The sequence below is a fragment of the Lepisma saccharinum genome, chromosome 15 (genome assembly GCF_977018435.1).
Source record: "Lepisma saccharinum chromosome 15, izLepSacc3.1, whole genome shotgun sequence".
Lineage (NCBI taxonomy): Eukaryota > Metazoa > Arthropoda > Insecta > Zygentoma > Lepismatidae > Lepisma > Lepisma saccharinum.
In genome coordinates, this window is record NC_139243.1 from 5,441,348 (window position 1) to 5,702,299 (window position 260,952).

Consider the following 260,952-nt stretch of genomic DNA (forward strand, 5'->3'; position numbering starts at 1 on the left):
ATCAGTTATATCACAATAGGTTATTCTGCCCTAAAATAGATAAGTGTGCTAGTTTGTTCCGGTCAAGTTGCAATTCAATTTCCATGACGTTTAGGCTTTTACAGTTCCACCTATAAATTACTTATTTCAACTCCTCCCTCGCCAGCATATGTACATTGTATTATTGCATTTGTTCCGAAACTTCATTCAAGATACTAATATTCCCAGCCTTATTAATGATCTTGCCTTTGCCCTTGAACACGTATGTTTAAGTAATTTCTCGCTACTGTGGTTACTTTAAAAAGTCTTGAAAACGAAGTGCAAGTTCTATCGTATTTGTGCTTTGTTTTTTGTTACATTTAGCGCACTTTTGAACCTCAATCGTTGTACTCATTAACCACAAGATTAACATCCATCACATCAACCAACGGAAGCATTTCGTACGCAATCCAAAGAGATATTTGTTAGCTTCATTTCACGTAATGCAGACACTGCTTACAAATTTCAGCAAACGATATGTTGTAAGATACATTAAGCAAGCAATAAAGTGACTTACCCTATATAACACCTGTGACGAACAGCACTCGACTATCACTTCAACATGCGCTCTAAGCAACGTCCAGCTGTCTATTGCCCGCTGTCTGCAGTGGTCGATCTCTTTCCTGATTGGCTATGATATCTACCCAGAAATCACAGGGAGTTTGCGATTTCCTTGATAGTGTTACCAAAGATTGCCCCGAACAGTAAAGGACCACAAAACCACCTTTTATTCCTTTATTCTTCACATGACGTCATTCTTGGAGTTTCGAAACTTACATATCAGTTTCAGATATGATAAAAGGATTCGATATGGAACGCGATGCAACACTTTTCGTTTTTTAGTAAATTTACACGGATGCGATTTTAGTCAGGAATTAATATTCTATTTCGGACGTCACTTTTCTACCTCTTGGGATAACGCGACGATTTGAACCTGTGACCTTTGACTTCGTAGCGCGTTACGCTTAGCACGACCATGGAAGCCGGTGGAAATGATCTTTATATACATTTATTATTATTATTTATTTTACGATAATTTATTAATGTTGTGTTTATATATTTTCAATGTAGGGTCTGTATTGTCTTGTACAAATTTATTGAATTTATCGTTAGAGTTGTTAAAGGTACAGGAATTGTTAATAAATTCAATTCCCGTCCGGGAAAGAAAATCAGCAAGTGTTCTATACCGTTTTTATGTTTGAAGTATTTCAATTCGCTCCAGGAACCTTTTTTCGGGATCACTTTAAATGCGGTCCAAGTTTCGTATTGAAACAAGTTCCTGGCACTTTAACAACCTTGCTTATATACAACAGCGGTTGAGCAGTGGCGGCGATTGGGTTCCAAAACTGGGGAGTAGCAAGGACAGTTTACTTTGCCTTTGTAGATAAGGTTTAGCGTAGTGGGAAGGGGAGCAAAAGTGGCAAAAAGTGAGGGCAACTGTCCCCCTCGCTCCCAGCCCTAATCCCCGCCACTGCGGGTGAGCATTGACACCCTTCAAAATCCCAGCGCAACAAATTCAACAAATAATCTTATACAATTTTGGAATTTTAGGATTTCATTCGATTTCGCTTGGTTTATTTTGTTCTTCGAAGAGAAATAAGCAGAGGGATCAGAACAGAGGCTAGAGAGAAGTAGGAAGAAAGAAGGCTAGAGAGAAGTAGGAAGAAAGAGACATCTCAGAACAAAATCAGGTAAGGGAAATATTGAAAATACTGGGGTAAGTGAGAGAGAAGGAAATATAGCGTAGCAGAAAGAGAAAGCGAAAAATTATAAACAGAGTAGAAGGTAAGGGTTACGTGAATTGACATAGCCAAGTCTCCGTCTCGGCAAGGAGCCCGCAGAGGGGGCCAGGAAGCGCGTTTCCCCCTTGATATCTTAAAAAAACAACATACTTTTAATTTTGAAATTGCAGCGTGAAAACATAGACGGGGGTGCAGCACATTAGGTACATATGCAAATTATCTTAGTGTTGGGAACGCTAGCTAACTATTCTCTAGCATTCTTAAACCCGAAGGTTTATAGCTGCAGCAACACAAACCTTCCATCCGTCCCTGTTCTGGGCAAGATCAATCCAATCTTTTCCATCCTTACCGATTTCCTATAGGTCCATCTTCGTCTCCGCCTTTCTACAGGTCTCTTACAATCAGGTTTCCCAACAAGAATCCTGTAAACTCTTCTTTCCTCTCCCATTCGTGCCACATGACCTGCCCACCTAAATCTTCTTGATTTAATTATTCTAATAATATCTGGAGAGGAATACAGATTGTGCACTTCTACATTATGCAACCTTCTCCACTCACCTGTCTCCTCATCCGTTTTCAGTCCAAATATTTTTCTAAGAATTTTGTTTTCAAACACACTTAATTTATATGCTTTATATAAGAATTTTCCACTGCACGTTTACCCCACTTTAAGTGCTGCGCCCCCTCCGTGACAGAATACTGTTCTCCAATCTGTTCCATGGCACCTCTCATCTTACTTTTCTGGAATTGATGCAGTTCTCAATTTTTTACTACAGGCCACCGTGGCAGAGTGGTTAGCACATCGCACTACGATGTCAGGGGTCCTGGATTCGAATCCCAGCCTAGGGATGGATGTTTGCGAGTATCCATTCATCAATTTCATCATGTCATCGCCATCTTCGCTAATTAGCCAAAAGTGGCACAAATAGCAAAGTGAAATAAAGCAAATCAATCATTTTTTTACTATCTCTTGTTCATTAGACTTTCTTCAATATGCAACCCTTCGAACAACATGCCTTTTCTAATGTTCAGTCTCATCATCAGGAATGATTCAAACAATCTATACAAAATTATCAACAATGGCTGAAATCATTACAAGTCTCTCCAAGACAAGGGCGTATCCAGGGGGACCGGACTTCCCCCCCCCCCTCCGCAAATTCCCTTCCTCTTTTTGAAAATACTATGGTAGGTTCAGCATACTTTCCGATGAGACACTTGACGTTCCAGGTATAGAAAATTCTTTGCGCATGCACGGTTCGTGGATTCCCAAAATAACACCCATTACTTTTTCTTTTTTTTAGTTTTACACTGGGTAGCGATGAGCTGAAAATCTGACTTGAGTGAGAAACTGTTTTGATACAGTAAGCGAAGTTTGTGTTTTTTTTAGGAATAATACATGCAGAGGTGAAAAACTAAGAACAAATATATTGCATTATGTACCAGACAGTAAAAACAAACTATTGTTAGTGTGTGAAACTCTATTTCTAGAATAACATGATTCACTTCATGTTTTTGTTAACCGTCTTCTATTTTGTCAGTTAAGTGAACCTGTCCGAGTGAACCATCCCAGGAAGTGGTCTTCTAGACGAAGTTGAAATGGGGACTTTCTTAATTGCACATACTCATTTACACTGTGAAAAGGTTTTCAGTTTCACTGTACAGTTGTCGAAGTATTTAGAGCCCTTGTCACAATTTAGCCTCTGCTTTTTCTTACCCAAGAGACGTCACAGAACTGATTCAGAGACTTTGGGAGATTTCCAGCCAAATATTTCAAACTGCTTCTGAAAAGTGTCAACAGACATTCAATTCTGAAATTACGATTTTAAAAAAAAAAACGAGATAACTTGACACATTCTTTAGTCAAAAGAACATGATTTAACTAAAAGAGCAAATAATAAGTTCACATGAAAGACTCGAAAGCATTCGCGTGATGCCTCTCACGGTATGGGGTAATATCTCTCTGTTAGTTTGTGAAATAAAAATCAAAGTTAAGTTTGCACTAAGAAAAAGAAAGTCGATTTTACTTCTTTGCAAACTAAATACTTACATGCCTAACATATAATCCATTTCACTCAAAGAAATTAAACTTATTATAATTCAACTTGATCACTCTATTCAAAAACAGAGCCCGAACTTTCAAAGTCAAGACAAAACACACTCGTAATTGCCATTGCAACAGCTCTTAACAAGATAAGTATATACAGGTCAGTCACTATCCTGACATTATGAGTGATAGGTAAATTACAGAAATTAAGATTAAAGAATAATAAACAATTGTACAAGGGAAAAGGTAATTAATAACAATAAATATTAGTGCAATGGGAAAGGACGTCTCAAACTTCCCTTGTACTATTATAGAGGGGGGGCGTGCCATTGGCCTCAGGGCATGGACACCCTTGCATGACCCCCCCTCCCCCCCATTTCTATTTCTGGATACGCCTGCAAGAATTTCACTTTTGTATGCCTGTGCACATAATACAAACAATCTACACTAAGCCGAGACTTGAAATTCAAAAACAATCTCTTTTCACAGACTTCCATTTCAATATAAAGTCCTTACATCAAGTATGGACATTTTCCCTTCAGAAGTATGCCTTTCAATTATCAAAGAAAATGCTCCTAAAGGATGTAAATCATGTACTTTGTTGTACGATTTTTGTTTTTTATGTCCACTTTATGGAAAGATAGGCTAATCGGGACTGAGCAGTTTGAACTGGAATCTGAACCATTGTGTGCATCAACCTATCAAACCTGGGACCCCTCGATTGCATACCCCTATGCCATGAGAGGGACGCCCTATTTCTGTTGTAGTCATCTTCATTATTGATTTCAGTGCAGTCAGTGAAGTTAGTAATAAGTTGTGTTTTATACAGCATAGATTGATACACTTGTAGGTTGAATTGCATCTTCTGCAAATATGCTGTACAAAGAAACAAATTGCTGGAGTACTGAGTGAGGTGAGTGTAGAATGGCTACAATGTGATGTATCTGTAATATCCTCAGTAAATTTACTTAAAGTTAAGAAATTGAGTTTAAGTACTTTTTGGTCATTTTACGTCACTTTTCTGCCACTTTTGGCTAATAACGACATTGAGGATGAGTGATGCCCAGGCAGGGATTCGAACCCCGGAACTTTCGTGCTGAGATTGAGAGTTGACCAATCAATGCGTTTGGCCATGCTTAGAAAGGGTTATAGCGGTCGTTTACCCCAGTTGCTTCAGATATCTTAAAAACTAAAGAAAGATTAAGTATATAGCAATGAAAAGGGGAAAATTTCTTACATATTGGCGAGATTCTGACACACACAAGTTGCAGAATGAACTTTGTATCACAATCATTAACTCCGTGGTGCAACAACCCCCTATGGACTATTGCCTGCCAGAGTGGCGTTTTTTGTAGGGTGGCACGTGGTCAGCACATAGTCCCTTCGATTTTCTGGTGGGAGAGGAATAACAAAGTAGATTGAACAGTGGCATGCCCAAATGGGGTTGATGGGGGTCATACCCCCCCCTTTTTGGCCCAGTGTTGCTAAAAAAAAATAACGTCGAAGGCAGAAAAGGATGGCAAAATGAGGGGCTTCCTCCCCCTTTTTGAAAATTCTGGGCCCACCACTCAGATTGAAATAAAATTACAAAATTTAAGAAACAAATCAAGTCTTTATTTCAGTAGCATGTAAAACACCACAGCATACACCTTTCATTCTTTTCAACAACAATGTTAATACTAGAATGCAACATATTAACTTAAAATTCAACGAAGAAAATAATTGTTAATTTCCAAATGGGTTTACTTACAAACTAACTTCATAGCACATAAATTTCATTCTAGACTTTTTATAAATATACAAGAGTTAGAGGGTACTAGAAACCAAACCTGATAAATTATTTCAAAAGATACAATATGTAAAAATATAAGATTTTCGAACAACCAGTTTTTGCAACTACTTTTATGCATTTAAATGCAAGCTCTGGCCCAGAAAAAATGCATTTAATTCTTAACGAAATTACATTTAGTTTGGTTTATTTCGACTTCAATTCAAATCAAATCTACGTTACTGATGTTATATGAACAGCTTCAAAAACAATTCAAATTTTGTCATTTAATGGAATCAAGATATGTAACTGCAAATATGACAATGCTGATGGGTATTTACAGAGATATAATATGAGAAACACTTCTTATAGTTATAAAATTAATACTAACAAAAAAGTAATGATCTATCTTCCACTAATTGGAATTAACAGAATTTTTAACTGTCTTTTAATGAGAAAGCATCATATTATGCAAATTCAATATGAGATTAGGAATAGGTGTATACATAGCCTAATGAAATCTGGTCAAAGTTTACTTTGTGCTCAGATGGGTTAATCGGAACTGGACCTAGAATTTAAACTGGGATCCGAACCACCGTGTAATGTGAGACCTTTTGATTGCAAGGCGGTAAATTACCATTACACCATCTGAGAGACATTCAAAATTAAATAAATTACAAATCTTATAATAAGTTGAGTTCAAATAACATTTTACTTCCAAATGTGGATCAAATCATTAATATTCCACTTTTTTTTTTAAAGAAAGAATATGACTTGTTAGAAAAATTATGGCAAAGATACAAAAACAATAAATAGATCAGATAATTCCATTGTCATCGAAAAACACTTCACATAATGTAATATTTTAGGCAACAACATTTGTAATCATTGTAACACTTTATATACATACAATCTGATAAAAGTATATTGTAGTTAGTCTGCGAGACGAATCCATGACCACATAGTCAAACAGATTGCGTACCATCCCAAATATCAACCAAAAATATAAACATTTCTAGAAATGTAAAAATTATTTACAGCAGTTATGAAATATTATCAAAGTGATGTTAAAGCAACTGCAATAGTGTTTAACATATTGCAAATTCATATGCAAAGATATTGAATTTATACTGCAAAATACTCAGTTCAGGTTAAAAGTAAATGCAACTAGTAGTAACAAAATACAACCTCTATTAAAATTCAAATACATTAAGTTTGAAAAAGTTATTAATGTACATAAAATCAACGTTAGCAATATCTATCATCTCAATGTTAACATCCACGTAAACCATTAGCTCACGATGATTCTGGTAAAAATATTACATCATTTTCGATAATAAGTTATTACTAATGCAGATCAAGCTGTGATAATTGAAGCTTTGCTTTAAGTCAAGTAAATTAGCCAATTAAAAAGTGCAATAACTTAGTAAGCATTCTTTCATTTGTTCATTTCTCTTACAATACACATACTTATCTATGAATAGCAATATGGACGGAGAAAACTATGCTCAAAGCAAGGCAAGAAAAGCAATGGAGCAGTTCAGACGAAAATTCGAACATACATAACTCGTACAAGTTCCTAAATTGAAACAAAAACATCAAAATTCCTGAAACGAAACGTCATTTCATAAACTGTCAACGAGTTATTTCCAACCTTTGTCAACTTCAGAAATAGACATTCTACAGTAAGGCCTCGGATAGACGAAACTCTATCACATGTCCATCATAAATTTTCCAACAATGATAAAATTTTCATTATTAGTAACATCACAACACAGCTGCCTGAATCATATTGATAAGACATGTATTAGGAAACACAAAGAATCACAACATGTTAAAATTTGTACTACATAATGCACACGTATACATTCAAAAAAGACAAGCGATAGAATTGCGCTTTTACAATAGAGTAACATCAAAATTACATTTGAAAAATATATGAGTGTGTAAGAGATATATATTAAAATATTGCACATAGATGTATCATTTTTCCAAATATATTGAATTCCATACATGTTACATATATGTAAACATGGTTAGGTATATACATCACATATGGGATCGATGGGGTTCTGACACTGTAAAGGAACAAATATTTTGTGCATATTGTAATTATTATTATTCATTTAACAAGCAAGCATTTTGTTTCTGCAATAAATAGCATCAACATCTATGCGCTAATTGTGCACAGTCAGATCACATTATTAGATTCTTTCAAAAAAAATATATACCTTATTCTTGATTAACAATTGTATTGTTGGGCAAGAATATTAAATAGAATAAAGAAATTACTTATTCCATTACATATATATATACACACTTCAACATCCATGCGAACACTCATTTTGCAAATTATTTGCAATGGTATTAAGTACAATTTATATCATAAAATTTTCGACTTACACAATACCTTATGATAAATGGAATGTACTACTTGGAAGCCATAAAAAACAGTATTCCATACTATACAATAATATACTGAGTCAATTAAATGTTTATCATTCTCTTCGAATTTCCAGTTAAATATTTTAAAACTATGCAATGGACCTACAATTTCCGACATAATTTAACTGTATCAAATGTTAATGTAAATGTTTAATGTCAGCACAAATGAGACTGGCTAATACACAGTACACAAAAGTTTCAGAGAAGAGTGTTATTTACAAATGTCTTTACGTTAACGTAAAAATCCACGTCCAGTCACGCTATAAACGAACACGCACACTCAAAAAGCTAATACAAAATACAAACACAATTCATATGTAATACTTAAGCAGTATAAATAGCTGTAACAAACAAAAAATGCAATGACAACAAAATTATGAAAGAGATTCAAATTCCCTAATAGTTTTTATCTGAAGGATGATCAGATGAAGAACACTGCGCAAACATATATTTTTCTTAGATACCTCTCCATTCATATTTGACGACACGTAGATACATAAATTACACGGGAGAAGGTTTTTCTTTAGAAATTGACATTGATGACCTTGTATGTTTGCAAGCACGAGAACATGATGTAAACAAACCACAAAAATACCAGGAAAGCACCTGATAATATCTTCGGTATTTTCGGTCCACCTAATTCCGCATTTCCGAACACTTTGAGGTATCTCCTCATCATGAGAAGTCCGATGGCCATGATAGCAACAATGGAGTAGACGAGTACGCTAAAACCAAGGCTGCCGGAATCAACGACGAATTCTGTTTTCTGAAAATGAGAAATGTGATGCAATTACTAGAATCACTCACAACCAGGCACGTATCTACATTTTTTTTGGGGGGAGGGGGTACGTACCAATAATAATAAAAAAACAATAATAATTCAATAATAATGTTTATAATCATAGATTAAAAGGTAAGAGGTAAATTCATAATAACAATAATAATAAATTATTATTATTTTACAAACAGATAAGGAATATTATGTAATTTTGGATTTGGGTTAGTTATTCAACAGGAGGGGGATTCCAGACCTCCCTGGACCCACCCCCTAAATACGTCCTTGCTCACAACATGCTTTGTTTTCTAAAATCCAGGGATATGCTACAATGTGTTTGTTGAAGGGTAAAGGAATAGAACAAGGAAACGCAAAACTGGAAACAGGATCAGAATATTAAAAGGATTTGTGAAAAAAATTAGCTAAGAGATACAAAAGGATAGAAAACAACACATCAATGTGGAAGAAAAATTAATCAATACCTAACCAACTATAAAAAATATAGATACTTTGTAAAATTCAGGAATATATATTTTGGGGTGTAACCGTAAATGCAAATTATGTAGGACAAACTAAGATTTCTGTACAAGAAATAAATTTCAAACATTTATTTTAGATTTATTAAGATAGAGAAATTTCAGGACGCAACATTCTGCTTCTTCGCTTAAGAAGTGAAACTAATTGAAAGTGCTAACAATAAGTTAGACAGAAAAGTAAATTAAGGCATTAGAATTATAAAAACAAACAAAAAGAGAATGTAAATAACGATGAATTTGAAAATCTTTCTTACGGTCAAGAATAATAAATATTTATAACTGACTACTGAGATTATCGATAAGTCCTGCTTTGTGCTTAGTGAAAAACATAATTGATTTCAGAATTATACCTAAAAAGAATTACCACAAAATGTGCCTGCAGAATTTAAGCAAAATATATTTCTCATGTCTGCAAAGAGAAGTTTGCCTCATTTTGATTTCAGTTGCAGCCCTCAAAATATAAAAAAGTGTAGCTCTAATCTAAAAGTAGTTTTAATCCATTACCTGAAATGCACATTGACTTCACCATATCCTTCCTAAATTTAGAGACTGTATGCTTTCATGATATAAGGAAGCTCATGACCAGTGGTGAACACTCCATATACACAAGTGTAACATGCACTATCACACATATCACACCATCCATACACACATACCTATATACCAGTGACATATACTGGGTTTAAGAAACTATCTCAACAAAGAGTATTCGAATGGAAAAAAAATTGCCGGGGTGAGGTGAGAGAGGCCTTTTCTTGTTCATTTTTCTATTGGATTTTGAAGTGATGTGATTAAAAATAGTGAAGCACCTTGCAGCCAGAGCTGGCAACCACCTGGAAAGAAGGCCTTTCGGTTGGGTTTCATCAGCGTTAAGAGGAAATCGTTTTGTGACAGAGGCAGTAAACAATGAAATAGTCTTACCTGGGGCCTTTAGCACTAACAATTGCTCCACGTGCATGTTCCGTGAAGAAATTTAATTTGAAAATTGGTTTATCAGAGCAAAATTGTAAGAATAGAAATGAAAATAAATCATAAAACATATAACATAAACATAACAAGTGTTCATGGATGTTTGGAAGATTTTTGCAGGTAAGGGGCAAACAAGTTACAAGGTGTGGCTAGAAAGAAACCGGACTGTTGCTACAAAATCTTTTATTGGTTATTTTGTACAATACGAACATTATCCCCTTCAAAGTACTCCCCTGTACTATTGATAATAATAATAATAATAATAATAAATAATAATAAATAATAATAATAATAATAATAATAATAATAATATATCTTTATTGAGCGGGCGAGGTTCAGCGTACGCTGTTCTCCCACCTAACCCTTATCAGAATACAGTCTACAGTTACAAAAGGTATATATGTCCAATAAGAAAAAAAGAAACAAAACCAAAAATAATAATAGTAAATAAGAAAGATGAAAGAAAAACGTATGGACAATTTGAAATCAGATAAGAACTGTAAAGATACAATTAATGAGTATATGTATACACATAAAACTAAATTCTAAATACAATTTTAAGTATATATATATAGGCACACACACATGTACACATAAATGCATATTTGTTAATGTTTGATGGTGCAAGAATAGAAATATTATGACATGAAGTAATATCAAATTCTTACATTGACATTAATACATTGTGGGATGTATTTTTATTCGTGTGTGCTTCTAGATTCAAACTGTTTACATAGTAGATAGTCCTTTGCTGTGGATTTAAGAGCATGCAGTGTTGATTTTTTAGTTAATTTATTCCAGGTTGAAACTGCATTTACCGAGAATGATGATTTTAAGGATGCGGTACTGTAAGGACATGTAAAAAGTTTGTTATGCCCTCGCGTGAAGTGTGAGTGTATTGAGTGCCTATTTTAAGTTTTCTAAATAGATAATCTGGTTTACTTACTTTCAAAATTTTGTTTATGAAGGTGATATAGTGCAGATGCCTTCTTCTGTCCATTGTTAATATTTTCTTTGTGTTCAAATGAGGCAGGATATGTTCATATTTTCTTATGTTCAATGCAGATCGTATACAAGAATTTTGCATCACCTGCATTTTCCTTTTATCTCTGACTGAGACCCCAGGACCATAAACTACATCACAGTAATCAAAGAGTGACCACAATAAGAGCTCAACGAGCTTCAGTTTAACTTTTTCTGTTAGATAATTTTGAGACCTATATAAATTTCTGAGAATGTAGAATGATTTTCTACACAGTCCATTGATGTGTTCTGTCCAAGTAAGAGAACTATCAATCACCAAACCCAGGTTTTTAGATATTGTTTTATGCGGTATGCACGTCCCACGTATCTTTAAGACTATGTCGTTATACTTGTCATTTGTAATTGTTTGTCTGTTCCCCAGTAACATGTATGTGGATTTTTTGGGATTTAAAATCAGTGCATTGGAATCACACCAGGTGGAAATTCTTTTTAATTCATCGTAGAGGACCATAACATCACGTCTAACTGTAATTGGCGTGGTAGGTAGGTATATCTGTGTGTCATCAGCATAGAAATGATATGTACATGTTTGTATTACTCTCGATAAGTCTGCTGTGTATAAAGTAAACAATAGTGGCCCCAATATTTATCCCTGAGGCACCCCAGTTTTTATTGGCACAGATTTTGAAAATGATAGTGGAGTGCCAGGCATTTGTACTTTCTGGTGTCTGTCTGTAAGATACGAGTTGAACCACTTGATTGCTAATGGGCTGAAGTTATAATATCTGAGTTTAGCTAAAAGTAGATCATGCCGTACACTATCGAAGGCTTTGCTGAGGTCTAAGAGGACTAGTATGACTGCACTCCGTTCATCCATGAAATGAAGGAAGTCATCTACTACTTTTGTGAGTGCAGTGGCAGTACTATGTTTACTGCAAAAACCTGACTGTAATTCTAGTAATATATTGTTCGCATCAACAAATTTGGTGAGTTGCTGACACACTACTTTTTCAATAATTTTGGAGACAACAGGCAGCAAGCTTATTGGTCTAAGATCATCAAGACTTTGAATATTCTTACACTGCTCCATACGAATCTTTCATTGCTGGAAGCAGTGCTGGAAATCATTTTCTGAAACCATGTTCATGACCTCCGTCGCTTTTCTTTTCACAGATCCTACGGTCGTAAATCTGGTTCCTTTCAGTGTTGATTTGACCTTTGGGAATAAAAAAACAAAAGTCACACGGAGTGAAATCCGGTGAATAGGGTGGATGTTCTAACACTGGGATCCCATACTTTGCCAATAAAGCCTTGATTGACAATGTCGCGTGGGCAGGAGCATTGTGCTGATGAAGAATCCATGACTTGCTTTTCCACAAATCAGGTTGTCATCTTCTTACTCGCTCATGGAGGCTCATCAGCACCGTAATGAAATAATGTTGGTTGACAGTTTGACCTTCCAGTACCCAATTCGAATCAATTCACCAACATTTGCATGTTTGATTCCGTTTTTGACATGCAAGGCCATCCAGGATGCAAGTCATCCGCAATCACTTCTCATCCCTCTTTAAACCTTTGAAACCCCTCAAACACTTGCGTGCGTGATACTCATCTCCGTACACTTCCCTCAACAAACCATAAGTTTATGTGGCGGATTTTCAGAGTTTCATAAGAAATTTCACATTGATACACTGTTCCACTTTCACACTTAACATTTTTCCGACGGAGCACAGATGTATGGTTCACTTCGTCCACAAGCTATAGCGGAACTGACTGCCCCACACCCTGGGCAATCACACAGTCGATAGGCAGGATATCACATTATACACTCATGCACCGCTTGAGCTTCACGCGCTTGCCGTTTGTCGACAGCAACATCAATCCGGTTTTTTTCTAGCCACACCTCGTATATTTTTCCCATAACAGTGTTGCCCCTTCAAAAAACACTTATTCAGTTTCAACTTATCATCTTCCTGCAACGCCTGAGCATAAAATAGACTTAACAAAATATTATATATTATTACTATTCTCTTTCTTAAGAATGTAATGTAATGTTGCAACTAATTGTAAAAATACGTACAGGTGAATATAACTACTGCACCAGCTTCTAGCTTACTGATTCATGTACGCCGTACTTACATTTGCTGCATGGTAGATAGCTGCCATAAGCCAGGGCAGTCCGAGCCCTAGGAACACGTTGACTGAATTGCTGCCTGTGACGTTGCCTATAGCGTTGTCTGCATATTTCTCCTGCATGGCTGCAGTCTTGCTCGCAAAAGTATCAGGAAGGGATGTGCCCATTGCTACAAGTGTAATGGCTGTAAAGAAAAAAATACTGCTTTAATGTTGCTTACTAATTGGGTGATTTTTTTTTGTATGTATGCATTGCTTGCATTGTACAATTATCTTGTAGTCTACGGTTATTACAAGCATAAAAACACAATTTTTCGTTGTGACGTTCCAGGAGAACACACGCTCTCTCTTTCAGACATTTATATTTAGTTTGATTCAAGATACAGTTATAACAATGGTTAAAAATTTTAAACAAAAAAGAATCAGTTATACAATGGACGTCAATGTTACATTGTTGTAATACAGTAACTTAACTGTGAAACAAGCAGTCTCTGTTTTATTATTATTATTTCAGATAAAAAAAATCATCACATTTTTTTAAAATTATGAATCCAAAATATCATCAGGCAATTCAAAATCATCATTGCTTTCACAGAGATTCTTGAGGTTTTCCGTTACATTAAATTTCCTGACATTTCCCCATTTTCTAGACACGTAGCAACCCTGTACCAGTTTCGGGGTGACGTGTGGTCAGCACAACACACCCACAGTCATTGTTTTAAGTTTCTACAACCAGGTTATGCTACTCATTCGTAGATCCCCAATTTCCTCATGATGCACGATGGTGGGTGACCACCGGTCCCACACATTGGCCAAAATCTCAGGAGAAAAGTTGTTAAGCTTCCCCCAGGAGACTGGAACCAGTGCATGCGAGCCAAAAGCTGGTGCCTAAAACTACACAGCCACAGGCCAAACTGATTAACTGACAATAGCTTTTTTAAAATTAAAAGGAGGATAATGCCATGTCCTGTACACAACATTTTTATTTGTATGTAACCTTAATATGCTCAGCAGAGAAATTACCTCCCCGATGGGATAGGGATGACAATGTTGCCTTGTAATCAAGGGGTCTTGAGTTCAATCCACACTGGGGGCATGTAGCCGCTTGAATCCTACTTTAAACTGTAAGTTCTTTCCCGATCAGTCTATCTGAGAATACAATGGACTTAAAACAAATATTGGCGTAAGTCCTGAAGCTTTCCTGGCGACGAATGATGAATAAATTATCTTGGGCTATAGACCAGGTCAATTCTGGAACAGTGTCCAAGTTTTTTTCTACCCTGAAGACGAGAGTGATGTTATCTCTTGAAAACTTTGAAACTGTTCCAGAATGGACCTGGATGATAGCCCAAGAGAACTTATTCATCAAATATTGACATACAGTAGACTCGCGATTATCTGAGCTAATTGGGACCGAGATTACCTCGGATACGGAAAAACTCTGATAATACGGAGATAATATGCTAATCGGTCGTAAATGACGAAACAACACTTAAAACTGTATAGTAATTATTTATTACTAGTACAATATAAATGAGAAGATTACTTTTTCCGCTTAGAACAGGCATACACAGATTTAAACACCACCGTAACAATCGGATACACCGACAATGTAACGAACACGTGCAGCGCGGATGGTGACTTGACTCCATAAACAAACAGGGGGGTGCATTATGAAGCGCGATGTTTTCCAACCACTCCCTCTGTTAACCCGGAGCCTCGGTTAATCGCGAGTCTACTGTATTGACACGACAGAGAAAAAGAAACAAGTTGTTTTCACAAACTTCCTGTTTGCATCTTCAAACACAAATATTCACATCAAAGTTAAGCAAATCCATTTTTTAGGAGCTGGTCACCGTAAAGAAACACGGAAATAGATTTCATTACCTTTTGATGTCAATTATTAGGCTTCTGAAGCTGAGAGTATGAAATTTGTGAAACAGAAACAATTGTTGTGCTGCACATAACAAGATTACAAATTAAGTATTAAAATCAGGAAGTTGAAATTATAGATTTGCGTGTCTTTTGATAGATAGTCTAATAATTTCATGATAGATCATATTTAGTCGCAGACCTTCTTGGTTGTAATGATTCCATTAAAAGTCAATGGCATTGTTACAGCCAAGATCGATTGTTTATTTTACTTCGCTCTTCTGCCAGTTTTGGCTAATTGCAAAAATAAGGATGAGTGATGATATGATGAAAGGACACTCACAAAGAACACCCATGCCCCGGCCCGGATTTGAACCTGGGACCCCCGGCATCGTAGCATGCTGTGCTAACCACTCCACTCCAACACAGACTGGCATTACAGCCAAAACGTTTCCGTGAACATACAACAAAGTAACAACACAAAAGTTCCACAGAAGTAATACATATTAGCATAAGAAGTTAATTTCAACCGTGTTTGTGCTAGGAATTTAAATTCTACATAGATATTGGATCGGAAATACACAAAACACAGATTAGACCGAATATTTGGAACTGGTCATAAAAACGTGGTCAATACTATGCACAGGAATCTTGTTGTCATATATTTAGGAAATATCTCCCATTACTCTCCTTGAAATAACAATGCAATAATGCTGTTTCATTACCTGTAATGCTGTCTTCCAAACCAACCAAGCAGCCAAAGATGGATGCCAAGTCACCGATGACTGCTGTCAACAAACCAATCATGCCAAGCGAGACGACAAAACACAACCAACCTCCTAACATTCCTGCAGGGGGGACGAGGGAAAAGAAAATCTGAAAGAAAATAAAGCATATTTATTTCAGAATTACGTGAGGAATAAGTTAATGACTCTCTGTGTCAATACAAAAACAAAATGGACCAGATAACGTCATCTTACGTAAAATGTAAATACAGGATGTCCAAAAATGATTATCAGGGTTTCATAGTCGTTTGATTTCCCTTATATGTGGGGTGCAAGGACAAAGCTTATGTGGGAGTAAACAACATCTCAACATGTTTACATAGTGTACCTTTTAAATGTTTAACCTTTAAACAGCCGATCCGGTTTTCGAAAGTAACCCCTCTCTCGCTGCAGCCTTTGCGCCCGATTTTTAAATTTTTACACTTATTTCAGAAAAACGTTATATATATATATCTGAGACTAATTGAGCAATCTACTTCGGATAACTTTCGTTTGAAAGCAAAAACATCGGAGCACGCTACCATGTACAATTCAGAAAGCCCAAGTGAGAAAAACGGGGTTGGGAGGGGCCAAGTCCCCAAATTTCAATGAAAAAAAAAAACTGGCGTTCGCCCCCTCTTCTCCCGTTTTTTTGGAAAACGGGCGCAAACTTTTGCATTGTTTTCAAAGAGTATGCTACCTTCATTTGGTGCAAAGGTACATAAACCTTAATCTTAAAACTCAGCTAGCTTATCTACAGGGTAGGGTTCTTTGTAGACAACGAAACCAGACAGGATGCCTTCCAATTTAGACGTTTAAACGAATATATTATTTAAACACAGGATACATGGAGTAAGAATTTTACACGATAAGCTACATTCTTCTATAATTTTCTCGTTACAGTCAATTTTCATCTCAATATTCTTTTTATTATTTATTTTCTTTATTTGGATATTCTTCTATATGTACTTCCTTCGTAGTGGGCAGATCTGGATCGGGACTTCCTTCTCAATGGGCGGTCTGGACTTCCCTCTTAATGGACGTTCTGGGTCGGGACTTCCTTCTTGATGGACGGCCTGGATCGGAACTTCCTTCTCAATATGGACGGTCTGGATCTAGACTTCCTTCTTATCTTCTTTGTAAACTTCCCTCTGGATTTCAATTTATTTAGGTTTTGACTATTTAACGAATGCCTTTATCCTTTTCCAACTTTTTCCTCCAAGCTTTGGGAATAATACTAATATCCTCCCTTGGGGCTTCGATCGGAACGCGCCACCACTAACTAGGTACAACAGAGTGTATACTTGGTGCAGCCGATTGACATGCGCATCCAAGTAGGTGCTACAGTTAAACTGCGCAACCAAAAAGTGCTGTGGGGCGTCGATCAGAACGCGCTCGCCACTGATGTAAACAAAATTTCCGCTACGGGAATGGTAAATCAACCAAACAGATGCAATATCTGTTCATAGACAGAAACTTGTATCAGTGCTTTGACTTCCTTAATTTTCATATTAACTTACATGTGATCATTGATTTGATTTATAAGATATATATATATTAATTTACTTCTTTCATATTTATTTTTTGTCTTCTTATAATATATTCTATTGTTTTTCATCTTTCCAATTTGCTTTGCTCTTATTTATAAAGTTATTCACATATATTATGCCAATTCTTAACCTTGCATGCCTGGTGCTGCCATCTCTATTCGTCTTTGGCAAACTATCCACATTACTTGGTCCTATTGGGTACGTAACACAATATTCCCCCCGTTGGACATAAAAAAAATTTTCATCGTAAAAATATGAAGATAGAAAATTTTTCTTCTTCCTAAATTTCTTCTTTTCTCCATCTATTCTTCAATCTTCATCAATTTTCATGTTGGATTCACAAAACTCACTATGTATACACCGCTCTCCTTTTCAAAGAATATATTTAGCATTCGCAGCATCTTCGTTTGGCTTCTGTTTCATTGCTTTCTTTTCAGGAACTAGCATGTTTATTTGTCCTAAAATGCTCTATTTTTATAATTTCTGTAACACTCAACTCTTTTCTTGTCGGAAGATTTCAGTCTTTTTCTGTACATGACAAACATATATTATGGATGGTCTAGGCTCTTCATAAATGAATTACTGCATTTCAAATAGCACATTTTTCGCTTCTTCTGTCTCTTTTTTTTCGGGACATTCTTGCGTGCATCATCTTTGTCTCATGTATCATCGACATATGCATTATAATTATCTTTCATTTTCTCTATTCATTTCTATAACTCACATGTCTCATAACTTCTTCGTCTTATACACGGGATTCTCATTTTTAATGCACATTTTTCTGCTTCATAATTGCTTTTTCATAGGAACACCTAGCATATTCATTTACATTATTTGTCTTCTTACCTTCCATTCGTTAATGTAGATCATGTCCAGCCTACTTTTTCTGAAACGTTGTTCAACCATTGGAGTTACATATCCAGCTTTTTGGTAAGGTTGAGTCGTCAATGAAACTTATTCCTTAGAGATTCATATCCCCATCAACAGTTCCTATTATATTAATTCCATTTCCTACTGCGATGACTAACTTTATTCTTATCCTTGTCCGATGTCTTCAAGTGAGCTTGTGAGTCTCTTATCTGAATAATCTTTTGGGCTCTATTTAACTTCTCAACCTATACTTTCCTCTTCGAACAAAATTTCTGTTTTATCTATATAGATTATTTGATCAATTATAATTTCTCCTATTTACAAATATTTACATATAGTTTACTTCGATTTACAGTTTAACTATATTATTACATTTTCATCTGTTTGCCATTATATCTTGTGCATTTTGGCGATCTTCTTCCACCAATCTATCCGGAAACCTTCTCTCATCGTTAAAGTCTACATTTCTTGGGCCATTGTCTTCCCGTAGTCTGTCTTGGAATCTTCTTCCGTCATTGTAGTGATTTCTGGCTAATTCTATGGCTTCGTCTCTTTCTACATCCGGAAGTGCATTTCTTCTTTCCATTTCTTCATTGGGCACACTTATTCGGTATTCTCTTTCGTTCTGTTCATATATGTTCCTCCATCGCTGATTTCCTCCTCTTCCGTATCTTCGGAAATTATTTCGGCCTCTCAAGTTTCTCCAATTTCCTCGATATCTATCATCGTTTCTCTCTCTTTCTTCCACAGAGTCTATGTTTCTTTCATATCTTCCATTGTTTCTTTCATATCTTCCATTGTTTCTTCCTACGTCTCTTCTTTCTGCACTTGGTCTCTGGTTTCTAACTTCTATTCTTCTTACATCAAATTCCTGTCTCCGGAACTTTGGTTTTGAGCGCCCTTCTTCTTCTGAATGTTGCCTCTTTCCATAGAATCTTCCTTCCTTATCGTTCCAGGAATTCTGAGTTTTTGTTAGCACATCTTCGGTTCTTAGATATTCAATCAAATCATCAACTGCTTTTATCTTAACCGCTGCTATAGCTCTCTGTATTCTTAATGGCAATGTTTGGACAACTTGTTTAACCAGCTCCTCTTCACTGCATCCTTCCTTTAGGTTTTTGAAGCTTCTAAGAGTCTCCCATGTATGTTCTTCCAGGCTGTCGACTTTTGACCAATCTACATATCTTCTTTTTAATGCTTCTAGCTGCCTTTCCTTTATGTCTTCACTGCAGTAGTAGTTCAGGAATTTTCGGCTGAACTCCTTAAAATTTCTAAATTTGTGCTCATTTAGTTGGTACCATCCTGCTGCCGACTGTTCAAAACATGCCTCTATGACGTTCAAAATCATTCCTTTGGGGATCCTCATAAGTCTGACATTTGTTGTTAGTTCCCTTAAAAACTTTCTGGGACATTTATCAGATATATTCCCATTGAATTTTGGAAGATGCTGCAATTCTTGTGGCCTAGGTATCCTGGTCCTATAGTTCTCGTCTCTCGGGAATTCATTTTCCAATATGTCTAAGAGCCTTTCATTATTACTTCCATCTTCGCTATTCTTCCATTTCCTTTTCTTGTGACCTCCCGCTATTCTATATCTATTATGTTTCTCTTCTTCCTCCGTCGTCGATTCATCGCTTGAACTCTCTTCTCTCAGCTCTTTCTTAACCTTCGTTTCTTCACTTTCTCGAAACCTAGGATTTATGTTTCCTTCTTTGATTAATAGCTTTCCTAACTTTCTTTCCACTTCTTCTACTTTCTTTTCTGTCTTCTCTATCTTTGACACTGCCCCATTTAATTTTCTGTCTAATTCCTTTCCTTTCTTATCTGATGCATTAATTTTATTTTGATTTTCCGCAATGTCCTTCTCCATACTGCTAGTTTTTTCTTGAACTCCTTGCAGTTCCCGCGTACTTACTTCTCTCAGTTTTAGAACTTCCTTTTCCATTCTATTGCATGTTTCCCAGCTTCTATCTTCCATTAGAACCTTTGCTTCCTCTATCTTGCTTTCATTTGCATCTACTCTAGAAGATACTGCTTCTATTTGCGATTTATTTTCAACAATTATTCTTTCCATACTGTCGGTTCTGTGTATATTCTCCTCTCTAAGTTTTGAAACTTCTTCCTCGATCTTCCTATTTATATCCACGCTTTTGTTTTCAATTAGCAGTGTTGTTTCTTCTATCTTCTTTTCCAATGATCTTCTATTTTCTTCACATGTCTCGGTTATTTTCTCGTACATTTTCTTGCTTTCATTTCTTACTTCTTCTAACTTTTCTTTCACTTCCTTGTTATTTTTTTCTAACTTTTCTTTTACTTCTCTGTTATTTTCTTCCAACTTTTCTTTTACTTCTCTGTTATTTTCTTCCGCCTTCCTTTTACTTTCTTCAATCTTCTTCAGTTCTCTGTTATTTTCATTTATCTGCATTGACAGCTTTTGGAACATTTCCATCAAGTTTATTTCTTCTGTCTTCTTCTGCTTTTCTTTTAGCTTTTCCTTCTTGCATTCCTTACATGTATAATCTTCTTCCCATTTACTTATTGATATGTATTTCTCCTTTCTTATTCCTTCGCACGTCCAATGTTTCATTTCCTTACATGTGACACAGAAAATAATTTCTTCCTTGTTTCCTTCCTCTCCGCAACAAATGAAAGTTTCCCTTTTTTCTCCATCTTCCTTCATTGTAGCTTCCCCATTCTCATTTCCATCTTTATCCTTTTCCTCCATTTTCAATTATTCTTTCTCTCTTCGCTGTCTGGTTCCTAATTCTCTAGCCCCAAAAGTTGGTCGCCATTTATTTAATGCTACCTTCATTTGGTGCAAAGGTACATAAACCTTAATCTTAAAACTCAGCTAGCTTATCTACAGGGTAGGGTTCTTTGTAGACAACGAAACCAGACAGGATGCCTTCCAATTTAGACGTTTAAACGAATATATTATTTAAACACAGGATAAGGATAAATAAGAATTTTACACGATAAGCTACATTCTTTTATAATTTTCTCGTTACAGTCAATTTTCATCTCAATATTCTTTTTATTATTTATTTTCTTTATTTGGATATTCTTCTATATGTACTTCCTTCGTAGTGGGCAGATCTGGATCGGGACTTCCTTCTCAATGGGCGGTCTGGACTTCCCTCTTAATGGACGTTCTGGGTCGGGACTTCCTTCTTGATGGACGGCCTGGATCGGAACTTCCTTCTTGATGGACGTTCTGGATCGGGACTTCCTTCTCGTCTTCTTTGTAAACTTCCCTCTGGATTTCAATTTATTTAGGTTTTGACTATTTAACGAATGCCTTTATCCTTTTCCAACTTTTTCCTCCAAGCTTTGGGAATAATACTAATATCCTCCCTTGGGGCTTCGATCGGAACGCGCCACCACTAACTAGGTACAACAGAGTGTATACTTGGTGCAGCCGATTGACATGCGCATCCAAGTAGGTGCTACAGTTAAACTGCGCAACCAAAAAGTGCTGTGGGGCGTCGATCAGAACGCGCTCGCCACTGATGTAAACAAAATTTCCGCTACGGGAATGGTAAATCAACCAAACAGATGCAATATCTGTTCATAGACAGAAACTTGTATCAGTGCTTTGACTTCCTTAATTTTCATATTAACTTACATGTGATCATTGATTTGATTTATAAGATATATATATATTAATTTACTTCTTTCATATTTATTTTTTGTCTTCTTATAATATATTCTATTGTTTTTCATCTTTCCAATTTGCTTTGCTCTTATTTATAAAGTTATTCACATATATTATGCCAATTCTTAACCTTGCATGCCTGGTGCTGCCATCTCTATTCGTCTTTGGCAAACTATCCACATTACTTGGTCCTATTGGGTACGTAACAAGTAGACCTTTTGCAACAAAGTGAAACTTGTCCCTAGTTCTCATACAGGCTGAAATATGACGCACAATCCTGCATTTTGGCTAAAAATAGCTAATTTGCATATTAGAGAAAAAGGAAGGGGGAGGGGGTTTTCTTCCACATGACATTTCAAAGTCTTATCTCAACATCTGTCAGCGTTTACAACCTTACATACAAGTATGAAGGTCCTAAAAGCACGTGAATGTTGTAATCGACACCATGGGACATATATGACCCATTGGCTGTTTTCGCCTATACTTTCTATGGGTCATATATAACCCATTGGCTGTTTAAAGGTTAATGTGAGCACCTTTCATGATACGACACACATCCATCCGGTGGTCCAATGCTTCTCAATACTTTCGTTTGACACACTTAAGACGTCCATAACTCTTTCCTTTGGAGACACATCCAGTTCTTTGAAACTTATAAAACCATCGACGAATGTTGTTATGAGACGGAAGATCACTTCCAAATCACCATCAAAAATCTCGAACTGAAACAGCGGATCCACACCTTGCAAATTCAACGACACAACAGGACTTCTGCACGGGAGTCGCCATCTTGTAATACACCTACACTGCTGTGACTGATGGGAAGGAAACAAATGATAAACAACCAGAGTAGCAAACTTCCACAGCCGTTCTTATCATACATGTACGATATAAACATTCACCTTTGTCAATTGCAATATACCAACTACTTGAAACACCGATAATCATTATGGGACACGGCATATAATAAAATATAACTTTATAACATGTTCTTCCAGTTCAAAAGTTAGTTTTTAACTTTTCATCGTTTAATCGCCACATGTGCATGTCACATAGTAAAACAAATGATAGCGATCAGAATCTTTGGACATAGAATTTGAATTTGAATTTGAATAGGTTGAATTTTGTTTTTATGTCCGTACTTTGCAACGCTGTAGTAAATATTCTCAAGTGTAATATTTTGACTGTAATGCACAAATCAGTAACAACTAATCAGAACTTTTCTTCAAGCTTAAAAAATGTTTGCTAAACTGTTACAAAGAAATGATGTGCATCGATTTGGACTATACAAATTTAATGTATATTTATGAGTATTCCATACATCCTAATCTTGCATCACACATATTACCTAGTAATAAATTATTTTTAAGTACCAGTAATACCTGCACATTTTTTAATGGTTGATCTCCACTTTTTTGCAAAAAAAAAAAAAAATTAACATAATATGCAATATGAGGTGATATACAGTAAGTGACAGCAAAGTAATGGTATTTCCTGATATCAGATATGAATAACATTTTACAGGTAGAAAAATCTATATGATAACTTGATGCAAACATATACAGAGTGTCCCAAAATAGTGTTTATGTTCTTTGAATGTTATTAACAGAGAAACTATTAAAGATAACTTTACTGGACTTTTTGTATTTGAAGGTTCAATATCTACACTGAGTGTGTGTGTAGGCATTCTGTTGTTTTTAGTTCCATCACAGCCCACCAGGTGGTAGGCACTAGTTTACCAAACTGGCAGCGGTGAGCAATATTTCTTTTATGCAATATCAGAAGTGTCAAATTACCACCCAGATCTCACAATTTAACACAGTTAGTTTTCTACCTCTGGGATACTGAAGAACGATGTATACCCCACAAAACCATGGTCACAGGATGACATGAAACATACGATTGACCCTACCTGTGCTTCCCTTCCTGTGGAAACCATATCCGCTGTCTGTTGATTTGTTGATCTGTTCTACAGCATTGCAGACAAAGTATTGCTGACAATGAACATCTATAACTTTAAGGTATGTGGCACGCAAAAAAGTTCATGCTTGCCGTTATTAGTGTTCCCATTATTAACGTTCAAAGAGTGTAAACATTATTTTGGGACATACTGTAGAAGATTTGGAAAATTAAAACATTTCTCTACCTTCCAGCCGAACGTAAGGAAATGCATGAAGTAGTCTACGCCTGTGGCCGTTTCCAAATCTCCACCGTTCACATTCATGGCATCCCGTATCTGCTTCCCCCATGTGTCCTGATGCACTTTCAAAGCGTCCATGTTGGCGTTTGTCAGCATCATCAAGTGGCCCATCACGCTGTTGAAATCTGTAAGAAAGCATCAGTTAAGCTACAAATTGTTTCTTTGTTAATGAAGATCTCACATAATGGTTAGAGCTCTCACCTTTGGTGTGACCGGTCCCAGGTTCGATTCCCGATGGGAGCTCTAAAAATTCCTACGCTGAATGAATCATTTGATTTATTTTACTTCCCGTTTCTGTCACTTTTGGCTATTTGCAAAGATGATTGTGATTAGCGATAAGACGAAGAGTATGAACGGACACAAATACACAGACAGGAAACAACACAAGCACCACAGATGATTATACTGGCACCAGAGCCTCGTTAGTCTGCAAGAACACAGTCCAGGGTGTACTATGTGGAAGTGAGATTGACATTTTGGGGTCTTTGGAAAGGGTCACCTCTTGACCTGGCACATAAGGACAACTGAAGAGTTACTTAAGTAATAGCATATATATTTATGTACATACAGAAACAGCATGCTAGGTATAGAATGAACATACTTGAAGGCTACAGTAACACAATAGCTTTCGCCAGGATAAATGACTGGATAGGGAGAAAGCCTATATACGAGGGTCATTCGGAAAGTAACGGCAGTTTGGCTGTACATTAAAAAACTCGCATAGATACAAAATATTTTTACTTTACATCTGAAAGGTACAGCTGTCCTCTATTTTTCAACATAGTCGCCATGTAAATTCAAGCACTTGTCATAGCATTTCACTAACTTACAAATCCCTTCTGCATAAAACTTTGCCGCCTGGGAATTCAACCAACCTGCCACAGCATTTTGAAGATTCTCATCGTCAGCGAAGTGCTGTGCCCCAAGCCAAGCACAGAACTTCCGCTAGCCTAATTTTCCGGTGACAACTTCATACAAAACAGTCTGAGAAATGTTCAGAAAGTTTTCAGATAGTTCCGAGATTGTGAATCAACGGTTCTCACTAACTTTGTTGTCAATTTTCTTGACGAGATCATCACTCACTACACAAGGCCTACCACTCCTAGGTTTATCATGAATGTTTGTTCTTCCTTCTTTGAAAAATCTGATTCACTGACGCACAACACCTTCACCCATAATGTTTGGGTCCTTAACAGCACAATTCACAATGAATGTCTGCCGCTGACAGATTTATCTTATCACTCCGCGTACCTTGCATTTGGCGGGATTTCCGATGGCAGCACACATTTTGTGACGTTATAACCAGCACACGTGTGGCACCAAGATGCTCTCGCTAGAACAGCTGGGAGATTACTGAATCACAGATTGCGTGATGTAACAATGGTTGCGCTCTGCCCACTACTACTAGTGCCATGCCACAACGGCTGTTACTTTCTGAATGACACTCTTATAACAAGGTTCTTTGGATCTCAGGATCAAATTTCTTTAGAATGGATTTCTATCTTCCAATAGTCTATCATTAAACATACCAACTGATTTCTAAGCTTCCATTGCTTACTGGATTTCTTTGATTTATTGTTGTTCCAAACCAGATAGTCTTGCAATTTATTTATACATTGTCTACATTTAAACATTATTTCCTTTTGACAAAGACACCCGTATATTTGTGTCAAAACTTTAAAATTAAAAAAAATTGCCAGCCTCTGTGGCAGAGTGGTTAGCACATCACGCTACGATGCCAGGGGTCCTTGGTTCGAATCCTGGCTGTCCATTCATCAGTTTCATTACATCATTGCTCATCTTCATCTTCACAAAAGACGAAGTAAAATAAAGCAATTATTTTCCTGTAATTTACTGTTATTACAAGCATAAGAAAACAGTTTTTTCGTTGTGACGTTTCAGGAGAACACACGCTCCCTTCATCAGACATTTATTTTCATTTTGACTAAAGATACAGTTATAACAATGGTTAGCTAACAAAAAGAATTCATTATATAATGGATGTTGTCAATGTTACATTGTTGTAATATAGCAACTTAACTGTGAAAAGAAGCAGTCTGTTTTATTTTTATTTCAGATAAATTTTGATCACATTATTTTTTTTATTTAAAATTATGAATCCCAAATATCATCAGGTAATTCAAAGTCATCATTGTTTTCACAAAGTCTCTTGATGTTTTCTGTTACATTAAATTTTAAAGATGGTGGCTTACTCCATTAGTGAAAAAGAAAACTCCATACTGTTACCATTTTCATTATTTAATTTATTCCAGCATTCTTCTGCAATGAACGAAGCTTCCCAGACATTCAACTCTATGTTTCCCGTCAATATTTTTAAAACCCTTCTCGTTTTAATCAAATGCTTCTCTTCGATGATGTGAGCTGACGACACATTTGGGTGTTTGACAAACCAATCAATCAAAATAAAAGAATACAACTACAAAAGGTATTTGTTTTAATTTAGAATATAACACATATAACTCATAGTTTGTTTTAGGAAGCAGAGAACTTGAACTGTTATCACTTTAATTTGTTGAGGAACTTTTCAAGTTCTGATTCAACCAAACTGTATAGTAAAGTAGAACAAATTGTAATAAGGGATTTGTTTCCTGTCTTCCGTACAGTTGATGCACTTTTAATATAAGATTACAGTGGAACCCCATTTTTATTTTCCTGGATTTTACATTATCCCGCTTTATACATACAATTTGATGGTCCCAACATAGTAAAATGCTATGAAATTTTCCTTGATTTTATATTTTCCTGCATTTTAAGTTCTTTTCAGCTTGATCCCCTGAAAAACGTAAAATTGAGGTTCCAGCCAAACTGAAAATTACTGACCATAAACAACTGTAGTCTCTATTCAAAAATTGATCCCCATATAGTAAGACAATGTTATAAACACAGAAACTTGCACAGCACTTACCATCATCATTGGTGATCGTGATAGCCACTCGGTTAATGTTGCCAATTCTAGCTCCACCCGTAGCATCATAAAGTTCCACCTCAAAGCACTCATCTTTCTCGGGATCCATGTCATCTATTATTGGGATTTCCAGCATTCTTAATGTCTGGAAAATAATATTCATGGATAAACAGGGAATATTTGTAAGGTAACACGGAATTCCCTTTTCTGATTGCAAAAAGTATTCCTAAAGGATGTTATCCGGAGGACGGAAATGAAAAAGCGAAAATCAGATGAAATATACAGGGTGTACCAGAAGTGATAATGCAAAACTGAAACGATGAAAAGTACACGATAGAAGAAGCAAAAAAAGTCCCAGTAAGCATGGGTTCGTAAACGAAACGTTTGCGAGATAATTGCAAATGTATGATTATGATCCGCCACTGACTTTACTATTTGTACACATCGTACAGTTGTCTCCTTGCACACTCCCAGGTTTCTTTGTTAAAACTGAACACTGTCGAACTGTACTGTACAATAAAGTAGTCCTTGTTAATAAAAGCAACAGTAATGTCTAGCGAGGTGAACCTTTTAATTCTGTTATTTGTTACTAAGTAGAAGTATGGCACCTCACATGTGAAAAGCATATGATGTTTGGCGGATCGTAAGCATACATTCACAATTATCTTGCAAAAGATTAGTCTCTCGACCCCATGTTTACTGGAACCGTTTTGCTTCTCCAATCGTGTACTTTACCAGGGTGGCTACAAACAAGCAGAAATGAAATTCCCTGACTTTTCCAGGTTTTCCAGGACAAAATTTACATTTTTCCCTGACAATTACAAACTAAACTAAATCGATGTTTTTGCAAATGGAAATAATAAACTCATACAGATCCAGGTTTGGATTTGTTAAGTACCAATATTATCTTCTATGAAATTGACTCAATTTCTCTATTCTCTATGATTTGAATTCAAACTGCAAAATAGTGAATTTGGAAAATTATTACAACACAACCTAAGGAAGGATTACGGAATTTTGTCATACGCAGTAAGTTTAAAATAAAATACTTGATTATTTTTAAAGTTACGACTAAATGAAATTAGAGTGAAGAGTGATTGATTAAGAAATACAATTTGTAATTTATCAGTCTCCTTATACATTCTCGGTTGTTGCTGTTATTTTTGTATCAGCAATTAGTAAAAATATATTATTTGTTTTAAGAAAGAAAATACTGAAATCTACTTACGAATTGGTATATTACACTATATCCCATAATACATAGTTAGAACAGTAACAGTGATAATGAAATGTCTTTCTTCTTATCAAAGATTTTTATATTACTTAATTGTGAATGTTATAAAAAGATGACAGTCACAATAACCTCCCCTCCTGGGGTGAAGAAAATATAGACATCATACTTTGGTGGCTTAAAAAGATACAAGATCTTAAATATACACATTGAACAGTTACATAACTTTAAGATATTCAACATTCAAAACAACATTTAATACTATAACAAATCTTTCAAAGAATGACAATCAATTCGAAACTTGCGAACCTATTTGTTAACATTCAACAACAGCTCGTGTTTCTTCTCCAATGAACAGTGGAAGGGTTTGATATTTTGTAAATTGTGTCTACACTTTATCTGTTGTCCATCTAAAGACACCAAGTTCACGAAATTGTTCTTCACTTCCTCCACCAAAAATGGCCCCACATATAAGTCATAAAATTTATGGATAGTTTTGTTCAAGGCAGAACTCCTTGCATGATTCCTAACCATAACCAAATCACCTTGAACAATTGTAGGGGTTTCTGCGTTTGAATGAGTCTTCTTTCTTTTGGAACGTTTAGTTGTTTCAATTAACTGAATATATTTAGCTGTCCAAGACAATTCGTTCATCTCTTCTGGCCAGTCAATAACAGAAGTTATTTTATCTCGAACTTCCTCGTGTAGAAAAATTTCAGCCGGAGTGAAACCAACAACCTCGTTATATGAGTAATTTAATAATTTTATAACATTTGTTAAAACTTTGGACCAAGATCTGTGGTTGGTTTTACAAAAGAGTCTAAGCAAACGAATGATCTCTTTATTATATCTCTCAATTGGATTCGCATGAGGCGAATATGGTGAAGTGAGAATATGCTTTACACCAATTGACTTCAAAAAATTTTCCCATTCACCGGATTTAAATTGTGATCCATTATCCGTTAATATAACTGTACACATAGGATAATGATGGAAATAACCTAAGTTAATTCTGTTGATAATTTCTCGAGTTGTTGCCTTCCTGAGAGGATAAGCCATAACATATTTGCTGGTTAATTCTACAATAGTCAGAATATGTTGATATCCTTGAGATAATGGCAATGGACCAATCAAGTCTAAAGATAAGAACTGATGTAATTTGTAAGAAATCACGTGAAGCTCCTCTTTGGTAATATGTTGTGTTTTCTGTTTCGTCCTTACACATTCTACACAATCACTTAAATATGACTTGACACTTCCTCTCATCTTAGGCCAGAAATAGAATTTAGAACACTTCTTATAAAGCTTAGAAAACCCAAAATGGCCAGCCAAATCATGTTGTTCATACAAAACTTTCTTGACAGCTGCTTCAGGTACAAAAACTCTCCAATGGTTCGAGTTGATAGATCTATAAAACAGTATATTTTTATGTAGTTTAAATATTCCCTTAATTTCGAAATGGTCATCACCCTTGCCTAACATAGAAATTGTACGTTGACATAATTCATCGTTTTGTTGCACTTTCATCCAATACAAAAAGTATTCTTCTTCAAGTAAACCAATATCTGTGCAGTTTACATGTAAAGTGGAAGGAAACAAATTGTTTTGTGACTTAATTGGATATCTACTTAACGCGTCCGCGGCCGTATTTGCAGAACCACTAACATGCTGAATTGTATAATCATAATTTTGCAATTTCAAAGCCCATCTGTTAAGCCTTGGATTTAACGATCTTGCTGAATTTAACCAAGAAAGTGATTGATGGTCACAGTGTATTACAAATGGTCTGCCCAATAGATATATTGAAAATTTTTCCACGGAAAAAAGGATGGCAAGACATTCTATTTCATGCACAGAATATGTTAATTCTGAACCTCGCAAAACTCTGCTCGCATACTGGATAATCAAAGTTTCACCATCGTCAGAATATTGCCATAAGACTCCACCGATTCCTATTTTACTGCCATCAGTATTTACATGGAAAGTGTTGTTCAAGTTAGGTTGAGCAAACATCTCCGGAGACAAAGCCAATTCCTTCAGACGTTTAAATGCCTGGAGATGTGCTTCATTCCATTCCCATTTCTTATTCGTTCTAAGTAAATCGTATAAAGGAGCCGCAATCATTGCAAACTTATCCACAAATTTTCTCCTCTAATTTACCATTCCTAAAAATTTTCTTAAGGCTTTTCTATTTGTTGGAGTAGGATATTCAGTTATTGCTAGATTTCTTTCTGGATCTACAGCGATGGTTTCACCTGATACTATGTGACCAAGAAACTTCACTTCAGTTTTACAAAATGTGCACTTCGATAATTTGATGGACATATTTACTTCTCTCAAAGTTTTCAACACGTAGTCCAAATGTTTTAAATGACTTTCCAGTGATGATGAAAATATAAGAATATCATCCACATACACTATAAGAAATGAACTGGTATCATTGCCAAACACTTTATGCATTCTGTCGACAAAAACACTAACAACACTCTTAATACCAAAAGGCAAAAAATGAAATTCCATTAAAATACCACGATATGAGAAAGATGTGAACTTATAAGATCTAGGTGTCAGTGGTATTTGAAAATATCCACAAGTTAGGTCAATCGTCGAAAAGAATTTTGCGCCTCTCAACCTAGGCAAAAGTTCAGATATAGGTTCAACCTGTGTCATGGGTGAAATTACATGTTCATTCAGCTTCCTAAAATCAACAACAGGACGCCACAATCCACCTGCCTTTGGAACTATGTGGAGAGGGTTCCGGTATGGAGAAGTAAGTACTTTCATGAATTACTCCCCACGTTTTCCATTTCTTTAATTCTTTCTCCATATCATCTCGCCTAGCGAATGGAATAGGATACGTAGATGCCACTATAGGTTCATTCGTATCTAGCTCTATGTCATAAGATTCCACCTTGGCTGCCTTTGGTTTGTCCGAAAACACATCTTGATACTTCAGTAATAAATTATATAAATTATCAGCAACTCCAGCTTCACAATATTCGTTGCCATAAACTTTCTTATGGATATCTTCTTCGGAAGCTAGATAAGCAGAATCATTAACATGAGAAGATTCAAATGTCAAAGTTTTACAAGATTCAATTACGGAATTTTGCGAGCAAGTATTATTTGTGGAACTCGGAACAAAAGGAGCTGATACTTCCTTACCACTTGAATGAATTAGTTCAACAGTAGACATACGATAATTAATTATAGCCTTGTACTGCCACAAAAATGGTGCTCCCAAGATCAAATCGGCATGTAATTGTTTAACTACATATAAACCCACGTGGAAAAATTCATCTCCCAACTGCATAATGACATATTTAAAACCTACAACTTTTATACGTTGCTCACCGGCGAAACAAGCCAACTGAATTCCTTCTATTGGTTCCAGCTTTATACTTGGCAATAAAGAACTTAGAGTGATCCAAACCTTGTAATCCAACAAATTACATTGACTACCAGTGTCAATTAAACAATTAAGAAACAAATCACAAATTCTTCCCTGTATTTCTGGTGCTTCAAGTAAAGGTGTAGGAGTTCCTTTATTTGTAACAGTCCTCTCAGGCTCTGAATCAAACCACTCCAGCAAAAATGCAACAGGTAAAACATCTTCTTTATCAACGCCTAAATATTTAACTCTATTAAAGTCACCGAGACAAGACTTAACATGCAAAAGGTAAGGATCATAATTACAAGTAAGCTCCATGTGGTCATCCTTTGGCAGGGCGAATTGGAGCGCATTTCCCCACCTTAGTTGTTTAATGTTCTCTGAGGGCTCCCACTAGTAGCATTAGTTACTGAGGAACATTCTTGATTTAAACTAATGTCATTGCAATTCATTCCATTTCGGAAATTTCCATTGTTCCTTGCTGAAATCTCTGAGTTAGTGTTAATGGAGTTACCTCGCAATTCTGTATTGGTCGGACTTTGAAATCTTCTATTCCTGTTGTATCTAGGTGCATCTGTATTATTGCCATTACTAGCGTTCCCTTGAGTGTTTGTTCTTCGATTGTTATTATGAAAGTACAAACTTCGATCGTTACCTTGTCGCCTATAGCTCTCTTGGTTAGCTCCAGATTGCCTATAGTTGTTTCTGGGATTCCTAGTAGCTGGTTGGCCCGTAAGTCTCTCTGAAGCTACTGTTTGGGTAGATGAATCGCTGCATGACTTATTTTCCATAGACACTTGCCTTACAAAATGCCTAGATTTTTCGAACCTATTCGAGTTGTACTCCCCACTTATATAATCACCAGGTAGTGACAAAGATTTGGTTTTATCACTAGAATATAAGTCTATTGTCCTGAGTTTTTGTGTTAATTGTTTAAGGTTGGAAATTTCGTGACAACCCACATTCTTAGAAACTGTTTCTGGCAATTGCTTCAGAATTACTCTTATTATCTCAGCTTGTTTAGGCTTTTCTACAAGATTGCAATATGATGAATATACCTTCAATGCGTACGCTTCTAATGATAAACCAGAAGATGTGTTGTATTTACGAGAACGCAAAACTGCCAGTTGGCTTTCTAACAAATCATTCGAAGCAAATTGTTCAAGAAACTTGCACACAAAATCATCATATGATGAGAAATTCCGTCTTTCACTATTGAACCAATACGCTGCAGTATTGTAGAAACATTTGTGAATAACTTGCAGGCGATATTGAGAAGATACACCAATCAAATTTAACATTGTTGTCAGCTGGTCTATAAACTCCCTAGCTGATTGTTTCGAGACGTCACCTCCAAAATGTGGTAACTGGCTTAGCTCATTTACACGAATAACTTTACCCGGGCATTCTCCAAATGGGTTTCTTGCAGAAATATTTGTATTACATTCTGCACGCGCAGGTTTACAAAACTGGTTTGATTCAAAATTTGGAGACTCAGAATTCTTAGAAGCAATGTTAATTGGATTATTCAAAATGTCATTTCTGGGAATGTAATTTTGATTACAAAACATCGGACTCATTGAAGTTGTAGTATTTGTATTACCAGCTACAGTATATAATGGCTTCTCACATGAAGGTATATGCTGAAAATACATTTGTGAAATTGGATTATTTGAATAAGCTTTCGTTGTACAACACTGAGTTTCATTATGAAAACTGGCATTCAGAGGACTTCCATAACCATAATGGTTAGTAGAACAAGGTTCATTGTAATGCACTCTATATGCATTCTCCGAAAGTGCGAGGTCCCTATTGGCCAACGGATGTGTAGTGAAATGAGCAGGTGATTCGTTACGTGATGGAGGATCCCACAAATAAGATGTATTGGAAAGCCTATAGGTAAAATCAGTTCCAAAAGAAGTAGCGTTCTGACCTGATTTACGTTTAGTAATTGCAGGTACATCAATATCAGATGAATCATAACCCGAAGAACCAACACCACGTTTGTCACTAGCCCGAAATTTAACATTTCGTGATCTTCGATTTGAATTTGCATTATTTGTTTGACAAGCCACATGCTCAGTTTGTTTACTATTTCCATCCTCTTCGCTCAGTTCTCGTCCTCCATTGAAAGTTTCGTTAGCAACACTGTTGCTGATGGCATTGCCTTGCTCCAAAGAAATAACCCTATCTCTAAGGTCATTTACCAAGGTTTCAGAGCTACATGTAGCAGTCTGAACTACCTTCATTCTATCTAATTCCGCATTTAATGTTTCAAACCTAACCTCATGTTGAGTAAATTTCTCCATAATTTCATCATTGCAGACTTCCAACCTTGCCAACTTTCCGTCATGACTCTTCATTTGTTCTTGAATAACTGAAACTTCGACATGCATTGTACTAATACCTTCATCCAATTTACACCTCAACTCACTGCTAACATTTTGACAAGTTTGGGCAACATCTTGTAACGAATGTTCAATATGATCAAGCCGGCCGTTAAACATAACATTATGCTGCTGTAATTCTTTTCGAATGGCTTGAAACTTCTCTTCCAGATTTTTATTATTTTGTTGCAATTCCCTTTGTAATAATTCATTATTTTGTTGCATATCCTTTTGCAACTCCTTTTGCAACTCCTTTTGTAACATTTCATTATTTTGTTGCATATCCTTTTGCAACTCCTTTTGTAACATTTCATTATTTTGTTGCATATCCCTTTGCAACATTTCATTATTTTGTTGCAATTCCCTTTGTAATATTTCATTATTTTGTTGCAATTCACAGCGAATGTTCTTTTGCAACTTTTCTTGAAGATTTTCATTATTTTGCTGCAAACTTTGGGTAACCGTAACTTGAAATGCAGCAATAATATTGTCCAAGTTGGGATTCACTGTACTTGTATAAGATTTTAACAAAAATGGATCAAAATCTGGTTTACAAGATTTACAAAAATAGCTTTCATTAGAAGAACTAAATATTACCCAGTGCATTACAGTCAAACCTCTGCACTCCAAATGTTCCCATTTATTGCAGCTATTGCACTTCACAAGACGAGAATCTGCTTCAATGTTACTGCAACAAATAATATTCTGCATTGGGTCAGCATTTTCTTCAATAGTTTCATTTTCCCTGAAACTATCGACGACATCGGATCTTAAGAAAACTCCCGTTCTTAAGTTGTAAGAATGTTGCTTCCGATCCATTATTTAAAGTAATCAGAAGATAACTTCCATACTACATATTCACGAATCCTGGCTGAAGGTCGCCATAATTGTTGCTGTTATTTTTGTATTAGCAATTAGTAAAAATATATTATTTGTTTTAAGAAAGAAAATACTGAAATCTACTTACGAATTGGTATATTACACTATATCCCATAATACATAGTTAGAACAGTAACAGTGATAATGAAATGTCTTTCTTCTTATCAAAGATTTTTATATTACTTAATTGTGAATGTTATAAAAAGATGACAGTCACACGGTATTATATGTTGATATTTCCACTGAGGTTTGGAACCCTCTGCTTGCAAGAACCATGAGTGCGAACTCATTTTTCCATGCATAAAGCTCTCTTCTCTTTAAAGGAAACAACTTAACTCTTGCATATAAGTGAAACAATTGAATCGAACAAAATAAAGTGTCATATTTCCTTACATTATCAATGGGATTTCTGCTTCAGTGCAGTATATCCAAGTGAAGTACTGTAAAACTGACAACATGCAGTTATACCATTAATGTTGTCGAAAAGGGTACGTAGGTATTAGAAATTTAACGCAAGGAATTTATAGAATTGCATTGTATAGGTACCTGATTTAGCTAACCATACATTAAAACAGGAACACTAATAATAAAAGCTTCTGAAAGTTCATATATGAGGGGCATCCTGAAAAAGCTCCAATGGTGCCTATACGCAGCACTGGTGGTCAGAGATAGACACACACCCATGTAGGCAGGAAGAAGTGGCATGTAGCAGTAATCTGGTACAGTTGCAATGCAGCCGTTTTAGGACACTTCTAGGTTAAAGATTGCAGCTGTCATACAGTCTCCCACCGAGCCTAGCCTACAATGCACTCTCAGAATTTGGCACAGAGCCACCAGCAATTGTGTGAGGTGTGCAGACAGGAGGTCGTGCATGGTCAGATGATGGTGCAGACAATTCACGGAAAACCAATTGAATGTGCACAACCCCATACAGCTGAGTACACACGGGCCCTTTGCATCACTTCAGGTGAGAGATCTTGGACCACTCCCTGTACAGCCCTGGCCTTGAATGTACCGACTTTCATCTCCTTGTTTAACTGAAGAGGTTTCTGGCAGGGCAAGGATTTGACAGCTACAGTGCAGTAGAGATAGTTCCAGTCTTTTCTGTCAGACACATACATACACCATGGGCATAGAAAATTTAGTGCCATACTACGACAAATGCCAGAACAACGTTGGTGATTATGCCGAAAATTAGGTTAAGACTCACTGTTACTAATGCAATAAATTACAACGGATATTCATGTTTTATTTATGCCTAATCGGTATAAATTGATATTTTGTTATTTTTTTTCAAATTGGTGTATTTTCTAATTTTTTATTTTTTACTATACCGAGTTATTTTTCTCAAAATTCACATTTTCATTTTAGCGCATTTTCTGTCAAATATCTGAAATAATTCCTTCATGTTATTTTTAAACTACTGTTTCAAATTGTAAGTCACATGGCTTACGCCTCTTCGTGAGAGTTTGATATCTTGAAAGTTCTTTTGGGAAAGTTATTTTCCATACCCCTTTTTTTAATTTTAAAGTAAGGATTTTAGATAATGGAGTTTCCCCCATATATACTGAAGGGTGCATAATAACCATAAGTGGCAACGCACCCAAAAAATTAAAATCAATCAATCTCACGTGACAGATACCGATATATTATGGCACCAAAAATTGGTATTATCTTTTTTTGACTTGTCAGTATTACGTTTCCCAAAATTCGCGTTTTTGTTTTAGAACATTTATCTGCCAAATATACCGAAACTTAATACTCCATTGTGCTTTTAAACGATTATTTTAAATTGTAGATCACATGGTCTACGTATTTTCGTGACAGTTTGATATGTTGGAACAGATTTTTAAGGAAGTAAAAGTAAAAGTAAAGTGCTCCCCTGCACTTTGCCATGAAGGTGTATAGGGGTGTGGAGTTAGGGCCCCAAACTTTCTTGATCACGGCTGAAGGCGGGGGTGATGTGATCAGCACCACGCTCCTGGCTACCTTTATCTCTCAAAGTTTCCTCCATGTACCCGCTTGATGTGACGCTGGGTGGGCGCCGGAGAAGTTTGAATAGGTGGAAAAGATCCCGGTTCTCCTCTGCAGGGGATCGACCCCGGGTCTCTCGCATGGTAGTCAGACGCCCTAATGATTGAGCTCCATTATTTCTCGCTCGACAAATACTGATGGTGCGAACTTAGATTGGTAATTCAAAACACATCTCGCGTGACAAATACTGAAGATGTGGCTCCCGTGTGACGGTAGATACGCACTCGATCTCTCGTTAGAACCCTGCCACTTTGCTCTGTGATGCAAATGGTTTTGATAGAAGTTGAAAAAATCGTGGGAAATACATGATTTAATGTGGCTGTCGGAATTATTCCATGTACTTATAACTCTATAGTTTACTCTTGAGTAAAATGTTGGAAAACTTGCATGTTCTATGTACACAAACAGGCCTAGAAAAGACAAGAATGTTGGATTTCATGGAATTTTTCGTTGTTTTAGGTCATTTCTTTTAAAAAAATTGCTAAAATCGCCAACAATTCATATTTTATGCCAAATTCGCATTATTTCGATATTTAGAAAGGGCGAAAAATGTGTCCAGACATCACTGCACATTCCTAAACATAACTTCGCAGCAATTAACATTTTTCACGGTTTTGGCGTTTGCAAAAAATCAATCGGAAATTACTTTCTGGCCACCCCTCGTATAAATCAGTAGATGGAAAGTGAAAATTTAGCAGGGCTGGCAGAAAAAAGTCAATTCTTGAAGAAAGTGATTTCCTTTTATGATTGAATGATTCGAGTAAATATGATATTAAAATATTTACGTATTTATTATATTTTATTTCATAATATTGGACATTAACGTTACTCAGTGAGAGATTAATGAGCATCTCTCACGAGTTTAAACAGACAGGACAGAGAGTGGCGTTAATTTCATTGCAATACTAGTGTTGCAGTAAATTTGAGGTTGGGAGCATGCACTTGCCAATTTTTATAACGTTCACCAATGCAGATTTATGTTTCACTTTTCCGTGATAGTATTCAATATATATCCAGTTTTGTTGGATTCTTCTTGATATCTAAGAATAGTGCAATGTGATTGTAAACGTATGTTAACTTGTGCGAAACCAGTAATACGTCAGGAGGATGAAAGCACTGCTACATTAAATGAGGTGAAGTGAGCCAGAAGAGTAACAAGATTCCAGCAGCATATTTGCAGTCTAAAGCTCTTCTTGTTTATGCATAAGATTTTTGTTGGATGTTGCAGTCTGAAGACATCGAACAAAAATCATAAGAGTCCCATGCATGCAATTTCTGTCACATGTTGTAGTGAGATACTTTGTCAGGTGCCGATATTCGACAAAAAAAGGATGTTTCAATGGAACCTATTTGTTTCCATGTTCCTTCAGTTTGCCCAACAAAATGCCTTACTACGACGTCCGACAACTATCGGACGGCGCCACCCGCTCCCATCCCCTTCATCTGTTGACAGTTCCGTCTCCTTACTACTCCCATACGGACAAGAAAAAAATGATAATTCAATGCATTTACCACGTAATATTTAGAGGCTTAACCTTTACTCCCCCGATGATATTATATGGTATCATCAGAGTAAGGTCGTTCTGGCCCGATGAAACCATATGGTATCATGGTGCAGATTACGAAATGAATGTGCATTTTGGACCCTCATACTCTTCTGTTTGGGTTGAAACTCTGACACAGGTCTGGAGCAAGCCTAGGTAAATTCATATTGATGACCAACCTCCCCACCCTCTCCGCAACATATCCATGACACATTTCCGAATAGTTTCACATTTTGGCTCATTATTCAACATGTATGGCACCCAGGAACATGAAACAAGTTTCAATCTCTTTGGAATCGTCCATTCTTTGAAGAGAATACTAAGGTTTGCACCTTCTTCCGAAAATAGCGAGAGAAGAGGGGGGCAAACTCCAGATTTTTGTTTTTTTTTCATTGAAATTCGATGGTCATGCCCCCAAACCCCCCTTCCTCGGTTCGGCGATTTTAATTGTACACGGTTGCATGCTATGATGTTTTAGCTGAAAAACAAAACTTATCCGAAGTAGATTGCTCCAATAGTGCCCGAGTTATAACAATTTTCCTCCAAAAATGCTAATTACCTATTTTTCGTAAATAAAAATGAAATCACATTTTGGCTTATTATTCAACTTGTATGACACCCAAGAACATGAAACATGTTTCATTCTCTTCAGAAATGTCCATTCTTTAAAAATAATACTAAAGTTCGCGCCTTCTTCTCAAATAATGGGAGAAGAGGGGGCAAACTCCAGATTTTTATGTTTTTTTCATTGAAATTCGGGGGTCGTGCCCCCCAAACTCCCTTCCTCGGTTCGGCGTTCTGAATTGTACACGGCTGCATGCTATGATGTTTTAGCTGCAAAACAAAACTTATCCGAAATAGATTGCTCCCATAGTGCCCGAGTTATAACAATTTTCGTCAAAAGAGTGTTCGAAGTCAATGAAGACGATATTCCCTGACATTTCCCTGACTTTTTTTGACACCTCAAATTCCCTGACTTTTCCCGGTTTTCCATGTCTGTCGCCACCCTGTTTACACAGTTTCAGTTTGCGTAAATTTATTGTGGTTGGAAACTTTGGAGTGTATTTGAAATTTGTTTGTAGATTTTATGTAAATTGTATCTTATGTAAATAAAATATACAATGGACATAAACAGCCATATGCAATGCTGTAAGTCCAATAAATATATTGATGATGATGATCAAAACAAGACAAAGAAAGTTAGTAAATTTATTGCGGTTGGAAACTTTGACAAGCATCCTAATAACGATTTTTGTTCCGCCAAATATAGTGTACTTCGTAAAATAACTTCGTGACATGGCAAGGCAAGATAAGTGTGAACATTTTGCACGAATATGCATTGTAACTTTAAATGAGCTTAGAGATTTGTGTACATAATGATATTTTATAACATTGGTTATTTTCTAAAAATAATCATGTGAACAGCAGGGAAGTAGTGCCACTTTCAACATGGGAGTTCTATGCATGCGAGAAGGTCTCCGTGTTCAGTGATACATCGATTTGGTGAGACTGTTTGTTTACAGAAGGTCTCAGGGTTGGTGATTTACACTATACATTTTTTTAACATTTTCATAAAATTTTCCTGGCTTCTTTGGTCAATGAGAACAATAGGATGATAACTCCTGCTTACCTCAGTATGTTTGAAAATGATCTCTCCACTGCCTCCGACGAAATCCTTCCCATTGATCGCAGATCTATCGATGGTCTTCCATTTCACAGACACCTGTCCATCGGCTCCGTTCTTACGGACGACTGGGATCTGAGCCAAGCCTATGCTTTCCTTCACCAGCATGCCTCTCTTCTGGAAAGATATCACTCCCGGCTCTAGGAAGAAAGAATAAAACATTATGTTAGCTACATATGAAAACTTGCCAAAGTGAAAATTTAGAATTTATTTATTTCTTTATTCTTTATTCATGGGCGAAGTTCAGCCTGTGGCTGCTCTATGAATTCATCTACAGTTGAATTTAGCTCACCAATTAAAATTTGGTCCAATTCCATCCTTAAGGAGAGGAGGTACAGTTACGCACCAATTGTGCATTTATTTCAATATTGCCAGAATGGCCACTGCTACTAAAAAAAATCCTGGGTGTATCAAGAGTATGAATTTCTCTCCATGTTGCAAGTGGAAGCGTTTTTCTACGTTGATTATTAAGCTGGACACGATATTTGAAAAATATGATTAATAAGAATTTTCGGAATCCCATGTATTTCTTATGGGGAATCAACTTTAACATTAAGTTACGGCTAATCAAATGGAAGTTTCGAATTTTCCGCTTGTCAAACACATCTTCAGACTGTCATCTTTCCGTTGATATCATTTTCTATTTCATCTGAGGTTTGATATTCCCAAGAGAACAAATCAAATAATACTCCCCATAAGCCCAATGCATTTCTCCTTGCCAATTACAGCAATCCTGGCAGTGTTGCCAAACCTGATGCACATAAAAGAGCTAAATTTCACCTTAAATAGAGTTAAAAGTGACTTTCAAGGAGCTAGATTTATGAAGTGCTTCCTAGGGTAATGTTAGTTGTCAAAGAGGTGGGGGCGCTGCTATTACCATTAACTCTAAATTGGTGACAATTTATTCTTAGTTTTCACCATCTAGATCCGGCGGCATCACCCATCTCATGGTCATATGAAATCGAAAATATAGAATTCCCTGATAACAATATTATGTCAATTTCACGTCAACACGGAGCTATAAAAAAAGTAGCTGTGGATATAAGAGGGGGTGGTGCAACGCAACCAATAGAACAATATCACGTCACGTGCAAAATGTATAATCATGGTAAAAGTTGGTCTACGTGGGCCGGAACCAGTGATGGCATCCTAGTGGAGCACGGGAAGAAGGTGCCGAGTTCACAGCCAAACGAGTGCACAAAAGAGCCAGACCTGGCTCCAAGAGAGCTAAGTTGGCAACACTGCCATGGGGGAAGAGCTTGGAAAGATCCCCGTGGAGACTGTCCCACATGACCTTAAGTGTTCACTCAATGTGGAAGGACCCAACCTATCCTGCCGCCATCTTGAAATATTACACCATGATGAATTTTTTGCACCAATCTCTTCTAAGCTCAGTATCTTGAGAGTCAGTGGATCGATTTTAATAATTTTTTATTTGAAGTGAAGCTAAATGAGCAAAGATTTCTATAAGTATATTAAATTAAATATAAAGAACTGATATATTTATTCTTGGTTTCCTAAATTTAAAATTATAGTCATTAGAAAATGTGGTCAATCCATCTCTAAAGAGCGTTACATAAGAATTTGGCAGGTCAGGACCGATACTTTCACATTAGGATAACATATGAATGGTGTACACTCAGTGTACAGTAAGGTGCTTTAACAATCAGGCCAAATTTTGACACGTACAGAGCCAACAGTATTTATGAATCACTTCAAATCTAAATTTAGTAATAATTTTAGAAATGTTATATTTGTATACACTGGAAAACTAATCTACATTGTTACTGCTTCTGAACTAAATCCTTGAAATGTTCACACTGTAGTATGGGTTATTGTGTATGCGAGATTTTGGGGTGAGAAAGTGACTCCTTCCCTCCAAAGGTATGTATAAATAAAAATAAAGACCAAAACTATCAAAATTGTTGTATTTTTTGAAAATTGAATCAATAAAAGAGGGGTGGAGAGAGCTCAAAGGGTGAAAATTAAAAACAAAACATGATCAAATGAAGGGTCAGGGGGGAAAACAGGTAAGTCAATTTTCTGTCTTAAGCCAAGTAGTGGTGTTATTTCCTGCCATGTGGGTGCTGCGTTAGAGGAGAGGAAAGTCTTTACAACATGATTTCTTTCGTTTCATACATTTCACACTTCCATTCATCAAACCTCTTTACTTACATGTCAGTAACATTTTGCAAAAATGTCAATCCTCTGGTTTGACCTGACCCTTCAAATAGTATCAGAATACTGTATTACAGCTTGGGGAGGAGCAGCTCAAATACATACAAAAAGAGTGTTCACTACAGAAAAGGGCAGAATTGCCTTTCGCAAAAACAAAATTATGACTTTATACTCGCTCTATGTTTATAAATCTATTATCTATGTACCTAATGACAAGACACAATTAAGAAATGAAGAAATTCATGGACATAATACAAGACAGACAAAACTTCCATATACAGACTAACAGATTAACTCTGACAGACAGACCACCCTCCCTAACATCCATCAACAGTCATAAGCTATTTAAAAAGAATCTCAAACAGTATCTACTGGCAAGGCAGCGAAATACTTAATCACGAGCAACTTTTCATTCATCAAAATACTCACTGTAACATTTGGTAACTGTGTGCATATAAATCTTATAATTTCATTATTTTATTTCACTTCATTATTATTATTATATTTTTCATTGTTCCAGATTACTGAATATATATGTATATGTACTAAAACAAAAGCAACAAACATTAGATACCTATGTTCAACAATTTATAGGTAAATCTGTATTTCATTTTCATTATCTATACATATATGCGTATATACCTATATATTTAATTGTTCTTATTTGTATTGATATGTAATCCTTTTCATGTTTTTATTTTTATTTTTTTCTCAATGTATACTCTTTATTCCATTGTATTAATCTCCCAGACAAGGGTCTGCCCTAGAGACCGAAACACGCCCACTCCAATAAAGGTGATTTTATTATTTTTATTATTATTATTATTATAAAATTCCACAACAACCTTCCCCATTGGCTAAGAAATACCACTCCCTTTAAGAAAAAATTGCAGCTAATCAAAAAATTCCTCACAGACAGAGCTCTGTATGATATTAATGAACCATAAATGATTGGGTACAAATATAATGTAGACAAAGAAATGTAATAATACCATAGAAGGAACAATGTAACTAATTTAAAAAAAAATAAAAGTCTTGCATGTACTTTATACAATATATATATATATATATATATATTATACAGGTATATATGTATATCATTGTTTTTGATATTGTGAATGTAATGTACAATTTATTTTTTTATTTTTTATCACATATGTGCAGCGTGTAAAAATCTTTTGTTCTTATACCATAATTGCTCTTATATTTTCATGTACTGTATCTGGACGAAATCTATACCCATGAAAAAATGGGTCAACGGATGAATCAAGATTATTATTATTATTATTTAAAGGGAAAATGAAATTTCACAATAAACAAAAACAAACTATTTTCCACATTCAACATCCCCACAGCCAGTCATGACATATCTTTACACTGAACACAAAACTGACATTTATGAAGTAAGGACACAGTTTTCATTATTGCACTATGTGTCTGAATTTTTATTTTAAAAAATAAGAGGTTAATGTACTATAAACGAATGTGACGCACCATAACATGGCTGAATAGCATTAACAGAAAGTCGAGAATAAAAAAAATGCCCTCAAACTGCAATATTCAATTTTTTCAGCATTTACAGAAAACTAACATTCAAGAAATGCTTTCATATTATGAGATACTTTGTCAGTACAATAGTAGTAATTGTCAGGTTAGGGAAAAAAATAGTCCTAACTAAAGTGAAAAAACCCAGCAATCTCATTGTTAAGTTGTCACATATACCACAAAATTAAAATAGAAAAACAAATCACACAAATATTACTGTGTTTACTGACCAAATACTTTTAAAAAAATACATATTACACAAAAAAACTGACTCTTGCTGACGTTACTAACCATTTCTCACCCCCGAGACAGTGTATACCCTCATAATTCACCACTGATGAAAATTCTTTGTTTACTGTTAGGTGAGATTCAACAACGTTTCTAAACTTACCATCATCATTAAGAATAGTGATCTCCATGATACGAATTCGTCCCAGTTGAGTTTTCTCATCTTCATCTATTATGGTGATCTTGAGGAAGAATTCTTCATCAGGTTCCCACTGGTTGTCGTTCACTATTTCCACAGTAATCTGTAGAGAAAAATAATTGATGGTATATTTAGGTAATCGTTCCAAATGTTTAATGATTTTTCACAAGCTCTATAGGAGTATTAGAAAGTGATTTGGATACAGGAAACAATTGTTAAAGTAAGTTCAAAGCTTGGAGAAAGTAATTAGAGCAGGTAAAAGTTTCACAAGATATTATTTATCAGAGAAATTATAATTTCATCTCCGATACCATCTGCTCCAGAAATAAATACAGTTGAGACTGCTTTATACGTTACTCAGTTCTGCATAATTCTGCGTTATACGTACGTGGGTCGTTCAATATATAAGTTTCCATATGCTGTAAAAAAATTTATCTTTAAGATACATTAGAAAACTATACATACATGTGTAGGAGGATCCTTCATCACTTCTCCACATAATTCCCATAGAGATTCAGGCATTTGTCCCACCGTTGCACCAATATGTCCATACCCTTTGCAAGAAAATCAGGGCTCTGGCTATTGAGCACTATTCTCACATTCCGCTTCACTTCTTCATCTCTTTCGAAACGGTAACCTTGCAATTCAGACTTTAACATCAGAAAAAGATGGAAATCACTCAGCGCTAAATCGGGGCTGTATGGAGGGTGGGGCAGCCGTTCCCACCCCAATTCTTCGATTTTGTGTTGTGTTTGCACTGCTGAGTGGGGGCGAGCGTTATCGTCAAGAAGAATGACACCAGCTGACAGGAGACCTGGTCGCTTATGTCGAATTGCGTGTTTCAGTTTATCTAATGTTTGACAATAACGGTCAGCATTAATTATTCTTCCTCGTTCCAAAAAGTCCATAAGCAGAATGCCCTTAGCATCCATGCTTCTGAACTCCTTATGACGCGAGCCCGCGTTTTCTGAACAAGCATTTACTTTTCGCCCTTGAGCACATGCACCTTCACGTCAGATAATGAATTGATTGTTGTTCCTTGTAGACGAAGGATGGCACTTGTCAACCATGTGCTTCTTTTTAATGGCATTGCTTTATACAATATTTTATAGCACAGGAAAACTTATATATTGAACGTCCCTAGTACATTACTGTAGGTCCCAGCAAAATATAATTTAAAACAGTGTTAATTAAACCTCATTTGTACGTAATGCATTTATGTTATACATACTAATTTTCATAAAATACTGTTGATTTGTATGTAACCAAGCTACAACAATGCCACAGAAGTGAATAATTTTCAGTTACTACTGGTCGGCTATGGACAACAGAAAGAGGAAAAGTTACAGGCTTGACCAGAAAGTAAAATTTATAAGTGGACGCTAATCCACCTAAAATTAAAACTGAAATAGGTGCAGATTTAGGCATCGCTTATACCACACTTTGCACAGTGATTAGTAAAAGAAATGCTACTTTAGACAATTTTTAAAATTGAGTAGCAAAACTACAGTACTGTAGAATTTCAGTATGAAACGTTCACTAATAAAGTGGCAAATGTAATGTATTTAAGAATCAAACTTTTAGATTCGTTAATTTACTACTTTATGGCAGACTGTATCTTGTTCCTCAAAAAAAGGTACAATTACAGTATTTTAATACTGATATGATATGATATCTAAATCTGATTTGTAAGTAATTCTCAGTTATACATATAATTTTCTCTTCACCCTGACATACGTATAACTCAGGTTCAACTGTACACTATGACAAAGATTAACACACACACACCTGTTTCTCGGTTTCCATCGGATTAAAAGTAATAACCTCGTTGACTGGAATGTAATCTTCGTGCTCTTGTGCGGTTCCATCAATCGACTCCACCCTGAGGGAAAAATAGGAAGGTAACATTAGGTCTATTGTGATATTATACCAACATTAAACGTAGGGTTGATATTGCTGTTGGCAGGTACTGCTTCAAACTTGATCAGTGATATGGAATAATATTGAAATCTGGATATGGGATATACTTGAGTCAAATGCAGATATCCAAAATGAACACTTTGCACTAATTCTACACTGATAGTGTGTATCAAAAGTAGATTTAGTGATTAGATAACTCCTAAACTCTGTATGAAAGAGTGTTTTGAGAATCAAAGACTGCTAAATATATTTTCATTGGGTTACACCTGGTCGGCACCAGTATTTGAAAGTACTTATTTTTGTTGAAGTAAACCAGTTACTTTTTCAGATAATGAACACCAAAATTAAGAGTTAATTTTCTGTACATTTCAGCAAAATTATGATTTGCCAAAATAATATACATAAAAGATTAAAAACATGTTATGTTTGGACCTAACTTCTTGAAGGGTAAGTGCATGTAATGAAAATTTATAATTTTAAATGGTTGTCAATTGGAATATCTTATCTAGATACTTTTCAAAATATCAAAAGCTGCAACCCACTTACTTTTTAAAATAAGTAACTATGACTGAGTTACATTTCAAAATGATTAATTATAACTGTAACAGTGTTATTTTTGATTGATTGAGTTGGTGTTTTAAGTCCACTTTATGCACAGTATGGCTAATCGGGACTGGAGCTACAGTTTAAAGTGGGATCCGAACCACTGTGTGCCTCCACCTGGTATCGAACCTGGGACCCCTTGATTACAAGGTGACGTCGCAACCACTGCACCATCGGGGAGGCCCCTGTTATTTTTGAAAATGAGTAACAGCAACAGGGTGGCCACTCTAGAACCGTGATAAAATTCAAGTATAATTCCCGATTTTCAAGGCAAATTTTCCAAAAATTCAAGGGTATAAGCAGATGTTTTCTCTATTTCAACCATATGTATTACTGCCTCTCACACCCACACACAAATATATTAACAATATAAAGGGTTTGTGCGATTCCAATGAATCCAAAAATTCCAATTCATTTCAATTACACGGTATGGCATATATACTATTTAAAATATTCAGTTTAAGGTGCGGAGTTTACATGTTGCCATTTCACATATTCACACGCGAAATACATATACAAACTGAAGTCACAAATGTTACGGAATATACTAATGTATGAATTAACTGTAACAGAATTTCAAACTCATGATATCTTGCAATAATCTGCCTGTCAGATAGACTGTTCTGCAAAGGGCACTAACAAAGTAAATGGATTGAGAGAATTCTGTTTATTTTCTTTCCTTTTTCTTCCACGTTTAAAATAAATCTAAACTGTGAAAAACTTGTCCCGGGGCATTTGTAAATGTATGAATTAATTTTGATTAATAAAATTTGCAAGCTTTTATGTATACGGAGAAAAATTCACGTAGAATTCACGCATAATCCCCGGTGAGTACCCACCCCGAGTTACTGAGTTACTTTTCAAATTGAGTACCTACAACTGCAACTGAAATACTTTATGAGTAAATTATCTGCAACGCTGTTACATATATATAGTAAATTTCCAAACACTGGTCTTTATGTGCATTGAGCACCATAGTTATCTGTCATTCTAGACTGGAGGCTGCTAATATTTTTTCCTTCAGGTAACCCCACAATTGTCCTAATATAATGCTGAGCTGAGCCATGGCCCCCCTGGAAAATGAAAGTCAACCAAAAATTTTGTATCTCACACATATAATTGCATTCTAGCCACAATAATATGTGTTAATTATTGCATGAACACCATAAATTCAAAATTAAGCAAAACTATTTTTGGGGAAAATGTGCCTTGTTTGCCCCCCTGGAAAAAAATACCTTCCTTGCCCCACCCTGAAAAAAATCCTATGGATGTCCATGCTTCTACATGCTCAAATACACAGGTATTGGTACAAGCAGGAAATGCTATGAGTAATGGCATAGGTCAATGTGGTATTGTCTCGCTCCTAATACATAATAGGGGAGATTTTAAAAATTGGATTAAATTGATTGATTTGTTGTTTTAAGTCCACTTTATGCACAGAAAGGCTAATCGGGACTGGACTACCACTGCACCACCAGGGAGGCCCACATTGCATTAGAGAACTCACAATTTGCCTATTATTTCCCACACACATATGTAAATTAGAAGACAATGAAATACTAAAAGTTTCCAAACAGAAGACTTACAGCAGAGCTATAGGTACATTAAGCCAGTCTCACACGGTGGTTAAGTAGATCCCCACTTCATGACCCACGTCAGACTCGAAACTACCATAAGATTTTTTACCTCTTCAGTTCGCGAAGGCAGCAAAGGGGGTCTCACACGATCCTTAAAATCACATCTTTAAAAATGGCGACTGCACAAACACGGTATACCACTTCGCAAGTTTAGATGCTAATAACTGCTGAAGATTTGGGAAAATAATGTTTTCTCTTAAAAGAATAAGAGAATAACATTGGCACTGTTGAAAAATGCAGCACATGTAACCCGTGGCAGTGAATGTGAGTATATAACATGTTATTTCAAGTTGATATACCACTTTACGGACACACTAGCATAAAGTTGCATTACCCGTATATTACGATAGAAGTTGTATATTCTAATGAAACCCTTCTCGTACGGTTTTGAAATATAACCCCCAATACAAACTAGTCAATTAAATTACATAAATTTCACAACATTCAAAGTGCAAAAATTGTGGTGTTTACATTAAGTTACCATATTATATTTATATTTCATTAACACTTCTTTCCTCCTAAAATACTTATTGTGAGATTTACTTTGAAGTCCATGAAGAACTAATTACAATTCATAACTTATATATCATTACAACATCCCCGGCCGGTTCAAATCCGGGAACTTTTCTAACGATGGAAGCGGCCCCGGCGCCCACCCAGCGTCGAATAACATGGGTACCTGGGGGAAACCCTGGGGGGTAAAGGCGGTCAGGGGCGTGATGCTGATCACATCACCCCCACTCACGACCGGATCAAGAAAGTGTGGGGCGTTACCCCCACACCCCCTATACGCCTTCATGGCGTGGTGCTAAGCACAGGGGAGCACTTTTTTTTATATCATTACAACACAGCAGATTAATTTATTGTGGTGCTACACACAGCACAGTCTATTTGTTACAGCCAGCCAACATACATACGTATGTGGCTGTTTAGTGTTTACTTCAAAATAGTATTCACGTCGGTTGTGAAAGTAAAATAACAGTATCACAGTACGAAATTTAGACATACGAACTATTTATTTAAAACTAATAATTAGTAGACTCTTCACTCAACAAATAAAATATTCGCCCCAATCATTTATATAGCTGTATTGGTCGAATATTTTTATTCTTTAAGCTGCCTTGAATAAACAGTCGAACATCTATTGATTTTCTTCTTCTACTTCCTACTTCAGCTGGCCAGTGTGCTCCTCAATTCTGATTGGTAGTTCTACAGTATTAACGATGGATTTAGAGACGGTTTCTAATTCTGTCTGGAACTGAATAAGAGAAAGCTCTCACACGATCGTTAAGTAATGAAGGTAGAAGTTGATGGCGAAGTGAGGATGTACCTAACTGCTGCGGAGACTTGTTTACTGACATCCATAAAGACAAATAAATCAATTAGATTGCTGCAATCATCCCAGACCATCAGCCAATTTTGTCATGTAATGCGAATAATGCACTAAAGTTGTAATTCTAATTAATGTTGACCAAAAACCTGTTTTAAAAATGGAATTAATTAAAAATGTTAACATTCCAATTATACCGTGGCCGTGAGGTCTCAGGCACTGTGCTTTGGACTCCAACTGAGTGACGGCATGGGTTCGAGTCTGCCTGGGTTTAGGACCGCTGGCAACCCACCATTGTGAGGAAATTGGTGAGCTACGAGTGAGAAGCGTAACCCAGTCTCTGAAATCTCCTGTAACAGCTGAGGGTTCGACATGCTGACCCCACGTCACCCCATTACCGGTTGAAGATCTCCACACCTCTAGATAGGATTGTGGGAGGCAGACTGGAAGTCAGGAGATAGGCCAAGGCTCTTTGAGGGCTGTCGAGCCATGGGTTATTATAATATATATTTATTATTATATACGAATACCATAGATCATGCTTAGGGTTATAATATCTAACGTCCTAAATCTATATTTTTAACATTTAAGTTGATGTTTTAATCTCAAATGGACTGTTTTTGGCATTTAATTTGAAACTGAGTACTACTGTGAATACAAGTTCATATCTGGGGAACAGAGGCTTGGTGTGGCGTGCATGTAACCGGTGTTACCGCAGGTAACAGCAAAATGTTAAGAAATTAAAGAGTTTTTTCAATAAAATAACAACATTCTTAAATACGTTAAGTATCAGGTGGTTATAATTAAAGTGACGGTGTTCAGAGTGGTACAGCACGGGCTGTAATGAGAGTAGCAGTCTGAAACTTCGTAGATATGCTAATGAAGCAATGCGCTCGCGAATTATGAAAAAAAAAAAATAGTTCCAATTCTCGCCAACAGGGTAAAAAATGGCGCTGTAAGCAGTCAAAACTTGGTATAGTTACAGGAAAAACACTATAAATCGCAGAAAACAATACTCTTTGTAATAAAATATCGCTACAATTTCACTATTCGAATTACATGAACATTACTAAAGGAAAAAGCAACAAGCGTCACCAACAACAACCAGGGAGCTCACACAATGGTTAGGCAATTTCACCGACTTTGACGTCAGAGTTATGGAAAATTCCACGTTTTGACTGCTTACAGCGCCGTTTTTTACCCTGGTGGCGAGAATTGGAACTATTTTTTTTTTGGCATAATTCGCGAGCGCATTGCTTCATTAGCATATCTACGAAGTTTCAGACTGCTACTCTCATTACAGCCCGTGCTGTACCACTCTGAACACCGTCACTTTAATTATAACCACCTGGTATATAAGTGTATATTGCAGAGGACATTTTTTCTGCAGCCGACAAAGGTGAAGAGGCAGGCCGTTCCACTACGCTCAAGAGGTAACAAGAGGAAAGGGCACAAATGCACGGGAACAGTGTGGAAATACTTAGAGGCAAGTGTGCTAGGGGGTTATTCATATGCCTGTTTAGTGGCCCAGTTGCAGTTCCGGCAAACCGGATCAGCAAGAGTTGTCACAATGGATTTCCAGAAAGGAGCTAAATCCTGCCTAAAACCTAAAACGGGGATACTATTTCTCTGAAGCAACAAGAGCTAGACTACAAAGCCAAAGCTGGATTTAACTACAACTGAGACCGTTTACGTAATAGACAAAAAGATAAGTACTTGATGCGATTCATGATTTGGACAAACCTTGCTCCAAAAATCTAAGTTGGCAACAGTAGTATGTAGATCTGGACTTCCCCTCCACTGCTAGAGGAGGGGAATTCTGTCGTCTGCTCACCGCACAAATGTCAAACTGACCCGAGAAATGTGTGGTTCTTCTTCCCCTTTCCACCTCTTTGCAAAGAAACAGAGATTGTTGACAAGGCTCGACAACTATTCACTGGATTTTCGTGATAACTCTCTCATGAGTGGTAGTTCTTTCTAGGAGTGATTGTGGCTAAATCATTGAGCAGATTGAAAAAAGAACGAAATGAACAAAAATCTAGATCAAAGGCATGTTGTTTTTTCTTGGTTTGGGGGGGGGGGGGGGTATGGTGGATATGATAATGTCTGATGGCCGGTAACACTTTTGAAAAAGTCTCGCCACGCCACTGCTGGGGAATGAGCAATGATAGAGTCATTTTGTTGAGACTATAAGGTTATGCTCATAAAGGATATCTAAGTTTTAGTAATTTTTGAGAAATGAATTTTGTCCCCAGAACCTGGAGACAATGTCAGGATATAAACCGGAACAGAAATTCTGCTTCTCTTCTCTAAAATTACACCCAGCAGTCAGTATGCACTTGCTATTTTCACTTCCAAAAAAAATGTGTAAGAAAAAATATACCATGTTTACAGAGAAAGGACGTTTAAAAAGGTATTCATCTTTGAAACTGATGATTGCAGGGGCTTCCCCAACTTTGTATTATGTTATACAGTGCTTTTCACAGTAAAGTTGCTCGTGGAGTGGTGGCTAATGCACCGGGCAGTGAGAGTGCATCTGTTGGCATATTTAGACCCACAGCTGTACGCTTGGCACTGGACGTGTCATTATCCAGATAGCTGGTGTCCACTTTGCACGTGTTTGTGAAGTGTTGAGGTGTTAACAGGTGTTTTAGATTCTTTTGTTTTACTTTAAGTATTATTGGTGCTTTTCAGCAGTCTAATAATGCCACGCTGTATGTACAATTTAAAACAATGAATTTTTATGTACGACTCTTACGTCATTACCAATTCTTGTAGAGAAGTTAGGTGTTCTGCAGCAGAATTCCCAGATGCTCCTGTTCCACACATAGACTGTGTTCGAAAACTTGTGAACAAATTTAGGGAAACAGGGTCTGTTCCTGGTAAGAAGCAAAAGGGTAAGCACATTTCCATGACGTCTGCGTGGTGAAATACCAAGCTTTAAAACCTGAGGTCATACATTAGAAGAATTGAAAGAAAACATCAGTAAAGAAATTGAAACAATTTCAGAAGAGGAACTGTTCGTGAAAATTTCCTTAAAAAATGCTGTAAATGTGTGGAAGCAGAAGGACATGATTTCCAACACCGTGTAACAAGGTATGTGCTCATTTTAATTACGATTGATTGATTGATTAGCTTTATTTTACTTCGCTTCTTGTGCCACTTTTGGCTAATTTGCGAAGATGGGGATGAGTGATGATATCATGAAATTGATGAATGGACACTCACAAACATCCATGCCCAGGTCAGGATTCGAACCTGGGACCCCTGGCATCATAGTGCGATGTTCATTTTAATTGTAACTGTCAATGTAATTGTACGAGCTTATTTCATTACATACGAGGGTCACTATTTATATTTTGAGCCTTGGCAACACTAATTGAAGTTAGGCGCGATTTGACGTTTGCATGGAATCGTCTGGCATTATTGACCATAACGTACTTCAAATGTTTTGTCAATAGCTTCATTTGTGTTGTTTATGTTGCCTTGGAGATTGCGCGACAACAATAAAATGGAATTAACTCGTGAACATTTTCGTGCGATGATTTTTTACGATTTTCGATGTGGATTATCAAGACAAGAGTGCATCGATCACTTACTTCCACATTTGGCGATGAAGCCCCATCCTTTGCCACTGTGAAACGCTGGTATAATGAATTTAATCGTGGCCGCCATTCGCTCACCGACGAGATTCGCGAAGGTCGTCCAAAATCAGTTGTTGTTCAAGAAAACGTTGATGCTGTGCAAAACCTAATACTGCAAGATCGTCATGTGACATACTGTGAGATTGAGGCAACCATAGGCATTAGTTCCACCAGCATATATAAAATATTACATGATCATTTAGCTGTGAGAAAAGTTTGTTCTCGTTGGATCCCACACAATTTGACAAAAACTCAAAATGACACTCACATCAATTGGTGCAAACAAATGATCAATAAATACAATCGTGGTGCTTCAAAAGACGTATATAAGATTGTAACAGGTGACGAATCATGGATATATGCATATGAGCCGGAACGTAAACAGCAGTCGACTGCATGGGTGTTTCAAGATGAACCCAATCCAACAAAAGTTGTTCGCGCTCGAAGCACATCGAAACAAATGGTCACCTGTTTTTTCGGGAAAACTGGTCATGTGGCAATGCCTTTAGAGGAACGTAGAACGGTCAACTCTGAATGGTACACAACAATTTGTTTGCCAGAGGTCAAATACGGAAAACAAACAAACAAACGCCGTCGGATCATTCTTCATCAAGACAATGCCAGCTGTCACACATCTCGTCTAACAACCGACTTTATGAACAGTCAAAAAATCGAATTGATGGGTCATCCGCCGTACAGTCCTGATTTGGCACCCAATGACTTCTTCTTGTTCCCGAATGTCAAGAATAAATTGCGTGGACAACGATTTTCGTCGGCGGAAGACGCCGTTGATGCGTTCAAAAACCATATTATGGAGGTGTCTCAAGAAGATTGGAAAAACTGCTTTGACAAATGGTTAGAACGAATGCAAAAGTGTATTGACCATAAAGGAGAATACTTCGAAAAACAATAAAGCAGTTTTCAATGCCAAATTCCTGTTTTTTCATTGTTAGGCTCAAAATATAAATAGTGACCCTCGTAGCTAGCGGTTCCAGTTACGCAGATGTTGCATCCAGTTTGCCAGCAGATGCACTGCCACTGCCTGGCATGCTAGCTGCTGCTTGACCTTCAAAAGCACTGTACAGCCATGACAACAAATAAATTAGTCCTAGCACACTTTAAAGCTCAGTAACAATGAAAAATGTATCCGTGGAACAGTACCTAACCTACAGAATTAAATTATGTCTTCTTGTGGAATGTATGCTATCCAACGCTGGAACTTAAGGGTTAATTGAAAGAATTTGAACTCCTTTTCCTTTGGGGGGGGGGGATCTGATAGCTCCTGTCCTTAAAAACAAGAGTATAATTCAAAAATATACAAATCTATTCAAAACACAAAATTGAATGATAAACAAAAGCATTGGAACTGGTAAAAAAAAAGCTGCAACTTCTAAAAAAGTACTTACTGTATGCAAAAAACTAACTGAAGTAAAACAATGCATGTAGCAATGCAAATCACTTCTAACTGTTGCTTATACAAACTTGCACACTGTGTGCATAAAAAAATTACAAGCTTAAAAATTGCTTCACTTAATTTCTTTGTTATCATCTGATACAATTGAAACATGCAAGCATAGAAATATATATCTTACTTTCTTATATGCAATTATATAATGGATAACAATGTATCAGGATAGATCATTCCTGTGAGTTATTTGTGCCAAAATGCAAACCACAAGTGTTGGTGAATGTGCAAAAAAAAAACTCACTAGACTCAACAATACTCCTACCAATTGTTATTTTTTCCAGATTTCGGCTTTGGTACCACTTCTCTTTTCTTTCTTACACCAAAAGATGAGCATCTGTTGAATTTATAATGTTTTTATACAATATATAATATAGCAATAGTATATTTAAATATATAATTGTGCTTCGAGTACTGTTACAATTGTGCCAAATTCTATTTTTTTAAGATTCTTTCAATTTGTCCATTTACCATGGTTAATAGTTATGTAAATATACAGGGTGACCCAAAAAGATACTTTTGATAAAACTTTTTGAGACATCCCGTATAAGGTGCATCTAGAAAATAAAAACCAATTGCGGGCAGTGGCTGCACAGGCAATCCAAGTGCTTCCTGGTCACATTTGATTGGTATTTGAAAGTGACCTGTTTTGCTGTGCGATCAACATGAAAACCAACAAGCCTGCTGCCTGTCAAGTGTGGGCACGGGTAAGATTAAAATGCTAACAATGTGAGTGTGGTGGAAATTTACAGGTGAATCGTTGACGTTTATGCTGAAGGTGAATGAAGGTAGGAAATCACACCAGAGTTTAAGGAAACCGAGATCCATATGCATGATGACACACAGATCCACTCGATTGGATAACCCTTATGACCTCATGTGCTTATCAAAATGATTAATTTATGTTAGACAACCCACTTTCTATTAAAAGTTGAACATTTTTATAATAATTACTTTTGGGCAACGTTATGATCATTTTTGCTTAGCGCTGTATAAACGATGTAATATTTGGAATTTTGCCATGGATATAGTTGACAGAAATCGACAGACATGTAATAGCTGTATACGTGTATGTAATCATATCTTGCATTGTTTTGTTTCTAACAAGTAAACACACAAAGCCCTCCTCCATAGCCGAGCGGGTTAAGGCGTTCACTCGTCTTGAGATCGTTCGCTGCAGGACGGCGTAAGTTCGAATCCGGCTCTGGTCGGAATTTATTTGGCCTACGTATAGGGCTGGTGGCAACCCACCATCGTGAGGAAATTGGGGAGCGTAATCCGGTCCCGGAAACCTACTATAACGGCTGGGGATACGTCAGGCTAACCCCCCTACTATTCCAACACTGGTTGAAGATCTCCATGCTTAGAGGTGACGAAGGAAAGCGTGGGAGGGAGACCGGCAGTTGGTAGGTAAGCCAAGGCCCTTCAGGACTGTTGCGCAAAGGATTATTATAAACACACAAAAGTAATATCTTGACCTTTGTGTATTATCTAAAGGTATTTATGAACTAATGAAATTGTTTGATTTGATTTTTCATTTAGTATCATTTTTCTGCTACTTTTGGCTAATTGCGACGATTAGAATGAGTGATGATATGATGAAATTGATGCAGGGACACACTCACAAAGAAAACCCATGCCCAAGGTCGGTATTCAAACCTGGGACCCCTGGTGTTATGTATGCTGTACTAACAACTCTGCCATGGAGGTCTGCTAATTGAAATTGCATATGTTTACGAAACAATCGTTGCTCCCTTTTTGGTGTTAGATAATTTGAAGAAAAAATTCAGAGAAACAAATAATTTGCAATTTTTGAATTGCATGAACAGTTTCCAATAGTGTCTCACTCTCTTTGTTGACCATCTTGATGCTGCTTTTATCTTGAACGAAGGAATGCAAAACCTGTTGTTGTGATCCACCAAAAGCCTAAATAAATATGCCGGAAATGAAGAAAAATGTGTTTGTAGAAACACACTGTATTAAATATAACTAGGAAATTTATTTGTACATTCTTCTACGCCTATCTGACCATAGCTTTCTGGATGCACCTCGTATATAATGGTAACACTACAAACTTTTTAAAAAATAAAATTTATCGATTACATAAATCTTATAGTATGATTAAGCATATGTTAAAAATGTATTTTCACACGTGTACCATTGTGATTTTTCATTGTAAAATATGATTCTCCCCTACAAAATATCATTTATAGGAAGAATTGAGTCTGAATCTTAAATCTCCATGCACAATGTTAAACAAATTGACACAGAGAGGAATGGATGTGACATGTAACAGAAACCCACCTTACTGAGACCGTTGGCTCCAAGTTTCCATGTCGCACGATCGTAACGGGAAACTTCCCAATATTTTCCAGCACGGCACACGACACAGCGTGAAACTCTATTACAGCGTTGTCGCTCGTAACAGGCTTCACGAAAGGAGTTATGTCAGAAGTATCCGGATTCTCGTTGATCGTCTCGTACACCTTAGGAAAACAACTATCACAGTTAGGGTCATGTTTATTTAAAGCTGAACGGTTACTTACTCTTAACACATAAATGTAACAACGAACAGCTCAGCAAGCAATGAAGCATTACGTGCATGTCTTGGCAATTATGTTATTATATGTTACATTTTAAACAATAATACAGACACATACGTGCAAATACAATATAAACCATAGTATCTGAATTGTTGACACATTGATTAAGATCAGATGCAAACTTTTATACATACAGTGCTCTGTAGTATTCATGTGTGTGTATTAATACAAACATATATATGTAAAGATTATTCTAATTCTGAATTCTGATTGAATGAAAAATATATAAATTAATTATAGTTTTCTTACATCTTTGTGTAAGGCAATTAAGATTAAAATTATTATTGTTCTCATATTTAAATATGTATTTGAACATTTATTAATCATACCTATTAAGTATTAAGTAAGTTTATTTATCTAATAATTTATTCATATATTTTGAAGTATTTAATGTAAATATATGTATTTTACACAGAAATGTTTAAAATATTATTATATACGCAATAACAGTATTTTATATTAGGAATAAACATGTTATATAGAGTATTAAATTATAAGAAAGTTAAGTTTTCATGCATAAAAATGATAAATCTTATTTTCAGACTGTATTAAAAAGTATAGAATTTCTTAACATTTTTAAGCAGCACATGATGTGTGTAGTAATTAGTTAAATTTGATATTAGGTTAGGTTATTATTGTTTAGTACATTCCACCACCACTGTTATGAATTAGTCACATCTACCTAACTTCTGCTATCATGTTAGTAGATTCTTCTATGATTGGTAGCATACAAAATGGGAAGAGAGTATTTCTGCACTTAACCTCAAACAGTTAGGTCAAAAAATACTTATCAGTGCATACAGGCACAGACATTTCTAAGTTGGAATGATCCCATTGAAAGTCAAAGAGGTTGTTACAACAAAGAAATGTTCGTGACTGTACATAAACAGAAAACAACTAAACAGACTGTAGTTTCTTTACCTCTTAACTTCATCATTAGTCTTAACCCTGCGTTGGTCGTGCACGGTCTCTCGTTCCGGGTGTGTGGTTTTAACATCATTATTTATCAATGATTGCCTTATCAACACCCTTCCTCTGTCTAGCTGAGTTTCTGACCTTCCTCTTTTACACCACGATTTTGTTTTCAGTTTTAGTAACTTATTCGAGCCACTAGGAAGGGTTCTTTGAAGCCCCTTGGTGTCTTAAGTGAATGCGCGACTATAGGCGTACCTTGTTCTTATTGAAAATCCAGTGTGTCGTTCCGTGCTCGACTAACGAAGAGTGCCATTTTATAATTTAATAGAATTTCAATTGTTGAAAAAAAGATCTAATAGTAATAATTGAGTATTTGGCGTTTCAGACTGTTAATTTAGAACATTTTAAAAAGCAGACCTCTGACACCATGCACGACCATACACAAAATTTTCTTGCGTGCCCACGAAGGATTAAGGAAATATATGGAGAGAAAAAATATAATTCTTTTAGAAATTTGTAGATTAAGAAGGTTAATCCGTGCCTCTATTGTTATTCTTCACTATCAATGGTGCAGATGAGAGGATTATAAATTGTTGATGATGTTCCACATCGTGTGTTCACTGATTGTATTTTAACCTTGTACTGTGGATAAGTGCACAATTACTTTGTCATTACATGGATTGAGATATCAACGGAAAAAGCAGAGAGAACAATGTTAATCGAACTGCCATGAAAGTTACGTAATGTATGTATGCTTATGCCACATAATGTAACTTAAATTTAGTAGGAATTTCATGCTACCTTCTCTTGAATTAATTTCGACACTGCCCGTTATTTTATCATAATAATCATAATCTTTATTCATCCATTGATCCATTTTGCATGGGTATGGATTTCGTCAGATACATGAAAATATAATATAAGCTATGGTATACAAGCTATTACAGTATAGGAACATTTTTTTTACATGCTGCACTTATGTTTGATTGATTGATTGACTTAGTTTATTTTACTTCGCGTTTTGTGCCTCTTGGCTAAGTTGTGAAGATGGGGATGAGTGATGAAATGATGAAATTGATGAATGGACATTCACAAACAACCACGAGCAGGATTCGAACCCAGGACCCTTGGCGTCACAGCGCGAGCTGCACTTATGTGAAAATGAAGTTTAGATAAATTGTATATTATATTCACAATGTTAAAAACAATGATAACCTTATATACTTGTAGAATATATTGTCCACATTGTCATCACAGAAGAAAGAAATCGTGTCACGAAGTGCAGGGACACAGAATACTGACTGTAGCATATTTTCACCAGTGTTTACTGCATGGTGGGTGGTTTCGAGGAGGAGGGGGAAGGGGTTATTTGTTGGCTAGGTTGAGTCCGGGGGTATAATGGCGTGCATGCCTGATATATAGGCCCTTTCCCATTGCCTGCGGAAAGACATATCTGAGTGGGGGGGGTTAAGAGATGGGTTATGGTGACATGGAAACAGTTGTTGAAAATGGTGTTGTGGCTGTTGGTGTGGATGGCAACTGTGAAATCGGAGTTTTGGGTGGAGGAACGGTGATTATTTATCCTTAGATTCAAGGGGGTGGAGGTTTCGCCTAGGTAGAAGTTGCCGCAGATTTGGCAGATGAAGGTGTAGATGAGGTTGGATGAGTGGCAGGTGCCCTTGGGGTGAAGGGTGAACTCTCCTGCAGGGATGGGGATCAGGAAGGTGGGGGAAGTCATGAGTATGGGGCAGGTCTTGCACCTGGGTTTGTTGCACCTGTGAGCTGGGGGGAGTGGTGTGGAAGGGTTGGGAGTGTTTTGGACCAAGATGTTCTTGAGGTTGGGGGGACGACCCTAGGTTTATTCGGAAAGATGTCCCTGGTGTCAGGATCACTGTGCAGGATGGGAAGGAGAGAGTGGAGGATACGTTTGATTTTCGTAAGGTGGGGGTGGTATTGGGTGATCAGAGATGGAGGGTTGGTTTTGGGTTGTTTGGTGCAGTTGTGGGAGGTGGCTCTTGTGATTTGTTTGTTGATGAGGGTGGAGGGGTAGCCACGGTTGATTAAGGCTTGGTGCAGACATAGTTTGTAGTTTTGGCAGGATGAGGGGGATGAGTTGAGACGTTGGCTTCTCAGAGCTAGAGAAAATGGGATGGCTTTTTTGGTGTGGTAGGGGTGTGAGCTGGAGTAGTGGAGATACTGGAGGTGGTTGGTCGGTTTGATGTGTATGGAAGTTTCCAAGTGGTCTCCCGCAATGTGGATGTCCACATCTAGGAAGGTCACTTGGTCTTTGGAGTGGAACCAGGTGAATTTGAGGGTAGTGAAGTCGTTCAGTTGGTTTAGGAATGTAGTGAGGGAGGGTTCGCCATGTGTTCAGAGGGGGAAAATGTCATCAATGAATCTTCGTGATATTTCACTGTTTTTGTCTTATGCTGAGTGTCCTAAGTTCCCTGGATTGAACGCCAGTCTGGGCATAGGTGTTCTCCGTGAGTGTTCCTTCATCAGTTTCATACTCATCAATCATCCTCGAGGGTGTAAAGGGGGGGGGGGTCATCTTCAAAAGGTACTCAAGCGTCAACTTTACTTCCACATAGAACAACCCGGGACTGCATTGTTGCGAGGCTCTGGGATCTGGACTCAGAGATAGGATAATCCTCTGCAGGGTTTGTGTTTTGTCCTGTCCATCTGTATTTGTGATCGTCCATTCATCAACTTCATCTTATCACTCATCCTCGTTCCCAAGTAACCACCACCGTTAAGCCAATGTTCAGTTTTTACGTAGGAAAGGTTGGCAAATTGACATTGGTCTGACGTTGGGCCAACAGTGGTTGCCAACATTTGTCCAATCATGGAAATGTGAGTCAAAATCAGTTTTATAAACAACTTTTTAATGCTAAGACAACTTTCAGGAGAATGCTGAAAATTCTAGAGTGTAAAATAAGTGACGTATAACAGTGTTTCTTTTTGAATATTTCAGTCACAGCACATACTGGAAATATAATATATTTTTAATGAAAGTAGAAGCTATTTTTAACTTGCAGTCACTCACGAGTCCTTTGTCAGCCGCCATGGATAAAAGATGTGTTGGGAATTGCTTATTGTTTGTCTCTTTTGCTGTAGTAGAACAAGAACATTCTTACACATATTATCGTGAAGGTGGTTAAGCAATGTTATGTGCAGACTAAATTCCATGAAAGGTGGAAAATTAAGTAAACTGTAGAAGGTTCTTATGCTACCACTTGACGGTATGGTGCCTTGAAAACCACGACACCATGTGACTGAGAAAGTGCTGTGTATTTTTTTTATTTTCATAAATAACTTGAACTATTGTTTACATTTGGCCTCACAATAAATTATGTATATCAGAAAACAAACTTAGTTTTCTTTAGTTTTCAGTACATTGGGCCAACGTAGTAAAACCATACGTTGGGCCAACGTAGTAAAACCATACGTTGGGCCAATGTAGTAAAACCATACGTTGGGCCAACGTAGTAAAACCATACGTTGGGCCAACGTAGTAAAACCATACATTGGGCCAACGTAGTAAAACCATACGTTGGGCCAACGTAGTAAAACCATACGTTGGCCCAACGTTGGAACCACGGCAAAATTACCAACGTAGTAAAACCAACCGTTGGCCATCCATTTTGTACGGTTGGCTCAACGTTGGACCAACCACTTTTGGTTACTTGGGTTGTCACAATTAACCAAAAGTGACAAAAATAACAAAAAGACAAAATACAAATATCTTTTTTCCTACCATATTTGGCAAACTGCAACAACGAGCAGAGCCTGAGTGGAAAAAGTTAGGTTAGGGGATGTTTGGTCAAGAGTTGAGGGTAGCTACGGGGATGCTCCTATGGTTTAACATGATGACAATGAGACAGCTGGGGGGATGCTTTGCAAAAATTTTGCTAGCAGGGGGAAACCATTCCCTCTCACTTCGAGCACTGGGACGTCAACAAATGAAAATGCTCGTCTACAGAGTCAGCTAAACAATGACCACATGCAATGGCATAAGCATACACAAGAGTACATGGCACAACACCAGCCAATGACAGACAAGGAGAGAAAAAGACACAAAGGACGTGCCAAATGTAAACCAAGATGTCTTCTTATACCTTCTGAAAAATATCATCTGCGTCGCGAAAAGTACCTCTTAACCTCTTTGGAATTTTCTGAAGCATGCAAAAACATCATTAGTCACATGCCTTCTTCACATGCTCCAGCAGACGAGAAAGAAAATATCATTAGCCACAATCAGGATAGTTTCTCTCATTCCAAACCTGTAGGACCAGCTAGCAGAAATTATATACAACCTCTGTGAATCAGTTATTACATTGGGTCATATCAACAAAAGTAAACACCTACCAGTCTTTGAAAGTAATAGTTACTTTTTCAAGTAATGCTGAGTTATTTTTAGTTGCCTTTCTGCACATTTTCATGTACAGACGTTAGAGTGTCCGATTACCGGGTTCGATCTCCGGCGGAAGAGAACTGGGATTATTTTTCTACTTGTTTAAGTGGAAACCCCACATCATACAAAGTGGGTACCTGAAGGAAATTCTGGGGGAGGTAAAGGCAGACAGGGGCATGATGCTGATCACATCACCCCCATCTTCGGTTGTGATCAAGAAAGTGTGGGGCCCTCACTCCACACCCCTTATACTCCTTCATGGTGTGGTGCAAATCACAGGGGGGCACTTTACTTTTTTGTTGAAAGAATTATTTTGCATCACAATCTTCTCAAGAATTGGTGTTTCCATTAAAATTTCTCATGTCTAATTTTAAAAATTAAAGATATGGGATTAATTATAATTTTGTGGAAACAGCCTGCTTGCAGTTCATGCATAAAACATGTTACATGAGTTATACCTACAATAGGTGCCTCCCCGATGGTGCAGTGGTAGCATCATTGCCTTGTAATCAAGGGGTCCCGGGTTTGACACCCGGTGGAGGCACAAAGTGGTTCGAATCCCACTTTAAACTGTAGGTCCAGTCCTGATTAGCCTTTCTGTGCATAAAGAATCAATTATACCTAGAATAATCAAAAAGTAGATAAGTGTGAGTCACTTTCAAATGAAGTACCCAGAACTTAGTTACTTTCAAAACACTGATAGCTCAGCTTTACTCCATTCCAATTTAATAAAAAAGAGCATTCACCTTTTGTGAATACAAGATGTGGTAGTATAATAAACATATACATGTGAACAAATTACTAACTTTTTCTGCGAGACTTACTTGTAATAGTTCAATAGTATTAGGTGTGTCCTGCCACCATCCACTTGGGAACTTGTTGTTTCACTGTAGTGGTCCACCGAAATTAATAGAACTATTTCAAGTAAGCCTCGTAGAAAGAAATAGTAATTCGCTTACGAGTATATTTAAAAAAAAGAGCATGCTATCTGAAAGTTATCTGCATATGTATATGTGATGCCAAGTCACAAAGAAAGTTCATATATTCAGCTTGAAAACTACACAAAGGAGGACTTGATTCACATGAAAATGGCACACCTGCTCATTTTTATTAATATAACCCATTTTTTAAAAAATAAACATGCAGATGTGGTTACTACAGAGTGTTTTAAAAGTCACGCATCCCAAACTTTGAAAATTTATATCATGAAAACCGTAACAGATATTTACACTGGGTTTTCTACATTCTAAAGCCTCATCCACTGAGATATTTTTCAGTGATTAACATTATCACTTTACTCCATACAGAAAATCAGATAAATTAATAACTGGCGGAAGGCAGCATTAAAATGTTTCCAGAAATGCACTTTTGAGTGAGAAAAAGATAAGGAATTGTCAAAGGACCATAATTAGATGTCTGATGACTGATGCAATATCAATCTGTCCTTTGCAACCAATATTGATCATGTGCATCATTTGGTGGATTTATGACTGGCGATTTTATGGGTTGAGTGAAAAAGTGCCATTTTTGGGACCTATCTCCGTAGTTGGCAACACTAGCAGGTCGAAATTTTGTCAACAGATGCACGCAACATGTTTCCAAATATTGGCCATACATTTATGTGAAAAATCATAAATCATGATTTTGTACCGAAATTGGACTCTTGAGAGAATTGTATGCTGCTCCTGGCTACTCTGAATTCTCTTCCTTCCGCATTTATGAATCACCCTTACCACAGCAACCTCAGTCAGATGTGTTGGAATGGCAGAGTTGCCATGTGTATATAGGAATTTACACATAAAAGCCAAATTCCTGTGCAAAATTATGATTTTAATTTTTCATGCAAATGTAGGGTCAATATTTAAACACATGTTGCATGCGTCTGTTGACAAAATTTCGACCTGCTGCGTTGCCAGCTGCCATGAGGGGTTGCTAGTCCCCAATTGGGCACCTCCCTAGGTGGTGAATAAGGGAAGGCCTTTGAGATATGGAAGGTACCGGAGAGATCCGGGGCGGACCGAAACTAGCAAACTACGGCCTTGCAGTAAGAGGGATCTTCAATTCAAAGGCTAAGGGCCTGACAGAAAAGCAGTGACCCTGGGAGCTGCGAGAGGCAATCCCTTACCAGGTTGGGCATGGGATTAACAGTCCAACGCAAGAAAAAATCCCTGTTATGAAACCAAGTGATAGCAGCCGGATGGCTATGAAGGTACGACACAGGCAATGCAAAAGGAGAAACGATTGGAAAATGGCAACAAGGAATGTGAGAACCTTAATAAAGCAGAAGGATTGAATAACCTCAAACAAATAATGGAGCAATATAAGATCGAAGTTATTGCACTGCAAGAAATGAGATGAAAGGAAGAGGTATCATTGATACGGGAGACTACACAATATTCTATAGTGGACATGGTCAAAATACCTTTGGAACTATTATTTTTGTGACAAAAAGAATAAAACAAGATTGTTATAGATTTCACCAATCAGTGAACATATATGCAAATTTAGACTGAAAGCAAAACTCTTCAATATCACACACATTACCGTACATGCACCAACTGAGGAAGCAGAAGAAAGGACAAAGACTACTTTTATGAGCAGCTGGAAAACATATATATAAAACAGTCAAAACATGATGTTATAATAATTCTTGGAGACTTCACCGCCAAGATAGAACGAGAGGATGTATATAAACCAACTATTGGGAAGCATAGCTTACACATACACTGTAATGAAAATGGAGAAAAACTAGATTTTGCTACCAGTAAAAATATGATTGTGAGTAGCACGACATTCCCATGCAAAAACATGCATAAAGCTACGTGGCAGTCTCCAGATGGTATGACAAACATAGATATATGGGAGAGGAAGGTTTTACGTAAGATATATGGACCAACCAATGAACACGTCATCTGGAGAATCAGGACAAACGAAGAACTAACTACACTTTACCAGAACCAAAGTATAACAAGTGAAATAAGATTCAAACGCCTTAGCTGGCTGGGGCACGTAGAAAGGATGAAACCAGACAGAGCGGTACATAAGATCTACCAAGGGAAACAGGAAGGCAAGAGAAGTGTTGGCAGACCCAGGAAGATATGGCTCGACCAGGAGGAAGAAGACCTCAAACGAATGGGTATAAGAGGATGGAGAACTAGAGCGAAGAACCAAGATGAGTGAGCAGCTATCACCAAGGAGACCAAGGCTGTAGAGCCGTAGAGTAAGTAAGGAAGTAAGTGTTGCCAGCTACGGAGATATGTCCCAAAAATGGCACTTTTTCACTCAACCCATAAAATCGCCAGTCATAAATCCATGAAATGCTGCACATGATCAATATTGGTTGCAAAGGACAGATTGATATTGCATCAGTCATCAGACGTCTAATTATGGCCCTTTGATTACTTCTTATATCTTTTTGTCACTCAAAAGTGCATTTCTGGAAAAAATTTAACGCTGCCTTCCGCCAGTTATTAATTTATCTGATTTTCTGTATGGAGTAAAGTGATAATGCTAAGCACTGAAAAAATCTCAATGGATGAGGCTTTATAATGCAGAAAACTCGGTGTAAATATCTCTTACGGTTTTCATGATATAAATTTTCAGTTTGGGTTGCGTGACTTTTGAAACACACTGTATTATTGTATTACTTGGAGCGAAATGTTATATCAGTTTAGTGATAGTCTTATAATATATACATATTTCTTGTGTATGTTTGAAATTAAGCTATGTGCATAGTTTTTAAGTACAAATATTTAACATATATTTTAATGACTACATAACAAAAATTATGGAACAATTTTATCATGTTGATGATACGAAGCAATGGTTTATTTTTGTCATACTTTTTTTGAAAAGTACTTGCAGTAATTAAATAAACAAATTAAAACTACACTTCTAAATTAAATTAATAATATTTACATAGTTATATATTGTTGAAAAACTGGCAGTAGAAAACCAGGAGGAAACTACAGGGTTTTATATCTTATCCTTTTTTTTGTTGTTAAACAGTTTTTAAGATCAGAAACTTTTACTATAATTTTTTGTAAAGCTTCTCTTGCAATAAAACTATGATACTTGTTTTGAAATTACTGGAGTTGATCTCTTGACGTAATAAAATTCTATCTAATGTTATCTTTGTACATTTTCAACACTAATGGAGCTAAATAATGCAAGAGTTACTATTACAACTTGTTTAGTGACATTGTGTTGTTTTGTTGACATGATTCTACAATTAACTTTTGCAATCTTAGCATGCAACATACAATACAATGTGCAACTTCAATTAAGGTTAGTAATTTTGTGCTTTATAAACATTCTGTACAGTATCTACATACTTTTTTGTACAAATTATGCATACACTCAGTAATAGGTGGACTTAGTGTGTTTTCTGTACATTTACAAGAAAGTGTATTAGTAGTGTGCTTGCAGCTACAAGCATATCGTACAAGACATTTCTGTACATTCTTTGGCATTCACAACATATTCACACCACCTTAGACAATACCCTTTGTCATGCGGACAAATTCAGTCGCAATTTTTCACACACTAGTTCCGTGGTCATGCTATATATGCAAGAAACTCTACGTATGAAACTAACAACACTAATACTACACATTGATAACAAGGTGGATAATCTTACTGCCTCAAGTGGTTTTGACACCAACTGTAAAAAATAAATTTTTCAATTAATAAATTCCTTCAAGTGTGGTTTCCTGAATCTTATGCCTAGTTTTTGAGATTACTGACACACATATAGCTGGTTAGCATGATGAAAACGAAGGCAGTGCGTAGAGGGGTACATAATACAAATAATTAGTAAATATTAAATCTGTACAGAGGCTCAAAATATTTACAAACAGGTGTTTCTTGTGAATAAAATATTTGAGATTTTAGATTCAGGATTGAATTTCGCTTGCATCTCTGGACACATATGCAATTTTAAGGTATTATAATAAGCGTGACAACTACTAAATTTTGTAATTACAAGTTGTATTGCTTCAAAACAGCACGCTGTATTACGAATTAAGAAAGGATTAATTTCTATTGAGATGAAAGCGCATATGTCTTCTCTGTTACATCACAAATCAAAATATAATTATTCATTTTGCAATACATTTGCAGAAACATACGTCTGTGTTGCTGTTCACTATGTTCATTAGTGATGGTCATTACAAACATATATGTAATTTTTAACGCTTGGCGACTCTTGTTATTCCAGATGTACTGCTCTACCAAGAAGAGAAAAACCCTCTGGCACTGTCATACAATTTTCAACCCTAAGTGAGCAAAGGAGCATGGGTGATGCAATCAGCTGATTGCAGTGTAATCCTGCCCCTGCGTTGCCAAAATGTACAGCATTCTTCAACACATATCAGATGGGAAGCTCTCCTGTGTGCGTAGTCTCTCAAAATGAGAACTTTTCAAGCGCGCAGTTTTCAAACTTGCCGCAACGTAAAGAAAAATTGTAGCATGAGAACTAAGTATCGCAGAGAGACGAAATCTGTTTTGCTTCTTGCTTTTTTCAGAATGACGGGCTTTTAGCAGAGGTGAAATTTATACAGTGCACGTCCCAATAATGAAAGTCAATGGAAGAAAAAGAAAATCAAAATTTTACCAAAAAATCCAGAATTTGTTTTCTTAGCATCAGCGCTATGGCTGGATGGCTGAAATTTGTAAGAAGCACGACAAAATTCCACTCTTTGAGGATATTATATTGTTATTGTTATTATTGATTTGCTTTATTTACATTGCTTATTATGCCACTTTTGGCAAATTTGGGGATGAGTGATGATACGAAACATCCATGTCCAAGCTGGGATTCGAACTACATATTAGTAGTATGAAAGACGTTATTACCCTTGTAAATTATGCAGAAAGAGGGTAGAAGTTGGTGCTACAGCATTTGTGTTCGAACAAACGATTTGAATTATTTTTTCAACACGTTCAATTTCACATTAATAAGGAAAATAAGCACACAAACTATTTTTGAAAGACAGAAAATGTTTGATAAATGCATTCCAAATATAATTATTTTCAACATTAACATGTATAACTTTCATGCACGATATGCTTCACATATATGCAACATGGAGCGAAGTGGACACTAAATTGTGTGTGTATTCAAAGTTTCATTGATGCATAACATGTATTATTTAAATACATTACACAATCAATTCATCTATCTCACATTAACCAACAGCAAAAATTACATAAATTGTCTCAAATGTGCATGCTCCCTTTCCTTAAAACAATTGTTCATGGATTTAAAACAAAATCAATTAAGACAAGTCTTATTTCTCTGTCTGATAATTTACAATGCATTAGAGAGAGAACAATGCCACATTGCGAGCGAAGCGAGCAAGAACATTTTTGAATCCAATTTTTTTGCAGGCTGAAATCAACATCGATTTAATAGGGTGCAAATAATTTCGCGGGACGCCAATGCATTCTCTCTTTTACAACTTTTGTGCCTCCCCGATGGTGTAATGGTAAGAACATTGCCTTGTGATCAAAGGGTACCGGGTTCGATACCCGGTGGAGGCACATGGCACAGTGGTTCGGATCCCGCTTTAAACTGTAGGTCCAGTCCCGATTATCCTTTCTGTGCGTAAAGTGAACTTAGAACCACAAATCAATCAATCTATTTTGCAGCATATTTTCATTTAGATCGTTTGGCGCCCAGCAATGGGTTTGAACTTGATAAGATGAAGGTATTGCGAGCGAAGCAAGAAAATTTTACGAAAAGTGTTTTTATTTGCATACAATTTGAAGTTGTGGGCAGTGATTGCCCCCTGCAGGTACATTTGGCTGTCAATGTCTGTTCCTTTGCACCCCCCCCCCCCCCCCACCGTGGTTGTGCCACTGGTTCAGTCTCCATCTTTTTTAACATTTGTATCTTCATCCCTCCCTCGTATACATGCCGCTGGCTCATGCAGTGACCATACCCAGAGGAGGGCAGGCTGCTGGTAGACAAGAAGGGAGAAATGATGTGGCAATGCTTTCGACTGTCAATTGTGGCATGCGTTACGGTTTCAGCAAGAAGAGAATGGTGTAAGGACACTATAACGTGGAGAGTTTTTTAATTTGGATGGTTTCATTAAAAATCAGGAGTGCACTAAAGGTTGGGGGGTAAAAGCAAAGACATAATATTTAACATTGTTCAATTTCCTGACAATGAAGCAGTTGGGAATTTATAACTATGGCAACATAGGGGTACTCAGGCACAAGGAAAGGGGAACACTTTTTTTCTGCAGTGATTCCAAGTGTAGTAAACCGTAAACCAGTGACTATCTAATTTGCAAGTTGTCAAGGGTCTTTCTCTTCTTGGTATAACTGTAGCAAAGGCGAACCAAACTGAACACCACGATGCCAACAAAGATATGCCAAACAGCTTTTTGTTGGTCAGTATGTTCCTGTTCTCTGACTTTCGACACAGATCTTTCAAGCATATTCCCAACTGCTCTCATGATCCTGTACTAAGGCATCGAACCTGGAATCACTTGCACCAAAGGCAAATGTGCTAACATTTTAGCTACATTGGCATCCATGATTATACTTTCTATAACACTTCAAACTAGTACTTAAATGAAAATTTTTGTTACATTCAATGAAGTAGGAAATTTCTAGTGGGGAAAAAAAAGAGACAAAATTCTTATTATGAAATTAGCTCTTCTCATTAAGTGTTCTACTCTGGCAGGGATTTCATTTCAGTGCTCCCGATGAACCTATCTGTGCACAAAGTGGAGTTAAACTCTCCCACTCCCTGAGTACATTACAATTATGATCAAACATGTCCATTACATTTAAATAAAGTAATATTCAGGCTAGTATTTTATCAGAATCTCTCCACTATCACAACAATAGGGGGGGGGGGGGAATTATGTAACTTGTTTGCTTGTTAAAAATTTACAATAGGTACTTCAGCACTTTAGACTATTTGCTGAAGTGGATTAAAAAGAGACTTCATGTAAGTATGTAACAGCTAAAACTTTTCTCCTAATTATGTTACTTTCAGGCAATAATTATAGGCATGTGTCTGAAAACTTACTTCTTTCAGCTTCATGCTCAACTGAGGGTGAGTTTTTCTTCCTCCAGAGAGAGAACGGACAGCTCCGATACGATACCACATTCTTGAATGCGGCTGAGATTCCACAAGCCTGAAACATAGATTGTCATACGATCAGCATCTACAGCAGTGCGTGGAAATTTACTCTTTAGAATCAATTGACTTACTTTGCCCAAAAAGTAAAAAAGCAACAATTACTCATTTGAGAAATTAGCTCCATCACAGTTAACATCAGTTTTAAAAGGATCAATAGCGTATTTTGAAAATTTAACCTGGTTTATTGCAACAATTCTTATTTATTGTATATATTTATTACATATAATAAATAATAAATACAGGGTGTTTCCAGGATGATGATACAAACTTTCAGGGATGATGGAGAAGGGCACATGTATCAGTTTGAGATAAGAAACGACTTAGGCGAAAGTTATAAGCGAAAATCGGTGTATGAAGATGTAATACTTTTATTACCTGCACAAGTTTCACAAGCTGTTCCGTGGCCAGCTCGGTCACTTGATCTGACCTCACTTGATTCTGTCTTGTGAGGTCATGTGAAAAGTCTTGTGTACGAGACACCTGTCGAGACTGAAGAGGATCTCCTGGCAAGAATTCTCGCTGCCTGTGACGTTGTTCGAAAAACCCCGGGGTTGTTCCAACGGATACGCCAGAACTTTGTGCAACGATGTCATGCCTGCAGCGAAGCTGGGGAATGCCACTTTGAACAACTCTTGTGAATGTAGCAGCTTGTGAAACTTGTGCAGGTAATAAAAGTATTACATCTTCATACACCGATTTTCGCTTGTAACTTTCGACTAAGTCGTTTCCGGACCAGAGTTCCTTATCTCAAATTGATACATGTTCCCTTCTCCATCATCCCTGAAAGTTTGTATCATCAGCCCGGAAACACCCTGTATAAAACACTCAAGTAAAACAAAATCAGAAGTCCAACAACTTCACAATTTCTATATACATGAAAAAAAGTTGGTTTACCAGCAGATAACATGGGAGAATACGCTACTAAAAAGAATCTAGGTTACCTTACTCTAGATAAGCGTAACTTTTCTATCATGCCTGATATATGAATTGTACATGGACTATTCTTTAATTTCACTCATGTTTATCTACATTAATTAAAAGTAAACTGCTTTACTTGAAAATTACAAGGAACATCTTGTTACTTTCCAAAAAAACATAATTTTGTTGAACCAAGAAGCTAGAGATCAATACCCAGTGGAGGCACACCATGGCTCCGATCCCACATGAAACTGAAGATCCAATCCCGATTATTCTATCTGTGCATAAAGTGAACTTTATAAAAAAGAAAATTACAAAACTCAAACTCAAGAACCTAGAACATATCAGATATTGTTACATAATCTCTAAACAAAAATACGTTAGAGTATTCAAATTGGTCTACTTACGCAAGTGAGTATGTATTCTTATGTGGACGACGTTTCAGAAGCTTTACTGCTTCCTTCCTCAGGTTGTCGTTTTCAGCTCGGAATATCAAGCCATGTCAGAGAAGTGTCATGTAAGGATACTCACCCAGTATTCTTACATGACACTTCTCTGACATGGCTTGATATTCCGAGCTGAAAACGACAACCTGAGGAAGGAAGCAGTAAAGCTTCCAAAACGTCGTCCACATAAGAATACATACTCACTTGCGTTAGTAGACCAATTTGAATACTCTAACGTATTTTTGTTTATAGATAGTGAGTAACACGCACGTAACCAATATGTTACATAATCTCTCACATCCTAGTTGAACAGATTCTAATTTTGAGACACTACAACAATTTATGTAATAAATAATATATATAAGACCATTATTATTCTGTACATATAAGGTACAGAACACACGCAAGAAATGTTTTATCTTAAATGATTTAAGGACAGTATATTTTGGACAGATTCAACCTGTACTTACACATGGTATCTCTTTCTGGGGCAGTTCACCCAAAATGCAGAAAATTTTTATTTGGCAAAAACGGATATTATGAAAAATGTATCCCTCTCAAGCCCAATGAAACAAATTTTTAATGAATTTCAAATATTTCCTCTTCCATCTTTGTACATATTAGAAACATTGTACTTTATTCATACAAATTCTGAAATCTTCTAAAAAAATCTGGACATACACAAATACAGTACTCGTATTCATAACTCCCTCCACCTTTCTACCGTCCGCACACCCAAAACACATAACGGTCTGTGACTGTCTTCTACATTCACAAATAACTAATATTTACTTTATTTCTATTGCGTACAAGTTTATAAAATTAACAGGGAACTATTGAGATTAAGAACGCTGTATCAATGTCGATATTTGTTTTAAGTTGTTGATTTCAATTCGTTTTTGTTATATATGTAAGAAGATTGACTTAAAAATGTCTTGTGTCAGAAATCAAAAATGAGTTTATATCAAATGTTATAAAGTGAAATAATATTTTGAAAGTTGAGTTGTGTTGCTTAATTCTTGCAATGTAAGTATAATAACATTATGAAACCAGTTGAGGGTTGAGGACTTGCAATTTAATTTTAAAATTGTGTTAGTCTGCTCATCCTTTGCTTACAATATATATTCAGTGTGAAGTATCGTTGCAGGTCTAGGATTTGAAGGTGTAAAACTTTATAACAAACTGCCAGAGGAATTCAAGAATTATAATCCAACTAAATTTAAAATGACAGTAAAGAGTTTGCTAATGAAGTATTTGTTTTACAGCACAGAGGAGTACTTAGATCATATTTTTCATTAATAGACATAACCTTTGATTTCTCTTCTATTTTTTATGTTATTTTATTTTATACTCCTTTATACTTTTTAATATGCTTAAGTATGTGTTAATTCTTTCGTACTCAAAATTATACATGTAATTGACCTATCCCATATTATAGTGCTATTTGTACTCATATGATCAAGTGGATGGAAATAAATCAAGTATCAAATATTATATAAAAGAAACACATTATGGATGCATGCAGTGGCAAATTTGGAAAAAAAGTATAACATTTTTCTCACAATTTTAATAATCATCAACTAACTCTAGTGAACATTAGATGATAATCAACTTTCTATCAACTTGTCTAAGTCAGTTGCAATGACCTTCTCACGCAAGAGACAGCACTCCTGCTACAATTATAACATAATGTTAAGGATCTTGGGGTTTTCCTTGACAGGAAACTTAGCTTTAAGGTGCATCTTAATCATATGGTGTCATCAAGTAGAAAACTGACAGGTTGGGTCATAAACAAATGGCAAGGTCTGAACAACCTCCACCTTCTCTTAGTTATGTAATACATGGCGTTTGTCAGACCCATTCTGGAATTCAGTTCTGTGACATGGAATTTTTCCTGTCGTGTTGGAAAATGTGACATCATTGAGAATATACAAAATAAATTCCTTTCCTATTTATATTTTAGATTTAAACTGTTTAAATTATTTTATAGTTATGACAACCTATTGAACAAGTTAAAAGTTGAATACCTTTCAGCTAGAAGAAACAGAAATGATATTAAATTTGTTGAGAAAATTTTAGAAGGTTGCTACTCTGTCCCTACGCTTTTATCGAGAATATCTATACGAGCTACGCCGTATCGAGTACATCCTAAAGGGTCGTTATTGACAACATCTACAGATTATAAATATAATGAGTTTTTAAACTTCATAGTCAGTAGTTATAATGATTTCCAACGAGCCTAAAGATCAATTGTATTTTAATCATTCATCAGGCCTATTTTAATGACTTATCACGTATACTTTAGTATATACTGCTGGACAAAAAAAACCGGACACTTGCATTTTTTGTGATAACGCAATGGGTCGATAAAAGCTTTGGTACAAGGGCTAACTAAATGTTGCAGAAACTGAATTAAGTACGAATGCATAAACAAAGTCCGAGCCTATGAATGGTGCATATGGTACTACATGATCTGCCGAACATTCTGTAATATACCTGCGAGCTGTTATTGCAATTCAGATCTCAAATATTAAAGTGTCCGGTTTTCATTGTCCAGCAGTATATATTTCATTCATATTTTATTGTACCTCTTATTGTATTTAGTATTTCTTTTGTACAGTCACTTCTTTATCAATCAATCTTGTATTATAAATTTATGACTTTTTTGTATTTACATGTATACGTACTGCTGTACTAAGGCCAGTCAGCTGTTTTTAAGCAGGATAATACTAGCATATATAAATAAATAAATTTGAAGAAAGTTTCCTTCTATGCAAAGTAACTGTGTTACAACCAGTGGCGTAGCATGGGCATTTCTGGTGGGAACGCCAAGTCCGAAGGAAGGATCGGCCCTTTCTTGCTTAATAATTTACTTATGGTATTAGTCGCCACAGGTATTGTTTATTTGCCTGAAGTCTCATCTGGGTTTTCAATAAAACATCATCCAAGCATGTTTTAGCTAGAAAATGAGATGCCTCACTATGCCACAAATGTTTTGAACTCTGGTGTTTTATACTTTTCGGTATGACGCAAGTCATTATAAAACCTACCTGAATCACAAGCGCCTCTCAACAACAGTAGACGTCATTGTTGTTGGTGATCCAACTACTGATTGGTTTGGTTTATTTTACTTCGCTTTTCTACCACTTTTGGTTAATCGCGAATATGAATATGAGTGATGATATTGAAGAAGGAACACTCACAAAGAACACCCGTGGTCACGCCAGAATCTAATAGCACGAGTGACACGAGCGCGAAGAACCGGGTAGGAATTCTACCGCTGTCGTCTGCTTCAGAAGGCAGGAAGGGTCACGTGAACCCTAGAGCCAATCACGTACCTCTCTGTTCCGTACGCTGCCATACGAGAGAGCATTTGCGTGCATACTTTAGAGATCCAAGCTTTCCCTCCAGAAAGGCAGGAAGGAATATAGAGTTCTTTACGCCGAACCTGCCCAGCGTCCGGCCAGGAAAGGCATTGAAAGAAAATGCTAGAACGAGTGTTGTTAGTGGAGCGTTGCAACCGGATCACGAAAAACAGCTATTATAATGCCATGAAATTAGTCAAGTTTAACATTATTTTTACACATTTTTGAAATTTTAAATCTGGCAACGCCGGGCGTACTATAACGCTACGCCACTGGTTACAACTAACTCATAACTGCCAAATGTTAGTTCCTATGTTGCAATTTTTCTTAATATTTTCACAGTTTGTAAATACTTTGGTACCCCTGGTGTCATAGCATGGTGTGTTAACCACTCTGCCCTCCCCCCCCCCCTTCGAGGGCATTAGATCATTGCATGGTAATTAACCAAATAAATAGAAAACGGACTTAAATTAACCAATATAAAATGTCCTTTCATAAGTCAGCAGTTAGTCATTTCTATCAAGCTCTCGGTGGCCAATCGACTTTTCTTCTCTCCATCAAAGATCCTGTGTCTATGCACCGGTTTGAGTGTGTGTGTGTTCTTTGCATGTGTCCCTTCATTACTTCCACCTAATCATCACTCATCCTCATAGTAGCAATTAGTCAAAAATGGTAGAAAATGTGACAAACACAAATCCAGATATTTCTAATTTATGTGGAAATCAAGACATATTTACTAAACCTGCTATTCTGACCTTTTTTTTACATTTTAAGTACTTAGATATTTTGTACGGATGTGTATGCACTTTTCATACATTTTTACCACAAAAGAATAATAACAATAATTATATTAGAAACGTAAATACACAGTCATCATACTTGGAAGCTGCAAGCAGAGCTGCATCTTCATCCGACAGTCCAGGGTACTTCTTCACCTCCTTCACGAATGCAATCAGAGCATCCTTGTCCAATTTCCCATCCTTGAAATACATCTTATCCTTCAACATTCTCTCTGCTAAAGTGCGAGAAAAAACAACATGGAGAACAATATCTACTCAATACACAAAAACAACAGGTAGTGCAAAATTGTAGCTGCAAAGCAAAACAATTAAATCCACATTTTTTAAAAAAATAACGTTTTTGTAGCACTTTTTTTTCTATACATCTGATCTTGGATCTATTTTGCATCTGTCGTCCATATATATTTACAAACTACAATGGTATGGAACATCCTAGCTCTAGTTCTTGTTTAGAGGATTATGAAATATAGTGCATTTTATACTTTAATTATGTACTAAACTTCAGATTGAGTATGTCATTTTGTATGTTTAGCCACAATATATTCAAATAAACACTAACACACAATACACTGTGTAGTATCAGTAACTTGTAACAATGTTAGATATGTTTATATGCCAATTTATGTTTTACTCATTAGTTTAAAAGCATTTCTTTAAAATTAATTATCTCCTCTTTTAGTTTACATCTGCACTTTTAATATTTTTTTGTGATTTTAATTGAAAAAAAATAGTCTATTATTTTTTTATATCACATACATGGATACCAATCTTCCCCTTTCTTTTCTTGAAACATGTTGTCTCTAATGTCAAATTATTCCATACATTTGTCACATGTAACACATCATCCAATTGAGATACAAAACTTTGCTTTCTAAATTAATTTTGACTACGATGTTCATATTCGAAATTTACAACAGTTACATAAATAATGAGAAAAGGCATATATATGGCCGTAAATATAGGTCAAATTAAGACGAACCTTATTAAAAATTATTAACTGTTGATTGTAACTAGTATATAATCATGTTAATTATTACACCTACATGAAATCTTTTGAAGATTCGAAAATGCTATTTTCTTTATTGAATATTACAGTTACTTATGCTTCATTATCGATTGTGATAACTACATATTACAAAAAACTAACCTATCTTGCTACCCTAAGGTGAATATTTCTTAACAGACTCGTTACAAGTAACTTAATTCTACCAACCCACTCGTTGAAAGTCAAGCATATTAAAGACAGGTGACATGAAGACATTTTAGTGTTGTGATACTAGAATTACTATAATACATTGAATGTTGGTTTTATGTATTAATTTTGGTTTATAGTGTATTTTATGATAGTGAATGAAGAAAATGTTACTTAGAGCAAATAAAATTAAAGAGAATATTGAGTAGAACATTTAAGTGAACATAAAATTAGACAGCTTATTTAGAGTATAAGAGTTTGCATGTGAATGAATAACATAACATACATGATGTGAAGGGTTACAATTTGAAACACACTTACAAGACATTCATATCTTACAGTTAAGACAACGAAAATTTTACACATATTACACAACAATCCACTGTAAAAGGAAATAAAACAAACATGGAAGAAATGTTGAATTACATTAAAAGACACATTCATGCAAAAAGAAAATTGATCGTTGCTTCAGTATAAAACTAAATTTAATATAAAGAATTTATAGGTTATAAAAAGATTGATGAAAAAAGGCATGAAAAAGTTATCAAATGAAGAAAATGTATATTCAATGGTATAATCATGTTTAAGTCAAAGGATGCATCTAAACAATATAATATATTCCTGGCTTGTTAAAAAAAGGTTGTAACATTAAAATAACATCATGCAACAAATGGAATTCTCAGTGCTTTCTGTTCATGACAAAATCGTTTCATAAGTATTAGTCATACACCAGATAAAAACGTTAATGTTATGTGTTGATTATTATAATTTGCATTCATGAGAATTATTTTCTGTATTCCAAAACAGATCATGCATTTCAATTTAATATAAAGGGTGAGTATGCAAAGGGCGAATGTTTTCAAAACAAGTACCAAAAAATGCACTAACTATCAGTGTCACATCTCAAAAATGCATGGCACGAGTTGAGAGATGGTATTTTGATCATATGTGGTGTCCCGCACTTGGGAAGTATCTAAAAAAATTCGACATGACTTCTTGCTTTACTATTATTTTTGTTTGCTTGTTTGTTTGGTCAAACACACACAAAAACTGTTTACAATTTCTAGAAAGTGTGAAAGAGTGACATATGACAGGAAAATTACCCTCTGGGCAAGAACATCACTGTTCCAGTGAACACTTGTAGATGAGTGGAGAATGAGTCGTTGACCTCTGAAAACAACCAGGGTTGATGCCTTACCATGGTGACGAGAAGTTTCTCTGTTTTAACGTTGGGGAGAGATGTTGGCTGACAGGAGATGGTTTACGACTAGCTAAAAATAAGAAGTGACAAAGACAGTTGAAACCGAAATTACATTGGAAGATGTCCTGATAGAATTAGTTTCCTTGGTACATGAATTTATTTTAAGGCAAGTCGTGCCTGTAGTGTAGTGAGTGAGTGACTGAATTATGTATTTGTGGCTACAGTTGAAAGAAGTTTCTGTGCTGTTAAGATTAAGTCATATCTCAGCACAAATAAAAGGCAAGTCAGGTTGTGCAATCTCGCTGTTCTACCTATTGAGAAAAGAATTATTCTGAAAGAGTGGTCAGAAGAAACATTTAATGAATACATGAACATGAAATTTACCCAGAAGGAGAGAAGAATGGAGTTCCTGTTCAAATGAAGTATTCAAGGTAAGAAATTTATAAAATGTTGTTTTATACTCGTACGTAGCCCCAGATAAATATTCACAATATAGGTGGCTGCTATTATTTTTAATAAATAAGCATGAAATACTTGAAATCCTTCTCTCACTGTTGATACATTTTCATAATTATTTGTGAGGTATGTATTTTTAATCATAATGTCACATTACTTCAATATTCTAAAATGTGGACGAGAAAGACTACCCCCCAGAAAGAAGCTGTCCATTCGACCATCATGATATAGTGACACAGAAATTATTGTGTTGTTTCTCTATTTCTATGGTGATGTTTTTTACTCACTTCTCCACTCTTGGTGTATTCGTTATCATAAGGGTGAAAAGATGAGAAACACAATGATATATTCATAATCTGGCTACGGTTTCAACCTGGAACCTCTTTCATCGTAGTGTGGTACACTGTACATTCATATGTCGTTATTAGGTTGTTACGAACTTACAGACTCCCCTGTATATAGACACAGAGTGTCGCTGTATACACAGACAAATGTGCACTCCACATAAGAGGGCATGAAGGTGGCGGATCATTATCAATCATGATACTAGGCCTTCCTTATGGTGCAGTGGTAGCGTCGTAGCCTTGTAATCAAGGGGTCCCGGGTTCGATTCCCGGTGGAGGCACATAGTAGTTGGATCCCACTTTAACCTGTAGGTCCAGTCCCGATTAGCCTTACTGTGCATAAAGTGGACTTAAAACACCAAATCAATCAATCAAAAGAAACTACAACGAGATTTCCCTTTCGAAACAATGACACTAACGCGATTTTCAAGACAGAAACAATAACGAGACTTTTCTTTCGAGACAGAGACGTAAACGAGATAAACTTTTATAAATCAGGAAAAGATCGAGAAGCATACAAGGTCTTACGACTCGCGGTGAGACCGAGACTGCCAAGTCCCAATCGGGACTGGACCTACAGTTTAAAGTGGGATCCGAACCACTATGTGCCTCCACCGGGACCCCTTGAACTTGTGACGTCGTACTAGACCTCAACGAGCAAAAGTTTAAGATAATTTCCTCGCCTTGATGTCCTCTGATAAAATAAGTATGTGCTCAAACTATTAAAATGTTAATAAATTACAATCCAATAAACCTGTTAACGAGAAGAAGTGTTTGGTAAGATAAATTAAAGAAGAAACCTTGTAGGTTGAACATTTAATGGGTGCGTTTCAAGACACTCATGCATCGAGTGAGGCGCATGCGCTAACTGGAAGAGTCCAGTAGCAAAATGGGGATGACGGCTGAGGTGGAACGGAAACCAGGTACTGCGAAGATTGTCTGCTTCTGAAACAACATTGAAGTTTCACCTCTCTGGTCTCACGCAGTAACGTCGCCGGATAAATACGTTAAGAGGGCATTTTACGAGTTGTAAAGGCCATCGTAAATCACAAACACAACAAGGCGAGCGATAATAGTAAAGAACCGAACGAAGACAAACGAAATGCTCATCTGAAATCGACAGCATTGTTTCTATCTGCCTCTCCTTTCGCATGTAGATTCGTCTTCCACGGCGGGGCAGTACAAGGTGAGGCAAAAGTCAGGTTACATAGGAAAACAAATACATGCATTGACACACACACACACACACAAAATTGATAAGTAATGGTTCCAGTTACAGTACATTACAGTGCATGCCGAATATGCTCACCATCTGCTTGAATACATGCATAAGATGTCTGCTAGTGTGTGTGGAGAGGGGGGTGAGTGATTTTGGAGATGGCGCCTGTGATCCTTTCTTTGAGGCTCTAATTTTCTTAGCGTACACGATAGCCTTTACGTTTACGTAAACAGATTTCACTTCAACTCTGTCCTCACAAGTAAAAATCCAAGTGTGTTAGGTCTGGCGACTGTGGTGACCATTCACCTATGTAACATACTTTGCCTCGCCCTGTGCAACACAGTCGTTCCACAAGTCCCGTACAGTGAACTTCATGAAATTCGTTCTCGCGTGGAACGCACAGACTGAAGAGCATAAAACTCATCTGCTTCTGCTACAACTGTGCGACCTATTCATGTTTCTTACTAATGCACACAAGCTATATGCATGAGACCGTTGTGTCTGTAACTCCTTTTAGAATGTGGGTTCAACGAACAATAAAATATGCACCACATTTCACTTTTTTTCCAAAATAACAGCCTTTTCACTCCAAATTATTATAACTCTTGCTGGCTGTCATGTGCAAACTTTCCATACGCAAAACACTGCGACTGACTACATCAAGAATAATCTTAGATAATTCTGGATACCACCACATAACACGAGATGAGCACGTTCATTTCGTTAGAATAGTGTGTTTTGAAACGCACCCAGTCAGTGTAAGAGTTGATAAAGTGAATTGAAGAATAAACGTTTTTAAGGTTTACACAATAAACAGTCTATAAACAAGAAATCAACACTCACCCATAAGTACCTACCCTCTACGACAGAACACATTGCACGACAGGGCAATACATAAGTGCTGTTCTCTGCAAGACGTTAGTGAAGGACAAAAAAGCGAACTTTGCTGTTTTAGTGCATCTGAGTGGGTTGTTGGACTCGTCATTCCCTCTTACGAGCTAAAAAAGAACGGAAAAATTCAACTTACACTCACCGGGCTGGAAGTTACCCAACTCCAGCTGTTTGCTAGGCTGAAAGACTTTCGGGAATCCACACATGTCCCGATCCACCATGAATGCTACCAAAACCAGGATCGGGAAGAACAGGAACGTGATTATAGCTTCCCACAGATCCACAACGTTTGGCGTAATAAATTTCAGGATAACAAGAAGCCAGAAGTATGCTAGAAGACTGAAGAACGACGTCACAGCAAACACTCGAATCATCTTGATCGGCTTAATTTCACCATCAGGAATTGAAATAATGCACACGGCACAGATGATAAGCAAGTTAAAAGCAGCAGAACCGACAATGGTGCCAGGTCCAAGTTCTCCAGCCTCAAAATTCTTTCCAATAATCTCTATAACAGACAGCAAAATTTCCGGTGCTGACGATCCGAGCGCCATCAACGTCAGATTAGCAACCGTGTCGTTCCATATCCTGACTTCTACAACTTCTGGTTCGTTCTCCTTAGCTGCAGCCAGATAAACTTTTCTCGTCTTGCTTGTGATGGTTTCGATAGCTCCCATGAAAATGTCTGCAATGATGGCCACTCCGAGAAAGCAGTACAAAAGGCCTAGTAGATACAGTGTTGCTCTGACGCCGACATTCCATTCGGACTCGTTAAGAATTGGCAGTAGCAGGCCTGACGGACACTCTCCTTCATCTGACGACATTCTGCTCAGATTTCAATGTTGCCGTTCCTGTAAATAAGAAAAAAAGATTGCTCTATAATTGTTCACTTTTATCAGTTATGAAAATGATTTTAATACACCAATTACGAAGTTCGAAACGTGATTATTTCTACCAAGTTTGGAAACAGTTGTTAAAGTGCGATATGTCATGTCATGTTCAAGTTGAAGTTACACTTATTACCTGGACACTTTTCTTGAGATTGGGTAGCATCCAACTGAAATTTTATGAAATGTGAATCCATGAATGCCTAAATAATGCAATTTGTTATCAAAATAAATATATTTTGTTGATTTTACACTGGCTGAGCGCAGAAGAAATTGCAAAACTGGCGTTAGAAAATTTAATTCTATATTTTCTTCTGCAGTGGGATCGGTAATGCCGATCAAAATGAAGTTCAATGGCGAATTGTATTAGGCGTTCATGGAATCATATTTCCAGAAATCTTAGATGTACATAAGCAAACTGCAAAAACCTCATATTTCAAGTTCATGTGGTGTACCTATACACTATACCAAACAAATGCCACATATACCTTAACCAATGACATAAAGCATTTGCCGGCCCCCATAGCGGAGTGGTTAGCACACCGCGCTACGACGCAGGGGTCCCGGGTTCGAATCCTGGCCTGGGCATGGATGTTTGTGAATGTCCATTCATCAATTTCATCATATCATCACTCATCCCCATCTTCACAAATTTGCCAAAAGTGACACAAGAAGCGAATTAAAATAAAGCATATCAATCTTGTCAAAAAAAATCATAAAGCATTGAATATCATACCATGCAATCATCACGATATACTTTTCACATTCATATAATACCAGAGACCATAATCATTTAAGATTCATTTTTACTACTCTATTTCTCCTCTTGATCGTGTCATTTTGATTAACTCCAGGATATAAAAGTTTCATTCTTGATTAAAAATAGAAAATATGAACTTATTTGTGTGGTTTTGATATGACGTTTTATTTCCATACACACAGATTATTATTTATATGCGTACTTACTACTAGTAATGGTACAGTGGGATCCATGAGTATTACCGTGCAAATTGTCTATCACCATGTTCGTGCACTTTATTTGACCCAATAAGAGCTTCAAGAATTAAAAGAAAACTCAAAACAAGCTCCTACAACTTTTGCACCAGCATATATAAAAATCCATCGCTTGAGAGAAAAATTACTGAAAATAGTCAAGGGCAATTTGCATGGTAATACTCATGGATCCCACTGTACTCCTACATTTTCGCAAGCATTGTCAACGCAAGGTTTCGTTCGGTATTCACCGGCGATAAGAGGAAAAATCCTTTCTGGCCAGTGCTGGTAAGAAATCAAAGCAGCTGAGCGTGGAGTATCCCAAGTGCCGCATCCAAATGTGAATTTCTCGAGTAAGGACTGGAAGAGTGAAGCAACTTGCAACCCGAGCTGGCAACTAGCTGGAAATATGACCTCTCGTTCGGTATTCCGACTGCGATAGCAGGAAATCCTATCTCTATACAGTGGCGGTGAGCGATCAAATATCTTACGATCGTTGCATTCCCGAATGTTGACGAACGGACACCATGGTAAATTTAGTTGAGCAGCAAACTATTATCATTAACAAATTTATTGAAGTGTAAATATTTTGATTAATGGGAATTTTTCAATGTCCTAAATGGAACATTTCAATATAAATCAGCACTTACGAAATTAAGGAAACTAAAAGATTCCATTAAATCCAGTCGTTGTTAATTAATTTAAACCAGATTTTATATTTTGACAACCAGCCTAGACTTAATCGCACTATACTCTCTATGATTATGCCATAATTCATTTCTTGATATTGCATTTTAAGGGTACATATTAATTAATGCATAAAGTTAAAAAAAAAATATTTAAAAAAAACGAATTTACCGGGCCACGGGCTCAAGAAGGTTGAGAACCACTGATGTGGGGTAGTTGAGTTGGTGTTTTGAGTCAACTTTATGCACAGTAAGGCTAATCGGGACTGGCCCTACAGTTTAAAGTGGGATCAGAACCACTATGTGCCTCAACCGGGTATCGAACCCGGAACCCCTTGATTACAAGGAGACGACGCTACCACTACGCCATCGGGGAGGCCTGATGTAGGGGGTAGTACGGGGGTACCATCAGAAAGGGTCTCACCCCTTACACCCCTATATGAAATCTAATATTTATGCATGTTTTTATGCTATTATTTGATCGTGCCTATTTTAAGATCGTGCACATACAACCGCAATGAATTCATCAGCCAACCGGCTTCCGTGGCATGGATGTTTGTGAGTGTCCATTCATCAATTTCATCATATCATCACTCATCCCCATCTTCGCAAATTAGCCAAAAGTGGCACAAAAGGCGAAGTGAAATAAAGCAAGTCAATCAATCAAGCATTCATCAGCCATCAACACACAAATCAAACTATTTCATCTTGATTTCAGATTGTGTTCGTTTCCATTTTTCAAGTTATAATGCTATGTGCGAGTATCGAGTATTTCTGTCACTGCATGAATTGCTTAAAAACAATGAATGAAAACATATCTTTCCTTATTGCTTGCATATGACAGAATGCTAAAGAAATATATGAAGGTGTTCATTAGATAGATATTAGATATTTACGAATACTGGAGTAGACAGCTTTCAATTCTTGCAGCTCTGATTGCGCGAAACAAACAGTATAAACATGGTGATGGATAATTTGTTTGATAATACTTACACGTACGTTGATGAATTGCCATCCAAGCAAATTGTCCATCACCACATTTTTTCTTTGTTTTAGCCAATGAGAGACTCAAGAGTTGGAACAAAACGCCAGACAAGCATCTGGCAACCTCTTCACCAGAGGTAAGGGCCCATTGCTTAAAAACATGTTGGATGCAAGACGAAAAATTAACAAAAATAGTCGTGGACAAATTATCGAGCAATACTTGTGCATCCCACTGTACATACAATTAATAGACATCAATGTCTTGGTAAGTGTGAGTTTGCTGGGTCATTAGAAGTTTCTAAGTTCACAACAAGAGATTACAGAAAATCGGTTTCCAGTTAATGTTTACAACACACTTTTGCTTGTCTTATGTGATCAGGAGATTAGAGGAGTTTGGCCCAGGTTTTGCTTTAAAAATGTGTCGGATGTTAAAATACGTATGTCACTTACTAGGAGCAAAAAATTATAACCGCTCATGATTTTTTTCTGAACACGCCACCGTCCTGTTGTCCTCATTGTCAATGCCATTTCACAGCACACTTTGTAATTAAGAGGGTTAAGGGTTCGAATCCCGGCGAGCGTACATAGTAGCACGGATCCGACTTTAAACAAAGTTCAATCCTGTTTGCCCAATTTGTATTTGAAGTGGACCTAAGGTTAGTAAACACACGAGAAAAAGTACAATGCTTATTTTTTTTTAAAAAAATATATTATTTTCACTTTTCTTCCTCTTTAAGCTAATCGCGACGACGAGAATGAACGATGAAAGGATTCACACAAAAAAACGACCAGAACTTGGAACTCGAAACCTTCCGTCACAAGATCCTGTATCGATCACTCAACGTGTATGGCCACCGGGACGACTATAACGCTCTATCCATCTCATCTCCTTCAAATTTCGCTTGGTTACACATTCGATTTGCAGCTTTCCGTCAGGAAATGTTCTCCACTTTCTTTTCCTTCAATCTCCACTTCGACACGTTCTTCAAGTAAAGACCACCACTAAAGCAGAAATTGGATTTCTGAGGAACAGAATGGTTGTATTGTAAATCAGTCAGTATTTCATATCCTTCGACCATTTGGAACCAAAACTAGGTACTAATCGACACACACACACAAAAACTAGTATCTCCACATCCTGTCTACAGATAATGGAAGAACAGCATATGTTGAACATCCGTTAAATAAAGATAGTATTATTATATTCCGTGTGTATGGCACGTTTCGTTGTCATTTCGTTGACTCACACCGCCTACTTTTTTTTTAGCGATTTCTAGCCATAGGTGCTGTGTTCTGGAACACTAGTGCCACCTACTGAATCATTCAAAACTACTCCATTGTTGTGTTGAGTTGTTATGGGAACAAGTCATGTTTGACTGTATCAATAATTCATCATAAAAACTAAAATTCTCCTTTTTAACCACGTTATTCGGTGTAGAGAATAGAAACACTCCATTTAATTAGTAATTGATTATTAATGTTGAGTACTTACTCCAATTCGTTTAATCGATCGACCTGCCATCTGACGGTGAGTTCTCAATTATATACTTTGTGAACCGCCAATAGGCTCGAGTGTTTCGTCCAGAATAATCCACATCTTTGAGGTTACATATACAGTTTGACTGCCTGCAAAAATTGTGCCAAAAAATTGACGCATGACTATTTGCAATTAAAAATCGATAAACTGAACAATTGGTGCCGTGATGTTAGCGAACGTGCTCGTAACGAACACGTGCTCTTAGCGAAAACAGTTACGGAAGGATTTGCAGGTGCGTGCTGTTAGCGAACACGCAAACTTGTCCTGTCTTATTTGTCCTTGAATCTGGTCAGCATGCAAGTGTTGCCCGTGATTAGCCAACTTGCGTGGAGAAACACCTCTGTGGCTTTTGCCTCTTGACCTGACCTGACTCACCCCTGATCATTCTTCAATCGGGTCTTCCTTATCGCACAACAGTTTTGCTACCTTGTGTTCTGACGTGAGACGAGGAATACCTACGAGGTTAGGTTAGGTTCCATTAGCATAAATACAATAAAAAAATATTATTTAGGCTAAGAGAACTAAACATAGCTAGCCTAACATAACAACGTAGGCATTTAGCCATGTTCCAAATTAGGCAGGTAGAACTTGGGAGTCTCTAGCGGTAAAAGGAAGAAGACTTACATGAACATCGACACCCGGATGAAAACAGCTTTGGAACAACTGAAATTTGATGACAACATTTACAAATGTCTTAGGAAGTTGTCCTCTGTACAAAAAGTAACCTAGGTTGATTAACATTTGCATTTCCTATGTAAAATTTGTTTTTTTAAGGAAGATGAAATATATCAATATTTTAACAAAAACTTTCATGTAGGTAACCTAAATTGTTGAGGATCCTTCATTTAGCTAATTTCAAACACAAAATGATCATAAGATATCACTAGCAACACTTGCATGTTGACCACTTTCAAGGACAAACAAGACAGGGCAAGTTTGTGTGTTCGCTAACAGCAAGCACATGCAAATCCTTTCCTTCCGGTGTTCGCTACGACCACGGAATCGAACAATTTGCTAGGAGAGTGCTTGTATTCGAAAACGTCAGGAAGTGGTAAAGTGCATACAACTAAGAATAATATAAGTTATATTAAAGAATGAATGTGTATTGCATTTTAGTGAATGTAAAGTCAACACCCAATTCTTACAGGTAGGCGCGAAAACACGAACTTATATATTGCATGAGTACTACAATTGCTGATAAATGATATTGGTTCTCTCTTTCATGCTCGATTTTAGTATTTACTGTGAAGTTACATGTAATAACAGTAAAATCAAATGATGTCAACGTTTGTCGTCTGGTACGAGGATTGGTAGATGTTTAAGTTCAAAGTTCACGTTGTCTGGATATCGCTGAGCTCTTTTCCCCCAGAAAACAAGTGTTGTGGTGGTTTCACCGAAAATATATCTGGCATGCGGGCAGCAAGAAGATACACTACCGCCATGATCCGGCAGGTTACGTTGTCCAATATATCTATCAGTTTTCAAATCTTCTGCATAAAACATGCATTTAGTGAGCAAACAACGTAAGAAATCTCGAACAACTGAGTCTAACTTGGCAGAATATTTGAAAAGTACAAATTCACAGCACAGATAAACGTATTATAAACGTAATACGTTTATCTGTGGTCACAGTATACTATAAACGTGTAAAGAAGTGATTATGTTGGGTTCATGAAGAAAAATTCATTTACTAATATTCTTGATTACAGATAATCTTTGGAGGTATATAGTTCATATTTTAAAACATGAGAACAATGTACATAATATGCTGAAAAACCGATATGCAATCCAAGTTTTAAAGCCAAATTGTTCCATTTTTAAAATGCAAGCTTGTTTCTATCAAGATAAACGTTCTAAACTGCTAGAAGGTTAGCAAGTACGCATGAAAACCATTATGAATTCTATTTTTCCCAAATTTGATTCTAGATGTTGTAGATATATGAAAAGCTTCGACTTTACGCATCTCAAATCAATTGCGCCTATAGGCAGAAGTACGGCATGTTTTCGTCAAAATTTCGATGTGACCTGATTTTAGTGGGGATAAAAACAAACCGACAGTGCCTCGAAGGAGTTGGCGAGCGATCCTATATGGAGAGTAAACACAATAGACTCGCTTCCGCAAATCTCCTCGCGCTGCGTAAAGATTATTATAGCTCACTGTCTAACAACCTCCCAACTGGAAGACTGACTTGGCTTGTGATGGACGTCATATTGCGAGCGCTTGGGGATACGAGCAGTGTTGCCAACCTGACACTGAAGAATGTGACTATGATATGAAAATTCCCATCTTCAGATTGGCCGTTTTTAAAGTAAAGAATTTGTACTTCTAAAAAAAATGTATCATTTAATAAGAAGAAAAATGACTACTACTTGAAATGACGCTGTTGTTAAAAGAAATAAGAAAAATTGCCCCTTCTCTTTAACGTAAATCGTACTCTCTTGAAAAAATTCACACTACGAGAAAATACCTACATTTTCCAAGAAACTTTTCTTTCTCTCCTGGCCCAAGATAAATTTCCCTCACGACCTGCCACTCCTGAATTTGAGCACAGAAATGAAGGAAGAGTCTCCTCGACGCATATTTGTACAGTCTGTAGTCAATCAGGGTAGACAAGCACATGAAGCAAATATACGCTCTGTGTGGGCGGGGCAAAGGATTCAATGTTGACCCTTGGAACTCTGAGATCTTGCGAATAGGAATATTTCTTGTAGCTACTATCGTTCATACCATGCGCGTTAACACGAATGAAGGCACCACTTTAAATTAGCACATCACAAGAAGTGCAATACAGGAAATGACAGTTGAGAAAATTCCCACCTGATTTCGATCACCCCGAATCGAATCAGAGTCTCCTGACTAAATGAAGTGTATATTTTTCTCACATAGATTCAAATTGATCACACCGATCTTCGTGGCGGAGTGGGTAGCACAGAGCGCTACGACACAAGCAGCCCCATGTTCGATTCTCGGCCTGGGTGAGTTACCCTTCATTAATTTCATCATATCATGTCATTCTCATTGTCGCGATTTATCAAATGTGGCAGAAAAGTGACGCTAAAGAAAAAAAATTACATCAAATTGATCACGGATGTTAATTCTACGGTGTTATGTAAAAGGCACATAAGTCACAAACCGTGGTTTTCTGTTCCTTTCACAAGTCACATTGAATCAATTAGGTATAGAAATTATAATTAGTATCGGGTAAGAATACAGATTCTAAACAGTGATGATCCATATATGTAGAGTGGGATCCATGAGTATTACCGTGCAAATTGTCCATCACCATGTTCGAGCACTTTATTTGACCTAATAAGAGCTTCAAGAATTAAAAGAAAACTCAAAAACAAGCTGTTGACAACTTTTGCACCAGCATACATAAAAATGCATTGCTTAAGAACACACAGGATGTAAGAGAAAAGTTAATGAAAATAGTCGTGGACAATTTGCAACGTAATACTCATGGATCCCATTGCACATCATGTCTGTAATATTTGCTATTACAAGAATCTGTCTGATGTAAAATTGCTTTCTTGACTTAAAGTGTTTTTACGCGAGGAGCCTAGAATTATCTTCCTTAAAAACACTTCTGTATTTTCATGTATTATTACTTTCCAATTTCGTTTTCCAAAGTCCTACTATCTCTTTTAGAAATATGTGCGTTTGCCTTTTTATGGAATTATGGTGCCTAATTGAAATGCTTAATGTCCATGTTGAGAGATGATCACAATTTTATAAGAAATGTTCTTGGCTTTTTGAGAAGAGCGGGTCTCTTAACAGTTAGTCTATACATGTACTTCTTGTCCTGTGCAGGTCCCTTTTACAACCTTGCACTGTTAACTTTTCACAAAGGTCTCTTTACACCCATTTTCTAACTTTAAAATAAGGGTCTTAGATAAGAGGATTCTTCTTCTTCGTATACTTAGAATGGTGCAAAATGGTCCATGTGCCAAGCAATTTTGATTACATTGTAAGGCGCACTATTTTTTCTTTCGGGTTTTGGATGTTCAACATTTAGGTGTGCCTTGGATTTGATGGCGTCTTGGTCCGAGTATATACAGGGTGTATCATAAGTAATACGCAAACTGACACAGTTGAAAGTACACGATAATAGAAGCAAAACAGTCTCGGTAAGCATGGGTCTGCAAAACGAGCCGTTTTCGATATAATTGCGAATGTGTGGTTACATGCCGCCACTGACTAAATTCTTTGCAAACGTCGTCCTAGTTGGTAAAATGTACTCTTCGTTGCTGTAAGGTTCCATTTTGACTTCGCAGTACAGCACAACTGACTTGACTCCCACAGTACGATTAGACTGGGTACTGATTGTATCCCATACAACGCCAACTCTCGGAAATGTTCTGTCTTGTAAACAAAGAGCAAACCTCGGAACGCGCAAAGAGTAAAGCACTCGGTGTTTACAAAATGCAATCAGCGACGGCTTCTAACCACACATTCGCACACGTTATTACCATTTTACCAACTAGGATGACATTTACAAACAATGAAGTCCGTGGCGGCTTGTAATCACACATTCGCAACTATCTCGAAAACGATTCGTTTGCAGACCCATGTTTACTGAGACTTTTTTGCTTCTATTATCGTGTACTTTCAACTGTGTCAGTTTGCACTATTATTAAATGTAGCTATGTATAGAATCTCCATGTATTTTCTTTTTTTGTACTTTTATTTGTATTTTACGTACGAAAATAAAGACGAAAAGAAGGACGATAAAAAGGCGGGGGAACCGTTTAAATCCAGGAAACTGACGTCCTGGTTTATTTAAAGGTACCAGGACATTAAGAGCATACCCTCGAAAGTACGCGGGTGGAGGCGGGCTACTTCGGGAGGTTCCCCCTTTAGATGTGTCTCAAAAGGTATTATTTTATACTCACTCAATATGTTCTGCACTACTGTCTTCTTCATGTTCTAATTAAGTATTGTATCATGATTCATTCCATGAACTAGTGTATCTTGTATATCAATTAAATTCAGAAGGAAAAGCTTTGTAATGAGATGTAGTGAAAATGTGATCCAATGAAATGTATGATAAAGTTATGAATGTATACATTCTAAAGGTCAATAAATATACATCCTGCATGTGTAATATAGTAGTGTAATGTGCTGTTATTGTTCAATTGGTAATGTAAATGGCAGTACTGTGAACGGCAAATGTAACAATAATGTACATATAATACTACGGTATTGTTCTAATAAAGTATCGGTATTACCTTAAATTGGAAGTATTTTCTTTCTCAAAGGCCGAAGCAATAATTAAGGTGCGCCTTGACGTTTTGGATTCGAAAAATTACGGCAATTAATTAATTAATTCGAGCGATCATGTGATCACCGCGATGAACTTGAATAACACTATGCGTAGGCAAAATTACGCTTTGTATTACGAATTGCGTTGATCCTTACGAAGATGGGCAAGGCCGTGGCTGAGGACGATAGCGATCGATCCAAGAACCAGCGACTACGCACGCAGACGCACGTGCGTTATAAAGTGTGGATGGGGGTTGGGCTGAATGGAAAATGGACCAGCTGGTGATGAAGCCGCGGCAATGCGGCACGCACTGATACGCAATGGAAAACGATCCTCTTCTTCTGTTCAAGTTACAGATAGACTCCAAATTGTATACTGACGCACCCTGCTGCTTGCTGCACTAAATACCTAACTGGAAATGCTTTTTTTTTACATTCCTATAGAGAGACCTCCCCGATGGGGCAGTGATAATATCGAAGTCATGTAATCAAGGGGTCCCGGGTTTGCTTCACGGTGGAAATACACAGCGGTTCGGACCCCATTTTAAAATGTAGGTCCAGTCTCGATTAGCCTACATGTATAAAAAGTGAACTTAAACGAACTCAAACTCCATCTCATTAGGGTTCGCGACGATGATTGATTTGGTTTATTTTACTTCGCTCTTCTGCCACTTTTGGCTAATCGCGAAGATGAGGATGAGTGATGATACCATGAAATTGATGAAGAGACACTCACAAAGAACACTTATACCCAGGCCGGGATTCGAATCCGGGACCTAAAACTATGCTGTCTGTGGGGACTCAAATCCAGCGGCGGCTCAAAGGGTGGAGCTACCGTGCCATGGCACTACCCTCAGAAGAAACGCATACCTCGCCAAGTATTGTTAAATGAAAACATTCATAGTTTACAGACAAGGAGATTCGAATCTTGCAATCGGTCAAGCTGACGTGACGACCGCCCCAACCTCCTCACTGCATCGCCAGCTGTTTCGTTCGTACCCTCGCGAGGCAACAGTCCGTGCCGCCCAAGAGCTGGCCTAACCAAGTTGACACACGTGCAGAGGGTTGAAGAAGTCTCAACGAGGAACATTTCCACCATGAGCCGGGAACAAAGTGGCAGGGGGCGGGGTTAGCCCATAAGAAACCGTGCCCATCTTCGCCTGGCACGGCGAGGGAATTTTCGCAGTGTTGACACAGTTGACACCTTCAGAGAAAAGTCGCTAAATACGACTGATTTATAAGACCCGTTGGGGAAGTAATTTCTGCCTACTTTGGAGAAACGAACCTAGTATTTTTCCAAAGTTAAATGAACATTTTTGATAATAGATGCACGAAGAGGGTCATCCAGACTTTTTTAAAAATATAAAAGTAAAAAATCCTATGATGATGCGAGTTTCCTTTGGCATTTCGACAATTTCTTTTCATAACATACGTGTGCATGGCGGAGGAAAAGATGATATGATTTGTTTTTCCTTACCTCTTCTAATTGTTATATTTTTAGGGAAGTGTCCTGTAGTGTATAAAGATAGGTTAGTGAGTGAAGATGAATCGGATTAGTGCGTTATTAATTAAACACACGTTGTTTTCCACGTTACCAAACGAGGATAAACCTCTTGGCCACTGGCGCAACCTCAAGGAGGGGGCGGGGGGGGGGGCATTGCGAAGGGTTTTTTTTTCGATTTCTTGATCACGTTGGCACTACCCATCATAGTTGCCGCCGGCCGCCACTGCTCAAATCTCTTTACGTAGGTTAAAAGCTGTGGCTGTAAAGGGACACTCGGCACAAACAAGGACAACCAGTGGCGGCGATTGTGCTCTAAAACTGGGGATGGGGCAAGGACAGTTTACTTTCCCTTGGTAGATAAGGTTTAGCATAGTCAGTGCAAGGGCAAAAGTGGAAAAAATGTTGGCGAGGGCAGCTGAACCCCCACGGCCATCCATAACCGCCGCCACTGAGGACAACTTACCGGCCGTGGGTCAAGACGCCAAAGCCTCGTTACCCTGCAAGAATCGGTTACCGGCTACTACGTGGAAGTGTGGTTGACTTTTCGGGGCCTTACCCCTTACACACCCTGACCTGAAGAATAATTTATGACAATCCACGCAACAATACCCATGCTGCTTACGCTTTGTTGTCCAGCTACGACAAAAAACTCCGAGTATCTTGGAGCAGCGTGCAAAGATTAGAAGAGTGTCACGCGAGAGTTCGTTGTCGTCAGATTAGTAAAGTCCTGTTTCGCCAGGCCTCACTTGCGTTTTTCTGCTTCTCACGAAATTTGATGCCCATCTATATCGTGGCGGGTCCTCGGCACGCACCAGTCCTTGGAGAAGGAGACAAAGGTTCCATCTGATTCGCTTTTGGAGTCAAAAGGTTACGGGGTCAACTTGAAATCCAGCCAAAAACGGAGTGCGAAGGGTCAGTCACTTTCATTCTATCCTTAAGATATCATATGTAACATTAGGGGTAAGATTTCGTTCAAATATGAAGTCTTCCTTGTCTCTTGGGGAGGGGCTGTCCTCCTCCTAGCAGCGTCACTGTTTCATAATGCCAGGCTTTTACAGAATTTTGCATCATTACTTCCGAGGTGTTAAACCCATACCTGTAATGTTCTTTACATATGCTCTTACATCCAGTATTCTTAAATATAGTGTGTTTCAAAAGTCACGGAACCGTAATGCAACGAATCAAAAATAGTTAAGACACAACAAGTGGAAATTATAAAAACGTTAACCTCAAAGTTGGAGACCTTACAGCTAGGCAAGGAGAATAGGAATGAAGAGATGGAAACTCTACCAAAGAAGATGTGTGTAAGAACATCTAGCTCCTCACATTCTTCCAGTTCCGAATCCCCCGAACATTCTGAACCATGCCAAAGGAAGAAACGAAGAAGGAGTGGCAGAATAAGACGAAGTAGAGAACCTCTACGGAAAAAAATGGTAGAAGATAATTCCTACTTAAACTATTCATCCAATCGAATTCTCCGAATGTCTGACGTCAATTCCCTTACCAAGTCCTCGCTAATGGTTGGTAAAGCCAAGGCTTGGTTTATGGCAAACGAAAAGAGATGGAAAACGTTTGGACATTTCCGCTCTGCATTTAGAAAGCAATACGCATCACCTGAAGCAAAACAGAGGGAAATGGATACCCTTAGGAATAAACATTATAGCAAAGGTGCAAGGTTATCATTGGAGGAATATTGCTGGGAGGTATATGCAGCATACTGCAATAAATATTGCACCACAGACCTAGCAAGGGCTTAGGTCCTACTAACCCTAAGAAGCCATTGAGAAGTCCGATAAAAGGGTTATAACCAGCCTAACATAAAGCCCTAAAGGCAGAAGGTGTGTGTCAGTAATTTTTGGCGACCGTGACAGGACGTTGAGAGCAGCAACAATGATAAGCATAGTTGTGAGTGACGTGGTCTAGACTTTTGTAAGGCTACGAGACATTCGCCTGGTTGCCGAAAGGCTGATGGTTCAGGGGACGTTGGGTAATATCTTGCTTCAATCTTCGGATTGGCTGGTGTACTTGTGCTCCATTTGGCAGATATTCCACAAACCCAACTCTGAATAAGGCGTTCTCCTGCATCATCAAAAAGACCAGGGTTATAAACTTCGGTACAACTAATAGGTTTAGGCCTGCAAGTTGTATCGGGTGAATTGTCTGTTTGAAAAGTGTTCGTATATCATCGGAAGTTTAAATAAATCTTCGAATAAAAGATTTTCATGATCTTTCATTTCAAACTTGAAGGTAACCTGAAGGCTGATCAAAGCACGAAAAGTATTTTTTACCCTGAAACTTTTGTAGAGCTTCTTGAAGTCGCGGCATATTCTTTAATACTTTTGATTACCTGCATCTTTCGACAAAATTCTGGATTGCTTGAGCAATTAATTTCTAGAATTTTGAATAAGGAGTAAACTGGCATTGACATCTCTCACGGTTCTCATGTCATGCAAGCGTTCAAAGTTGCGGCTGTGTGACTTTTGAAACACACTATACAATGGAACACCGAAAAACTGCAGAGGACATCAAAGCGAACTACTTTTCCTTTTGACGACGGTCCTTCGATCACCCTGGAAATTGACATAATTATTTCAAGTTAAAAAAGCAGAAAGCTTGATAGCTATTATTGTTAATGACGTAAATATGAAGTTTAGTTACATTGTGTAAGGGAATAACCGAAATACAAACTGCTATGTATCGAAAAAACTGAGTGCAAAATATAAATAATAATAAATGTGGAATAAAACTGGTTTAGTTTTATTAGATTATAATACTTATTATTGTATAATATTATTCATAATCACGCCAATAATTATTGTTCTAGTATTAAAGTTTTTTCAAGGCTTAACCCCCCCCATGTACGAGACTGTGACTGAAATATTTTATCCCACGTAGGAAGGCGCATTTTTACAACCACTGCTTGAAGAGCAAGTAAATGACGTCATTATAAAAGAAAATGCCTGTTACATACAGAGGTTTAACTAAGGACTGGACTGGAATCCAAAACAAAGTTATCTTGACCGGACAGAAACTCGCGCATTCCATTTTAGGTAAGTGATAACATACATGTCGAGTAGCCTGTGCTAATCCTACGCCAGATGCGAGGGAATTTTAATGATTTAGGTCAACGACTGCGCGAGGTTAAAACAAAAAAGGGTAGTTTGCGCATGGATCTTTATTTCCTCTGTGGCCAGTTTAGGAAACAGGAGTCGAGGGATTAGCTTGCTAATTAATGGCAGAAGCGCAAGGAAGCATTTCTCTCACGCTTTCTTCACGGGATCTGGAATGGGGGGGGGGGGGGAATAGACATTACCTGCTAGGCAACGGTTAATTTGGCCAGCTTTTCCTTTTGAAGGGAGAGCACAGAGCTCTAGTACCAGACCGGATATTAGTGTCGCTTGATCGTTGCACGCTTTGAATCCAACTCCTGACATGGCCACTGCACACTTTAAGTTTTCATCTATACCAGTGGCTATGAAACTGACTTGTACGGCAAATAAATACTACAGATGCTGACTGAAGTAAACTTACTTCTAACGGAGAATACCGGACAGAAATACATGGAATATGTGAGGAAGATACTTCTCAACAATGAGCATTCTAAAACACTAGCAAAACCACTGAAAACCTACACCACAGCAGCATTCGAGATATATTTACATAACTTACTGTCTGAAAATCGCATATCAGTGTCATTTTTGTTTTTATTTAGCGTCGCTTTTCCTCCACTTTTGGCTAATTGTGACGACGAGTCTTTATATGATGAAATTAATGAAGGGACACAAATAACTCCCAAGCCGGGATTCAAATCCGGGATCGTCTTAGCACGCTGAGCTAACCCCTCCGCCATGAAGGTCGTCTGTATACGTACTACGTACAGTGGGATCCATGAGTACTACGGTGCAAATTGTCCATCACCATGCTCTTGCACTTTATTTGACCCAATAAGAGCTGCAAGAATTAAAAGAAAACTCAAAACAAGCTGTTGACAACTTTGCACCAGCATACATAAAAATGTATCGCTTAAAAACACATAGGATGCAAGAGAAAAATTAATGAAAATAGTCGTGGACAATTTGCACGGTAATACTCATGGATCCCACTGTACATTAGAAAGAAATATGGATGATAATTTTGTTCATTAGGCTTAAAATAAATTTAAAACTCTTTATGTTCATAAAACTAAACTGCTTAGTCATTTCAGGTGTTGTGTATAGATTTATTTAACAAAAAAACATTATTAGACAAATATATTTTTTGTTGAATTCCAAGCTTTTTTTCGAATAGTGGAGTGGACATATTTACATTCCCCGTTTTCAATTCTTTCGTTTTTATTATCGCTGGTTAATTCGCGATGCAAAGTAATCCAGTAAATAAATGAAGCAAAACCTGTCATGTATTTCAAATTTGCATGTACAAGTCTCTCTCGTTGAACTGAGACCCAGACAATCCTCTGAAGCTTGTCTGAGAAGTGCTACAAATGTAAGCTTCTTTTAGCCTAAGCCTTGCTTAAATACGCTTATGTTCTCTTGCTCTTCAACCTCAGAGGGAAGTGGAATCTTTCCCCCGAAACGTGCATCCGATTGCAGTGCCTCCTGGCGGACGGTTCTAAACGAACGTATCCGTAATTTCGAGCCTTCACAGCGCATTATAGAGCGCACACTAACAAAACATATAGTGGTCCATTTCCAAATTACCCCTTCAGACACTTTCTTATGTTTATGACCACCTATAATGTACGTGAAACTTCTTTATCTCAAACTATAGTCGAGCTAGCCCTTCGAGATACTGCGATGTTAATAAAGAGTGATGACTTCAAAATATTGATTTTATGTTTTCTATAAATACTTGTATTTGAATGAGCTGTGTCCTCACTATTTCCGCATTCGCTGTCACTGTGTACTAGTGACACAATGAAACTATGCCAAAATATGGAAGACAGAGCTGAAAGTGTATTCAAGGCTAAAGTATTTCTCACTACGAAGGGTTGTTGGCATTTCTACTTGTACCGAGAAATCTTTCGTGATTTTGTCATTAGCCGAAAGATAATATTCTTAGAGAGCCTACGAATAACGTTTGCCAACAAAATTTACGAGCATCTCTTTCATTTAGTGTAGGTTTGATGTTCTATCTTGCATGAATGTACTTATAGATTTTATTTTTTATTATATAACCTTACCATGCCATTACGGATTCAATGTGGTCAAAATAACTTGCTTCCATATTTAACCTAAATTGGCATCTCAGTCTCCACTGACGGTGTAAATATCAGGAATTGTAAAACCAAGTAATGCATTCCTTCCTACTATTACACCCACTTTATGTATCGTGTTTCGACATGTAGACAATCGATCTGGAAACACACAAAAAAGTCATTTATTTGTGTATAACTTCCAGAACTGACATCAAGATGGCGTTGTGAACGGACGTTACGAAACGAAAGCTTAACGTATGGTAATGATTTCACACCTCAGTATCTTTCCATGAAAATCAAGCGTGTACTTGTGCATCTCATAAACCCACATGCGGCGTATCCAAGAGAATTATTGCCAACAAGAAATTGAAATATTTCTGAAACTAATAATGCTAGACTAACGGGATTTAGAATTTTTGTTGAGGAAACGTATGAAGTTTCGGTAGATCTCCAAATGGTGGCCCGACAAATATCAAGACGATACCAAGTGTGTGGCGTAACAGATTAACAAGAGTCAATTATTCTGTATCGAAGGTCACGTAAATCTAGTTTTTTTGTTTTTTTTTTGGTATTCGGTATTATATTTTTTGTGATATAGGTTGAATACACTCACACATTTGAAAGACAAAGATACTCTAATCCGAGATCAAAATTCAGCAAACCAAAAACAACATTCGGATTTCCGTTGCACTGTGAAAATCACCATTCTAGTCCATATACTAGGTCATTCAAATATGACCGGGACTGATTTTTTTCAAACAACCTGCCATGCGTAGCAGTTATGCGTCCTTGGGAGAATAGAGCCACAACCCCCACCCTCCCTCCCGCGCAGGTTATACCCTGTCCCAGCTATCTGTGGAGCGGACGAACGAGAACAAGTTTCTGCGCAAGTAGTGACGCGAGACGGCTCCACCAATGAACAGTGAGATGAACGGGATTGCATAATGGAGAGGGGAGGCGACTGAAGTTAACCGATTTCCCTGCTTCGCATTGGCTTTTCCCACCCAATTTCCTTCCTCCTTCTCTGCCGCTATATGCGCGACCCTGCTCCACAGTTAGATGGGACAGGATATAGAGTGATGACCGAACAGAAGGTGCCGCGGAACGTGGACCAACGCATTGTGATGAAATTTCTCGTTGGAAAAAGAGTCCAGCCATCTGAAATTTTGCAGAGACTCAAACAACAGTATGGGGAAGAGTGTCTCCCACGAACCTGTGTTTGAGTGGTGTAAATACTTCAGAGAGGGAAGAGAGCGCGTGGAGAATGAACCTCATGATTAGGGGGCGGATTTATATGCACTAAAAAATGCCAAAATTTGCACTTACAATATGCACTAAAATTTTTCAAAACAACCTATTTTAAGGTTCTGTACGCCTTACATGGGAAGTAAATGTATCAGTAACTAAATGAACGCAACTATAGAAATGAAAGTGTGATAAATTGTGCTATTTAGTATCACCAAAAAAAGACTAATTTACAAATGTTTTTAGTATAATGTAACAAAATGATTATATAATTATTATATTGTCTGGAGGCTTGCTTGCAATATTGCAATCATAGTAATATACGTATCTTGTTGGAAACACTATGCTCTTTTCGTTGCATTAAACAATATCTTATTCTTTTACATTAGGATTTCAATATACTAGACGTTATTTATAAAGGTTTTCAGGTAACAGACTGTTGCGATTGTCAGAAAATAAGTCTTTGCATTTTGAAAATGTTCTTTCCATTTAACAAGATGCCACTGGACAGTATTTGTTCATTTCATTTCTTGTGTTGATATCCTGATGTAAAATGGATTTTTTTGTATTCAGAATTTTCAAATAAATAAATAAAGTTCAGTTTAGGCAAATCCTGGACAGGTTCCCCTGCAACATCGAAATCACTCATGTCAGGAACTGCAAACCTGGGTTTCTGGAAACTATTGCTAACTGCTTCTCCAATTCAGCTTTCTCAACTTCTCCTGGTACTATTTTCTTTTGAACAATATCAAAAGGAAATTGGATGGACAAAGAAAGAAAAAAAATCTAATCTTTGTCTGTTCAAAACCATCAACGAAATTTTACCATATTTTTAATACTTCATTTAAGATTCAGATTAACTGAATTTTTATTCAAATTAACAACACAATCATAAATTGCACATGGTACAACTACAGACATACAACAATGGTCTGGATGGCCTAATGCGGTGATTCAACACTCCGAATGTGAATCCATCACCTTAACCGTCAATTTAAATGAAGCAATGCTGGATTTCTACATTTAACGTGCGGTTCTGGTGTCGATAGAGTTTGCACAGAGATAAATGTATTATAGGCAGGTATTGAACTCGGGCAGCAAACCATCTGCACTATGAATCCGTGATTCGCACCTACCGTAACATGGGGGTCTAACAAACACTATTTGTCGCGCGAGATTTAATAGAAAATAATGCACAACTATAGACCACAGAATAATAAAAGCATATTTTTTTAAAAAAAAATTGTGTTGCAGGTTATATGAGATATATAATTCTTATTTTGTACTAAATAACAGAATAATCCTTTACTAGATTATACAGCAGCATTGTCCGAAAAAAATAACATAACTTTATAAAAATCACAGTGTCCAGAACTACGCAGGCAACAAATGTTTTCTGTTGCCAACACTGAAAGCTCTGTTTGATCATGGTAAATTTGCATTTCGGTAATTTTCCATATAAGCTGCCAAAAACTACTCTAAATGCCTGAAATGTATTACATGTTTAGAACTGTTACTTCGTCTCTCGTTCGGCCTTTATTGTCACTTCTGCATTGCACACAGACACACACTCAGATTTATCAAAATGTCACATTAACAGATAATCCTCAAACAATGCGACCCCAGTGTTTTCGTTGGAATTTGGAAATGTGACTGTCATCTCTGAAAGGTCGTTGCTTCTCTATCTTCGCAACCAGACCACCTGCAATGGTATTTAAATGCTGACGGGAAAATGAAGCAGACAAACATGAAACAAACAATTACATGAAAATTACTCCCAATATATGCAGATTATATGCACATTAAGCGAAAATATGCACTAACCTCCCAAATATGCAAATATATATGCACTATAAAAGTTTGCCAGAGTAATCCACATAAAGTGAAATGGATAAATCCGTTGGGAGCATATGAATTTTCCTTAAGGAAAAAAAATGCAAATATGCAAAACTCCGCCCCCTACTCATGATTGTCGGCCGCGAACATCCGTCACCCAGATCCAAGAAAGCGCGGAGGACCCGTTTGGTAGGAAAAGTGATGGCAACGTTTTTTTTAGACTCGCAGGGAGTATCCATGTATACTTTCTTACAGATGCCAGAACAGTCACTGCAGCTTATTACTCAGAACTCTTGACAACAGAAGTGAATGAAAAGATCCGATCCAAGCGGAAGAAAGCGGGTGGCCTTCCTTCAAGACAATGAACGGCATCATACAGCCAAAACAACTATGGCAACCCTAAACAAATTGAAATGGGACCTTCTGCCACACTCGCCATACAGTCTCGATTTGGCCCCAAGTGACTTCTTTCTACCTGTTTGGAAGGCTTAAATCACACTTGGAAGTCATGCGGTTTGCGGATAATGACGCCGTCATCGGCAGTGTTCGGGAATGGATACGAAGCCAACCTAAACGGTTTTATGAAAAGGGCATTAAGATGCTTCCAGAACGTTGGAAAAAATGTATGGACTCTGGAGGGGAGTACTTTGTAGGATGACATGTGCAAATAAGTATTTGGCAATAAAGGATTTGCTATTAAAAAAAAACACAAAAAAAACAGTCCCGGTCATATTTGAATGAGTTCTGTTACAAAAAAAAAATCATAATTGGTTTAGAGATATTTCAACTGCTATTGGTAGTAATTCGACCGGACACGCTGTTTACTTAACGTCATTCCTTGTAAACCAGTGATCGTTCGCTGCCCGCGATAGGTCCACCTGTACGTATTCAACCTTGTACCATGTGATCACGATCAATCTAAACTTCTAACTGACGAAACGTCCACGAGTAAGAACCGAACGCGGGGCAACTTGTTAATCAGTTTGCAACAATCAACAAGTGGAGACGACGAGAAAAGCTAATTTAAATCTCCAATTCGCCCGCCCAGAGCTAAAGTAATTTGCGAAATGGACTGCGCGAAGCAGAACTATCGGACGCGACCCTGCAAAATGTCCACCGCAGCAGTCGATATCGTTCCAGGTCGAGATCCAGTCGCAAGAGAGAGATAATCCTGTTAACTGCCTCCGTAAAGGCGGACTTTACTGAATAATGCATGATCATCATCCATGCTCCATAAACCCACGTTAAGACAGCACCGCCTCCCCCTCCTTTAACGAAAATGCGATCTCAAATGGATGTCGTGTTGTTTCATATAGCTGCCGCGCTTGGCGTATACATATTAAAACGTTGTTACAAGTCGGGGTTACGGCCTTTATGCGTGCGAAGTTCTGCCTCTATTAAAGACGCCTGATTTATGTGTGGAATATGCAAGGAAGCGTGGGTCCCGGTTTGAAATAGCAATGCTTGTTCAATTGCTTTCCAATGTTACTCTGATCGAAGAACGTGCTTTATCAAGGATTCAACTTCTGGAGTTGTGGTAGCTATGCTTGAGAATTTAACAGCTTCCCTTTTCGCGCGACAAAGTTTAAAAAATTCAACTCTGTCTGGGATTATATCCGCACTTACAGTAAGTACAAAGTTATCCTTCTTACCACTTTACACCGTTGTTCGTTTAGTGCACTTCAAACTTCATTTAAAAGTTCACTTCATGCATAGGCAGGCTACTATCGGAACTAGATCTACAATTCAAAGCACAGTACAATTAGATCTACCAGAAAATGAACCAGAACCATGACGTTACGCCAATATTTGTAAAATGTAACCTAACTACCCAAAAAATGAAGTGAAAATATTGAAAAAAGAGTTAAGCTGAATTCAGTTAATTAATAAGTTGAATTATCTCTTGCCTTGCGCTGTTTTCTGCTGCACACCACTAATTTATTTTATTCTACTCGTGTAAAATAAATAATTTACTGTTTCCATAGTATTTTTAAGTGTTTTGTAAATGTTTCAAAAACTATTGGAAGAACATACCTAAAATTACCAAAAAGTAAGAGTTGTTGTTGTTGAGTTGGTGCTGTAAGTCCACTTTATGCACAGTAAGGCTAATCAGGACTGGACCTACAGTTTAAAGTGGGATCCGAACCACTATGTGCCTCCACTGGCTATCGAACCCGGGAACGCCCCCCAAAAAGTATGTTTTCAAAATACCGTTCACACAGTTTGGAAACACATTTATTGTAAACACCCAACTACGTGGGCACAAAGTCGCATTCCCCAATCTTTCTCTCCTTACTTGTTTTGGGTAAAGCGACTTTGTGCTCACCCTGCATATGTTTTGATGAATTCGAACATCGACTTCGTCGACCTCTGTGACGGAATGGTTAGCACAGTGTGCTATGAAGCCAGAGATCCTGGGTATGAGTGTTCCTTGTGAGCGTCCCTTCGTCAATTTCATCATATCATCTCCCATCCTCATCGTCGCGATTAACGAAAATGTCAGAAAAGCGACGCAAAATAAATAAAAATAACCTGATTCAATCAATCAAGCGAACATCAACCAATGACACATCATTAGGAATTCTTATCAGCAGGGATAGGATTTTTATGACTTAAAAAATCACCAAAATATGGAAAATAAAATATGCTCTTATGACCTAAAATATTACAAAATATGCACTATACTTTCAAAAATATGCCCTTATAACTGGACTGTTTCAAACGTCAATATCTAAATGCGGACATATTTTCACATACGTACTATTTTTAGTTCACTTTAAGGGGCCTGAGTTGCAATCCACAATCAATACTTTCTCTAAATTTTCAAATAAAAATGAAAAAGATTTTGCTACGGTCCAATAAAAACAAAAAACAACTGAGTAAACATGGACGTAAGAACGAATTCACTTCGAAAATGACTATATTTCTTGAAAATGCAAAAATTTGCTGAATATGACCGAAAATCCATCAAAATATGCTATATCACGCAAAAATGGCAAAATATGACCTTAAAAAGCACATTCATTTAATTAGTTTATGAATTTCTATATATTTAGGGAACACATCACCCATACCAAAAAAAAAATATACTGTCATGAAAATCCTACCCCTATTCATGAGTTTAGTGCACAACGATTATGATTATAGGATTGGGAAGACGATGTTGCACGAAGAGGGGGATTTCACAATCAGGATTATAAAAGGTGAAATGGAGCAAACATTCTGAAATCGAATCCCATTCAATGCGATTAGTGTGTCTACCCCAACTTTAGTGACGACAGAAACTCGAGACTATACTACAAACAATAACTCCCTTGGCGGGGGAAGAAGGTTAAATGGCATCGTAACCCACCCACTTAGAAGCTGGCAGGAACGCACGGAAGACAATCGAGTATTTGTCTTGCAGTAGGAATAGACGCAAACGTAAATACGCACGCAACCGCCCACCGAAGACGACACTCGTATGACGTCAGCAAGCACAATACGCCCCTGTCGACAACCAACGAGATTATTCTGCAAATGTAGCAAACTCATATTTTTAAAAAATCCCTTTATCTAAAAATAATCCCCTTTAAAGATTGGCTGAAATAAAAATTTTGGGTGCGTCAGCATTATACGAGGCCCAGCCATCAACATCTGTCTCTGAGATGTAGGTTAAAAGCTGAGACTGTAAAGGGGGTCTGAGCACATATGTAGACAAGACACAGGACATCACACAGCCATACAGAGGATTATACTGGTCGTAGGTCCAGACACCAGAGTATCGTTAGCCTGCAAGAGTGGAAGTAAGATTGACATTTGGGTGCCCTCTCCAAACACTCTTACACGCTCCCTTCAAAGAGTAGCTCTGTAAATTCATAAATAACCCGTGGCTCTACAGCCCGTAAGGGCTTTGGCCTATCTCCCGACTGCCAGTCTCCCTCCCACAATCCTACCTAGAGGTGTGGGAGATCTTCAACCGGTAATGGGGTGACGTGGGGTCAGCACGTCGAACCCACAGCCGTTGTAGGAGATATCCGTGACTGGGTTACGCTACTCACTCGTATATCCCAAATTGCCTCACGATGGTGGGTTACACAGGCCGAGAACCCAGAGACTGAACCCTTTCCGTCCCGCAGTCGGAGCCCAAAGCACAGCGCCTTGGACCGCACGGCCACAGAGGAGAACTCTCTAAATTCATACTGGCAGAGTAAAAGTCAAAGTTTCTACAAATAAAGTTTGTTTTACGTCACCATGATCGCCGACGAGAATCGAAACCGGAAGCCCTTGGTTACGAGGAGGATACCATTAACCACTGCATTATAGCGAAGATCACATAGAAAACATGCATTGATTGTGTTTAAGAACTGTTCCACATAGCCGAAAATGTATATTAAGGACGTTTGAGCCCGGAAAATACGTGAAAAGAGGATTAAACACATGGCTGTTTAACATTTAGCATGCCTGAAGCGAGGAGAGTAACACGTGACACGCTGGCAGTATGGTATATATTCGGCAGGCGTACAGGTTCGCTGTTAGTAGTGTCTCCGGCGTCAGAATGCAAAAAAACGGCCGATCTATCCGTTTAATTGAGATAAATTGTGATGGCACGGCACCTTGGTACCAGCATCTCTGAAACGGCGATGGCACGGCACTTTGGTACGTACCAGGATCTCTGAAACGGCGCTGCGTTTAGCTGCTCTCGTGCCGCTGTTGTGAGCACGTATCGAAAGTGGTGCAACGATGGGGAAAACAACACGTCGTCCAGCCGTGTGTCGACAGTGGCTCGTTGATGCCAGAGGCCAACGGAGGCTGTCGCGCGACCGCAGGACCACAGTGCAAGAAATCGCCCACAGGTACAACAGTGGCGACCAGGACAATGTTTCGCAGCACACGGTTCATCGAACACTGATGCGCATAGGACTGTGGACATAATGTAATAGCTCATTACGTAGGTGGTCATAATGTAATGGCTCATCGGTGGATAATATGCTGGTAGTCAGCAGCTTATCTAGCGTTTTTCCTCAATTCTTGAAGCTCTCATTGCATAATACAAAGTGAAGGACAATTTGCTTGGGAATACTTATGCATCTACATTGTTGATTAATTGATTTGGTTTATTTTTTACTTTGCTTTTCTGCGACTTTTGGCTATAATCGACAAGATGAGGATGAGTGTCTACATGAAGGGACACTCACAAAGAACAGCCATGCCCAAGACGGGATCCGAACCCGGGACCCCTGGCGGCGTAGGTCGCTGTGATAACCACTCAGCCACGTAGGTCTGCATACTGTGCATTGTTGTTCGTACTTGTGGGTATGGGTGTTCCATAGGCGTGGTTTCGTCCGTTCTCTTGGGGGGGGGGGAGGACTAAATGCTATTTATCCTTTACGAAAATCATCGTGGCCATCTCCTTGGGAAACAGGTGATCCCTACATCATCTTATCAAAATGAAAATGGAATTGTGTTTATGTCGAGTGTTTATTTTATGAAAGAAATAAATACACTATTATAGATGACTGCACATTTCTTCTTTAGGATAAAGAAAGTATAATTTTAGTGTGTTATTACTGGATAATCTAGTGTTCATGGTAATGAACAAATTATAATGCTGCAAGTAAAAGTACTGAGAAGCTGTTCGATTAGTTCTGTGGGGGAAAAAACTAAGTTATTACACAAATTACATAATTGTCTTCTATAAGTGCTCTCGTTTGTTCTTCTTCATAAATTCCTTAAGAATTCTTTGCGATCACCTACAATTTCCCTTTCTAAGTTGAATAGTGTTGTTGACCTCATCCATGTTTTCAGACGTTTCATTGCAGAAAAAATCGTTCAGCTGTCTAACTTTTTGTGCATTTTAAACTTTCCTTAATTATTTTGTGCCGCATGCGTTCGGGGGGGGGGGGGTATCCTTCCCCCTAGCCTCTACCTAACTACGCCCATGGGGTTTTCTTTCGCAAATTTACCCTTTATCTGGCAAGACTGATTCTGCAAGTCTCGCGACCTTCCAGACCTGACGTTTTGGCTCAGTTCTCAAAAACCTCCCACCGTTTAAGCGCCACAGTTTATCTTACCAGCGTTTCCGCGGTCGCTGTACACTGTGCCAAAACGCATTCTCAAAGCAATCAAGGATAAATAGCTTTCATCCTTCCCAACTGCCCGAGTGACAGATTCGCTTTTGTCTGCCCCTTGCACACGAACAAGGAAATTGGAAAGGTAAAGAATCTTCCTTCTCTTTCTTCTTTCCTATTGTGCAAGGTGTGTGCAAGGACGAAACACGATCGCTTTTAGAAGAAGCAACACTTGTTACTTACCAGACTGTAATCTATGAGAAACTCCTGGACACAAATTCTTCTTCTGGTTATGACGTAATTTGAAAAGAAGTAGAAAAAGATTGTCTTTAATTCATCCAGTTCCTCAATACAGCAACGTTATTTTGTTCAAAATTTAAAGGCTAAAACTTTTATGTTGCATACATCATCAAATTGTTAACCTAGCTTGCCCGAAGGGGGCTGTCAGGCTCACCTCCTCTATTTTTGAACTGAACATTTTTGTAAAAAATTGAAAATAAATTACATTGTCCCCTAGGGTTTTCCCAATATTTATGTATTACTTTTGTTCATAAAAACATACATCTAATATAAATAGGGGGCAAAATGCACTAGATGGGACTATTAGACGCCATCTTTGAATGCGTGTCATTAGACATTCATGCCAGTGAGAGTGTAGCACAATTGGTTGGTAATGATGGTAATTTTCGCAATTCTTAAATTAATAAAACAGCTGCACATTTGGAAACAAAAAAGCATTAAGAAAAACTATTATCATTTTTGTGAGTTTTACAGAATGATAAAACATATGTGTAATACTCATGCAATAGTTGGTTATTATTTCTTAATAATGATTGAGACTTTTGAAACTATTATAATTAGTAAACAACTGCACATGTATAATCAACAAAGGAAGCAGTGGTTCAATAACAAATTGTTTCTTGAATTTTAGTAATAAATAGTGTGGGCCTGTGACCCCTCCTCCCCCTCATTCAACAACTCCCCCCCAAGTACATCTCCTTTAATAACCATTTTAAAAGCTTTAAATTACAGTAAAACTTCGTTAGTCCGGACCCCGATAAGCTGGACTTCGCTTAATCCGAAGAGGCAAAAGGCCGAAAAAAAAACAGAATGCAAGGTTTAAAATGTGGCTAGAAGTCACATTGTATGTAAAGCATTGCTTTACATTTTACTGTACTGTATAGTGTATTTAGGCCTGTGCCCTTTAAATACACCATAATAAACGTGTTTTGTTGCTATAAACGGAGTTTTAATGCACTTTCTACTGTTCTTTTAGGTTATTTCAGTTAATCCGGACTTTCGTTAAACCGGTCAACTTATCCCCCCATTAGTCCGGATTAACGAGGTTTTACTGTATTTTAAGAAAATAAGAAAACTGCATTAGCGACAATTTTCGTGTGTCTCTGGTTTACATTTTTTACAATAAAATATAAGTTTTCAGGTTACTGACAATCAGAGCGTACGCTGCCCTACTTTTGAATCATCCTGTTTCAGACGCAGGTCATCGACAAAACAGTTTTGGCCTGTCTGGCAATGTAGAACCTGTGATAAACTAATCAGTCACGTGGTGTTCCGTTGCTCACACAACTTTTTCGACCACGGTCTCGTCTCAACATACTTCTTTGTGATTGGGAATTTTCGTGTTCGAAGCGCTCACAATTTGGGGCAAAACAACAGTTCCACTTAGGAGTTGATTGATTGAGTTGGTGTTTTTTAAGTCCACTTTGTGCACAGTAAGGCTAATCGAGACTGGGCCTACAGTTTAAAGTGGGATCCCAACCACTATGTGCCTTTACCGGGTATCGAAGTTCCAATTAGGATTTTCCAAGAATAATTTATTTATTTATGCTTTGCACTTCTACAGAGGATTGAACCTCCAATTACAGAAGGCGTACACTGTGTTTGATTAATACAATAGAAATTACATGGAAATATACAAACACATATTCATTCATTCACGTACAATACATATAACATACAACATACGTAACACATGAGATATATATACTGTATACACTTATCTACATACATTTAGGCGAGAGGTTTATACGTAATTCACAAGTATTGCACACTGTAAATGTATATTAAACAATCTATATTCTATCCGAGTTTCGTTTTCTATAGCACTGAATCTATTATTCTTTTATATCTGTCAAATGGAAGTGAAAAATCTACACTTGTTTGCAACAAGTATATTGTAACTGTGACACATTCTATTCATTGGTGAGTTTCTATATTTCTGAGTTTTTGAAATTTTAGAAGTTAGAATATTTCTATTACGCAGATTATTTTTTCTTATATTGAATTGTATTTGACCGAGAAAGGAGCTGTTGAGACCAAATAACGGATGCGTATTCAAGTCTACTTATTACTATGCTATTATATAGAGTTGTAATACAATGTAGTATACTTTAAAATCTCTAGAATTCCTTGTAACAAAACCTAATGATCTGTAGGCCTTTATTTACCACATGTGTTCTTTGAAGGTCAAAGCAGAATCAATGAAAACACCAAGATCTTTGATTAGATTCACCTCTGGAAGTAATTTACCACAAATTGAATATGTACACCTCAAATTATTTATTTTATTCGTTAATTGCATAAAGTAGCATTTATTTGTATTAAATGTGAGATCATTTAAGCAGCTCCATTCATATAGTTTCTCTATATCTTCTTTGAGATCTTTTGTATCGTCTAGACCATTAATTACTTTGTATAATTTAATATCATCAGCATACAAAAGAATTTGTGAGTTCTTAACACAAGTTGGTAGATCGTTTACATACAAAATAAGTAAGAGAGGTCCTAGATTAGATCCTTGTGGGACACCGGAGTGTAACATAACGTAAACCTGGTACTTTAATTGCCCAAAACTTTTAAAACTTTTAAAATTATATTATTTATTCTTCTGGGAAGTCACCTAACCCGCCTTGCATAATCATACTCATTTGAGTTCTGGCCTATGCTGTGTTTATTAACTAGTATATTACATGGCTTTTCATTTGCTCCAAAAGGGTTACCTACACCCTGCAGCTGAGTTATTAATAACTTTTAGACTTGGAAACGACATTAAACATGTGTATCAATATTCAATTAATGCTAGGGTTGTTAAAGGTCAATGAACCCATAAATTCTAATGGGTTCTATTGGGTTCCGGGACAGGACCGGAACCTTTTTCTCTAGCATAATTTAAATTCGGTCCAATTTGCGTATTGTTTCATTTCAGAAAGGAACTTGGACCGGATTTAAATTGATCAAAAAACAATAAAATGAAAGTTCTTGGACTGTATTTAAATTCAACCTGAAACAAATGTTCCTGGACCGAATTGAAATACTTTACAGATAAAACGGTTCTTTACGGTCCACAACCCATTTACGCTTGCTGATTTTATCTCCTGGACCGGAATTGAATTTATTTAAAATTCCTGGACCCTTAACATCCCTGATTAATTCCACATTACATAAACATACTTGAAAACTTCCCTTGTACAGTCACGGACACTTCTGGATTGTAATGATCCCATTGATGGAGTTGTTACAATCCTGAAGTGTCCGTAACTGTACAAAAGAGCTATTTATTTATTTCCTAAATTTAGAATTATCGCCTACATTCTTCCCTCCGATGATTTTTCTATAATCACACTTCAAAATTGATCACAATCACATCTTCTACACTAAAATTCCACATTTTCTCAAGAATGACAATAGGTGTGTTTCACCTACGTCACAAACTGTTGCATTGTGGCTTCGAGCAGACATGATTGAGGCCAGTTCTTGTAAGCATACGAAATTCAAGCGGGTGGGCGGAAGATCCTAACACAGGTATTCGTGATTTAGAACAAACGTGCTGTTGGTGAAGATGTAACGAACACTACGTGGTGGATATTTCCTTGGAAACATGGAGGAAGTGCGCATCCTGACGTCACATGAAACCCACCTATATGTATCCCAGTCAGGTTACGTTCATGTATAATTGGTTCCAAGCATTGTGAAGGAGGATAAAATTGAACAGTTCACGTGTTTTATACGACGGTCATCCAGAAAATAAAGACAGTTTTGTTATACAAAATGAAAAACACAATATTTATTGGAAAAACAATTCTGTTACATACCTGAAGCTTCCTTCATTCTCTACATAATCACCTCCTACATTTAAACATTGGTCGTATCTGGGCACGAGCTTCAGAATTCCCATGTTATACTCTTCTGCCGCCAGTTCATTAAGCCAGGTGGTCACTGCATTCTCCAAGTCTTCATCACTTCCAAAACGTTTACCGCCCAGAAACTCTTTCACCTTAGGGAAAAGGTGGAAATCGCTAGGAGTAAGGTCCGGACTATAGGGTGGATGATCAAAAATTTCCCATTCGAATTGATTTAGCAATTCTTGAGTTGCAGCAGCAGTGTGAGGGCGGGCATTGTCGTGCAGAAGCACAATTCCTCCAGAAAGCATTCCTCGCCTCCTGTTTTGGATGGCTCGCCGTAGTTTTCTTAGAGTCTCACAATAACGATTTGCATTGATCGTAGTGCCTTTTGGCGGAAATGCTCGAGCGGTCTTTTGTTTGAATGCAGTGACCACCTGTCTTAATGAACTGGCGGCAGAAGAGTATAACATGGGAATTCTGAAGCTCGTGCCCAGATACGACAAATGTTTAAATGTAGGAGGTGATTATGTAGAGAAGGGAAGGAAGCTTCAGGTATGTAACAGAATTGTTTCTTTTCCCAATAAATATGGTGTTTTTCATTTTGTATAACAAAACGGTCTTTATTTTCTGGATGACCCTCGTAGATGAATCTATCGTGCTCAACTGCAATATGGTGTAAATATTTTACTGCACGTAGTGTTATACACATTCTTATTCCATGTTCTTACAAATACGGCATCTATCTTATCTTCCAAAATTCTTCTGTCAAGTCAAGATCTATTCACTACTTTGTATAAGGCCTTGTTTCGAGATAATTAGCCATTCCTATTGTCGCCGTATAACACGAAAAAACTTTCAAAGCGTAGAAGGCATCAGGGTAAGAACTGTTCCTCGCAATATTTTACTGAGATCTCGTTTCGATGCTTCGAGTCCTTGGCAGCGGCGTAGTGCCCACGTAAGGCTTGTAAGTCCACCTTACAAGTTGAAATTATTGAAGAAAACGTATTTTATTCCCGTATTTATAGCTTGAACACACACAGAAATATCAGACTTCAAGTAGAACTTTTAACGAAACAATTGAGGACTTGTTTTGATTCGAGTTGTTTCTCTGTAAGGTTTCTTGAGAGGACTTACGTGTAGGTGAATGTAAGAAATTATTTGGACTCGCCCATGGCGGGTGTGTTTGCTTACGTAGTATCTTCTCAACCAATGACAGGGCACCCCGATTCTGGGACAGATGTAAGGCGCATTACGAGTGGGTGCTAACTGGCGAGAATATCTGTCCCCAGGCAGGCGAAGCTTACGCTGGCATAGTTGCCGCTGCGTATGACTCATAGTTTGCCACGGTCGGAAGAGAAGAAAGAAAATCGACTCCCGTGTTGTTTCAACAATGCTTGCCGGGATGTGTAACAAAACGGGTGTCATTTTTAATGTGTAAACTAACTATTAAGTTCACAAACGAGATGGTTTAATGTTGGATATTACCTCCATTAGAAGCAGCGAAGTTAACGATAAAAGATGAATGTCTGGCAATCCTAGATCCGGCAGCGCTCGCAAAGTTTGGCGCGTGCATCCCAGTTACCCGTAATGTTAAAGCATGCACGTAATACTTAGCTTTATGATTTACAGATTTTTTTTTTAGCTTTTCCTTTCACCAAGTTGCTTGATATGCTTTTCAAAATTTGCGCAAATATCGTAACCATGATAATAAGTAATATTCTCGAATGCATTTGCTTGCATTTGCAAATTGTATTCTACGCATTTCCCACAAATGCCTTTTTTAGTGAAAGAAAAATAATAAAAATATGACATGACCTTTCCAGAAGAAGAGTTTGTGTCCTTAACTAAGCTGTATGCAAAAATTTTTCAATTGCTACCGGTTGAAAGTTGAGTTACAGGTAATTTATTCTGAAGCCGAATATCGAGTAAAGAGTGTGTTTGAACTTCATGAGTACTTGCATACTACCCATTTGAATGAAGCTGTTGAACAAGTGTACAAACTAACAGAATTGTTCCTCACTGTTCCTGCCTCAAGCTCGTCGGTGGAAAGTAGTTTTCTGCACTGAAGAGGATTCATACATTTCAACGCAGCACACAGACTCAGGCAAGGAAATCTGACTTGCGATTGATATCCATTGAAAAGGAGCTGCCAAAGACATGACCAGAAACTCCCGATTCTACGACGACGTGATTGAGGTGTTCAGACTAAAGGATCGAGTTACAGTATAAATGAGAATTTTCATTAAGTAATACATATGCTATTATTGTTAACATAGAGTGTGTGCATTTTGTGTTTGAAATTGAGTGTGCCCATACATGACTTAGATTCAAATAGATTATATTTAGTTAAAATGTTTTTAGGTTTTCTTTATCCAATATTCAGGTCAGGTTTATCTAAAGAGGCCTTACACCTTTCATAGAATTACGCTACGCCACTGGTCCTTGGGAAACAGCACTTTCTCTCCTGATTCTATGCAAGAGAGTCGCCGGTAGGGAGATATCTCAATGCTTCGCCTCTTCCCTCAAATTACATGTTGCGCATCCTGTTTCAGTTTTTTTTCAAACATTACAGATAGAATTCGTAACTTTTATCCAAAGAAAAGTATTCACACTTCAGAAGCCTGCATTATCTACATTTTCATACTTGATATTTTCAGTGTACTGAATCGTTTGGTGCACTGTCCTATAGAAAAAAATAAAATGCCAGTGGCAACCATGAATATGTGCTGCGAGGTTACATACATACAGGATACAATTGCAGTTTTTCGCGGCTCGTATAGCGCAGAAACGATTTTTTTCTATTTATTTATTATTTGAAGTAGGGCTACACTTAAGCTTACAGTTTACTTTATGCTGATTATCTAAAAAAAAAAAAAAAAACAGCTTTTCGCCTTACATGAATTAATGTGTTAAGCTATATAGTTATATTACAAATGTATATAATTTAAAAACAAAGAAAAGTAAGTAGCTACAGTATAAACAGTCTTGCAACTAGCATATGCAAAGGAGGCAATGAGGTAAACAAGAATAAAACGTCAAGAAAAGTTGTTCACCTTGATGTCCTCTACCCGCTGTGAAAGTTTGTCGGTATTGTAAGGTGACACCCTGTATGTATGTGTACGTGTATTCCACCTTGAACAATGGATCTCTTGTGTTTCCATCACATGGGTTCTTTTCAAAGAAGTCCAGCTACCATTTTGGCAAACTTCCGAACGCTTTTGACAACTTCATAAACAAGAGTGGTGGAATTTTCAAATAAATCAAGCTTTCTGGCTGTCAATAACGGTGGCATCATTTCGAGTTATTGAAGTTTTTACACCACATGTTTTTTTTTTTTCACAAGTGGGCACGGAAGTAGAGAAACCTTGTTCACGACGTAGGATGAGGGTGGGAGGTAGCACATCTGACAAAACACCAGCTTATGAATGCCCGACATTGCCCCGGACAGAGAATGTTCTACGAGGTAAAGCACGAAATTTTGGCCATTCCAGGCTTGTCGTGTTTGAAACTGATCACGCTGGAAAACTATGAAGGTGAGGGGAGCTGTATTCTGAGGTCAAGACGGGTGGAACCACGCTTCGTGAGACAATTACGTCACTCGAATGTTCCGCTTATCACGATCCACCTGCCTTTTTTTAATCTTGAAAGAAGGGCAAGGGGATTGCTGGCAGGACAATCACGGTTGCCAACCGTGAAATATTATCACTGCTTTCTGCGATTAAAGAAAACTGGCAATGAAGTACAGGGTAACTTCTGTACCTTAAATAGTTACATTTTCTTTACAGATTTTTATCCTGTTGTGTAGCCTTGTGGAGGGTTAACTCCAATTAATTAATTTGCAGACAATTTTTCAGGATATTGAACAGAGGCGCCGACTTGTCAAAATTATTGGGGGGGGGGCTCTGATCACTGAAATAAATTAATGAATGACTCACTCTCTCCCTTTTTTAAGTTTTGGCCTCAGTGTTCGGAATCTCATAAAAGCCCATGAATTCCTCAAAAATATCAAAATTTTTATTCACAGTTCGAATGCAGAATATTATTTGTCCACGGATGGATATGTCACAAGTTTCGTCAACCATAATAGCAAAATATTCCCTACTTTTAATATCTGCTACCACGCAGCGGAAAACAGATCTCCCTAATATATCAATAATCTCGTTCTGACTGTCATGCGAGAGCCACTTGTAGCCAGAACGTCCCATCCACTACCCTAGTTCATGCACATCGTCTTTTGAAACTCATTTTAGTAAACATTTTAACATTATTCATAATTACATACTTAGTATATAGTAATAAGTCATGCGTTTTGCTGTCTCTGGTCATAGCCCCCCCCCTCCCAAGTTGATGGTTTAGCGGTCTCAGCCCCCAAATTTGATGGTCTAGAGCATTTCAAATGTGTACTTAAAGTTAATTTCATGTGGCACAATTCAGAGTAAACTTTACAAGAGAAGCAAAATAATATATTAGATCCCCTTAAGCAAAATTATTAGGGGGCTCTGCCCCACATCGTTAACATTGAAGGGGGGGCTCGAGCCCCCCAAGTCCCAAGGAGTCGGCGCCTATGATATTGATTGTCTCAAAGTACAGATAGAGAATGTTTCTTACAGCTTTTACATTATATGGTTGAGGTATTCGACTTTTGAAACACCCTGTTGCCCGTATTGCACATTTCACAGGAAATTTACACGGTGTGTGAACCGTTTATTTATCTTTGTAGCTTTCCTCAAATGTTATTACGTAAGAGTATTATGGTACCAAATAGGGTCTCCCCAAAATCCTTTGTAATCAATGTTCCCGTATTCGATTACCGTTATGGCAAAGAATTTCGTGATCTGGATCCTGTGTTAGCTCTAAATCATATCTGTGAATTAGGCTGTTTATACATAAAGTGGACTTTTAAACATCTTCAAATTGTTTTTTAAACTGAGTGTACATCTTTGAATTACATATTCATGAATACATAAGAAATATAAGAGATAATATCTTGTTTGTTTTGTTACCAAAAGTACAAACTCACGTGTATTTATAAAGGAAGATCAAGGACACAAGTCATTTCAAACGTGACTTTCGAGCAGTCGAACTAGTAAAATGTAAAGAACAATGATCACGTGCTACTTGGCAACACTGAAACCACAAACTTCGAAAACAAAGACTGACTGCATTGCTGAGATCGAGGCGTAGAGGTCATTGTGCTGACCGCTGATGTAAGGTATGAAGTCATGAATTTACGTCATCCGTTACCCTCCACTGCCTGCGGAAGAATTGTGGGAGATTTAATTCTCAGTGTTGCTACTCTGTTCAAATATGCAGAGTACAGTGAGGTAATATATTCAAGGCGGGTGCATAACAGGCTAGTCAACAAGGAGTAGTGAAACTGCATTGGCCAACGGGAAATTGTTATTTGGATGTAAATAAAAGGGCAATCACGCAGTTTCTTAGTGGTCGGAAGGATGCTACACAAGTTGAAAACAAATGTGCAGGGGAATTATGAGAATTACAGGGCCGGATAAATATCAAAATAAAGGCTAGGCAAAATAAAAGTGAATAAATGTAAACTAAAATAAAGACAAGAAAATAAACATGAAATTCTATCTCATTTTATTTCTAATCATTCTTATTTTGCGTTGTGCTTCTGTCACTTTTGGCAAATCGTGATAATGAGCATGAGTGACAATTAAATTAAATCGTGTCCCGGGTCAGGACTCGAACCCGGAACTTTCGGCGGTGACAGGAAGACAGCGACTCAACGCGCTCGACGACACTACATAAACCCACAATAAATTCATGGGCGTCCGGAAGGGAGGGCAAGGGGGGCCGTGCCCCACCCTGGAAAATGAAAGTCAATCAAAAAATATGTATTTCATACATATAATTTAATTTTAGCCATAATAATATGTGTTAATTATTGCATGAACACCATACATTCAAATTTAAGATATGTTTTTTAGGGAACAACACTATTTTTGGGGAAAATTAGCCTTAGTTTGCCACCACCCCTGGAAAATAATACCTTCCTTGCCCCTCCCTGGAAAAAATCCTGCAGACGTCCATGACTAAATTTATAAATAAATAATATTGGAGGCCAGGAGGCAATATGAAACTATGTCGACTTTGAGAAGTTTCCTGTAATTCCAATGCTTTATCAAGGAATGAATGGAAATAGTACGTGACAGATTGTCCATGTATGTATATGTGTACATGGAAAAATCTGTCATTTGTATGTGTATATGTGTAGATGTATGTATGTGTATATACAAACACACACACGTGTGGCTTTCTTTAGTAACAAAAAAAAATCAAGTTTTAAAAATCCTGAATCCTGGAATAACCAAGTATCCGATTCCTGAATCTGGAACCTTTGGACAAGAACAAATAGGTGAGGTTTCAGAATTGATGTGGCTCCAACTGTTGTGCTGTCTTGTAAGACCGCATTAGATATATTGATTTGGTTTATTTGACTTCACTTATATGCCACTTTTGGCTAATCGCGAAGATAAGGATGATAAGATGAAACTGATGGATAGACAATCAGAAAGAAACGCCCATGCCGTAATTGAAGCCTGTTCGGCGAAAGGACACACTTCAAAATTATATTCTTGTCTTTTCCGTCGAAAGCCAGGGAGGGTCACATGATACGCTGAACCAATCGGCTTTGTCCAGTTGCCGTGGTGAGGAGAAATTCTCATGGTATCCTGGGTTGCCAAATTTTTCGTTTCGAGTAGTTTTCGAAACAGGTGGCACCCTCAACGAGGCCAAGCACGGCGAAGCCTCATGGTTGCCTCCGCGTAGCAAGCGAATGGGTCTCCGATTCCCCTACCTCTCCCTGAAATGCGAGCGAAGCGTGCATGTTGGCAGCAAAAGGTGTCTTGTATGACTGGACAAAAAACAGGCGTGTAGCTACACCGCTTTTCCTACCTTGAAACTCCGACAACTGGCGGGTTGGCATTAGTAAAGAAATTAATAGTAACTGTTACAGTTACTTTTTGCACATTTCAACAGCGTGAACAAAAGTATGATTTGCCCCCCAAAAATCTTCTATGTACATTGTCACAACTTAAAGACATATAAGGTTTATTTTAATCTAATGATAATTCACGTTAATCTTTGATGATTACAGAGGCGTCTCGTGAACGCATGCGTCAATTGTGGGGAAAAGGACAGCTTGCTCTGCGACGACATTCATGAGCATTTCTACATTCTAATTTCTTCATATAGGGGATGTATTTATTTTACACGAGAGCGCTGAACTAAGCTTACATTACATTTCTTGAATCTGAAGTGACGCATGCATCAATTGTGGGAAAAGAATTATTACTTGCTATCATTTCAGTTCTAAGAAATGTAATATAACCTTAGTTCAGCGCTCTCGTGTAAAATAAATACTTCCCCTATATGAAGAAATTAGAATGTAGAAATGCTCATGAATGTCGTCGCAGAGCAAGCTGTCCTTTTTCCCACAATGGATGGTTATCACTAAAGAAACAACAGCTCATGCATGTAAGACGTTCTACGAATTATAGTTTAGAATAAAGTAACTGTAACGAAGTTTACTATTTGAGCAAAGTAATAACTTCGTTACTTTCTAAGTAACTATTCCAATACTCTGCGTATACAGCCACAGCAAAAATATATTATTCAGCACAACATTCCGAAGGAAGAACCTACTTGTAAATTAAGTTAAAAAATAAACACATCCTGAAGTTTGAGACGTGTTTTACCTCGAGCTTGTTCGAAATTCAACTGTGCTCTATTTTTACAGAATTTGGAGGAAAACCTGCTCACTTCAGTGATACAATATGGACGCGCTTTCCTCGACTCAACAAAGGTTCCCGCTTAGCACCGTCGAGTTTAATGAATGGGCTCTTAATGGCTTCAAGGAAACAGTTTCACGAAGGGAAGTTTACGAAGAGCTTTGTAACAAGGATGCTTAAAATAACCAACGTCTTCGGAGTTCCTAATCCTTCTGACCGGAAAGCGAAGAAAAGTCTTTGCACAGGTTTCAAGTCTATAGGTTGAAATAGGTTCTGGGTTGTATTTTACTGGAGATGAAATATTGTGAGCAAGACATACACAAGCAATCAAATGTATCCAACAGATTTGGTTTCAGTGTGCAAGGGGAAATAGGAACAATGTTTATCAAGGAACTGAAAGAGTTACAACTCTCGGTAATTTATGATTTTATTTCGTATTCACTTTCATGGACTTTCTCTGTCGTTTACCCATAAGGTAATAATCAGAAATGTTGAAATGAACAATAATCACGCAAAAGACTACATTCTGATGTGCACTTTAACATTTTACATCTTTAAAACACGTGTATATGAAGAAGTTTTCGGAGTAAACTGGTTTTCCATCCATTTGTGTACTGAGAGTCTATCAAATTAGTATGCGATCTCATATGAAATTAAGTGGTACACTTGGTTCAATTGCTAATCTTTTACTCTGTTAGCTTACGCTCTTTTTTTCCTCCTCGGGTAATCGAGACGACCCTCGACCTTACTGAAGTAAGGTAATACGAGTTTATACCATTACTACACTTTCTAACGTATGACCAAGGATTATACAGGGTGTATCGTAAGTAATAGCGCAAACTGACACAGTTGAAAGTAAACGATAATAGAAGCAAAAAAGTCTCAGTAAACATAGGTCTGCAAACGAGCCGTTTTCGAGATAATAGCGAATGTGTGGTTACAAGCCGCCACTGACTTCATTGTTTGTAAACGTCGTCCTAGTTGGTAAAATGCTAATAATGTGTGCGAATGTGTGGTTCGAAGCCGTCACTGATTGCATTTTGTAAACACCGGGTGTTTTACTCCTTGCGCGTTCCGAGGATTGCTCTTTGTTTACAAAACAGAACATTTCCGAGAGGTGGCGTTGGAATCAAACAGGATGGATACAATCAGTACACAGTCTAATCGTACTGTGGGAGTCACGTCAGTTGTGTTGTACTGCGTAGTGAAAATGGAACCTTACAGCAACGAAGAGTACGTTTTACCAACTAGGACGACGCATACAAACAATGAAGTTAGTGGCAGCTTGTAACCACAGATTCGCAATTATCCCGAAAACGGCTCGTTAGCAGACCCATGTTTACTGAGACTTTTTTGCTTCTATTATCGTGTACTTTCAACTGTGTCAGTTTGCGCTATTACTTATGATACACCCTGTATATTATCTTTCGTATGGCTTTATTGAAGAATATTGATTGTACAGAGCACTACTTTAATTATTTAGATAACTGAAGAGTTAGGGGTCCCGGGTTCGATACCCGGTGGATGCACATAGTGGTTCGGATCCCACTTTAAACTGTAGGCTCAGTCCCGATTAGCCTTACTGTACATAAAGCGGACTTAAAACAATCAATCAATCAATCAATAACTGAAGAGTTAAATAAGAAATAAAATATGTTCAAGTATAATCAACTTGACGTCATCAAGCAGTGCACTTTGGGAAGAAACAGTTGAATGAAGACCGGCAAACAGATTCGCAGATGTTAAGGAAAGCTCATGAGAAACCTTCCTACAGCGAGAAAATTGCGATATATTTTATGCACACACTCATATGATCATGATAATTATGCTCTGAATCACTTCGGCAAAGACCATACGCACGCTGCTCACCCGGCATGTTTTCCACACAGGTTCTGGTCTGTTGGCCCGAAATATGGCGGCGGAGCGTGAGTTCGCGCAATGAATTGTGGGGAAAGTTGTTCGCTGAATATCATCCATTGATCCACGTGAAGAGAAAGTATGAAGCAATAGGCTTTATAATGCCATGAAAGGAAGAAATACAATTCTGAACGCTCAAATAGTGTAGAATTGATGCGGTAATATTGTAAGTTAAACTGCATACGCTATAGCTTCGACAAGTGATTGTTACGGGCGTTCCCAAACTTTTTCGTTTCACGGCTCCTTTAGTATTTCAAGATTTTTTTCTTGGGGCCCAAGTCAGAATGTAAGCCTATCTAACACTTGCAACGCTCTGTTAGTGTGGTTAGGTTTCTTGCCTTAAGTTAAAAAATAAACATATATTTTAAATTCCCAAACATTTTGCATGTAAAAAGTACTAAGTAAGCACAAATTTGGAACAATCATATCATTCATTCAATATATTGGAACATTTCGCAGTGCCCCTGTTAAGCCAGCCACGGCGCACACTTTGTGAACCATTGTAATAGCCTTCTCACAACGTATAAGGTATCTAAGCGTACCATGAAGATGCCTTGTCCTTGTCCCATTGTCCACTGGACAATAATTGCGCTGTTTTTAGAGACAGGCGTAACCATGGCAACTAAATCTCTTTGGTCGAAGAAGACTTTGTTTCCTTCTCAAATTTCTCAAGCGACATCCGGCCTTGTTCTTCTTCCGAAAACATGCTGCTTCCATTTTTAACCTTATCTCGCCTTCGAGATCGATTCTGTCTCCAAGGAAAACCTCAAGATGAATTCTGAATACCTTATTCCCGCATGTTACACACGGTACATGCCAAAGGAAAACAGCATCATACGCATCCCAAGGTGGGTACATAACAGGTGAATCAATTCGACGCTTCGTATGATTTCGGAAACATTCGACTGCGTTCGTGTTGTTGTAGACAAGAAACATGTTTATAAATTAAAACTTCAATTGCCGACTTCGAAAGTAAAATGACTGTAAATGAAAAAACACCTTCCGCATTTATTGAACAGTAACTGAAATCATGAAATGATTACTAAATGAGAGAGAATTAACAGTGATAAATGCCATTACTATTACTGCAAGAGATGTATCCTCTCAAATAATCCGATTTCAGCGGTTCTGACACACGTTTTATTCTTATATGAGAATCCCTCTTTCTGTAAAAACAAATTTCGAGTTATAATATAAAGATTCCAATTCTACGTTATAGGCCTAATATATACAATTTTCTAACTTTCAAAACTGTACGTATAGCGTTCAGAAAATCCCAGGATAATATATAAACAATATCTACTAACTTACAAGTGATTTTTGATGAGATGATTGTAATGTTTGGGCCAAGCTTCATGAATCCTTCTCTCATCCAAGGCTCTTACAGACACATACTTTTTTTTTTAACTCAACATGTTAAAATAGATGGCAGCACTGTGACAGATGGTTCCAGTCACAGACATCAAGTAGTAGACTAGAAGTGCCTAACCTTTCACGATTGGTCAACTTATAGAAAAAAATCTAGATTGCATGACTCGAATATCGCCGACAAAATTATTATTTGGTTAAATTTACATCTTGTAAGCCACTGTTCCCAGTAAACCATTGTTTCATTGCTATGGGCAAAGCAAACTACAAACCCAACATTATAGATTTGACACAAGCGACCTGGCTACACTGGCCTCGGTCTAAGTACTGTAGACGCCTGGGCATATTTTGTTGACACCGTTGTGTTTCAGATGCAAAACATTCCACCTTTTATTGTAAGGCAACAGGGGCTTGTGTACATCAAAATACTGCTCACTATGATGCAGGAAATGGAGTTTTTGTGTCGACCACTTTTAGAGAGCAAGAAGCTATTCACAGTCTAGAAGACCCGTTTGCTAAAAACTGTGCGAAGTAATTTGCATACATGAAAACTGACGTCTATGAGTGCAGTTGCAGAGTTGTGATGTAAACGAGATGCACACAGAAAGAAGACTGTGTGTCATGCGTCCAGGTGGTTACACACAGGCGGTAAAATTAGGGGCAATGAACTGGCAGTGGTTGCCGGGAAATGACACCAAATGTGGATGGGTTTTTGAGAAACGATACAGTCTCTTGCATTAGGAAAAAAGCGACGTAGCAACAATGAACAGTAGATGTAACCTATTTAATAAATCATCGTAAAGTATCTAATTCAAGTAATTGTCCAGTGTAATCATATGGGATGGGCAGTGATTATTGGAATGTCCAATTTAAGCAGCTTAAATACTGCACAAAGCATTGCATAAAATTAATACAGGGTGTTCATAAAGTCCCAGTACCATTACAAAAAACATAGATCGGAAACTACATGCAATAGCACAATGCTGTTGATTGCAAAATGAGTTAGCTACAACTCTCCACGGTTTGCCATAGACCTCAATGTGCGCTCCTCTAGTTGCTCTCAGAACATCAAGGCGGTAATTCACTTCTGCCCATACACGCTCCACCATATCACCAGTAACAGTTAGGATACTCTCAGTTATTCTAATTCGAAGTGTAGCAACATCTGGAACAGGAGTGCGGTAAACACAATCTTTGACATATCCCCAGAAGAAGAAATCCCGTGTGACATCCAAGATTTTAGAATGCTCACTCAACCCTCAACATACACATCAGAAGTTTTGCCACGTAAAGAATCAAAGTAAGGTCAATCAGTCACTTTTTTCATAGAAAGATTACAATCCTAAGAAATCACACCTGCAACAAAAGTAAACAAACAAACCGTCATTATCAGTGTTATAATACACATTTTGCAATCAACAGCATTGTTCTATTGCATGTAGTTTCCGATCTATGTTTTTTGTAATGGTACCGGGACTTTATGAACACCCTGTATATCTTTCCCAATTAAATTGATTTTTATTATTTTACACACTTACTATTCGTACCTGATACCTTGCATTTCTCAGACAAATTAACGTGAGTTTACAAACAAAAATGCGAGGATTACAATTAAATAATTTTTACAAAAACGTGTGTATTATGAAAGATTAAGTGCGAATTTGTAAATGATACACTTAAGAATATATCTGAATTTTATAAGTGAATGAAAAATTAAGAATAAATTCGAATGTTATACAAATATACACAAAACGTGAGCCCAAAAAACCAGTCAAATGTAAATCTAAGTTCAGTAAAATGATACTTTCCTGTAAGACAATGAATCTTACAAATAACATAAGACGTCTTCAAACACCTTTAACGAAATAGGAACTGCAAGAGGTAATAAAAAAGGTTGGCAATATTTCTTCCTGAACTTCATATCAACGTATGCATTAACAAAATTTGCACTAAATATTTCCGTAACAAGCGAAGTAACTTCTAAATTTAGATGTATGCTGCTGAATGACACTAAATCAGACAAACGCGGAAAAGGACACGCCCGCACGTATTGTGTGTGCATTGTTGAGTCGACCTTCATTTACATATAAGTACGACAAACATTGTTGTGTATTTTTAGATCCATTACGCTAAGTAAAAAGTTCATCACACTTCGTACTTTTGAAATCTGTTCTGTACACAGAGCTAGAAATGTTCTGGCAACAATGTTTAGACAGCACAACGTATGTAAATTGAAACACCATATTGTCAACATCCAAGCTTCTGTTAAAAGCCAAGGCTTCATGAAAAATTACGTAATGATGTCGTCAGAGCGACGATATTTTTTGACGTCCGTTCATCAGTGAAAACAAGACAACGTGCCGGCCAGGAAAATAACAGTTCATATGTGTCTATTTTGACAGGTCTACATGTACAGAAAAACATGCACGAGTTTAGTTTGGGCTAGAAACAAAAACGTATGAACATATCGATTAAACAAATATATCGCTTTGTGACTGTCACAGAGATAGACGAAGAATTTAATTGCAATGAGTAAGGGCGCCGAAAGGATATTTTTCCTGGGAGGGACATTGGCCAAAGTTGGGGAGGGAGGTGAAGGATGCTATACTCTCAGTTAAAAAAATGTCAAAGTATCCGTCACTAGAATACTTTGCATTGGCATCCCTCCACCCATTGCATTTCTCCATGCTGAACCATACAAGCTTCCCCTCCACTTTCCTCACACTGAGCAAAACATCCCCCCTCCAGTTAAGAACTTTCACTTCCAGGACTGGAGGCTGAGTAATAAAGTCATAAATCTCATGTTTTACCTATTATTATTATTATTACTACTTACAAATCATAAAATAATAATTGAATTGAAAATACCTTGGCGTAGTTGTCAACTTCAGACTTCAGTACACTATTTTTAACTAGAAACTGGATTCGACTTGCTTCTCTTCCACAAATATCACTTTGTTGATGAACAGTTCATTGTCATTTTGAACCTTTCATGATACACAGATATTAGAGACCACTTAATCTGCTGTCTTTCATGGCACCCCTCTTTCATGTTTTCACTCTACAATTCCACCATTAGAATTATATGAAGCTTTTCCTGATATCTCAAGGGGACAAGTGTCCCCTCTTCCCCCTCTCTGTGGGCGCCCTTGCCAATGAGATTGAATGAGGCCTTCCAGTCAGTGATGTGCCATACACTATAAGTTTAAGTCTACATGCGTTGTATACACATAATCTACGCGTAGATTGCATTGGGTTGTAGTTTACATACACTACGTAGACAATCTAAAGTGCATTAAAATTAATTTTCAAGGCTTTCATGAAAGGAAAGTGACATTCTTAACTATTTTGGTTCCTAACGAACTGACAAGAATCCTATTTACAACAAAATGTCTCTTCTCTTTTCTCATCAACTATGGAAGAAGATAAATAGTATGCAAGAAAAACAACAGATGGCAGTCATGAATCAAAAATAGTATTTTTCCCATAAAACACTAGAATATTTTATGTTAGGTTTTATTCCAACGTGAGAAATTGTTTGAATTTAGAAGGAAGAGTATGAATGGTTCTCTTTACACATCAGCAACTGATACGCGGTATAATTTTGTTTTACTTCCACGGCGCCCTTTGCTAAGTTATCACCTCTCGCCATGTTGTTTACATGAATTACGTCATCTACGTGTATAAAATAGTCTACGTGTAGAATGTTGTCTATCGTTGTTTACGCGTAGACGCACATCAATCACTGCTTCCAGTACATCAAATTTTATCATTGTACCAGTAGTTTCTGGGACAACTAGAGAATTTTTCAAACTGAAGATGGGGCATTTCCTACTCACATTAACTTATCTAAAAATACTTCACAATAATATTTAAAATTTCTTCATAACAAAAAAGTCAGTCTCCTCCTTTAAAAAAAATTGAATAGCATTTATAGTTTCAGAATTACAGGGTGGCCACTCTAGGACCGTGACAAAATTCAAGTATAATTTCCAGTTTTCAAGGTGCACTTTCAAAAAATTCAAGGGTATACAAGCAGATGTTTTCTCTACATCAGCGTATTACGGATCTCACCATTAACACATATGCACACACAAATATACTAACAATATAAAGGGTATGTGTGATTCCAATGTATCCAGAAATTTTAAATCAATTCAATTAAACGGTAGTACATATATTTACAATATGTAATTTAAGGTACGGAGTTTACATTTGCAATTCCACATATTCAGACTCGAAATACATCTTCAAACACATGTGACGGATGTTACGGGATACACTAATCTACAAAAATTTGTTAATTGCACAAGAACTTCAAACTCGAATTTGTCTATTCAACTTTAGGATATCTTATCTTACAATATTCTTTCGTCTGGCAGGCATAGGCGCCGACTCCATGGGGCTTGGGGAGGCTCGAGGCCCCCCCCCCCCGCCCATGTTATCGATGTGGGGGCAGAGGCCCCCAAATAATTTTGCTTAAGAGAATCTAATGTATTATTTTTCTTCTCTTGTGAATTTACTCTGAATTGTGTCACATGAACTTAACTTTAAATACACATTTGAAATGTTCTAGACCATCAACTTTGAGGGGGGGGGGCTATGACCAGAGAGAGTTTCACATGACTTATTACTATATACTAAGTATATAATTATGAGTATTGTTAATATTTTTACTAAAAAGAGTTTCAAAATAAGATATGCATGAACTAGGAGAGTGGATGGGACGTTCGGGCTACAAATGGCTCTCACATGACATTCAGAACAAGATCATTGATATATTAGGGAGATCTGTTTTGCGCTCCGTGGTAGCAGATATTAAAAGTCGGGAATATTTTGCTGACGAAATTTGTGACATATCCATCCGTGAACAATTGACATTTTGCATTCAAACTGTAAATGAAAATTTTAATATTTTTGAGGCATTCATGGGCTTTTACGAGATTCCGAACACTGAGGCCAAAACTTAAAAAAGGGAGGGAGGGAGTCATTCATTAATTTATTTCAGTGATCAGAGACCCCCCAATAATTTTGACAAGTCGGCGCCCCTGCTGGCAGGTAGACTGTTCTGCATGTTCTATACCGTGAAAACTTGCCTCTGAGCATTTATAAATATGTATAAATTGAATGGGACATGGATTAATAAAAGTTGCAATTTTTCACGTCTATGGAGACAAATTCACGTAGAATTCACGCAGAATTTCCTGACCCATTAATTCATGCAGAATTCCTGGTGAGTAGCCACCCTGAATTATTAGGTTTGTTCAGAAAACAATTGGCGAATCTCTGTAAAGAGAACAAGAAGAGAAGCCAAAAACTCCGAAGCAGTGACTACACACAGCTGACATGGTTTTATTACTCACGTGCAAAAGACACTGGCGGCAAGTCGAACCACCACGTGATCAAACTGTCCAGCGGCATTATACGATATACATCATGATTATATAGGCCAGCATTCAGCAACAGAACGATATAAATCCGAATTAGAAGGATGTAGAGCAAAGATCTGTGATTCACTGAGGATTACAGAAATCCGGAAATCATGAATAATGGATGAATTATAAGCAGCGTAGCAGACATTGTACCTTTCGTTGAAGTTCGATGTCACAACTAAACCTGCGTGTCAAGACATGTAGGCCACTGTGTCGCACCTAGACCTATAAAAACACGCCTACAATTGCGGTGCGGTAAAGCTTTATCGATTTCAGGAAAGAAGCAATAAAGATTACTTGTAGCACTAATACATGTTTGATGACGTTCCATAATTCAACGTTTCCTAGTGCTTGCTTGTTTAATTGTCATACACAAAACTTGTCAAGCTACGCGAACTATTATTCAAGTGGAGATTTTAAAGACGTCCGAGGTAGATACATTCCGGTGGGTCAATCAGTCAGTCTCTGACATAGACTGTTGTTATTTATCCAATCAATACGAAAAGTCAGAAGTGGTTTTCAAGGTACGATTTAGCAGGGAAAGTGGTTAGCAGAATTAGTTGAAAGAATCAAAGGTATGATTGTGTATATTATGATGTTTAATGCATTTAACAGTAATATAATGTATAATGTAAACACAAAGTGGAGAGATTTTCTCAATTGCCGGAAGTTCGTGTGCAAGGGCACCGTTGGTAAACTTATTGTGAACGCGAATGGAACCCACGAGGAACTCCCATCTGAACAATTTCCCGTGAGACAGAGCCATCTGTGTCAAGATCCCAAACCACAAATGTGGTAAAAGGAACCATAATCATGTTTTTCTCAGTCAATTTGTGTGTGTGTGTGTGTGTGTGGAAGGGAGGGGGCAAAGAAGCAAGCCGTGATGGAACGTCAAGGATATAGTCATGCAGTGTTCAAAAACGGCCCAAAAAAGAACCAAAGGCGAGTATGTCAATGCTTGGGATAATATTGCAAATAATTTGTCATCAACTTTATAAGCAATGTTCATGTGAAGTTATATGATTTGATCTAATTTTTGTTGGTTCAGTTGATAGGACGTCTGACTGTCAGTGAAGACAATGGCGATTTCTGGGGAGTGGCTGATCTGAAGAAATGTTTAGCTCTGTGGATCACTCAGCCTCTCAACAATGAGGCGCAAAGGCAACCGAAGCTTGAAGATGACATGATGACCACATCGCCAACACTATAATTGAGATCCAGCATGCGTGGAGGCGTACCTCATATGCTTTCATGGTACAGTGCAATGTGCATCAAATCTTACTGGCAAATAACTAAAATTGTTAATGTTGTGATAATGTTATTCGTCATAACAACGCTGTTGCCACTTTCATGATTTTTACCTGGCAACATTGGATAGAAAATTTCAAGGTTCATCATTTTCAATAAATGCTAACGCTAGAAAAAATGTACATTTGATTTTTAATGTAAGGACAACTATGTACAGTGGAATCCATGAGTATTACCGTACAAATTGTCCAGGACTATTTTCATTAATTTTTCCCTTACATCCTGTGTGTTTTTAGGCGATGGATTTTTATGTATGCTTCCGCAGAAGTTGTCAACAGCTTGTTTTGAGTTTTCTTTTAATTCTTGAAGCTCTTATTGGGTCAAATAAAGTGCACGAACATGGTGATGGACAATTTGCACGGTAATACTCATGGATTCCACTGTACTATAAAACAAATTGATTAATAAATAAGTACTATGAAAATATGACCATATTCAAGTATTTAGTGTTATCTTTAATAAATGGAAATTTAAAACATCATGGCTCCGGGTTCGAATTCTGTCTTGGGGGAATGTATTGTGAGTATGCTTTCGGGATAAGCCAAAAAAGTGCAAAAATGGGACCTATTTTTTTAAACAAAAAAACACGAATACTTGAACATAATCCATACATCGCACCAGAAAATCGAGGGAGGCACTTCGCGCTGTGGTTAGAATCAGACTTTAAACTGTAGGTCCAGTCCCGACTAGCCAATCTGAGCATAAAGTTGACTTGAATAAACTTTGACTTTATTGACTATAAAATCAACATTGTGTAGTGTACTCTTTCAGTGTTGCCTTTTGGTATCACAGTCCCAACACTTCAACATGGCCTTCAGGTGTGAGAAATGTGTTTCGCGAATTCATTGTCATGCGTTAGCGTGCTTAAGTCACGCACACTTAGCTGGGCCTAAATTGTTACACAACCATAACGCCTACGGGAAGATCTTGACATATTGTCACGAAGGCTACCGGAACAGATAGCACCAATTACGTTAACCGCGTTAAATAAGAAGAAATAAGTGATTTTGCGAGGCACGTCAACTGGCGGTAGGTTGCGTAGGTTAGCCTATGTTACTTAACTTTTCCATTCCTTAAATCAGGATGTGACCAGCGTCTTTCCATTTCAATTATTTTACGTCGCCTTTCTACTTATTGGACTAATTCCGACGATGATGAATTATGAAATGTATGAAGGGCAAACACATTTATACATCAATGCCTTACACAGAGTTCGAACTTGGGACCTCAGGCTTCTTATCACATGACGCTGACCACGTCACGGAGGGCAGAGAAAATTGCCTATTAATATTATTAGAATAATTAAATCAAGAAGAGTTTACAGGATTCTTGTTGGGAAACCTGATGGTAAAAGACCTGTAGGAAGGCCAAGACGAAGATGGAGGGATAACGTTGAGATGGACCTAAACGAAATTTGTAAGGATGGAAAATATTGGATTGATCTTGCCCAGGATATGGACAGACGGAAGGCTTGTGTTGCTGCAGCCATGACCAGGCTAGAGAGTCAGTTAGTTAATGTTTATGCAGTCCACTGTACCTTTGTTGCTAATATGAGGAAAGCGTAATAAGATTTATGAGAGCCACAGATAAGTATAGTATCAGAATGAAAACAGTACCCTTTCAACATTGGAGGGCCTCCCCGATGGCGCAGTGGTAGCGTCGTCGCCCTGTAATCAAGGGGTCCCGGGTTGGATACCCGGTGGAGGCACAAGTGGTTCGGATCCCACTTTAAACTGTAGGTCCAGTCCCGATTAGCCTTACTGTGCATAACGTGGACTTAAAACACCAACTCAACCAACCAACATTGGACACATCGAAACTCACTCTACCAGACAGAACGCTGAACGCACTATTTGGTTAAATTTCTTCTAATATGGGGTCAATCAATGATTAAAATGATCGTTCTTATGAAGTCATATTTATTTCCGTTTGATAATACACGATGCGACGACGAATTTTCTATCTAGATGCATCCATGATCCGTACAACTTTATTTGCACGAAACTGGACCAAATTTAAACTGCGATTCCAGAGTTCCTCTTATTATAATTTGTCAACTTCGTGTTTGAGCTGTTTTCATTCAGTGTTCGTAGAAGAAGAAGAAGATTATATCACAGGATTGGTTCCGAAAGAGTTGATTCGTCATGAACAATTCACGAAATGCACACTCTTTAGTTTTATGCAAACAGCTGTTGAGCGATACCAACTTGCGGAAACCTGATGCGCATGTGAATACGTTGTATGTAAACAGATCGATAAAAACCGCACTGTGGAGTTTAACTTCCAAGTCTTTTAAATATAACTGGAACCTGTTGTTCATGGAATGCAAAGCAGTGTTTTCCAAGAATATGGTCTAAACCCAAGATGTCTACATTACAGGGAAGGCAACCAGGGATATCGAGTGGTAAATTGATTGGAGGGAAATGACGTAATGGAAGCATGAAAAACATAAGACGTATTACGCCGTACTCGATTTCCATAAAACACTGAACAGAGAGTTGCAGTAACAAAAGACACAGTGCATCCACAGTGAAATATAGTAAGATGAGAAATTATTAACATCAAATAGGAAGACTTGATAATATTCTTTTACGGTTAGTGCTTGAAGGTTTAGAACTTCTGGAGCTAACTTACCAGTACTGAAAAACAGGAAAGTGCCATAAAACGAAACGCTATATGTAAACTTTTTGTTACAATAACTCATTTGCTCTTTCTGTATGTTGATTGAGTTGGTATTTTACGTCCACTTTATGCACAGTAAGGCTAATCGGGACTGGACCTACAGTTTAAAGTGGGATCCGAACCATTATGTGACTCCACCGGGTATCGAACCCGGGACCCCTTGATTACAAGGCTACGACGCTACCACTGCGCCATCGGGGGGCCCTTTTTTGTATATTGAGTATTTTCTGTTACATATTTTGTGTATTTTCTGTTACATATTTTGTGTATTTTCTGTTACATACATATGCATATGTGTGAGTGTGTGTGTTTACGTATATTCTTTACTTTTCTTACAGTGTATGTTATATTCTTCGCGTGTTTTTTTCTTTTGTTTTGTATTTTAATGTTTTTAGTTTAATATATTTCGCAAACAATTAGGTATTGTAATCAATTTGTAATATCTCAAGTAGAGATGGTTAAGTGGAAGAAAAGGCTTGTGCTTTAACTTCGCCATCCAAAACAATAAATAAATAAATAAATAAAATAAGAACAAAAATACAAATAAAAGTAGGTGATACATAATACTAAACTCACCCAGTAGACAGTGGCGGCGATTGGGTTCCAAAACCGGAAGGGGGGGGGGGCAAGATGTCAACACTGAAGGGGAGGCAAAGACAGTATATGTACCTTTTTAGATAATGTTTACCATAGTGAGGGGGGGGGCAAAAGTGGTGGGGTAACTGTCTCCCTCGCCCCCCTCCTCTAATCGCCGTCACTGTCAGTAGATATATATATATCAATGCAAAAAGTACGCCATTACAAGCTTTTCGTTAGGTTCTTTAAAAACACATACCTCCAGATGACGTCACTGTTCGTCAACCAATGGTCGTGAATGTACATGCCTCAAATAACTCCGAGCACTGTGTGTTAATTTTGTTCTCACTAGAGTTGGAGAATTGATTCGTCATGTTGTAAGTTCAAACTGCGGAATATGAAATCGTATTTTTTAAAAAATTACGAGAGTAGTCTGGTGAATACAATTGGTGGAAACTTTACACAGTTTTATCAATAAAACACAAATATTTCAAGAAAGTTATTGCTATGCTTTTATAGATACGCGTAACAGTATTAAAAGAACCTTGTACAGTGGGATCCATGAGTATTACCGTACAAATTGTCCAGGACTATTTTCATTAATTTTTCTCTTACATCCTGAGTGTTTTTAAGCGATGGATTTATTATGTATGCTGGTGTAGAAGTTGTCAACAGCTTGTTTTGAGCTTTATTTTAATTCTTGAAGCTCTTATTGGGTCAAATAAAGTGCACGAACATGGTGATGGACAATTTGCATGGTAATACTAATGGATCCCACTGTACGAGAATGAAGGATAACAATAAATCTACGTCAGAATTAGCAATTCGGTTCGAACTAAGTGCTTTCAACTTCGATACTACTTGGCTCGTCCCCAGCTGTGAAATCTGAACATATATAACTGTATTTGCCTTTACTAGTCACACAGTTTGAATGGTGACGAAGAGTAGCCTACCAGTAATATGGTTACTGTTGGGAAATTAAGTAATATATAACACGCTATTTTCACTTCTGAGTCAACCTTCTTCTGTTTGTTATTGGAAGCGTTTTCATGGGCTAAGAGCTTTTCCATGCTCTCCTGGTGTGCCATCGCAACGTTTATTTATAGTGTACCTGCGCTCCTTCTAGCGGATATTAAGGAAAGCTTCATCAATCGCTTTTACTGTCCCCTAAAAAGGGTTAACAACCAACTATCAAAGTTATACTCTCAAGTCACGAAAAGGGGGAAAATGCAAGTTTCACAAGCTGACACATGATAAAAAATATCGAGTAGCACCTCATGGAAATGAAGCGAATTTCAGCATTCGACTTGTTAGTCCCAAAGAAACAGGAATTCAACGCAAATTTGGTAGAAACTCACCATCAGACTAAAATCTAATAAATAGTGTTTCATAATTTTGGTCTGCCTACGGTACATACCATTACACGAGAGTTGAGCGTTTCTTATTTCCCATATCCAATGACCACCGTCCACTACCTCTGATTGAACAACCTGTATATATCCGCCTTGGCCTTTACGTTTCGTGCAGGAGCTCCCCGTTGGAACGCGAGCGGTGTAAATGTTGTCGACTTGTAGTCAAGGAGTTACGGGTTCGATTCCCGGTGGAGACGCATTGCACATTAGCTCAGATCTCACTTAAAGCTGTAGGTCCAGTCCCCTTAGCCTATCTGAGCATAATGTGACCATAAAACCAACTTTGACAAACTTCTGATAATCGTGTAAGAGATTCTGAAAGATCCTTTGAACGCCAATGTAAAATATTTTTGAAATGGAAAGTGGTGAACACAATTTCTATTTCCTACGTTTTCTCATTCCTCCATCATCTCGACACATTCGCGCGCGCACACACACACACAGTTAGTGCGAGATCATTTAGTTCAGAACTTACATTTGCCTGTATATGCCCCAGCTGACAATTTGAATACCGAAAGATTTGTTTTTCCTCTTCCCTTACATTGTTTAAATCGTGCAATAATGAAAGCAAAACCTAAGTTGTGACATGATAATCCACTTACAGCAAAGCAAACATTTGTCCAGGCGTTTATTGACCCATGTCAACGTCAGCACTGAATCGATGTTGAACTGGTCGTGGACTGAACGATGTACGAAAATAGATCAACATTATGCTACTCCACTCCGAATTTTAAAATTCAAAGAGCGTTCTCGAACCGACAGCTTCTACGTACGTTCCCTGCTATATTTCACGACAGAGTGGTAGTCGGTTTAAACGATTATGAATTCACGTCAATGCAATATGTCATCGCTTGATTAAACACGTCAAATGGTTTAGAACGTAAATCGCTTCGACCTCTATCGCACATGATGCACTCTCTGCATGGAAAGTGAATGTCTCGACTACCAGTGACGAATTACCAAAAGGGGTACTGCAGCCAATGTATATCAAAAAAATAAAATACAACAAAATAGGATAGCCTTGTCGATCCAAACAATATCATTACGCTTCGCCACTACAAGTTTCTAACTGACCCTCAAACACATTAAAATCAGGTAGACAAATGTGGTAAAATGGAAGAAAACCAAACTTTCTTATTTTGTTACCCTAAAAGATCAACAGATTTCACCAAAGCTGGCAACCCTGCTATTTCGATTAAACCCTTACTCAGGTTTCACGTTAAACCTAGACCTAATCAGATAAGGACTACATCCAGGATATTTACTGAGTATGACATTTATCAGCAGCTACGTGTTGAGACACAGTTGATACCGGAAGTGTTTCTGACGAACTAAAGTGTACTACAAGATTTAAATTCGATTGGTAACTGGTCTTCCTAAGATACGTACGTGTATGAAGAACATTCGCTGATAAAAACACACATGTAAAGCAGTAACTACAACGCCAGGTTAAGGCATAGGTACAGCTTCAAAAAGTAGTTCTTATACATATTTCCACTAAAATTATATTAAAACTATATTCACTCTTGCATCATACTTCCATTGATTCGCAACGTGCCTACCCATTGCTATGCGCAAGGAGATCCGTGGCCTTAACGACAGTATGAACACGTCTATTGCCGGTCTGGAACTATATGCCTGTGGTTTATTTCATCCATATTTTTTAATATCCATATTTATCGATGAACAGATTGAATGGAAAAATAGAACAAATGACTAACACTCTTTTCTTCAAACAACCTTCTAGTACCTTAGTGATTTTATATCGCAGTTAATATTTACGACGTCATCTGCAGCTTTAACTACGATTCGCACAGCACAACATTTGTATAATGGGAATGTTTCAAAAGTTCAACTCAGCTGTCACAGACCAGCAATTGTCTCTCTTTCAAATGACAGTTTCCGGTGCAATCTAAAATGGGAGTTTCGAAGTGTTCGAGACCGAGAGCACTCATGTGTCAAGTAGCGCTTTAGGTTTTCAACTCGTAGAACCGGTGAAAGCACAGGCAGTGTTCGGTACGATGAATAACGGTGCTCATTGCGAGCAAAAAAAGAAGCAACAGTTGGGCGAATTTTGTTCGGCTTACAGTGTAGCCAGACCACATGATTTGCTGCAGAAAATAGAGCACTTGTGATCTGATGGATTGCTTTACCGGGTTGCTCTATGTTTACCAAACTAAGCGAACTTAGTTATGTTAATTCAAAACCAGGAAAACCTACTCCTCCATATTTATACAACTTCATAATTTATAATAAAATAATAAACAGTTGAGTACTGGATGAGGTGATTAAAAGTTGAGCATAAGAAACTTCAATTGTGACACTGAATATAATAGTTCAAAATCTCCTTGGGTTAAGCGAATTTTTTGTGTTTGGGTGATTAAGAATTTTCCTTTTTCTTTAATGCTAGTTTTTGGAATATTTAGTAATGATATTTATAATTGAATACTTGTATCTATCATGGTACTATCGCAATGTTTGTTTTGTTTGTACAGCGGAATGCACAAGTATTGCTCGACAAATTCTCTTGCATCTAGCGTATTTTTAAGGAATGGATTTTTACGTATGCTAGAGCACAGGTTACCAGCAGCTTGTTTGGTGTTTCAAATCTTGGAACTCTCATATCGTAAAAGAAAAATAATTAAACGTGGATAAAGAGTTTCTCATTTTAGATCTCAATGTCGTGTGGTTTCAACATAAGAATGCATAACACCATTAAGCCTTGTTTCCATGATTATGAAAAACTAAATATGCTGACCAAGGCAGTAATTTATTTTATTAAAAACATAAACTAAACGTAACTTTCAACCTTCTAGCAATGTCTTCATCAGACTCTGTATCAAGTACAAAAGTTTGTACTTGATACAGAGTCAAATGAAGACCTTGCTTGAAGGTTGAAAGTTACGTTTAGTTTATGTTTTTAATAAAATAAATTACAGCCTTGGTCAGCATATTTAGTTTTTCATAAGAATGCAGTACATTGGAAAAGGTGAGAGTCTATATCTGTATTTTTGGTATGCATGCAACGTGTCTCATGGGTGATGATGAGACGAAAAGACAAATACAATGAAACAGCCATACCCTGGCCAGGAATAGAACCCAAACTCTTCTGTGTCGGGGTCCTAAGCGGCTTGACCACCAAGGCTGTAAGATACTAGTTTGTAAACAGTGACGTGGCGAAGATCGTATTGGTAAGGATATTCCCAGTTTTGCACCCCTACCGCGCCCGAAAAGTGATACTACTGCAATGTATAGAAAAATAAAACACTAACTGCTAAATTAAAAACCATGACAGAAATGTGTGAAAATCCTGCACACGACACTGTTGAATAAGGAACGTAATATTTATGCCGTAGCGCGTAGAACATAGCACCATCAGCTTCCTCTTATGATGACGTAACAGAGATCAATGTCACTTTGAAGAGCTTCTCAGGTCTTGAGACTTGTCCGCCATGTAGATTATCACACGTGACCGCACGTAAAGTGTGCCTTGCAATCAAACGTGTACATTAACACGTGACGAGACGTATATAAACGACAAAGGCACACATGCATTGTCTACAACACTATATGTATGCAAATTTTAATGTAAGCGCACAGTGCCATCTGTTATCTAAGGTTTAGTACGATTGTAATCGTTACAAACTGAAGTATACTGGTACTGAACAAAATATTCCTAATTTAAAACCATTTCCCTTTCAACGTCGACCTAGATTGTAGTTACTAATAATTTGCCCGAAACGACAATTCTGTTTGATTGATTTGCTATACTTTTCTTCGCTTTTCTGCCACGTTTGGCTAATCGTGAAGATGAGGATGAGCGATGATATGATGAAATTGATGAAGAGGCACTCGCAAAGAACACCCATGTCCAGGCTGGGATTCGAACCTGGGTTAATTCTGTTTGTATTTTAATTTACGACAATTTTTCTGTCACTTTCGGCGACGATGAGCATGGATGGCAACTGGATTAACTTTATGGACATTCTTATAACGACGCACGCTTTTAGAAGCGATATCGGGCGGGGCCATCAGAGGGTGTGCGTGGCGATCAGCCAATGGCAGGAGTGCAACGTTGTACAGTTAGGAGACTGCGGCGCGGAAGTTAAACGCCGTGTTCTGTATTTTTCTTGCGCGCAAGAAGTTTTCATAAAACTCGCCACTTTAAGGTTCATCATAAGATGGGGAAAGACATTTTGAACCTGACTGTCCAAGTCCCATGAATTTCCGTCGCCTACAGCCGGAGTTATCGTTCCTTGAAGAAACAAGGGAAACGTCACCTTTCATTTCCTTCTTCCTGTTTCTTTGGTTGCCACCGTGTTGACGCAGCAGAGTTGTTGTGTCTAGGGAAAACTGTGGGTATTAAATTCGCCTCGATATAAACAATAACCCTTCATTGTTCTGGGCGTTCTCGAACATTGAAAGTCTGGGTCAGTTTGAGTTCAGCGTTTTCGTAGCAAGGCCGGTGTAAAATTATTCGCTTATCGTTCACTCGTGCGCCACAAAGATCAGTTTGTGAAAAGATTAAATACAGCCCTTTCGTGCGATAGTGTGTGTTCCGTGTGTTATTTATATATGTATATTAAATAATGTCACTCTCGAAACCTAGCACCAGTAGTACAGGCACCATGGGTGCAAAATCTAATCATTAACCTCCAGGAGAGTGACTCGGAAATGAGTGAAATGAGTGACACGGAGACCGAGGAAGACGACCAGAGCGGTGATGAATAAATACATTCAAGCTTCTTTCAGATATGGGTTTCTCGTATATGCTACAGTGATTTATAATCCTGTGTAGAAATATTCACTATACTATTTCACTGTACTCATATGCATTATCAAAACAATGGACACATCGCGAATTTTCTGTCCTTCCCATGCGCTAGCAGTTAGTTTGGCTACAGCGCAGTAGCACTGGCTGGGTATTGCCCGAACTCATGTTCCTTCTAAAAGCGTGCGCCGTTTTTTTTATAGAGACCGTGACTCGAACCCTGAACCCTCAGTAGCGAGATGGTACGTCGACCACTAAAGGCACGCAGTAACTGCGACAATTTTGGTGTCTTCTCTTCACAAGTACAAGAGCTCGTAGAAGTCTGACTGGCATTGTGGTCTCTCCTTAAAAACGTTACTGCGATATTACAATGAACACAAATGCGGAAATAATACACGTTCAGACAGTTTCTACTCATTGAACAAGATGAAAAATTAGATTTCTTACATTTTGCCTTTTCGTTCTTATGTTCAAAGTGGGAAATATCGTGCAGTATGGAAAACGTTGTAACAAGTGAATGACAACCAGCAACAACGCTGTGCCACACGTACGTGCGCTTCCACTCTTCAGCGTGAAGAATGAGATTGTCAAGGAATATAGAGATTAGGTAAAGCCATCCGAAGATTGCCGATCTTGCACGAACGCGTGACGTCACCGGAGAAGCAGTGAGCTCGGCTGAAGCAGACGGCCCCTAGCATTTATATGGGAGATTCAGAGAGCGAAAGTATATTATTACTTTTAGGAGGGGGAAAATAATAATTGTCATCCTCCAAGATGGTATTGAGGCATCCTTTTAATGATTAGTAACATAATTGAAAACGCGCTACTTTTAAAAGGGGGCAAAGTACATGTGAAAAAATGTATTTTGAAAATCCATATTCCTGAAACTTTCTGACCGATGCGCTACAAAGAAAGTTGCGTGTTCTCCTTTAGAATTTCGTCATTTTACAAATCGTAATATAATTTTAACAAAAACGTGGCATGCTAAAGAAGAATTAAAGAATTTAAAAAATAATTGATTAATAGACTTAGTTTATTTTACTTCGCTATCTGTCACATATGGCTAATCGCAAAGATGAGGATGCGTGATGATATGATGAAATTGAAGAAAGGAAAGTAGACCCATGCCCGGGCGGGGATTCGAACCTGGGGGCCCTTGGCATCGTAAAGCGTTGTGCTAACCACTTCGCCACGGAGGTCAGCATTACAAGGAAATAAACAGAAATTGGCATCTATTTTTAATATGCGAGAAACATTTGCGAGGAGGTTATTGAAGTAACAAATAATTATTATAAGACGTTGTGATGAAAATTATTAATATATCTGAAATATCGAGAGTTGACCTTGCAGTCTCTAAATGTACTTTTAGGGTTACGCAAAACCTTTACTCAAAATTGATAGTGTAAATTTATAAGCTATTAAAATTTAAAACTTATTCCTGTTCGAAAAGAGAAACTGCCAAGTCAAATTAATATTTCGTAGAAATACATATATTTGTCTTTCATGAGGCCAAGAGAGTATTTGGAGGGGACGCTGGCTTGGGAAGGCTATAGCCCCGGATCTCGATCTGCAAAGGGGCTTCCAGTGGGAAAACATTCCTATGAAATAGTCCAGAAGAGGGGGCGAAATGATTTTTTTAAAATGGCTCAAGAATACAAAGATATAAGTGGATATTTGACAAGATTAGTCTAAAACTTACAGCTGAAGTCGTACGTGTGTGTGTGTGGGGGGGGGGGGGTGGCTACGTAAGTTAACACAGTGGAATATGATTCACAATACTAAAATTAAAATAAATATGTGGGAACAATAGAAATCAAAATATGTTGTAGCTAGTGACGGCGCAATAGTAAAGATGGAGGGGTAAATCATATTTTCCCGGGGCAATCATTTTTATTATTCCGTTACATACGACACAAAAATGCACAATTTGGCTAAAAGAGCATTCATTCATTTATTTATTTTTGTCGTTTTACTGGGGGCAGATAAGAGAGAGAGAGCAATTGTCGAACGAGAATTGGGGAGGGCGTTCCTGCCCCCCCCCCCCCCCCCCCGTAGTGTGGTCACTGCCTATGGCTATGCTAGAGAAGAATGCACCAATTAATACGCTATTAAATAAAACAGATACTTTTAAAACTTTTAATCAAATTATTTGTGAACTATGATTTAAATTTAGAGAGAGCACATACCTGTTTAATTTAATTTGGATTAGTTAACTTCTGAAGCCTGCCATTTCCGAGCCTTCTTCCGGTGTAGCTACACTGCCCTTTGAGCCGTAGCTGCTGCGTTCAGGTGGCGGAACGAGCAGAATACTAATTAAAACAAATATGTGACAAATATATATATATATAAACAACGTGTTGAAGCTATTGACGGCGCCAAAGAAAAGACAGAAGAGAAACGTGGAGAGTGCAGTGATATTTTACGGGAAGCAGCAGGCACGTATCCAGGAATTCCTTTGGGGGGGGAGGGGGCTGAACACCATTTTTTAAAGGGGTATCACAATTGTATGTTTAAGGCCAGTGGTGGCAATATTGGGTTCCAAAATGTGGGGGGGGGGGGGGTGGACAAGGAGACAAGCATTAAGAGACCATAGTGTGATAGTGTGGAGGCAAAAGAATGGGGAGCAACAATCTCCTAATTCGTCGCCACTGTTTAAGGATGTCATTTTAATCAGAACGTGAAATCGGGACATTTTCTACCACTCAACTCCTCTGTTTCCATGCATTAACATTGTGTGCCGGAACGATCTCAGTATGTGTGTTTGTCCATTTCTTCTCATCAGGCGCCTCCTCGATGGCGCATTGGTAGCGTCGTCGCCTTGTAATCAAGGGATCCCGGGTTCGATACCCGGTGGAGGCACATGGCACAGTGGTTCGGATCCCACTTTAAACTGTAGGTCCAGTCCCGATTAGCCTTTCTGTGCATAAAGTGGACTTAAAACAACAATTCAATCAATCAATCAATTCTCATCAGGCATAAAAACATCTATGTACCAGAAGTATTTTTACGAAGGTGTTACACATGCACGGAATGCACAATCCACCCGACAACGCAAGATTCAAACTGTGTGCTGGGAACTGGACGCAGACAGTTCACGAATATTTCTCTCTCATTCGAGCCTGAACACCACTAATGTGTCTTGTCCTCCCATGTTTGCAGCTCTTATAAAAACCGAAACCCACCAAATTGTTCATATTCATGCCTAAGCACTCGCAAGTGTCCAAAATTGTCTGTTGAGTGTGAGTCGAACCCAGTAGCCTTAAACAAAAGTATTTTTTTATGCCATGAAATTCTCGGACTGCATACACAAAATTTGGTCCTGGCACAACCAAATCATAATTCAAAACTTTGATTTTCAGTTGATCCGTGCAGCTTATTTCTTTTTTAATAAATCGCTAAAATGCCCAGCCCGATACTGCCGAAATATTCACTTTAGAGAGAGAGACCTTCGATCTCTTCGTCTTTCCACCCGAACTCCTCGTAGCACTACTCGAAGTTCCGCTGTCCTTTTTATGTTTTTAGCTTTGGGACCGAACTGGAACTAGTGGTAGACTTCGTTACTTTACGGTATTTAGTCCATTTCATTTTCGAATCACTAGATCTTATAGAGCAACCAATGGACACTGACTGATCACTAATCGACTGTATGAATTGTCACACTTACCTCTGAAGTCTCCACCTATTCTGTTGTACAGATCAACCGGGAAATTGAAGCCGCGTATTAATATCCTCATTATATTCTAGAACGTTTCGCAGATATCACGATTCGTAAATATTGCCAGTAGTTCGACTCCTTCTCTTTTTCAAGAACGTTCCCTCTCGCGCTTTCCAGAGATTAAAAAATTACAATGAATCCGAATCGCCCTACCTGCGGCGCTACCTTTGTTGTGCAGCTTCCGAATGCTGACAAGTCTCTTCTACATAGTGTTCAAGTTCGCTACGACATCACCGAAAGCGTAAGAAAAGTTTACATGCAATATTATCAACAACAGGGTTATAGAACATTCTCCGTCTTGCCTTGATAAGTATTTCTCTCCTAAAATTATCGTCACATTATTCAAGAAGACAAAAACCTAATTTTATCTAGTGTAAAATGAAAACTTTCCTGGTGGGGGGAGTACACGAGTTACGATCCCCACCTTGGATACGCGCTATAAACAATAACAGGGTTATAGAACATTCTCCGTCTTGCCTCGATAATTATTTATCTCCTTAAATTATCGTCACATTATTGAAGAAGACAAGAACTTAATTTTATCTCGTGTAAACTGAAAAATTTCCTGGGGGAGGGGGCTCGAGACACCTGATGCCCACCTTGGATACGCACTATTAACAATAACAGGGTTATAGAACATTCTCCGTCTTGCCTAGATAATTATCTCTCTCAAATTATCACCATATTATTCAAGAAGCCAAAAACCTAATTTTATCTAGCGTAAACTGAAAATTTTCTGAAGGGGAGCTTGAGCCCCCTGATTCCCACCTTGGATACGAGCTGTTACCAATAACAGGGTTATAGAATATTCTCCGTCTTGCCTCGATAATTATTTCTCTCCTTAAATTAACGTCACATTATTTTATTTGACACCACAAGAAACAAAAAATCTCATTTTATCTAGTGTAAACCGAAAACTTTCGGGGGGGGCTTGAGCCCGCTAAGCCCCCCCCCCCTTGGATACGTGCCTGGGAAGCAGTCACGTTTATTACACCCTTACATTTACATACAATATTATAAAGTTCTGCTTTTAGGTCTCGCACAATGCCTTTTTCACAAAAATGGGCAATCTCGCATTTTTTTATATCAATCAAGCTGTGATATTTTAGTTTTCTTCCGTTAGTTTTCTGATAATAGTTTTCACAGCTTTCCATAGCATTTAGGCATGATTTTAGTTGACAAGAACAAAATAATCTCATTTCAAAACATAGAGCAAAAAGAAATCCAACGCGCTTAAGTTAAAATTCCCTTAAGCCTGGAGAGAACAAAACAGGGGTTCCTTCGTAACACGATTTCTTGAAAACCATTTTACACATTTGAATCAACTTTGTGATAAATTGATTAGAAAGGATGAATCTTAACAGTAAAAGTTGTAACTTTTCCCTTGCTACTATATTTTAGAAGTTATTCGTTGTCCAATTTCTCAATATTTGCATAAGGAACCAGCCTTTTCCGTGCCGAGTGTTTCGATGGTGACGTCATGCATCCACGGACAACTGCGCATACGATCTGCGCCGCCGAACGAGCACCCCCTGTGAGATTGTAACGCACGGAGTTGTAATGTTTAAGATGATGCAACGACAAACGGGCGTGTAGAATGTGACAATGTGTTACTCTTATAGGCAAGTTGTTACCTATTTTTTGTACGACGCGACTGCAGGATGCCACATGACACATTTGGCTTCAGTGTTGTCTCGTTGGAGTTATACATCCATTACTTATCTCCGGCATGGATTCTTGACAACAATTGAGTTCTCAAAATGGCATTGTTTCGGTTCAAGTATCAGACTGCTTGATTGAGTTTGAAGTCCACTTTATGCGCAGTAAGGTTAATCGGGACTGGGCCTACAGTTTAAAGTGAGATCCGAACCACTATGTGACTCCATCGGTTATCGAACTCGGGACCCATTGATTACTAGGCGACTGCTTCAAAATTTAAGTCGAGCATATTTCTTGCATGTAGCGTTAGTGAAAAACCCAGAATTGTAGAAGAAAACTTGAATAACAGTATGCTTTGCAACTCAACTTGATATTAAATTTACCAGTGGTGAAAAAAATGAAGTTCTAATGGTCTGAACGAGTTTCATGCACATATAGAGCGACCACAAGGATAAAAAAAACCTTCGACGAAAAGTCTCCGCGCACCTTTCCCTTCCTCCGTTCAGCTCGGGTCATAAGAAAGCATGCTCCACTCTGCCCCTCCCCTCCTCGTGGGAGTACGGTGCACAGGTGTCGCGGGTCTGCGCAGGTTTTTTTGCTTGTGGTACATCTTATGTGATTTTTACGGAATGGGTTGTACTGACGCTAGTGTAAAGACTGTTAACTACTACTTCCTTCGCATCTGCTTCAATACTTGAACATCGTATTGCGTAAACATAGTAAATGACCTTGGTAATGAACAAACTATTTCAAATATCCAGGTTCGAGTCCCGGCCTGGGCATCAATGTTCATTGTGAATGTCCCTTCATCAATTTCATCATATCACTCATCCTCATCTTCGCGATTAGACAAAACGACAGAAAAGCGAACAGTGGTGGCTGATGAAGGGGGCTGCAGGAAGTATAAATATTTAATTTTTCCACTAATGGCAACAAAATATAATTTACTTGGGGGGGGGGCTGCAGTCCTGAAGCCTCCCTTCATCAGCCGCCACTTAAAATAAACCAATTCAATTAATAAATCAACATCTCAAATATATATTTCTAAAAAACTGTGGAGGTTTTCACAGCAATTTTTTTCCCAGTGGAGGCCTGGGGCTACAGCCCTCCAAGGCCACAAATCCATGCCTGTTTCTCAGTACTTCCATTTCGTTTAAATCTATTCACCAGCGATTTTCGGAAGTAAATTTTTAAAATATACTTCAATTGCTTCTAATAATGGATATAATTTGAATAATCAGTGTTCAGCTATAAGCATTTGCTGTATGAAGGTGTAAATAATTGTACCAGTTCATCGAAAACATGCAATTAACATGTAAACTAAAATAAAAACGAGGATTGCAAATTGCTTATTCGCCATACAGACAGAGAGAGTGTAACCTGTTAACATAATTCCACAGGGAACCACGCTGGGTAATCGGACGGTAGTGTGACGGAACAAAGAGATCATTTCCCTTCTGGAGGGAATGAAACCCATCCAGTAAAAGTTCTATCTCGTTGGCGGTGGAAGCAGTTCGCGCAGCGTGCATTGCATTTTTTATGAGAAAACAATAAAAAATGCGCATTAAAAAGGCCTCGCACACCGGAGTTATCAGACCATCTTTTTTGAGTGATTGTAGGAATTGGAACTCGCTGCGTGGAACCTACAAATATGAACTGAATCTAGATTAGTTTCTTTTTTTCGCAAAAGGGCATTCGCCTGTACGATATAGGTTTGCGTTGGCTTAAGAGGGTGCGTATTTTTGCCTATACTCTTTATTATTCCCTTGTAGTGAAACACAGGCTTTGATGTTATAAATTCGTTTCGTGTTACTGAAGCGTGATGGCGAGTAGTGGTTGACCGACTTACCGGATGTTGTTGTTTAATATTCATAATTTATTTGCATGTATTTAGAATAAATTTGCATATCATTAAAACTAATTACCTTCTATTTACATGTCTTTTTATAAAATAGATAATTAAAAATTCATAAAAGTTATAAATATGCAGATACATAAATGTAAATTAATTTTAATGATATGTAAATTTATTATAAATACATGCAAATAAATTGTAAATACATGCAAAAACTATTATGCATATTAAACAACAACATACGGTAAGTCTGTCAACCACTACTATGGCCTACTTTTTTTATGGCTTTTTTTTGTTACGTTAGCCCCATCCACACTAGACTGTAGGGCCTATTTTGATCTGTAGAAAGGTCACGTTGCAAATACAATGTTAATATTACGGTGAACCTGATAGAAAGTGGTAAAGGTCCCGGGTTCGAATCCTCGCCTGGGCCAAGATGTTTGTGAATGTCTATTCATCAATTTCGTCATATCACTCATCCCCATCTTCGCAAATTAGACAAAAGTGGCGCAAGAAGCGAAGTAAAATAAAACCAATCAAGATATCAAGAAACTGGTAAAGATGGTTAAAAATGGCTTGGTCGGCTTCCGTGGCCTTCGCGTAAGAAATGGATGTGTAAAAACTGATATATACGAGAAACAGACAGAGAATTACGGGGATAACTACCGCTTATGGGTTATCCCTTTCTCAAAAATATATAAAAAATAAAAAAGGGGGTTAGTACACCGCGCTACGATACCAGGGGTCTCGGATTCGAATTCCGGAATGGCATCATATCATTTCATCATATCACTCATTCCCTTCGCGATTTGTCAAAAGTGGCAGAAAAGCGAAGTAAAATAAACCAAATCAACCAATCAATCAAAAATGGCTTGATAGAGACACACGGAAAACAATGGTGTGGAAATGAACCTCCGGGATTATCAATGTCAGAGACAATAGAGTTGGTCTCGTCTCAATTATCCACAAGTTAATCATGTTCAAGCTGTATTAAATGTAACTGCATAACTAAAGCCAAAACGTTTCTAAACTGACAGGAGTTTAGACCCGTTAAACTCTCACCCCCTCCTCCTCATACATGGCCATGTGGATGCTACAGAAACAAACCTACACAGGAATGTATTCACGATGACAGCTGTTGCCGACTCTCGTGTTCTTTAATGTGAGTCTCTAGGTCACTCGCAGACACTGAACAGGATATGTGCAAGGGGTGGGCTTTGAAGTAGATAGATACGTTTCTAACTGTGTTTGAAAGTAACTGTTAGATAACCCTCTTGGTTAATTTTAGCCAAGGCTGGTTTTCACGCAACATCGCCTTTAATGTGTACACTAGAAAGAGAGGCTAGAATTTGTTCAGTTTCCGCTAGTCTATCCTGAAAAGAAAATGCGAGAGGCGTGGCAATAAATTCCATTAAAGTTTTTTTTTTTTTAACTCGAGCTAGCTTACGTTGAAAAGAGCGTCTAGTAACATTCAAAGATGCACTGGAGAATATTATCGTTGTATCTGGCAACTTTGTAAGATCTCTCAAATTAGTTTCCAAGACGGAACATAAAGGTGCGGCCGTTATGGGTAGTGAACCGTCATTAGTTTATGAGAAATGACGTCACGTGGGTTATGAGAAAATTGACTAGAAGCAGAACCATGTTTTCGATTTTTATGAAATTCTATGCAGAGAGCCTTAGTAGCAATGAAATGCACTGCGATGTGAAATCATTGATATACATCAAGGTAAAGTACGAGATCTCGATATTCTACGATAAACTACATCTGCGGAACACCGCGACGCTCCATGCCAAGTGGCTTATCATTGGGTAAAATGTGGTCAGCGCATCGAGTCCCATGGCAGAGGAGACGGCCTCGTAAAAATCAAGGCGAGAAAGAGGACAGGAACTTGGAGAGTTGTCGAGAGCATGCCGAGACTTAGAGTTGTACACTTCCGAACGACACTGAAAAATTGACATAAATCGAATTTATTTTGCGACTTCTTCATGCTTACGATGCGGATATTTTGTTTATATTATTTGCAAAGTGTATCCAATAGTGGCAATTGTGGACCTCCGTGGCGGAGTGGTTATCAAAGCACGCTACGACTCCAGGGGTCCTCAGTTCGAATCCCTGCCTGGGCATGGGTGTTCTTTGTGAGTGTCCGTTCATGAATTGCATCACATCACTCATTCTCACCTTCGCGATTAGCCAAAAGTGGCAGAAAAGATATGTAAAATAAACCAAATCAATCAATTACTGGCAACTGTGAGCCTGTGTAGAGCGGTTGCATAAATACTCAGGATAAAAATCCCATTTTTTTTCAAGGTCTCATACTGTCGAAGCGAGGTATGAAACCAGAAAAAAACCATAGTGCAGTGATATGCTGTATGTTGGTGTCAGTGGCGTGCCGGAGGGGGGAGGGGGGCTTCATAACTCTCCCCTTTGGCTCAGTATTCCTTAAAAAGATCATCAAAAGCAGGAAAAGATGGCAAAATGAGGACTTACTACTAAAATAAGCTCCTTTCCAAAATCCTGGGCACGCCACTGGTTGATAAGATTCCAAGGAGGCATTTACAACGTCTCGCCTCTATTTTTAAAAAGCCATTTAAGTCTTCATTGCCTACTGCACATTTTTCCGGGGAAAGTCCCCTTATCTAAAAAATATTTAAAGAGGTTCACGGAAGTGAGAAGATTTCATTAAATGCAATACTCCAGCATTCTCCTCGAAGATCTAAGGAAAAAGAACGGAAAAAACTGAGTCAGGAGGCAGATAAACATGCGAAAATGAGTGGCCACGCATAAAAGCATTCCTAAAACCAGCAACAACAACAAAAAAAGATGACAAGGGGGGTTCTACTACAGCGATCTCTGTTATGAGTAGCTGTTGAACTTTCCGCTGCTTCCGGCCAATTTGCTCTCCTGTTCTGTTTAAAAAGAGGCTTTCCGAAAGAGAACTGAGCAATCTGCACGGCTGGTAGACAGCCTATTATTTTCAGCACACTTACGTTGCCATGACTACCGAACAAATTACTCGGCATTGTTCTTTACGTTGTTGTTTACGACCTGATACTCCCCCTACATCAATCCATCCCGCCGACTAACCACGCACGCCTTTCCGATGAAGAAATTGCTACGCCTAACATAATAACCATCTCTTTATTGTGATTTTTCCACACGTTTCTACAATCCTCCTTGGTAACCTTGTAATCTAGAGTTCGATCATAGGTATATGGACAAGCATTGAGTACTTAGGGTCTCATCTAAAATTAGATCTGTTCAGCCCCTTTCTTCTCGAACATGTCCTGCAATTTTAGTCTTAAGTGTCCGGGAGGAATTTGAAAAATGTAGAAGTCCTCCATTTTGAGTCAAATTGATTTCTTTTTTCATTTTTTACATAGAATTTTCTATATAACGTTAGAAGTTAATGCAGAAATGGCATTGCAAATAGTTAGTTCAGCTTCCATATTCTATTTGAGTTGAATTCATGTTTTAAGTCCACTATTATGCACAGTAATGCTAATCAGGGCTGGGCCTACAGTTTAAAGTGGGATCGGAACCACTTTGTTTCTCCACCGGGTATCGAACCAGGGACCCCTTGATTACAAGGCTACGACGCTACCACCGCGCCATCGGGCAGGCTCCATATTCTATTATCCCAACAAAACTCATGTCCTGTGGTTCTTCACTTTAAAAAAATGTATTTTCATTTTTAATTTTAGAGTTGAAGAGGGTTTCATAAATATGTTCCTTAGAAAGGTTTTGGAAGTGCTTTGTCTCTACCATTTTTGGTTTTTGATTTATAGTGGTTTGAAAATTACATTATTTTCCTTGCGTATTTTTTTCCCCAAATAGAGCTTTTTGTGAGCTTGTAATACTGTAACAAATCAGCAGAAAAGGAAAATATTTTATTTTTGGACATGTGTCATGTGGTCCTTTAACATATATTCTTTTCAGAAAAATCCGTAATGGTAAGTGGACAGCACCTGTATGATCTGAGAAAAATCACCCAATTGAAGAATATACGACCATCCATTCATTGTTGATTTGATTATGTAGAAAAAACATTACATATGCTGATCAAGACAGTCTGTATTTCAGTAAAAAAAAAAAAAAAAGAACACTTGACAACGTGACGTTTCAACCCTCTATCAGGGCCTTCCTCAGACTTCGAACCAAACTAAAAAAATATGTAATGTATTGTCTAATTAATGCAAAAAGTTTACTAAACCGATGAGAGGGATTTGGACCCACCAAATCCCCCTTGTATACGGCCATGGTTAGATTGGCGCTTCGGCTAAATAAACTCCACTTTTGATGCATCACTAACCAGCACTCAATGTGTGGACAGATTTTTAAGCTCTCTCAGGATTGAACAACTTGGGCGTGGATGAAACAAAAGCTTTCATTCGCAGCCAGGCCTCTCTGAAAGCTACTTTCACCGGCTTATCGCATGGGAAGCAGTGTGGAAGATAATGCGGATCAATTTCGCTTGTTACGAGCAGTCTTTTTTTGCGAAAACGAAGAGAGAGTTGTCTAGATGGGTTGAACAATATGACAATGAAATATGGCTTGCATTTTTCGCTAACAGTCTTGTATGCAATTTCAAGAGAAAAAAATCGTAAAGCATTCGCGCTAGGGAGTTGTCACACGAGAAATGTCGTGAAGCTATTCATAAAGCCATTTTGTACAATGGGATCCATGAGTATTACAGTGCAAATTGTCCATCACCGTGTTCGTGCACTTTATTTGACCTAATAAGAGCTTCAAGAGTTAAAAGAAAACTCAAAACAAGCTGTTACAACTTCTGCAGCAGCATACATAAAAAACCCATCGCTTAAAAACACATAGGATGTAACAGGAAAGTTAATGAACATAGTCATGGACAATTTGCAAGGTAATATTCATGGATCCCACTGTAGTACAGCAATAAACACACGAATTAATTGTAAGGGGTACAACTGATCGCACAAGACTCGAACAACTCTTTGGTGAAGCCCGTCCTTCAACTTCTGACGTAAGTGTGGAATGCCTTCGTTGATAGGTTAGGCTTTTTAAGTTTAGTTTTCTTTGCATAAATACACTGGTATAAATTTATGCTATCTTGTTTTGCAGTGTAGCCAAGTCATGTACCTAACATGTGTAAGATAACATTGGTTCTAACTTTTAATTCGCAGTCATCAGGATTAAGTGTCATATTTAGCGACTAAATTTTCATAGCGAACTACAAATATTTTCTAGAAAATGAAGCGTGCCAAAGTAGCGAATCCCTGCACTTAATTATTATACAAGGGGAAACAGAGAATCAAATCAGTGTGATAATCGTATGCGTTCTCTTAATAGCCTACATGTAAATAAACATATCCTAAAATTTTAATTTCGACTGCAAATTCAGGTGTGCTAGTAAGAAGCACTAAAATATGTATCACGCGCTACTATTCTGTAATGGAGTGTGTGGGCAAACCAGGGTATCCAGGTACAACTAAGTATTGACCATACAACCGCTTGAAACATTATAAATCATAATATTGTGTTCAAATGGCATTTCTGCAAAGATTCTTAGTTGTACCTGGCTACCCTGGTTTGACCACACACTATATTACTAAGAATCTTTGCAGAAATGCCATTTGGACGCAATATTATGATTTATAATGTTTCAAGCGGTTGTATGGTCAATACATGACGGCTATATAAAAATCTGGACTGTTGGTGTTACTAACAAAGATGAAGATATGCCACTTTTAAATTCGCGCATAAAATCGGTAGCAAAAAACAGATTATAAAGGCACCAGTCACAAGACTTTCTGGTCCCGAGATAATGTCTTATCCATTTACTCCCACGAAATTGGATTCCTTGGGGGAGGGGACTCAGAGCTGGAGTAAGGTAAAGTTCTCCGTGCATATAGCACTGTGCCATGAAGCCACATTTAGGGGATGCGGGGGGTAGGGCTCCACACATTCTCGATCTCGGCCATTTTGTAAGTGATATAATTAGCACCTTTACTCCGCAGGTACCCATTGATTTGAGGCTGGGTGAGCCCCGGAGCCGCTTTATGCGGGGAAAAGGCCGGGGGAAAAATTCCGACCTCGGGAATCGAAGCCGGGTCTTCCGCGTGGCAGTCAGACGCAACTAGAACACCGCGTAATAAATTTATTGTACGGAATAGACAGTATTCAAAAATATCCTAATGGACGAGATATCGTAACGCACAAGATCTAGAGTGAATACCTCTCAGTTTGCATGTTATAAGCGGGTTGCGCGAGTTTTGAAACGCCCTGTAGTGCTCGGCGTATTCTGCAAATCGTCATTCACTTTCTTTTGTGCCAAGGTGAAATACTTTCGCAAGCGGACCCATGTTCGAAAATTTTTGTGTGACGTCATTGGAGATACACATTTGCCTCTTTTTCAATATTTTTCAAAGGATAACTCGACGCTCACTGTGCACATCTTACACGTACAGTGCCTCACGGAAAGAATTCAATTTTCAAAACCCTGAGCCACTTTCCTCTAGCAGCTATCAATAGATGGGCTATCAGGCCGAGGAAAGCATAAATCAGGGCTGACAATAGCTCTTTGTCCAGATGGCATTGGTGCGCTCGGTTGCCCGCAGTAATTTGAGAACATCGTCCAATCCACGCTCTCATAAAATGGAGGTAAACAATAACATGTTCAATAACGTTGCTGAACGCGATCGAAATACGACTTTTTCAAAGGGGCTGTCATAAAATTCAGACGTAATGACAAGGAAGAAATGTTACAGAGTGGCCTTTGGTATTACTTACGATATTGATTTTCTTTTAAAAACAATACTGTCACGAAATTCGCGACAGAAAATATATATCTCCAATGCTTGTGTGTGTGAGTGTAGCAACAAATACAATTACCTTGGTCTGTGTAACGCTCACTGTTGTCTCTTAAGTTCTGAAATAACCTTAAGATACATAGTTGCGAAAGTGTGCAATGTGAGCACAACCAAAACACATTACTAGAGTTTATTGATGTCTTTTCAGCACACTGGATCATTTTTCTCTTCTTTGTAACATTTAAGTAGGGTTGTTTTCAAGGTCCAGGAACGCATAAATTCTAAAGGGTTTTATTGGGCCCCGTAAGAGGATCGGAACCCTTTTCTCGCACGATTTCAATTCGGTCCAGGTTGCGAATTGTTTCATTTCAATATGGAACTTGAACCCTATTTAAACTGATCCCGAAAAAAGGTTCCTGTACCGAATTGAAATACTTTACAGATAAAAAGGTTCTTTACGGTCCAGAACCCATTTACGCCTGCTGATTTTCTCTCCTGGACAGGAATTGAATGTATTTCAACCTTGCATTTAAGTGTCTTCGTAAGCTTGCATGCATCTTTTCTGTAGTTTATTTACATTAAGATTAGGGCTGAGCCGCAATACAGACCGATACTCTCTCCGCATTTCGACCTTTCACGGGGTCCACAAAAATGCCTCGGGACACTTTGGAATGAAAAAAAAAAATGATACCATAACACGTAATTTAATATTCTGGTACATTTTTTTTTAATTTTTAGAGCAAAGTCTGTAATGGTCGGATTGACCATTACTGGTTTTGGTAATATGTTAATTAATTGCTGGCCAGCTACAAGGTGTATGGTAATTAATATGTTTACATGAGTGTACTTTTATGTTATGATTGCATGTAAATGTTATGATTTGCTGAATTAACTCCAAGAATTACAGTACTGTCCATTTTAAACCAAATATTTATTCACTTTCTGTACATGTGTAACGAACCAGGGACTAAAAATATAAATTGTTATGTGAAACCCCCCTTTTGTAATTCCGGCGTTAATATAAATCTGCTCGCTTGGCACCCAGGGTGAGGTGGAAGGAGAGATTTGAAAGGATAATACAAGGGAAGTAATCCAGAGGGCCGGAACTAAACCAGGGAGTGGGGGGGCCGCGCTTTCACAAGTCTTGGTAAATTGATTCATATACTTCGACTGGAATACTTACACACAAAAATGTAAATTAATATTTTGAACAAATTTTTAATTATTACAATTTTCAAGTATTGGTATCGGTGGGAATCTGTGAGAGTATCGGTTCGAAGTGGTATCGGCTCAGCCTTGATTAAGATGGTGCTCAGTGGGGGCAATTAGGGGGTAGTTTTCCCCACCTATTGCTACTCTTGCCCCCGCACCATGCTAAACCTTATATACCAAGGGAAAGAAAACTGTCCCCTTCTCAGTCTTGGAATCCAATCGCCGCCAAAGTTACACAGCTCTTTCCCGTTTTAGTTACGCCAGAGCAACTCTCCCTGTTACAGCAAAGCGTCCCATCCAGCTTAGCTTCTTACGGCCAATCCACAGCGTCCGGTACAGTAGGGAAATAATTGCTGAGAGTTCAAGGTCTCCAAATTATATCTCGGTCATGAGGTCACAGTGAAAGTAATCTTCACAAGGCTATGTCGCCTGGGTGAGTCAGGCGTAGCTGTATAAGACATTGCCGCACCTTTCATGTCGTTACGAACAATACCATACATGATCCATGCGGGGTATTAAAAATACATCGCATGGAGACAGATTACTTTCTTAGCAATTATGGTACCAGTTTTGTGCCTGGAAGGGCTGGACCTTCTAACGTATCATGTATGTGATGTCATTTTAAGCGTTCGGCATATTCTTGAATGTGCCGATTCTGCTTTGCTCAGGCACACTTAACTATCTTCATCTTCCCAACTGCTTGTCATTAGTGTTGGTAGATGGCGCCAGTGTTTTAACAAATGTCATTGCGAAGAGCTGGTATCTTCCACCGTCTGTGAGGAAGTTAGTTTATTCTAGTTAATGTGTTGTGTTTGCCTTATGCAGATCCTTTTACAACATGGGCGTCGCCAGAAATGCTTGTAGGGGGGGGGGGTCGGGCAAATGTTTAAAATTTGAATAGTAGAAAAATAATAAGTATTATTACCACGGTTAAGAATGTTATTATACAATAATAAAAATTATAAAACAAAAATACATTTTATTGAAATTATTATTATTATATAAATGGGGAGACTCGATCCACCAATCGAGTCAATACCAGCACAACTATTTTCCATTATTTCTTTTGTATTTTATGCAGTTAGTATCTGAAATGCATTTTGATATTAACCTTTGCACGTCTCGTTCAAGAAATGGGTTTAAATATTAGGGGGAATATTTATTTTATAAAGTTTGTTGTGTGACCTCTCACCTACAACTGTAATTATTGGAATTGTGAAAACTGTGGAACCATTTGTTCTTTGGATGAAATTGTAGAATATCACCTTGTTCCTGTATTTTTCACTCAATGTTTTCGATCCAATGTATTTTTACTTTGATTATTCTGTTCGAATGCTGACTAAATGAACTTTATTTCTGTTCTTAACAATAAGAGTAACAAACTTTCGGCTTTCTTGTATCTTTAAATGAACAATTTCCAGGGGGGGTCCGACCCCCCCCCCTCCTTACAACCTCGCACTTTTAGCTTTTCCCAAGCTGCTCCTCATCTTCATTGTTTTAAAACTTTCAAGCCAAAATTTTAGATAAGGGGATATTTCCTCATATACATTAAGGTACAAAATGGCCACATGTGCCGATACATCCACCAATTTTGAATCAATCAATTTCCCATGCATGCTTTAATTTACATCCTCAAAACCTTAGCTTAAAGATTCACACTCACCACAGATAAAAGCATATGGCTTGATTCGATGTGGAGATCCTTTCATCGCTGGTTAAAACTATAGTGGTAAATTGGTTGATTCTGATATTGTAGGCACAATAGCGCGTCATAAAATACGGGGATAAGGTATTTAACTAAAACAAAATTGCGGACAGCTTCTAACAAAGAAATACAGTAAAACCTCGTTTATCCGAAACCCGATAAGCCGGATTTCGCTTAATCTGGACAGGCAACAACAAAAAAAGCAAGTTTTTAAATGTGGCTAGAAGTCAACAAGAGAACTTCCCAAAGAAAAGGCAGTCAACCACTGAAGAAATTCTGTTTCCCACAGACTTTGTACTGTACTGTATAGTGTATTTAAGCCTATGCCCTTTAAATACACGATAATACACATGTTTTGTTGCTATGAACGTTGTTTTAATGCACTTTCTACTGTTCTTTTAGGTTATTTCAGTTAATCCGGACTTTCGTTAAACCGGTCAACTTACCCCCCCCCCATTAGTCTGGATTAGTCCGGGGGAGAGTTTTTGTTACAACAAACAAAAGATAAGCAATCACTTTTAATTTCAAGTATACTGTACTAAGAATAACATCGAATGCATTCATAAATTAGTGTAGTTGTGAATGTTCAATGCTCTTTCTCTCTCAAGAGATCGTTAACAAATCTACATCAATACGCACAATAAAAGTACAACAGGAATGCAAAACAATAATAACTATGAAATCTAATTGATTTATATTAACATAAAGCAAAATCTAAACAAAAACTTACACATAATAAAACCACTTCAACTATTTCATAATTTATTAACATCTTTAACCAATTAGTAAAGGACGTAGTTTGCTACTTCATAATATCTGATATATAGGAAAAGTGACAATTTTTTGTGTAATTCAGGGGTTTCCAACTGGCGGCCCGCGATGCCTTTTTTTGCAGCCCGCGAAGCCAGTTTGCAAAATACATTAATTTTATGTATTTTTATTAAAATACGTTCTATTTTTACTGAAGGAACAGTTTCAGAGTATGGACTTCCTTAAACAACTGGCGTTTCTAACAGATATCACAGGTTATCTGAACGAACTGAACTTGAAAGTGCAGGGAAGAAACCAGCTGGTGTCAGATTTAATGGGAAACATAAATTGGTTTCGTAATAAACTGAAGATTTTCACCGTTAATTTGGAGAGGAATAACCTGGTCCATTTTCAAGCTGTCGGTGGCTAGCAGATGATGAAGAAACACTGGATGAGTTTGACTCCAGATTTGAAGATTTTGAAGAACTTAAAAGCAGCATCCAGCTATTTAGCAATCCTCTTGGCGTTAACATCGAAGAACAACAAGCTTCTCTCCAACTTGAAATGTGTGATTTGCAAGGCGATGTGTTCCTTCAAACTAGGCAAGAAAAGGGGCCAGAGTTTTTCAAATACCTTTCAAAGGAACGCTTCCCAAACTTTCGTAGTTTTGGGCAAATAATGACATCGATGTTCGGCAGTACATACACGTGTGAAAGTGTTTTTTTCTTCTACATTTTCAGTTCAGTACTTACAATTTTTGTAATCCGCCCCCCCCCCCCAAATGCGGCCCGCCAATCAACTGCTGGATATAATTTTGGCCCTCGGACCTTTTGAAGTTGGAAACCACTGGTGTAATTAATAGTAATAATAATATATTTTTAATTTAGTAATTTATTTGTACTTTTAATAACATTATAAATATGTATATCGTATATGGGGGAAGGGGAGGGAGTTAGTAGATTAATATATTTTAACCCCCACCAGTCTAAAATGATTTCGCACCCCCCTGACCGGGACGTAGTATGGAGACGTGAGGAGCCATAAATTAGTTGATTTTACTTCGCTTTTATGCAACTTTTGGCTAATCGCGAAGATGAGGACGAATGGTAATGATGAATGAAGGGACAACCACAAACCCAAAAGAGCAGCACGCAACACGAGCTACAGGGAGGATTATACTGGCCGAGAGTCCAGGCGCCAGACCCTCGGAAGTCTGCAAAATATAGCCCAGGATGTATTACATGGAACGGAGGGCGTGTCTGGAGGAAAGGGTCATCCCTTACCCCACGAATCATAAATTGGATAAATATCGATCAGCGCTTTTAATTCCTTCGAAATGCGCATTACTACTATCATCATTACATCATCTTCAGCTGTGTTTGTTAAAGATAAGCGCCTTCAGTAATAATAGCTCATCACTGCCGTGGGTACGACCCTTCGGAACGCAATGTAAATGTTTGGTTTCTAATTCTGGCTTATGCCACCAGATGGTGATGAATACGGTATTTCAAAGCTCGGGAGGGGGTGGGGCAAGTCATATTCCAAGCATATGAGGTTCTGATCTCCATTTCCCGCGGAGGCATAACAGTGCCGTCAATATTTGAAGAAGATTGGGTGGGCTCAAAAAATACCACCAAAAAATCTCAACTTCTCCCTTCCTAATGCTAGGCGAGAGTATTCTTTGCGACACGGGAGGTTTCATGGGCACTGAATTTTCTTAAAGAAGCAAATTTACAGTTGGAAAAACAAGGGTCTTAAACTTAACAGTTTTTTTCATTGGCTCCCTTACATACTTAACACAACACCTATTTTTTTACTTGCATCGTAAATCCACAGATGTTTGCCCTGCCAAGAATTTTGAAAAGTTAACACTAAGAAAAAACACATAACCACCAATGTTCCCTAAAACCCAACTTTCTTCGGCTGATCCGGTCCTTATAGGCAGGGTTGTTAAAGGTCCAGGAATTTTAAATTCAATTCCGGTCCAGGAGAGAAAATCGGCACGTGTAAATGAGTTCTGAACCGTAAAGAACCTTCTTATCTGCAAAGTATTTGAATTCGGTCCAGGAACATTTTCTTCAAAATCAATTCGAATACGGTCCAGGAACCTTTTTTCCGATGAAACAATACGCAACTTCCACCGAATTTAAATTGTGCGGAACCCAATGGAACCCATTAGAATTTATGGGTCCCTGAGCCTTTAACAAACCTGCTTGTACGTTATGTTTCATAAACTGCACTTCACCCTGGCCCAAGAATATCAACGACAACACTTGTTCATTGTTGCCGCATCGTCGCGTGTCAAATCAACTGTATTGGGCGGACAGTCTCGCTTCTCGGAAACGACGAATCCAGCCACCTGAGTAGCGATTGGAGAGACGAATAAATTGCACCCTCACTCTTCTTAAAGAATAAAAAAAACTGTTACTGATTTCAATAAGAAATCCACGAATCACTACAACAAATAATAACAACAGTAATAACACGACAAATTATTGCGTGGGCTCGTGCCCCACTGGCCCATATAAGTTGGCGCCACTGGTAGTTCGGATCCAACTTGCAACTGCAGCTCCATTCCTGTGATTACAAAGCGGATTTTGATCGATTTTACTTCGCACTTCCGCAACTTTTGGCTAATCGCGAAGATAAGGATGAATGATGAAATTGATGAAGGAACATGCAAAGAACACCCATGCCTAGGCCGGGATTCGAACCCGGGACGTCTGATGTCGTGGCGCGGTGTGCTAACCACTCTGCCACAGAGGTCGGTCCTTTCATTTTGACTATGCAATGCCAATGAACTTCTTGCAAACATGAAAACAAAACTGTTTGTTTACCTATAGTCGCATGCAATGTAATTCCAAGAAAGAAGCATGCAAAATATGTAGCGCAACTATTTTCTTTTGACATTCTTCTACTCGCAAAAGCATTGCACCACATCCACATTAAACTAACTTCCTTTCGCGTATCCTTTAAGCTTCCTTGAAAGATGGAAACTTTCACATGCAACATTTTAGCTCGAAACCTCGGACGGAATCTTCACAAAAAGAGAAAAAGGCAAAATAGCACTTTAGAAATTATGCAAAAAAATCAGCGGATGGGATAAAAAAAAACTGGCTGTTAAGTGAGAGAAATTGAGCTAATCACAGCGGAAGTGAGCATGTCCGCCAGCAGTAGGTATATGCTCTGCCGATGATCCCATTCAAACTCAACTTGCATGTATACGCATGATTGAGTGAGTGATAACTTTGCTTTTCTACCACTTTTGGCTAATCGCGACGGTAATGATTCAATGAAATTGATAAGGGACAGAGAACACTCATACACAGGCCGAGATTCGAAGCTGGGAACTTCGGAAGTTGGCCAGCGAGCCAGCTGCATCCGTTGTGGAATAGGATTCGTATTATCAAGCACACTGTCTATCGCCATGATTCGCCTCTTTTTGTATTACCTATGAAAGCTTCAAGAGTTCAAACAAAACTCAAAAAAAGTTCTTGACAGCCTCTGAAGCAGCATACGTAAAACCTTTTCACAAAAACACTTGGAATGAAAGAAAAAAAAGGTGAGAATAGCCAGGGACAATTTGCCAAGCAATACTTGTGCACTCCACTGTTGGGATCCATGAGTATTACCGTGCAAATTGTCCACGACTATATTCATTAATTTCTCTCTTACATCCTATGTGTTTTTAAGCGATGGATTTTTATGTATTCTGGTGCAGAAGTTGTCAACAGCTTGTTTTGAGTTTTATTTTAATTCTCGAAGCTCTTATTGGGTCAAATAAAGTCCACGAACATGGTGATGGACAATTTGTACGGTGATACTCATGGATCCCACGGTACAGTGGGATCTATGAGTATTACCAAGCAAATTGTCCACCACCAAGTTTACTCTCTTTATTTTACGCAATGAGAACTTCAAGAATTCGAACAAAACGCCAAATAGGCTGCTGGTAACCTCTGCATCAGTATAAGTAAAAATTATTTACTTAAAAACTAACAGGATGCAACAGAGAACTTAATAAAAGTAGTCATGGACAATTTGCCGAGCAATACTTACGGATCCCACTGTACAAGCTGTCCGTTTCACTCAGAAATATTGTCTCTTCGCAGTGACAAAACTTAGATACTTCGATTAAATTATATTACCGAAGGTTCTAAAAACATTGTATAGAAATAAATTTCTTACTCACTGTTTGTTATAGAGATTCTATTAGAAAAGAATCGAACTTCAATGGATACCTAAACAATCATAGCCACACAGACACACGGCACGACATGTATTAGATCAAGTAAATAAACCAGACAGCTTTAAGTAAAGCTATAAAACCTTAATCGCACGAAACTACTCAGCCTCTAACAAGAGGATTCGGATTTTGGTTTAATAGCCAATATTGCCAGTGCCTGAAATGTGTTAAATCACTCGCTATTAATTTTATAGCGTTGTCTATAGACCCAAGGTTTGCGAGTTTCGCCTCACGTGTGACCGTGACGAATCAAATGGAAAAACATATGAAAATCAATACACAGTTACTCATTACGATAATTAATAACCTGCGATTTTATGGTTGAATCCTTTGGAAAACAATAAAAAAATTGTTCCTTTTCGTTAATCACAAAGATTAACCAATATCAAGGTTATATGATGTTCTTTTGTGAAGTTTGATCGCCTACCAGGGGAGAGAATACTTAAAACTGTTTGACAATAGGTGTTCGGTTACGGATGATCTAGCACAGGGTGGAAGAAAGAACAAAGAACAACGGCGCTTATGAGGCGATGGGACATTAACGCTGCAAATGAAAAAACGAAGTACCTTTACTCGTGGATATTTTGCACGGACATGTGTGCGTCAGTCTGTCTGTCTGCGTATGCACTACTACTTCATTGTTCGAATTGATTCTGGAGTTGGTTTTCCTTAGCAGACTTCAAATAACAAATAAAAGCAACTCTTATTTTCTTGCATATATATCAACCAGGGTTCTTGAAGGTCCATGAATCCATAAATTCTAATGGGTTCTATTGGGTTCCGTTGCAGGACCGGAATCTTTTTTCTCGCACAATTTAAATTCGGTCCAAGTTGCATATTGTTTCATTTCAATACGGAACTTGGACCCTATTTAAAGTTATCCAGAAAAAAGGTTCCTGGACCCTATTTAAATTGACCTGGGAAAAAGGTTCCTGGACTGTAGTATTTATATTCATCAGGAAAAAGGTTTCTGGTGGACCGTATTTAAATTGATCCGAAAAAAATGTTCTTGGACCGTATTTAAATTCATCAGCAAAAAAGGTTCCTGGATCGAATTGAAATACTTTACAAATAAAACTGTTCTTTACGGTCCAGAAACCATTTACGCTTGCTGACTTTCTCCCCTGGGCCGGAATTGAAATTATTTAAAATTCCTGGACCTTTAACAACCCTGATAGCTATTTACATTTGTTTTTACCTTTAATTATCTATTTCAAGTAAGAACTCGTAAAGCTCGAATTTTCCTCAGCTTTTCCTATTTATGGCTGAAATGTGAATTGCTTTGTTACTAATGCGTATGTAAAACCCACCACCAGATGTCACCTTTTGGTAGCCAATGCCAAATCGCTACGCTCGATTGACGCACCTGTATGTATTCGCCGTGGATCAAACCACATGGAATAAGATATCTTTCACTTGTGGTAGACTTTCACTCCTGAACGAGCTTGTTTTTTAAGTCCACTTCATGCACAGAAAGGCTAATCGGGACGAGACCTACAGTTTAAATTGGAATCAGAACCACAATGCACCCCCACCGGGTATCGAACCCAGAACCCGTTGATTATAAGGCGACGACGTCACCACTAGGCCATCGTGGAGGCCCACAGTCCTGAAATAGTAAAATACAAGACTGACGTCGATGTCACCAGGAAGCAGATGCATATTATTGACCCAATGAATATTCTAAATAAATAAACAATAATAATCTGTAAAACTTTAGATTTGTTTTCACTCTTCACAAGAATACGGTTTGTAATTTTATTGAATTAAAAATGGTCTGATTTCACCATGTTTTAAAACATCTCGATCATTTCTATACTTCACGATATAACTAATATAGAAGTAAGTTTCCTCGTATATGATTTCATCAATTTCCAAGTTCACAAATATTGATTCGTTTAATCATTGTGAATTCTCGAAATCATATGCGTCCACGAGTGTTGTGGAAAATGAAAGAAAGAAAGCGTATTACTGTATTCATTTCCAAGACAAAGGAAAATCGTAAACATTGAGAATTCATGCATTCCTTTATGCAACATTGCGCTGACGATTAGCTTTTCCTAGTCTGTTTGCTGACGTGTGCATGTACCAACTGAACAAATCAAAATTAGTCATTGCTTTCTCATTTCTTTTTTCTATCGCTGAACTAGACTGTGCAGTTTATTTTCTCGTCCTCCAAGGTTGCACATTATTATTCATTTCTTCACGCTCGGATGCCAAACTAACGTGAAAAAAAATCGAATCTTATTGTGTAGGAAGTAAACAGTATTTTATGATGTGCCATAATGTGATCGGATAAGCTGTAAGTTTCTGTCTATCTGAATTGTGTGGAAATGTGTTCAGATCGGCTATGTACAATGTTATGAACTAAACATTGATTGGTTTGGGTTTATTTTACTTCGCTTTTCTGCCACTTATGGCTGTTCACTACGATGAGGATGAGCATGGACGTCCGGAGGCACCCCCTCGGAGAATGAATGCCCACCTACATATTATATGCATTTCACACATAATTTCATTTCAGTCACAGTAATTCATGTTAATTATTTTAAATTCGTTGAAGAAAGATGATCATTTCAGACTGAAATAGTGTTTTTTGAGGGGGCATCACTATGATGGGGGAAAATATGCCTCCTTTGCCCCACCTGGAAAAAGAATACCTTGCTTGCCTCTCCCCGGACAAAAATTATGCGGACGTCCTTGAGAATGAGATATTATATGATGAAATAGATGTAAGGACACTCACAAGGGACATTCACGACCAGGGCAGTGGCAAGATCGAAAAGTTCGACAACTTAACACAATAATGGCCACCAAGCCAGCATCACACATTACAGTGATCAAAACACAATGATAGACTTTACTGACCTTTAAAAAAACTGACATATTACAGACCAAAATTGAAAAAAACTTAATATTATTGACTATTTTTCTACCGGTACATAACTTTGAGATGCATCGGTGGTCAAGGACGTTGAGTGGTCGATTCAAGAAAGGTTCAGTAATTTAGTCTCGGCCTGGGCATGTGTGTTTCAGCGGAGTCTTCTGAAAATTTCACCTGGCTTGCCGCAACAAGTCTCTTTATTGTACAGGGTGGTCCAAAAAAAGTTACCGAAATATAAAGTAACGAAACTTATTCGGTTACCTTTTTGGGCCACCCTGTATATATTTATTATATATTAATTAGATGTAATAAAAATAAAACACCAATGCAGACATGCAAGTATAACAAAAACACATGTTCAACAATTGAAAATTTTCCGGCAATATCTATATACATAAAAAAATGGGAGTATATGACACTGGTGTCTTTCTTTTTCTCCTCATCAATTACTAGCCATTATCATCGCCGCGATTAAATATAGGCGTTAGGAAAACAAGAAAAAATGCGAAAAATCGAACAAGAATATCTACAATTTATGAATTGATAATCTCGTCATCTAGCAATAATAATTAAATATTTCTCTGGATCTTTACTGACAGACACAATACTCTCGACCGAAAGCTGCGCTTGATTTGGTTTAATCATTCCTGGAAGTTTGGGGACGGTTTCAACACCCGCTGGCTAAACGAACGCAAACGAACCCTCAGCTGTCTCACTGCCGTCTGTTAAACACAGAAGCTTAACCCCAAGGTAGCCCCCAGGGCTGAAGCAAACATTCTCCCAGCCATTTCCACTTCAAGGGCAGGGTGTAATACACCAATGCTCTGTTTCACTAAGAATCGACTCACATAAAATTAAGTTTAAGTTAGATTAATCGATGATAAAACGTTAACCGTGATAAATCGTGAATCGACGTGGTTCAGAAAACGATTCTGAATTGGTTGTTTGTTCCAGTGCACGGACACGTCAAAGTTAAGTACCCACTATTACATAACTTGTCGCGGTGAAGTTTCCAGTGTGGGGGATAAACACATGGCGAGTATTAAGAATGGGATTTCATGCATCCTGGGTAGCGCACGGTAGCATGAACATTATCTGGCCACGAATGTTGTTGGCTCAAGCTTCCATGTGTAGAGTTTGTTTAATTGTTGAGTGGGCGCGTGTGCCATATGGCATAGGCTGCATCTGGTAGACCGAGGGTCGTCAAAGCATGGGAAAAAAGGGGGCAAAGAGGCGTCTCGTTCTCGTCTTACGTTATCAATGGGACATTATTCCATTCTCACGGGTAGGACCCCCAGACTACATTCATTCATTCCTTTATTTGGAACATAACAGCTTTTATGCCGCTTTTTGTCCATAACAATACACATATAAAATGTACACAATTGTTTTACATTAAAATTATCAGTTTTTCCCCCCTATTTTACAGATATTAGAACACTTTGCCTTTTACAATTGTATGTTACGCTTCCTTAAAAATGATAAACTATAACCAATCCGCACATCTGGATTAACAACTAAACTTAACAAATTTGTTGGAAACTGAACCTTTAGATTATTTAAAGTTTTATACAAGATATTTCTCTCTCTATTATATTTCGAGCATTCCAGTGTTGTGCATCTATTCTACTGATAGTTAAGCAACATTTTGCTTACAGTTTCTGTGCAACGAATTATGAAACTAAACATTGTTGATTAAACATAATATCCTCAAAATACATTCGCATATTTATAGCTACAACTGAACAATTTTGTCTCACTACAGATAAAACGCTTCCTCTTTACTTAATAATACATTCATTTCAATTTCTGTGAATTTTCAAATTAAGAAATATAAATTATTAACACAGATAAGGTGTCTTTTAATATTCTGGTGGAGCTGAACGGAAAATGTAACAGTCAAAGGATAAATTAATTGTTTTGTCACGGGTGGGACACTTTACAAAACAAATGTAAAAAAAAAAGTTAAAATAAAGGAACAATATGTAAAATCCTTCTAATACTTACTAACTCCACTTTGTATAATACTTGAATTCTTAACCAATGACAAGTCGAGGTTGTTGACTCACAAAGTAGAATAAAATTACAGCATTTCATTTAATTTCAAAAATTGACATGGAATAAAAGATCTTATATTATGTACACACATAATGAATTATATGATCTGTAACTTATATATTATGTTACATGCAAAAGTAAATTACTATTTATAAATATACACAAAAGGAGTTCATTTGTTACTTTTATAAACGATATCAGATATATACCTATAGAAAGTAGCAAACTAATTTATTTATCAACTGGTTAAGAAGCCAATTAATTACGAAATAGTTCAAATGGTTTTATTATGTATACTAACTAATTGGTTCTCTTAAGTGCTAAAATCCGCCCTCACCCCAGGGGATATTTTGGGTGATTTTTGAAAAGATAATATTGTTGGTGGATGGAAATCTCCTAGTCGCATGTTTCCTTGAATTTCACACCTTTGCTGCTATTTAGAGCTTGCAATATACGTTGTTACTCCCTCTCGCAAATATCATATTCCACCGTGTGGGGTGGAAAATATTAGAGTTTGTGCCACTGACAGACACACCCGTATTCCCCTTGATAAGGAACACGAACGGGAAAAAAAAACATCTTCCGCAATCTTCTGCAAACTGCTGTTCGTAAAATGATTGCAAAACAAAGCCAATTATCTTGCACGGGGACTACCTCGCAAGCACAGTGTAGGTTTCAGGGCTGAGGTTCCAAGAGCTATTTACCGTATCGATTAACCTCGGTGAATAGAGCATAGCAAGAAGCCAAGAAGCTGTAGCCTCCGAACGTACATCCAGCGTATCTACGGCAACAGTTTTCAAACACTTCAATTTTCTTTTGAGGTTTCGAATATCGACTTACAACTATGGGTTCGATTCACGTTCATGGGTCAGTCATCCTAGCGTTATGACTAGGTCTCGGAAGTTGAGGAAAAATCCTTTTCTTTCCTAGTGTCCGAAGACGAGGTCCAACATAATATATGCTCATTTTGGGTCATTGTAGGCCAGAAAAAGGTGGGATTTATTTGTCCTTTTTTGCATTTGTCGGCGTTTTTTGGCTTATTGGTCCTTTTTTTAGCCTTTTTTTAGGTCTTAACGGCTTTTTTTTTTTGCAACTTCACCTTCTTTCGACTACGTTTTTACTACGCATTCTCAATTCGAATCATCATCAGTTCATCACCTCTTAAACATCCTTTCTGTAGTTAAGAAATAAAAATAAGTAAATATGTTTTTGGACGATTGAAGCAGGTACGGTACAAGGTCCTTTAATCGTAACTTGTCTGGAAAGTCGCGCTGTAAGTGGCAACTTTCTCTGGTTTTGAACCTTTCAGTTTCTTCGTACTGTGTGTTCCATACGACAAGAATTCTGTATTTTATTTATTCATTAAATATGTAAATATGTAATTAAAACTGAAGTTAATTAATTAATTTGAATCACATTTATACGTCTTTTTAAATGTCTTTTTTTGCCAATTTATAGGACTTCAACTTCCGAGTCCTAGTTATAATTGATACACGTGGAAACACTGTTGTCATGGTGGCCCTCCCCGATGGCGTAGTGGTAACGTCACCTTCTAATCAAGGTGCCCTGGGTTCGATACCCGGTGGAAGCACATTGCACGGTAGTTCGGATCCCACTTTAAACTGTAGGCCCAGCCCCGATTAGCCTGTCTGTGCATAAAGTGGACTTAAAAACTCAAGCAAGCATCACCACTGTCGTAGCGACTTGAAATGATTAATTTGGTTATTTCGCTTTTCTGCCACTTTTGGCTAATCGCGAAGATGAGTGATGATATGATGAAGTTACACACATGGGCGTCCGGAAGGGGGGTAAAGGGGGCCATGGCCCCCGCTGGAAAATAAAAGTCAACCAAAAATTATGTATTTCACACATATAATTTCATTTTAGCCACAATAATATGTGTTAATTATTGCATGAACACCATAAATTCAAACTTAAGTAATGTTTTTTTAGGGAACAACACATTTTTGGGGGAAAATGTGACTTGTTTGCCCCCCTGGAAAAAAAATACCTTTCTTGCCCCTCCCTGGAAAAAATCCTGTGGACGTCCATGGATACACACACAAAGAACACTCAGGTCAAGATTCGAACTCGGGAGCCCTGGCGTCGTAGTGCGATGTGCTAATCACTCCGTCATGAAGGCCGGATTTATGATGTAACTAAACTTAGAAAATTATTAAAATAAGAGGACAGATCGTGGTAGGGAAACCCTTGGAATCCTGTAGCTATAAAGAATGTGGATCCATATATTGCGTCTGCAATAGTAAATGGGGACTCGTAATATTCGTATGCTTGAAGAATACTGAAGTATATTCCTAATATTAGTGTTAACGTGAGGACTTGGGTTGTATGGGAATGATTTTTTTCTAATAGGCTATATATAGAGCTGAAATTGGAATAAAGATCAAGAGATACTTTTATTTTGACTTCCTCAAAACTTACTCCCGAGAAGTATGCCAACAAGTTTCAAGCAATCCGTAATAATCCCCAATAATGCAAATCTATTAATATAAAAAATAACTTCCAGATCCCAGACAATACCTATCATTTTCCACACGGGAACTCGACAGTCAGGAATGCAGCGTCAGACATTACCAAAGCTTTTCCTGGTCTGCAACGGTGTAAACACGTAAACAGGTGTAACCCAGGAAGAAGCTACAGGTGACTGACTCTGCAGAGCTTAGTAAAACCCATCGCAATACATATCTGGGACAATGGGAGCCATTGGTCAGTCTTCAGCTATCAGTCAGAGGGTGTAGAATTTCGATCAAGAAGTCAATCAGAAGGAGAGAGAAGTATTGAGCATTCAGTCCAGCAACACAAACGGACTCTTCGTCTATTAACCAGTCCGTGGTTCGACACCTTGAGGAAGCACTTCCATACAGTGAACGACAGGTATTTCCATCCACCATGCTGGTTCAGTTATTGAGGGTATAAAACTCAAATGAAGTGTTTTGCCATTCATATGTGTATTTCTTACCTCTCGCACGTTACCATTAAGCTCTCCATGAATTGCGAAGAATGAGCTACACCACCCAGATTCGATCCCAGCTCCTTCAGGAACATTACGAATTATTGTTTGAAACAGAAGTGCATTGTGTGCGCCTGTGTAGAATAGGAATCGGAAGGAGGATTAGAGGAAGAAGTGAAATATGTATGGAACAGGAAAAGTATCGCAAATTGAATCAGGATCCAAAAGGCTAAAAACTCAGAAAAGTGCTTTCGAATAAATTTACCTGGAACCATGGTTCCATCCTGCTTGGCCCTCTGACATACAGAGGTTGTTCGCTTTATATTTTCGATTCGGTGCTGCCACCTGGCGTATCATGCTGGAACTATGGGTCTGCTAGCGGGAGCAGTGTTGTGTCTGCCATTGTAGGTGCGTGAGTGTTGGTAGTGAATGTTATCAAATGGCGCCGAAAATCAACCGGTCTTGGGAGGGTTACGTAATGGCCCTTTTCCATGCTAAGTTTTCATACGTACGCATTGTGAAACAGTGTCGGGAGAATGGGTTAACACTCGGGGTGACTTCTGCGAAATCTATTGTGGCCCGTTACACACAACAGACTCTCCTTGCGAAACATTCACCCACGAAAACCACCAGAAGGGCTGCAAGCAAAGTGTTACCCGTAGTGCGAAGGGGGATCCGTCGATTGACGTGCCAAGAAAATCCCCCAACTCAACGTGATATGGCCCACAGATTTCACCTCCTCGCACAGTCAACTGTGAACAAAACAGCAAGCGCCTCAGTTGAAGTGTGTGCGGAAGGCCCGTGTACACCACCTTCTACCGCGTCACATTGCCGAACGTAAGACGGACTGCAGAAAACTGTATGAAAAGTACCTGGCGGGTTCCAAATGGAAGAAAGTTGTCACAATGGATGAATCATATGTCTATCTCACTGCTGGTGGTCACATTCGAGCGATCACATACCGTGACGTTGACGGCAAGGGGCGCAGCAACTTTATTCGTCAGTGCAGGGAAAGTTTCCCTCGTGGCTTTATGGTTGTGACGGGATTCGGATATGAGGGTAAGTTGATGATACGCAAGGTGGACTAAAACTTGAAGGTGAATGCCAGATACTCCCAAGACTCCATTCTGACACCTATCTATCGGAGAGACATCCCACAAATGTATGGAATGGACGCGAACCAGGTGATGTGATCCATATGGACAAGGCTTCGAGTCATACCGCCAGAACATCACTAAGTTTTTATCAGGAAATGGCAGAGGAATTAGGAATTCGTGTCATTCCGTTTGAAGACATTCCTGTGAAAAGCCCAGATGCCACTCCAATGGGCCCAGATGCCACTCCAATGGATTCTTGCGCATTTGAACCGTTGAAACGACTTCTTCAACATCGCCGCCCGCGCACTCTGGATGGTCTATGGAAAGCTTGCAGGGAGGAGTGGGACAGAATTCCCATGCCTGTCCTGCGCCGGAGCTTGCTGCAATGGAAACTGCGGTGCCGGGCGATAGTCCACAATGCTGGGGGTCCAATAGAACATGATCGGTGGTGGCGCGCGGTATCTCTTAAGGTGAGTACCCGTCAAAAATGGTCGGATATAAAGCGAACAACCTTTTGTAATCCCGTTTCCGTATATCACTAACGAATTCGGCATGTTACATCACAGAAGAAATAAATTCCAGTAGCAAATATGAAATTGTAATGAATGTCTGCATCCTTACAGGATAAAATATGTTTTCCAAAGCTGGAAGCGCCGGAACAAGGCCTCAACTATACAAAAATTTAAGATAAGTTGCTCGCCTTGATGTCCTCTACACGCTGTCAAATTTCGTCGGTAGTTCACTGTGAAAAATGCCTCCACGATAGCTTAGTGATAACGTCGTCGCCTTGTAATCAATGGGTCCCGGTGTCGATACCAGTGGAAGCACATAGAGGTTCGGATCCCACTTTCAACTGTCTAGTTCGCGTGTCTGTGCATAAAGTGGACTTACAACAACAAACTCAAAACTTTCACGGCTAAAAACGTCGGGTTTTTGTTTTGTTTTTTGTATGTATTTAAAAAAGTTAGTAATTACGCAATACTCTTATTAACCATGTTGTTTCAGTGTAGGATTTTACGAGAGATAAAGATGTCTATGTTGTCAGGACTTCGCAGATATGGTTCCCACGGGTACTCAAGTTTTCTAACGACGAAGTTATCCTTATCTAGGGCGGAAGCTGTGACTTCACTAAGCTACACAAATATAATTTTAAGCCGGAATGGATGAGGCGATTGTTTCAGATAACAGAGTGTGTGTGTCACTCTTTATAACGAAAATGCTCAAGGAATTTCGCTCCTTGGGCCGACCATTCCTTAAAACTTGTCTCTATTATCGGCTATCAAGGACGTTTTTGGAGGGGGTGATCAAGGGGTCCGAAACCCCCCCCCCCAAACGACAACCAAGTACTAAAATTAAATAATGAGAATCTACTTGTTTATAATCGAGGCTTATTATATTGGGATCATACGGCTTTGAAGGACAGCATCTCTACAAATTAGCGATCTTAGCTACACGTAAGGTAGATAATGAATACGTAGGTCAGCAGTGGCGGCGATTAAGGGGGGCGAGGGGGGCAGTTGCCCCCTACTTTTTGCCACTTTTGCACCCGCACTATGCTAAACCTCATGTACGAGGGAAAGAAAACTGTCCTTGCCCCCCCCCCCAGTTTTGGAACCCAATCGCCGCCACTGCGTAGGTGTTAAGCTTGACGTCCACTGAGACGCAGAGAAAAGCCAGTACATAAAGCAACAGAGCTTCTGCTGTCTGCTGCTATCGAAATCAAATGGTGTAACGAGCATTACGGGGAAACACGTGTAACCCACGCCGGAATTTCCGTGCCAGAAGTCTGCGCCCACTGAGACGCCTTTTCACGTAATGACAATACAATATTAATTAATTTACACATTGTAAATAGACCTACAAATAATATTAACGTCCTAATTTAAACATATTATTATTATTTCTGAAACATTTGGTTCGGAAACCCTCCCCCCCCCCCACGAAAAATATATTTATAGGTAAGTGTACGTCAGCTGTCAATTGTTTTTGCTGCACTGGAAGAGTTCAATTAGGTTACCAGACGTCCACTTCTTTCCCTGCATGAAAAGTCGTAAATGTCATACATTACACCATTTACATGAAGGAAATGCGTCTTTTAATTGGGGAAACAGAAGGTCAAAGGGTAATTTGTTATTTTCTGACGGAAGGCCAAGCTTTCCCCTGCGCATTACACCGTGCCTCCGCCACGCTAAAGTAGCCCTTCGACGAGGTTGAGGCAGTTACAGAAACCGCTCTATACAGGTACCAAATGAGACCAACTGCCCCGGGAATCGAACCCGGATCTCAAGCGTAGCAGTCAGACGCCCTACCGGTTGGAATACTGCGGCGGCTTCTGATCGGAATGTGTTCCTGTATACCTTGACCACACTCATTAGAAGTACGAGATAATGTACCGAGCAGCAAGAGGTTAACACTTATAATGTTGAACGAGACTTTTCAGTGAAGTCCGCACGGTGAACTGGCAAAAATGGATTCCGTAAAACATTTAGCACTGGTTCAGTATAATTGCAAACACTAACTATTCAGTTTTATTATTTTTTTCAACAAAACTGAAATTTTGAAAAAGCTGACTTCTCGGAGAAATATACTTGAAAACACATGCAGTGCTGGTATTGTGAAAAATTTGGCAATTTTGTCCCTACCCCTGGTTTCAGCAAGCAATCACCGCCACTGCTACGGAGGTTAAATATGTGGAATACAATGAGGAAAAGGCTTTTGTGGTAATCTACCCTGCAGGATAAAAGGACGCTTTGTTTCGGTTTATTGGTCAATGGCCTTTCAGAAGGAGTGAGGTATTGTTCATGCTAACACGTAGGCAATAGGTACCTCTTTCTTTCACATATACACACTTGCGTGTGTGCGTGTGAACTACATTTGGTTTGCCTCGGTGGCCGGGCGTATTGATTGGTCGATTTTAGTATAGTTTACTTTTTACTTCGCGTTTTGTGCCTCTTGGCGAATATGGGGATGAGTGATGAAATGATTAAATTGATGAATGGACATTCACAAAGAACCAAGCCCGAGCGGGATTCGAACCCGGGATCCTTGGCGTCGCAGCGAGATGTGCTAACCACTCGGCCACAGGGTACGGCAATTGAGTGGTCGAATCACGTTAAGTCTTCTGAAGGGTAGCCTAGGCTCCGAGTACGGGTGTTCCTTTTTGTGAATGTCAGTCGGTAACGCGTCTGACTACCATGCTAAAGGTCTCGGGTTCGATCCCCGGCCGGTTCAAATCCGGGAACTTTTCTAACGTTGAAAGCGGCCCCGGCGCCCACCCAGCGTCGAATGACATGGGTACTTGGTGGAAACCCTGGGGTGTAAAGGCGGTCAGGGTGGTGATGCTGATCACATCAGCCCCACTCAAGACCGGATCAAGAAAGTGTGGGGCGTTACCTCCCCCACCTCCTATACGCCTTCATGGCGTGGTGCTAACCACAGGGGAGCACTTTACCTTTTTTTTACCTCTCACCATCAATTTGATCCAATCATTATTAATTCACATCGTCGTGGTTAGTCCAAACAGGCACGTATCCAGGAATTCCTTTCGGGGGGGGCTCAACACCAATTTTTTAAGGGGTATAGTAAGAACCTCACAATTGTGTGTTTAAGACCAGAGGTGGCAATTGGGTTCCAAAACGGGGGGGGGGGGGTGCGGAGGACGTTGCAAGGAAAGTTTACTTTCTCTTGGTAGACTAGGCTCAACATTAAGAGGTCATAATGTTGAGGCAAAAAAATAAAAAATGGGGAACATCTATCTCTTAAATCGTTGCCACTATAAGGCTGTCATTTTAATCAGAACGTGAAATCGGAACATTTTTTACCACTCGACTCCTCTGTTTCCATGCATTAATATTGTGTGCCGGAACCATCTCAGTATGTGTTTTTGTCCATTTCATCTCATCAGACATAAAAACATCTATGGTGTCTTTGAGTGTTTTTACGAAGCTGTTACACATGCACGGGATGGACAATCCACTCGACAACGCGAGATTCAAATTGTGGGCTGCGAACTGGACGCAGACAGCTCTCGAATTCTCTCTGATTCGAGCCTGAACACCACTAACGTGTCTTGTCCTCCCATTTTTCAGCTCTTATAAAAGCCGAAACCCACCAAATTGTTCAGATTCAGGCCTTAGCACTCACAAGTGTTCAAAAATGCCTGTCACAGCTTCCGCTGTCTTGTCATATATCGGCACGAAACAAAGGAAGTCTTCTCGAATACAGCCGCTGTCATATCGCTCTGCGACTCTAATGCACAGTGAAAACCCTTCCGTTCCCAACACATCTAATGTTTCGTCTCCCAGTATGATGAAATGCTTACTCATTTATCTCCAGTGACGTGCCCAAGGGAGATTTGGTGAGGTAATAACCCCATTTGACCCAGTATTCCCCCTCTCCCTTCCGAAAATCCTGGGCACGCCTCTCTTTATCTCGGACATTTTTAAAATCAACTCACCAGAAGTTTTTATCATTCCGTATTGGAGATTGAAGTAAGATGCGTTCTTCCTGCAGGTTTGGATATGATCCTTTAGGGTGCTGTCGTCTGCCTGCCTTCACACCTAACCTTAACAAGGCCCTAATTTTCCATCCTTGTGACTTGGATTTTCAAGACTTAGGAAGGTTTCAGACCGAAGGGACACGCGATACATGTCGATTGGAATGGGCCAATCAACAGCAACGTTTCACACCGTAGCGACACAAAAGGCCGCACAAACCTAATTTCGATTTGTGAAATCCTCAAGCGACAAGGTGTGAAATCTCCCTTATTAGGCCACTGTCATTGTCACCTCGAAGTAGTAGCTCTTGTTGACCACAGAAAAAATTATCCTCAACCGGTGATAATGCTCCTCAGTTTTCTTCTCTCTCCTATATTTTCTGTGCTTGTTCACTATACAGGCAACACCTTACGATTTGATATACACAGGACATGTACTATGTAGACATTTTAACGAAAAATCGGTTGAAGTCAAGGATGGCTCAGTTGGTAGAGCCTGCAATTTCCGCCTAAAATGTCTACATATGCAACATCTTCTTGCTTTCTCTTCTCGACATTCATAAAATTTTCGGCTGTCTCTTTATGGTAGTTAAGTGCTTGAATGTGTTTCGAACCCAGTAGGCTTAAACAAAAGTATTTTTTATACCATGAAATTCTCGGACTGCATATACGAAATTAAGTTCTGGCAAAACTAAATCATCACTCAAAACTTTGCTTTTCAGTTGATCTATGCAGTTTATTTCTGTTTTAATAAACCACTCCAATATCCGGTACTGCTGAAATATTCACTTTAGAGAGAGACTTTGGATCTCTTCGGCCCTCGAACCGAACTTGCACTACACTGAGGCCCCGGAAATTCTGCTGTCGTCAATGTCTTCATTTTCGAATCACTATATCTTATAAAGCAATCAGAGGGTGCTGACTGATCTGATCACCAATCGACTGTATGAATTGTCACACTTACCTCTGACATCTCATTAACCGGTGCTTTGTACAGATCAACCGAAAAATTGAATCTGCGTATTTATATCCTCATTATATTCTAGAACGTTCTGCAGATAAAACGATTCGTTAATATCGCCAGTAGTTGACTCCTTCTCTCATTCAAGAACTTTCCCTCTCCCGCCTTCCAGAGATTAGAAATTACAACGAATCGCCCTAAGTGTGGCGCTACCTTTGTTGTGCAGCTTCCAAATGCTGACAAGTATCTACATTGTGCTCAAGTACGCTGCGAGAACACCGAAAGCACAAGAAAAGTGTACGTGCAATATTATCAACAACAGGGTTATAGAACATTCTCCGTCTTGCCTCGATAATTGTCTATCTCCTTAAATCATCGTCACATTATTCAAAAAGCCAAAAACCTGATTTTATCTAGTTTAAAATAAAAAAATTCTTGGGGGGGGGGGCTCGAGCCACCTCAGCCCCAGCTTGGATACGTGCTATTAACAATAACAGGGTTATAGAACATTCTCCATCTTGTCTCGATAATTATTTCTCCCAAATTATCATCACATTATTCAAGAAGAAAAAATCCTAGTTTTATCTAGCTTAAACAGAAAAAAATCCTGAAGGGGGGCTCGAGCCTCCTGATTCCCACCTTGGATACGTGCTATTGACAATAATAGGGTTATAGAACACTCTCCGTTTTGTCTGGATAATTATTTCTCTCAGATTTATAAATTTATTATCTTCACATTATTCAAGACGCCAAAAATCTAATTTTTTCTAGTGTAAATTGAAAAAATTTTCTGAGGGAGGTGGGGGGGCTCGAGTCATTAACTATAACAGGGGTATAAAACATGCTCTGTCTTGCCTCGATAATTATTTCTCTCCTTACATTATTTTTACATTATTTAAGAAGCCAAACCTAATTTTATCTAACGTAAACTGAAAAATTTCCTGGGTAGAGGGTCTAGCCCCCTGTGCCCCATCTTGGATACGTGTTATTATCAATAACAGGGTTACGGAACATTCTCTGTCTTGCCTCGATAATTATTTCTCTCCTTAAATTATTGTCACATTATTTTATTTCACACCACAAGAAACCAAAAACCTCTTTTTATCTAGTGTAAACCTAAAACTTTCGGGGGGGGGGCTCGAGCCCCCTAAGCCCCCCCTCTGGATACGTGCCTGAGTCCAAACACAAAAAATGAACGACCTTAGATTTGCACTACATCAATACAAACAGTGGCGGCGATTAGGATGGTTGCCCTCCAACTTCTTGCGACTTTCACCCCCCCCTTCTCTGTGGTAAACCTTATGTACCAAGGGAAAGTAAACAGTGGTTGCCCCCCCCCCAATTTTGGAATCCAATCGCCGCCATTGAATACAAACCAAATTATATTGCACTGGTTCTGTTTTTTTAACATTGTTTTTATACAGAAGGTTTCACTAAAAAGGTAACTGAAAGTATCCAAAACACATGTTCAGTTACAATTTCGTTGAAACACCCTGTACCTATTTGGATTAATCGCAACAATGAGGATGAACTATGATCATATCGCACGCTGAAAGGGAATCGAACACATAATCTTCAGGTCACGCTCAACACAGGGCCAAGGGATTGACACAAGGCAACGCGTCAAAGATTATATGTCTGTACTTAAAACTGTTGTTTTCAGGCAGCATTATTTTATCAAACAAATATTGTCATTCAGTAGGGGCGATTGGGTACCAAACCTGGAGGGACACGGAGAGGTTACGTTTTCTTGGTAGACAAGGCTTTAGCATTAAGAAGTCATAGTGCGGAGGCAAAAACTACGCCCCCCTAATCGCACACGCTGTTGTCACTTGTTCTGTTTCTTATTTTACGTGACTTGCCTGCTTCTTTGGTTAATAGCAACGATGAGGATGTACGGCGCATGCACGAAAGAACGCCCATCCCTTCACCGGGACTCGAACTCTGAACCTTTGGTGTCGAGAAGGAGATTCGATTACCGTCAACATGACGGTGCACACAGGCGCTTCTAAATTTTGCTTGCCTCCCCGTTTGCGTCAAGGTAACGTTAATCCCTTGTAATCAGGGGGCACAGGCTTCAATACCTGGTAGTGGTTACGTTTAACTTTAAACTGCCAGTTCAGCTCCGATTAGCATAACTGTCCATAAAGTTGACTTAAAACTCAACTAAATTCTCCACCTAATTATATTTTTACAACTTTAATTTCAGCACGGAATAATTATACATATCGCTACGAAGCAACATCGAGTGCCGTCGTGGTTACCCAAGGAGCATAAATACACGGTGTGGCAACACTGCCAAATAAAACTGTCACACTGTATCGTAGTCCAAAACATACACAATTCCATAATAAAAAAAATGCAAATGTTGTCATGCTTATTCGAAAGAAATATTATAATAATAAACTGTTGCGATAGTTTCGTTGAACAACAGATGCCGAGTTCTGTAGGTCAAACTTATTGACATGTATTTATCAAGTTTGCACGTAGCTTAACGATAAAGAAAGATAGTACTTACAAGTTAGCTCTTCAACTTTCCAACAGGTCGTAAATGCAACAAGTTGTAGGGACACGACAGCAGCACGTAGAATATGCAAGGTTTTTTTTAAATACACATGGACTTCTTGCAGTGAAGTTCTTTTGAAGCACAAGGGCACATTAATAAAGACAATTCGTTATAATCACTTTTCAAATTATAAAAACGAGCTTATTTTAAAAACGTTGATATGTATCAAGCCATTACATCATTCGGAGTTCACGTTCGTATTACAAGTTCACTGCACGTATGCTTCAGTACGATTATTCACGATCTCCTTGGGCAACCGGTCGAGAACTGTTGTGTATAAACCTTGTCAGCTGCCCCACACAGCCTGTGTGCCTCATCGTCGAAGTCGGTCATTGTTGATGAGCTACGCGCATGCGCAAAGGCATACAGTCCCGCTACGTGTGGGAGAAGAACATGAAATCGGGGGAAAAGGGGGGTTGGGGGCAGCTGCGTGTGCAGTGGCTCTCGGAGGCAAAGGACTGCGTAAAAAGGACAGGAGAGGAATTACAATGTTAGAAATACTAACTTAGAGCTTTTGTTCCATTAAAAAAAATCAATTTGCTGCTCGTGTTGTTTCACAGTTTTCGGAATGCTCACTTGTGCGTTGAATCGACTGTGACAACGATGACAAGCCATTAGTCAACAATAATTACTGTCGGTAGCTACTTCCGAAGAGTGTAGCGGGATAATTTAAAGCGCGTAAAGCAGGCCCGTAGCCAGGCAGGGGCCGGGGGGGGGGGTGGCTGAGCCCCCCTTGGAACTGCCATCAGTCCCCCCTAGAACATTGACATTAGGTAAAACTATTTGTATAATTTGTTTGCAGTGAAGAGTGAAAATGTTTTGGGAATGAAGGGGAGTTTCATTGCTTCGGCCGAGGGTGGAATGTACTTTATGCACTATGATTGAATATTGTGCATTTTTTTCTTGTGTGATGTAAATATCTGTATCATGAAAAGTAGTATGGAGTGTGTAGTAAGGGATGATTTCAGTAGCAGTTAATTAACGCTTCAAGCAATGTCTTAAAAGATATAGAAAAATGTAGTTTTTGTATATTTCTAAATTTTATGTAACTTAATGACCCCCCCACACACACACATAATTTACCTTCATTTCACACTGATAAACTTTTGAAAAATGGACTTTGTTTACAAAGCACCCCTGTGAGCCCCTCCTGGAGATCAATTCTAGCTACGGGCCTGGCGTAAAGTACATCTCTTCGTTGTTAATTATATCCTTATTACTCAGTGGCGGGCAAAGCGTATTTAGAAAGGGGTTCGGACCCTCCTCCCCCATTTTGTTTATCAAGTCCTAAACCTAACCCTATAGTAGGGGTAGGTAAGTTTACTGTATAGCACGGGTAAGCTAGGGTTGAATATTAATATTTGTACTTAGTTTCGTCGCATTTATTAAATTTTGGTTGATCGCGATGATTTGTTGATATTGATGAAAAGACACTCATGAAATGACGATGCCGCCCGCAGCCTTCATAGCAAGAATATTACCGCAACACGCTCAACCAGCTTTAGTATGAATAATAGCAATAATAATACAATCAGGGAATTCCCAGTATGTGTTTGTTTTATAATATAAAGTTTAACGCACTTACATTATAAGAATTCGGTTTTGTATTGACGCTGTGTAAAAATACTAAATGAACGAGTGACGCCACTATTTGTCACCTGGAACTAATCTTTGGGTTTTCTTCTTCTGGTTGCCTTCGTAGAAGTTTTCTTTGTACCAATTCTAGGGATATTTACTAGACATAAACTACATAGATGTATGCATGTATACTATTATCAAGGACGTATTTGGGGGGGTCCAGGGGGTCCGACCCCCCCCGAAAGATTTACCAAGTACAAAAATTAAATAATGAAACATGAAACATGTTCTTTTAGCCTTTTTTGTATAATTTCCTCTGAACTAATTGGAAGACAAGGATTATATTGGGATTATACGGCTTTGAAGGACAGGAAGGACGTATTAAGGGGGCGGATCTCCCACCAAAAAAAGGACTTACGAAGTACTAAAATTAAGTAATGAAGATATTAGCATTTGTTGCATAATCTGTGGTTATTAATTTGCTCTGAACTTTTAAGAAGGTAAGGATTATATTGGTATCGTACGACTTTGAATGACATTACAAGAAGATTTATGTACACCATTATTCAAAATAATATGTATAAAATATTAATCAGAAACTTACTTTTCTCCAACTAAATGTAACATCATTTTTGTTATTCAATAAATATTCAATTATTCATCTATTTGACATTAATTTCATTGCCAGGGCACTTGTTTTTATGTAAATTATTCCGATCTTAACTACAGGTAAGCTACGTAATGAATATGCGCTGTTATATCTCTATTCTTATACAGTCTATTTACCTATTCGTGTAATAATAATATAATATTAACTTACGTATTGTATTTAGTATTAACTTTATTTAATATAATTATTTTAATTTAAACATTATTATTATTAATATCAAAAACTTTTTATCAGGTTACTAGGTTATTTTACTTTAAACTGTATTATTATTATTGCCAAAACATTTTATCAGGTTATTATGCACAAAGTTTTTAAAAAAAATACTATGAGCAACATTACTCTGAATGGTTAACACAGTTGAATATGTTTACCTTAGAAGAAAGAAGAAAAATGAAAAGGATAAATTTTGTAGAGAAGATCTTAACTTTCCAAGTTGACAGTGAATACTTTTGGAATAATATAGCTTATAAAATTCCCAGATAGTCCCATAGGTATATCTCAATTCTCAAATGCCTAAACAAGGCCAGAGATTTAGTAGCAATCTTGTTGAAACCTACAATTTGAATTTATGATTATGTACAAGATTGTGGGATCCACTGTTTTATTTTATAATTATGTATTAATTTTTTTTAATTTTGTATAACTAATTTTGACATAGTGATATGCCTGGTTGTTTAATCGTTATCATCACTTAAGAGTATTATTATTATTATAACAATACACAGTTAATTGCAACAATAAACAATTATTAGTATCAGAGATATAATAGATCTCGTTGAAAACTGTAACTTGAAGTGTAAACATGCTAACTTGTTATGTTATGTTATTCTACAGCTCATGTATTTTATTCGTGTAACTTTGTACTTTTGTAGTTGACTTAGTGCTTTATTAGGTTTCATACTGTGCTCAACACTTAAAATAAACTATTATTATTATTATTCCCGAGACACTCGGTTTGGACCCCTCCCCCGAAACATATTTCTAGATACGTGCCTATTATATTTATATTTTTAAGCAATATTTATCACCTACTTTATTGATATTGTTATAATGTGCTACACTTTTTAGTCGACGAAAATCCATCCAGAAATAAATGTCTAGATACGTATTGGATTCGATAGACTGATACACGTAGGTTCACTGAAAGTTTGTTATTATTTTAGACGTCCAGGGAACCGGAGAGGTGATCGTTTAGTTTTAGAAGTCAAGGCGAGGTGCTAGACATGAAGGGGCCTATTTTTGATACCACACGGCTTTATGCTCAATTTATATTTTTACAATATTAGTAAACAATTCGCCAATGTAATGAATTTCATTGTCACAATTGTTTTAATTCAACGTAACGTATCAGGAACTTTGGGCGCCTACGTGTCAACCTCACTTCCACGTAGTGCACCCTGGACTAAAGACTAACGAGGCTCTGGCGACTGGCACTATGGCCAGTATAATTTTGCGTGTGTTGTCCTGTTTTTTTTTGTCCTTGTGTGTGCTGAGTGCCCGTTTGCACCCTCAGCTTTTACCAGAAGTCAGAACATTTTAAGATTTTTAGTTATGCAACGTTAGAGTTGTTATTTGTAATGGTAAGGGGCTGGCCCCCGTATAATGTGACGGGAGCAAAATAGCCTACGTGCTGACGCTCCCAAAACTTTTAATTCAAATCAGGAATTTTATAGTTTCTGCTTTCGTTTCTCTTTTAATGAATGTTCACTTTCATGCTTACATAGGCTATTCGGTATTGCGCACATACCAGGAATCGAACCTGGGACAACGTTAGCCGCTGGAAAGCCTTAAATACTATATTCGCGAAAGTTCTGGATTATTTCAAAAACTTTGCTCGGCAAATTTTTAAACCTACTTAACAGTCATTTATCCTAAATATTTCGCAACATCCTTCACAATTTTCGCAATTGCCTAATTTGCAGTCATTTTTAAGCTAAACTTAATAACTGTGAATTCGGTTATTTGGACAAAGAAAAAAAGAGTGTTGTTGATAATCATCCAGGAAAAGTAAACACGACCTTGAGATTAGTGAAATGTTGCACGAAGCAGAGACATTGTTTCATTGCCGTGACAGTGAAATCGTCAAGGAAGAGCTGCACGTAACAGTTCCATACAAAAGCTCTTCTTCCTGTCCAGCACTGGAAAATAATGTCGTGGCCAACAATGCTTATTGTTTCCTTTATATGGTGTTGCAAAAATCAGTAACAGTGTTATATTTTCATTTTAATTCGCTTTTCCTGCCTCATTAGACTAATGCGACGATGAGGATAAACGATGCCCAGGCCGGGGATGCTAACCACTCCTCCACGGAGGTCGGCCGTTAGATATTCATCAATCACATGTTTCTACTTAGTATCATAAGAAAAGAGATTCGTCAGTTGAAATTATTCACTTTTCAACAAGCTAGTATTTATAAGTTCTTCTGTCCACAAATCGTTCATCATGAGATATCTTGAAAATGTTCATGTAATTCGAAAGGTTAAATCTCTATCACCAAAGAAGTGGTAAAATTGTAGTAAAAATGCACACACAATTTCTCCTTCAGATTTGAAATTGATGGACATTGAGCCAAAAGGAACCTTTCGTAAGAATGCTCGGTTATAAGTTTGTAATGTTCTGATATATCGCTATTTGACACACAAGGGTAGTTTTGCACTTCTGAAATAAAAACTGTAAATTTCAAGAAATTTCAGACGCACTTATAGTGCAGAAAATACCAAGATGGAATTCCCAGACTGTTCGGGATCCTGACTGACAATTATAGCGCCGCCATTTTGAATTAACTTCTTTACGGTGTCCTTCGACGCGTAAGGCAGAGCAGATCAGGTGGTCTGTGCATCGTGAAAAAGTACAAAAAGTCTCAAAGAACTATTTATTAACAATTTATAGATGTTTATTGAAAGAAATACGAATCCAGTTTCCATTCAAATAGTGGTCTCAAGTCTGAAATTGTCAGGGATAAAATATTTTCAATTCAGTTCAAATTTTATTATTTGTAAAATAATAATAAACGGTAAAATATAAGTTTCTATGACTTCAAAGTCTGCAAATGGAAAATTTTGGATAAATTTCTAATCAATGAACCAGCAGACAACACCAGCTTAAATACAGGTCGGATACAATGAACATAACCATAAACATCTTATCTAGCATTATTTATCCATCCAACTGTACCTTTTAATGAAATCATATCGTAGACAGTACTTTGCGTATCAGATTGTAGAACCGCGTTGAATTGTTTAATACTTTTCGAACCACTTTTCTTTGGGTCTATCAACTATATAACGACGTTTCGACCAACAAAATTGCACTTTCCATTTCAACGGTATAAATAGGAACACGGTTGGATTCGTGCTTAAATATGTTACTCGTCTGGCCCCCCCACACTTTACCTCCGCACTCGAGGTTCTGTGCACTTCGTACTCGGCGCAGATTTGTCTAGGGGTATCTTTCTTTGTACGACAATGCACGTGGGTTGCTACAAGTCAACATAATTATATAATTAACTACAAGAGACAACAGATAACCTTTGCGAAACCTTATTGATCAAGGGGATAAATTACCTTGTCCAGCATCTGTGAAATTAAAAAACTGAAATTTTGGATATTTCTATAGTTTAATTAACGTAAAATTTGAAGTATATACAAGTCGTATCCGAACGTTCATTTCTCTAATTATTTATCGGGCCAAAACTCTAATTTTGATGTTGGAATCTCTATTGTTTGTACCTGGATGCTTTACATTTCATGAATTACATCAGGAGTACGCTTGTCACAAGGTAGACTCGCGTTACTCCAAGAAACGTCTTAACAGGCGCGAGGCCGCCCGACGTGTACATTTCTCAACCTCCACGGTGACAAGGCACTAGGCTGCCCGGCGCACCGTAATTACTTCAAAATAACATCCAGTACAAACTACCTTTTTACCTGTAAATCGGACACCAAGGCACTAGCTTGCCCGGCAATCCAATTTCTTACAGCATCCGTTTCGGGAGATCTGTCCTCCGGTCCTAGCTAACCGAAGCAAAAACAGCCTCTCCCTTCCAAGTCTCAGTTCCAACAGCCGACCCCCCTCCTCTCATCTGGGAGTTTATATACGTTTGGTTGGCGTCTGCTGCCAACCGCCCTTCTTTCAAAATTTTTAATCTTTAACAGCTAAACTGCCCGCCTTTCTTTTGAACGTTCGAAACACGAAGCAAGAACAGAGAGCTACATGGTATTTATACATGGAATAATATGAACCTAAAAATGCAAAATAAATTGATTTACACTAATCGCACATATATATGTTTATACACGTAATTACCTAATTAATTAACATTAATAAATATTTCAATAAGAATAAAAAAAACACTGTTGCCCTGACTCGGGGGCAGGGTAACAGATTCCCCCTCCCCAGCGTTACAATTCAATCTGAAATTTAAATTTCAGTCTGTGTGAATTGTCTAAAAGTCACTGAGAGAAGTTTAACACTGTATCTGAAAAAGAAAAGTTCACTGAAAAATGTTATTTTCACTACACGTCAAAAACGTCTCTCTGAAAAAGAAGAGTCTCGATTTCACTGCACTAAATATCGTATTTCCACACGGATTCTTCCTCCGGGAATCCTGGAATCTCCTGGACATCTCGGTCATCTGGTCATCAGGACTGCTCCTAGGTTCAGACGGATTCAGCTCCTCGACCTTCCAATGAACATGTCCGGCTCCCGCTCTAGGGTCGACTCAGCCTCTCCTCGGTCCATCCGAAGAACTCCCGGCTTCTTAGTCCCCTAGTCCTTGCGTCTGGGACATCCGCGGTACTCGGTTCGACTCCTGCCGAATTTCAGCTTCAAATGCTTTCCAAGGTTCTATCGTTCGATCACACGACCCGATTTTAAAATGGCTTTCCCATTTTTTATCTATAAGGAAACTTTCCCTTCCTTCTTCGGGCATCGAACTGCCATCCTTCAGCATTCTCTTAGCGATGAAAATATCATGTCTTCATGTTCACAATTGTCACCACCCTTTATCGGCAAAAGGTTGACATAACATAAAATACAACAGTCCGTAAATTAAATCTTACATTCACATGAAATAAATTTACCAGGACTCTAATGTGTAGCGACAATAAATCAGGAACTTAATTACTACTGTAAAAACTAGAAGTCGACTTTTCGGCTTCTTTTTCATCATTTTCACAGCCATTCTACCCCCTCCCCTTGAGATGGATTCTCAGGGTAGAATTTAGGGACGAGTGCTTTCCCTCACACTTCTCAAATTTCTTCTCGGAATGACCTTCAGCTGGTCAACGTTAGCCAGAACTCTCTTCCCCTCACCTTCCTTGTCCAAAACAACATTATTTGGAGTAGTGAAATTCAGAATTCTGTAGATCCCTTTGAATTTCGGGAAAAAGCACGCAGTTTGCTTGTTAAAAGCAGACGAAATTCTGTGCTCTTGAAGCAGTACTCGATCTCCGACACGAAGATTAACCCTTCTTCTGCCCTTATTGTAGGCCTTTGACGCCTTTTGCCTCGTCTTTTCTTCTTTTTCTCTTGCAAATTCGAAAGCCGCGCCCATTCTTTCCTTTAACTGCATGACGTAATCCATCTGTCTCTCCGCCGTGACGTCCTCCCCGGTTCCATCTTCCCTCTGAAGCTCTATTTTCCGAGTGTCATGCGGTGTGTACAAATCACGTCCAAAGAACAAGAATGACTGCTTCAATCCAGTCATCGAATTCGTTGCATTATTGATAGCGAAACTTATCGCGTCCAAGTTTTCAGCCCACGACGAGTGTTCCTTGCAGAACTTTCCAAGTGCTTGCTTGATTATCTTAATAGCTGCTTCTGATTTATTTCCCTTCGGTCTATACGGCGTAATATAGACCGGCTTGCAATTCACAGAACGCAACGTCTGTGAATACAGTTTGCTTCGAAATACACTTTGGTTGTCACTGACAACGTATTTCGGGAACCCTGATTGAAAACAGTACTTCAAGAATGCTTGCGAGATCGTCCTCGCCGTTGTAGTTCTAAGTGGTGTCAAACTAATGTGCCTTGAGAACTCATCTTGAATGACTAAACAGTACTTGTATCTCCCCTTCGTACTTGTAGGCAGTGGTCCAAAAATGTCCAGAAACACTTTGTATCCAGGCGCAGTAGATTTCCTCGAGTTCATAAATCCCATCTTTCTGCTGTTGTCAGGATTATACTGAAGACAAGTGATACAACTTTTGCAATAGTTACTGACATCTTTCACTACTCCGTCCCAAGTATAATTCTCTAGGACCTTAAACAATGTCTTTCCATGTCCTAAGTGCGCAGATAATAAATCATCATGCGAAGATTTAAGTACTTCATTCTTCAACTTCTGTGGTACCCACAGCTTCAATCTGGAGCTAAACGGTGGATAAAGTCCAATTTTTTTCGTCAACGAAACGGTAAAGCAGTCCTTCATCGTCGAGACAGGAATGTTGCAGATAAAAGTCAAATTTTCTCTTCTCTCGAGCATCCTTTATTTCAACTTCTTCTCCATTTAAACATCCAATTAATTTCGACAAATAAGGATCACTCTGTTGTTCTCCTTTCCACATATCTTTATCGTTAAGATCTACGGGCGGCGAAGTTTCTTTCTGTCCGTCCGTCTGTTTTCCATTTACAGTGTTGCCAGCTGCATCTGTAAACATCGCTTCCGTTTTCCTTTTCTGTTTCCGGTCGAATTTCTGACACACTTTTCCTTCGACTTTAGGAATATCATGATGTTCCATTATCGTCCCATCAGGCATCTCTAATCTGAAATATCCATCAGGCTTGATATCTTCTATCGGATAATTCTCTTCTGCATCCGAAGATCCAATGTAATTCTCCCTCTCAGAGAATCCCGCTTCGATCCTCGACAAGTAGTCAACCGCTGTGTTATTCCTACCGGCAATGTATTTTACTGTAACTGGAAACCTGGTCACCCTGTTTATCATTCTGTTTATGTGGCTCGGAATCTGAGAAGATTTCAAGATATCCACGAGCGCAGAATGGTCAGTGTAAGCTATCACTTCCGGTGCTTGCAGAAAGTAATATTCAAATTTCTCCAGACCCATGGTCAACGCAAATAACTCTTTCGCTGTGACAGAATAAGAACGCTGAGTTTCAGACAGCTTCTTACTCCCAAATGCAACAGTCTGCAATTTTCTCGTTTTGTCGTCCTCCTGAGCGACGATATAGCCAAGCGCTATGTCAGAGCAGTCTACAAACAAGTAAAACGGTTTCGAAACGTCAGGAATCTTGAGATCAGGACTATTTACAATTGCATCCTTCAACTTCTGCAAACTCTCTTCTTGTTCTTTTCCCCAAGAAAATTTCCTATTTCCTTGTAACAAGTCTGTGATCGGTTTGGATATTTTTGCTTGGTCCTTTATGAAATCCGACAGAAAATTTAAGAAACCTACTAGTCTCCTAACCTGCTTGATATTTCTCGGGCGCTGCAATTGCTCTGCTTGTTTCCTCTTACTTTCCGCACAAGATATGGTATTTTCTGAAATTGTAAACCCAAGAAAATCAATTTTCTTTCTGAAGAGACGCGACTTTCGATAACTAATCGTCAGTCCTTTGTCTTTCATCTTTCCCAGGACAGAATCCAACACTCTCAGTTGTTCTTCCTCGGTAGCGTTTGCAATCACTACGTCATCATAATAACATATTGCATCAGTTTGATAATGCTCTCCTAGCGTCTTCTGCATCAGTTCCGCAAGGTGAAAAGGTCCACTACGACAGCCATAAAATAACCTTTTGTATCTAAACGTTCCCATTTCTGTCAAGAAACCTGCATATTTTCTTGTATCTTCAGAAATCTGCATATTTGCAAATGCAAACGGAATGTCCAGAACTGTAAATATAGTTCCCCCAGAAAGCTTACATATTGTCGACCTAATATCAGGTATTTCTCTACGTCTAGCCTCTAATCTCTTATTCAAGCCTTTGCTGTCGATGATCACTTTACATGTGTTATCTCTCTTCACATGAAGAATAGGCGGTGAAAGGTAATCTGTATCACCCCTTTCAATGATCCCGTCTTCAAGCATCTGCTCAACGGCCTGATTCATTAATTTCCTCTTTTGCTCAGAAAGTGGCCTAGGTTTCGCTCGGAACGGCTTCTCGTTATTCACATCCAAACGAACCTCGTAATCCTTTGCTAATCCCGGTTTATCTTGAAAAACATCAATATGCCTTCTTAATATGGCAATCAATTTCGGCTTGTTTTCCTCTGAGATATCGGTACCCTCCATCAGCATGGCAATCCTTCTCTCTTCGTCAACCCCCTCCCCTTTGATGTCGCTGCTACGTGTCTCCGCTCCGCAAGCAGAAACGTTCTCTCGGACTCCTTCGACTCCATCCGTGGTCGAATCCAGTCCCCTTGAACCAACAGCATCAACGCTGTCACGTGTAGACGGCGAATCAAAAGGCATGATTTTCGAAAGATCAGGCTCAATTGCCCACCCGTTACGATGAATCATGGGTACAAGTCCCAGCTTAGCCATTAATGTCCTTCCCATTAACATTTCATGATTAGCATTAGACAACACAAATATCTGATCCCGAGCCTTGTGTCCGTGAAACTTAATATTCACGTAAGCGCTCCCCAAAGATTCCACATTTCCTTCCGCAAGTATTACTTTAGTTTTATAACCCTTCAATTTTACTCCATTTGCATTCATTTTCTCGAAAACCTCCAAAGACACAAAGTTATTGGACGACGCCGTATCAATACATGCGTGTACTTCCACATTAGCCACGTTGCATAAAACGATAGGTTCCCTTACATCTTTTGCATTTACATTGTGAGGTGAAAAATTTTCCTTCCGCGTAAAATTTGCAGTTTCCACGCCACGAACTTGACAAATTCGTGGCGACTCTACGCGTTTTTTGTTATTACATTCCCACGGTCATTAATCTTGTTTTGATTTGATTTGTGATTTGAAGCTCTGCAACCTTTCTGTCCACAAGTGTAGCATAATTTATTTCTCTGGCAATCTTCCTTCGAAAAGCGGTTCTGTTTGTTTTCATCCCTCACCGCAAGCCGCGAGGGTGGAGGGCGTGAAACCACATGTTCAGCCCTCAGGCGCTCGACTTTCGGGCGGTCAAAACCAATGCTCACAGGGTCCAAGAAAATATCAGATTTCTTTCTCCCCCTCTCCTCTTCGCATTCCTGATTAACGGACTTTCTCAGCGCCAAGTTACGAATTTCGTCTTCAGAAACGAAAGACTTGAATCTCTGCCTTTCCAAAAACTCCGCTTGTAATTCCAAGGCGTACTCGCTCATTTCTCTCATAGAAGTGAATGTCTTGTTGTACAAATAATCCCTAAATACCGGATTGCAGTGCGATTTCACAAAGTCAATTCTCTCCTGTGCAGAAGCCGAATTCTTTATCCTACTAAAATGCCTGTCAACTTTGCGAACGTATTCCGCCAATCCCTCGTTAGCAAGTTGAAACCTTTGCGACAAAAATAACTCTGCTTCTCTCTGATAATCCAATCCATGAAAAGCCTGCAAGAATTTATGCCTGAATTGTGAAAAATCACCGAACGGTTCCGTGAACAAAAACCACTCCCTCGCTTCATTTCGTAACGAAAGAGGAATAAACTCCTTCAGAAGATCATCTTCACAAATTTTCAACGTTCTCGCGTAATCTTGAATCCTATCCAGATACGAAAAAGCATCTTCCTTCCCTACATTTCCCTCAAATGTCGGAAGCGGCAAACGAATTTCCTCCATTGTCACTCTTGGAACGCACCTTTGTTCCTCAACAACAGAAATCTCTGACACGGTCGGGCTGGACCTACTCGAGTTACCAAGCGACATTCTTGTAACTTCCCCTTTTCTGTTTCGCAAGATCATCGGTTCGATCCTCGTCCGTTTCTCTCCTTAACTTTCAATTCAAAAATCTAGTTCAATATCCTGCGACACGCCTTCAAAGAAAATAAGTTCAATCGCGGACAGAGCCCCCAAATAAATATGTTACTCGTCTGGCCCCCCCACACTTTACCTCCGCACTCGAGGTTCTGTGCACTTCGTACTCGGCGCAGATTTGTCTAGGGGTATCTTTCTTTGTACGACAATGCACGTGGGTTGCTACAAGTCAACATAATTATATAATTAACTACAAGAGACAACAGATAACCTTTGCGAAACCTTATTGATCAAGGGGATAAATTACCTTGTCCAGCATCTGTGAAATTAAAAAACTGAAATTTTGGATATTTCTATAGTTTAATTAACGTAAAATTTGAAGTATATACAAGTCGTATCCGAACGTTCATTTCTCTAATTATTTATCGGGCCAAAACTCTAATTTTGATGTTGGAATCTCTATTGTTTGTACCTGGATGCTTTACATTTCATGAATTACATCAGGAGTACGCTTGTCACAAGGTAGACTCGCGTTACTCCAAGAAACGTCTTAACAGGCGCGAGGCCGCCCGACGTGTACATTTCTCAACCTCCACGGTGACAAGGCACTAGGCTGCCCGGCGCACCGTAATTACTTCAAAATAACATCCAGTACAAACTACCTTTTTACCTGTAAATCGGACACCAAGGCACTAGCTTGCCCGGCAATCCAATTTCTTACAGCATCCGTTTCGGGAGATCTGTCCTCCGGTCCTAGCTAACCGAAGCAAAAACAGCCTCTCCCTTCCAAGTCTCAGTTCCAACAGCCGACCCCCCTCCTCTCATCTGGGAGTTTATATACGTTTGGTTGGCGTCTGCTGCCAACCGCCCTTCTTTCAAAATTTTTAATCTTTAACAGCTAAACTGCCCGCCTTTCTTTTGAACGTTCGAAACACGAAGCAAGAACAGAGAGCTACATGGTATTTATACATGGAATAATATGAACCTAAAAATGCAAAATAAATTGATTTACACTAATCGCACATATATATGTTTATACACGTAATTACCTAATTAATTAACATTAATAAATATTTCAATAAGAATAAAAAAAACACTGTTGCCCTGACTCGGGGGCAGGGTAACAAATAGAAATTTGCATTTTGTGCATTCCTGTCTTCATCCATGCAGGCAATGCGATGGTTGGATTCTCGCTTGAAGCCTCATTATTTAAATGCAAATTTCCGTCAGTGCGGAATTAATTTACGCCTCGCTGATATGATCTTTTAAGAGACTCATTTCGATTTCAATTTGCGCAAAAAAAAGATAGAAGATAAAAGATTTTTGCTAGAAGTGATCACATCTCTGCATTAATACATATCAATTGGTTGATTGATTTGTCTTATTTTTACTTTGTCTTTCTGCAACTTTTTGCTAATCGCGAAGATGAGGATGAAAACATTACACGAGCCCTACAAAGGATAACACTGGCTGTGAGTCCAGGCGCCAGGACCTCGTCAGTCTGCAAAATGCAGTCCAGGGTATACCACATGTTTGTTTGTTTGATTTGGTGTTTTAAGTCCACTTTGTGCACAGTAAGGCTAATCGGGACTGGACCTACAATTTAAAGTGGGATCCGAACCACTGCGTGCCTCCACCGGGTATCGAACCCAGGACCCCTAGATTACAAGGCGCATGCGCTATCGGGGAGGCCCCAGGGTGTAGCACATGAAAGAGAGAATGACATTTGGTTGTCTTTAGAAAAGTTCACCCCTCAAACCCCTAAATACGAGTATGATATTACACACAACCAAAATAGGGGGCAAAAAACGTATAGGCTCTGCTTCCAAAGGGTACCACAGCGCGTTGATTGATAGATTGACGATCTCGCCACTGAAGGTCGCGGGTTGAATCCCGGCCTGGGCGTGGGTGATCTCTGTGGGTTTCCCCTCACCGTATCATCACTCAACCTCATCTTCGCGACTAGCCAAAAGTAGAAGAAAGCGACGCTAAATAACAACAATCAAATGCAGGGTTAAGGGAGGGGCAGCTAGTAAACCTTCTTTTAAGCGAGGTATTGGTGACTGCAACGTTGATGCTGTGATGGACTTTACAACACGCTTTATTTCGCTTCATACATTTGACACTTCCATTGAATAAACCATATGGTTCTTGTACACTCCTGTTCAGATAAACTGGCACGGACTTCAACTTTCAACATTATAAAGTGTGCCACTTTATGTGAACAGGAGTGTACCTTTTTATTTACATGTTCAGTAACGTTTTGCAATTAAAAGTTCATTAATTATGGAGTTTGACAAAAGTTGACTTACCTGATTTTTTCCTCTGGCCCTTCAAATCAATATCTAACGGTATTTCATGCGTAGAAATGAAACAGTATGGATGCACGTAGGTTGTACAATTTCGACTGTCTGTCAGCCCTGTCAAGTTGGCCCCCTTCCCTCCTCCCCTAACGAACGATTGAAATATGCCATAAGATTCTCCTTCGTTTGTGCCGGATTGTGCCGCTTTTACTTTTGTTTGTGCTATTACGGTTCCCGAGTAATCGTAAATTGAATTTGGGGGGGGGGCAACTTGACGCAGCCCCCCTCACAGTATTGTGCAGTCACAAAAATAATGACACTGGAATATTTGACGTTTGTGCCGCTTTGTGCCACATTTTTTTTCGTTTGTACCGTAATGGTTTTCAAGAAAATGGAATTCAAATTTGGAGCCACCCCCCCACTTAAAGCTCGATGACAGAAAACATATGAAATAGATAGTATTTCGTTTGTGCCGTCCAAATTTTCGTTTGTGTCATTTCGGTTTTCCAGTAATTAATATTAAAAAATGGAGGGTTTGAAGATACTAAAAGCTTCCTAACAGTCAACGTCCCCCCCCTCTCCCCACCATAAAAAAAAGGTAAAGTGTTCCCCTGTGCATAGCACCACGCCATGAAGGCGTATAGGGGGTGTGGAGGTAACGCCCCACACTTTCTTCATCCGGTCGTGAGTGGGGGTGATGTGATCAGCATCATGTGACCGCCTTTACCCCCCAGGGTTTCCCCCAGGTACCCATGTTATTCGACGCTGGGTGGGCGCCGGGGCCGCTTCCACCGTTAGAAAAGTTCCCGGAACCGGCCGGGGATCGAACCCGGGACCTTTAGCATGGTAGTCAGACGCGTTACCGACTTTTTTTTTTATTACATTTTGCAATTTATTACATTACATTTGCAATTTACATTTCAACTCATTGGGCAAGTAAACATTACAGTAAGAAAATTAGCATACAATCTATTTCTTTTACAGTCAGGTATCCTGTGGTATTCTTGATGGAGGTAATTTACAAATTGTATATTAAAATCTGGTTGCCGATATGTCGATAAGAAATAGGCATAGTGTCCTAGGAGCCATTGTACACTTTTACGTTTTGTTTTTGGGTAATATTCAAAAGCTGGATATAAAAGAATATCTACAGAGATGTTATACACTGATGTTCGACAAATAGTACTCACAAGTTTCCTTATATAAAGCCATGATGTTTCTATTATTTGGCATTCACTCAGTCTATGGACTAAACTATCAGATACATTACATCTAGCACACATTGGCGTATTTATTAATTTAAGATCATAGAGTCTCTCTCCAGTGATTAATTTTTGGTGGACAATTATATACCATGCTGATCGGATTCGTGATGTAAGATGGTGAGCCTGACTATTATTCCATATCTCTCTCCACTTTCATTCTGGGATTTTGCTCAATAATTTTACAAGTTGGTTGTTCTAATTTACATAGTCTGCGATATATTTCCGATGTCACTGGTATTGTTAATATCGGAGATTGTAATAGGGCATAACTAATATCCACTATTGATGACTTAAAATACCATAAAGTGTCTACCAGTCTACTAATATCAATAGGAGCCTCTAGTGAAATATAGTCCAAAGCGCTTCTCAAAACTTTACTTGTGAGGCTGAGTGGATGCTGAATCAATGTCTGCGTGTCAGCTTGAATACGTAAGGCCTGGCATTTGAGTTCTATATTCACAAGATTCATTCCTCCCTCGGCAAAAGGCAAACAAAGTAATACATGTTTCACCCTCAATATCTGACCATTCCAAATAAACCAATTTACTGCACTCTTAAGTTTATTTATATCTAACTTCCGTAGTGGGAGGATTTTTGCCATGTACCATACCTTTGACAGTGCATAGACATGTACAAAGGTCACCCTTGACTGTAAACTAAGGCTGCGAAATTTATTTGTTTGTAATATCGCTTTAACCCCAGTTAATACTCTATCATAATTTAATTGGATCATACTTTGGATAGAGTGCGTATATATTATACCTAGTATACGTATCATTTGTACAACCTTAAAATTACCTCGCTGCGAGTGAGAATGAACCAAATTTAAATTCAAAATTGACGATTTTTCTTGGTTTATTTTTAATCCCGACCATTTTCCAAATTTCTGTAATACTTGACATGTTTCATCAATATCAGACTGTTCATTTATTAATACAGTAACATCGTCAGCATACGCTAACACCTTAATGGTATTAGAGTGTATGTTAATTCCTTGAACTTTTCGGCCTATTTCAGACAGAATGGGTCTCAGTGCAATACAAAACGCTAACATCGACAAAGGATCTCCTTGCCTTACACCTTTATAAATATAGAGTTCTTTTGTCAGAAAACCATTTATTTGAATTTTTGCTGTTGCATGACTATAAAGACTTTTAAATACTGAAAGAAAATGTCCACGTATACCGTAGCCCTGCAAAACGTTAAATAGATATTCATGATTTATCGAGTCAAAAGCACGTTCAAAGTCTAATGCTAATATAGCATTTTCAGAGTTTTTGTTCTGTAATCTATAACATGTAATTATTTCACGCATCGTTTGTAAAACATTTGTGATTTTCTTATTTAAACCAAAAACATATTGATCCTCTCCTACTAATTTGTCGACATAAGGCATAAGTCTGCCAAGCATACATCGCGCCAATATTTTATAATCCGTACAAAGGAGGGTGATGGGTCTATAATGACCAGCTTCGCTTGGTTTTGGACATTTTGGGATTAGAATTATAATACCCGTATTGGAAGATTTACCCATTTGATACTTGCTAAACACTGCATTTATCCAATCTGTTATTGTTTGACCCATCAATTTCCAAAAGGTTTGATAAAACTTATTGGGTATCCCATCCCAACCAGGAGCTGAAAATGATTGCCCTACCTTAACCGCTCGAAACACTTCCTCACTTGTATATTCTTTGTTTAAGTTTTCACTTTCTTCATCTGTAAAAACCTCTGATTCGGATGCCAATTCATCCATTAAAGCTCCATTATGTGACGCTGGTTGGGAATATTGTTGCTCAAAATAATTATAAATGCAGTTACGTATTTCAGGGGCTGAATTGATCTTTGTTCCCCCATTATCAAATATTTCACTAATACATTGTCTTTTAGCATTTTTTCTTTCATGAATTACATGGCTGATAGAGGCGACCTCATCGTTGTCAAAATGAGGAAGTCTACTACGAATTTTGACCCCTTGACGCCTTTCTGCAGTCATTTTTAACAATACAGCTTGTATACGTTTGACTTCAGTTTGCACTTTTTTCCCGTCTGTTGCTTGCTGAATTTGTTCACGCAATACCCTGTAGTAAAAATTATATTTATTTGTCCACTCTCTCGACCGTTCCTTACAGTAACTGATACAAAATCTTTTTATACCCGGTTTGAGAATCTCCTCCCACCAGCGGATTATATCTATCCTCCTCAGACGGTGTGTTATCCATCTCGACCATTGGTCATTAAATGCTTGTTGGAAATTTTTCTCATTAAGAATTGAAGCATTTAATTTCCAACAACCGTACACTCTCGGGACTATTGGAATGTCCACATTTATCATCATAATGACAGCACTGTGATCTGAAAAACATGTAGGTGTTATACTGATGGACTTTACGTTCTGACGTAATGTGGGTGTGACATAAAATCTATCCAATTGTCACGTATATACGTGAAACCCCTCTGCCCAAAACATTTGTCACTCCAGACATCTGTGAAGTTAAAGCCAGTTACTAATTTTTGCAATGAATTCGACGTGTTAAATCCAGGTCTTTGATCCTGCGGATACAATACACAATTAAAATCTCCCCCACATATTATGTGTTCTCTCCTACCCTGCATTTCAACAGCAACTTCCTGCGCAAAAAACTCATCCCTTTGTTTTCTACACTGTGACCCGGATGGAGCATATATGTTATATATCCATACATTTGCAACTTTTGCTGATATGATTCTATTATTAGGATGACATACCACATTTGTGAGGGGAAACGTATTACGTGTTAACAAAGCTGTTCCTGTCGATTGGAAATTTGCATTATTATGAACTCTTATCGTTGGGGAAAAATTGAAATTCATTTGACCACATTCTTGGAGAAATACAATATCTAATGAAGCTTGTATAATAAAGTCCTCTAACGCCGCCTGTTTTGTAAGGGATTTCATTTTGTTTATATTTATTGTAGCAAAACGAAGGGTCGTCATCATAAATACTATGAACAAAATTTTTGGGATTGGGTATTCCCAATACTTATACTTCCACCTTTGCCCCATCTAAGAGTAATAGTTCTTACACTATTTTTATATGCCCCTAATGTTATACACCAAAAATTAACAAACACACTAACAATATTATTTTAGTAGGGGGGAGGAAATACCCCTTCCCTTTGTATAGCTTAATCCATAAATATCTACCACCACGCAATACAATGTCATTAACTTTCTGACAGTCAATATAAAAATATTCATTCCAAATAATACTATTTTCTAATCATTAAAGTGATTACCTGTATCCAGTATTCACAAACTTTCATGGCCTATCGGACTTGGATCAATAACCATGTCTTGGACATTTGTTTTTACATGTCGCAATGATCGTCTTTTCGTCCGATTGCTGCCTGACGCTTTCCTTATACTCTTCGGTCGTTTTTGTGAGCTGCAAACCGAACGACCCGTACTACTTTGGACACTTCCACTTTCACTATCCGTTTCCGAATCTTTTTCCTGTTCAGCTTCTTGTCTGAAGTCCTTTTGCTTGGTCTGATTCTGCTTCCTCTCCTTCTTGCTCTGTAGCACTTCATCACTCGATTCCTCTTGCACTTTAGTTATGTCTTCTTGTCGTCTTAGTGGTCCACCCTTCTTCTGCTCCATAGTATCCAGGGACATTTCCTCACTTTGTCGCGTAAGTTGAACATTTAACACAGGTTCTTTTGGTTGATCTTGCATATTTTCTTCAGTTCCTTCCTTGGTCAAAGTTTGTTGATCATTCTTGTGAATATTTTTCTCTTCCTGTATATGTTTTCCCTGTTGAAGCCCTTCTATCACAGACAGTTGTGCTGATTCTTGACTCACATTTATATCTTCGTGTGTATATGTAGACGGTGCAATTGCTTCGCTATAGGACCGAACTGCACGACCCATGACTTTGAACACTGTTGGTTTCCGTAAGGTACAATTAAACCGCATGTGATCACTACTACCACACCATTCACAAGTCGGGATTTGACCATTATATACTACATGTGCCGTATATTGACCTATTTTCACAAAGGAGGGAATTGGCTTCTTAATTGCCATCAAAACCTGACGCACCCCATTATACACTTTGTACCTAAATTTGTCACTCCAAGTTTCTGCTTTCAATTCATCGATTGTCCCATATTCACTCAGTTTTTCACGAATTTGTCGTTCTGGCACTTCCAAAGGAAGATTAAACACTCGAACCGGCTTCAAAATTCGATTCGCATCACTCAGTTTCACTTGTGTCACAGCTCCACTACTATAATAAAAATTCACTTCACCAGTATTTTCTTCTAATATTTTTCTCATTTTTCCCGGACGCACTAATTTCAAAAATACACATTTCATCGTCGTGGGAATTTGTATGGCTGCAATTTCATCCACACTCAGTTTGAATTTATCATGAATAAATTCATGTACTTCCAAAGGACTAGGTTTCAAAGTTCCCGTTTCAAAACTGATTTGTATCGTATTTTCGCGATCCATTCTATATTTTACTTTTGTCCAATTCTTCACTAGCACAGTTCAACAGCACAACCTCTCCCACACGTACGTACCGATATCGCGCTGAACTTTCACTTTTCCTCAAAGCACAGAGCTCGTACAGCACGACCTACCTGTTCCGCGCTAGGCGCGAGACTGACCGACTGAGCCACCGCGGCCACCCTCTCCCCACCATGACAGAACGAAAATTCAAGCAAGTCCCTGTGTAAAATTTCTTTTGTACCGGTTTGTGCTGTTAAGATTTTAGTTTGTACCGTCACCGTTTTCCAGTAATTTACGTTTAAAGATGGCGGACATCAAATCACGGAATCTAACTTTATCTGTGATTTCTCCGTTTCCGTAATGGTACAAACTGCGTAATCCCTTCGCATCATAACACATCGTGTGTACCTGTTTGTACTGCTTGAAATTCGATTTGAACCGTTACAGTTTTCCAGTAATTGCTGTTGAAATAGTGGCGTAGAAATTATAGAGACGTAGTTATTGTTCCGGAAACGGTATATAAACTGTCTAATCACGTCATTCTGTAGCATATCGTTTTTGTTTTTTTTAACCGTTAAATTTTTCATTTTTATCGTTATAAATTTTGAAACGAAACTACAATTGCAGGAATGGGAAAGGAATGCAGCACAAATCTCCAAGGGATGTCCAAAAGAGATCCAGAAGGTCCAGAACAGATCAATAGATCATGTGCCGTGAAAGACAGCGGATTAAGAGCCTATGCAAATTATCCTAGTGCTGGATAATTCAATCACTCCATGTTTCCCCCACTTTAATCACTGGTGTCCCCCCCTGATAAAATATCCTGCGGGCTTTAGTGCTAGGAAGATGAAGAAATATCATCTTTATTCTGGAGCTTGAAGACAATGCTAAATCTGATAGTACTTAGTTTCCCTTAAGTTAGATTCCGTGATTTGATGTCCGCCATCTTTGAACACAAATTAGTGGAAAATGGTTACGGTACAAACGAAAATTTTAACGTAGAAAAAGGTACAAACGATGTGCTACGAAGACAAGGGGTTACACGATTTGTACCATTACGGAAACGGAGAAATCATAGATTAAGTTAGATTCCGTGATTTGATGTCCGTCATCTTTGAACACAAATTAGTGGAAAATGGTTACGGTACAAACGAAAAATTTAACGGTACAAACAGGAACAAACGATGTGCTACGAAGAGAAGGAGTTACACATTTTGTACCATTACGAAAACGGAGAAATCATAGATTAAGTTATATTCCGTGATTTGATGTCCGCCATCTTTGAACACAAATTAGTGGAAAATGGTTACGGTACAAACGAAACTTTTAACGGTACAAACAGGTTCAAACGATGTGCTACGTAGAGAAGGGATTACACGGTTTGTACCATTACGGAAACGGAGAAATCATAGATTAAGTTAGATTCCATGATTTGGTATCCGCCATCTTTGAACGCAAATTAGTGGAAAATTGTTACGGTACAAACGAAAATGTTAAGGGTACAAACAGGTTCAAACGATGTGCTATGAAGAGAAGAGATTACACGTTTTGTACCATTACGGAAACGGAGAAATCATGAATTAATTTAGATTCCGTGATTTGATGTCCGCCATCTTTAAACACAAATTAATGGAAAACGGTGAGGGTACAAACGAAAATTTTGACGGCACAAACGAAATTCTACACAGCGACTTGCTTGAATTTTCGTTCTGTCATGATGGGGGGGGGGGGGATTGACAGTTAGGAAGGTTTTAGTAACTTCAAACCCTCCATTTTTTAATATTAATTACTGGAAAACCGAAATAGCACAAACGAAAATTTGGACGGCACAAACCGGCACAAACGAAATACTATCTATTTCGTATGTTTTCTTTCATCCAGCTTGAAGTGAGGGGGCAGCCCCGCCAAATTTGAATTTTATTTTCTCGAATACTATTACGGTACAAACGGAAAAAATGTGGCACAAAACAGCACAAACGTCAAATATTCCACTGTCGTTATTTTTTGTGACGGTACAAAACTGGGGAGGGGGGGAGCCGCGTCAAGTTGCACCCCCGAATTCAATTTTCGATTACTCGAGAACCGTAATAGCATAAACCGAAAGTAAAAGCGGCACAATCCGGTACAAACGAAGGAGAATCTTATGACATATTCCAATCGTTTGTACTATGTGGTGGAGTGACCAACTTGACAGGGCTCTGTCTATCTATCCATGAAAATTAACACTTTCTACATTTTGCGATTAAAATTATCCGATATGCCATCTGGTGAGATTTTCAGGAACCACTCCACGTAGGAGCTGTGTTGAAGCCGTTCAAAGCATCGGGAACATGCGAAAAAGTAACGTCTACTGTTCAGTTTTTTGCTCTAAATCGTTTTGTGGGTCAGGACAAGTGAAAAGCTTACATGTGTTTTCCATCCCGTGGAATCAACAAAATGAAATTTGTAAATAAATCAGGGAAAACAGAACTGATTGACATGATTGGCATAACTGAAATGAGGCAAGGAAATTACGAAGAATGCACGAGTCTGTTCACTTTATTTTCCGAAAGATGATTTTATTACCATGAAAGTAAATTTTAAATTGTTCTTTATGAATGTAACATTTTTTCTTCGAAAACAATGTATTACGTATGTAATTTGGAACAGGTGCAAGTCGATTAAGTGCGAAGATGATAATAGTTTGATAATTAATTAATGTCTGTAATCGTAGAGGTAAGTCAGAAAAAGGAAATTGACATGCTAATGTTGCTCTTTCATTCAGTAAGTTAATTTTCAGTGAAGACTGAAGATAGCCTCAATGAAATTGTTGTTGTTATTATTATTAATGTGTTGTTATTAAACCAGTCTGCCTCTTTGGGGAAAGAATTGCAATACAGGGAATTGCTTTATTTCCAAATCATTTCTGAGCCCCCAGTTACAACCGAGGTGTAGATGAAACAGCACTGCTTTGAAGAACCAGTGCGTATACATTAGTTTCGTCTGCGTTTTCCGTGTTATTTTTGCCTATCATATTTAAATGCCTCGCTCTCAGCACAGCTTCACCTTCGTTATAGTTCCTGCGATTCACATAGCATTCGCAATATTTAAAAATATCGTGTAATTTAAACGTTTCTTCCATACCAGCAATGACAACACGATGCTATTACGTACTACTACTGAATGTAAACAAAGATTTATCCTACATAGAGCGGCCATATTGGAGGTGACACTAGCGCTCAGGTGGTAATTTTAATCGCGAATAGTCCAAGTCTTCTCGTGTTTTATAGTTCTAGTTTCGGTGGAATTTCTCACTAACTACGTATCAAAACCAAACAATCAACGCAACAGAACAATACGATCCTAATTGCAAACAATCACGAAAGAAATTTTTTAAAAAAATGTTTACAAATTTAAAAATGTATATTTTTTAATTTCGAGCCAAAAGCACAACTACCATTTTAATGTTTGAGCAAAAACTGCCATTTAAATGAGCAGTTAAAATCATTGAAACGCTATTAAAACTTTTGTTATTGCACAAAATTTTGGGAAACTAATTTTTCCAGGGGAGGGGGCAAATCCTTTTCGTGATTAGCCAAGAGTGGAAGAAAAGTAACGCAAAATTCTACCTTGTCAATTGCCTTTGTATACACCATTATTTTAATATATCATTCTTACATGGCCGTGCAATGCAGCATAAAGAAACCGCAGATAGGGATTCTTATCAAAGAATTCCCGAAGTGCCGCGGAGAAAATTTCGTGGTTCAGATCGCACATAAAAATGTAGATCAAATCACGACTTGTCTCTGTGCAAAGGGTCTACTTAAAAACAAAACTTTGCCACTGCCTTATCAACAACCAAGGTATATAGAGATTAGGTAAAGCCATCCGAAAATTGCCGATCTTGCGCGAACGCGTGACGTCACCGGAGAAGCAGTGAGCTTGGCTGAAGCAGACGGCCCCTAGCATTTATATGGGAGATTGATTGATTGATTTAGTTTATTTTACTTCGCGTTTTGTGCCTCTTGGCTAATTTGCGAAGATGTGGATGAGTGATGAAATGATGAAAATTGATGAATGGACATTCACAAACAAACAAGCCCGACCGGGATTCGAACCCGGGACCCTTGGCGTCGCAGTGCGATGTGCTAACCACTTGGCCACAGGGTCGGGCTTATATGGGAGATTCAGAGAGCGAAAGTATATTATTACTTTATTACGGTGGCTTGGGAAGGCTATAGCCTCGGATCTTGATCTGCAAAGGGGCTTCCAGTGGGAAAACATTGCTATGAAATAGTCCAGAAGAAGGGGCGAAATTATATTTTTAAATGGCTCAAGAATACAAAGATATAAGTGGACATTTGACAAGCTTAGTCTAAAACTTACAACTGAAATCGTACGTGTATGGGGGGGTTGGCTACGTGAGGTAACATAGTGGAATATGATTCACAATACTAAAATTAAAATAAATATGTGGGAACAATAGAAATCAAAATATGTTGTATCTAGTGACGGCGCAATAGAAAAGATGGAGGGGTAAATCATATTTTCCCGGTGCAATCATGTTTATTATTCCGTTACATACGACACAAAAATGCATATTTTGGCTAAAAGAGCATTCATTCATTCATTTATTTATTTTTGTCGTTTCACTGGAGGCAGATAAGAGAGAGAGAGAAATTGTCGAACGAGAATAGGGGGGCGTTCCTGCCCCCCTGTAGTGTGGTCACTGCCTATAGCTATGCTGGAGAAGAATACACCAATTAATACGCTATTAAATAAAAATTATACTTTTAAAACTTTTAATCAAATTATTTGTGAACTATGATTTAAATTTAGAGAGAGTACATACAGGGGTTCCTTCGTAACACGATTTCTTGAAAACCATTTTACACATTTGAATCAACTTTGTGATAAATTGATTAGAAAGGATGAATCTTAACAGTAAAAGTTGTAACTTTTCCCCTGCTACTATATTTTAGAAGATATTCGTTGTCAAATATCTCAATATTTGCATAAGGAACCAGCCTTTTCCGTGCCGAGCGTTTCGACGATGACGTAATGCATCCACGGACAACTGCGCATACGATCTGCGCCACCGAACGAGCACCCCACCTGATCAACAACATTTATTAGCCCACCTTTAAGATGTGATGAAAGTAAATACCTGCAAAATTCACTGAGCGTAAACGTCTCACAGGAACTCTTAGATAAACATTTCATTCCATTGATTGCAGAAGAGAATTCACCTTCCTATCCACGTCACAGTTTCTCCTCTCTCAGAACCCAGACGCTAAAGTGAATAATTTATTGTCAGTGGCACTCGCCAGGGATTAAGAGTACAAGGGGAATGGGTTTCACCTGTAGAATGCATAATGCGCTTCTTACTTCCTTTCAGATAAATCCACGGTGTAAGGGATTTCCCATGTCTATTTCTGGCAACACTTCTTGTTTCATGAGCATAGTTTCGTTTATTCTTATTAATGGGAGCTAGTAGAAATGATGAACCAAGTGGGTTTTTTCCCCAATAAACTGTCGATATAAAACAAATTGAGTCAAAATTTCACACGAATTCAAGCCTGTATCTTATCTCTTCGAGGTTAAAGTGCGCTTTCTCATTTCTTTTTATTCTAACGGAACTTTCCGGGCATAAATACTGTTGTGAAATCTTGAAGCGTTTGGCAATTCACGGTTCTAGAGAACAAACAAGCGACAAACGAAAAGGTAACATAAAATCGAAGTGTTGCATGCAGGACTCGAAATTGAAATTTTCACAAAACGCTTTACGTTCATTAACATGAAGTCGTCTTTCTTTCTTTCTCCGACTACAACAACGACTAGTGAAATGACGCGCTGTATTACAATTAATAATAGTTATTAAAATATTTATGATCTAAAATACATTCGACAAGTCTCTTCTGAAAATTTCTTCCCTTTTTAAAATTTAAACAGGCGGAATTTGTGAATGGTGATCAGTAGGGAACGGAACTTTATGTGCTAAAAAACTCAGAAATATTTATTTTTTATGTGTCATAAATGTTGAAAATATGTGATAAAAACAGGAAAATATGTGACAAAAATAAAAACATTTGGTAACAAAAACAAACTATAACATGCATTCTAAACACCTGAAATCAGTTTCTAAATGATTACCTCTTAGTGAGCTATTTTTTGGAAGAGTTGCAGTGGATCACCATAGTTTGTTTCCAAATTCTCCATTGTAAATCTGTCACGATTATCTCTAAATAGCATCTTATATTGTGAGAAAGATCGCTCCACGTCACAAGAAACAATTCTTGCATATTTGAAGCACGAAATGTCACTAACGCTGAAGTTTTCCAAAGCTTCCTCTTCCTCTACTTCACTTTCCAAAACACGTGCAATTTGGCACAAAGTTTGAAAACCTTGTTTTTTCCCAAAAAATTCTGTACATTTAGACATTTGCACTCGTGCGTTAGATCCAGTGAATTCTTTCAGTTTCGTTTCTACTATACGCGGACGATTCAAGCTTTCGTATGGAATTGGAGAGAGAGGACAGGTTTCTTGAGATGTATGCCAATTCGACTTTTAAGGAGGGCTCCATCAACAGTTCTTGCAGAATTCTTCTTTGTCGAGATCATTTACAACAGATACAATTTTTTCAAAGTTCTGGGCATAACATCTGCATCCAACCAAGTGCCCCATCGCGTAACTACAGGTGTAGGGGGAAGGGGAACTTCAGGACATTTTTGTTTAAAAATGTCTATTCTTCTAGGCGACTTGATAAAAACTTTCTTCCCATTTGAAACCAGTTCATCGACATTGGGATAAAGAGCTCTTATCTTTTCACATATTCTATGCAACGCATGAGCCACACATGTAACGTGCACCATTTTGGGGTAGCTAACAGCAAGGCCTACTGCATGTAAGCTGCAGCATCTGTCAAGAGAAGAACATTGTCAAATTTTATGCCTTCCGGCCACAATAGCTGCATTGCTTCATTAAAAAGCCTTGCTATCGTTACGTGTAGCCAGCCCCAGCTACTTACAGCTATTTTCTCCCAATAGGATCGTAGGCGAGGTGCCAGAAGTCTGCCAGCGAGGGTGCTTAAAGACAAAACAAACCTAACACTCTCGATATGAAAGAGGTGCGGAGAATAAACATTTTTCCTTCGAGGATTTCGAGGTAGATGAAGTCAATGAGCGATTTTATGCATTTAAAATGAAAATTCGCAAAATATGTATTTACATACAGAAAACTGGAAAATATGTGTTTTTATGTAAAATAAAATTTGCTGTGTTGACATATAAGGCTATGATCAGAATTTTGGCAAAAATGAGGGTCTCTATCTTATCGCAGAAAAAACATTTATTTACCTGAAGTTCCTTTCCCTAGTGATCAGTTTGTCCAACCTGGATTTTTAAATAAATGAATTTATGTACCCTAAAAAAAAAAAAAAAAGTAAAGTGTTCCCCTGTGCATAGCACCACGCCATGAAGGCGTATAGGGGTTGCGGGGGTAACGCCCCACACTTTCTTGATCCGGTCGTGAGTGGGGGTGATGTGATCAGCATCACGCCCCTGACCGACTTTACCCCCCAGGGTTTCCCCCAGGTACCCATGTTATTCGACGCTGGGTAGGCGCCGGGGCCGCTTCCACCGTTAGAAAAGTTCCCGGATTTGAACCGGCCATAAATACTTTCTTAATTGAATCTTAAATTCAATGCACTTGTTTTTTGCCATTATAGTTATTATTATTATTATTTTAATGGCCATTAAAGGAATCAATTTGTGCAAGTTGAAGATATTTCGACATTGTTATTTTATGTATGATCGAGGGTTTATTCTTCAGAACGTCAACAATTTATCTGCTCAGCTTAGTATGAGAAATATAAAAAGCACGCCGCAAGAATGGTTTGATTTGAGTTATAGTTTGGATATCCAGTCCACTTTATACCATTAGTAGGGAGACAAATTTATGGTAAATAAAAACTGAGGAGAGCTGTAAATAAAATGTTAGATCAGCGGTATATACCAGCGGTGGAAAAAAAAATTGGCACTCACTTTTTCATTATGAGAGGAAAAAACATACAAAAGAGCTATAAATTGATAAACTAATTCATTTTTATATACTGTACACATACACAAATACTTAGCTGTCCAACGAAAAAAGAAAACATCAACACAAAATCACTTCATTTCTAAATTGCATATCTCAAGTGATTTATTCATTGTATGTATTTAAAGGATATCCTTGCTGTCCAACAAATAAAATAATCACTACTGCACATACACAAACACATGTTGAAAATCACATGATGATAAACAAAATGCATTCATGACTGAACACAAATGACACCATTGTTTCCCTTGATGTGCGGGAAGAGACTAATCTTATCGCTGCTACAGCTAGCAAGTTCAATGAAACTGGAAGTTGAGTAGACATTTGGGGGAAGAAAGGAATGCAGCTTGACAGGGAGCGAAGTTTTCGAACTGAGATTATGTGCATGGGAAATCCCAATTTGCAGCATCTTCCTGATATGATCGAAGAAAAAACGTTCTTCAGCTGCAAGTGGCAGGAAACTTTAGGCAAACATTTCGTTACAAATCGACAGTTTATCGCACAACCTCGATTGCCGGTTTTTGCGTGTTTTCTACTTAATTTGATGATATTTCACGGTTATTTCACGAAAAAGCGTCCATTTCGTGGAAAAGCGCACATTTCGCATTACTTCGCGAATAAAATTCATGCATATTTCATCATTGGGGGTGCAGGTACGTGCAGGATGTTCAAAATTGCATCTTTTTTTCACATTTCGCGATTTCGCGCATCGCGAAAATTCAATGTCCCTAACCATTAGGTTAATCGGGGAAAATATGAAAGTATGGAAGAAAAATGAGTGGCCATAAAAAGGGAACCAGAATTTGTGTAAGGGTCTTGTGCAGGAGGGAATCTCTGTCATGAATGTCGAATCCACAAGACACGACTAATGATATTATTATTATTATTATTATAACTAACAAATAAAAAGAAAAAGGAGAACCACAAGGCACAAAAGATGGAGGCAAGAGAGACACCATCCATCATACTCTGGTAAGTCCCCTCAACAACGCATCTCCACGAACAGGGTAAGCTTATAGAAATGCCATAATATGTACTACGTATTAAAGAGTATTAACAATTTAGTTCAGAACGGGAAGGTTCTAGATATTCATGAACCCAACTTTTGACTATTTATAAGTCTCTGATTTGACTACATTTCTCTAGTAATTGCTCTATTGATTTATGTTTTAAAATAACTATGAGTTCATCGTTGATGTTCAATAAATACAATTAGCACCATGCCGAGGGCAATTATCTTGTCTATAACGTATTAAAAGCTGCTTGACTAAATTTAGCGCAGTAACTAATTATTTAGATATTAGATCAGACATTCGGTGTCATGCTTACGTCATCAATAGGTCGATATTTTAGTTGGGCGTTATATCGCTCTTGCCACCAGATGGCATTACGATCAATTACGTGAAGTGTACTTGTGAATCGAACTTATAACATCGAAATACAAACTAAATTAAAATATATATATTTTTAACTTAAAATTGCCAGAAATTCCTTCTTTTTTTTACACTGACATGGACAATGGCAGGTAGATCTTTAATTAATGAACGTGAACACAAATGTTCAATCATTATGACTTACGTTATATTTTTCAATAGATTTTGAGCCTCATAAGCCAGTTCAGTACAATTGAACTTGTTATGATATTTTATGTCCAAGTTTTAATTCATGTAACAAAGAAAACTCGGTGCTGAGAATGGGTTTCAACTTTCATGACTTTGTAGCGAGAGGAACCCACATATGGGAGTGACAGTAAGATCACAGAGCTCTCTTTTTTACGCTCACTTTGCTCACTGAGCAGATGAGACTGGTAGAGGTAAGCTCGTGCTGTTCTATAGTTTCTGATGCGTAGTCAACAAGGCACGCTTCACGACCTTCACCCACAATACTTTAAATCGACGAGGGAGGAGATTACGTCATTGTAGGTGAGGCTCTCAAGTCTCACGCACTGCGAAGAGCAGGAGATTTAACTGCTTGCCGAAAAAAGTGCGTTTGTGGGAAGCCGGAAGTATGAGGTTCGTTCAAGAAGCTCTGGGACTGGTTGACAGAAACATGATGTTCCAATTTGGAAAATTTAACAAACGACAGTGTTTTTTCTTTTTATTGGAACGCTTGTAAAAGAACACTCTCCTCAAGGCAATCAGAAACTTCAATTGTTCCACACTACCGAATCGCATATAGTAGCACGTCGCTTTCCTCTTTTGTCGGGGTCTCGCTTATCGCACAAAGCGCTACGAACTTCGTGTTCTGACGTCAGACGCGACAAGCCTACGTTGTTAATTAGGTTTGTTAGGCTCTCTTAGCATAAATAAACTTCAAATGTACTATTTATGGTAACAGAACTAAACCTAACGAATTAGGCATTTAGCCTAACAATGAAAGCATTTTGCGGTTACATCAGAACGCAGGGTTGCTAGTGTGTTGTGCGTTAAGGTAGTCCCGGTTTGTCCTGTTCACACAACCACTCTTGATGAGCCAACACCTTCTTAAATGTAAGCTCTGTGCAGAGTGTTTACGTACGTCACCAATGGATAATGCATCACAACGAGATATCAGCAAATGTGTATTTTTACACTTTCTGCACACACACTAGAAGTCAATTTGCCGCCTATTTAACACACATTTAGACCGTGATGCTGAAACCGTATTGTCATCCATTACCTACCACTGATGACGTTGCATGCAAACAAAGGGTTCAGCACAGGCTGAGGTGTTACCTTTAACGAAGACCAAGGTCGCTTCCTCCCATTTCCCTTCAAAATTTCTCGTCGCTCGCATTGTAATGGGTAAAGAAAACAACGTTAGACATGGTCAAGAATTTGTTCTAGGACCTATATTTTCATCTTGGTATATGTACTACTTCCGATCATTAGATATTTCTCGGTGCCTATTGCAACCTATGGTGTTGTATTTCTAATAATTCGGTTATTTTACATCACTTTTGTACTTCTTGCGTTAATTGCAATGATGGGGATAAATGATGAACTGATGGGACAAACACAATGCTGTAGCAAATTGAAGTTAAAAATACCTAACAAGACGTTGCTCCATCTTAAGATATATGTTATTTATTTGTTTACACATTTGATTTATATTTACGATATTATAAGTTCGATTCACAGGTACACTTCATTAAAGAATCGTAATGCCATCTGGTGGCAAGCGAAATAGCGCCGAACTAAAAAAATCGACATATTGATGACGTAAACACGACACCGAATGTCTTGATTGCAAGCTAAATAATGAGTTATTGCACACATGCTGTACTGAGGGTTCGAATCTGCAACCTCTGGCTTCGTAGCGCGGTACGTTGACCACTCTGCCACGGAGGCAGGTTATCTTCTAGGTATGGTTCGATTCCCGGTGTGGGTGAACTCAGGTGGGAACTTTCCCGACAATGTCACTGCATAAAGTGGTTCCAGGGATTGCCCATGTTGGTACGTGGTGCTGACCACTTCACATGCAGTATCGACAATATTCATTGGTTTGAGTATGGTTTTCAGTCCACCTTATGCACAGAAAGGCAAAATTGGGACTGGACCTATAGCTTAAAGTGGAGTCCCAAGCACTATATGTGCCTCCATCTGGTATCGAACCCCATGATTACAAGGCGGCGAAGTTCCCACTGAGCCACAGGGGAAGCTTTAGAAAGAGAATGTGTAGGGCCTTATGTGTTTTTATGGCACGGTTCAATGAACAGGGGCCTCTCCGAGATACTGGTAATGTAGTCGTCTTATAATAATAATAATAATAATAATAATAATAATAAATTCTTTATTTCCGTAGACCCATATCCATGGGTGTGGAAAACGTCATACAACACTAAATATTACAAATGGAGTAAGATTACAATAAAAAGAACAAAATGCAAACACAAAAATACAAATAAATTATATGGGTTAAACATAAACAGTTATAAGTGTCACATACTAAACTTGTAAAAGATAAAATCCAAATATAGGAGACATACAATATCAAAATAATTTAAATGCTTCAATTTACTAATCCAGTTTAACTATTGAAATTCACTGAGATTATATAGAGGTATATCTGTTAAATACTGTTTAATTGATTTCAGTTTCTTGTGAGTTTCTGTAATTTGTTTGATGTGTGTGGGAAGTTTGTTATGGTATTTTATTCCTGCAACATGAGGTGATTTGTCTGAAAGAACAAGTCTGTGTGCTTGCATGTGGAAATTCTCTTTTTGACGTGTGTTGTGCTGATGGACGGTCGAATTCTTATCTAATTTATGGTGTTTTAGTACATATTCAATTACTTTGTAAATATATAGGGAATATATGGTCATAATTTTATTTTCTCTAAATAATTCTCTACATGAGTTTCTAATTGGTATTTTGAACATATACCGTATTGCTCTTTTCTGTAGAGTAAGCAAAGCAATCTTTGAGTGTATTCCTGCGCAGCTCCTCCCCATGCTATTATGCAATGTTCTAGGTATGATCAAGGGGTCCCGGGTTCGATACTCGGCGGAGGTACATAGTGGCTGGGATCACAGTTTAAATTGTAGGTCCAGTTCCGATTAGCCTATCTGTGCAAAAACTGGACTTAAATAAATCCCAACCCAAAGAAACAAAAGCAATGCACAGAGCATAGCCTTGTCATGTCATTTTTATGTCTGGTTCTCAGGTCAATTTTACAGATTCGGGATGGCCAAATCCGGATAAAATCTTATTCGGATATCGGATAATCTTCTACTCGAGTTTCAAATGTGTTCAAAGTTTCCCTTGTGGTGGAGTGGTTAGCATATCGCGTGGATGTTTGTGAGTGTCAAATTTCATCACATCATCACTCATCCCATCTTCGCAAATTAGCCAAAAGTTGCAGAAAAAGCGGTGGAGGTACATAGTGGTTCGGATCCCACTATAAACTGTAGGTCTAGTCCCGATTAGCCTTACGGTGCATAAAGTGGACTTAAACACCAAATCAATCAATCAATCAAGTTGCACAAAAAGCGAAGTAAAATAAAGCAAGCCAATCAATCGAATTTCAAATATCCTGATATCGATATTCTGATATTACATATTATTTTCATTCTGAATTGTCAGGATATCCGATATTCTGGCTATCCTTATTATCGATGTCCGGATATCCGAGTGTGTACATTATCCGGACAGTCTTATCGTTTATCCGTTTTACGGACTATTACACACACATTCATTTATTCGTCATTTTCATATTTCACTGTACGGATTTTCTACAAATTCTTTATCAAATCTTTACTGTCCGAATATTCGAATTATCAGTATACTCGGATATCCATACTATCCGGACATCCGAATTATCCGTTGCATCCGAGACGGATAATTTGAAATCCCGATATCCGGATATTTCGTGGCCAACCCCCTTGTAGACATGTGTCTCGCTCTCGGCCTCAACCTTATAAGCTAGAACCCTGGCGATGTTACGTCACGGTTTCTGCAGATTCGAGGTATTGCGAACGTATCATACCGCCCTACCTCCGCAGCCAAATGAAGGCCTCTCTCTTCCTGACTCACAAGTGACGATATCATCAGCGATTACTTTCATCTTTAATCTTCTCAAAAACCGGTTACGCCTTCTGTAAAGGCGTGGGTTCGGATTTTGGAGAGCTCTCCTTTTTGACGTCATGGTGATATCAAGTTACCTCCAAGAAACCACTAAAGCTATGATACTATGTTGCTTTAGTTATCAAAACGCAAGAGAAGTTAAGTTTTCTGCATGATCGTGTTTCAAGACTTCGTTTCGGATCGATACTAGGTCTTAATTGTATTGAAATAAGTAGTATTTGATTGGGGGATTAAATTATGCAGATCATATGTAGGAAGTTGTATCGACGTTAGTTCAAGAGCGCTGAAACATTAAGACAACATTGTAAGTAGTCTCTGGCTACATGTCTGTACTCGTGTTTCCATTACACACTCGACATTTAAAGTTATTTGTTAACAAAAAAAAATCGGAACCTACCTACATGCGTATTGAAGGTTGTAGGTCAAGGTCTTGTCACGGCTTGATACATAAATTGTTATGTAACTTACACATTACGCATTTCCAAATATAACTTCTGCTTAAGTTAGACTTATCTGCTGGATTGCAGAATTTCATGGGATTTGAATATAGGATTCAAAAACCTGAGATTTATCAGCATCCAACACGTAAGGATCCACGGGATGGGTGAGGGGCTAACTGATCGCCCTAAGTTTAATATTATTGGCAATGACATTTTTTGTTTCTTTTGTTTTTACTTTAACACCGCACATTTACACACTTAAATTTACATCAATTATTGGATCAATTATGTAATAAATAAAAACAATTAATATCCATACCTCACCCGGGATTCGAACACAGGACCCCTATATCTTTCATGTAATACACCCTGGACTCCATTTTGCAGACTAACGAGGCTCTGACCTCTCGACTCAAAGCCGATATAATCCTCATCCTCTGTAGGGTTTTTGATTGTTCCATCTATTTAATCTTATCCCCATCGTCACGATTAGCCAGAAGTGGCAGAAATGCGACGTTAAATAAACTAAATCAATCAATAAAACAAAGACCTAGGAGATTCTCGATTTTTGTTTATAGTGCTGTATATTTTTTAATATAACAATGCTAATATTGTAGAATGTATTCTCGGTAGCGGACTAAAATTCGCTCCCCCCACCCCACCCCAAGTATCATTTCTGGATCCGTCACTGGTACCAAGCTGGAATAAATCTGATGTAGGCATCTGATATATGCAACGAACATGTTGACGTAACGACATAGTCCTTGATTTTGTGAATAACATAATAATTTTATGCAATTAACTTCGCCTATGTGCGTTACCTAGAATTGAATTATTCTTGGAAAGCCTTACTTGGAAAAGAGATACTCTGGAATTGTCATTTGTGCAAATTCGTGTGGACCTCCAATTTACATCACTCGAAAATTCCCGAGCGTAGTGGAATCCATGAGTACTACCGTGTAAATTGTCCATCACCATGCTCTTGCACTTTATTTGACCCAATAAGAGCTTCAAGAATTAAAAGAAAACTCAAAACAAGCTGTTGACAACTTCTGCACCAGCATTCATAAAAATATATTGCTTAAAAACACTTAGGATGCAAGAGAAAAATTAATCAAAATAGTCGTGGACAATTTGCACGGTAATACTCATGGATCCCACTGTACAAAGTGCTCGACGTCCTCACTTCCACGTATTCAACACTGCTCCAGTACACAAGTAGTCGAAACGGGTATAGAATATGATTTCAACTGAAAACACCAAGGACTTTTTTATTATATATCGTAAAGAGGCCCTCAAATGTACAAATGACTCAGTGTCTTGGAAATTTAAAAATAACACAATTATCAAAAATGGCGTGGTGTATAAAAATAATGCATATGCATGCCGGATCCAATGTGTTCCATGTATTCTCATCGCAATAACTTTCTCACTGAGCACAGAGAAGTCGTGCATAAAGAGATATGTAATGTTACATAACTCGTCCTTGCGTGACTTGAAATTGCATAGTGTGTCGTACAAAAACCTAGTTTTCCGACACTGATAGGTTGTTAGACACGAATGAAATGTTGTGATTCTTAGCCAAAAGCAAGAATGTTTCTGGATGTTACTGTGTTTCTGAAATATTCCCCAGGCACACACGACCAGCTAAAGATTGACTATTGTTTCGCTTTGAAATGATTTAAGAAAGAAAGTCTTATCATGATACACGTTTTTAGGCCGGGCAACTGAATAAATATTATTAAATAATGCTAATAATGTTATACATAAAAGAAGTTACGCACGATTATAATTATTATTTATAATTCAATTAACAGCAAGTGGCTGCCGTTATTCAGAAAGAAATATGTTTGCTAGGCAAGTCGGTTTAAATTGCTGTGGCCTATCTTGCTGGCTTCTTGAAGTTTCTACTTTTGCTCCTGGACGATGGCGGCGCCACTTAATGTATATTCTTGGTGAGGTCTCGGGTCGAAGTAACAAGCGACACGTGTCTCTTGTCGCTTCGGACTGAGCCGTTTTTTCCAATAGCGTGCATCGTGTTGCTTCAGTTTATTTGACGCACATACGCAATGGAGAGGTCCTTGACGCTTCGGTATGAAAGCTCTGTTAGATTATCATGCTGGATATAATGCTAGTCAATTTTGCGTAAAATGTCCACGGAGTCAGAAAAATAGGCCTTACCTATGATAAGATTCATGTTGAACTATTGTATGCTCATTTAACACCGTTGAATGACGTCACGTGGATTCGTTTGAGAGTTCTAATATATCTAATTTTAACATTTGAGAGTTCTAATATAGCTATCTAATTTTAAGAGTTGTAGGCATTCAAATTTACGCGAAATTAATGAACTGTGGTTGAATGCAAAATTGTAAGGGAAATTACACACCGAAGCGACACAATCGATCGAAGGTTTGTGCGGCCTGTCATGCCGCTAAGGTGTGAAACGTTACTATTGATTGGCTCGTTCCCAAGAGACAAGTGACAGCGGGGTTTCTCACCCACGGGACAAGAGACAAGCAATACGGGCCCCTTCAGTCTCTACAAGCACCGCGTATGCGCGAACGACAGACCGAGGCGACACCAGCGCACCATTGAAAAACCGACCCAGTCTGATCGACACGTGGCGCTTTGTCGCTTCGGTCTGAAAGGTTCCTAAGGAGATCAAATTAATTTCGTAAACAAATAAGCCGATAATTCCAGAATATAAAAAGCGTACGACAGGTTCATCTCTGAAAGCACCTTCCACCAGTCATTTTGTCAGTCAGTGTTGGCAACACCTAACTACTAAGATCTACACAATGTCGAAAAGTAAACACTATGTAAGTGCATGAAGACATTCTACCTTGACACATTATGCATTAGTTCTCCCGCAAGTAGCCTAACGTAATGTTTATTTCTGTCACGGGAAGCGGACATGGCCAAAGTATTGTGTGAATTCACGTAAGCGTGGAGAAAATCAACTGCAATCGCGATGACCTTTGAATTCCGCGCAGTGGATGGGAACCAATGTAGCCAAGTCGTGGACTCTGGATTCTTCGTATCTAGCATATCCCTATTCCCACAATTAATCAAAGCTAATTAAGTTGTTTTCTGCGACCTTGCGGCTACGGCAAAAATCGTGGGTGAGTTGGAGACTTAGTAACGTAAAATGGGAAATCCGGAGAATGGTGGTGCCCACGTTGTAATGATTAACGAAAAGGAGCACAAACTGGAATCTCAGAAAGCTTTCAGACCGAAGCGACACGCGACAGAGCAGGTTCAAGCCGAGGTGACTAACGAAACGGGCCCCCCTCATTCTATAAGCAAGCAATCGCCGCGCATGCGCGAAAAACAGATCGAAGCAACACGATGCACGGCATTGAGAAAACGACCCAGTCCGAGCGACACGACAAGCTCTACATGTCCCTTGCTCCATGCGTGTCGTTAGGACTGATACGCTTTCTCAACGGCGTACATCGTATTGCCTCGGTCTGTTGTTCGCGCATGCGCGGGGAATTCTTGCTTATAGACTGATGGGACCCGTGTAGCTTGTCGCTTCGGTGTGAAAGCTCCCTAAAGGATATATGATGAGAGAAAGCCGCTGGACGTGTACTGTATGAGTTAAATGCGACAGATACGGATTTAAATAGAGAACTTCTCATAGAATTATAGGTGACGCAGCACAGCACCGGCAGGCAATGAAGGAATTTGAAATAAATTTAATCCCGATCCAGGTGAGAAAATCAGCATAGCGTAAATGTGTTCTGGATCGTAAGGAACCTTTTTCTATCTGTAAAATATCTCAATTAGGTCCAGGAACCGGATAAATTTTAATACGGTCCAGGAACCTTTTTTCCGGATGAATTTAAATGCGTTCCAGGAGTTTTTTTCGGATCAGTTTAAATGTGGTTCAAGTTCCGCATTGAAATGAAACAATACACAACTTGCACCGAATTTAAATTGTGCGAGAGAAAAAAAAAAGTCCCTGTCCTGTTAAGGAACACCAATAGAACCCATTTCAATGTATGGATTCCTGGATCTAACAATCCCAGGGTTGTTAGAGGTCCGGGAATTGTAAATAAATTCAATTTCCGTCCGGGAGAGAAAATCAGAAAGTGTAACTGAGTTCTAGACCGTAAAGAACCTTTTTATGTCTAAAGTATTTGAATTCGGTCCAGCAAACGTTTTTATAAATACAGTCCAGGAACCTTTTTTCAATGAAACAATACGCAACTTGGACCGAATTTAAATTGTGCGAGAAAGAAGGTTCCGGTTCTGCAGCGAACCCATTAAAATTTATAGGTTCCTGGGACCTTAACAACCCTGGGTCAACAGCTTTTCATAATGAAATTTTGCTCGTCGAGGTTACATATACATAAGTAGGGAGCGGAAGTTGATGAAATGTCATCTTTTTTCTGACATCTCGGACACGATGCCCATTAAATATACACAATATTACACTTAGTCTAGAACCCAAAAAGGTTATTTTAAAGTGCATTGATTTTGCCAATTTTCAGGTTTTTGGTCATTTTCCCCGATTTTCGGGATTTTCCCGTCATTTTTCGCAATATTCTGTGTATTGTTTCGTCATATTTTATGACTTCTTTCATTTTGGTAATATTCTTGAGTCTTTTCACCAAGGTGAATATAGGCCTATATATATATCTCGCAGGATTGCAATTTATATTTAGAAAGTGCTTGTATGCGAGATATTTCATACAATTTCTGATGTTAAAAATTACTTGGGGGGGAGGGGTGTCTATGAACCCTTTCCCGGATGCGTCCCTGATTTTGGTTTCCCTATTTTTTGTACAATTTGTTAAATTTCTAAACAAACATTTTCTTAAACAAACATTTTCTTACGTGGATCGTGATCATTTCTTTTTCTTTACAGTGCCACAGAAACACACCACACTACATCACCAGGCAAAGATGTGGGAAATTAACGCATTTTACACCAATTCATTCAGTGTATACGGCTTTTTCATTAAATTGTTTTAAAATTATTCGGTTGTTTCCATTGGAAATCCTCGTTGCATATTATAATTGAACGTGCATCTGGTATCATTTGGTGCCTTTTTTTTAAAGCAAGATTGAATTTTGTTTAATTTCCTTTTCATTTCAATTTTTAACCTGAAACTAACAAATTTAATGGTCATTTTTTGCATTTTTACGTCATTTTTTCCCATTTTTTTTAGGACATTCTATAGGTCATATACATATATTTTTTAGGTCATCAACTTCCGCTCCCTATACATAAGAATATAAAATACCAATTTCGAGAGCTCGCAGCGCTGAAACAAGGTATTTGGTCTTGGTGTCCTCTACACGGTCTGAAAGTTTTCGGATGTACAACGACACCCTGTATATTTCCATGTGGCAAGGCAGAGGATGAGCAAAATAGCACTTTTGAATAGAACTTGATGTTACTTGGCTCGTACCCAGTCGGTCGATACTTTTCCGTCATTTTGAACGTTCGTTGGGTCCACAAAAAATGCCGATCTTGGAAGTTATGCAAAATTCGATGTTTCCATTGACTTTGCACAATATTGTAAAAAAAACTGTATATTGTGATTAACTAACACGTATTTCAAAAAGTTGCTACTTTTAATTGGAATTGAATACTCGCTTACTAATATTAATCAATATTTTGAACAACTTTTAATTGTTACAATTTTCAAGTATCGACAGTGGCGGCGATTACGGGGGGCAACGAGGGCAGTCCCCCCCCCACACACACTTTTCGCCACTTTTGCCCCCGCACTATGCTAAACCTTATCTACAAAGGCAAATATACTGTCTTTGGCCCCCGCCCCCGTTTTGGAACCCAATCGCCGCCACTGAGTACCGATATCGGTATCGGCGGGAATCGGTAAGAACATCGGTATCGTTATGGGTAGGGCGAAGTTGAGGAAAAATCCTTTTCTTTCCTAGTGTCCGAAGACGAGGCCCAACATAATATACGTTCATTTTGGGTCGTTGTAAGCCAGGAAAAGGTGGGTTTTATTTGTCCTTTTCCGGCGATTTTTGGCTTATTGGTCCTTTTTTGGTCTTTTTAGGTCTTAACGCCTTTTTTTGCAACTTCACCTTCTTTCGACTACGTTTTTACTGCCCATTCTCAATTCGAATCATCATCAGTTCATCACCTCTTAAACATCCTTTCTGTAGTAAAGAAATAAGAAGAAAAAATAATAAATATATCTGAACCATCCCTGAAACGAGTAAAACCATTCTTAGACGACTGAAATAGGATCCGAAGTCCTAGTTCTGTAACCCTAGTGTGGTTAGGCCAAATATGATTCTTCAAATATGATTTTTCAAATTATGTTAATCTAAAAAATATATAATGTCTGAAAGAAGATGCATTTCATTCATATAGTTTTTTTCGCACTGTGCGTTCCATACCACCAGAATTTTTTTATTTTTTTATTCATTAAATATGTAATTAAAACTGAAGTTATTAATTAATTTGGATCACATTTATACGTCCTTTTTCAGTTTTTAGGTCCTATTTTTTATATTTATAGGTATTTTTTTGGCAATTTATAGGTCTTCAACTTCCGAGCTCTAGTTATGGGATCAAAGCGGTATCGGTTAAGTCATAACTTCTAGTTTCGTTATACCGTTAACCAAGGATAAGTGTTGAATAACCGCTAAATCATGGAGGCCTGCTGATACAGATATCGCTTGCATAATGCAACTGACAAATATTTTGGTACGAAACTCATAAAATTCCGAACTCGTTTTCGTTCTGCTGTGAATCACCTTTTTAATCGCTTTCATTTCCCTCTCTTTTTCTTTTTTATACAGCGCCATTGACCGATCTCCTCTCGCGGCCGTCTTCGGCCTATATCAAAACGCGAAAGCGTGTGATAGACGCTTCACTCGAGATTGTTTCGTAACGCGTAATTAAGAAGCCGCTCTGCCAAAGGAGTTGCTCATTAGGCCAAGGTCGGTCATTCATTCTGTAGTAAAAAGAGAACAAAATATTCACATGAGTCAGAAAACGTACATTATGTCTTGCAGCCATTCACTTTGTGAAACCGAAAGAGACGAAACGTCTCCTTTCTCCTATTTTACAACGCTATCAGCAAAAGTGCAAAAGAAAAACAAGTTTGCATGCGTCCTTGTGCTTAGGCATCCAGCTAAACACCTCATACCTTAGAACTACGCAATGTATACCAAGGTACTAATTATAAATTGAAGCTGCTGTTAGGTTACTGATTATTAGACCTCGGATTTTTAGATTCTAAAAAGTGTGCTTTAAGGTTCCTAAAATAGGCTCTAAAAATCCTAAAATAGGTTCTAAAAATCCTAAAATAGGTTCTAAAAATCTTAAGTTAGGCTCGAATAATCCTCAAGTAGGTTAAAAAGATCTTAAATGGTTCAAAATTCGTAAATAATACTGTGAAAATGGGATACCTATATCCTAAATATATATATATATATATATATATATATATATATATATATATATATACCGGGTGGTCCAAAAGTCCCGGAACGGTCACATATCGTGAGAAATACACATCGAATCGGAAAACGAAAAAATACGTGTTTAATAAGTGAAAGAAAGCTATTCAATGATATCACACATGATTCCATGATTCCCCACCCCCGCCCCCTGAAGGTTATTATTATTATTATTATTTATTATTTGAAGTAGGGTTACACTTAAGCTTACAGTACTTTTACACGGATTATCTTACTATAGAAACAGCTTTTTGCCCTACATGGATTAATTTGTTAAGCTATACAATTCTGTATAGCTATAAAGCTATAAAGCTATAAAGCTATAAATGTTTATAGATGTATAAAATATGGAAAAATATAAGTTTGCCTATATAATTGAGAAACACAAGGAATAAAAACTCACAAGAAATAGAAATTAAGTAAGTATATGTGAAGGAGGCAATGAGGCAAATGAGGCACGGTGTCATTATTCGCAGATTAACATCTTAATTTGTTGTTTAAATTTGGCCAAATTTCTCTCCTTTCTCCAGGCTACAGGCAGTTGATTCCACGCCTTACTTGCCAGCGATGATATGGATTTCGATCCGTATCTTGCCTTGTTACATTTTGGTACTCGGATACTATTGGTGTTGTTAGATTGCATATTGGGATAATGCATGTTACTACATATAATTACCCTTGGGTGGGGGGCAACTGTGAAACTGGGGCGGGGGTGGGGAATCAAGTGTGATATCATTGAATAGCTTTCTTTCACTTATTAAACATGATTTTTTTTCGTTTTCCGATTCGATGTGTATTTCTCACGATATGTGACCGTTCCGGGACTTTTGGACCACCCGGTATATATCTTGCATAACGTTATGTGTGTTGCCTAACCCTACGGCGATGGCAGAACTTTCCCTTGGAAATTTGCTATAAATTCCTAAATTCCACTCTTCGACGGATAGTAAGGCAACAATCGTTTTTCATGTTACCCACAGTCAAACTCCGCAATTTAGTCTGTGAGGATCATCTTATATGCTGAAAATAATCTTTCAACACAAGCATAGTCAGTGGTGCAAACTTCAATGCTGAAATGTTAGTTTGCAAGGCGTGAATGCCACAAAGCACCGAAGTGACGCGAAAGTGAGCAAGACCACGCAGATCAGACCACTTTGGATTGTACAGGGAAACAGTGGCACCAGACATTTCGCTTTGTTTAGAGCTTTGAAAAATCACCATGGACTTGGAGGAAGGGAAATCGACAGACAGTACATTTCAAACACGTTCGTCATTCAATTTTTTCGTGACCAAACAAAGCAAATGCCTCTGTGTGACATAAAAATCCTGTAAAACCTTTAAAATTATATAAAAACTTAAAAAAGGCTTGATTTAGGCGCATAAAACTAAAATAGGTTCTAACAAGCAAAATAGTTTTTTTAGGCACTATAAACCTTCATCAGTTGTTGCGTTTTTCAACGAAACGCTTACGTAACTTATTATTTCTTACATACCTGTAAAGATAAAATTGGTTAAAAGCCTAAAATCCGAGGTCTACTGATTATGGCAAGTTTACAGGTGCCTACGACTTAAAACCGTATCACAAATTTACAAAGAGAGAGCATTCTCTGTCAAAACTTTCTCATGTTTGTAACAGTTTCGTCTGAGAAAATTAGTTCTCAAGATTATGCTCTTTGTATCATTGTTAATACAAATAACGTGGAACTACTTGCATTTCATAAAAACTTACTTCTATCATCTAGTAATCAAATGGCCTAGGGTTTCCTGGTGGAGGTACATTGGCCTAAATAGAACATTTCTAGCCGCTCAGTGGCAGAGTCGTTATAAGCGGTCAACTTTCGCAGGTTCGAGTCCTGGGAAAATCGTCACAATTAGCCAAAAGTGGCAGAAAAGCGTCGTAAAATAATATAAATACAAACACGAATCCGTATATAAGTATGGCACACACACACACACACGGATATGTGTGTGTGAGAAAAAATTATAGATCCAGTTTCTAGTTCCTAGTTCTCAGTAGTTGCACTGCGTCAGCTCCAACCGTTTCTTCTTTCTGGGTCTCCCCACTGATCTTTTACCTCCAAAACTTCCTTCCTTGCATCATCTTCCTGGGGATTCGGCTTTCACCCATCCTGATTACATGTCCTGCCCATTCTAACCTTTTAGCTCCTATATAAGTTGAGATGGGGACATCGTTGTAAAATTCAAGTAATTCCTTATTGGTTCTTATTCTCCAAATATCTTGCACTTTTTTTTGGTTCAAATATTTTCCTCAATATTTTCCGTTCTAAACAGGTCCACCTTTTCAGCTGCGCTTTGATTGAAGTCCATGTTTCACTCCCGTATATCATTAAGGTTTTATACAAAGTAACTTTGGCTCTATGGTTTATTCCATGATATTTAAGCAATGGTAGTAATGAGAAGTATGCTTTATTGGCTCCTTGTATTCAATTTCTTACTTCTATCATCTCCTCATTTTTGTCTGATGAATAAATACTCCTAGACTTGGTACCACTTCCAATTGATGTTCTCAAATTTTTAAATGATTTTTCCTTTGACTTTGCTTTCCTTGTTTGGACTAATATTTTTGTTTTGTTTGTATTAATTTCCTCTGTTATATGTTTTCTTTTCTTCCTACGACATATTATACTCTTTTCCTAGCTCAACCAATTTTTTGTTTCTTTGCTCTTGTTGGTCTATCAAGATATGGCCCTTTTACACTTTTCATCAAACCATTCCTTCCCTTTGTTGTACTGCATTGGTCTTAACATAGGCTTACCATATTTTTTTGGGTCCAACCCAAGACATATTCGCGATCAACTCGTTGCTGCCGAATTTCAGTTAAGGCCTTAACATTTTATTGGAACATTAAACTATAAATTGTACAAGAAAAAATATTAACATTATTTTCTAAAATCAATCAATTAATTTTCAAATGCTTAATTGAATAATACATTTTCTGATGTTTAGGAAACCTCTCTGTTCTAGGTAGCATTATCTGTTAGTTGACTCAGTTGAACTTTTCACTAGACATGACTTTTTCAGAAATGGCTGGTTTGTTTTAATAGCATCATAAAATTCACAACATGAAAGTTCTGAATTAATTTGAACATTCAGCAGATGTTTAACAGTGGATACTGGAAGTCTACCTCTTTCTGCAGACCAAATATTCCCCATAATTGAAAATACTTTCTCAACTGGAGCAGATGTTTCAGGCAAAGACATAGCATACTCAACCATTTTAGAAATGTTGGTACATGAAATATCAGTCTTTTTAAACACCTTAAAAATTGCTTGCCACTTCTCTTCAATAGTATCTGGTACTTTTTCAGAACTTGAACCACAACCTACCTTTTGGTTTTCAATTACCTTGTTCAACAATGTACGTTAATCAAATAGGTCATCAATATTTACAGCATCTTTTACAATTGCATTAATAACTTGTGTACTCTCTTGTAAATCAGAAAAGGTATAATCGATCCTTATAATCAATCGATTCCTGCCGGTCATAAATTTTGGTCGTGAATATTCTATACCGGTAGCTATTTTCATGTTCACATTCTCAAAACCCTTCTTCTGCGCTAATTCCTTCTTAAACCTCTCACTATGTTTCTTTTCTGTCAGTTTCTTAATATCGCACTTCTGATGCGTTTCTGTTTTGTTTCTTCGTGAATTTGTTATTCGTCCTCTGAAGACTTCTTTCACTAGGTATACTAACTTTTATTCCTTGCTGTGCGGTAAAAAATATCGCAAAAATGTACAATGTATGTTTTCTCGTATATTCACTATTTTTTTTTACACTAACGTCTTGCAATTGAACCATATTGTGGGGCTTAAAAGGTATGTATTAAGCGCTAAATGAAGCCTAAATAAGGAAACACTAGCATTGAACACTGAGATTCTGGTTTATTCTTGCAATAACCACATACTTACATAAAACAGAGGAAGGAGAGTGAACATTCCAATCGCGTTTGTGCACTAACGGTATCGTCATTTGGTGACATCACGAAACCCACATCCCTGATGACGTTCTCTGATATCAGCTTCCACAGGCTACACTCCCTGCATGCCATGCAACACTGACATGCAGGAAATTACGTAACGTTTCAAACGAGAGGCTACGTCATGGAATGATGTCATTACTGTGACGAGGACGCGCTTTCGGCTTTAACGCTAGATATTCTAATTAAAGTTTGTCGGAAAGATGTTAAGACGCATTACGTAATGGAGATAATGATTTAATATCTTTGAGAAATCTTCTCAGATTACGCACCGACAAATCTCTATTACAGTGGTTCTTGAAATAATATCAGCGTCATTATAGTGGATGAAGCGCAGGGACGCCGGCTTGTCAAAATTATTGGGGGGTTCTGATCACTGAAATAAATTAATGACTCACTCTCTCCCTTTTTTAAGTTTTGGCCTCAGTGTTCGGAATCTCATAAAAGCCCATGAATTCCTCAAAAATATCAAAATTTTTATTCACAGTTTGAATGCAGAATATTATTTGTCCACGGATGGATATGTCACAAGTTTCGTCAACCATAATAGCAAAATATTCTAGACTTTTAATATCTGCTACCAAGGAGCGCAAAACAGATCTCCTTAATACTATATCAATGATCTCGTTCTGAATGTCATGTTAGAGCCATTTGTAGCCCGAACAACCCTAGTTCATGCACATCGTCTTTTGAAACTCTTTTTAGTAAAAATTTTAACAATACTCATAATTACATACTTAGTACTTATAGTAATGTCAGAAAGCAGACAGTGTACCTACTAGATATCTTACAGAGAGAGAGCGCGCCGAAGAGAGAAAATAGAGAGGGAGAGGGGAAGAGAAGGAGAAGAAGAGAACGACAGATGAAGAGAAAGAGAAGAAAGGAAAAGGAAGGGAGAGAAAGAGAGAGGGAGAGAGGAAATGGATGCGAGAGAAAGAGAGAGGAAAAGAAAGGGAGAGAGCAAGAAAAATGGATAGAGAGGAAGAGACGTGAGAGGGAGGAAGAGAAAGAGAGAGAGGAAAAGAAAAGAGAGGAAGAGAGATGAAGAAGACGAAAGAGAAATAGAGAGAAGATGAGAGAAAGAGAGAGAGAGGAGGAAGAGAAAGAGAGAGAGAGAGAGAGAGGAATATAAAGAGGGAGAGAGGAAAATAAAAAGACAGAGAGGAGAGCTTAGGGTTGTACGGTCGGCATGACATCTGACAATAACGCGGGAGCCCCGGGTTCGATTCCCGCGGTGGTTGATTTCAGATGGGAATATATCAAGCATCGTACATGCATGCAGTAGCATTGAGGTTCGCTCGGCCTCTAATATGAGCTAATATTTTATTTTTTCGTGACTCATGTGTTATTATTAATAGAATGTAACATCCCACCAAATTTGTTTTCTGCCTACACCATTTTCTACAAAGATCAAGTACAAAGATAAAACTAACTATGGTGCTCACCCCAATCTGTCCTCTGTCGCCTTTCCTAGAATGTCTTCAACTAGTCTGTTTACACTGCCATTTTACGTTTGGCATTTTTGGCGCTGCTCATGGACGTCCGCAGGATTTTTTCCCAAGGGGTGGCAAAGGAATAGTGATGCCCCCTCAAAAAACGCTATTTCAGTCTGAAATTATCATGTTTCTTCAAAGAATTTATAATAATTAACATAAATTACTGTGATTCAAATGAAATTATGTGTGAAATTTATAATTTTTAGGTACACATTCATTTTCCAGGGTTCGGCCGTGACCCTCCCTTGCCCCCCCCCCCCCTTCCGGACGCCCATGGCGCTGCTGTGCCCGGCCACTAGGTAAAGAGTAACAAGCGCCACACCAGCCACTCACAATACTCACAGTTGTAGCACACGCTAAAAAAATCACTTCTTCCAGCCATTTCTACATTTAACTACGTAGTGAAGCGGCTACGTTTGATTAAATCCTATATGTCACTGAAAAGAAATGGAGATGATACAATATGTACAAAATGTAATAAATAAAGCATCTTACCTCATAACGTACGTTGAGGGTACAACGATGGATGTGCTTAAGATATGAAATTTAAATATTTGCCAATTTTCATGCTAGATTATTAGTATTAAATTACTAGATAAAAGATATTTAATTTCTCTTAGTTCTTTCTATTATTTTTCTCTTTAATATTATTATTGTTTACCATAAAATAATGTCACTATGCAACTTTCTTTGTTGATTCATTGGTTGATTTGGTGTTTTGAGTCCACTTTGTGCACAGTAACACTAATCGGGACTGGACCAACAGTTTAAAGTGGGATCCGAACCACTATGTGCCTCCACCGGGTATCGAAGCCGGGAACCCTTGATTACAAGGATACGACGCTACCACTGTGCCATCGGGGAGGCCCACAACTTTCTTTGTGTTTATATTATTATCTTTTCTTAAATATATATATTAAATGTATTATAATTCTTCATGTATATTTCTCTTTGTCGCTTTCCTATGGACAAGGGTTGGTTGTAAGAGCGGCCAAAGAAGGCGAAACACGCCTGCTTTAATAAACACGATTATTGTTGTTATTATTATTATTTATTATAGAAAATTATTGGTAAAAATGTCATATGCGGGAAATCGCTCTAACTCGTTCTTTCTCTACTTTTTTACATTCGTACTTACCTATTCTGCATTGTGAAACATTGTTTAACAAGGGATTTCGCTTTTTTTGGACGAAATTAGTATCTATTGTAGATATATCAAGTTATTATTGTTCGTTTCTTTTCTCGCTTCCTGAACACGCAAAATGACGGGCAAATCTTGACTAGCGTTGTGTTTCAAACGGCAAAGCAGTGTTTCAATCTTCTTAACAGAAAAATTCCCGCATAGCACTAAAAACCATTCCCGCATAGCCCCAAAAACCATTCACGAGAGCCCCACGCACCATCACGGTAAGGTTAGGTTAGGTTGCTTTAGGTTGGGCAATATAGTTAAAAAACTGTGTGTTTGGAAACACTTACCGGGGATTACGTCATCAGATGCTCGCAACATCCGGTTCAAGTACATGGATGGAAATGCAAGCAACAGCTTTCGTGCATGGGACGGACATTATCATAGAAAAATACATGATTTAGCGGCCAAATACATTGAAAAATGCGAGAAAACACTTCCACGACCTTCCGAAATTACATAGAAACTCAATTCCGTAAGTACTTTCTCCTGTAAATTTGAAGAAATCCATTTCCCGCATATGAGATTTTTACCAAATTATTTTTAGGTCATTTTTTTAATAATCGTAAGGTCATTCTGTAAGTCATCTTTTGGAAAATTTTTAGGTCATCAACTTTCTTGCCCTAATCATTACCTTCCATCGCAAGTTTTGTGGCGTTGCTTTCCTCTTGTTATCCGACACTTGTAGTGTTTCTGTCTATAAATCAATTTGGAAAGTTGATGGCTAAAACACAGTGAAACGTACAGATTAACCATATCAAAACACTTCCAGAGTTCGTCACTTAGGAGAAAACACTGCCATGGTCGAAAATATGAGATAATGAAACACGAACGTTTGTAAACAATTTTATCTCGCCTGTTCCAGTTAGGCCTCTATGAAGGGAGTACTTCTATAGGTGGGCTCGTCCAGAAGATTCAACGAACACATTGGATGATGACGTCATGTTGTGGAGACTAAGAATTGTATTGCAATTAATTCGCGTGAATTATACATTGATTTATTGTTTATATTACTTATCATTGGAATGCCTTAATCGGTTAATTCCCTCAATGTCAGTAGTTCATAGAGGATGAACTTCATGGTAGCGATCATTTTCCCATCTATATTCATGCCCAATTTTTACCAAGCCAAGCTTTTCCCCCCGTCCCATTACCAATTCTCCGCTGAAAAACTAACAATTTACAATGGGAAATATATATGAAGGGCCAGGGGGAAAACGATGAATGTTCATTCGAGACAATTTGCCAGGAAATGAAAAACAAAGTATTTCTTTCCATAAGAACGTTAATATATGCCAAAATAATAATGCGTTTTTCAGGCACTTCTCATCGTTTCCCAACCAAGGCCGTTCTCATTCTTATAGTACAGCTTCTGAACTATCAGATGGCGTTGCGATCTCAAAATGGGCGAAAAATCGACATTCATCGTTTTTCCCCCTGGCCCTTCATATATACATATATAAAATAAAATATTAATAGATCACCAATGCAGATTTATGTTTCACTTTTTCCTGATAGTATTCAATATATATATCCCGTTTTGTTGTATTCTTCTTGATATCTAAGAATAGTGCAATGAAAACCTTCGTAAGCACTGCTACATTAAATAAGATGAAGTGACCCAGAAGAGTAATAAAATTCCAGCAGCATATTTGCAGTCTAAAGCTCTTCTTGTTTATGCATGTGATTTTTGTTGGATGTTGCAGTCCGAAGACATCCAACAAAAATCAATTCCATACGAGTGCCATGCATGCGATTTCTGTCGCATGTTGTAGTGAGATACTTTGTCGCGTGGCGATATTCGACAAAATTCGTGTGTATCAATGGATCCTATTTGTTTCCATGTTCCTTCAGTTTGTCTAACAAAATGCCTTACTACGACGTCCGACAAATATCGGACGGCGCCACCCGCTCCCATCCCCTCCATCTGTTGACAGTTCTGCCTCCTTACTACTCCCATACGGACAAGAAAAAAAATATAATTCAATGCATTTTCTGCGTAATATTTAGAGGCTTAACACATTTTTCTGCCCCTCCGGAAATTTCTCTCTCTCTCTCTCTCTCTCCTGCCATCACTGGTTTCTGGTGCCGTGGTTGTGTTGTGCATAAAAGGAGCCTAAATGTTGAGATTTCCTGTTCCCATGCAGAGTTTCATAACGATATTTATTTATTAAAAAAAAAAGGTCAATCAAGACAAAATTCCTAGACTTTTCCCTGACTTTTTCTTTTTTTGACACCGCAAATTCCCTGACATTTACCGGTTTTCCAGGTCTGTCGCCACCCTGATATATATATATATATATATATCTTTTTCTCCTTGTTTCTTTCTTGTGAGAAATAAATGCGTAGTGAACTAAATATATTTTGGAAAATATTCAGAAAGGGACTAAAATCGACTGTCAGTTGATAGGGTCAGAAAAAAGAAGAAGAAATGCCTTAATTGGAAAATTGGAAAAATGCATTCCCGAACAGTCGTTTTGCGGACCAAAAGCTAAAAGGTCAACTTTGGTTTCTTTTAAATGGATGTGGAAGTGGATTTTGTGCCTTCATGAATGTGTGTTCGCTATCAGATTTCGTTACGCTGAATTCACTTCCAGATTCTAATTTTCTTTATCTACCATATATTTCGTCAAATTTCATAAAAATTGTGGGTGAAAATTTCCTGGAAGCAGTAAATTATCTACTGTCGCTTTCCCTTGCTTCAACCATGGTGAAATGTTTTGTGATTTCTGCGTTTACTGCTCCTTGTTTTTGATAAGAGGTCCCATCTCCCGTTGCTTTTAACAAGTAAACCTGCAAGTAATGTTGCTGTCACCTACTGTTGACTCATTTTCGCCATTACATTCATTTTGTCTGAAACTTCTTTAGGAGCTGGCTAACTTTATCATTGTGTTGTATCGCTTTCCGCCACTTTTGGATAATCGCGAAGATGAAGATGACGATGATTTGATGAAGTGAAACTCACTCAGAACACTTATGTGTAGTCCGGGATTGAAGCCGGAAATGGCCCATAGCGGAGTTAGAACTTGCGAAAAGTGTGTTTATAAATTTCGCTTTATGTTCACGGGCACGCTTCTAAGGGCTGTGCTACAGTTTAAAGTGGGATCCAAACTACGCGAACACACAACACACTGAATAAAAGGAGACGACCAGGGGCGGCCGCTCATAAGGACGATACGGACGCCGCACTGCCGTGTGTAACCACAAGTGAACAAACATTACATTAACATTTATATATTAGCTTTTGCATTGTCTGAATTGCAAATATTCCGTTGCTTATAGATCGTTGGTTAGTCGGTTCTGTAATCATTCTTCCGCGACAATTGCGAAGTTTGCACGCCACCGTGCGGGGGAATACGGAACTTCGAGAGAAATGTGGCGGGGCGCCGTCCTCCCACTTTACGAGACGTAGAGCATTCTCAGGCGCGGTCGCAAGGGGTAAGTGGCGAGGGAACTGAGGGAATAACACGCGCGGGATCTGTGGCTGGGAGGACGGAGGGTTTGTCGTCCGAAATCCACCCCGTAGGAGAAACTGACCCTCTCTCCGGAGAACGGTAAACAATGAAGAGTTGCCAGAAGCAATGAAGTTAACATAAGAAAGAAAATTACCAACTGTTGAAAAAAATCATTCTGTATTCCATAATCTTATTCACTTATGACATAAGAGTAGAGCAATAAATAACGCAATTTCCAATGAGGAAAGAAAATATCGGTAACTGAAAATGTACAGACTCTTACTTGATTCTTGTTATTTACCGTCGCTTTCTGCTACTTTTTGGTAATCACGACGATGAGGATGAGTGATGATATAATGAAATTGATGGAAGGGCACTCACAAAGAACACACATACCCATGCCAGGATTCGAACCCAGGAGCCCTGGCTTTGTAATGCGGTATGCTAGCCACGGAAGTCGGCTATAGATTCTTGTTACACGCAAAATTATCGTATATATGCGTTGTATTTTTTCTGAGTTTAGTGAAAAGTACATTTGGATTACAATGATGTGGAGTACATCATGTAGATTTAATTACATGTTTTGATTAGCACGTTTGAAAAGAATCCTGATAATGTGACAAAGTTGTCCAATTTCTTTTCAAAGAGGATGTTAAATAAATTAGAAACTCGTTATCTAAACTCACCAAGGGCCGCTACAGGAACCTGTGAACTACAAATTTCTTAAAATTTGGCAAAATTTTCTGGCAACCTCGAAGCAATAAAACGACAGGATGGGAAGACGATAGTATTGAAACTTGTTGTATCTTCGTTTTCCATGGAAAAGTGAAGCTTTTTCGGTACTTGTGTGCTGAAATTGTGCATTTGTCTACATTCCTTGATTTGTCGCGATGAACAGTGTGGAGAAATGGTTGGTGCGATGTTTTTCTACCAGAAGTCTGGATGAAAAAATAAACATAAAAACCTAGGCCGAATTTGAATCTAGAACAAGTGTCAAAGAAGGGAGGTTGTGAGTTTACTCGCAAATTTCGCGTTGGAGGACAGAAGGGTGAATTTCAGTTACAAGCATGTCTTAAGATTTCTGGTAAGTTTGAAGTTTTTACTTTAGAGCTTCTGGTAACGCAGATATCACCTTTCCAGTGAGATATCACATATCAATTAGTCATGTTGGACAGGAAACTTTTTCTGTGTAACTTTTTTACTAGAAATTTTCACGATCAATGCACGTAAACATTCGTCATTGAGCTTATCAAGTTGTGTAAAAATTAATATCCCTTGTTCTGAATTTTCACCTCTGTTAAACAACTAAATCTGTTAGAATTCTATTTCTTCTTCCATCTTCTTCGCATTACTGTTAAATAATTATTAATTTATTATAATATGTGCAAACGTGTAAAACATGATATTCGGTAAACACGAACGTATCAATATCTTATCACGTTGGCTGTTATACGAAATTCATCATTTAAACTCACATTACTAGTAGAGCAAATTTGTGCCGCCCCGCGTGGCGGAGTGGTTAGCACATCGCGCTACGATGTCAGAGGTCGCGGGTTCGAATCTCGGCCTGGACATGGATGTTTGTGAGTGTCCATTTATCAATTTCATCATATCACTCACGTGAGTGTCCATTCATCAGTTCCATCATATCACTCATCCCCATCTTCGCAAATTAGCCAAATGTGGCACAAAAGGCGAAGTAAAATAAAGCAAATCAATAGAGCAAATTTGTGAGCTATCGCCCCTCCACTTTGTTTCACCACGAGCCGCCACTGGAGACGACGCTACCCACTACGCTATCGTGGAGGTTTCCTCCCAATTACAAGTGTGCCATTGTAAGCATTCCCTTCGACTCTGTACTTTTTCAGCGTAATGATGAGAAGCGGGATCAGAATTGTCAAAAGGCATTAACCTTGTAATATAGTGGAACCACAAGCAAAGGATCCTGCGCAGAACCGCGTGTCCTGTGCATCGTGGAGGGGGGGGGGGTAGAGTGGACGATGCTTCCTTATGGCCGGAGTTGAACGGATGGACGGGAAGATCCGCGAAGGTTTTTGGCCGAAGATTCTTTTGTTTGTGGTCGATAAATATCCCATATTTTCGATACGTAGCTGTTTTGTCGACCTACGAATATATTTCAGTACATGGGAATGCACGATCATGCTGTAACACTGTAATTAAACATCTCTCTCTCATAGCACAGTGGCTAACGCTGTCACCTTGTAATTAATGGTGCCCAGGTTCGATTCCAGGTTGGCAGCATACCGGGTGGTTCAAAAGTCCCGGAACGGTCACATATCGTGAGAAATACACATCGAATCGGAAAAAGAAAAAATACGTGCTTAATAAGTGAAAGAAAGCTATTCAATGATATCACACTTGATTCCCCATCCGTTACTAATCGAGATAGGAGGAGGGTTGATAGCTCGTTGGACTCGGAATGAAGTCATCTTTCCGATTCTACAATACAAAATGGGGGTTTCCATTTAAGATTTCACAGTTGCCCCGGATGGGGAATCAAGTGCGATATCATTGAATAGCTTTCTTTCACTTATTCAACACGTATTTTTTCGTTTTCCGATTCGATGTGTATTTCTCACGATATGTGACCGTTCCGGGACGCGTATTTCACATATGCACATTGAAATAGAGATTGGGGGCTCTGGTTTGTAACAACTTTTTACAAAACAAATATCCGCGCGCTTATATAGTCGAAATTAAGGTTTTGGCGCTACTCAAGGTTTTCACAGATTTTTAAAGTAAGAATTAAAAATGCTCCTTGTTTGCATCTGACGAAAAGCGGAAAATGACCCAATATATTAAATAATTGTATAAGAATTTTCATCCAACGCAACATTTTAAAAATTATTGCCTCTTTTATTTCCAATAAGAAAGTCTATTCGCTTTTCGAGTATTGATTACTATCCGATTGCGTTGTGTTTTTCCCACTAGATGGTTCTGCTTGTAGTCTTTGGTTTACAGAAAGTGTTCGCACAAGTCAATGAAATAAATGCCAGAGTTCTTTCCTATATCACTGATGCAGTCTGCTAGCCAATAGGGAGCATTCATACACAAACCACGCCCCCAATCTCTATTTCAATGTGCACATGTGAAATATGCTTCCGGGACTTTTGGACCACCCGGTATATGAAGTGGTTCGAATCCCATTTTAAATTGTACGTGCAGTCGTTATTAGCTTGCCTGTGCATAATGTGGACTAAAAACAAACATTAGCAAACACAGTAATTAAGAGTATCAGCGTGGGGGGGGGAGGGGTGTCGTATGAAGGTGATGGGGACTTCATATCGACTTTGGCCCGGCTCCTCTGATGCGCGATGTAAGGGATGGCAAAAATCCCTCATCTGCTCTCACCCTTTCGGTACTAGCGGGGTGTAAGGTGTGGCCCTTTTTAATGGTACACAAACGCCACCCTCTCTTCCACGTAGTATACCCTCGACTTCATTTTGCAGTTAAACGAGGCTATGGCGCCTCGACTTGCAGCCAAAAGAATACTATGTAGGAATTGTTTTGTGTCCTCAATATGTGTTTGCGGTTGTCCCTGAACCCATTTAATTCTATCACCATTCATCCCATTCGTCGCGATTAGCCAAAAGTGATAGAAAAGCGACGTAAAATCACACTACTGGTGTTTGAACTTCACGCCAAGTTTGCCTTCAGCCGAAAAGTCATATTGTTCATTTTTAACCATATTGTAGTAGTCCATAGATACTGGGTACAGCTGACATATTGACATTTAGCACGAATAAATTAGGTATCTCCAATAGGCTATTGGTTAACGCTATCAACTTGTAATCAAGTGTCTCAGAGTTTGATTCAAGATCGGTGCACGTTTCAGTTCAGTTCCCACTTCTAACTGTAGGCCTAGTCCCGATTAGCCTGTCTGTGCATAAAGTGCAGAGGCGTCTCGTGAACGCATGCGGTGCATGCGTCAATTGTGGGAAAAAGGACAGCTTGCTCTGCGACGACATTAATGAGCATTTCTACATTATAATTTCTTCATATAGGAGAAGTATTTATTTTACACGAGAGTGCACAACTAAGCTTATATTACATTTCTTGGATGCTCGGCTGGACCTTTGGCATGCAAATGGGCGAATTTTTTCAAATTTTCCTCTCCATTCGAAAAACTTCTTGGATATTTCAAAATATGAAACATTACATGAGCTTAGAATTCCTTCTAGAGCATTGATGTGAATTTTCAAGTAGTTTTCTTTCATTGTTGTCTAGATATTATCAATAGTTTAATAGACTTATGTAATCACAAAACTATTGATAATATCTAGACAACAGTGAAAGAAAACTACTTGAAAATTCACATCAATGCTCTAGAAGGAATTCTAAGCTGATGTAATGTTTCATATTTTGAAATATCCAAGAAGTTTTTCGAATGGAGAGGAAAATTTGAAAAAATTCGCCCATTTGCATGCCAAAGGTCCAGCCGAGCCGACCCAATCATCAAACCTTTTTTGTGAATAGAGCGCGAACAAACATTGTCAAGAAATCCCCTATCTGGAGAATGAGTGTTCTCTACAATGCCTTAGAAAAGCGTAAAAAAATATTGATTTGTTCTCTATGCCATATATACAATTTAAAAACAGTGTAATGAAAACAATATCAAATTACGGTCACTGAAGCATGTATGAAAACCTGTATCTCTGAACTCTCTAACTGGGCGCCAGCCTGCTGAGGTCATTAATGTAAATAAATAAATAAATATATAATTATTTTCTCACAATTGACGCATGCGTCACTTCAGATCCAAAAAAATGTAATATAAGCTTAGTTCAGCGGTCTCGTGTAAAATAAATACTTCTCCTATATGAAGAAATTAGAATGTAGAAATGCTCATTAATGTCGTTGCAGAGCAAGCTGTCCTTTTTCCCACAATTGACGCATGCGCAGAATGCGTTCACGAGACGACTCTGATAAAGTGGACCTAAAATAACATTGATTGATTTAGTTAATTTTACTTCGCGTATCTTCCACTTTCGGGCTAATCGCGAAGATGGGGATGAGTGATGATATGATGAAACTGGTGAAGGGACATTTTTTAAAGAACGGCTATGCCCAGGCCGAGATTGAAACCAGAGACCCCTGGCGTCAGCGGGCTGTACTAACCACTCCAAAAGAGATTTCGGCACGAATAGTCGATATAGAATTCGTGTAGGTGGTTCAAGGCAGTGAAAATATTCTCGGCACCAGACTTTCAAGTTTGGCAGTCACCGATTTGTCAGTGGCCTTGAACTCCTCGTGTGGGCATTGCATAGGTCGACCAGCCCACTTTTGTGTGCATCGTGAAAGCGTATCTCCGGCTTGATCCAGCATTCAATGACGTTCAGGCGCGACAATTTCTCACCTCTAAATCATAAAGAAACCAGAGACATTCAAAATGCAACAAGATCGGAGTGTAGTTAACAATTCGGTACCAGATGCTTGTCCTGTTACGTCATCACTACGTATATTCATTCTTCACTCCCACGTGTGTGTTGAGATCATGTATACATATCTTCTAGTCCAGTCACCTCTCTCTACCTGGTCGGTCTTCGAAGGATCGTGAGTTGAAGGTCATTTGCAGAACTGAAGGGGAAAAAATAGAAGGCTAAGCCAGGCTGTTTTTAGATGACAAATCAGTTACATACGTGTGTATATATGCAAGCTGAGGAGACGGCCTTGAAAAATTAAATAATGAAAATATGCGTTGTTTAACATTTCTTACTGTATAATCGAGGGTTATTTGTTTCAATGTATTTGAAGGCAGTAAACATTTACGACAACAACTGCAAGGAAGTTCAGAATTGTCTTGGAAAAGAGATCAGATGGAATTTTTTACTTCTACACTGGAACGGAAGATGACATTGACTGTGGTAATGTTGCATCTGAAGTTGTAAGAGCATCTGGATCTTCTGAACCAATAGATGATCTGATTGATGCATCATATTCGAAAAACAGTTTTCAGATACCAGCGCCCGTGAAATGTGATGTTGCTACCAAAACAGAACGCAAATAAAATGTACCTCGGTGGTTAGAAAAATACCAGTGGGAAGGGCAGACAGTTTAGATCAGAACATATCAAAATACAGAACGCTTGTAAGAAATCGTAAATGATACTGGCCGTTAATTGCTTTTCTTCTCAATGCAAGCATGAACAATGCGTGGTTTCTGTATGGGCTCTCACATAAAGGAAAGAGACACTATGAGACTATTAACAGTAACATTGACACAATTCATTGTGGAAACATATCTGTTGCATGCTGTCAATCGGCCAAGGCTTGGAAGATGCCCAATGGCACGTCCGGATATATTAAATTTTAATAAATGCCAACAGATGTCCCTAAAAATGTACTCAAGTTCAATGTGCACAATGTCACAAAAGTACCACAAAGAAATGCAGAAAAGGTATTGCACGATGCCATCCATATCAAATGTTTTTCATCCGCTCATAATTTATCTCTCTCTCTCTCTCTCTCTCTCTCTCTATATATATATATATATATATATATATATATATATATATACACACACACAAATATATATAGAGAGAGAGTGTAGCAATAAATATATAGAAGTTTAATTTTAAATTTAGTTTTAAGTATATTTGAATACAAGAAAATATATTTAAAAAAAAAAAACAAATAAAAAGGTTTACTCAATATTTCACAACTAATATGTTTTAATTTGCAAAATCCTCATGCTTAAAACGCCCATCCCTTTCATGCCCATTGCCCCTATTTAGGGGCGCCTTATATTATACAATATAACAACTGATTTTGAGTTTTTACGTCAACACTATGTTACATACCTTGCCTACATGTAAAAAAAGTGTTTTGAAGAAAATCCACCCATAAATAGAAAATTGGGCAGTAATGGGTTAAACTATATAGTTCCTGTTCCGATTAACCTATCTGAGCATAAACTGGCGAGATCAGAGCGAGATGAATTTTAGAAATCGAGACGAGACCGAGAACAAGATAAGCACTTACAACTCGAGACGAGATCGAGAGTCTGTCTCGTTTCAATACCATACTAGAGTTCAGAGTTTACCAACATTTGTTCTTCAATTTATGCCAGTAAAAATTAAGTCAGAATGTAAATAGTAAACACCATATCACAACAAGATATGGATCATGGAACACACTGACGCCATGTTTTCGTGTCGTCAGAAGAGAGAAACATTTTGGGAAGAGAGGGAACAGAGATATATGAAAGAAGCGATAGAGAAGAGAGAAAAGTGAAACAGAAATACAAAAGTTTGTCAACTTTATGCACCGATAGGCTAATCGGAACAAGAGTTGGATCCGAAGCACAGTGTATCCACCGAGAAGTTGTTTTTTTTGTATGCTATGTCACATATGGCTATCTTGCACCCTTCAAAGTATAAAGTATACGAGGAAAACATCCTCTTATCTAAAACCCTTACCTTAAAGTAAAAAGGAGTGTAAAGAGCCCTTGCATGGGCGTCGCCAGAAATTGTTTGCAGCGGGGATCGGACAAATGATAGACGTTAAATAGTAGAAAAATAATAATCATTATTACCAAGATTATTATACAATAATAAGTATTATAAACTAACAAAAATAAATTTTATTCGAAATAATAACTATTTTCCATTATTTATTTTGTATTTTATGCAGTTAGGATCTGAAATTCATTTTTATATTAACTTTTGCACGTCTCGTTCAAGAAATGCCTTTAAATGTTAGGGGGATTTTTTTAAATAAAGTTTGTTGTGTGCAGAAAGAAAGAAAATTTGGAGGGTCCAGCCAGTTACTGTACCAAACAGTTAAAAAAAACAACTTAGTGGATGTCATTTTCAGAATCCACAAAAAAATAAAGTAATTTGGGGGAGGTCCGGATACCCTGGATACGCCCTTGGTCACAAGCAGAAACAGAAACTGAGAAAAATACAAGAAGTCACGCAGGGGGATACAAAAGAATAATGCCAAGTTGAAACCCAACTTTGGGACCCGTAACTATTTCATAGCTAGAAGTTTTGCATCTTTTTGTTCCATAATAAAAGCAATTTGCACCCGTCCCAAAATACGGTAAATCACGATTCAAAAGTGGGGTTCCAAGTTGATGCTGGAAACAGGCTATTGACTTATGTCATTTTGAGTAGCCCATAGTTCTGCACCCATTTGTACCACAAAGAGATAGTTATCCATCTCTCCCAAATTATGGTAAATCGCCAATTATACATTATTAATACACCAGAGACTGGTGAAGACACAAACAAACTGGTGGCAATGATAGATAAACTCAAAATGTTTTAATCGATTTCTTCCCATGTTTGGGTCAGCATGCTGACATCCACGGTGGCTATCGTGTTGTTTATTCTGGCTTTCAGTTCATTAATATTCATCACTTTTGTAAGATTCGTCATCATTGTTCGTCTTGTTTTGAACAAACGCTTTCCGGGAAGATAAATTGGACTTGATGATCCGATTCCTTGGCCCCCGAGGTCACCTGACATAACCCCATTGGATTATTTTTCATCTGGGGGTATGTGGCAGACATTGTTTAACATGCGAACTGAAAGCCAGAATAAACTGAGATAGCCACGTGGATGTCGGCATACTGACCCGAACGTGGGAAGAAATCAATTATCGTCTTGACATTCTCCGAGTGACAAAAGGAGCACATGTGGAAGTGTACTGATACAGGACATAAAACATTTTGAGTTTATCTATCATTGCTACCAGTTTATTTGTATCTTCATCAGTCTCTGATTGATTAATAATTTAGATGTCAGAAACTTTATGTACACCCGGTATTTGATCTTCAGTGTGAAATTGGTGCCAGACATTTGAATTTGAGGGTTTTGACTAGACCATAATTTTGCATTAATTTGTTCCACAAGGAAAATGGTTGTGTTGGTGTCAAGCTACAGTAAATCACTCATATTTGATGTGTTCTGAGTTTACAAGAAAGAAAGAAAGTCGAAGACAATTTTAGTTCACTTCACTTCAGACATCTCGATATCAACTGTACCTGCATTCTAAAGTTGGATCTGAATCAGTGGACAATATTCCTCCACCAGGGATAGAACACCCTGTACACTTTTATTACAAGTAGACTCTGGTTCCACTCTGTCATCTGTTTTGTACCTCCAAGTTTACGGTTTAGCAGCATATGTAAATTTAGGCTTTTAGTTGTTCATATTTTAAAGTTTTTTATACCTCTTGTTCCATTTAAAAAACATTGCTCCAGTCTATATTGTCCAGTTTTGACAGTCGCATGGTATTATCCATGTTGGAACCACATAATTTTTATTCTTAAACTTATTCTGATCCTCTTCTACCGATTGGTGTCGAAGTTTTAGAGAGAGCTCGCCATCTGTCACGATCTTCTGCCAACTTCCTTCCTTCATTCCACAAGTTCCTCCTGCTCAATTTATCCTTCATTCCCTCATTCCATGTCCTACGTGGTCTTCCTTTCAGTACCTTCACATCTAATCCTCCCATACCTGTTTAGGTATTCGATGTTCAGGCATTCTGCTGAGGTGTCCAAACCATCCGAGTTGTGCTTGCTCAACATATTGGTTTTGTGTTTATTGTGATTCTGATTGTTTGATTTCTGATTTTGTCTCTTCTGGTCTTTCACACTGTTCTCAAATATTTCATTTCTACTGTTTGTAAGTTTTGTTTTTGTTTTAAATGGCATTTAAAAATAAAAATTACATGACTGAAAAATATGATGATACACCATATTGGTTGGTTGATTTATTTTATGTTATTTTTCTGTCACGTTTGGCTATCATGAAGGTGAGGATAAGTGATATGATGAAATTGATGAAGAGACACTCGCAAAGAACACGCATGGCCAGGATGGGATTCGTATCCAGGATCCCTGGCATTTTAGCTCACTGTGCTAACTGCCACGGAGGTCGACGCGATATACCATAGGGTCAATCCATATGAAATCATACAACCTGGTTGCTTGACCATTTTTAAAAAAGTTTATTTTTTGAGTGGTGTGAGCCTCATATATTGATAGTTCAGAACCACTCTCATTTTATTTTTACTATCACCGATTTGAAGATGGCGGGCATTTTTTTATCATGGCGCGTGTCATTTTCTCCATTCGTAAGCATCAGCGGCAACTTTTTTTTCTCAGCTCTGGTAAGTCCTACGACAATGAGACAAAATCTGTGATGTTAAGCACATTATAGGCTACAATTATATTTGTGTCTAATTTTCTAAATATTATTCCTTCATAATAAATTTTAAGGTTAAAATTGTGTATTTTAATCGCTCAAAATGACATTTTCGGACATTTTGTTTGAGGGGGAAGGCAGTTTGCTTGACACTTGAATTTTTTTTCGCAAGTACCTGTGTACCAATAGAGTACGTCAAAATTATTTGAAGCTTGAGACTTTAATATTTTTTTTTCTACAGGGTCATAAACATGTACTTTTTGTTAAAAAATTCCAAGTTCAGGGTTAAATATCTCTGGTGGGCAGTTGTTTAAAAATCTGAAATTTGTACACAATACAGTACTTCAGGATAAGTAACTTCAGTAAAAATTTTGAGTTTGAGATTTAATTGGTTTAGGAGATACAAAACTCGTGAAAAATTCAACATTTTGCATTAAATATGGCATGTCTAATTTCATTTCTTATTAACATTTTGTGTTGAAATTCTGCAAACTGTAATTTGGAATGTCAATGAACAACATTACAATCCTGAAATGGCTCTGCAATAAAGTATATATACGAGGGCGTGCTGAAAAGTAACGCTTCCTATGTTTTTATTTTCTTTGTTACCTTGTAAACGCATTTTGGATTTTGAGCAACCATACATTGCACTTATAATAAGACTTTCCGCCTTCTCCATTGAAGGTTTCAAACTTCTATCGCCAGGGGGTGCTGAACTATTGCGAGGAAAATGTCAGCATGTAACCATACAATGTTGGTGAAGCGCCTGAAATAGCGTGCCGTGATTGACTTTATAACCGCAGAAAATGTGCTACAAATTGACATTCATCTGAGACTGAGGGAATATTATGGGGATGAATGTGTTAGACATCAGTACTGCGCGATCTTGAGTTTATCATGCTCTTAAAGAAAACCCACAGCTGAAAAAATCTCAGCTATGTGAGAGAATGGAGTGAAAGGCCTAGAACTGATGGAGGTCATCGGAATCGTGTTCAGCTGGGGTTTTCAGCCAAGGGTGACTCGGTAGCTCACTTGGTAGAACGAAGAATGGCACGGTATATGCCAGAGACCCTGGTTTTGGAGTCATGGTCAAGCTTGCTTTTTCCGCTAAAATTTCTAGTACATATGCAACATCTTCTTGCTTTCTCTTCTCGACATTCATAAAATTTTCGGCCTTCATGGCTGCCCCTTTGTGGTAGTTAGTGTTTGAGTGTTTTTCCAAAACAGTTGACTTAAAAGTCCTTTTTTAACCCACGAAACTCTCGGACTGCATACAGGAAACTTGGTCCGGCCACTAATAAATCGTCACTCAAAACTTAGATTTTCAGTCGATCTGTGATCCTCCTTTTTTTTTTTTTTTTTAAATGATGCTCCAATGCCCGTTACTGCTGAAATATTTACTTTAGAGACCTTCGATCTCTTCGGCTCATGATCCGAAACTAGCACTACACTGTCGGCAATGTCTTCAGCTTTGGACCCGAACTTGTAATAGTGGTCGACTTCAGCACTTTCCATCAAAATGTGTCACTAGTTCTCCCCCCCCCCCAATCTCTACATCTTATAAAACTGTCAATGGACACTGACTGATCACTAATCGACTGTCACACTTACTCCTGAAGTCTTATCGAATGATTCTGTTGTACAGACCAACCGTGAAATTGAATCCGCGTATTTATATCCATATTATATTCTGGAATGTTCCGCACATAAAACGTTTTGTAGTTCGACTCCACCTCCTATTCAAGAACGTTCCCTCTTGAGCTTTTCAGAGAATTAGTAATCCAAAGAATCGCCCGACTCATGGCGCTGCCTTCAACAGTGCTTTGTTGTGCAACTTCCACATGCTGACAAATCTTTAAATAATGCTCAAGTTCGTTGCGACAACTCCGAAAGAGCAAGAAAAGTTTACATACAATATTAATATAACAGGATTATCCCTCAGGTTCTACAACATTCTCCGCTTTTCCTCGATAATTATATCTCTCTTTAAATTATAATCACAATATTTTATTTCACACACACAAGCCAAAAACCTCATTTTATCTAGTGTAAATCGAAAAATTACAGAGGGGGCTCTAGCCCCCCCTCTGGATACGTGCCTGACTCGTAGCATCATGCAGTATTGAACTAGTCTTTATTGTGAATGAATTTATTGTCACTATACGCAAAAGAAGCAACATGTTTCAATGTGTAAGACAGACAGAGCAAGAAGAGTGTCGAGATTAATTAATTGGTTACAGACTTAGGGTTATTGAATGAGGATGAGCAGTTATGCCTCAATATTTCATTTGGTTAATTAATTTCTTACATACTTCTCAATGTTGGGTACACACTGTTACTTTTCATTGAATCTGTCTAACCTTTTCTTGTATGATATAACGACGCGGCATGGCTGTATTGCATGCTTAAAGAACGCCTTTAGAAAGGGATAGTCGCTTCACCGAAACGCAGCTAACTCAAGGAGTAGACTCACAAATACGTAAGTAAAATAGCTTTTATATGATATTTTTATTGTGTTCTTAATAGAAATATTATTTAATTTTTAATATTGTGAGTAATACGCACCAATCCCAATATGACCTCAACACTTCTTACCAAGTCCACCACATACATTAAAACATTGATGGAGTTCTCCTTCAATAGTGACAATACTATTTAACAAAGTATCTACTGTTACATTCTTACCCCGAACAAAGCCTGATTTGCGCTGCATTCTACTTTTACTTCAGCATCAGGAAATTATTCATTTGTTTTGAAGCAAGTAGTCTCTGCTACCAAATCAGTCACCAAATTGTTCTCTATCACAAGAAGAAATGGTGCCATGACATCCTACATGTTGAAAACAATTGTGGTGTCATGTTTATGGGTCACTGTAAAACATTTTAAAAGAGAGAGGGAGTAAGAGAGAAATGGGAGAAACGAGAGAGAGAGAGAGAGAGAATGAAAGAAACATGTTAGATAAATTAGAGGGGGGGAAAAGATAAACAATTGAGAAAGAAGTTTGAAAGATAGACAGGGAAAATGAGAGAAAGAGGATAAAGGAGAAAATGCGACAGAAAAGGAAGTTAAAGAAGAGAAGAAATATAAGTCAAGAATGAAGGTGAAAGTCTAGAGGGAAAGAAAATCATAAGGAGGTAAGGAGCAAAGTTCTCATTTTCCCAAGCGTAGTCAAGTGGTTCCTTTGATCTTCTACCCCGTGGGCCAAATCGATCACCCTACCACCATATGGAACTGTCCCAATAATACAGGGTGATTCATAATTCCCTCAGGGGTTTAAAATGTTTATAGTGCAAACAGGCACACATCTAGAAATGTTTTGGGGAGGTCCGAACCAACTGTCTCAAAATAATAATAATGTTTAAACAAAAATAATGTTTATATTAAATTAATTACAATATTATTAATTAAAATATTCAAATTAACATATTTTATTACATGAATAGGTAAAGCAGAGTATGGAATAGTGATATAACAGCACGTATTCATTATCTAGCTTACGTGTAGTTAAGGTCGGGAAAATGTGTACCTTGCCCTGGCAAGGAAATTAATGTGAAATAGATAAAGAATTGAATATTTATTAATTATATAAAAAAAGTGGTTTGATCCAGTTGACGAAAAGTAAAGTTCCTGGTGATATTTTATGAATGTTACATTGTAAGTAGTAATAAATCTTGCATAAATGTATTTTGCCACTGTCATTCAAAGTATTATTACAATATAATCCTTGCCTTCCAATAGGTATGGTGAAAATAAATAACAAATAAGCCTCGATTAAAGAACAAGTATATCTTCATTATTTAATTTTAGTTATTTTATTAATTTCATTATCTATTTTTTGTAATTAGTAAGTCTGTGGGGGGAGGGGGGTCCGGATCTCCCCTTAAATACGTCCTTGCGTACAACACATACAAAAAAAAGGTGCATATCAGTACATAAAGAATTTCTCCCAAGTTTAGGATGTCTTGTACAGGTGTTTGATATGTGAATCCCTGGTTCACATATCCCAGACACCAGTGCCCCTTCGTTACTGCTATTACTGGCTAGAACTACGAATACAAAAAATGGTTAAGGTTTGGCATATGGGGTGCTCGTATAATTACCCCGATTATGAATCATACACATTCATTCAGAAATCAAGTTCCTGAAACACATGTTGCGACATATCACAGGCAGCCAGTCTCCTCGAACTTGTACCATGCACAAATTGTCTGCAAGTGCTTCTGTTCGTACAAAATCTCTATTGTACTGTCACAACCGACTCAGATTTAGAAAATTCGTGTTTAGCAATGTTACATTTGCGTTAACTGTGTCAACCTGCCACATAGCAGCTAAATGTACAATTACATGGTACAAGTGCAAACATGGAGAGATTCTTCATGGACTGATATGCACCTTTTTGCTATATATATATATGTTATACGAGGGCGGGCTGAAAAGTAATGCCTCCTATTTTTTTTTGTGATGGTGTAGAGACATTTTGGGTTTTGAGCAACCATGCATTGTACTCTTCAGACTTTCCCCCTTCTCCATTCCAAGTTTCAAACTTCTATCACCAGGGGTTGCTGAACGAGAGCGAGGAAAATGGCAGCATGTAACCATACTATGTCGGTGCACATCTCTATCTCCTTGGAAACCAATAGCACAACACAAATAGCACTTGTGTCCATCAGTTTCAATAACGGGAGGGGCATAAAGTAATTTAATGAGTCTATTCTCGTTTCATGACAATGTTTGAATTGTCTCTTTCTGTACCCTGAAGACTACGCCTTCATCAGTTCATCGTTTATAGGCATGCAGCACTAAACTACAGCTTCATACTTTGTTCTTGTCATTACTAACGATTTTTTTTTGTGCTAGTTTTATAGAAACTGTCCCGCATTCTAAGATGTCAAGTTCTGGGACACACATAGGTTTGAGTCTACTGGGGGAAGTGTAACAACTTTCCACCAGAGATTTCGGGTATGGGGACCGGAGGACATCCACTAGCATGAGGAAATTGGAGATCTACGAACAAGTAACCTGGTTATGGAAAGCATACGACGACGAGTGAGGGTTTGTAGTGCTGGCCACATGTTACCCCGTAACTGGTCGGATGATTGCCCACCTCTGCTGAGGCATGTGGGAGTGAGGAAGGCAGTCAGCCCTCAAGCACTTTTGCACCATAGGTTATTAGTAGGGCTTGAAAGTTGAGGAAAAATCCATTTTTTTCCTAGTGTCCGAAGACGAGGCCCAACATAATACACTATCTACCAAAAAGTAATTGGGCACCTATGATGGTGGTTAATTTAGTATCTAATTTGAATCATTTAGTGGGACCAATGGTGGTTGTTCGTGGCACAATGAACTCACAGGCATACTGTACAATACTAGACAATGAAATACTCCCAACCTTGTGGCGTTTTTACGGAATGGACCCCTGTTACTTCCAGGATGACAATGTTAGGTGGCATGTTCTGGAGGCTACTATGCAGTGGTATGCCGACAACAATGTTCACCGATTGGTCTGGCTTGCACAGAGTCCTCATCTCAATCCCATAGAACACCTTTGGGAGGCATTGGACTGGCGGGTGAGGTCTCGGGAGATGCGGCCAAATTCCATTGTCCAACTGAGTGCGATCTTGCAAGAGGAATGGCGACGCATTCCAATGGATGTCCTCCACAAAACTAGTCGAGAGCATGCCTGACAGGGTGGCTGCTGTTATAGCAGCAAGAGGTGTCTCCACGAGGTTCTAACAGGGTTCGCACCACCAGACAACCATTTTGTACACGTGCCCAATTATTTTTTGGTAGATAGTGTATATGTTCATTTTGGGTCATTGTAGGCCAGAAAAAGGTGGGTTTTATTTGTCCTTTTTAGTATTTTTTTAGGTCTTAACGGCTTTTTTTTCACCTTCTTTCGATTACGTTGTTACTGCCCATTCTCAATTCGAATCATCATTAGTTCATCACCTCTTAAACATCCTTTCTGTAGTAAAGAAATAAAAAAATAAATATATTTGAATTATCCCTGAAACGAGAGAAAAACTTTTTTGGATTGAAAGAAGATGCATTTCATTCATATAGTTTTTTCGCACTGTGTGTTCCATACCACCAGAATTTTGTATTTTTTTATTCATTAAATATGTAATTAAAACTGAAGTTATTAATTACGAGGGTCACTATTTATATTTTGAGCCTAACAATGAAAAAACAGGAATTTGGCATAGAAAACTGCTTTATTGTTTTTCGAAGTATTCTCCTTTATGGTCAATACACTTTTGCATTCGTTCGAACCATTTGTCAAAGCAGTTTTTCCAATCTTCTTGAGACACCTCCATAATATGGTTTTTGAACGCATCAACGGCGTCTTCCGCCGACGAAAATCGTTGTCCACGCAATTTATTCTTGACATTCGGGAACATGAAGAAGTCATTGGGTGCCAAATAAGGACTGTACGACGGATGACCCATCAATTCGATTTTTTGACTGTTCATAAAGTCGGTTGTTAGACGAGATGTGTGGCAGCTGGCATTGTCTTGATGAAGAATGATCCGACGGCGTTTGTTTGTTTTCCGTATTTGACCGAAGACCTCTGGCAAACAAATTGTTGTGTACCATTCAGAGTTGACCGTTCTACGTTCCTCTAAAGGCACAGTTGCCACATGACCAGTTTTCCCGAAAAAACAGGCGACCATTTGTTTCGATGTGCTTCGAGCGCGAACAACTTTTGTTGCATTGGATTCATCTTGGAACACCCATACAGTCGACTGCTGTTTACGTTCCGGCTCATATGCATATATCCATGACTCCTCACCTGTTACAATCTTATATACGTCTTTTGAAGCACCACGATTGTATTTATTGAGCATTTGTTTGCACCAGTTGACGCGAGCGTCTTTTTGAGTTTTTGTCAAATTGTGTGGGATCCAACGAGAACATACCTTTCTCACAGCTAAATGATCATGTAATATTTTATATATGCTGGTGGAACTAATGCCTATGGTTGCCTCAATCTCACAGTATGTCACATGACGATCTTGCAGTATTAGGTTTTGCACAGCATCAATGTTTTCTTGAACAACAACTGATTTTGGACGACCTTCGCGAATCTCGTTGGTGAGCGAATGGCGGCCACGATTAAATTTGTTATACCAGCATTTCACAGTGGCAAAGGATGGGGCTTCATCGCCAAATGTGGAAGTAAGTTGATCGATGCACTCTTGTCTTGATAATCCACGTCGAAAATCGTAAAAAATCATCGCACGAAAATGTTCACGAGTTAATTCCATTTTATTGTTGTCGCGCAATCTCCAAGGCAACATAAACAACGCAAATGAAGCTATTGATAAAACATTTGAAGTACGTTATGGTCAATAATGCCAGACGATTCCGGGCAAACGTCAAATCGCGCCTAACTTCAATCAGTGTTGCCAAGGCTCAAAATATAAATAGTGACCCTCGTAATTTGGATCACATTTATACGTCCTTTTTTCAGTTTTTAGGTCCTTTTTTTTATATTTCTAGGTATTTTTTTTTTGGCAATTTATAGGTCTTCAACTTACGAGCCCTGGTTATTAGTCTCATATAAACTGGGCAATCCATGTTTGAACAAATAGCCTCTTCAAAGCTGCATGGATATCATTTAAGAATATTCACAGGCAAACTTATTATCGTTGCTTCACACTTCACTTCAGTAATTCCTGGTGGTAAAAATCTATTTTTATAGTAAGATAATCTGTGTAAAATAAACTGTAAGCTTAAGTGTGACCCTACTTCAATAGCAATAATAATAATTGTACTTTAGGGTGGACAAGCATGATTAAATAGAGTTCTATCCCTGTACGTAATTCCTACAATTCCATTATTTATGAAATCTATCTGGAAATCATCACCATCAATGCCATTGTCACTGTCACAGTGTGACGAACACACAATTTGTATTATCCTATTTACAGGTGTTTACCAATGTAATTTTCTTATCTCCAATCTTCATGAGACTGTTGGTAAGTCTTGGTGTATTTTTAACAACAGGAGTAGAAAGTGTTGGCTGAATTTTACTCAGTTCAGCATGCTTTCTTTTCTAGGTATATTAATTTTCTTTTGGAAAGCCAATTCTTATCTTCAGTCATCTCTCTGATTTCTTTCTAGTGCATACAATAATGGAGATAACATGTAATAAGATGAAGGATGATGATCTGTGCTCCTTCCGTACTTTATAGATGTTTGTTTGCATCTTAGATTCTCATTTTCTATTGGAACATGAATATCACTGTTGCTATCTTCGGCTTCTTGTGCTTCAAGAAAACTTGGGTATTTGGAACTTTCTATGACCAAACCCATTATAGGAATTTTTTAACTCTCTCCAGTTACAACGGCAAAGAGTTCAAAAAAATATCATCACATAGAATATACACGAAGATTGCATATACAGGGTACAAAAAAATACATGTCATCAAAATAAACACATACAGGAATCTAAAAACCAGCAAATTTAATTAAATTAATTAATAACCATACATAAGTAACAACATAAAAAAGATCAAGTAATGATCTTATCATTTCAACAGTTAGAGTATCCAGGGGCGCTGACTTGTCAAAATTATTGGGGGGGCTCTGATCACTGAAATAAATTAATGAATGACTCACTCTCTCCTTTTTTAAAGTTTTGGCCTCAGTGTTCGGAATCTCATAAAAGCCCATGAATTCCTCAAAAATATCAAAATTTTTATTCACAGTTCGAATGCAGAATATTAATTGTCCATGGATGGATATGTCACAAGTTTCGTCAACCATAATAGCAAAATATTCCGTAGTCGAGCGGGTTAAGGCGTTCACTCGTCTTGAGATCGTTCGCTGCGGGACGGCGTAGGTTCGAATCCGGCTCTGGTAGGAATTTATTCGGCCTACGTATAGGGCCGGTGGCAACCCACCATCGTGAGGAAATTGGGGAGCTCCGAGTGAGTGAGCGTAACCCGGTCGAGAAGACCTACAACAACGGCTGGGGGTTCGTCGGGCTGATCACCCGTCACCCCAATACTGGTCTAAGATCTCCACGCGATAATATGTGACGGAGGAACAGTGTGGGAGGGAGACCAGCAGTCGGTAGGTAAGCCAAGGCCCTTCAAGGGCTGTAGCGCTGTGGGTTATGTTATGTTATGTTATTCCCGACTTTTAATATCTGCCACCACGGAGCGCAAAACAGATTTCCCTAATATATTAATGATCTCGTTCTGGATGTCATGTGAGAACCATTTGTATGTCGAACGTCCCATCCACTACCCTAGTTCATGCACATCGTCTTTTGAAACTCTTTTTAGTAAAAATTTTTAACAATACTCATAATTACATACTTAGTATATAGTAATAAGTCATGTGTTTTGCTGTTGTCTGGTCATAGCCCCCCCCCCAAAAGTTGATGGTTTAGCGGTCTCAGCCCCCAAAGTTGATGATTTAAAGTTAAGTTCATGTGGCACAATTCAGAGTAAACTTTACAAAAGAAGCAAAATAATACATTAGATCCTCTTAAGAAAAATTATTTGGGGGGCTCTGCCCCAACATCGGCGCCTATGATAGTATCCTTCAGTAGACATCCAAAATGATCTATGTCCTGACTTTGGACTGCTTGCCAATGTTTTTAGGTAAAACTCGCTTGGTTTACAATGTTGACACTACAAATTCAACCACCTTCTCATTAGGTACTTAACATGTGCCACATCATTTCTAACAAAACAAGAAGGGACACAGAGCTGACACTTGTACACATACAGACATTAAAGCCTTAGGCATGGTAATTACAACTTCTTGTGGTAAAGGTGCACATTCCCGTTACCACATTGTCAACCAATAGAAGATGGTTTCAGTGTCATGCCTTCCTGAAATCATGACTGCCATTGATTAAATTTCACATGTCCAGAAATGTCTTACAACGGTGTTGTATAATAAAATTGGTCCAGCTTTTATTATTATTTATTTGTTCAGCACAGGATACATTTCCCAATTATGTTGAACATAATACACTGTGAATAAATAACAAGAGAGAAGAGAGAGAGAGAGGAAAAATAATACATGAAAGTATGAGCGTCTATCTACAAAATATTTACATCAATTTATGAACTTATTGTTGTGATTATCTTTTATTTCAACACACTACATGAGTTTGTGAACATATCGAAGTCTACAGTTTTTAATAGTTAATTCACCATGTCCTGTATGCGCACTGCAGGTGAAAACCTATGCGTGTTGACCCTTGACCTCTCCGTGTAGAATAATTTTCGGTTTCTTGCACTGTTTTGACCTACATTAAAATTTATACTTTCTAACAGTGCAGAACACTCACAGCCATGATTAATCAGTTTCTGTAAAAAAATAACATCACTGACGACTCTTCTGTTGAACAAAGTTTCCAGACCGAAATGCTTGCATAAAGATGTATAGTTCTTTTTGTGATATTCAATGTTCACCCTGAAGCACAGCCATTTCACAAACTGCCTTTGGACGCTCTCCACTTCCTCTTGCCACGTTTTGTACTGTGGATTCCATATGGGACTGAAGTATTCCAGTACTGAACGAACGAGTGTGACATATATTTTTACAACCGTAGGCACAGAAAAATTAAACAGAAAATTTCTTCTAATGAAACCAACTAGCTTTATGCACCTTTTCACCAGGGCTTGATAATGGGTGTTGAACGACAGGTCAGATGTGAAGTGGACACCAAGGTCAACGACAACTCTCGTATGCCTCACCGTCAAACTGCCGATTTTATACTCGTGTGAGATGGTTGTTTTTTTTGTTGGTGACTGACATTACGTTTCACTTATTCACATTTATGATCATTCCCGTCTGCTTACACCAGTTTGCGAAGGAGTTTAGGCCTTCCTGCAGCATGTGACAGTCAATGAGCTGATTGGGTAGTATAGTTTTTACATCAGGACCTCCCTCTGTTGGTTTGACATTTCCAGTCACATCAATGCCAAAAGATGGTACCGATTCTTGGTTACAAGAAGCACGGTATACGTGTATCTGACCTGCGCTGTAGTTGTGTTTGTCATAGGAGATGTCTCTTACTGTGCCCATACAGGGTACTTGGTACTTTGCTCCAGCAACAGCCATAACCTCATCATGTGTGCAAACTTGTTTCATCTTATCATATCTTGCATTTCTCAAAATGGCTGTCAAAGGTACAAATGTCATTCGATTTCTTTAGGACACTAGCTCAAACTTTCTCAGTTACCATTTGATGACAAGCATTTTCTCTTGCTACCCCAGATAAGGCTCGTTTCATGGCATAATCAGGATGTAAATTTTTGAAAGAGCCCTTGCATGTACATTTAATAAAAACTCTTTTCATTGGAGGACAGGGCAGATTTTCAATTCTTCCAACAAATGAAGCATTACAAAATTTACATGAACCTATGATTTTTATGTATGACCTAGAACTCGGGACTTTCTGAAACTCTGAACACAACTGCACTGGTAAGTTTGGCATGATCCCAAAAGTGTTCTTGTATTGTGTCTTAGAACACTACCATACATAAAATTTGCGTATGCTTTGCGCTCAAATCCCTCCCCTACCTCCCACCTGCACACCCCTCCACCAAGTTGTCTGTCGGACATAAGGAAGTACTGTGGTAAGGAGGGTGCAAGCGCTGATCGTCATGATTTGGTTTGTTCTGTTGTGCACTGTACATCAATTTTACGTAGCTGTAGTAAAATGAGAAAAATCTTTCACGTAATTTTAACATTTGTAAATTTGATTTGGATACTTATATTTTGAAAACGAAAGTTTAAAACATGCACTATTTTCTTATAAAACTTAAAAATTACATTTGTTCCTTATTTACAACATTATGAATATTATTATTGTTTGCTTTTTATTGTTAAAACTTTTCGCCTTCATTCTTAATGTACGAATGGGCTGGTCTTAAAATATTCTATGCTTAATAAAACCATTTTTATACATTTTAAAATGAAGAATAAAATTCCAATATAAGGAAAAATAAACAAAATAATGTTCACAATGAATAGAAATTTGTTTCATTTGCAAAGTGCTCCCCTGTGCTTAGCACCATGCCATGAAGGCATATAGGGGGTGTGGGGGTAACGCCCCACACTTTCTTGATCCGGTCAAGAGTGGGGGTGATGTGATCAGCATCATGCCCCTGACCGCCTTTACCCCCCCCCCCCACGGTTTCCCCCAGGTACCCATGTCATTCGATGCTGGGTGCGCACCGCGGCCGCTTCCGTTAGAAAAGTTCCCGGATTTGAACCGTCCGGGGATCGAACCCGGGACCTTTAGCATGGTAGTTGGACGTGTTACCGAAGACGTTGTTTTAAAAATCAATTCCTTTATGTACGTAAAATTTACATAGCGGTAGTTACACTAATATTGGAACACTGTAGTGTTCTAGGGTTAAAAAGTTATAAGCCAAAACTAGCTGGGGCTGCTTATGACAGTGGAATAAGTCAATAAAATATACTGCTTGTATAACGGCTCCAGGGATGTTAGAGCGGATGCGACAGAGCTTCTTGCGAAGCTGTCGTGCCTGCATCTATGCTGGGGGGATGCCATTTTCAACAACTACTGTAATGTTTTCGTCAAAGAGTGCTACGATACACGATAGTAATGTTTGTATTAAATCTACAAGCTGCATACTTCAGTTGTTGTATTCCACTCTCACAGGAAGCCCCAACTGGTTTTAGCTTATAACATTTTTATGACGCGTTTCCGGAGTGGGATTCCTTACCTCATATTGGTACTTGGGTCAGTCTCCATACACCCTGCCAGTTTGAATGAAGGACACGGTAACACCCTGTATATTCCTGTCTCCCTCTACATCTTCCGGTGCTAAAGATAGGTCAATTTCTTCGACGTAAGGTGTTCTATAAAGTCATCCTCATCATTACTGTCTTCTGTTACACTTGGTTCATTAACACAGAAATTATTGTTGTTTGAAGTTCGGATGAAACCAATAACTAAATGTGTATTACATCGATTATCAACAACAATTGAATATAAGAAATGTTTTGATAATCCTTTCCTGTCAGTTGAAACATTCCAGTCCTTATTTGACTCCATACTTTATACTTTTTCCCCGTGATAACTTGATCTTGAAGTATGATATTCCTACTTTCCTTGACTGCAACCTGCAAGTTATCCTCTGGACAATAGAGCATCCTATCCACCATCCACATTAAATGATATGTTAAACAGGATTAATTGTACATTAAAAATCATTCCTAGTACTAGGCAGATCGGAAAGTAACGCACAATATTTTTTTTCTCCCCAGATGTTGCAGCTGGAATGCTGAAATTGTACGACGAGAGAGTTTGAAGTTTGCACCACAGAGGGTATGTTTTTCCCCTCTGCAGCTCTAGCGAGAGAAGCCTGAACTACGAAACAAACATGGCGCGCATGTTACTGTCGTCCACGTGTGAAGAACAGCAAAGTGTGGTTCGATTTTTGTGAGCCAAAGACCATACATCGAGTGAAATTCACAGGGACATGCGTGGGGACGACTGTCTGGACCGTAGCAATGTCTCCAGGTGGTGTGCATTCTTTCAAGAGGGCCGTGTGAACCTTAGTGATTCGCCATGCTCCGGGCAGCTGGTTACAGCTTCAACTCCGCAGAATATCCGCGCCATTGAGGCAGCAATTGTGAACGACCGGCGTGTGCACCTGCGAACCTTATCGCATACGTTCAACATTTCCTATGGTGCGGTGTACCACATTGTTCATGACACGTTGAAATTCCGTAAAGTTAGTGCTCGCTGGGTGCCTAAGAACCTGACAGACCACCACAAGGGCCAGCGAATGATGACAAGCATGGATCACTTAACGCGTTACGCCGCAGAAGGGCATGACTTTCTGAAAGGAATCGTCACTGGTGATGAGTCGTGGGCGTACCACTACACGCCCGAAACCAAGCAGGCCTCTATGGAGTGGAAACATGCTGGTTCCCCAGTACGAAAAAAATTCAAAGTGACTCATCTGCTAGGAAAGTGCTTGTGACAGTGTTCTGGGACATGTTTTGTGTGTTATTAGTGGACTTTGCTGAACACGGGACCACTGTGAATGCTGCAGTCTACATTAAAACTTTGGTTAAGTTGTGTCGTGCCCTTCGTGACAAACGCCGCAACATTCATGCTGATGGTGTCAAACTTCTTCGTGAAAATGCCCGTCCCCATGTTGCTGCTCCTGTTCGTGAGAAACTCACCGAATTTGAGTGGGAGGTGCTCCAGCATCCACCTTACAGTCCGGACCTGGCACCATCGGACTTTCATCTGTTTGGTCCCAAGATGGAATTCCTGGCCGGCCAACACTTTGCGACAGATGCGGAAGTGAAATCAGGAGTCCGCAGATGGCTAAACTCCAACCAAACGGACTTCTACGAACAGGGCATATTGAAACTGGTACCACGATGGGAGAAATGTGTTGAGAAACTTGGTGACTATGTAGAAAAGTAGGTCAAAGATGTCAGTTCATTTGTGATTTGTTTGGTTTTTGTTACATATTAAACTTTTTGCGAAAAAAATTATTGTGCGTTACTTTCCGATCTGCCCACGTATAAAAATATATAATCATAACTAGGAAGTGGATTTTTAGTTACAAGAAAACTGAAAAGTATTTATTTGTTATGTTCTAAAAACAGCAGAAATATGTGGCTAAAAGTCAAGAATATTTTCATCCATATATTTTTTTTTTTTTTGAGTGTTGCTTTTTCTCCACTTTTGGCTTATCGCAACAACTAAAATGAGTGCGATGATGCAATTGATGAATGGATCCACAAATAACACCCATGACGAGGCTGGGATTTGAAGCTGGAACCTCTGGTATCATAGCATGGTGCGCTAACCACATTGCCATGGATGTCAGCACATTCAAAATTCTGTCAAACAACATTTAACTTTAAAATATGCATTTACACAGAGAATTCGAAAAATTTTATTTTGTCTGAAATTTCTAAAAGATATACATTTTATGTTCTTTTCCTAGAAATATGTTTTTTTATGTGCCAAAGGTACAATTATGCATTTTTATGTGAAATAAGACATATGGTCAGCACTCTTACCGATTGTGAGCAACTTCCGAAGTAACAAAAAAAAATATGCATTTACCTAAAAATCTGGTCCTAATAATAACCTACACAGTAAGAGAACAAGTCTTATTAATAAAGGCACTTATGAAGAAATAGAAAAATTAAATATATCAGAATAATACTTCTGGTCACATTGATAATGTTGTGGATGGATTCGTTTCGCAATATTAGGCAGGGTTGACATAGGAAAACCCACTCACGTTTTTTTTAAACTTTTTTCAAATCAAAAAGCTACGACAGAGGTCAAAGCGATTTTGCCAGGACATCCACATCGACAAGCTAAAATTATAACAATAAATAGTGAACAATATGTGTAAAATTTCTGCAAATATGATTGGAAGAGCTTATGTATTCCATTAAAGCAATTCATATGTGAGTGTGTATGTTTTTAAAGGAATATCTGTTCATTTAATACTTATTTTTTCATGCATGTAGGTGTCTGTTTTTTTAGTATGGATTGTTTGTTAGACAGAGTCCAATTTTGGACTTGGTGGCAACCATATATGCACAACGAATATCACTGCACAAGTGGTGTGGCAAAATTATGTGGCAAATGTTTTACTCACTACTAAGAAAACCATTTTCATCAGGGGTGCCCACAGGAGAAATTCATGACGTGCATGCATCATGGAAATATTTTGGGGGAACAAAATTTTATAGTTTAGCTACCAATTCTATATATCATCACACAAAAATGGGGGGATCTTTTCGTTTAATTAATTTGTTATTGATTTTTAGTTATGGTTATTAGTTTTTCCTCCTATCTGTGGGTGATCGCGGCAATTGGGTTGAAGTGAACCACCACCTCTTATGCTTTTAGAATTGGTTTCAAAAGGGGGGGGGCATGCTTTTCGCATTAATACAAGGTTAGTCAAGCAGACAAACTATTAAGAACAAGGTTGAGTCAATACACTAACAATGGGAGTGAGCATGAGGAGTTTTGCACGTTTTATGTTCAATTGCAATGAAAGGATTCGAATTCCATGCACCTTTCAATTGTTGGCATCTAGGGCCAGTAAACAATGTCTGGTGTTTTCTTTGTTTGCGACATGCGGACTTCAGTTTTAGTGTTGGAGGATTTCATGCACAACTTGTTTCGCTTGTATGTTTTCCTGTGCTACGACTGACTGGATAATTTTAACATACTGTCAGCTTTCGTTGTCTAAAACATACGTATTTCGAAAATGTATTTTTTTAAATAATGAAACCAAATTATAGACATCCAAAAAATGAATTAATGCAGGTTTATCCAAACTATATTTGTATGTGTGTGTGTGGGGGGGGTATGTTGAACAATTCTTTTGAAGGGATTTTGATGAATGATTTGGGGGGATGCATCCTCGGCCTTGGGGTGAATGGGCACCCCTGTTTCTCATCATCACCTGCAAGGGATAGAATATGGAATGAGGCGATCCGACAGACAGTGGGGGTGGTGAAGCTTCAGGACAGGATAGATCAGGCACAGATGAGATGGTTCGGACACACGAAGAAGATGAATGCAGAAAGACTACCAGTAAGAGCTTACCATGCACAAGGTGTGGGAATAAGGCCAAGGGGGAGACCAAGATGTCGGTGGAAAGAGTGGAGAGTGTTAGGAGAAGAGGACAAGATTGAAACACTGTGGAAAGAGAGGAGTGGTGGAAGACCAGGAAAAAATGGAGAGGCATGACTTCTATGTTGACCCAGCCAGAGGCAGAAAATGGCAAAGGATGGTGATGATGATGATGATGATGACCTGCAAGAAATTTACTGTGACACCAACACACAGAAATGTAGGAATGTGAACTCATGTATGAACACAACTATTACAGTGCAACATGACCTATACTAATGTGAATTCAACAACTAAAATAATAGATGCTTCATTATCTTACCTTAACATATCTCCTCTTCTTCCATCTGCCGCATTCATTATTTGGAACAAGTTTCATGGAACTTCTCTAGTGACCATTTTGATATTAACAACTTTAACATTAGAATCCTATTTATTTTCCAACAAATATTTAGTGCTGAACTGATACCACTAAACCGATGCTGATACTCTCACCGATTCCCATTGATACCGATACTTGAAAATATGTATCAATTTACCAAGATTTTAGCTTTAAAATATTCAATAAGTACATCAGAATATTAAATTACATGTTATGTTATAAAATTCAGTTTCTCACACAAAACTGGTGCCAAAAAAACTTCGAATTTTGCATAATTTCCACGATAATTAGAGTCCTGGAAAGTGTTGCAGAACATTTTTGGGGAGTCTGTAAAAGACCAAAATGTAGGAAAGTATGACCAGATATCGCAAAATTAATTACAACTGACACTTTCCGATACCGATATCAATACCACTGGTATCGGCTGATACGGATACAAATATTCCACGTTACTATATCAGCAAGTACATTGACAACTTGAAGGTTCTTTAACATGTGCAGAACAACAAAGAAAATAGGTTAAAATATTTCTACACTTTAACTAGGATTGCAATCTAAGACCTTGTATGTCCCAGTGGACTACAGATGGGTTTTCTAGATTCAAAAAGTATTGTCACTAAATCCTACAATAGCAAGTTCTTACTAAACATACAAATATCGAATTGAAAAATTCACTACCAGCCACACAAACAAAAATGTTTCATCATACCATATTTTTGGTGCAATACTATTACCAAATTATGAGCTACTCAAAATAATTCAATCATGTATTCGTAAACTACGTATTTCCAGCAATTAAGAAGGTTCCAACATATTTTTTGTGAAACAAGAAGGTGCAAAACTAGTACAAAATTATGAGTTAGTCAAAAGACTCACAATTATAAGTCGGATCCAACTTGATGCTGAAGATGAATAATAAAATTAACAAAAATTTGGGAGGGGTGCATAAGTTTTTCTTTGTGGAACAAAAGGGTGAGGAACTATTTCAAAACTATGAGCCAGTCACAACCCTCAAATTAAGGGGGCCGGCCACCTTAAACAGTTGCTTTTTATGTCATTAATGAACCTATGTTGCATAATGCAAAGAGCATACAAAATTCCCTTCTAGGAAATGTAAAAACGAAAATTTATATTAACAGGGTGGCCACTCTAGAACCATGATAAAATTCAAGCATAATTCCCAGTTTTCAAGGCGAACATTCCAAAAATTAAAGGGTACAAGCAGATGTTTTCTCTATTTCAACCTTACGTATTACCACTTCTCACACATACACACTCGACTATGTTAACAATATAAAGTGCCTGTGTGATTCCAATGTACCCAAAAATTCTAATTAAATTAAATTGAACTGTATATGTATTCAAAATATTTCATTTAAGGTGAGGAGTTTAGATTTGCCATTTCAGATACTCAGACTTGAAACATATCTACAAGTCACAAATGTTACGGGATATGCTAATCTACAAACAATTGTTAATTCTATAAGAATTTTGAACTCAAATTTGCCTAATCAATTTCAAGATTATCTTGCAATAATCTTCCGCCTGTCAGATAGATTGTTCTGCAAAGGACACTAACAAAATAAATGGATTGAAAGAATTGTTTTATCTTTCCACGCAGTTTTTCTCTTCCTCCCTCGATACAAATAAAACTAAACTGTGAGAAACTTGTCTCAGGGCATTTATAAATATGTATAAATTCAATGGGATTTGGATAAATAAAAATTGCAATGTTTCATGACTACGGAGAAGAATTCATGCAGAATTGCCAGAGCCAATAATTCACACATAATTCCAGGAATTCGAGGAATTCCCGGTGAGTAGCCATCCTGATTAAACATTAATGACACTGCAAACAAAAATATCAATAATTATTCACGAGACTCTTATTTGTTTTTTACCAATAAAAAATAATACAATTCTAACAATGTTCCCAATAGTTGGCAAAATGATTTACATAACCAGTACAATGTCTTTACTGGTGAAAGAGTCTCCCATTATAGCAAATAGGATTCAAGGTATACACCAAGACCTATGTTTTAGCTCCCATATATTTCATTAACAAGTATGTACTTAACAAGATCATGAAATTTAAACTCGTTAAGAGTTTGGCAAGCCATACAAAACTTCCCAAATTGTCGACTGCAAAATCTTGCACATTTAATCTTTGGCGGGCGGAAGTGGTTGATTAATGTTTAGTTCTACAGCAGTAGTGGACAAATACAGTTGTAACTTGATTTTACATTTCTGAAGGATCCAAGCTGAAAAAACTTAAAATGCAGGCAAATGTTATAACATTTTGCTATGTTGGGACCATTAAGACTAAATGTGTAATGCGGGAAAATGTAAAATCAGGGTTCCACTATACTTATGGATTAGGACTAAGGAACATGCAAGTTTGCAAATTCTTATTCTCTATTGTGATCTGTGTATTATGTAAAATGCAAATTAATTGTTTTGTTTAATATTAGCCATTCCATAAACATTTGCTGAAGTAATGCTATGCTGCTAAAAATGTGAAAAAATTGTCGCGACTAAATCTCCCGTAAATTCATGGCTGACAGTTGGTCACCCTAGGTACGACAGTAGAACTTGCATAAGGTGATGATGTTCATCTTTTCCGATAAGAACGGTGTCATTCATTATGATAACTCTAAGTTGTAAGCAGGCACGTATCTAGAAATAGGGGTGGGGAGCGAACCAAGTGTTTCAGGAATAACATTATTATTATTAATAATAATAATAATAATAATAATAGTTTATATTAAAATAATTATAAATCAAATTAATACTAATTACAATACATAAATTAATATATTATTATTATTACATGATTAGGTAAAAATACTGCATAAGAATAGAGATATACATACGTAAGAGTGCATATTCATTACGTAGCTTACCTGCAGTTAAGATCGGAATAATTTACATAAAAACAAGTGCCCTGGCAAATGAAATTAATGTCAAATAGATGAATAATTGAATATTTATCGAATAACAAAAATTATGTTACATGTAGTTGGAGAAAAATAAGTTTCTCTTTAAAATTTTATGCATATTATTTTGAGTAGTAGTGTACATAAATCTTCTTTGTAATGTCATTCAAAGCCGTATGATCCCAATATAATCTTTGTCTTACAATAAGTTCAGATGAAATTAAAACAAATGCTAAACGAGTATATTTTTATTATTTAATATTCATACTTAATAAGTCTTTCGAGGGGGAGTCTGGACTCCCTAAATACGCCCTTCCTGTCCTTCAAAGCTGTATGATCCCAATATAATCCTTGTCTTACAATAAGTTCAGAGGAAATTATACAACAACGG

The 260,952-nt window shown here is 38.1% G+C and overlaps 2 protein-coding genes across 6 annotated transcripts in view; both read right to left on the reverse strand.

Annotated features, from left to right (window-relative positions):
* The window catches only part of LOC145999373 (uncharacterized), a 20,535-nt gene extending 19,838 nt beyond the window's left edge, over positions 1-697 (reverse strand). The window contains exon 1 of the mRNA XM_083136318.1: positions 536-697. The gene's annotated coding sequence lies outside the window, so the exon portion shown is untranslated. The remainder of the gene's footprint in view (positions 1-535) is intronic.
* A 4,699-nt stretch (positions 698-5,396) lies between these two features.
* On the reverse strand, positions 5,397-178,871 carry LOC145999543 (sodium/calcium exchanger Calx-like). 5 transcript variants are annotated; one of them, XM_083136538.1, is made up of 15 exons: positions 178,529-178,871; positions 108,498-108,556; positions 82,218-82,926; positions 76,852-76,987; positions 71,130-71,238; positions 62,787-62,843; positions 57,455-57,636; positions 46,340-46,433; positions 44,516-44,654; positions 40,348-40,541; positions 27,252-27,396; positions 24,272-24,450; positions 16,012-16,162; positions 13,421-13,599; positions 5,397-8,783 (listed from the first exon to the last, which is right to left on the reverse strand). In XM_083136538.1, exons 3-15 carry the CDS (start codon positions 82,897-82,899, stop codon positions 8,541-8,543), a joined length of 2,490 nt encoding a protein of 829 aa, XP_082992664.1. In that variant the 5' UTR covers positions 82,900-82,926; positions 108,498-108,556; positions 178,529-178,871; the 3' UTR covers positions 5,397-8,540. The 5 variants fall into 5 exon arrangements, with proteins under 5 accessions (XP_082992664.1, XP_082992662.1, XP_082992665.1 ...); XM_083136536.1 differs by having other exon boundaries at positions 82,212-82,926; XM_083136539.1 differs by lacking the exon at positions 62,787-62,843 and adding an exon at positions 67,722-67,745 and having other exon boundaries at positions 82,212-82,926.
* Between the last annotated feature and the right edge of the window lie 82,081 nt (positions 178,872-260,952).

What these genes read in the sequence shown, in the direction of transcription:
- LOC145999543 (XM_083136537.1), bottom strand. Translation starts at nt 82,899, where the DNA reads ATGTCGTCAGATGAAGGAGAGTGTCCGTCAGGCCTGCTACTGCCAATT. An exon ending in CGATGGAAACCGAGAAACAG is followed by an intron (nt 44,655 to 46,339) that starts GTGTGTGTGTGT and finishes TTTTCTCTACAG; the next exon opens with ATTACTGTGGAAATAGTGAA. An exon ending in TCCTTACGTTCGGCTGGAAG is followed by an intron (nt 16,163 to 24,271) that starts GTAGAGAAATGT and finishes ATTTTCTTTCAG; the next exon opens with ATTTTCTTTTCCCTCGTCCC.